The sequence below is a fragment of the Silurus meridionalis genome, chromosome 5 (assembly GCF_014805685.1).
Source record: "Silurus meridionalis isolate SWU-2019-XX chromosome 5, ASM1480568v1, whole genome shotgun sequence".
Taxonomy (NCBI): Eukaryota; Metazoa; Chordata; class Actinopteri; order Siluriformes; family Siluridae; genus Silurus; species Silurus meridionalis.
The window spans coordinates 10,399,220-10,687,577 of NC_060888.1; the positions used below are offsets into that span (position 1 = coordinate 10,399,220).

Consider the following 288,358-nt stretch of genomic DNA (forward strand, 5'->3'; position numbering starts at 1 on the left):
CTATCTATCTATCTATCTATCTATCTATCTATCTATCTATCTATCTATCTATCTATCTATCCCATGCTGCTTTCCACTACTGCCCTCATTAGTGTTTGGACATCTTACCCTGTAGTCTTACCATGGACAAAGCTATTGTTGCTAATGGAAAGGTGTTACACCCCAGGTCAGGCTATCTGAACACAAGGTTAAGCCCTCCACGGGGACTGTTTCTTCCCCATGGAGGCATGGTGCTCCAGGAGGTTTGATCTTCAGCTAGTTATTTATTACTCTGTACCTCATAAGATCAACATTGCTTTCACACTGGTTAATAATATCCAAATGCCCTCTACAGAACTGGAACTAATATGATGCATGAATATACAGCCATAGCATCACTTCATCATCATACCATTCTTGTATAATCATCATACCATTCTGTATCATCATACCACCGTTTGGTCACAGTTAGTTCCACAAAAATCCCAAAAATTATATTGCAAATGATTTTTAGCAAATAAATAAATCTGTTAATCTCTTTATTTTATTTTATTTTATTTAAAGATAGAGCTTTGTAAGCACATCCTAGCCAGACTTATAGTTATATTATATAGTTGCTTAAAATTAAAGTTGTCATAAATTTATTGACATACTTCAAAAACTGCCACGGGTTTAAATTTTAAGTAAGTATGGAGTAAACTGTTTTTTCTGCATAACTTATTCAAAAGCTTTGATTAAAAAAAGCTTTAGCTTTAACTATTGCCTTTCCATTGTAAATTCTTCATCTATAGTCGGTCTGTACGTTTTTCCCTATCTCTCTATCGTTTCTCTGTGGATGCACTGAACATCCCAGGGTTATGATCTCACAAGCTTTTGTTGTCAAGTCAAATGAATTCTTCACTAAATTCCTCCAGCACAACCTTGATACCTTTGTGGAAGCATTGGATTATTGGGATCTTGCAATAGATGCACCCCATGGAACAGAGTGAGGTAAGATAAGGATGGAATTCAGCATTAAGGGATTCCTAACATCAGTGGATCAGAGAGTGAAGGTGTAATAAAGCACTAGAGGCAGAAGCAGATGTTGGAGTGGGAAAGAGCCAGGAGCAATGGTTAGGCACAGTGGAACCTTTTGCTTTGTGATGAATAGTGATCAGTCTGTGGGTGCAATGGACTGTGACTCTCCACACACAGGCAGTTGCCTCCTTTTGCTATGAGAGGAAGTGAACAAGCTTTTTCAGAAAGACCTCCTTGAACAACTCTTACATCAATTTCAAAGTAGACAAGGGTGAGGAGGAGAGCAAGTCTGCAGCAACACAGATAATGAATAAAGGATAGACCCAGTGTTTAGCTGGAGAGTATTGAGGTAGATAGGATTGGTTCATTCTGACAACACATCCACATGAGACAGAGCAGTTTCTTTTGAAACAAGATGATGAAGAATATAACAAACTAATACTATGTATGTACATTATTGTCAGCAGTATTTTACACTTTTTCTCAGTTGCTTTATAGCGTTTCTCAGATCAGACATTGAATTCTCAAAACTACTTGTTCAACCTCCATATCATTTAGTCATTTGTGTTCTCCTAAGAAAATATTTGTTGCTTTGATAAAATTTTGAATGATTTTGTAAATTCATTCAACTGACTGTGTACAATTGTCTGCTGTTTGCAACATTATCAATTGTTTGTCATGTTAATCAATATATATATTTTACTAGTTTAATCCAAATAGTCTTAACCCTTTGAATTGTGCAGATGAATCTTGAATCTCAAGTCTAGTCAAGTCAAGAAGCTTTTACTGTCATTTCAACCATATTTAGCTGACGCAGTACACAGTGTTTCTTCAGAACCCTGGTGCTACATAAAACAACATAAAGCTACATAACAGAAAACACAGGGCTAGTAAGTGTCCTCGCCAAATAAAGTGCAATGTCCCTAATGAAGGAGAGTGTATGGCATCAGTTTAACCAATAATCAACTAGTTCTCTAAAACAGGTCAAAGGTGAATCTTGTGAACCCTTAATTGGAGAGTGTATACATACAGACAGACAGCTTATACATACAGCTTGTTCGACTTTCTTCACAAGGCAGTTTTGTGGATGTATGTGTCCAGAGCTCGCACCGGACACACCCGGTTAAGCTTCCCCTGGTCGGGGGCCTGATAAGGAGGAGGATAGAATGCCTGGGCACAACCGATCATGGGGAAGCAGAGGGCACCTTGGGGACAATTCCTGGCCTTGGGTAGAGGAAGGCGCTTGCCATGCCAGGCGCTTGCCATGCCACTCCAGACAGAAGGGGTTAATGGAAAGGAGAGGTCCCCAACTCTCTTTAGAGATGAGATGGCCAGTAGAAAAACAGTCTTGACTGCTAGAAATCTCAAGGGCACTTCGGGGAAGGGTTTGAAGGGAGGCTTAGACAGGGCCTCCAAAACTACGGCCATGTCCCACAAAGGCACTTTGGGATGGACCTCGGTCATGCCTGCACCATAATGTTCAGTCTGAGAGGACCTGGGTGAGTAATGGAAAACCAGATAGGACAATGGAAGGTCTCTTGAGTTGCAAAGAGGTCCACTTGTGCTCTGTAAAAATTCTTCATTATCTGCTCCACCACATCTGTGTTGAGCCTCCACTCCCTGGGCCTTGGCCTTTGCCTCAAAAGGGCATCTGCTCTTCGGTTCAAGCGCCCCTGGATGTATAGTGCCCTCATTAAAACCAGCTTCCCTTGTGCCCATAGGAGGATCTGTCATGCAAGCTTGTAAAGGAGGTGAGAGTGCAGGCCCCCCTGGTGGTTGATCTGCACGTGATGGCCTTTTGCCTCCCTCACCTGCCCAGTCCAGCGCCCGATCGCAAGGTTTGAAAGCAAGCATTTCAGGGGTTTCTTCTCTTTGCGATGAGAGCGCTAAGATCTGCCTCTCTTCCTCTGAGGAGGAAGCAAGGATCTTTACTAGATCTAGAAAATATGACAACATCACCCCTGTTTTAATCAGTCTAGACTGGCTCCCAATTAAATCTCGAATTGATTATAAAATACTACTACTGACGTATAAAGCACTTAACAGTCTCGCACTGCAGTATGAGTGAACTTCTGTACCAATATGATCCTCCACGCCTACTTAGATCAAAAGGTGCAGGCTATTTGTTGGTACCCTAAAATAATGAAGACTACAGCAGGAGGCAGATCTTTCTCTTATAAAGCTCCACAGTTATGGAACAGCCATCCAATCAGTGTTTGAGAATCAGACACAGTCTCAGTGTTCAAGTCGAGGCTGAAAACAGTTATTTAGTCAAGTCTTTTATTAGTAGATTTTTCTTAGGTAAAGGAGCAGATCTGGAGGGATCATGGATATGAAGTGTTCGGTAAACTGGGATATTTGTATGCTGTCGTCCCCTCACTTTTACACGTTCACTCAGGTTTGTTGACAGTGGTGTGGTGGGTCATCTCTTATCCCAGAGATCCCTCATGTCTGTGTTCCCTTTTGGTACTCTCTTTTAGTTATGCCATAGCAAGTCTTGCCGGAGTCCCCAACTGCACAGTGCCCTTAACTTTCATACGACAATAAGGACACATAATAATCTAATAATCTATATGCTTCTTTTCCTGTCACCCTCTTCTCTCTCTCTCTCTCTCTCTCTCTCTCTCTCTCTCTCTCTCTCTCTCTCTCTCTCTCTCTCTCTCTCTCTTGGTCAAGTTAAACATGCTTCTGAGGTTCCAGTGACCACTGTTCCTGCACCTCTTCCCTCCTTGGATCTTTCTAGTTTGTCCAGTCCTGCCTCTGGTTTGTGTTTGATTCGATTGGAGGCCACTCTGTGCAGCTGGGGATGGTTTCCTCATCAATGTTCCATGGAAATACGGAGTAAGTACAGGAGCTTTGAGGATGGATTTAGATTGTAGTCAATATCAACAGTCTGCTACAAATTGAGTGGATGTGGCACTGGTCCTGCTATGGATTCAGAGCATCCGCATTCTAAATTATATCGACGATTGGTTGATATTGGCTCAATTAGAGCAACTAGTGGTCCGGCATTGAGATGACGTTCTGGCCCACATGAAGGAAGTGGGGGAAAATAGTGTGCTTTCTCCATCACAGAGAACCACTTACTTAGGTCGTAGTATGGGATTTGACTGTTATTCAAGTTCATCTGTCCCATGCTTGTGTCGAGTCCATTCTAGCGGCTGTCAAGAGAGTGAGGAAAGGCCAGTCACTCACTGTAAAGCAGTTTCATAGACTGTTGGGTCTGATGTCAGCCATGTCCAGTGTGGTACCACTTGGCCTCCTGCACATGAGACCCCTTCAGTGGAGGCTCAAGACCCGGGGTTTCCCGGAGGGGAAATCCACTCCATACAATCAAGGTTAAGTGGTGAGCCCTATGTGCCTTAGATGTGTGGAGAGACTCAGGGCCCTGTGCTGAGAGTTCCTTTGCATCACATCATATGCATCTCTTACAAGTTGGGGAGCGGTCATGAGTGGCCGCTCTGCTCGAGGTCTCTGGGATAGTTCCCATCTAATGTTGCACATGTTGGCCATGCATCAAGCTCTAAGGAATTTCCTCCCAGACCTCAGAAGCCTCAATGTGTTGGTCTGTGCGGACAATACTTCGGTGGTTTATCAACCACCAGAGGGGGTCATCAATTTCATCAAACCAGGGAGCAAACCCTCTGTTGAGATGAGGGACCAAGGCCAGAGGAATGGCGGCTCCACCCGGAGGCGGAGCAAATCTGGGAACTGTGAAGGAAGTGACCTTTGTCAGGTTCCTCGACCTCAGTGCCACTCCTGGCACCTCTGTCCTTTGCCCTAGCTGTGCCCATCCACACTAGGCAGGGATTGTTCAGGCTGGCTAATTGGACTCTCGTTCTCAAAGTGTTTCTGACACAGCTCGAGTTCCTAAAGGGGAAAATCTCCAGGTTACGTATGTAATCATGGTTTCCTAAGGGAATGAGATGCTGCATCTCTGTGCCAGACTGCCTGCATCTCTGCAGTGCTTCCTTCTCTTTTCAGAAGCTGGCACTGGTTTCACTCCATGTGTTTTTAAGCTTCCTGGTTGTGACGTCGTCCCCGCAAGTGATGCCATGCATTCCATTGGACTGATTATACACGTGATTCAGGCATGGACAACAAGGAGACAGGGACCAGCACAATATTAGGCAGGTGGTCTTAATGTTATGCCTGATCTGTGTAATATCAATGGGGGTTGAGCATGGTTGAGCACTGTTTGTGAATGGGGTAAGATGTGTCAATTCTACATGATTAACTAGTTCCTCACCAGCATCCACCCTAATCCCACATAATATTATTACATATGGTGCTACAGGATGACCCAGCAGACGTTTTTAAGGATGCGCAACTGACAATAGGCTAGCTTTCTTTTCTGAAAATACTATTGTCGGAAGCCTAGCTTGCTGACTGACATCTTTCAGTTGTGAACCTATTGGTGTAGCCAGGCTGAAGCAGTATCAAGTCAGCTGCAGCCCAAACAGCACCATCAACCCTTCTGCTTGCTCAGCAGGCTTGGCCGCCCATTTGCATTTGCCTATTAGCTCCAAGACACCTGTTGAGGTAGCTGCTAGCAGAGGAGTGTGGTGCTGAAGAAGTAATCGACCTTGTGGTGCTGAAGCAGTTCATCGCCAAACTACCAGTGGGCATCGCAGAATTGGTCCAATGCCACTGTCCAGCATCACTAGACAAGGTGGTCCAGCTGGCAGAAGATCACTTGGCAGCATACACTGGGCCAAGCAAACCCCTTCCTTCTCCCTCCCTCTCTTTCTCTTTCTCTTGAACTTCCTTTCTTTCTCCTGCCTTCCTCCATCTCTACACCACTGAAACATTTTCCATCAAACAATTTCTCAGAATCAGTGTTTTCCCTACCCTTTCCACTTCAATGTGTCTCCTTCTTCATCTATATAGGTGTGGGGACTGGAATTGTGATAAATCTGGCATTTAGCATTTCCAAAACCAATGACATGTGATGAGGTAAGGGACTAGCTCCGGATTCCTAACATGTCAAGTCAAGTCAAGTCAAGTTTATTTCTATAGCGCTTTTCACAACAGATATTCTCTCAAAGCAGCTTTACAGAAATCAACAGTTAAGGTGAATGGTGTGCATTTATCCCTGATGAGCAAGCCATGGCGACTGTGGCAAAGAAAAACTCCCTTAGATACACAGTGGAGGGCTTCCGCAATTGCACTACACTATATTGTATACCAGTTAGTGTTCAAGTGGGTACACACCACACATTGTTGGATTTAGGCCTGAGACAAAAAAAAGAAAATACTGGCATTTCCAATAATGCTGATAAGAATTTTTGTGGATGGGTCATGCAACAGTGTAGCATGCTACCTAGGACAGCAAAGTTAGAATGACATGAAGTCTGCAGAGGGGCACTTTTCTGGAAATCATTCACATTGTTCAACTTCACTTCAAGTCAAATAAAACACTAAAACTCCTTGAGAAGTCTATTGGCCACTTAAATTGGAAGGGTATTCATATTAATGTTTGTAGGTAATGTAACAAACAGCCACGCTAAAAGTAACATTGCACTTTCCAATAGTTGTGGTCCCAGTGAAATGAAAAGGTATAGATGTCATTGGTCCAACTAAATAGACTGTACATTGCAATATGGGTGCTCAGCTACATCAGATTTGACTGGAAGATGGGTTGTTATTTAACCACCTATAAACTCTCTTAAAATTACTTACTTAGTGACAAGGGCCTGAATAAAAAGTCAATAATGTTGACTATAAGGTTAAGGCAAATGGAAAGAGATGGGACTCTCCAAAAATACCACCTGAATCTCGTTAAACAATGAAGAGAGGCTTTTGTGGTTCTTCGCAAGAGGGCAAAGTTGGGCCAGGAGGTAAATATGAAAACCTAGTTTTATAAACTGATTCCTGATTAATAAGGGGAAGTTGCACCTAACTAGTTCCTCAATGCAGGTCATAGCTGTGAGCTCCTCCAAGAAACACTTTGTTTTTAAAAGTCCAATTTAAACAATAGAGGTGCTTATAGGTTGTCCACACACGGGGCAATGATAACAATGGTAGCTTTCCTCTCTTAGCCAGATGAGGAATCCACATTAGTGGGTGTATGTGGAACTGGAGGTATGGTTGATTGAGAGTTTGTAGTGGAGGGCAGAGCCAGAGAAATTGAGTGATTTCAAGCTTGTGTGGAATTTGGCTAATAATATGTTCTCCATTTTAGTAAGGTGCAGCAAGGATAAGGTGGGGAGAGAGAGAGAGAGAGAGAGAGAGAGAGAGAGAGAGAGAGAGAGAGAGAGAGAGAGAGAGAGAGAGAATTTAGCAGTTATAAGTTCACAGTTCAAGTTCAAGATAAAATATATGAAAAGTGAAAAGACTAGTTAGTAAAAAAAAAAAAACTAAAGAGTTAATTCGAGTTGTTCCAAGCCTTCTTCCATTGCCCTAATTCTCACGTAACCACACAGAAGTGTTATACACCCACACACTGGGATAACTCAGCAGCTGATTACATCTAATTAGTAGTTTGGTTGACATCAGGAGCTAAATATGAATTGCAAGACTGTAAGTCATAAAATGTGATTTAAGATGTTTTGAAGTACATGATATTGCAGTTTTAAAAATAAACCAAATGCTGCAGTGATTTAGTACAGGCAATAGTCATGGGTAAGAATCATAGAAATATTTTATTACCTTGCCAACAAATGTTCCTACTTCATCTTTTATTTTATTACTAGTTATATTTAAAAATTGGATTACCTGGACTTTTCCTAATATACACTCAATTTCGGCAGATGAATCAGAAAGGTGGAAGTTGAAGTGCATCAAGGAGCCCTTTCTTGTTTGCAGTGGTGATGGACAGATTGACGGACGAGGTCAGACAGGAGTCTCCATGCACTATGATGTTTGCAGATGATATTGTGATTTGTGGTGAGAGTAGGGAGCAGGTTGAGAAAAGCCTGGAGATCTGGAGGTACATGCTGGAGAGAAGGGGAATGAAAGTTAGTAGGAGTAAGACAGAGTACATGTGTGTGAATGAGAGGGAGGGCAGTGGAGTGGTGCGGTTGCAGGGAGAAGAGGTGGTGAAGGTGGAGGAGTTCAGGTACCTGGAGTCAACAGTGCAAAGTAATGGACACTGCAGGGTGGAGTGGGTGGAGAAAAGTAGCAGGAGTGATTTGTGATAGAAGGATATCTGCAAGAGTGAAAGGGAAAGTTTATAGGACTGTGGTGAGACCTGCTATGTTGCATGGTTTAGAGACAGTTGCATTGACTGCAAAGACAGGTGGAGCTGGAGGTAGCATAGCTGAAGATGCTGAGGTTTTCATTGGGAGTGACGAGGATGGACGGGATAAGACAAAATGAGGGAGCTGTGATTGAGATGGTTTGGCCATGTGCAGAGGAGTGACATGGGGTATATCGGTAGGAGAATGTTGAGGATGGAGCCGCCAGAAGGGAGAAAAAGAAGACCAAGGAAGAGATTTATGGATGTGGTGAGGGAAGACATGTGGGTAGTTGGTTTGCAAGAGGCAGGTGAAGAGGACAGGGGAGTATTGAGACGGATGATCCGCTGAGGCGACCCCTAATAGGAGCAGCAGAAAGAAGAAGAAGAATATTCTCTAGAGAGCACCCCAAAGCATTTTACACTATAAATTAACAAAAACCTCTGGTCTCTTTACCACTTGGTAAGTAACAGATTTCAGTTTGTTTGTTTTTTTGGGAAAGGAAATCTTCAAATCTTCAAATGATGATACTTTTGGATTTAATTTCCAAACAGCTTTATCACTGCATTTGAGTGTTGTTCGACGAAATACTGTATGGCTAAAGTTGTGGCAGATATCAGGTCAGATACTGTATACAGTTATATGCATCATACAATCATAAGATAGATAGAAACAGCCCAGAAAATGAGAGAGAGTTAAAAGGAAATAGTAGTAGTAGTAGTAGTAGTAGTAGTAGTAGTAGTAGTAATAAAAGAAGAAGAAGAAGAAGAAGAAGAAGAAGAAGAAGAAGAAACTAAAAAAATTAAAGAGAATTAAACCAAGATAAGAACAAAAAATGAGTATAGCATATGTTCATGGTGTACAGTTTCCATTTACCCTATACCTTACCATGTACCTGGCATCTACTGAAGTGACTATAATATGCAATCTTGTGTAAGCAGAATTTATTTATTTGTTTTAAAACAGTCAATAGTTTAACAGGTTTAAGGAGAGGAAAATCAGCTTGCAAGTTATATCCTCCATATTTTTCTAATAGTTAGAGTGTGTGGTTTAACCTGACAATCCACACATTTTACCAATAGAGTAAATAAATTTCTACTTTACCTAAATAAACAGAATTTTCTTTCTTTGCTCACACCAGGGGAAACAATGGCACATGAGAAATTTTTATTGTTTTGTTAACATAATTAATCCAGTAATCCGCAGTAGTGCACTGCATAACATGTTCACGTTTAAGCTACAAGGTACACTAAGCTCAGATCACTGACTATGTGGAATGTTCTCCCAATGTCTGAGTGGGTTGTCTCTGGGTTATTTGGTTTCTTTCCACATATTGAAAATAAGATAATAAGTGGACTGGATAAGGGAAATTGCCTGTAGCTGTGAATCAGTGTGTGAATATGTGTGTGCATGGTGCCATATGATAGATTACTGTCCCATCTGAGTTGAATTCTTCTGCTTTGCTCCAAGTCTTCCTGGGACTTGGAGCAAAAGAGAGAGAGTTTTTTTTTATTATTATCATTATTTTTTTAATGTAAATTATTATGATTATTATTATGATTATTATTATGATTATTATTATTATTGTTGTTGTTGCTGTTGTTGTTGTTGTTTTTTGCTGGGCTTAACAGCATATCAGTATAGTATATCTCAATTTATTACTTAATAACAGACCATTTATGGCAATAGTAATAGGTGTAGTTTGTGATGTCATATAGTTATAAAGAATCGGTTTCTCTCATATGGTAACATAGCAAATGTAAAGCTTTGAATGTGCCATGGGATGAAGACATGGTACTTGGGAAACCAATGTCTGAGTTGTTGAAGGGATCTTTTAAGAATAAAATTTACCATGTTGTATGGTGCACATAAAAAAAAGCAAAAATATGATTTTTTTTACTGTATGTAATGTATCTCCTCTGAAATACCAAGATAGTTTTATCATCAGCTGGACAGTGCTGAACAGTCTTGTCCTTCTGCATTGTTGTTACTTTTTCCCAATTGAGACCCTGGGAACTTTAAAAATTCACAACCAGTGGTTAGTTTTAGAAAGGATTTTTTTTTTATTGCTTGTGCATTAACTTGGAAAATGGGGATACCACACCTGGCTGTTGATTTGCAGTGCTTGCCTTGCAGCATGGCGGATGTTGCCACTGTTAATGGTTTGAAGGACCGCAAGTCATTTTAGAGACTGCTACTTACTTTAATGAGAAGCCTTTCTCACTCTCACTCCTTTTACGTCCCCTGGGGCTCATATCCATTTGTTTTTGTTTTGTGTCTTTCTCTCTCACAGCTCCTCTCACTCTCAGCTGATTATATGTATAAAAAGTGTGTTTCTTGCTTTTTTTTTCTCTTTGTGATTTACAGGTTCAGATGCTCAGTATTGTGGAGACAGTTGGCATTGGTTGACGCCTAATGAGGTTTAGACACAGAGGCTGAGCTGGTCCTGCTTGCACAGAGCTGCTGACTTCATTTGAATCAGTAATAAAGTGCAAAAATATGTCTGTGCCGTACTGATGGAGGGGAGGCAGCCGTGGGTTTGGGCATGCAGTGTCACAGCCCATCAGATTAGCAGCAGAGGAAAGTGCCTGTGATTTTATGCCTCGACTAATGGGGGCTGTATGGTCACACTGTGTAATGCAAAAGAGGCATGTCTTTGTATAATTGTTTTAAGGTATACATGTCCTTGTTTAATCTCACATAATACTCAGTTAAAACTGTACAGCAGTTAAAATTTTATTTTTTATGAATGCACAAAAAAGGATTTACCTATGATAAGGAATTAGACGATTATTTGCAGCTGTAACCTAACGTAATATACAATACATTGCTGTGCCTTAGTTATCAGAAACTTAATACACTTTTTGTAATGAGACTATTTTGGGTGATTAATGGCAAAATAGTTTATGCTGAAAGTAAATTTATAATGTAGCAAGCAATTTAGCATCATAAATAAGACTATTTAATTAAATTTAAATAACATTTATGGACTTTACAGACATCTCTACTACCTTGTCTAGCTTGTCCATAGGTATGTAGGAGAAAATATTTTTAAATTATAAACAGTACTGAATATTACAGGTTCTCAGAGGAGGACAACCTCTGCTATTGGCAGCCGAGCTGCTCTCTTTGCCTGGAACAGGAGAAATACAGGCAACTGCCAATAATGTAGCACTGAGGTATTGACCCTGTTGGCCTGAATCTAAACTGTTTTGGAAAGCCACTTCCTTTCCTCTGGCATTGGTTTCTGGTGGCAAAGGCATATGTTTGATACAAAGACACGCAGCGTATGCACCAGAGAGGACCTCAGTCTCTCTGTCTTACAGTCTTCCAAAAACAAAATTGGGAAGGAATCAACATAGTAAACGCTGAAATAAAGAATAAGACCCAAGTTCTTTGTTTAAATAGTGAGTCTCTCTTTAAAGTTACATTCACTTTTATATTTCCATAGATACAATTTCCTATGCTTTTCTATTACTGGATTTTTGTGTTATGTATTGTATTCCTCAAAAAACCTTATACTATCCCACAGTACATACTAATTATTACTGCCTAATATAGGTAACTACTGGGTGATGTTAACTAAAAACAAATAATAATTCACACTGAATAATTATATTTAGGATGTTTGACAGAGTTTATGACAAAATAGTGGAACATTTTGGTCAACATTTCACCTAATGGCAAAGAGCACAAGCTTTTCAATTCCTAGACTACTTTAGGTATTCTAGACACATTTCCCAAGATAGGAAGCAGAGTAGGGAGGGGTGAGGTACTAGGGTCTAAGGTAGAGGTCACCGACTAAGTATGTGTAGGCTGAATCCTCAATCCTCCAGGGTGACTGTAGGGTAATTAATAATTAATGCCAGAGACGGCATGTTTGAAATGCAGATGTGATAACTGCAAGCTTGGCACCGTGCTTCAGTGGAAGCAGATTTGGAAGCTACAGGGAAAAAGGGCTCCTCCATAAGCAGGCTAAAACAGAGGACCTGGGTGCAAAGCAATGCTGATGGTTTAGATTAGATTCCTTTCAGCTGCTAATTACCTGCATACTCTTTGAAGTTTTGCACACTTCAGAACTATAGGGAACAGTGTCTGATTCAGCCAGGGGGAATATGGGAGAGAGGATCAAATGGATCACTACGAGAACAGGATAGTGAGTTTGAACGTTAGATGAGGGGGATTGTGGGTAAAATTCTAGAGAAACCAGACATTTGTAAACATGCAAAGAATGAACAGCAATGCCTGAATTCAAGACATATTGTTTATTATTGCACAATATAGGCAGTCAAGGATATTGTTTTAGTTGCAAACATTTTGTTACACTGACATTGTTGCATTGACTTATACCTGACTCTTGTCTATTATAATCAAAAGTAAGACTAAGATCAAAAATGTTAGTGAGGACAATGTTGCATATCAGAGTGCCAAATGTGTACTACAAGAAAAGAATAACTTTCAATCCACCGTATTTTATCCTTCTATATTCCATTTATTTGATCCATTTTACTACTTTTAATATTTATTTGCACTAAGTTAGATGCTTTGGTTTAATAGACTGCACAAGTCCAAATATGACACATAAACTTCATATTAAAATAAGACATATAAGAAAATCAGAGATGCTATGCAAGAGCATAAGAACTATTCAATTAACTAGTTAATTAATTAGTCCTTAACAAACATTTTTAAGGATTAATTAATTAACTAATTTAAATTAGTAGATTAAATCAATATAGTATAATTTCATCTACCCATTTATATTATTTAATTAATTAGTCCTTAACAAACATATTTATTTCATTTTTACATGAGTTTTTTTTTTATATATATATAGTAAAATAACTATAGTGGATCATTATTAGTATGTTAAGATCTTATGATTTATAAAAGTAAAATTGTTCAATATTTTGTCAAATATAACCAAAGTCACTGAAGAAACATTTATGTCTACTGTATGAAATAAATCTGCATAGTAATTATTAAAAAAATGTGAATGCAACTTTTAGAGTCTATATCTTAAACAGGCACGTGAACCTCAAGCTATATGTATTTCAGTAAAATAGACAGAAAGAGAAACCTTACCAGGTCCAAGCCTTGACTAAAACCCACAATATTTGGGTGAAAACAGCTTAAAAATTAGTCTGTTAAATGTCTAAAGAGCAATATTTCCATGATTACAATGTAAAAACTACACATATACAGCAACAAGCTATATACATTTTTATGTTTGTACCCTGAGTAGCAAAAATGTTTATACTGTTATTGATATACAGTCTGTATGAACATGTAAAATTGTGGCATATTTACATTTTTTGAGTTTTGTATAAGAGTTCAAAATGCTATGCAAATACAAAAAAACAAAGGCTTGAGCCCAAAACTAAATTATTAACACACCTGCTAACCAGAAAAATGTCACCTCCCTCTGCATTTAAATAGAGTTTCATGAAATGTTTAATTTAATAATGTTTTAAACAATACAAACTGTGTGACTTCACAACATATTCTCACACTCAATCAAATGCATACAATAATTAATAATTATTTCATAGATATAAATCCATGCTCAGACACCAGTGTTATGTGTTAGGGTTAGGGTTCAGGTGGGGGATGGTTTGCATTTACACAGTTTCTTTTGACTTTATTCCTACAAAATCTAATCACATTTAACCACATCACTCTCCCTTGTTTGACTTTTGTACATTTTTTTTCATGACATCAAATGCCATAAATTGCATAACATGCTGCTAATTATTGGAATGCAATGTGACATAAATAGTGACTTCCAAACTTACAGGCTTAAAGAGCAATACATACGGCTTACAAAGAGCAACATGGCATCAGGTTCTGTAGCTGCAGTAGATATAATGTGTTATAGCAAGCAATAGGGGCAGGTTAGGTGGGGGCTCCTGGGGAGTGGAAAAGAAAAAGATAAAGATTAGAAAATAACTCCTGTTTTATAATTGGGCATGCAGCTGTGCTCAGAACGAATCATTCATATTAAAACTCTTATGCAAAAGTAGTTATCATACACCTCTAAGCAGTGATGTGATTGTGATTAACCCCACATAAAGATCAATGTTTTTTTAGTATTTACTTAACATATTCTTGCTTTCATTTAATTGCTGACAACAAAGACGTTATACATTGTCTCACTGTCATAGAACCAGAAGAAGCTTATTAGAGAGGCTGTAAAGAGATGTATAGTTGTAGTAATATAGCAAGTCATTCATTGATCATGTCCTTTACATGTACAGTAACTGAAAAGTATTGCACGTAAGATAAGTTTTTTGTATTTTTCATATTGTAAGTGCATAAATGCATTCTTTTGCCTAGACAGAAGAATAGAAAAAAAATGTAAGGCTGCCTAAATCATCTCAGTCCATGTGGTACAGTTTTGATATGTTTTATGAGGAACAGGGTTGAACTTTTTGGGCATAATTCTGAAAGATATGTTAGGTGCAAAAACAAGTTAACAAATGGCTGTGCAGCTGGAGCATTTTGGCTTGGAAGAAAGAAATTAAATTGCTGAATCAATATATGTTGGCAGTTGACAGACTATACCTCAAAAAGGACAAGTAAAATATTACTGGAAAATTATGAATTTAACCACAAAGTTTTGACCAAAATGTTTCTGTTTGTTTTAAACCTAGATTTTGTTGGTTACTATATGACATCCACTGTGGCTGGTTATGTTTGCTTGAATAAATAATGTTTAAGTCATCCAACTGTTCTTTGATAAAGTAATCAAATAAAATGGCAGTGATCGTATGCGCCTTGAGGTTGTAATCTTAGTAAAGCACAAGTCACATCAAAGGCAGTTCATTGAACTCACACTGAGTGGCTGAGGTCAAGGAAGAATGTGGGTTATGGGAAGCATGTAAATACATTACAAATACAAATTACTTTTCATTTTAAATGTGGCAACACATCATATCATAACCCACCAGTTATCAGAGATGGCTCCATGAACTTGAGTTTGTGAAGACTGACTTGAAATAAATGTAATATATGCAAAAATCAATGGACTATAAAGACATCAACATCTACTAAAAGTGTTAAATCTTTAAACCCATTGACATAAAATCAGCTTTGATCTTAGGTTTGCAGAAGTAGAATTGAATGAAATTTTTATCTTGAAGAAATGTTTACTTTATGGTTTGAGCTTAGTATAGATTAATAATGGCAGCCCATTTGTGGACACAAGAAAAAAACACAGGCACCAACAAACACAGACATACTGTATTTCTCTCTCTCTCTCTCTCTCTCTCTCTCTCTCTCTCTCTTTCTAACTTGCAGGTGCAGACCAAAATTCTTGCAATGTTGTCACCTCCTGCTCTGGTCCTTCACATTGTTCAAAGAGTTAGCCTGAGAGGTTTGGAGAATAGAGATCCATTACAGAGCGGTTCCTCTCAGTCCAGTATCCTTTGTATCTGGATGGAGAGGAAAGGCATGAAGAGTTTGTTTGAAGTTAAAGAGATGGTAATTCACTTCAAGTTATGAAGCACATCAGAAACTCCCACACTTCTTTAAGCTCATGCAGAGGATAAGGCCACTGTACACTTATATATTATATATTTTATATATATATATATATATATATATATATATATATATATATATATATATATATATATATATATATATAAAATTAATTGGAATTATCACATCTGCTAAAATAGGTGAATTAGACAATTGTAAGAATCCACAGCATCTATTTAGTTGTTACAAGTTTAATATTTCATCATAACACATTCCATAGTTACTTTTCATAATTAGGTCTTGTAAATGCTTGTGTTGTATAAAATAGATTTTTGTGTATATCTTACAAACAAGAAAACGAATAAATTATTAATCACATATTTGCACAACACTGCTTTATTTCATTTCTGTAAAAAAAAACTTATGTTACTATATATATATTTATTGCAATAAACATTACATTTATTTATTTTTGTATTTATTTCTTTCAGTGTTTAAAAACGTGAGGGGGTATAAAAATCAAAGATCATTATCATTATTATCATTATTTAAAAAAAAGTTTATTTCTATTTAGTTCTAGAATTTTATATAAAACCACAATCATTTTTAATATATAAATATTTTTATGTGTCAATAATGTTTGTTAAAAATGTCCACTTTGGCCTAATGAATTTTTGTAAAAAAAAAAAAAAAAACAGCATGGACAGAGTTATTTCATGTAACACGGCTTTGGGGCAAAATATTTATTTCATGCCAAATCTGTTTTTACTTTGTTATGTGTTTAATAATGTAGTTAATCGTGCTTAGGAATCCTTAATGTAGATATTACAAACATTAAGAAGAATGTGATTAGAATAAGAGTTACTTTTGACATATTAAGTAGATATATAAAGTAATGATTATTACGTAAACCTAATTGTGTTTCATCAAAAATGTGACGTTCATCTTACTCAAATCGTTTATTACAAAAAGAAAAAAGCATTCTACAGCGGATTTTCTATCAAACGCTAAAAACTAAAACGGATTTTTTTATGCACGTTACTTGCTACATATTTATTTTGCATAATTAAATATTTACTGTCTTTAAAAACTTGCATATATATATAACGCATTCATTGTTTATGTATGGATGAATGTATTAGATTGTTGAGTATGTAGCTATTTAGTGCAGTGGCATAGATCCAAAGGTTGAACTAGTCAATGACTATAAAAACGAGGTTGGTAAAAGTAGTCTAGCACAGATATGATTATGTATGAGAATGGACTTGATCACTTTGACATATAAGACAATTTGAGCGCTGCCCAAGAAGACCCGTGTTTCTCTTACACATAACCCTCAGGACTTAAGTTGGAGACGAAACAAAGAGGGGAGTCTTCATAAATTATGGATGTACCTTCATTTATTACTATGAATTCCTCTTGGGATGAAACATACAGCACTAGCTGCATGGAGTACTGCTGCTCACCCCAGTCTCTGTCCTACATCCTCTTTGCTTTGGCGTTACTAATGCATTTCTTCCAGCATGGCATCCCTGCCAAACTGCCTTGAGGTCTCATTTCATTGGGCTAACAGCACCAAGCCGACTCTGTTTGTACTTATAATGTGTGTGTGTGTGTGTGTGTGTGTGTGTGTGTGTGTGTGTGTGTGTGTGCGCGTGTGTGTGTGTGTGTGTGTGTGTGCAGGGTAGGGAAAGTGTTCAACCGTCTATTATACTCCCTAAAGCTATTTTAATTAGCCAAAAAAATAGGCTACCAAAAAAAAAAAATTGTCAGAACTAAGCAACAGAATTTTTATTTCTATTTTCTCGTCAATACAAGCACATCCCTACCAGAGAATGGATTATAAATAGGACATTGTTATTATTATTATTATTATTATTATTATTATTATTATTATTATTGTTGTTGTTGTTGTTGTTGTTGTTTTTATAGTCGTTGTTGTTGAGGTTGATGATGATGATGATGATGATGATGATGATGAATATTGGTAATACTATTATTAATAATAACCATCATAATTATACATTTTGGTAAATTAATAATCGCAAATCCAACTGATTTTTTACGATGAAAAATTGAGATGATTTTATTTTAAATAAAAGTAATTTTGTGAGGTACGTGGAAATGTTCGCGTATTCAAGATAAAACAAAAAAACTGGAATACAGCGGTTGTTTTTTAAAGCATATATATTTTTATTGTAGTTTGAGAGACGGTCTATAAACTGAGTGTATTGAGCAGCGGGATTGCTGAAGGTCCCAGGCAGCGCGCGCTCACGCTGATGTTAAAGAGGTCATGACACGCGCGTGACAGGTCCCGACCCGGGCTCCATGCTGCTGCACAGCGCGAGCGAAATGCATGTGGGAACACAGAGCAGACGCACACACTGTCCAACCGCCTCAATAGCCTGCAAGCCACTAAACTTAAACAGCGAACAATACAATCCTGTCACCTGGCAGTAAAAACCGATGGTTTGTTTTAAAGCCGGCTTTTTATTTTCTATTCTTACGCGTTTTCTACACAACGAATTTGGTATACAATACGTCTTATTTAAATTGGACTTAACCGTAGTAGACTATTTGGTTGTTTGTTTATGTTGTTAAATATATTATTAAGGAAGATGTCGCCGTAAATGTATACTCTAGACAAATAGGTCTAAACAAAAGTTCCTTGAGGATCATTTAAGGCTTGACAATAAGATAAACTCACGCAATTTCACGCCTTTTCAGTCCGAAATATCTTTAGAATTTGCCACTATTCATATAATTTATTTCACAGATCAAAGTATATATATATATATATATATATATATATATATATATATATATATATATATATATATATATATATATATATATATATATTGCATGCACAAAACATTTTCTCCTGGTATATATTTTGCAATTCTTATTAAAATAATCCTAAAACGCCACATTCATATGCTGCAGAATTTATTGTTAAAGTTTATTTGCAATATTTGTTATTTAGAGGGATTTTATTTTTTATTTTTAGGACGTATCAAAAGTGAACTGGTATAAATAAAAAACACTCATCAATGATCGCACGACTTTTATATTATTATTATTATTGTTGTTGTTGTTGTTATTTTGATTATGATTGTTATTAGACTGGTAGCCCTATCGTTGCCCCAAGTATGCTCTGTTGTAACAGTAGCATATGAGGCACTGGGGCGGTCCGATTTTTCCTCAGCGTCCAGCTTGGGCCTTCTTTTCAATGCAGCTCTTTATTCGGCTCGGGACGCGGATTTGCCTTTTATTCAGCTCGCTATGGAAACGCGGATCGGGAGGAAAAAATGTGCGCCTGAATAAAGGGCCTCGGCCTGAGAGCAGCATCTGTTACACTTGGAAACTTAGACTATGGAGTGAGGACGAGGCAAGGAGCTCAGTCTTGCTCAGTGTCATAGATTTATTTTTCTCTCGTTTTCAAAGTTACATACTATACCACCACAATATAAAAATAACCAGTAAAATAAGCAAATTCACAAAATCCGAACAGTCCCCAGATATTATTTCTACCATTGTCTTGCATTTGCATTACAACTTTTTATTTTATTGGCAAATCGGAAAACGCATTATATAATAGCATTGAAATTGAAAATATTTGCTAACCCAACGGTAGTGTATAAGAGCTGATGATTATAAGAGCATAAGAAAATGAATAATTGAATTTGATTCCTGTGTTATTGTATCTACATTTTTGTAACCAATTAAACTGATTTGCCATAAACCTACATGGTCACGTTATTAAAGAACTAAATATCACACATTTGCCCAGAATTAATGTTGTTCTCTTTTATCAAGCAATATAGAGTCAAAGATTCTGTGAATACAATTTGAACAGTGTCCATGCTTATCAAACAAAGAAACAAACAAAACGTTGCTTGCATAAAAAACTTATATTGCATATAAAGTTGCGCTTAATATTTATTCTGGCTATTAAAGAAGGTACTAGTTCAGTAGGTGAAAGCATTACATAGCCGATGAATGAGATGAAATGCAAGTGTCTCTATGAATTCTCTTCTCCTTTCCCTCTGTATGATACACTGTCACAGAAATGTATGTAAGCCATCTACAGGATGTGTTTGTAAGAGTGCGAAAAGCTCACCTGTAAGGGGCTGTTAGCTTCCTCACTGTTATTTCCTCCTGATCTCTCTCCTTAGAGAAACTGCAGTCTTTAATGACTTTCTGGTGGCTGGTAGCCTTCTTTTATTTCTGCTAAATGTATGAAAATGTATGCAAATTTAAATCAAGCTTAACCTGGGAGCTCTTGCAATATATTTAATGGAATTTCAAACCAATAAGGGGACTCCAATGCAGTCTTCTAATGGCAAATATAATTACGCAGCTAGGTAACCTCTGAAATATGCAGAGACGTATTTCTTTTTTCTTTTTTTTTTCAACTCGGTGAAAACCTGTCGAGATTCTTAAAGACCTACGTGCAAGATTTCTCAGTGTTTTCATGAACCACAGACAATATTTTAGGAGCAAACTGGGAATAGAGCTCTCGTTTTTTCAACATTCTAGGAATAAAATATATTGAAATGTTTTATGCAGCTATGAAAAATCTTTGCCATTTATTAATGAAGCCGTTTGTAGACATATTTCCTATATATTGTGTATATAATCATTTACATATAGTGTAAATTGTAAATTAACCGAATAATAAAAAAAAAGTAAAACAAACAACTGCGCTTCTAGAACCTTTTTCTACAGTAAGTTTTCTAAAGAAATACATTGATAATAGACAATCACTTTCTTAAATGAAGAATGACAGATACAAGTTTATGTTAGTTAAATGTATGCGAGGATAAAAACGGGATAATGACAGCACCTATAAAAGAGTGGTTTATCTACAGTAAATATGATGTGCATATTAGGCAAGATCTCTGCGCTACAAAATCAGCAAATGAGTGGATTCACTTCCTGTTTTGTGTCGTTTTACTTCACAAACGCTCGGGTATCGTTGGGATTTAAGAGGCCTCCCACTTAACCAGTGGCTGTGACACACCAGCGAGGCGGTGAGCCTCGTTTCGATTGGCCGTCGCGGCTGCCAGTCATTTCGCAGTCTGCCGCTTTGGCTTCAGAGTCTAGGAGATGTCAAAGGCTGAAGCTGCTCCCTTAGCCACATTATAACTAGTAGGGGGGATCTCTAGTAAGCAATGGCCACAGCTGCTTCGAATCCCTACAGCATTCTTAGCTCGACTTCCATGGTCCACCCGGACGCCTCGGTCATGCAACACGGGGGGAGCCCTTTCCGAAACCACCAGAAACTGCTCCAAAGCGACTACCTGCAGGGTGTGCAGAGCAATGGACACCCGATCGGGCACCAGTGGGTGAGCAGCTTAGCCGAGGGCAACCCATGGTCAGCGGCACTCGAGCAGCAGGACGTAAAGCCGGGACGGGAAGACCTTCAGCTCGGGGCGATCATCCATCACCGTTCGACGGCGCATGTGGCGCACCACTCGCCCCACACGAATCATCATGCGGGCGCATGGGGCACGCCCGCGTCTCACAACTCGTCATCTATCAACCTGTACTCGCAAACGGGTTTCTCTGTTAACGGCATGCACGGCGGTTTAACGCCGCCGCCGCCGCCACCGAGCTCCGCTCCGAACCAGAGTGTCCATCCTGGACTACGCGAAACGCCTGAGCCTGGCGAGCTGGGGACACACCACTGCCACGACCACTCGGATGAGGAGACGCCGACGTCCGACGAGCTCGAGCAGTTCGCCAAACAGTTCAAACAGCGCCGGATCAAACTGGGCTTCACGCAGGCCGACGTCGGGTTGGCACTCGGCACGCTTTACGGCAACGTGTTCTCGCAGACCACGATCTGTCGCTTTGAGGCTTTGCAGCTCAGCTTTAAAAACATGTGCAAGCTCAAACCGCTGCTGAACAAGTGGCTCGAGGAGGCCGACTCGTCCACGGGCAGCCCGAGTAGCATCGATAAGATCGCCGCGCAGGGCAGAAAGCGCAAGAAACGGACGTCGATCGAGGTGAGCGTCAAAGGCGTGCTCGAAACCCACTTCTTGAAGTGCCCCAAACCAGCGGCGCAGGAGATCTTGTCTCTGGCGGACAGCCTGCAGCTGGAAAAGGAGGTGGTGCGCGTTTGGTTTTGCAATCGACGGCAGAAAGAAAAGCGTATGACGCCGCCGGGAGAGCAGCAAGGACACGAGGTTTACTCTCACACCGTGAACGCGGACAGCTCGTCCTGCCGTGATCTCTGACCAAGAGCGCACTCGCAAAACGGAAATCTTGGCTTTTCATTTTTTATTTTTTTACTGCGGCTCCTACTTCTCTTCCCAACTCTCGACCTTTTTTCACTTTCCTACTCCTTTAATGACAAGGAGCGAAATGACGCGAGCCCGAAAAACAATAAAAATGAGATGTTGCCCTTCAATTTTTTTGACTTTCTTTACCTTAAGATGGGCATTAACTCGACATACACACACAAAAAAAAATTATTTGAATCACAAATGGACGTTCTTTACCAAAATGTTCATTTTTTGTATCACAGCAAGAATATGAAAATATTGTGCCTATTAAAAAAAGACCTCCCAGCGCCTTGGTTAAAAAAAATAGCCTACAATTATACATCAGGTTGAGTAGGCTGCTCATTTTTATTACGCATATTATTGCATGGTCTCTGGGTTTGTTTGTTTTTTATTTGTCATGTTGCTTTGCTTTCCCATGCGCTAGTGTTTCATTTGCACATTTCTGTAACAAGAACACAGCCTGGAGTGATTCATATCTGATGTATTTCGTTTCGATCGATTTCCATCGCTGATGTCTGAATTCTGTCGACGGCCATTTTTTTAACGTCGCGCTTTTAAAGCTTTCGTTTCAATGCATTTTTTATCACGTTCGTTTCTCTTTTACTGTCACTTCGCTGCAATCATGCCACTATTGTGTACTCTTATTTCCGTGCTGTATTACAAGGCAGAAATAAGTACAGCACTTCAGAAGCACGTCGTTAGTTTATTATTATTATTATTATTATTATTATTATTATTATTATTATTATTATTCAGAAATGTCATGGTTGTCGGGTTGTTTTGAAGTCATCCATCATTGACCACATTACTGTGTACTGAACACTAAAACCGAACAGAAAGATACTTTGCCAGTGAAAAGCGTTGCGCTACACTTATAGCCTAGACTTATTTTATTGTACACGTTCAGTATCTAAAGTTTTATAATCTTAAATACTCCAGTTATTGGTTCGTTTCCTAAATATTTTTTTCAATACTGTACAGTTTTGTATATTACAAACTTTTTGAATTTATTAATTTAAACGAAATACCGTTTAGTTATTCATGCACTTAGTGTTGTAAAAAAAAAAAACAAACAAGATATTTTCATTAAAGAAATTGACGTTTTCGGCAGTACTATTCCAAATTTAAGAACAAGTCAAGCGATTATTTATTTTCAGTATAAAGCTTGTATTATGTTTTTGGAGCAAACTGTATAATGTATGTTGGAATAAAACAACTTGTTGGTATAATTTGAGTTCTAGCCTACTTTTCAGCAGTGTTTCTCAGGTTATTATTGATGAATATTTTAGATTTAGGGAGATTTGTGTACTTACATTATTATTATTATTATTATTATTATTATTATTATTATTATTATTATTATTATTATCATTTCTCTTTTTGCTTCCTAATTAACTTAACAGTCTTTCAAATTTTTGACTTATATTTCGTGTAATATGTCCTGCATTTAAAACGCATTGTAAAAATTTATTTCCTACTGAACCCTATAATTAGCTTACTTACGGTTATTAAAATAACGTTGAACAACAACAAAAAAAAACTAAAGAACTAAAGCAGAAGAGTTTAAAGGATGGAGTGGCCTTAAGACTGGAATCATGTCTAATGCCGAAAGTCTGTTTGTTTGTTTGCACGAGAGAGAGAGAGGGGGATATGAAGGAGAGAGAGGAGAAGGAGAGGAAGAGAGGGGCTTTGCCTTGAAATGCAGTGCCTGACTTGAATACTAATTCAGAATAATATATGCATTTTCTCAGCCTGCAACCTTCAGGCCCATGGGGAGGTTCGGTTTAGTAGCCAAGGAGCTCAAATAGTGTAGGTTATTTTGAATCATGATGAAACATTAAATTTGCGTGCGAAAGTATTTTATTCCATGATTTCTACATGTTGTTATTATTATTATTATTATTATTATTATTATTATTATTATTATTATTATTATTATTATTATCGAAGATGTAGTAATAGCAATCAAAACAAGTGACCACAAATGATCCAGACACAATAGCTTCACTTTGCAGTCCATCTGCTGTGCAGAAAAGCTGAGGCTTGTTTACAGGCGGAAAGTGACGTCTGGGATTTGCATAATGACCCTCCTCGCTCTGCGTCCTTCCGGCTAATTTGTCCAGCGCTTCCGGACTGTGCGCTCCACCACAGGAGGTCGCGCCTCTCGCGCCCCAAGCCAAAGTTTTGGAAGCTTCGGGTTTATTCGGTATTGCTGTATTTTACATTTTGATATATTTAAAACCAGTGTTCCGACTTTTAGTGCAGGAAGACTAGAAGAACTTTAAATCTATAATTTTTCGTGAATCTCAGGCCACTGATCTAGAAGGGAAACAATGCGTGGTCACATGTACAACCTAAAAACTAAAATAAACTATTATTCATGGTTTTTTGTGATCAGGTATATGTGTAAATAACTTATTTAATAAACAACTTTGTGCCTGCTGGAAAGTAGTCACGTGACACACGTGACACTCACGCTTCTCTTAAAGCAAGCGTTAAAACGTGAGTGCGCGCGTCCGGCTGCGGACGTTGCCTTGAACATGGAGCCCACTTGCGTGCCAGTGTGAGAAGCGAAGCCTCTCTAGAAATCAACTGCATGAAAAAATATCACGTACTAACAGGGCTGGGATTCAACTTAATTTGCGTGTGAATCCAAAATAATTATGTATTATTCAACGGAATGACATCAGTGTCACTACAATGTAGATTGGATTTTACATTTGTAAATAAATTTGAGTACTTGTAATTGTATTTCATAAATTGGACTTGTTTAAATTCCAAGTTCAAATTAAGTATTTTTTTGGTTTCACAATCTAATTTAAATTCACACCAAAATGTGATTGAGAAGAGAAAAAGAGCTTCATCTCCATTTCATGCAATGAGACGATTTAGGCAAGGCGTCAAAGCAGAAAGGAAGTTTTATTTCAGGTAAAGAAACACTTATTACAGCCTAAGTGTAGGCTATTTGGTAAATTGAGGGAAGTTTTTAAAGCCAGACGCCAGCTGTTATCCTGCATTATTACAAATGTTACATTAGACTAAACATCAACGGATAGCCTTAACCATATATACTGCCATTAATACTAACTGTCTTAATTATTCCGTTGCTAAGACTGTGTCTGAAATGCATAATGGATTGTCTCAAAAAAAAATTCAGTTTCACACTGTAGAAAAACTTAATAAAAATAAACTAGTAGCATGGAAGCCATTGTATGCCAAATAAATTGATTTAATTAAACCAAACTAATCAAAAATTTACTACAAAATAAAATTTGTGCATTTTAATTTCGGACTGCAATTTCTCTAATATGTCTAGTATTTATCTAGACATACAAATTGATTTGATAAAGCAAAACAAAGTTTTATATAAAGTAAAATAGGAGTTTATGGGAAAATGTATGGACAAAACTTTTGCAGAATTCAAAAACGCAAAGCAAAACACCACCTTAAACATTATGAAGTATACATCATCATTAAATTAATTCAAAAAATGGCTATATATAGTACAGAAATGGTGTGTTTATATACTATATACCCAAGGCAATAGGCCAATGTGACAATCATGTACAATTTTACTGCTGCCTAATAAAGTAGAATCCCATGAGAGCTAAATATATTGTGTGATTAAGTCTATAGGCAATACTTAAGTGTAAACCTCCTCAGACCTAAAGTTTTTTTTTTCTTGAATCACAGCTTATGATGTCACTTTATTCCATACTGAAATAGAGGTTTAATTAACTTTAAATTTATAGTCATGGCAACAATTGTTATTTGGTACACAGTCAATTATTTTTGTTCAGTTTTGGCAGTTGCATGCAGTTTCTGTGATCCTAAATGTCATACAAAATCCAAATATGAAACCAGGGGATGGCAAAAAAGGTTTTACAATAGTCTGGAACTGTTTTCTTTCAGTATTTCTAATGAATTTGTGCACGATAACACACAAAAATGTTATCTGTAATTTTGCTATACATTTTGCAGATGATCAGAATAAGTGCATTAGTGTAAATATGTCTTTATTAGCATGGGTTTATTTATTTTGTATTTTTTGCAGATTCATGTACCAATCGGCTAGTCAGCCTCTCTGCCAGTCCAGCCCCAACTGAGCAGCTGTGTCATCTGGGGTGGACAAGGGGAGGAGGATAAGAAGCAGGCTATTGTGGGCCTCTTCAGCAGCCTTTTACAATGAATGTATATTTATCAATTTAAACCTTTCAGTTAATGTTAACTTTACCCACCTCACCATCTCTTCACTCAGTGACTAACCAGCAGCCATCTATTTCTATAGATCTTACATTCCAAACATATCACTGGCTCAAACTGCTTTTTCTATTGTGATTCATTTTGGCATCAGTTTTTATACAGGAATTCACACAGTGACCAGAAACATCAACACAGCAAGAAACACGTACTTCAACATTTTGTAATTACAGTGACTAGTAAGTACAGGGGATTTGATGCAGTGTCACTTGATGCCATCTAGGCATCTCGCTTGCTTAAGGAAATGGATACCGTTTTATGTAAATTATTGCTACTGATTCAGTACATGTTGTCTATGCTTAATTGCCTGTAAGAAAAATGTGCATATGTAAATGGTAATGTGCAATGAACTGGCTTTCAATCCTAGGTGAATGCTCCAAAATTGTGTCCAGGGCTTTAAATCCACCACAACCCTGAGTATGAAAAAAGCATTTACTGCTGATGAATGAACGTATAATATGTCAAATTCAAAAACAGCAATTTATGTACATTGAGATTTTGTACACTGATCAGAGGCTCTCAGCATTCTACCGTTATTATGTAATATATGATAATTATTATACACTTTTGTATTATTTGTGTCTATATAAATAGTTTGAATACAGGTAAATTTTTTTTGACACGTAAGTGGTGCATTTGTTTTGATCAAGTTTGACCATTTGAAACAGCATGGTTAGAGAGATGGTCTTAAAGGATTTTGTGCTGAGGTAACGCACACACACACTAACATTATTGTAATTGCTTCATAGAACCAAATTGCTATGATACATTTCTTCCAATGTAGGCAAGAATATATACATATATACAAAGCCATCCATTAATACTGGCACTGTTGTCAATGTGAGAAGAGAAAGCATAACAATGCTTATTGTTCACTTGTTACCTTTTCCCAATGCTAACATTTTCCTAACATTTTCAAACTTCTTGTTGCTGCAGTAAGAAATTAACTATATTTCTATGCATGAACTATCCATTAACTAGTTAATTTCCACTACTATCTTATATGTCTACTATGTGATGCATTTGGAGATTTAGTGCAAGTATACTGCAAATAAATATACTTTTTTAAATGTTTTTGAAGACAACATTAAAGAAATAGAAATGACCATTGCAGTGGCTTTGTCAAAAGAATAATAAATTCTGTATTATTTGGTATAATTTTTATTGTTTTTTTAAAGGATATAAAATAGGGCTGTCAAAATTAAAATTAATTTTAACGGCACTACATACTTGACTTAGTACTTCACACATTTGTTTTTCACTTCTGGGGTTGGGATTACAAATCCTACCTTCCTTCTCAGTACTTTTGTATTAAGCAATGGAATAATTTTATGTTGGATGAAGTTAACAGTTAATTTTTGAAGTTTTGCAGCTGTGCTATTTACTCAAGGCTACACTTAGCATAGCATAAAACCAAACAATATCAAAAGGTAGAAATAGTGTAAAAGATGTTGATACAGTGCCATATACAGGTTGTAGCTTTCATACAAGTGCATCACTAATGTTTGTAGATGTAATTTTAACAGACTGAGTGGATAGTCAGTAATGTCCTTGTATCTATGATCAAAACATTATGGCAAAATGATGCAGTTTATATAGAATGCGTTTAATGAAAGAGGTGACCTGCCTGTACTTATGAATCAAAAAGTCATTAATTTCCAAATGTTGCCGCCAAGTATGGTCACTGTTTTTGTATGAGACTTTAAGTGTACATTTTTATTGTCCATTAAATTGCACAAACAATTTCCCATGCTTTATAATCTTTGATTATACACTACATGTTTGTAATGTATATACAACAGAGTCTCATGGCATTGTAGCTTCCTGTCTACATTGACTCTTGGTCTCTTTTTGGCAATGAACACAGCAAAAGTTTCCCATGGTTATTGTTTTTTCTTTTTCTTAAAGTGTCTCATTTTAAAATGTTTTCAGGACAAAAGTCAAGAGCATTGAACTTAAAGTAATGTTTAGCATATCCTTGTAGAAAACAAAGTAAAACAAAACAAAATAAATAAATCTTCACCTAAAAGACAACAAGCATGTTTGTCTTGAAAGCAATCTACAGTCAAGGAAGGGTTTTCATTTGCTGTGTAATTTCCAGCAAGGAGCAATTGCATGTAAGAGAAGCCTATTTACAATACAGCAAGAAATCATTTTGAATAAACCACTGCCTCAGTGACATCTCTATTTAAGGCACCAGACTGATCAGTCTTTGTCCTATATGTTCCACATTAAGTCATTATCTATGCTATTCACTCCATTAATTTTGCTGGTTTTATTAGCCAAGTGTTCTGCCTGCATGTCCTGTTGACAGGCATTTCCAAAAGCTAATCTGACAGCTAATGACTTCATTAAGTGCAGCACATTAATTGGCTTACTTCAGGGGCTCATCTTTAATTGGCATAAATAGATTCACACCTGAGCGCACCTTTATCTAAGCTGTAACGCAAACAGGAGCAATTTCACAGTGTAGATACCTACTATCCATCTAAACAGTGCACAAAGCAAATAAGATGACTCAAATACACCAAAATCACAACCCATAAACAGTGGGTCTCTGGAATATTGCAGTAGATGTGAAAGGTTGATTAATGTGTGCCAGAATGAAGAGAGGTGTCTGACAGTGTAATTAACACCACTGTTTACCTTGCCATACTGTGATCATTGGCATTCTCGGTGGGGTTACTCTAAGCTGACAGTGGCTGTGTGTGTGTGTGTGTGTGTGTGTGTGTGTGTGTGTGTGTGTGTGTGTGTGTGTGTGTGTGTGTATATGTGTGTTTAGCATGCATTTTTGCACAGTCAATGGCATAGGGGTGAAGGACTGAGGTAGGCATTAAATAAAAAGTTTGCAATGCAAAATATTGGCTGTAGAGTATTTGGAGTGTGTGTGGGGGGAGAGGTAACTCACACATACACCTACTCCCACATCTCCATGCGAAGCCTGGTCAGTGACCTAACTTCATAATGTGAACATTTTAGATACATTTACTTACACAAAGTAGAGCCTGAAGAAATACTGCCATCTAGAGGAATCTGTTAACGACTGTGCAACTGGAGCTTCTAATTGATTATGAATAACGAGTCTTTCTTGCGTTGTAAAAAAAAATAATTTGGCCATGGCTAAATTACACTGTATATATATATATATATATATTGTATAAATGTGGTGTTGGCTGGTTTTAATTCTTTCAAGCTCCAAAAGAAATAGGTCTTAGACATAAAACAAAGTTTTGCATGCTAATTTTGAAATATATTGTACACAGTTAAACATGTATGTTATTATGTTCAAAAGCAGTTTTGTTGTTAAATTGTTGTAGACACAATAGAACGGGATTTTACTGTATTTATTACTCGAAGGAAAAAAAAAATACTATACAGTATTTTTGTAAACTGCAGTGAGCATGCGGGAACTTTGATCAGTTTTGATTGCGCGATATCAAAATACATTACATTTGCTACTGCAACAAACCTGTTTTGTGCATAATGAAAGTGAAACTATCTTTTATTTGCTCCTTTTCAGTGATTAACACGCTAACTGCAACATCGTAATGTGCAGCTGGATTTCGGACTCGGATTATAGTATTCCCAGTTACAGGGTAAATTTCATTCAGCATGAGATAATTCATCCGCAAAGTTATTTTTCCCAAACATGCATTAAAATCCCATTGATGTCTGAAATGACTGGTGATAATAGGCTATCAGATTGCTTTTCTGAAATTCGGGGGAAAAAACAAAAATCGGTGTCTGTGTTTTACTTTTATGTTGTTTTTATTTATTTATTTATTTATTTTAATACATGAACAATATTAAAACGTAATTCATATTCGTAGTTTTGGTATTGCTGTTGTTACTTCGCCCAGCATAGAATATTTATAGACATTTTATTTTGATGGAGATTATTTAGGCTGAGAATTTTTTCATGCGCATGGACTGTCTAGTTTGACTTGTCAGCATGTTTTCCTGTCTGTTCTGTGGACATCAGTGTAGCACTACAGTGGCTTATGTGAAACACATCAGGATTCATAATGTAGCAATATCTCTAAATTGCTGCTTCATTGTTGCACCCAAACCTGCAACAGGCAATAAATTACAAAGTTGCAGTTTAAAAATCTTTACAGACATCAGACATACAGACATACAGACATTGTGCCCCTGTCGTGCCCCTTCAAGCAGTGGGATACGGCATTTATAGTAATATCTACATTTACCTCTCATCTGTCAAGGAAATATTCATTGCAGTACTTAGCAATTGGCATAAATCAATTGGCATAAATATATATAATTTTTTTTATAATTTTTTGTTTGTTTGTTTGTTTTTAACATATATATATATATATATTTTAATAAAATGATATATTATATATATATATATATATATATATATATATATATATATATATATATATATATATATATATATATATAATATATCATTTTAATATGAAAGCCAATATCATTTTAATAAAAATGATATTGGCTTTTGTGGTTTGTGCTTGCAGTGGAACTTCACTCCCAGTGAACACAATATATACACATTTTGACTTAAAGGTCTGTCCAGAGCAGTTCATGTTGAAATGCATTTCTTATGTTAAAAAGACAGGACTTTGTGACTGTTTAAAATGATTTTAGTTTTCCTGCATTCATTTGTAATCTGGATATGTAAAATTAAAGTTGTCATTGCTGAAATGGTTTTTTCTTTTTAAAGGTTCAGGTGAAACACTAGGAAGGCATCAAATTAAAATTTCCTATCAAATATTTAAGTGAGCAGCCATAGGTAACTATGTCTAGGAAAATCAAATATCCATCTGTGGTAAAGTTTTGGTGGAAAACTTTAAAGGAAGCAGACTCATCTAGGGCCCATCCTTCTTTGGCATTAAAATGATGATCATGTGCATTGGAAATTGTATCAGAAATGGCGGAAATACTAGGGTATGAGATTTGTTGTCCTTGAATAAATTGACATCTTTAATCTGGACTGAAACATCATTATGACCAAAATATCTGAGTGCTGGAGCTTGTTAAGAAAGCTTTAATTTCCTTAAATCTAAATAATTGTGATAAAAGAATATACTTTGTTCTATTTATGTTATCCATGAGTAATCTTTATTCACTCCACACTAATTGTAAACACACGTTTGTTTTTCAGGCGTTTCATCTGGATCATTTTGGAAAAGGGCACAAAATCTGGTGGTCTTATCAAAGCGGGTGGGGAGGGTCACCCAGAAAAAGACAACCGTGAACCCTTGTGTCTCCAGTCTGCTTGACAAAATTAATGGATTTAAGTGGGACTTTATATAATTAATACACCTTTAATTTACAGTAACTTGTTGGCAACCGTGCTGCATTCTTTACTGTTTTTTTAATAAACAGTAGCCAACTGTAACACAATAATTTGACAGTAACGTGCTTACTGTGAAGTTCTTTTTTAACAGTGTGTGTATTTCCGTATTTTAGAGCATTCTGGCTCCTATACTAAAATGCAACTTATAATGACAATGTTTTGTTTGATTTTCATTCAATTAGCATATTATTGCTTCTCTTTTGCCTGAAACATTAAAACCAACCAATGTATCCTATTAATAAATAAGTATATGTAAAATATTGCATTATATTCTAAACCTCTTGAATGTTATTCTTAGTTGGCAATTTGTTACCGATTTTAATTCATAATACATGCCTATAGGAATTCATCATACCCTGTAAAAATCTTTAACTTTACGCCCTGGAAAATAAAATAAATAAAGTCCAACTTTTTTTAAGGTGCATGTACACATTATTAACCAGCATGACCAGTTATAATGATTTTGATTATTTTAGAATAAAAACAGCTGTTTCTAAAAGATTTCACTGTTAGTAGTGCATGGTGCTATAAGAATTCACCACAGCTGGGAAGAGTTTTCAATAGGCCTCCAGCATAAAGTTGTAGAAAGGCACATGTTAGGAGAAGGCTAAAATAAAAATTTTAAGCTTTAGCCATTACTCTGAGTAATGCTCAGAGCATCATTAAGAAGTGGAAAGCATATGGTACCACCAACATATTGCCTAGATCAGGCTATCCATTTAAACTGGATTACTGAAACAGGAGGAAACTGATAGGAGAAGCAAGTGACCAAGAGACCAGAGGCAACTCTGAAGAACTTACAAGGTGTTATGGCTTGGACTGGTCGGTCTGTGCATGTGACAAATATTTTGAGATTTATGCAAAGCTGGCCTGAAGGTTTCCTGGTGGTCTAGTGGTTGGGATGTGGCGCTCTCACCGCTGCGACCCGGGTTCGATCCTTGGTCAGGGAACCAACCCCAGCCACTCTTAGTGCCGGTCCCAAGCCAGGATAAATGGGGAGGGTTGTGTTAGGAAGGGCATCCAGCATAAAAACATGTGTCAAATCGAACGTGTGGACCATGAATATGGATGATCCGCTGTGGTGACCCCTAATGGGAGAAGCCAAAAGAAAGTTTATGCAAAGCTGGCCTGTGTGGCAGGTTGGCAAGAAAGTATCATTCCCTGAAAAAAGTGCCTTACAGTCTTTTTTGCACAATGTGAAAACACACCTGTAATTCTCTCCTGCCATATGGCAAAAGGTACGGTATGGTCTGATGATCCAAAATTGACCTTTTTGGACCAAGATCCATGTGCTATGTTTGAAGAGAAAACACAGCACACCATTAAAAAAACATCATACCTACTAAATGGATGAATAACTAGCTTTAAACAATTTGCAGGATGTCTTTAGCTTACTATAGTATTTCGTATATATGATAAAGTATTCAGTTATTTCTGGTGTTGTGCACTTATTAATTCAATTTTGCTTGTATAATTTCTATAATCAGTTTTACAGAATTAAATAGTCTATAAAATATGAATTTATAGGTTTATCCCTAATGAGAAAACCAGTGGTGACAGTGACAGGGAATAATGAGAGGGTATGAGGAAGAGATCTTGAGAGGAACCAAACTCAAGAAAGTTTTTAGTGAACATTTAACTAACTAGGATTTATACTTACTCTACTTACTTACTTACTTTCTTGGGTGTTTCTCTTCAGCAGAGACTGGGTAATTGGTCAGAACTCAAGAGAAAATTCAATGCTGCCAAATAATTCCAAATACTTAAGAAAAACCTGTGTTCCTCTGCTGGACAGGTGATTGGTAGGTCATTCAACTTCCAACACAACAATGATCCTAAGCATAGCTCTAAAAAAAACAACTTAAACTGGCTTAAGGACAGGAAGGCAAATGTCCTCAGCTCACCAAGTCTGAGCCCTAACTTAAATCTGATGCTCACTTTACAATTTGACTGAAATTGAGCAGATCTGCAAGGAAAAATAAGCAATTATTTTAACAATCTAAGTAAAGCTACTACAGACATTTTCAAAAAGATTAATGGCTGTAATTAGAGCAAAAGTTGGCTTCTTGAAGTATTACTTCAGAGGACTGGTGACTTTTTTTTTCATCCCTGTTATACTAGTTTTCAGTATTTAATTTTATTACAGTATTTTTTTTAAACTGTTGCCTTTTTCTTTTAGCAATTTGATGTAAAGCAATTTGTAAATAAAGCAGGAAAGGGTTTTTTGGAATGGGTTTTGATTTTAATTCTTAGGACAAATAAATTAACCATTTCAAAGAGTCATGCTGAATGGCAGGCACTGTATACTCCACATATCTTGCTTTTTCTTCAGATACATTTAGCAAAATCAGTCGTTCCTTTTTATTTATGAGTGGATAAAAATATAACAATCACGCAACAAGCCACCAATCAGGGTAGAGCGCGCGCTCTGTTTTAAACTTGGCAGTGGCGGATTTAAGCGACAAGGGCAGCCGTCCAGAGCAGCATCTTGCCAAGGGGCTGCACGAGGCTTCTAAAAAAATCGATTTTTTTATTTTTTTTTTTAAATGCTCATTTGCACGATCGCGTTAATTTTTTATATAATGTAACGGTGAATGAAGCTAGTCAGGACTCGGGCTGTGCACACCACCACCACCACCCGGAGAAGTTTCCTCATCCGTACACATTCAGACAGGAACGGCGGATGGTGTGACGTCACCTCAATGAGGAGAGCTGAACCTGTATTAAATTTATGACATCAAAAGGTCAAAACCCTCAGGAACCCATTTCAGGAAAAAAAAAAGGAAGAAAGAAGTACGGGAGAAAACGTGCAAAAGATAAAGGTGTGTATGCAGCTTTATCACTCATCTCGGTATGAGGATAGTAAAGGCTAATGCATTTAATGAAATGAGTTTAATAACTGTATATCATAGCATTATAATTTATAGCATGTAGTTTATCATAATGTGTGTAGCAACAAAACAATTGCAGCCTAACCAGTCTAGTTGGATTATAGTTATATTAGATTTGGTTACCTGTAATTGAGGTGGTCATAAACGTTTTCTGTGATTGTACTGAAAAGGTCCTGAAATGAGTTTAGCAATGGGAATCGCCAGTTCAGCTTAAAAGGATCATTTGAAAAGGCATTATTATAAGAATGTTGTATGTATCATATGGCTGCAATTAGCCAATGAGTGTTATGCTTCTTGGTTTTGAGAGTTTGTTTGAAACTCCTGACTGGAACTTGCCACAACACCCGTGGCCTTATTTGCATGATTTTTTTTGCATGAAGAGGTTTTGGGCTCTAATAATTTTTTTAGATAGCAATCACTGTTAAACTCATCATTTTATTAATCGATTGGTGTGCTTAGAGTAAGTCTTTTCACATAAAGAGAAAAATTTAAGGGACATTATAGCCATAATAAATCCTAGTACTTGGATACCTAAGTACATTTGAAGGCAAATACTTTTGTACCTTTACTCAAGTTAAAGTTTAAAAGGAGCAATGTTTACTGGAGTAATATTTTACCTACTGCATCTTTACTTTTACTCGAGTAAATGCTTTATGTACTTCGTCCACCACTGCTTATCTAGCTCCTCTGTCTTGACTATACAGTACTCAAAAGAATCAGAAAATTGACCTCAAAGACTGTGTGCATGTTTTGTGACCTTTAATGCTAATATATACAGAACCAGAAAGAAAAATAGAATTTTAAAAATTAAATGAAATAAATACAATATGATACAATTTGCACAATTTCTTTAGAAGAGACATTTATAGATGTATTTCTATATATTTAGCCCATTATCTGTTTTTATATATATATATATATACTCAATCATCTCAACTGCTTCGAGAGCGTCTGTAAATTCCACTGTAGAGTCCTTGGTTTGCCCTAATACTGGATCCAACACTATGAACTCTGGTCCATATTCACTGACCTTTGATAGTTTCTATTATTTCAGCTTTAGCTTATTATTATTATTATTATTATTATTATTATTATTATTATTATACACAAGTAAAAAAGGAAAAAAAAAAAAAAAAAGGATCAAGGTTGGGTACAGGGGGAAGCAACAACCTGACAAGCTTCAGTGCAAATGTGCTTAAATATAATTGATATGATGGGGACTGATCGGGTTTTGTGTTTGACAATCTCTCGGACTCTAAATTCTATATACACTTATTGAAAGCTTAAAGAAGTCTTCACTTTCACCTTGTCAACTTGACTTGAGGTAACATTGAGTGGTTCAGATACACCGATTCCTCTACCCATATGCTAAATGGGTTGAAAAGCCCAAAGCTTCCAAAACATACTTTTCTTCCCAGATAATTCATCAAAAGTTAGACAAAAGTAAGCTGATCAACACTATGGGATAAAAGGGTTGGGGAAAAAAAAGAACTTTTCAACTGGGGCGGGGGGGAGGCAGAGCACAGTTTACTTAAAGCAGCTTTAGGTCAGCCAGTCACAGTGAATGAGAATAGGTGCTGGTGCTGTTTTTTTTACTTAGCAGTAAAGAGAAAATAAAGAATGATTGAGAAAAGACAAAAAGGAAAGTTGCAAAGAATGTATACAAGAGGAAATGGGAATAAAAAAAAGAAAAGAGAAACAAAAGTAAAACACATTGCAACCCTGCAGCATTTTGGATTAAATTTTCAGCCATGTTCAGTGCAGTCTGTAACTTGCTAAACAGCCTCCATAATGTAAATGTTTCCATAATGTAAATGTGTCCAAATACAATGTGCAAGAGCTGAAGAAAAATGCCAACGAGTAGGGGCAGGAGCAAACAAATAAATAGACAAAATGGGGAGGAGAAAACACAGTGATGTGAAGATGCATCTGTTCACAACATGTCAGTGGAAGTTAACTTCTTCATGCTTCTGCGCTGAGCCAAACTGGAAGCTGCAACTGGTTCCAGGACTGGCTGGCATGTCTTATGATTCAATGCTGAGTAGGTGGCAGCCATTGCTCCCTAAAAAAAAAAGAAATGCCAGTTTTACATTGTTACTAAAAGTGTAATAATGTTCTCTCAACAACAATTAAAATTAATTTGACAAAATGTTTACATAAAATGTAACACAAAAAATATAGCTGCAAGCAGCGATGGATATAGCTGCAAGCAGCTGGTGCCTCCCAGAAAACAATGCAAGGTGGGCAAGTGCATCAAGTGGGTAAATATCAGTGGACTATTTTATGTTGTTACTGACCCATATGGGGACTGTAGGTAAAAGAAACCCCACATTTTAGACAAACGGGGGCGCTAGTGAGCCAATTAAGAGATACACCGTTGTCCGACCTTTTTGTCCACACTTGTGATGTATGTGACTTGTCAAATGTGATGTATGTGTCAAATTTCAAGATAATCTAAGCACGCCAAAAGCCTTAAATATGCCTAAAATAAAAGTAAAGTTTGACGCGTTGCCATGGGAACAGCGTTCGAGATATAAAAAATTCCTTTGCAATTTATTATCTACAACGTCTCGGCATCATGTTGATTACATTTGGTGTCAATTGGATGAATATCCTAGGAGGAGTATTTAAAAGTTCACCACATGCAACTGTCAAAAAATCCACCTTTTGTGACTGACACACTTCCTGGCGCCTGTTGGTGGTGCTATGTCCGAGATTCACAATAGGCACATCGATGCAATCGGAATCCTTGGCTGAACATACACAGCACGCGTCATCCGAATAAGACATTTTTTGCTTGAGATATTAGACACTTCCTGTTTCCCTGAATTCGCCATAAATTTGTCGCCTCGCCATGGCAGCACCGTTTGAGATATCAAAAACTCCTTCACAATTTAGCAAGTGCAATGTCTCGGCATCATGTTCGCCACGTTTGATGTCAATCGCATGAATTCCCTAGGAGGAGTATTTAAAAGTTCACCGCATGCACTTATAAAACAAAACAAAATGGCTGACTTCCTGTTGGGCGGAGCTCATAGTTTAGAGGGCAAAAGTCGATGAGGTCTATATGCGTACCAACTCTCGTACATGTGCGTACATAATTGCCCGATCTGTGCACGAATGTTTGTTTTTGAATTACAGGGGGCGCTACAGAGCCCCCCTGCCACGCCCGTATTCCAGCCTTTGTCCGGCCCTAGTGACAAAGGACTCTGACGTGTGTGCCAAATTTCAAGAGTTTTCGAGCATGTTAAGGGACCCCAAATGGCCCATGTGTGTAAAAAATAAATAAATAAATAAATAAATAAATAAATAAATACTAAGGAAAACAATAGGGCTTCGCACCTTTGGTGCAGGCCATTCTGGCCTGCTCCTCGGTGCTCGGGCCCTAATAAAATATATAAGAATACATAAACCAAAAAAAAACCCTTTATCTTTCAATGTCAAGCTAATCAAAATCTCCAACACGCACTTGCTCAGAGGACTCTGAGCAAACTCATACTGAAGACCAAACGTAACCTTGTACATAGATTAACCTTAGCATTGGCTCAAATAGGGACTTAGGTGGCAGAAATGCTAACCACTGCATCACTCACTGACTGCATTTGTCCAATGCACCAAATTTACACATTTTATATATATTCGATGCAATATACTTTCTAATTGTATTTATTAAATTGAGTGATCAGTTACATTGGCACAAATTAAATATGTATTAAATAAAAATTTAATACATGGAAAGATTTAATAGTTTACCTTTGTTAAAACCCACTTATATAATATACATATAGAATATACATATACACTGGCGATCAAAATTAGAGAACAATTTATAAACAATTTAACAATTCTGAAATAATGTCATCTTCACTGCTCAACAGTTGAAGGGGTTTTTGTCCTGTCTATACCATGCTACCAGAACACCTTTTTCACAAAATAACTAAGGCATTTCCAAAAAAAACATTATTTTGCAGAAAACACACTGATCAAAATTAGAGAACTACAAAGACTGTAGCATGAAAAAGATTACAACAAAATTTTCTGAAGGTTACAACAGTCAGCAATTAGTAGGAAGTGTACAGGCCTCTGCTCTGAATTACTTCAGCACATCTGCGGCCACAGGACAGCACTAGTCTCTCACACTGCTCTGGTGTGATTTTGGTCCACTTTTCTTCCAGTCTCCTCCACATTTCGGTGACTGTAGGGGGTTTCTTGGCCATAACTTTGTCACCAAGGATTTTCCAGAGGTTCTCTATTGGGTTGAGATCAGGACTCTGGGCAGGCCATGTCATTATTTCAATGTTTTCAGTTTCAAGAAACTGCTTTACCCGTTTTGCTGTGTGACATGGAGCGTTGTCCTGCATTAACACTGCGGGCTGATTGGGTGATGAACGCATGGAAGGACCCATATGTTGTTGAAGAAGGTTCTGATAAACATTTGCATTCACTCTGCCATGCAGCTGTATAAGAGGCCCAACTCCTGCTGCAGAAAACATGCCCCAAACCATGACACTTCCTCCTCCACTTTTCACTGACTTCTTTACACACTTTGGGTTCAGTCTTTCTCCAGTTTGTCACCGAACATAATGTTTCCCATCGGACCCAAATAAATTAAACTTGCTTTTATCACTGGAGTGAACTTTGGACCAGTTCTCCTCTGTCCACACAAAAGCTTAGTCTAGCCTTTTGATTCTTTCTACTAATGAGAGGTTTGGTAACTGCAGTGTGGGCTTTCAGTCCAAATGCTCTTAAACGTCGAGACACTGTATGACCAGACAGATCCTTACCCTGTTCAGCGCTGAACTGGTGAGCAATTTTAGCTGCATTGTGGAAACGATTGCCCATTGAGATCCTCGCAGTATCCTGTCCTCTCTTTTATTTGTCTTCCGTGGACGACCAGCCTTCTTGGCGGACTTGAATGAGTTTGTGATGTCGTAAAGATTCAATATTCTTTAAATCACAGATTTGGAATGACCAACTTGTCTTGCTATGGCTGATAGGGTCATCCCATTGGCCTTCATCTGGACAACCTGCTGCCGGAGGCTTTCAGTCACTTTAGAACGTCCCACCATCTTGCAGAGTCAGTGAAACTGGAAGTTAAGCTGCCAGTTAAATAGGGGTTGACAGATAATCAAGGAAATTAGCACTAGGTGCCAGATTAACACCAATAACTGGGAGGTATATGAAAGTGTTCTCTAATTTTGATCAGTGTGTTTTCTGGAAAATAATGTTATTTTGGAAATGCATTAGTTAAATTGTGGAAAAGGTGTTCTGGTAGCATGGTATAGACAGGACCAAAACTCCAAAACTGTTGAGCAGTGAAGATGACATTATTTCAGAATTGTTTAATTGTTTATAAATTGTTCTCTAATTTTGATCGTCAGTGTGTATGTATATACACACACACACACACACACACACACACACACACACACAGTGAGGAAAATAAGTATTTGAACACCCTGCTATTTTGCAAGTTCTCCCACTTAGAAATCATGGGGGGGTCTGAAATTGTCATCGTAGGTGCATGTCCACTGTAAGAGACATAATCTAAAAAAAAAAAAAATAATCCAGAAATCACAATATATGATTTTTTAAAAACTATTTATTTGTATGATACAGCTGCAAATAAGTATTTGAACACCTGAGAAAGTCAATGTTAATATTTGGTACAGTAGCTTTTGTTTGCAATTACAGAGGTCAAACGTTTCCTGTAGTTTTTCACCAGGTTTGCACACACTGCAGGAGGGATTTTGGCCCACTCCTCCACACAGATCTTCTCTAGATCAGTCAGGTTTCTGGCCTGTCGCTGAGAAACACAGAGTTTGAGCTCCCTTTCCAGCCTTGTGGAGGTGTACAATTTTGTCTCTAGTGTATTTGGACAGCTCTTTGGTCTTGGCCATGTTAGTAGTTGGATTTTTACTGGTTGTATGGGGTGGACAGGTGTCTTTATGCAGCTAACGACCTCAAACAGGTGCATCTAATTTAGGATAATAAATGTAGTGGAGGTGGACATTTTAAAGGCAGACTAACAGGTCTTTGAGGGTCAGAATTCTAGCTGATAGACAGGTGTTCAAATACTTATTTGCAGCTGTATCATACAAATAAATAGTTTAAAAATCATACATTGTGATTTCTGGATTTTTTTAGATTATGTCTTTCACAGTGGACATGCACCTACGACGACAATTTCAGACCCCTCCATGATTTCTAAGTGGGAGAACTTGCAAAATAGCAGGGTGTTCAAATACTTATTTTCCTCACTGTGTGTGTGTGTGTGTGTGTGTGTGAGATTATATATATATATATATATATATATATATATATATATATATATATATATATATATATATATATATATAAAAATGTATTTATTTATTTATTTTTTCTTTCCCACGAATATAGTGCACCCGGAAAGTTTTCACAGCCCTTCACTTTTTCTAAATTTTTAATGTTACAGCCTCATTCTAAATGGATTAAATTCATCAATATTGTACGAACAATGGCCCGTAATGACAGTGTGTTTGAAATCTTTACAAATTTATTAAAGATAAAAAACAAAAAAAAAAATCACGTATTCACAGCCTTTGCCATGACCCTCAAAATTGAGCTCATGTTTATCTTGTTTACACTCAACATCCTTGAGATGTTTCTAAAACTTGATTGGAGTCCACCTGTGGTAAATTCAGATGATTGGACATGATGTGGAAAGGCACACACCTGTCTATAGAATGTCACACAGTTAACAATGTATGTCAGAGCACAAACCAAGCCATGAAGTCCAAGGAATTGTCTGTAGACCTCCGAGACAAGATTGTATCGAGGCACGGATCTTGGGAAGAGTATAGAAATATTTCTGCAGCATTGACGGTCCCAATGAGCACAGTGGCTATCATCATCTGTAAATGTAAGAAGTTTGGAACCATTCCGAGAGCAGGCCACCCGGCCAAACCGAGCAATCAGGGAGAAGGGCCTTAGTCAACTTCAAAAACCCAATGGTCCCTCTGAAAGAGCTCCAGCATTTCTCTGTAGAGAGAGGAGAACCTTCCAGAACAACCACCATCTCTGTAGCACTTCATTAGTCAGGCCTGTATGTACTGAGGAGTGGCCAGACAGAAGCCACTCCTCAGTAAAAGGCACATGACATACCACCTGATCTTGCCAAAGGACACCTACAGGACTCTCAGACCATGAGAAACAAAATTTAAACTCTTTGGCCTGAATGCCAAGCGTCATGTCTGGAGGAAACCAGGCACCGCTCATCACCTGGAGAATCTCATCCCTACAGTGAAGCATGGCGATTGCAGCATCATCAGCATCAAAACAGGCGTGCCAAGCATGTAGCAGCATACTCAAAAAGACTTCAGGCTGTAATTGGTGCCAAAGATGCTTCAACAAAGTATTGAGCAAAGGCTGTGAATACTTATGTACATGTGATTTCTTTTCATTTATTATTTATTAATACATTTGCAAAGATTTCAAACACACTTTTTAAAATGTCATTATAAGGTATCGTTTGTAAAATTAGAGGAATATAAAGAATTTAATCCATTTTGGATTAAGGCTGTAACATAAAATGTGAAAAAAGTGAAGCGCTGTGAACACTTTCCGGATGCACTGTATGTAAAGAATCACCTACTTGGTGAAGTTTTCAAAATGTTAAAGTATTTTTTTACACCACTCTATAAGCTCATTTACAGAGAAATCAGTTTTACCTTAACTAAATGAGGTGCATCGTGCCGAGTAAGCTGGAAATGGGGCAGTTGGTCCCGGCAGGCGATCCATGAGTGTTTCAGTACCTGCTCGGCCGAATACCTCTGATGAGGGTCCACATGAAGCATGTGAGATAAAAGATCCTGCAGGTGAAAGCAAAAAGGTATGAAAAGTCTAATCACAATTACCACACTGTAGTAGTAAATTATCTAAAGAACAGTATATATAAAACAATAATATATAACAAAAAAATTATGATAATAAATATACGAAAAAAATATATTACACACAGTATACTCTACAGCATCTCACAAAAGTGAGTACACCCTGCACATTTCAGCATCCATTTTATTATATGTTCTGAAGGGACAATACTTTAGAAATGAAAATTAGATATACTATAGAGTAGTCAATGTGCAGCTTGTATAGCAATATAGAAAGATAAGAGAAAATAACTGAACATACAGCCATTATTGTCTGGCAACACAAGTGAGTACACCCTATGTGAGAACCATTATTATCTAACACTGCCTTAATAATCCTGGGCATGGAATTCACCAGAGCTGCACAGGTTGTTTCTGAGATACTCTTCCACTCATCCATAATGACATCACAGAGCTGCTGTATGTTACACACACATGGCACTTCTTCACCTTCAGCTTGAAGATGCCCAAAAGGAGACATATTTGGACACTCCATCACCTATACTTTCAGCTTCCACAGCAAGGCAGTAGTCATGTTGGTGGTGTGTTTGGGGTCATTATTATGTTGGAAAAACTGTCATTCTGCCCAGTTTCTAAAGGCATCATGTTCTGCTTCAGAATGTCACAGTACATGTTCGGTTTTATGTTCCCATAAATGAGCCGCACCTCCGCAGTACCAGCAGCACTCATGTAGCCACAGACCATGATGCTACCAGTACCATGCTTGATTGCAGGCAAAACACAATTTCCTTGGTAATCCTCACCAGGGTGTCTCCACACATGCTTGACACCATTTGGGCCAAACAAGTTTTCTTATTCTCAGACCACAGGACATGGTTCCAGTAATTCATGCTCTGGACAGGTTGTCTTCAGCAAACTGTTTGCAGGCTTTCTTGTGAGCCAGCTTCAGAAGATCTTTCCTTCTTGGACGGCAGCCATGCAAACTGACTTGTTGCAGTATGCAGTATACGGTCTGAACACTGACAAGCGGACTTCCGCTTCTGCAACCTCTAAAGCAATGCTGGCAGGCCTCATGCATCAGTTTTTTAAAGTCAGCTTCTGCACCTGACGCAAAGCACGAGGACTCAACCTTTGATGAACCCTTGCGAGGCCTTTTCCAAGTGGAACCAGTCTTGGAAAACATCTGTATGATTCTGGCCACTTTACTGTAACTCAGTTTCAGTGTGTTACCAATCTTCTTATAGCCTAAACCATCTTTGTGGAGAGCAACAATTGTAATTCTCAAATTCTCAGAGTTCTTTGCCATGAGGTGCCATGTTGAACATCCAGTGGTCAGTATGAGAGAATTGTATGCGACGCACCAACATGAACATGATGAACAGTAGGGACCCTGCACAAGCGTAGACAGTAAATGTTTGTTTAGCTCAGATTCTCACATGTTGGATGAGAAATGAAACAGACATTTTTGTCTGTTGCTTGATAAAAAATAAATAACTCCTAAATCATTATTGGAATCGGCCAGTTCGCTTGTAAAATATTGGTATCGGAATTGGGCATTTAAAATCATGATCGGTGCATCACTAATGAATAGGAAATGTGGCTTTGCATGGTAAAAATACGTACACCTATTATCACTTAAGGTGTACTCACTTTTGTTGGCAGTTATTTTGACAGTAATGGCTGTATGTTGAGTTATTTGAGATATACTTAAATGGTTGCTGAAATAAGAGGGGTGTACTCACTTGTGTGAGATACAATATATATTTTATATATATATATATATATATATATATATATATATATATATATATACATATATATATATATATATATATATATATATATATATATATATACACATATATATATATATATATATATATATATATATATATATATATATATATATATATATATATACACACACACACACACACACACACACACACACACACACACACACATACATACATACATACATACACACACACACACACACACACACACAGAGAAAATGCCAAAAAGTCAGACTGCGTACAGATGCGTAAATAAAAAAGAAATGAAAGCTGTAAATGAAAATTAAAAATGTATATAATTCAAACATAATTACTAATATATAATCACTTTTTAAAATTCTTTTTAGGTTAATCATGAAAGAAAAGGGCAGAATATTTATTATTGTTCGACCTTTGAGGAATCAGATACAGTATCCCAGTTTCCTCCACTGAGAGAGAACTTGCCACTGCCGATACGCAACAGAATCTCCTCTGGAGTGTCATTGGGGCCGTTAGCAAACGGGGTGTACCTTTAGAGAGCCGAAGACAAAACAAATTAACAGAAGCTGAAACATACTTGGTCCAATTTCTATTTGTATTAGTGCAATGAAAAAAAATATTTTATAACTGAAATCATTATTAAGGTAATATTATATTATATAATAAAAATATTATAAGATTGACACATGATTAATGCCAACCTTACTAAAATCCTTTAAATATATACAAAAGCCATAAGTATCATAATTATCATTTTTAAACAGTGTTATGATCGATCCTGCTTTACATAAGGAAAGTTCGCAAACTATGAACTAGTTACTACTATACTATATAGTTACTACTTTTTAAAAAAAAAAAAAAAAAGAATTTGTCCTTATATTTATTTAGAAATTACCGGTAGATATACATTTAGTAGCAGCACTTTTTATTAGATCTCTTGCCAGTGAGAATGACAAATATATTTGCTGGATTAGATTTCAGGAGTGTGTAACTCACTCACCCAGCTAGCATGGTATAAAGAAGAACTCCCAGACTCCAGATATCACAGGCTGCATCATAACCCTGACGCATCAATACCTACAATCTCACACGCACATACACAAACAAAAAAAGGTTTATTTAGGATGACAAAATGTTTACTATTTTAAGACAGTGTTCAGGAAGGTAAATTAAATCAGATTTTAACAGCATTACAGCATAACAGAATTGAGATAAAAAGGCATTTAAGGGTAGGATTTTAAATCACTAACTGCAGGACCAATGACAAGTGCACTTTTTGACAGGGCTAGAACGCTATATTAAATCTTACAATGCAAAACTGTTCATTTACTATGCATGTACAAATGGAACATGCTTCAGTGCAGGGTGACCTTTCTACAATTCAACAGCCTGAGGTAATGTTTAAAAATGTATAAAAAAAAAAAAAATAATAATAAAAAAAAAAAAAATTGACTAGGAGAAAAAAAAAGAACTACGGTTTCACAGTTGTTCACTTCTCAGGAATAAAAAAAAAATCTAATTTAACATTTTCAATCTTTATTAAAGCACTTAACCAGTCCACCATACATTGTACAGTGCATTGTTTAGATGTTATTTTTGTGGATTGTTCTTGCATGTAAGGTGCTTTTCATATACCATAGGCAACAGAGCATAGATGTTAGCAAACATAAGCAAGGAACAAGCATCACAACGAAGGTATGCACAGTGAAGAGGTTTCACGAACAGACAATTTTCCAAATGAAATTACAGATTTAACAGACCTCTTTAACACTAAGAAATTATCTCACCTCGGGTGCTACAAAGTTAGCAGTGTAACATGGCGTGAGCAGAAGTCCATTATCCCCCCTCAACTGCTTGGCAAAGCCAAAGTCACAGATTCTGATCGAGTCTGGGTTACCCGAATCGTCCATGTACAGAATGTTGCTGGGCTTCAGGTCCCTATGAACCACCTGTGAACAGATGTGTGATTCTTAACTCACATTCAAAACTGTTTAAAAAATAAACAAATAAATAAATAAATAAACACAATGGATATATCCAAACTAAGAATGCTGATTAAAATCCAGATATTAGATGTTGCTAGATGCGAGAGGTCATATATGTGAGTCTACCAGACTACCCATTCTATTGCCACTTTTATATACTATAATTATTCTTTTCACAAATAATTTCATGCAAAACATGCTGTATTTTTTTGTTTACACAGGTTGTTTTTGTTTTATTATATTGTGTTTGTAGATCTGAAACACGCAAGTAAATATAGATGAAAATAGAGGACAAACAGTTTTCAAGGCAATGCATTTCTCCTGATCAGGGTAAACGTGGTGTTGGTGCTGTCGCTACCTTACCCCTTGGCAGTGCAAATAATCCACCGTTTTGGTGATTGTGTAGAGCACGGCGCTCGCTTCTCGCTCCGAGAAGAACTTCTGCCTGAGAATCTTATCCAACAGCTCTCCTCCCTTCATTAGCTCAGTTACCAAATACACAAATCGTCCCTCATCATAAACCTGATTTGCAGACACACAAACATGCACAGAGTCATATTCAGAGAAAAAAATAACTATACTGCTGAGGTCTGGGGACAAGATGATGGGTTGAGACTTACGTCCTTTAATGTGATGATATTTGGATGCTGGCCGTACCGCATAAGAATTTCAATCTCCTCTGAAGGGTCCCGTTTACTTTTGTCAATAATCTGCAACAAAGCAGAAGTAAGAACAATATCAACGACCAAAAAGCTTTAAATAACTTCTGACAATGTCCCCAAACAATTATTTACTTTCATACAATTCCACCTATTTAATTAACAAGCAAACACATCTGAGAAACCCAAATTAATAATCAAGATAAAATGTAACTAAAAGTACTACAAATTATGGCACTTGCTTTAGCGTTTTAAACTGAAATATAAATGGTCAGACAGGATAACAGGGAAAAGTGTAATGTGCTTTCTACACACAAGAATGATATATTTATTTATTGTTTTACACAATGTGTAGTTCAATACAATACAATTTCCATTAGCTATTCAGTCAGCATAGGTTTTCTAGTTGGTGCCAATATCCAAAGTTTATCATATTTCTTTCACAGTTACGTTGTGTCTGAAATGTATACAAACAAAAGTTTCTTATTGGTAAACTAAATCCATTTCACTAAGGTAAAAAAAAGGTGTAATACAACTGCGGGTAAAGGAAGTTGTGATCTGTTGCATACGTTTTTAAACCTATTAAGTCTTATGATACTCTGTCGTGTTCAGGCAGAGTATCAAGCATTTTCTAGTATTTTACTGACCCCTGCTGGTTATGATAAACAACTCCTTAGCCTATTTCATGATCCTCTTTTGTGATTAGCATTTCTAACCTTTACTGCGAGCTCCATTGCTGTCACTCTGTGGATGCAGCGCTTGCATATAGAATATGAGCCCACGCCGATGTCCTCTTTCAGCTCGTATATGTCTGAGAACTGTGCTGTGCCGGTATGCATCTGAAAACACAAAGAGCAACTTCAGTACCCCACATTGCCCCTTAAAATAAATTGTGAATGGATTTGCATAGCAAGTGCATTTGCGCTTTACAATACTTTCATGATATGCAAATGCTTGACATAGTAATTTGCAGTCACTGGCTCTTTTGCAGATAATCAGCCTCTCTCCTTAACTATGGTATCATTCTTGAAAGACTCTATTACATTCAGAATAAATGATCAGGAATGAAGAATTGCTTGTTAGCTGTGATGAAGAACCAGGCTCGGGTTTGCACCTTGTCTAAAATATCAAATTCTGTTCGAAAACATTTCAAGGACCTGCTGGCTCAGGTGGAAACAGCAATAAACCTGACTGAATAGCTGACACTGAAAGGCAGAGCTGAAAGATAAATATTAACTGTGGGAGATATTGATCAGATGTTTTCACTTAATCGGTCAATCTTTATGCAAATGCTGTGTCTATGGGCAGTGCAGCCCATACCGAACAGGTTTTATTTATTACTTATTTTTCAGATTACAGTCTGAATAAAACAAAGTGCACTTTGTTGGGTCAAGCAGGCTTTTGGCAATATGTTTGATGTGAAAACAAAGTTGTTAGTAAAAAAAAAAGGTAGAGATTATGTGAGATGAAACACTGAATCGTTTGCTGTGGTTTCTTAAAACTGACATTAATGTACCAAAGTATTAAACACCAATCAGCCATAATATTAAAACCAACCTCTGAAGGTATGCTGTTGTATCTGGCACAAGACACAAACAGCAGGTGCTTTAAATTCTGTCAAATGGGAGGTGGGGACTCCGTTTTTTGCATTAGTCTAAGAGAGGCCACTGGCATTATAGAAAACACTTGCAGTGAAGAGGTGCACTTGGTCTGCACCAATGTTTAGGTAGGAGGTACATGTTAAAGTAACAACTGCATAAACGCCATGATCCCATTTGCCTAGAGAATTAGTTTGCATCTGCTGGTTTGCCTTCTTAACATAGTGCCTCCTGGTGCCATGTCTTCAGACCAGTCCACATTCTTCCATTGTGCAATATTCCAAATCTGATGCTCACATGCCTATTATAAATAAATTCGCAGTGGACAGGGTTCAGCATTGGAACTCTGACCAGTCTGTGGCATTGCAGCCTGATACACAGCAAGCTGTAATGCACAATGTGTACTGTCCCCTCACTATCAGCATCGCATGACATTTTTCAGCAATTTGTCTGGTAACATTAATGCTTATGTGGGTTTGGATCTAACAGGGTAGCCTTCACTGCACATTAACCACTACATACTGGAAACACTTCCCAAGACCTGCTGGTTTAGAGAACACCACATCAACTTAACTGACTATACACTTACTGTCTAATGTACCCTACCCCTCAACAGGTGGCAATTTAACAAGATAATCAATGTTATTCTTTCAGAGATTTTAATGTTATGGCTGGTCTTGGTGTATATGCTCAATTCTGATAACTGTCAAATATTTATAATAACTGTTATATAACAATTGTCATTTGTCATTCATAATGAGCCATTTTTATTCACTCATCTAGTTTAGTAACTTTTCTATTTATTCTGTAAATGATGGAGTCAAGTATAAAACCACTTTAATAGAACTGACTGAAATAATGCATATAAAAGTAATAAACACCCACCAGCATTTAAATTTAAAACCCATAAATAGTGGCTAATGTCATGTATTTATTAACACCTTTTTTCCCTTTTTTTCCCCCGCAATACTCTTCTCACCATATATAGCGTCTGTCAAAAATTTAGAAACACCTAGTCTTTTAGAGTTTTTTTTAAAACACGCATGTTCCTTTTGTTTATACGCAGCAACCTATACTTTGATCATACTTTCCATGCCTCTTATAAAACTTGACAAAGGTGATCTTAGCTGGTTGTACAGTTCTTTCCACCCCTGCGATCCAGTTAATCACAGAGCAGTTCAATAGGATTTCGTTTTGTTGGCTAGGCAGGCCAATCTATGATATTTAACACTCCGTCCAACTGTTTTCACTCTAAATAACACTTACAGAGCTTGGATGTATGCTTGGGGTGTATTGTCTTTTTGTATGGTAAATTTGGTTCCAATTATCTGCAGAATGTAGCCATGCTGTTCATTATTCCTTTCACCTAGAATAAGTATCCAACCTTCACAGATCCAACACAACTCAAAGCATTAAGCATACTTCTCCATGTTTGACTGTGGGTGTGAGGCATTCTGCTAATATCTTCTCTCCTGTTCTCATTCATATATAATTTCTTCTGGAAAGCCACTAGGGAAATTTCTTCCAGTCATTCCAATTCTTGTGCATTTTTGCCGTTTAAATAGTTTGTTGTATATAAAAAAAAAAAAATTATATAAAAAAAATAAAAAAATGCCTGTCTCAAAAACAACATACAGGTGCATCTCAATAAATTAGAATCTCGTTTAAAAGTTGGTTTATTTTAGTAATTCAATACAAAAAAGTGAAACTCATATTATATAGAGTCATCACACACAGACTGAAATATTCACCAGACTCTGGGATCCTGATTTCCAAATTAAATGCTAAATTTTCATCTGAAAAGATGACTTTGGCCCAATGAGCAACAGTCCAGTCCTTTTCGTCCTTTGCCCTCTGACGTTGTCTCTGGTTCAGCAGTGGCTTGACACAAGGAATGCATCAGTTGTAGCCCATGGATACGCATGTGCACTGACTCCAGCTGCAGTCCACTCTTTGTGAATCTCCCCCAAATTCTTGAATGGGCTTTGTTTCACCCTTTTCTTCCACATTTTTTCCTCTCAATTCAACTTTCTATTAACGTGATTGGATACAGCACTCTGTGAATGGCAGCTTCTTTAGCTTAACCTCCATGTGCAGGGTGTCAATGATCGTCTTCTGGACAACTGCCAAGTCAGCAGTCTTCCCCCCATGTGTAGTCTGAACCAAACTGAGACACCATTTAAAGGCTCAGGAAACCTTTGCAGGTGTTTAAAGATTAGTGAGTAGAGTGTGACACTATAAGACTCCAAAATTTGAACTTTTCCACAATATTCTAATTTTCTGAGATACTGTATTTAGGATTTCTTTCATTAGCTGTAAGCCTTATTCATCAAAATTAAAAGAAATAAACGGTTGAAATATAACAGTCTGTGTGTGATGAATCCAAATAATATGAAAGTTTCACTTTTTGTATTAAATTACTACAATAAATCAACTTTTTATTGATATTTTAATTTATAGAGATGCACCTGTAAGACTGGGTGCTTCCAAACATATTTGCAAAATATAGATATCACATTTGATGGGCCAGTCTACTTAAACATTCAATTGCAGCAGGAATACAAGCTGGTAAGTGCTTATGTGCTTCCATGTTTACCTGAACAATGGGGAGGATGTTAACTAGAGGGGAGCTCTTGCTCTCCTCCAGGGAGACTGGCGCTACAAAGCTGAAGCCTTTGAAAAGCTGGTGTGCATTTGCACTGGGAGGAATGCCTGGAGAGTCTGTGAAGGTGATGGAACATAAAACAGTTATATGCACAGAATGCAAAGTATATGAAAACCCTGTAGAAAATGATTGCAGCCAGTAGAGGAATTGCTGGCCTAGAAGATGGTGATTGTAAGGGTCAAGTAATTGCACAATTAATTTTTTTTGTAATAAAGCTGTTGGCATTAAACTAAAGTCAGTTTTAAGTTACGGGTATTGACATTTGAAGAACATGTTAATTAAACTGTTCTCTTGCCAGACACCCATTGTTCCCAGGAAAACCCCAGATCAAACACAAACATATTCAGGATTTGTTTTCAAGTCATTATAATATATCCCCTCTATGCATCATATCTGTGCAATGGCTTAAAAACACATTAGATTTAAATCCCCTAGTATAAATAGAGTTCAACAGTTTGGCTTTGACCCATGATAGTAATAGGCAGAGAAAAGAACCACCAATCACAAGACTTTATCCCTACAATGAAAGTGTTTATGGATACAATGATAACGATGAAAAACTTAAATGAAAATGTAACAAACACTACTAAAGAGTATAAGAATAATAACTAGAAACAATATGAAACCATGGAATAAAAATCTACCTTCACTTCACATTGAGAAGACCTTGTAGGTTATTTTTAAGGTTACTATTGAATTTCTTTTGGATCATTGATCAAAGTACCCAATATCCACTGACTACCTGATAACTTGGATGCATTATTCAGTTTCATTTGCTGGGTCTGTGAGGCAAGCCATTCAAATGTGTTGTATCAACTCCAAAGCATGCAGTTAAGGTTGACTCTTCTAGCAAATCAGAAAATCGACATTTCAGGATCAACTTCCAGCATCTTCAATGTGAACCGCAACCAGGATACCAACGTGATAAGACAACATTTGTTCATTAGAGCTTTTTTCAAATAAAATATGGTATTTTCTGGTAATTTCTGTACAAAAAAAGAAATCAACCCAGCAGGGAGAGTTCATAGGTACAACATTAGACTTTATGGATAATAAGAGTTCTTACCCTTTGGGGTTTTTGCTGTGAACTCGGGGTCAAAGCAGAATGTGTCGTCTGGTTTTCCCGCTGCTGGTTTAAAAGGAGGTTGAAGTTCGCACCGATATAGTTTCTGTACAGAGAGGCGTAAAACAGACAAGACAAAACCCCTGCTGGTTTTTATTTTCTCCCTATTAAAGACCTTTTAAAAGGTATGGCAAACATTCAGGCCAACCTGATGTGAGGACAGTGTTTCATTTTAGCCAGTGTCCCTGAAAGTTCAACTGTGTTGCTAATCTCGCTTTCACACCTGCACAGCCTGAACTACATGAAACTACAAGTCAGAGCTCAGTATTGCTCAAGTGGCTGCATTAGTGAAGACAAATGAAGACTGATTAACAGTTGCCTCTCTCCATGAGCACCCTTCCCTCCACTTCACGCTCAATCAAGTACCACTGTTTTCTAAACGGGTCTTACTGTGGCCATTACTGCATCACAGCAAGACCTGGCTTGCTGCCTGGCTGTCTGAAACATCCCCTGTTACAGTGGCCAAAATATGTGTTTTTCCTCTCAGTAGGTGTTAGGAACTAGAGAGAAATGGTGCTAATGAAGCCCATACAACATAAACAAGCAAAACTTGGAACAAACTGTTTCATTATTGACTTGTTGAAACAAGACTCACCTAAAATAAAAACAAAAAATAAAGTGCTGCCATAATACACCTGCCTCCCCAAATCCTCTTTGCCCCAAAGTGTAATTAATGTGGTGCTTGTCTCCCTTTACTGAACATAAGACACAGTAAGAATTTTTGTCTGGCAAAACATTTCTAAAAGATTATACAGGGTACATTGAGTGCAAACCTTGTCAGGCAGGCTACAGCAAAATAATAATAGTACTTTTTAATAATAATAATTTTGTTGTGGATCAATCTCAAGTAGCATTCTTTCATGACTATACCAGTAGGTCTTTGAGTATAGCTAAATCATAGTACATTTACTTAAGGTTTTTTAAATAAAGTATATGTGCATTTATAGTATAAATATTGTAATGTGTTTAAACCCTAAAATCTGCAGGGGACAAAATTCCGACAGTGGACAGATGTGCATCCCTGGCCTAACTTTATCAAGAATTTTCAGTTAATTGCACTAGCAAGCTAATGAAAGCCCAACTGCATTTGGATAAATTAGCTAGTCAGCTAATATTATATACATTATATACAGTTGATAATACATTTCATGTCACCACAGTTCATAATTGTGTTGCCATTTGTAGGGGGAGGAAAAAAAAAGGAATTGTGACTGTGACTATATTCCCAGTTTGGACACCTGACCATCACACAAATGCTATTTTAACAACCCATTTTAGATTTAGTCCCCTTTATTGCAACAGCTTTGGGAAAACCCAACATACGTCTGATAGTCATGTGTACACAAACTTTGACCATATAGTCTATATACACTGTTTGGAGAAATGTACTTTATGCCAGCACTATTAGCAGCATTAGTAAGAAGCAGTATTCCAACAATACTCAGGTAACAGTTCTTAGCACTAACCTGGCAATAGATACAATTATTAATCATTGAGAATAGAGAATCTTACATATAAAGAGTGTAGAAATAATTTTGAAACTAAAAGTTAAGAATTAAAGCACTTTATTGGAGAATTGGCAATACTAGATAAATAGAAAAGAAAAAAGAAAGAAAGAAAAAAGAAAAGAAGACGAAGAAAATGTACTTATCAGCAAAAATTAGGCAGTTAAACTCTGATTAGACATAAAGCTAAAAAACAGTGTTTTCAAAAAAGGGAAACAGAAAATAAAGTTCTTTGTAGGGCAAAGAGTTAAGAAGATGCTGACAAGGCTACTTTTGAGAGGATAAAAAGTGGGGAAAATTTCACTTGGGGCGCACTCTCTTGCAACTGCTGGGGTGTGCTATTGCTGTTGAGAGGTGCCTTCTGAGAGCTCTGTGGAACACGCTGACTGATTGCATTTAAAACAAGCTTGCTCCTTCCCATCCACATCTGAGAGTTTCTTCATTTTAAAAAAAGTTAAATAGTTAATATTAAGTATTTGTTAAGATAATGTGTAATGAGATTGGTTAAGTAAACTAATTAGCTTTTATTTTACTATTTAGAAGTTCCATTTAAAAGTGTTGGCATAAAGCTAAACTAAACTAAGTTAACTAAACAAATCTAAAAATTATTAGTTAATCCTAAATATTTGTGAGAACAATTTGCAATATGAATTTATTAATTAAATATTTCAAATAAAATATTCCTACAGCAGCAGTAATTTTAATCACATCTGTTTGTTTTTTACTCTTTCTAATACAAAAAATACACAGCAGAATAATGAAGACTTTATAACAATAAATCTGATAATATCATTGTAATATTGAATGCAAATATAGCTACCACAAAATGGCAGGACAATTAAAAAGTAAAACAAACAATTAACTGTAAAATATCTTTCAACCATCCTGTTTAGCAGAAAAGTGATTTTCTTCAGACATTCTGAATGATTTTGCAATAGCTGAATTTGATCAATCAGTGCTTCTCTCCATCTAATTCTACCTATAAAGTAGTACTCATAATAACCACTTTATATAAAGAACAGGACATTGTCCTGTTCCACTGAATTAGGCTGCATAAAAATTGGAACAATTGCTAAAAGACACTCACGTTCCAGTCTATGGTGGAGAAAAAGGCATGTCGTTTGATCTCCTCTACACCATCTGGACCGGCTCCTTCAAAAGACCAAAAAAAAAGAGCTAATTTAAGAAATCCAAATTATTCCAATTGTGTATTTTGTTAGATGTGTTATGATCTATTATGCTAAAAGCAAGAGATTTCACATACCTAAGCGATTTGCTGGGTTTCTTTTAAAGAGCATTCTTAAAAGACTCTGTGCTTCCAAACTTAAAAACTGTGGCATTCCCAATTTAGCTCTGTTATAAATTAAACAAATAAGAAGGCAGTGATATTCAAAAATCTAAATCATTATCAATTTACAACAACTCATTTTCAATGACCATTGCCATTTGCACATTCAAATATTAAATTTTTACTGAATCAGAAATCTGATGTATATCATGTGTATTTAAAATGTAAAATGTAGCCCCACTTACTTAAGAATCATGTTCATGGTTTCATTCCGATCTTTTCCTTGAAATGGTAATGTCCCTGTCAGCATTTCAAACTAGCAGCAAGAAAAAAGTTTAAAAATGATTTGTTTAAAAGCAAACACACAATACAATATCATTAACACTGAAATAAAAGTAAAAGGTGATCTAGATAAAGAAAACTGCTGAATCAAACGGTTGGTTCTATTCAGTACAGTGTGACAGAATGTGACCTCCATTTCACTGAAAGGCATCAGTAAGATTATGTTAAATGTGAAAAGGGTTCTATAAAAGAAACATGCAGTCATGAAGGAAGTTAACAGAGACTAATATTAATTGTGACATTTAATCTAAGCACTACAGCTAACCAATTTAAAATTAAAGTGGGTGTAATTCAGTACAATGTTTATGCTTAAATGTAGACCTACCATTAGAACACCAAGAGACCACCAGTCAGCACTCTGTGTGTGTCCTCTCCTGTTGACCACCTCAGGGGCCATATATTCCACAGTGCCACAAAAAGAGTATGCTTTCCTATCCTGGTCTACTGATTCTTTACTGAGCCCGAAGTCTGAAACAGAAGTAAACAGTGAATCAGTCCTAGAAACAGAGTGCACATTTAACGTTGTATTTAAATTCATGCATGCAAATGCTTAAGAGTTAAATACAGTAGTATAAAAGCAGATTGTACCTGTTAGCTTGATATGTCCAGCTTCATCAAGCAAAATGCTGAAAATTAAAACCAGATTCTCCAATACAGGTACACAAACACATGGATACATTAAGAAACACAAAACAAGCAAAAAAAATAAGTTGGAATCCAAAACAGTCATACATAGGGTTGCCACCAGTTTCTTATAATTGGGGGATATAATGCTACATACCCAATTGAGCCAATAAGAGACGAGATTATTACATAAAATAAGCCTTCATAATGGCAAGAACAACAGAAAAATTAGAAAGTTGCGAGAATGCATGTCTAGGTCATTGTTGCTCTATTTAAAGAAACAGCCAGTCTTCTAAAACCTACTTCTAACACAAGTTTTTGTGATAAATGCCAGAGGTTTTAACTGTGATGTGAGATGGCGAGTCATGTCAAAGTTACAAATTCAAACTTGTTTGAATGCAGCACATAATAAACATGCACAAGCTGCTAATAAGCAGTAATTTTTATTGATTTAGTTTGATATAGACTAAAATTAACACTGTTTTATGATGTGGAAAATATCATTACTTCTTTATTTATATTTAATTTATAAATGATAGCAGCTCTCATTGTGTAAACCTGTCAATTTACAACTTAAAAACTGCAAATAAATAACCTTTCGATCTATCATACACATTTTTTAAACTTAAAACTAAATAAATAAACAAAAAAAAAAACAGCCTATTCCTTTTCTGGTCATTAAGAAATACATTGTCAATTCTTAATTTTTCTATGATTAAACTTTTTATTGAAATACTATAATTATTATAAATATGCAGAAGCTGGAGAAAGAGATTTTAAACAGTCATGCCAGCAGCCTCAATGACGGTGCCTTTTCAATCAATTACAAACCTAAAATTCTGTTAGAATATACTTTAAACAAAGGGGAAACTATTGAAGATGGCTGCTGAAGGTGGCAACCCCAATGACACCAAACTCTCTGACTGTAACACATGTATATGACCATTATACATGGAGACAGAAAATGAGCACAAGTTAGTTAGAAGATAAATAAGCATTCTTAAGATAATCACATTTGCATGTAAGAATCCTTTCTGGTCTTCATTTAGAAAGCAAATGAACATTTTATGTTTTTCATTCAATTTAAAAAAGTGTTTTCACTATCATGGCTCATTTTTTTTTTAATTCTGAATTTCAATCAGCCTGAGACCATTGGTGCTGCTATTACCCACTTATCAGGGTATTCAAAAATAAATTGCTTGCTTGCATGTGGTGGAAATATCAGTGCCTAACATACAGAACAAGAAAAAGAATTGAGAAAGAGAAAGCCTCAGCATACTTAATGTGTTGGATGAACATAAACAAATTAAAAGTTAGAACAGGAGAAGAAAGGCTGCTTATTTTGTGTGTGTGTGTGTGTGTGTGTGTGTGTGTGTGTGTGTGTATATATATATATATACACACACACACACACACACACACACACACACACACACACACACACACACATACATACATACACACACACATACACACAGTAATTCCCGGACTATTAAGCGCACGCAAATATAAGCCGCACCCACTGAATTTTACAAAAATTTTATTTTGAACATAAATAAGCCGCAGGTGTCTACATTGAAACTAATGAACTTTACACAGGCTTTAACAGAAGACAGTGTCTTTTACACTGCTTGTATCTAAACCAGGGGTCGACAACCTTCACCACACAAATAGCCATTTGGACCTGTTTCCCACAGAAAAGAAAACACTGGGAGCCACAAAACCCTTTTGACATTTAAATTGAAATAACACTACATGTAATTTAAAGGGTTTTTTTTGCCTTTATGCTATGTATAATCAAACCATAATGTGTTGCATTTATGAAATCAATGAACTGCAGAGAGAATGAAATTACATTTCTGCATGCAACAAAAAAATTTTGAACTCCTTAAAAAAAGACATTGGGTTGAAGGTTACTTTCAAGTAAAAGTTCAAGTAAAACTCAATGTCTATTTGAGTCCTTCTTGTATTTATGAAAAGAACGCCGAACATAAATTATCCACCGGCAGCAAACCAAAAATGCTGTCCTCTTCTGTGTGCCGTCAACCAAAGTTTAAGAAGTCGCGTGCCGGTGGGTGTCGCACATTAGCGGTTGTAACGCATATGAAGGGCGACAAAAAACTTTAACACGTTTTATTTAGATTTTACAAGATCACCAAAATCTTTAAATTTAGAATTAAATTTTAAAAACTAACGAACTAAAATAAAATACATTTTAATTAAATACTCATTATTTATTTTCCAAAGCCACAGGGAGCCGCAGAAGAGGGATGAAAGAGCCGCATGCGGCTCCGGAGCCGCGGTTTGCCGACCCCTGATCTAAACAGTAGTATACCAATAAAGTCATTGGTCACGGTCACTGTCTTCCTCCTTCCTTTCACAACAATTTCTCTCAAGAGTTTATTTTTTGGCAGTGTCGTGCGTTTAAAAATCACCATCGGTGGAAGCTTTTCTCCTGATGCCGTACAGCTCAGAACACAGGTGAAGTGCGTTTTTTCAAGCCCAGTTGTTTTCAGCGTGACGAATGATTCGCATTTCCTGTTGACAGTCCGAGTGAGCGGTAGGTCAAACGTCAGAGGAACCTCATTCATATTTATGATGTGGTCTGGCCCGATTCAGTGGGAGCGCATCTGATTTAATATAAAGAATTTCATCGGTTCAGTTTAACCTGTTCGGCAATTTCATTGGTGTAAATGTTATGGGGCTCAGTTTTTTTAAAGTATTTTCAATGGGGAAAATTGATTTGATGTGCGAGCAAATTGAGATACGAGCTAGTCCACAGAACGAATTAAACTCGTAGGTCAAGGTACCACTCTGTGTGCGTGTGTGCGTGCGCGCATGTGTGTGATACTTGGAATTCATTGGCTTAAGCACACCTAGCATACCCAAGCATCTATCTGAAATTATGGCATTTTTTTTGCAAAAGTCAGCTAAACACATGAACTGTGCTGAGGCCTTAAAATACAGAAACAAAAAAAAAAAACAAATAGAAGGAAATACTTTACTTTTCAGGCTTCAGGTCTCTGTAAACAATGCCTAGGTTGTGAAGGTGATCCAATGCAAGGGCCAGCTCTGCAAGGTAGAATTTCACATCCTCCTCTGTAAACATAACCTAGTAAGAACTGGACAGATTTACTCTCTGATCTTTGTACAAACACAATGAAAACACAAACAAAAGTCAACAATAGAATTTACAGTCACACAAAAACAAACAAGTTACTGTTACATAATACACAGTGGACACAACCAAATCTTTATACAGAGATATTTTTATAGACAGACAAGAGAAATACAATGTTATGGGAATATAACTATTGAGTAAATCAGGGCCATTTTATTTTAGTTGCAATTATGAAAAACTGCCTTTCAACAATAAAGCCAACAACAAATAACAATTACTTTAATTTATTTTATATATATATATATATATATATATATATATATATATATATATATATATATATATATATATATATATATATATATATATATATATACACACAGTTGTGTTCAAAATTATTCAACCCCCACTGAAATTGATTGTTTTGGTCGGTTTGACGTTGATTATGATCATTCAGTCATCCTGCTTACAATTAAATCAAAGAGGCACGTGTAGGTCAGACAAATATAACATAACATTTATAATGAAATAACCACAAATGTCTTTTCTGAGCTCACATCATTATCAGTTTTATTCAACCCCCAAGTGACATTCAATCTTAGTACTTAGTACAACATCCTTTTACAGTTATAACAGCTTTTAAACGTGAAGCATAGCTTGACACAAGTGTCTTGCAGCGATCTACGGGTATCTTCGCCCATTCATCATGGGCAAAAGCCTCCAGTTCAGTCACATTCTTAGGCTTGCGCACTGCAACTGCTTTCTTTAAGTCCCACCAGAGGTTCTCAATCGGATTTAAGTCTGGTGACTGCGATGGCCACTTCAAAATGTTCCAGCCTTTAATCTGCAACCATGCTCTAGTGGACTTGGAGGTATGCTTGGGATCATTGTCCTGTTGAAAGGTCCAACGTCTTCCAAGCCTCAGGTTTGTGACGGACTGCATCACATTGTCATCCAATATCTCCTGGTACTGAAGAGAATTCATGGTACCTTGCACACGCTGAAGCTTCCCAGTACCTGCAGAAGCAAAACAGCCCCAAAGCATGATTGACCCCCCGCCATGCTTCACAGTAGGCAAGGTGTTCTTTTCTTCATAGGCCTTGTTCTTCCTCCTCCAAACATAGCGTTGATCCATGGGCCCAAACAGTTCTAATTTTGTTTCATCAGTCCACAGAACACTATCCCAAAACTTCTGTGGTTTGTCCACATGACTTTTGGCATACTGCAGTCGACTCTTCTTATTCTTTGGGGACAGCAAGGGGGTGCGCCTGGGAGTTCTGGCATGGAGGCCTTCATTACGCAGGGTGCGCCGTATTGTCTGAGCAGAAACTTCAGTACCCACATCTGACAAATCTTTTCTCAGTTCCTCAGCAGTCACACGGGGACTTTTCTCCACTCTACGCTTCAGGTAGCGCACAGCAGTCGAAGTCAGCATCTTCTTTCTGCCACGACCAGGTAGCGTTTCAACAGTGCCCTTTGCCTTGAATTTGCGAATGATGCTTCCTATGGTGTCTCTTGGTATGTTTAACATCTTTGCAATCTTTTTATAGCCATTGCCCTTCCTGTGAAGTGTAATCACCTGTTCTCTTGTCTTCCTGGACCATTCTCTTGACCTCACAATGTTTGTAACCACACCAGTAAATGTCTAGAAGGAGCTGAGTATCACAGTCATTTTAAAGCTGCCTAATTGGTGCTTATTAGGCTTTATTGCTGCTCCCTGATATCCACAGGTGTTTTCAATACCTGATTGAAAACACTTCATTAAACCTCTGTTCTTCAGAGTGGTAGTCTTTAAGGGGTTGAATAATTATGTCAATGAAGAATTCACAAAAGAAACATTTACTACTGTATTACAAAACTAATTGATGTCATTTTAGTTGCATATGGTTCTTTAAGAAGTCCTTGTAGGATTTCATTCTGAATACAATTACAAATGTACACTAAATTCCTAAAACCATTTACAGCATTGGGGTTGAATAATTTTGAACACAACTGTGTATATATATATATATATATATATATATATATATATATATATATATATATATATATACACACACACACACATATACACACACTTTTTTTTTTTTTTTTTTACATTTAATACAAGTCAAACTCAACACCAATGATGTTGACAGAAATGCTTCTATTGCCTAGTCTAGTCCTTCTTGTTACTAATTTGTTATATTGTTAAATTTACTGCAATCAGGAAAGAAGCAATTGAAGAAAAGCTATTTTAGACATTTTACCCTGACTTCTTATATCTAATAAATATAATATAATAGAAGACCAAATTGTAAAAACAGTTTATTTGAAAAAAATGTATTTCAATGAAAAACTGAAATCTCTCAATTAGATAAGTGTTCAGACCCTTGGCAGATTTGCTACAAATTTAACTTGGGTACATTCTGTTTGCGTTGATTTTCTTTTAAAATATAGATTTATTAGACATTATTTAAAAAGACACACATCTGTAGGTGCATAGTCCAATAATTCACAATATAGGTCAGAACGAAAACCACACTATGAGATGCGACAACCTCTGTAGACATAAATCTGGACAACAGCATTTACATTTACATTTGCGGCATTTAGCAGATGCCCTTATCCATAGCGACATACAAAAGTGCTTTGAGTCTCTTGTAATGAATAAATCAACACTGGTACGCAAGATTACAAACTTAATATAAATATAACCCTTGAATTCTACAAGCTTGGAAGTGCTAATTTAAGTATTTCAGGAAGGTAGGTCTTCAGTCGTCGCTTGAAGCATAAAACAAATTCTAAAGATTTTAATGTTCAAAATCAAATAAAATCAAATTTTATGCTAAACCCAGCAGCATAAAGAGTACAATTTGAAATAGAAGAGTTATGGGACCATGGGTCTTCATATAGCTGGCTGTCTAACTAAACTCAGTATCCATTTCAGAAAGGCCTTGGTTAAGAAACTGACCTGAAAATTAGAGTTCATAGATGCTCCCCTTCCAATGAAGTCAAGAGTGAAAGGTTCCTTTGTGCAAAGCTTGTTATTAAATAGCTCTGCTGCTAAATTCTAGGGTTTCTATCCTGAAGAACAGAATAAAGTGTCTGAGTACTTATCTAAATGTTATCTAACTAATTAAAATTACTTTAATTATATTATTATTTTAAATGTCAAATCACTTGTCATTTGTCCATTATTACCATGTGTAAATGATTGTCTATAGGTTATTGTAAGTATATTAAAAGCTCATTAGATTTCAATCTTAAACAAGTTTTAATTATTTTTTTCAATTGATTAAGCCACAATCCATAAACATGTCTGTGAAACACAGAAGAATACTAGATGCTGTTGCTATCCATGGTGCTGAGTAGAAACTGCTCAGCAGTACAGTGATAGGATACCTGTATACGCAAAAATATTATTCATAATTTTTTTTTTTTTTTTAAAGCAGTCTACTAAAATAAAATCTGTAAATATGTACATAAGCACATTAATTTTCTGCCAAATGTGTTCTTATGGCCTATGCTCTATTGATTTTTTTTTTTTTTTAATAATCTGTGTTGAGTAATTCAAAAGATGCTATTATTTTGATACAGCGCAGATAAAAATAAATAAATAAATAAAATAACATTTATCTATTTGACTCACACTAAAATGTTTAGTGAAACAAACCCCAAAATGTTCAACACACAGGAAAATCACATAATATTTAAATAAATAATTAATTGATAATTTAAATTTAATAGTGATTTAATAATCTTTTTCATTTTGAGGATTATTCTTTTAATTGTGTGTTTATTAGAATTCCATTAGGTGAAAAACAAGTAATGTATACAGCATTAAGAGCAACTCAAATGCGTTTTATAATTGATGAGACATGCTGGCACACATGCTAGCTTATGACACTAACAGCAGGAATCTGTATAAACTGATGTTTTAGAAAGCATTTTACTTCTATTTATGTCTATTATTATGCATGGGAGCATTACCATGTCCCCCATACTAAAGTATTGTTTACTTTATAAAAAAAAAAAAAAAAAAAAAAAAAAAGACCAAAAGGCCACAAAGACTGAACGCCAACCAATCAGTGCTTGTATTCAACCACCAGTTACCTTATTGTTATTCACTCTGAATAAGGGCTTTTAAATGGCATAAATATAAATGTAATCATTTGGAAAGCAACTAAAGGCATCTAAGCCTGTCTGTGAACGACACATCCTTAAACTACCACAGGATGCAAGTACACATAATTCATACTTCTTGATTAAAATCATGAACCGTTTATTTAATATGAGGTTTGATAGCTTTAATTACTGCCATTTTGCAGTGAGGATAACTGGGGGAAAGGCATTTAAAGGTTAGAAGATAGGAAAACAGAACACTTACCTCTTTGGATAAGCGAGTAAATACATCTCCACCCCTGAGAAAATCCAAAATTAAATAGAGCTTCCCTTCTGTTTGAAAGGCTGTGAGAAGAAGGGCGGAAAAAACAACACCTCAAACTTACACAAAGCTGCGTGTATTTCATCAGACACTTTAGACATATGGTGAACCCAACCAGCATCCCAAAGTTAAACAAGTGAGGCCAGGTGCAGGATTTGACTTGGCAGGCAGGTAGACATGCCACATTTAGCAAACAACAACCTTAATTAAATCACAGGACCAGACTGAATATGCCAGTAAGAAAATGTACTCAAAGCTGCTGTTAATGCCAAGACAGAAACAATAAGTTTGAGGCAAGAAGAGAACGCCATAATGCACGCTTACCATAGTGCAACTTCACAATGAAGGGATGATTCACTTCCACCAAAATATCTCGTTCCATCTTTGTGCGAACCCTGTCCCTTACTGCCAATGAGATCAAGATTTATTGGCACTAGATTAAAGACATTTGATCAACTTATATCATAAACAGACTCACAAAAGCTAGCTTACCTTTTAACGATGCCTTTTTAAGGACTTTCATTGCATACAGCTGACCAGCATCTGGGCCCATTATCTTCCTCACCAAGAAAACCTTATAAATCATGAATATGAATCAATATACCAAAAAAACAAACAAAAAAAAAAACTGTTTGTTTCTTCAATAATAAAGTCAGAGTTCAAAGGTCTGACTTCACCATTCAATTCAATTAAACACAGCGTCTAAAGTAATGCTTTGTTGTGTGTGTGTGTGTGTGTGTGTGTCCTTCCTAAAGATACAGTGAGGAAAATAAGTATTTAAACACCCTGCTATTTTGCAAGTTCTCCCACTTAGAAATCATGGAGGGGTCTGAAATTGTCATCGTAGGTGCATGTCCACTGTGAGAGACATAATCTAAAAAAAAAAAAAAATCCAGAAATCACAATATATGATTTTTAAACTATTTATTTGTATGATACAGCTGCAAATAAGTATTTGAACACCTGTCTATCAGCTAGAATTCTGACCCTCAAAGACCTGTTAGTCTGCCTTTAAAATTTCCACCTCCACTACATTTATTATCCTAAATTAGATGCACCTGTTTGAGGTCGTTAGATGCATAAAGACACCAAGCAGCTTGGTGAAAAAAGGTCCACTGTTGGAGCAATCATTAGAAAATGGAAGAAGCTAAACATGACTGTCAATCTCCCTCGGACTGGGGCTCCATGCAAGATCTCACCTCGTGGGGTCTCAATGATCCTAAGGAAGGTGAGAAATCAGCCCAGAACTACACGGGAGGAGCTGGTCAATGTCCTGAAAAGAGCTGGGACCACCGTTTCCAAGGTTACTGTTGGTAATACACCAAGACGTCATGGTTTGAAATCATGCATGGCACGGAAGGTTCCCCTGCTTAAACCAGCACATGTCCAGGCACGTTTTAAGTTTGCCAATGACCATTTGGATGATCCAGAGGAGTCATGGGAGAAAGTCATGTGGTCAGATGAGACCAAAATAGAACTTTTGGGTCATAAACGTGACTAAACGTGTTTGGAGGAAGAAGAATAATGAGTACCATCCCAAGAACACCATCCCTACTGTGAAGCATGGGGGTGGTAGCATCATGCTTTGGGGGTGTTTTTCTGCACATGGGACAGGGCGACTGCACTGTATTAAGGAGAGGATGACCGGGGCCATGTATTGCGAGATTTTGGGGAACAACCTCCTTCCCTCAGTTAGAGCATTGAAGATGGGTCGAGGCTGGGTCTTCCAACATGACAATGACCCGAAGCACACAGCCAGGATAACCAAGGAGTGGCTCTGTAAGAAGCATATCAAGGTTCTGCCGTGGCCTAGCCAGTCTCCAGACCTAAACCCCATAGAGAATCTTTGGAGGGAGCTCAAACTCCGTGTTTCTCAGCGACAGACCAGAAACCTAACTGATCTAGAGAAGATCTGTGTGGAGGAGGAGGCCAAAATCCCTCCTGCAGTGTGTGCAAACCTGGTGAAAAACTACAGGAAACGTTTGACCTCTGTAATTGCAAACAAAGGCTACTGTACCAAATATTAACATTGACTTTCTCAGGTATTCAAATACTTATCTGCAGCTGTATCATACAAATAAATAGTTAAAAAAAAAAAATCATACATTGTGATTTCTGGATTTTTTTTTTAGATTATGTCTCACAGTCTCACAGGCACCTACGATGACAATTTCAGACCCCTCCATGATTTCTAAGTAGGAGAACTTGCAAAATAGCAGGGTGTTCAAATACTTATTTTCCTCACTGTATGTAAATTGTGGAATTAAACTTGTGCAATGGTCATTAGCATGCCAAACATCTACATCTAATTTCAAATTCTCATACAAAATATCATCAATAAAATACACTGTATGTAAGGGTCACGCACCTTTCCAAATGATCCCTGGCCCAATACCTTAAGCAGCTCAAACTGGGAAGGGTCAGCCTTTTCACAGCCCTCCTTTACATGATGAGTGATGGGGATCTCTTTATAGGACCCGTCATCCTGCAGGAAAAAATTTTTTACCCATTATCTCATCAACCAATAATGCAGTTCTATAAAACGCAGAAAAACACGATAGGTTATTTTCTACTTAATTAAAAAAATCCAAATCAAAATATGGACAAAGTATCAGTATAGAGTATCTCACAAAAGTGAGTACACCCCTCAAATTTCAGCAACCATTTTAGTATTTCTTCTCAAGGGGCAATACAGTGGAACCCGGTTATGTCGCTGGCTTAGGGGACGCTAAAAAGCGTCGAGATAACCAATGTTCGAGACAAACGAAAACCAATATGGCGGCAATATATTAACGTGCTTGAAATTTCTTTATGTACATGATATGCGTTATTAAATGAGAATGTGCATGCACTTATTTTTGGAGGTTTTTTACACAACAGTGTTGCCGGGATTTTTTTTGATTGGTCATGTGGATCGAGATAACCTGTAATGCGGATAAGGAGGCGGAAGCTGAAGTAAACGCAAACAAAGTTTATTGAAAATACTCAGGAGATAATCCACCAATACTTGTAGCGAAGCAGTAATATCCAGTGGTGCGCTCCGGAAGCGCGGTCCACGAAGTTCTGTGAAAGCAGAGACAGTTCGTGTAGAGAATCCACGGATCCGCGCTATGGAAAGTGCAGCGCTGGGCAGCAACGGATAAACGTGGTGCAGACAGCGTGAACATGGAAAACAGCAGGATCGGGGTAATTCGGGGTGTCGTTGAGAGAATGCGGAGTCCAAGAAGAAGGGTACGTAGCGGGATATGTATACGCGATCACACAGACCGCCATGAACCAAAACATACGATCATGCACAAACAATAACGGACCACGAGTGTGTGAAGGTGAGGGGCTTAAATAGAAGATGGGATGAGTGAGTGAATGAGAGTCAGGTGTGTGTGATCAGCATGACTGCGAGGAGCTCTGTGTGGGCGGGGCACGCACGGGAGAAGAAGCAGGGTGCTTCGGAGAATGCCGAGGTTTGACAGCCGCCGAAGGGGGCGTGGCAAGGGGGATTCCTGACATAACCGACGTTCAGTGGAAAAGTTATTTTATATATATATATATATATATATATATATATATATATATATATATATATATATATATATATATACACACACACACACATACATACATACACAGTTGTGTTCAAAATTATTCAACCCCCAATGCTGTAAATGGTTTTAGGGAATTTAGTGTACATTTGTAATTGTATTCAGAATGAAATCCTACAAGGACTTCTTAAAGAACCATATGCAACTAAAATGACATCAATTAGTTTTGTAATACAGTAGTAAATGTTTCTTTTGTGAATTCTTCATTGACATAATTATTCAACCCCTTAAAGACTACCACTCTGAAGAACAGAGGTTCAATGAAGTGTTTTCAATCAGGTATTGAAAACACCTGTGGATATCAGGAGCAGCAATAAAGCCTAATAAGCACCAATTAGGCAGCTTTAAAATGACTGTGATACTCAGCTCCTTCTAGACATTTACTGGTGTGGTTACAAACATTGTGAGGTCAAGAGAATGGTCCAGGAAGACAAGAGAACAGGTGATTACACTTCACAGGAAGGGCAATGGCTATAAGAAGATTGCAAAGATGTTAAACATACCAAGAGACACCATAGGAAGCATCATTCGCAAATTCAAGGCAAAGGGCACTGTTGAAACGCTACCTGGTCGTGGCAGAAAGAAGATGCTGACTTCGACTGCTGTGCGCTACCTGAAGCGTAGAGTGGAGAAAAGTCCCGTGTGACTGCTGAGGAACTGAGAAAAGATTTGTCAGATGTGGGTACTGAAGTTTCTGCTCAGACAATACGGCGCACCCTGCGTAATGAAGGCCTCCATGACAGAACTTCCAGGCGCACCCCCTTGCTGTCCCCAAAGAATAAGAAGAGTCAACTGCAGTATGCCAAAAGTCATGTGGACAAACCACAGAAGTTTTGGGATAGTGTTCTGTGGACTGATGAAACAAAATTAGAACTGTTTGGGCCCATGGATCAACGCTATGTTTGGAGGAGGAAGAACAAGGCCTATGAAGAAAAGAACACCTTGCCTACTGTGAAGCATGGCGGGGGGTCAATCATGCTTTGGGGCTGTTTTGCTTCTGCAGGTACTGGGAAGCTTCAGCGTGTGCAAGGTACCATGAATTCTCTTCAGTACCAGGAGATATTGGATGACAATGTGATGCAGTCCGTCACAAACCTGAGGCTTGGAAGGCGTTGGACCTTTCAACAGGACAATGATCCCAAGCATACCTCCAAGTCCACTAGAGCATGGTTGCAGATTAAAGGCTGGAACATTTTGAAGTGGCCATTGCAGTCACCAGACTTAAATCCGATTGAGAACCTCTGGTGGGACTTAAAGAAAGCAGTTGCAGTGCGCAAGCCTAAGAATGTGACTGAACTGGAGGCTTTTGCCCATGATGAATGGGCGAAGATACCCGTAGATCGCTGCAAGACACTTGTGTCAAGCTATGCTTCACGTTTAAAAGCTGTTATTACTGTAAAAGGATGTTGTACTAAGTACTAAGATTGAATGTCACTTGGGGGTTGAATAAAACTGATAATGATGTGAGCTCAGAAAAGACATTTGTGGTTATTTCATTATAAATGTTATGTTATATTTGTCTGACCTACACGTGCCTCTTTGACTGAATGATCATAATCAATGTCAAACCGACCAAAACATTCAATTTCAGTGGGGGTTGAATAATTTTGAACACAACTGTATACATATATATATATATATATATATATATATATATATATATATATATATATATATATATATATATATATACACACACACATATACATATATACACACACACACACACACACACACACACACACACACACACACACACACACACACACACAGTACAGACCAAAGGTTTGGAAACGCCTTCTCATTCAAAGAGTTTTCTTTATTTTCATGACTATGAAAATTGTAGAATCACACTGAAGGCATCAAAACTATGAATTAACACGTGGAATTATATACATAACAAAAAAGTGTGAAACAACTGAAAATATGTCATATTGTAGGTTCTTCAAAGTAGCTACCTTTTGAAGCAGCTAAAAAAGCAGCTAAGTACAGAAAAACGAGTGGCCATCATTACTTTAAGAAATGAAGGTCAGTCAGTCCGAAAAATTGGGAAAACTTTGAAAGTGTCCCCAAGTGCAGTCACAAAAACCATCAAGCGCCACAAAGAAACTGGCTCACATGCGGACCGCCCCAGGAAAGGAAGACCACCTCTGCTGCGGAGGATAAGTTCATCCGAGTCACCAGCCTCAGAAATCGCAGGTTAACAGCAGCTCAGATTAGAGACCAGGTCAATGGCACACAGAGTTCTAGCAGCAGACACATCTCTACAACAACTGTTAAGAGGAGACTGTGTGAATCAGGCCTTCATGGTACAATATCTGCTAGGAAACCACTGCTAAAGAAAGGCAACAAGCAGAAGAGACTTGTTTGGGCTAAAGAACACAAGGAATGGACATTAGACCAGTGGAAATCTGTGCTTTGGTCTGATGAGTCCAAATTTGAGAGTCTTTGTGCGACGCAGAAAAGGTGAACGGATGGACTCTACATGCCCGGTTCCCACTTTTTCTTTATTTTCATGACTATGAAAATTGTAGAGTCACACTGAAGGCATCAAGGGCTATTTGACCAAGAAGGAGAGTGATGGGGTGCTGCGCCAGATGACCTGGCCTCCACAGTCACCGGACCTGAACCCAATCGAGATGGTTTAGGGGTGAGCTAGACCGCAGAGTGAAGGCAAAAGGGCCAACAAGTGCCAAGCATCTCTCGGGGAACTCCTTCAAGACTGTTGGAAGACCATTTCAGGTGACTACCTCTTGAAGCTCATCAAGAGAATGCCAAGAGTGTGCAAAGCAGTAATCAAAGCAAAAGGTGGCTACTTTGAAGAACCTAGAAGAGCCTGCTTTCAGTTGTTTCACACTTTTTTGTTATGTATATAATTCCATATATAATTCCACATGTGTTAATTCATAGTTTTGATGCCTTCAGTGTGAATCTACAATTTTCATAGTCATGAAAATAAAGAAAACTCTTTGAATGAGAAGGTGTGTCCAAACTTTTGGTCTGTACTGTATATATAAAATTATAACTATGAATTAACTCAAATTAATACTTACATTTTTTAATACTCTAATCATGGAGCATGGACAAATATGGATGCTTTATGCAAATGTGTTTATTATTAGTGAAACCATACTGAATCTACAGCATTAAGACAAAATATCCTTGTAACTGTTTTAAATTATGTAAATGATCAGGACACCACACTAAACTTTTGCTAAGGACGGTTAATGAGGGTGTACCTCTTCTAACTTTCATATGGACTACATATTCAGAGAATTTATGTAAATTGTTTTATTTAAAAGTAGACATTTCAAGCTTTTTATACATATATTTATGTCTGTGAGGCAGGTATTCTCAGATTCGGTTTGTTTTATTTGTGTTTATATAAAGAGAGGAGACAGAGATGGCAGAGAGCGCCCCCTGTCTGTTTTCTTAATTTTACAAAAGCACAGCTTTTGTTGTTATGTTGAGTATATACAAATAAAAGTAGACCCTTTACAGATTATAATGATGTATTGCTCTTATCTGTACAATCAAAAAAGACAGTGTAATTTAAGTCGATTTCGGCATTACGAGGAACAGATGCCACAAATTGCGCCAGCACGTTTGTCGACCCCAGAGGGTTAATTGCTGGATGTGTGCTTCATGGATTTTGGTGCTCGATTTGAGACTTGGTGCATCAGTAAAACAAATGTTTAGTGATTAAGAATTATTTTTAAAAATATTATTTTTATGTCTGAGTAAAGAAAGGATGTTGTGAATAAATGTGTGTTGCTTTAAAGGTTTTTATTTCGCCGCTTTTATATTTATTTATTTATATTTTGTATAAAAATAGTAAAACAGAAATGCACGCTGCATTAAAGGCATGTTAATTAAAATTATCGATTAAAATGGCATGTTTAAGTTGAGGGTATTTAAGGATTCATATAGATTTATGATATTTTCACACAGCAGTAAAAGGATCTTATAGTTTGCAAAGCATGTTTAGCTCCTCTGAGTGAAGTTCACAAAACTTTCTTTGCTTAGATCGATGTCGCAGATCAATGCCTACACAGAATCGTTTGGATATCTGTTCTGTTTGGTTAAATTTTTAGTTTATACTAGGCTATAAAAATTGACTAACATCATACTGAGCACCCTCGAAGAATACTTCACAAGAGTACATACAGATGGGTCACTAGAAGTTGCAAATCACTGGTAAACCTCAAAAATAAGTGGATCAGATTAGAGTTTGCCAAAAACATTTCAAAAGCACTGTACTTTATAGAACAATATTATCTGAAAAAATTATAGACAAAAGACAAAAGCACAAGAATGGGACTAGTAACATATAGAGAATGTAAGAAGCAGTTCTTGATTCAACACTTATCTTACGGAGTGGGCCTGTATTGCTCCAGTGAAACTGGTTCACTTATTTATTAATGTAACTACTGTCAAGAAAAAAAAGCAGATGAATTCTTAAATGTGCAGAGCTGTATTATCTGCTCAGGTTTGGCTAAATGCCTAAAAATCAATTGTAATGGTGGAATACTCTTTATGGCCAAGTGAACAACCTGATCTGTATCCAACTGAGCATTTCATATGCTAAAATCAAACTGGAGGCAAAACACCTTATAAAATGAGCAGAGACTATAGACTGTCACAATACTACCTAATAGTGAATCATCAAGGAAGAAATTCAGCATCTGGTGATGTCTTTGGGTTTTGTACTTCAGGCATGCACAATGAAATGCACTTTATGGTGGGATAAAACACTCGAATATGGTAAGAGATTGATGTCACAGGCTTACTAGAATTTGTATGAAATGAATTGCCTAGCAGAGAGAAAGGGAGGTTAAAGAAATCCATGGTCCTAACCCCACTAGATGCAAATAGAAAGAGCCTGGGACATAAATATAATGTATTGAGAAGCAGAATTGTAGCCAACTTGTGGACAGCATAAGAGTAATAAATAACAAAGCAACATTAGCTCCAACCCCCCCATAGAGTAAAGTGTGAATCTATAGTCCCTGCTAACGGAATATATAAAATAGTAGCACACTTAAAGAAGATACTAATGGATAACCATGTGCCACGTTAATTAATTCAGCAAAGCATTACGGGGTTCTCAGCAAAGACAACAACCATCCAGAAACAGAGATAAGTCCAGATTGCCAGGGTGTTAACTGTGGATCAAAGCTGCTTTAAAATCTAGATGAGAGGGACTCCACTACTTAGGCTGACAACAGGATTAAATTAGCACTCAGGTGACTCAATGAAACTTAACAAAATGGAGATCTCACCTGTTTCTGTTCTATACAGTGAGCTTATTACACACACTAAATGTAATTCATTACTGTACTTAAGTAGCTTTTTGGCATACCTGTACTTTACTGAAGTATTTCAGTTTGAGGAGACTTATACGTAGTCGTTTTACATTTCAAAGTCAAATATCATACTTTTTCCTCAATTACATTTTGAGAAATCAGTCGTTCCTTTTTATTTATGAGTGAATAAAAACTTAACTGGGCACACAGCAAGCCACCAATCAGGCTTGTTTTGCTGCTTGGTGGTATCTACTTAGCACAAACAAACCATTCAGTATCAGTTCAACAGCAAGCAGAACATTTTATGAGTAATAAATTATGAAAAAAAATCTTCTGACTAACTTGCCACAATACCCATGGCCATATTTGCAAGGTTGTTTTTTTTTTTTTTTTTTTTTTAAGTAGTTGAAAAGAAGGTTTTGGGCTCATGATCATTTTAATAAGACATCAATCAGTGTTTGACTAATTAATATTTTTATATTAATAGATTGTTGTAGGGATATAATGATTCTTCAAGTAATTCGATTACAAAAATTCAGGCTAATTATTTAATTATTATTCATTTTATGCTGCAAAATGAAAAAAAATGAAGGACTGGGGTGAAAACAGCAAGAGGCGAGGAGAAGATTCATATGAAAGCCTGTTTCTGCCACATTAAATAAAAAGTTTGCCTAATTCAGTTTGTTTTTTTTTAGCTAATTGGGCAGCATCACCCCCTCTGTAGTGCCAGAAAGCTTTACACATTGAAAATGAAATATGAAATAGTCTACAATCAATAGAATCGCATGATATTAAACTAAGCCTCCGATTCCTGGGGAGAACTCTGTCTAACAATCAGCTCTAGAGGAGACGGAACAAGACAGATGAAGCCTCATTCACACACCAAGAGTTTCAAACTTCAGTCTGACAATATGGTTACCAGTGGATGCCCCAGAAGTGTCGGATGTTTACGAGGAATTAAGTCAGAATTTGGATAAAAAAAAACTAGGCATTGCAAGAAAATTTTAATTGGGCAAACTTTTTTTTTTTATGTGTTTCCATAGGATTCAGGCAAAAGAAAGAGACAGAGTTTCCAAAGTTTGGGATCATTTCAAACAAAAACAAAAAACCTTTTTATTTTTTTATTATAAAAGTGATCTAAAATGTATTTTCATTTATGATTTTTTTATATGTTTGTATTTACATTTGATGTAATAAACTTTCTTTCGGCTTCTCCCGTTAGGGGTCGCCACAGCGGATCCTCCGCACATTTGATTTGGCACATGTTTTACGCTGGATGCCCTTCCTAACGCAACCCTCCCCAATTAATCCGGGCTTGGGACCGGCACTGAGAGTGGCTGGGGATGGTTCCCTGACCGAGGATCGAACCCGGGTCGCAGCGGTGAGAGCGCTGCGTCTTAACCACTAGACCATGTAATATTCCACAGATATTCCTGTATGCAATTTCAGCAATAAAAAAGTAATTTTTTCTAAAAAGGAAACAAGTTACTTGTTCATTTTAAGAGACCCGTCTTATATTCTCTTGTACTTCTTATCTGATTACTCGATTAATCGTTGGAATAATAGTTTTTCACAAAAAATTAGATGATTAAGCAAGAGTCTTGTAACAAAAATGATGATAGGAACATTGTAGCCATAATAAATCATAGTACTTTGGATACTCAAGTAAATTTTAAAGGCAAAAACTTTTGTACTTTTACTCAAGTGAAAGTTTAAAGGGAGCACTTTTTCTTTTACTGAAGTCATATTTTACCTTGTGTATCTCTACTTTAACTCAAGTTTGTGTACTTCGTCTACGTTTTACACACACACACACACACACACACACACACACACACACACACACACACACACACACCCTACAGTGAGTTAGTACATAGATCACTATTAAGATGGAATATGGTATAGTTGCCTTGGAGTAATATTTTGTTTGAGATACAAGGCTGAAATGAATAAGAACAAAACGCTTTGCATCAATATTACTTATGCCTCTCCTAATGAGTAGGTATGCACACTGGATACAGCTTGTAAAAAAAAAAAAAAAAAAACTGAAGAAAAAAAAAAATTGATTCTCTGTTCTGGTAGAAAAAAAAGAATCAAGTCTGCAGCTCTCCTTAAACATTTTCTCATTCATTTTCTGAACATCTTTTGACCAATTTTATTTTTAAAACTTTAATGAATCATTTGTTGTAATTAACTCGAAGTAATGGTTTTTTTGTATTAGTACTTAATTTACATTTGTATACAGCACAGGTAGAAAGGAAGATGCCTGGGCATCGATGACAAGCTAATTTTGTGTTTACCTAAAAGTTCATAGTTGCCTGGCCGAAGTGTTGATTTATTACCCAGAAAGATACCCCTTTTTTTTCTTTTGTAAAACGTAAAAAGGTTTTAATTCACTATGCATGTATATAGATTGTAACTACCGTAATTTCCGGACTATAAAGCGCACCCAAATATAAGCCGCACCCACTGAATTTGACAAAGATTTTTATTTTGAACATAAATATGCCGCACCTGTCTATAAGTCACAGGTGTCTACATTGAAACTAATGAACTTTACACAGGCTTTAATGAAAGACAGTGTCTGTTACACGGCTTGTATCTAAACAGTAGCCTACCAAGAAAGTCATTGTTCACTGTCTTCCTCCTTCCTTTCACAACAATTTCTCTAAGGAGTTTTTCTTTTGGCATCGCCATGCGTTTAAAAATCACCATCGGTGAAGTTTTTCTCCCGATGCCGTGCAGCTAAGAACACAGGTGAAGTGCGTGTTTTCATGGCCGGTTGTTTTCAGCGTGACGAATGATTCGCATTTCCTGTTGACAGTCCGAGTGAGCGGCAGGTCAAATGTCAGAGGAACATCATCCATATTTATGATGTGGTGCAGGACGATTCAGTGGGAGCGTGATTTAATATAAAATGTTTTATTGGTTCACCTGAACCCGTTCGGCAATTTAATAAATGTAATGTTATGGGGCTCAGTTTTTTGGCTTGAAGCTTGTGAAACCGGGAAAAACCCAGGAAAGATCCATAAATTAGCCGCTTCATTGTTTAAGCCGCGGGGTTCAAAGAGTGGGAAAAAAGTAGTGGCTTATAGTCTGGAAAATACGGTATATCATGTGCATCTCATTCCTAATCCAGAAGCCTGCTTGGAAATACAGTAAAATTTACGAGTCAGTGGATTTATAATTGTGCATGGATATGTTTTGGTTTTTTTTGTTTTTTGTATCAGGAGTTTTCAAGAATATGGAAATGCTCAGAAACCCATCAAAATAAATGCAATCATAAAGGAAAAAAGGGAGAAAGGGGACAAAGAGAGAGAGAAAAAAAAACATTGTACCTGCCTGTATGTATATATGTTTATTGTTAATAATTTCCAAAAAAAAAAAAAAAAAAAAAGACTGATTAAAAATAAAATAAATGCAATCTATCTCTAAACTAAAGCCTAAACCTTGACTTTGGTCCATAAAAAAACAAAAAAAACAAATGCTCTTTACCATTTAATTTCTATTAATTTTTGCAGGTTTTCAGTTTCAAGACAAAAAATGTCCCCATCAACTTACCCCAAACACACACAAAACACACACAAACACTTACACAGTGTGTGCAGGATTCTCCTTCTTCCATCGGCTCATCTGCAACCTGATGCCCATTGATCTATGAAAAAGCAAAAGCATGATTTAATTAGCACAAAACTTTCACACACTTTCACTAAACAGTGCCTTCACACATGCAAACATTAATACAAAAATTAATAAATAATCAAATGAATGAATTTGACGAATAAATAAATAAAACCTTTTTTTCCTACAATAAAAACCCGGGCTCTGAGCATGTTTACAAAATGACCTAATTTTACAAAATGACCTAATTGCACAGCAAGCTGAGTCCAAATGTTTGCATACATTTAGGCTTAGGAACTAAAGCTAATATTTTCTATATCAGATTTTCACTCAGTCAAATGATGGAATAGACTTTTAAATATTTGGTAGCATTGCTTATTGGATGTAGACTTGCACAAGCTTCTCACAATACTTTTGTGAACTACTCACAAAAATTTTTGCTCATTGTACCTGATAGAATTGAAATAGGATTGCTCATACAAGCATCAACTCAGTTCACACGTTTTTTTTATAAATCCAAATAAGAATGCAACACCTTGGTGCAGAAATAAAAATAAATAAATAAAAAGAGCAAAGATTGTACATCTTTTCATACCTGATGTCTGCAATTTCTTTTACCAGTTCCATTGGTGTTCTGGGGGTTCAAATGAACTATTTCAAAACAAAAAGCTTTTCCATCCGTACAAATCAGCTTGTGGCTTTTGTTCTGAATGATGCGGACTGTGTGGTTCAAAGATTTTAATATTTTCAACTGCTTGTAGAGATGCTTATAATAACTTCAGTCTTTTGGAAACCGTGGATTTTTTTTGTGGCAGAGTTGATTGAATTTCTTACGGTATAAATGCCAAAACACAAAGTGGCACTAAATTCAGCCAGAGTCAATTTCCCAATTAGCTCCTAATTATGACAATTATCCATTCAAAGCCTCTAAATATCTTAAAAAGGGAGCATGAATATATTTCCCCTAAACTCTTGGCCTGAACAAAGACCCTGGCTATAATTAGCCATGAGGCCTGTGGGGATGAATCATCAGGTTGTAGGATTTAAACTCCTTAGCTAGCAGCTTTGACAGGACAAAAAAACCTTAGCGAGGTCACCTTCACCTCCTTCACACCCCTCTGCTAAAATAATGGATCAAACGCTTCAACGCAAAGGATAAAATTGTAGCTAGGATCTGTTCTGTGACCTTTCCTCATGATACGAGCTGGTTAAAACATTCTCATTCAAATAATTATTCTCTCACAGCTCATGACTTTCTATGACCCTCAATGGCTTTGTTCCATACCAGAAGATTCAAGCAACTTAATGTATAAAGGTTTGAAAGAATAAGCACTTAATACTTAACATTCCAAAAAAAATATATATATAGCTTATATGAATGAAGCACAATAAAGAAGGCACAGTGTTGCTTTTGCTATTAGCAGCGTGTGATGGGAAAGCGTTGTGTAGGCGTGAACTTGCCAGCTATGTTTCGTGTGGGAGAAAACGAAGAGGTAGAACCTCTGACTATTTGTGATGACACATATGTGGTACTGATGTCAGTGTGAGCCTTTGAGGCTATTGGGGATAGTGGCTTATAAGTATGTGTGGTGTAACTGAGAACAAGCCCCATTCAACCACTCCACATGCACAAATCACTTCCCACTTCTTTTCAGACCACTGGAGACTGAGATGCTCACTGCACATCATAGATTTTATGTTTAACCATTTCTGCGTTTGATTTGTATGTTCGGCTTACTGCCTTTTGCAAGCTTTTTGGAAAGGTCTGAAAGTCCAGAAAAAAGGTAAAAATACATTGGTACATCAGCCTTCAGTGAAGCCCCTAAACTACCTGCCTCAAAACAGCACCAAAGCCTCAATGGTTAATCACTGAATTCTATGCGTGATATGTTACAAAGTGACATTTAAAATGTTATGCTAACACTTCTAAAACTTTTATCTTTGCGTCTTTTACCATTCTTCTATCTGTGTAGTAAAACTCTGTTATGAAACTTAATTCTGCTTAACTACATTTATGTCCATTTTTACCAAGCCAATTCTGGGAACACTGTACAAAGACATTACAATCTAAAGAAGAATATAGTTTTGGCCTAAATAACTAAAATATATATATATATATTTATTAGGGATGCACCAAATATTCGGCCACCGAAAATTTTCGGCCGAAAATGGCCCAAAAGTGCATTTTCGGTTTTCGGCCGAAAGACTTTGATCACCGAAAAAACACGGCCGAAACAGTTTGTTATGGTGACGCAAACAGAAACCGCTGCCTGTACGTGCATGTCTAAAACAACATGTCTGCGGTCTGGACGTGTTTCAGTATATCTGAGAAAGACCCACGGATAGCGATTTGCAAAACATGTAATGCCGAAATTTCGTCTGCAAAAACTTTCTCCACGTCGGGTTTAATTTGAAATCCAAACATCCCGATCGCTATGCTGAATATGAGAGAAACGCGGCACAGAAAAGCAAAACCCCTCCGAGAAAGCACTCCGTCTGTGACGGACGTTTTTGAAAAGGCAGGAAGTTTCCCAGTGATCGTGTTGTATTGTTGTATCTTTAAGCAGTTGCACTTGTTCTGAATGCACTTTGTTTTTATGAAAAAACATATTTAATTGTACAACCTTTCAGCAGGCCAGAGGGCCTGTGCATTATTATTTAATGTACATGAGTGCATTTAAGTTAAACATTTAAGACTAAATTTTAATTTATTTTATCCTGTGCATTGTTGCAATGTGCTATGAATAAATATTTTCATAATTTGTAATTGATTCATTCTTTGAAACTTTAATATTAATTTATGCAATTGAAATGCCTTGATTTTAGTAAGGTTAGTACACAGTCATAGACATAAATGCAATGGTAATAATAATTGCCATAATTTTTCTCGGTGTTTCGGTTTCGGCCAAGAATTTTCATTTTGGTGCATCCCTAATATAATATAATATAATATATATATATATATATATATATATATATATATATATATATATATATATATATATATATATAAAATATAAAGAAAAAACAAGCATGACCAAAATGTCACACAAACCCCATACACAGTTAACTAACGTTTAAAAAACATACCTTCTCAATATTTTTTCTTTTTTTATTAAATGTGAGACGTGTAATACACATGGCAATTATGGTTCCATTTCTACAAGCGCTCAATCAAAGACTGCTGGGTTAGTCCCTCACCATGCTGTGCTTGTTATACATTGTTACACATATTTTCTGAATTTTGCTGGCATAAACTCTGTAGTAATCCATTTCAATCACATATACACATACATACATACATATATATAACATAAAATATAAATATAAAACAAAATGTATACACACACACACACACACACACACACACACACACACACACACACACACACACACACACAATCTACAAAGATGTCACACAGAGATGATACTCACAATAATCTGAAAAAACACACACTGGCTGGTTATTCACTGGCTCATGACACATTTTAAATCTGTTGTGCTTCAACTGCAGCAGTTCCCATCCACCATGCTTCATTAACATGATTATAAAATTCAGTGTGAATTTTCTTATGCACTACTGTAGATGGAGTGTAGAATTCTGCATTCCTCTTTATCTTTCCATCATGTGTGTCTGCTGTTTAGGTCAAGTAGACATCAAATCATTTTATTACAACCCCTTACCCTTATCATTGTGCAGGATCTGACAGAATTTAAATTGTAATCAAACAGTGATTAATGTCATAGTAGACCATTTGGAAGGAGAATAAAACACACATTTCCCTATATGCTTGTGTCAAGATATTACCCATCCAGCACTGCAAGACAGCCTAATGTGTTTGGCCTGATCCCTCAAAAGGATGACTCATTCCATTTATCACGACCACTGAATGGAAACACTGCATGCACAAAATGCAGGGGAAAAAAATGTCTTACAGGCATCTCTCCTCCGCAAACATTTTGGACAATTAATGGCTCGTCTAATATCATAAAGGTTTACATTCATAAAGAATCTGAATGCAAAGCTGTTCTTTTACAGCAATGTTATTTTCAGTACTCCAACATGCTTCAAGCTCCTAGTTAGCCAGATTCAATATTGATGCAGGTTTACGCAACTAATTGATCGATCTGACTGTACTGAATACTGCAAATATACCACTAGGATAAATCTGGAACAGTTGATTAAGTTGGTTTCTTCTCTGATCACTGTTTAAGGTCTAACTAAGCTGTTAACACAGGCCATTTATACATTTATACTACATAGCTGAATTTTTGTTTAAACCCAACCATAACATCCAACTGAAGGCCTTGCCCAAATTGTTAGAAGAAAGCTGTAGGCATATGATTGTCTAGAATCACTTTATATGCAAAAATACATAATTTGTTCTGCTTAAAGTGTGTATTACCTTTGTGGCACTTATATGCAATTGTCTGCAAATGCCATCTTGAATGTTGTCTCTGTGCACTGTTGTGCCACATTTACTTTACACTACTGTAGAATTAAAATTTAATATCTATCCAGGAATCTATCCATCCATCCATATGTCCATCCATTCATCTATCTATCTATTCATCCACCCATCAATAATTTTCTCAGAGACTGATGTAGGAAGTCAGGCTGTCAGTATTCCTATTTGACCGGAACAAGAATCCTGCAGCATCAGCAGCGAAAATAACTTACAGACTTACAGCATCACGGCAGCTCCTCAGCTTTATTACCCATGTTTGGGTGGTTTATAAAATAAATGTGTTTTTCACGGTTCACACTGCAGTGCGATCGGAATAAAACCCAGCTAACGTGACAGCCACGTTAAGCTATTTTATGTCACTAGCTAGCAACCTTTGCTAAATTCGACTTAATAAGTAATCAGAGATCATCCAGGAGCCCGTACAACTGAAACTACAGTCAAAAATCTTCAGAGTGCTCAAATGCTCGCTGCTCTTAAACATGTTTTTGCCTTATAATCATCGACCCATATTAATTAGTTTTTAACAGATGGCATTATGTGGCAGTGACGCTAGTTGGATATATTACAGCTCCTCTAATCTCTGAAGAGCAGTCAAAGGAATGCAGCTGAAAAACATGTAAGTGACGACGGGCACGTTGTCCTGAAGCATTCAGCCGAGAAACACCGCACATCTACAGCCAGTATTGTGCAGTCAGGCACTGGCAAACAAGTGTATTACAAATAAACTGCAAAGTTTGTGTAACGCTTAATGGAGCAGGTAAAGATGCAACCCGCGAGGCAGAACACTAGAATAACTTGCTAGCTAGCAACTTTGCTACATCTCTCTGCTAAGTCGCGCTAGTTAGCAAAGCTTAGCGTTACAGAAAGCGTGCGCAAAGCAGGCTCAATTAAAGCCATTTTTGTTTTGACACATTTTTATACAGTCTTCGTAAACAAAGATAGCGGTCACGTACCTCAGCGTTAAAGCTGTGCACCTCCATTTTGTGCCAGGAATGCAATGGCCGGGCAAAAGGCATCATAAGGTAGAACTAGAGCCTCGTATGGGGAGCCATGCCTTCACTGCGGAAGCTTGGCGAACCCGGGTTCACAATGACGCGCAGCTCGGATGGTACTAATAATTCAGATTATATTTGTCAGTCAGTCTGATACTGGGACGCAGCTCGTCCCTAGAGTCGATTCAAGAGGCTCGGCTGGAGTGGAGGACCACAAAGCAACCAACCCGGCCGCCTCTTTACTTTCCCATTGACACACACACAGCCAACATGGCTGCCTCCGCGCGCCCCATAGCAACACAGCGGCGCATTGACGTCGAGTTTGACGCAATTGAATTTAGGGCTTCCCCCTGCCCAGGGACGTCAGTGTGTTACTAACTTTTTTTTTTTTTTTTTATAAATGTAATGATTGTGACATGACAAAACTACTAATGAAATAACAATTACAGCAATACTAATATTACTACTATTATACACTTATAGGCCTAAACTAATATATTATATTTTTAAAACCCTTTATCTCTGGGAAGTTGCTTTGGGACAATGTCCTTTGTTATTTGCTAAATAAATAAAGCTGAATAGAATGAATATAACACACTATTATTATTCATTATTATCATTCATTTATTCATCCATTCATTCTTTCTTCTACAGTGAACATTATCCTGAGTTGCCCATTGATTTACATGCAAGATTTTGAAGGAAAAGAGCGAACATAAAGGAAACCAACGCAAAGATACAAAGGACATTTGAAACCCTTCACAGACAGTATCCTAAGCTCAGAATCAAACTGGGGTGCAGGAACTGGGTAACAGAAATGGTACCAGTGCCGTGGCCATTTTATTTTTTTTGCAAAAGTAAGCAATTCATTAACAAAGTTAAAATAGCAAGTAAAAGAAACAAACTAAGTTCAGGTTTCAGGGTTGTGGTGTGAAAGAAGATTTTATTTAGCAGAAATAAAGCCAGGCAGTTCCAAGGAAGTACTCAAAAAATACAGTAAACAATACAGAATCTTTATACACACTCTTCTACTATTTGTGTAGCTAACATCTTTCCCTTACCTGCTATTATCTTTAAATGCCCAGGTTCACTCTAATAAATAAAAAAGGGGCGGAGCCAACCCATCACTATTTTTTAAACACTGACTTGTGATTCACTTATAGATGTTTCATGTCCCTTTATCTGGTGGTCACCACTTCAAATGTTGACAAATTTATTAATCTTGAGAAATCGGAGCTTCAGAAGTTAAGGATAAGATATGTTGTGCTCATTACTGAATCAGGTGTGCTGGTTCTAATCACACAAACACTTACTGTGAATTTGATTTGTAATATTTGCTAGAAACACATTAATTTAAAAGATTAAAAACTAAAAAGCACCATACCAGGTGCACAATGAAATTGCCTATTAGGCTGTTATTATTATTAATTTCATTTTGATTATGAATAGTAGTAACTATTTTGTCCTGGTAAGATTTGAGGGGGGTCCAGATGTGATCCTTGGAACAATTGGCACAAGGCTTGAACACAGCCCAAATCACACCTAGTAGCAATTTAACACTGGCATGTTTTGGGAGTAAACCAGAGAAACCAACCAAAACAAATTCATACATTAGGCAAACATGCAAATCTGTATAACACCACAATGGGTTTGAAATTAAACAATGAAGATGTGATTGAATTGTTAATAAAGTAGTTCTATTGGTTGAAAAGTATCGCATTAACCATTTACAAATAATAGACATTTTTTCATAGGCCCTCTGTTTTTTACAAAAGTAATTCAACAAACCAACAATTATAAATATATGAATTATTGTTCATATTTGGATGCAACCCTATGCAGTCTGTTTGACATCTGGAACCAAATGCTGGCTTCCTCTCTTGAGATGTTTTGCCAGCCAAAAGCAAAAAGTATAGCTCTGTACACTTCATAATTCATCTTAATAATTCTGTCAGTAGTGATATCATCAATAATCACCAGTGTTCCATTGGGAGCCTTAGCCCTATCTTTCCTTTTCCACACTTTACTTTGAACTATCCACAGAATCTTGATCCAGAACTGGCCAGGCATATTTTTGAGAATATTTTTTTCAGTCTAATCTTGCCTTCAATACTTGATTGTAACTACTTTTCATTTAGAGGTAAATTCAGGTATTGAGATATTTACATTGATAAAGGCACTTCTTCGTAGACTTCGACAATTATATGCCTACCTCAGAGAGATTGTTCTTGGCTTAGATAAACGTTGTGAAGGGGATTTTCTTGACTAAGAAAATAATTAAGCAATTGTCCACTTTAGCTGTATTCTGTGGTCTTCCATTTTTGGTATTTGTTCTCTTTAAGAATGTACTGAATTGTTTATTTGGCTACTCCTAAAATATATCCAATACTTATGTAACTACAGTGGGTACAGAAAGTATTCAGACCCCCTTAAATGTTCACTCTTTGTTATATTGCAGCCATTTGCTAAAATCATTTAAGTTAATTTCTCTTCCTCATTTATGTACACATAGCACTCCATATTGGCAGATTTATTAAAAAAGAAAAACTGAAATATCACATGGTCCTAAGTATTCAGACCCTTTGCTGTGACACTCATATATTTAACTCAGGTGCTGTCCATTTCTTCTGATCATCCTTGAGATGGTTCTACACCTTCATTTGAGTCCAGCCGTGTTTGATTATTGGACTTGATTAGGAAAAGCTTGATTAGGAAAGCCACACACCTGTCTATATAAGACCTTACAGATCACAATGCATGTCAGAGCAAATGAGAATCATGAGGTCAAAGGAACTGCCTGAAGTGCTCAGAGACAGAATTGTGGTAAGGCACAGATCTGGCCAAGGTTCCAAAAAAAATTATTTTGCACTTAAGGTTCCTAAGAGCATAGTGGCCTCCATAATCCTTAAATGGAAGATGTTTGGGACGACCAGAAATCTTCCTAGAGCTGTCCGTCCGGCCAAACTGAGCTATCGGGGGAGAAGAGCCTTGGTGAGAGAGGTAAAGAAGAACCCAAAGATCACTGTGGCCAATCTCCAAAGATGCAGTCGGGAGATGCATCATGCACCAGTCGGGGCTTTATGGCAGAGTGGCCCGACAGAAGTCTCTCCTCAGTTCAAGACACATGAAAGCCGGCATGGAGATTGCTAAAAAACACCTGAAGGACTCCAAGATGGTGAGAAATAAGATTCTTTGGTCTGATGAGACCAAGATAGAACTTTTTGGCCTTAATTCTAAGCAGTATGTGTGGAGAAAAAACCCAGCCATTATAGATGCACAAGCCAGTTCACTCGTAGTGCCGGTCCCAAGCCTGGGTAAATGGGGAGGGTTGCTTTAGGAAGGGCATCCAGCGTAAAACATGTGCCAAATCAAATATGCGGATCACAAATGAGAATTTCATACCGGATCGGTCGAGGCCCGGGTTAACAACGACCGCCACAAGTATCGTTAGCCGACAATGTACCGGTGGAAATTGGGCTACTGTTGCCCGAAGAAGGAGAAGGAAAGGGGGAAGACGTCTACAGAGACGGCAGGGAAAGGAGAAGTGTAGGAGAGTGGAGGTTAGGGTTGGTACTTTAAATGTTGGTACTATGACGGGTAAAGGGAGAGAGATAGCTGATATGATGGAGAGGAGAAAGGTAGATATGTTGTGTGTTCAGGAGACCAAGTGGAAAGGGAGTAAGGCCAGGAACATTGGAGGTGGGTTTAAACTGTTTTATTATGGTGTGGATGGAAGAGAAATGGTGTAGGGGTGATTCTGAAGGAAGAGTACAGTAAGAGTGTAGTGGAGGTGAAGAGTTTCTGATAGGGTGATGATCGTGAAGGTGGAAGTTGAAGGGATGATGATAAATGTCATCAGTGCCTATGCTCCACAAGTTGGCTGTGAGATGGAGGAGAAGGAAAGATTCTGGAGTGAATTAGATGAAGTGGTAGATGGTGTACCTAGGAAAGAACGATTGGTGATTGGGGCAGACTTTAATGGGCATGTAGGTGAAGGAACAGAGGTGATGAGGAGGTGATGGGTAGGTATGGTTTTAAGGAGAGGAATGTGGAAGGGCAGATGGTGGTAGATTTTGCTAAAAGGATGGAAATGGCAGTGGTGAACACTTATTTTAAGAAGAAGGAGGATCATAGGGTGGCGTATAAGAGTGGAGGAAGGTGCACACAGGTGGACTATGTGCTATGCAGGAGATGCAACCTGAAGGAGATTGGAGACTGTAAGGTGTTGGCAGGGGACAGTGTAGCTAGACAGCATCAGATGGTGGTCTGTAGGATGGTTGTGGAGGCGAAGAAGAAGAGCAGAAGAGTGAGGACTGAAAGAAGAATAAGATGGTGGAAACTGAAGGAGGAAGAGTGTAGTGTGAGGTTCAGGGAAGAGGTCAGACAGAGGCTCGGTGGTGTTGAAGAGGTGTTGGATGATTGGGCAACTACTGCAGGAGTGATGAGGAGGCAGCTAGAAAAGTACTTGGTGTGACATCTGGAAATAGAAAGCAAGACAAGGAGATGTGGTGGTGAAATGAGGAAGTGCAGGAGAGCATAAGGAGAAAGAGGTTGGCAAAACAGAAGTGGGATAGACAGAGTGATGAGAAAAGTAGGCAGGAGTACAAGGAGATGCGGCAGCAGGTAAAGAGGATGTGGCGAAAGCCAAGAAAAGGCATATGAGGAGCTGTATAAGAGGTTGGACACTAAGGAAGGAGAAAAGGATTTATACCGATTGGCCAGGCAGAGGGACCGAGCTGGAAGGATGTACTGCAAGTTAGAGCAGTAAAGGATGGAGAGGAAATGTGTTGACTAGTGAGGAGAGTGTGTTGAGAAGGTGGAGGGAGTATTTTGAGCAGCTGATGAATGAGGAAAATCAGAGAGAGAAGGTTGGATGATGTGGAGTTGGTGAAGCAGGATGTAGATAGGATTAGTAAGGAGGAAGTGAGAGCAGCGATTAAGAGGATGAAGAGTGGAAAGTCGGTTGGACCAGATGACATACCGGTAGAAGCGTGAGATGTTTAGGAGAGATGGCAGTGAAGTTTTTAACCAGATTGTTTAACAGGATTTTGGAAGGTGAAAAGATGCCTGAGGAATGGAGAAGAAGTGTGCTTGTACCGATCTTTAAGCATAAGGGAGATGTGCAGACCTCAGTAACTACAGGGGAATTAAGTTGATCAGTCACATCATGAAGTTATGGGGAAGAGTAGTGGAAGCCAGGCTGAGAGAAGAGGTGACCATCTGTGAGCAACAGTATGGTTTCATGCCGAGGAAGAGCACCACAGATGCCTTATTTGCTTTGAGGATGTTGATGGAGAAGTATGGAGAAGGACAGAAGGAATTGCATTGTGGATTTGTGGATTTAGAGAAAGCGTACGACAGAGTGCCAAGAGAGGAGTTGTGGTATTGTATGAGGAAGTCAGGTGTGTCAGAGAAGTATGTGAGGGTGGTGCAGGACATGTACGAGGACAGTGTGATGGCAGTGAAGTGTGCAGTAGGTACGACAGACCGGTTCAGGGTGAAGGTTGGTCTGCATCAAGGATCGGCCCTAAGCCCTTTTTCAGTGGTGATGGACAGGTTGACGGATGAGGTCAGACAGGAGTCTCCCTGGACTATGATGTTTGCGGATGATATTGTGATTTGTGGTGAGAGTAGGGAGCAGGTTGAGAAGAGCCTAGAGAGCTGGAGATATGCGCTGGAGAGAAGGGGAATGAAAGTCAGTAGGAGTAAGACAGAGTACATGTGTGTGAATGAGAGGGAGGGCAGTGGAGTGGTGCGGTTGCAGGGAGAAGAGCTGGAGAAGGTGGAGGAGTTCAGGTACCTGGGGTCAACAGTGCAAAGTAATGGAGAGTGTGTTAGAGAAGTAAAGAAAAGAGTGCAGGCAGGGTGGAGAAGAGTGACAGGAGTGATTTGTGATAGTAGGGTATCTGCAAGAATGAAAGGGAAAGTTTATAGGACTGTGGTGAGACCTGCGACACCTGTTGTATGGATTAGAGACAGTGGCATTGAGTAAAAGGCAGGAGGCAGAGCTGGAGGTAGCAGAGCTGAAGATGTTAAGGTTTTCGTTGGGAGTTACGAGGATGGACAAAATTAGAAATGAGTTTATTAGAGGGACAGCGCATGTAGGATGTTTTGGTGACAAGATGAGGGAGGCGAGATTGAGATGGTTTGGACATGTGCAGAGAAGGGACATGAATTATATTGGCAGAAGAATGCTGAGGATGGAGCCACCAGGTAGGAGGAAAAGAGGAAGGCCAAGGAGGAGGTTCATGGATGTGGTGAGGGAAGACACGCAGGTAGTTGGTGTGAAAGAGGCAGATGTAGAGGACAGGGTGGTATGGAGACGGATGATCCGCTGTGGCGACCCCTAATGGGAGCAGCCGAAAATAGAGGAAGAAAAAGATGTGTGGAGAAAACCAGGCACTGCTCATCACCTGTCCAATACAGTCCCATCAGTGAAGCATGGTGGTGGCATCATGCTGTGTTTTTCAGCTGCAGGGAAAGGACGACTGGTTGCAATCGAGGGAAAGATGAATGCGGCCAAGTACAGTGCAACAGTTTCTTCCCTCAAGCCATCAGGCTACTCAACAAACAACTCAACTGAACTCTCACACACACACACACACACACACACACACACACACACACACACACACACACACACACACACACAACTGTGTGACTGATCAGTACAACCCGTACTCAACACACACTCATATTCACTTTGTGTGACTGATCTGTACAAACCGGACTTAACACACATCATACACTTCGCACACCCATGATTCAGTACCACTCACACTAATCATTACGGCAAAATGTTTACATGCCGTTTTTGCACATCTTCCGGGATTGCTGCTATTTGTTCTTTTGCACTATATTTTGTCCATTTTTTTTTGCCACTGTTCACTTTATCTTGATTGCTGCTATTTGTTTATTTGAACAGTACTCTGTTTACATTTTTCTGCTACTGATTACCTTATTTTGTTATGACAGGTTTACTGGCGGAGCTATTTTGTGTTTTGTGTATTGTCTTGCACTGTCTTGTGTTGTGTTTACACTGTTTGCACCAGGTTGCACACATGCACTTTATGTGGCAAGGATTTTCCTACTAGTTCTTGGCCCTGTGTTTTTCTGTTTCTGTGACTGTTGTTTTATGTTTTTTTATGTTGTTTTATGTAGCACCGGGGTCCTGGAGGAACATTGTTTCATTTCACTGTGTACTGCTATATATGGTTAAAATGACCATATATATATATATATATATATATATATATATATATATATATATATATATATATATATATATATATATATATATATACAGGAGTGCAGAATTATTAGGCAAATGAGTATTTTGACCACATCATCCTCGTTATGCATGTTGTCTTACTCCAAGCTGTATAGGCTGGAAAGCCTACTACCAATTAAGCATATTAGGTGATGTGCATCTCTGTAATGAGAAGGGGTGTGGTCTAATGACATCAACACCCTATATCAGGTGTGCATAATTATTAGGCAACTTCCTTTCCTTTGGCAAAATGGGTCAAAAGAAGGACTTGACAGGCTCAGAAAAGTCAAAAATAGTGAGATATATTGCAGAGGATGCAGCAGTCTTAAAATAGCCAAGCTTCTGAGCGTGATCATCGAACAATCAAGCGTTTCATTCAAAATAGTCGACAGGGTCGCAAGAAGCGTGTGGAAAAACCAAGGCGCAAAATAACTGCCCGTGAACTGAGAAAAGTCAAGCGTGCAGCTGCCAAGATGCCACTTGCCACCAGTTTGGCCATATTTCAGAGCTGCAACATCACTGGGTGCCCAAAAGCACAAGGTGTGCAATACTCAGAGACATGGCCAAGGTAAGAAAGGCAGAAAGTCGACCACCACTGAACAAGACACACAAGCTGAAAGCGTCAAGACTGGGCCAAGAAATATCTCAAGACTGATTTTTCTAAGGTTTTATGGACTGATGAAATGAGTGAGTCTTGATGGGCCAGATGGATGGGCCCGTGGCTGGATTGGTAAAGGGCAGAGAGCTCCAGTCCGACTCAGGCGCCAGCAAGGTGGAGGTGGAGTACTGGTTTGGGCTGGTATCATCAAAGATGAGCTTGTGGGGCCTTTTCGGGTTGAGGATGGAGTCAAGCTGAACTCCCAGTCCTACTGCCAGTTTCTGGAAGACACCTTCTTCAAGCAGTGGTACAGGAAGAAGTCTGCATCCTTCAAGAAAAACATGATTTTCATGCAGGACAATGCTCCATCACACCGTCCAAGTACTCCACAGCGTGGCTGGCAAGAAAGGGTATAAAAGAAGAAAATCTAATGATATGGCCTCCTTGTTCACCTGATCTGAACCCCATTGAGAACCTGTGGTCCATCATCAAATGTGCGATTTACAAGGAGGAAAACAGTACACCTCTCTGAACAGTGTCTGGGAGGCTGTGGTTGCTGCTGCACGCAATGTTGATGGTGAACAGATCAAAACACTGACAGAATCCATGGATGGCAGGCTTTTGAGTGTCCTTGCAAAGAAAGGTGGCTATATTGGTCACTGATTTGTTTTTGTTTGGTTTTGAATGTCAGACATGTATATTTGTGAATGTTGAGATGTTATATTGGTTTCACTGGTAAAATAAATAATTGAAATGGGTATGAATTTGTTTTTGTTAAGTTGCCTAATAATTATGCACAGTAATAGTCACCTGCACACACAGATATCCCCCTAAAATAGCTAAAACTAAAAACTACTTCCAAAAATATTCAGCTTTGATATTAATGAGTTTTTTGTGTTCATTGAGAACATGGTTGTTGTTCAAATTAAATCCTCAAATAAAATTAATCCTCAAAAATACAACTTGCCTAATAATTCTGCACTCCTGTATATATATATATATATATATATATATATATATATATATATATATATATATATATATATATATATATATATATATAAATAATGAACTTAATGAACTTAAATAATTATGATTTTAGCAAATGGCTGCAATATAACAAAGAGTGAAAAATTTAAGGGGGTCTGAATACTTTCCGTACCCACTGTAAATGTCTCTGTTTTCATAGTCTTGAATGTTAATCTTATTCTGAATCTGTTGACACTGCCAGTTTTTATCACACTTTTAGTCGGAGAGTTACTATTGATACGATTGTGTCCACAAATATTGTGTGACAATTTTTTGTAATTTTGCCACTGTACACCACCACATTGGATGGAAGTACTTTTACTAGGACTACATGCAGCTAGAAGTAGTCTTTCGGACTTGCAGCATCTTTGGATAGTCTTTCTTTCTTACAATGTACAGTAGTCAAAGACCATGGTGTGATTATTGACTCTAGTCTTTCCTTTGAGGCTCGTATAAATTATTACCAGGATAGCCTTTCACCTAAGAATTATTGATAAAATAAGAAATATGAGGTCGTAACAGGATGAAGAAAAATGAGTTCATACTTTTGGCACATCTAGATTAGACTACTGTAACACTTTACTGTCTGAGTGTTTTAGTAAGCACATAAATAAGCTCCACTTAGTCCAGAATGCAACAGCAAGAGTAGTTACCAGAAATACATACTATGACCACATCACCCGTTTCAATCAGACTACACAGGCTACCAATTAAATGTAAATGCCGCATTGATTATTGACTACCTATCACTGCACACCTTAATAATGATAACTGTAATGAATGGGCATTCAGTGCCACCCAAATAAGAATGGGTTTTCTTTTACGTCTGGTTTCTTTCAAGGTTTCTTCCTCATGCCATTTCAGGAAGTTTGCATATCATTAAAACCCTGCATCTGGTGTTTAATACATCAGCACACTTTGTTTAATTTTCTACAAATCAGGAGATCTGCCTCCTTCCCCTATCAAAATTTCAAATTGTTCAAAAACCAATGAACTATCTTTATCTCCCTTCTTGTGAAACCTTGTGTTGTACGTTTCTATTTAGCCACAAGCATGCCTCAACTTTCCTCAAGACATCAAGAAGACAAACATTCCAACTCTACTCTGTAATGTTTTCATACTTGTAGTTACTCCTACATTAACTCTTCTTTATCAAGACTTTATTTATCGATACAATTGGTATTTGTATAAGTGCAAAGATATGTTTCTTGATCATTCTGTATATAACCAGCTTCTAGATGCTGAAAATGCAAATATACGACTAATCAGTATGTGGAACATAGGATCGACAAGCACTACTGATTTTAAATGATCAAATCAAATAATCAAATCAAGTGTTATATATGTTTGGTTACAAGTGATTTGATCCGAGCTTGTCAAATAAAGGAGAGACTATATATTCAATAATTCAATATGCATTTATGAAAAGGAGTAGATGCTACATTTTTGTTTATTTTAAATACTAAAAGTCTTGATTATTAACACCTCAAATAAACAGCAGTTTAAATAAAACACAGTACACAAAGAAAAAACATGGGCATCAGATACAGCACTCTGTAGTTCTTCTGCTAAAGGAAGAAAGACAGAGAAGATACTCAAGTTAGAGAGGTTTATTGATATAGGACTGGATTTATCCATCTGATACGCAGCAAAAAAAGGTTGCATTTACAGTTCTTGGGAATCTACCACAGGCACGGTGTAGTGAGTGTGTGTGTGTGTGTATTCAGGAGAGGATGGACTACTGTCCCATGGGCTCTGCGTCCCCCTCCCCCTCTGATACAGAGGAATCCTTTTGACTGAAGCTCATCTCGATGCTAGACTCAGCATTCCCTTCTGGACTTGACACAAAGTCATCTTCCACTTGGTGAGGTAGGCAGGCTAAAAGCTCCTACCATAGACAGAGCAAAATGCACGGTAAGCAATAAATCCATTTTTATAAATTTTAAGAGTAGATTTTCCTACAATGGGGTTTTGCTATACATACATGCTGCTTTTCTGTGTCACTGCTCTTCAGTGCAGACAGTAGGCTTTTAGTGAAAGTCCTCAGCTCATAGTACTTCTGTTTTTGTCTTTCTAGCTCGCTCTCCAGGTACTGGACTTCCTCATGCTGAAAGGCAAATGTGGCAGGACAGATTTCAAACATGTTAACCAACAAATACGCTGCTCTTATCTTAATCATTTACATTAGACTTTACAGCTACTGATTTCTTTAAAATATTTTGGATACATGAATGATGATTTTTGCAATTTAATGCAAGCTACAAGTCACAATACACAATAAATAATACCGATATAAAGCAAAATTTATGCTTGCAAATAATTTGTCCAACTACTATTTCTATGTACAGTTAGGTAAAGCTGATGGTGTCTGGGAGAAGAGAGCAGAGAAGAGCAAGTTCCTAATCTTGTCAGCCATGTGGAAAAAGAAATTCCATTGAGGGAGAGGATTAGAGGTTTGTGGAAGCACAGAGTTTAGCTGTGCCTGCCATGTGCCATGTGTGCTGAGGAGAAATCACTGATGCACTTACTGATCAATCCTGATTAAATTTGTCTGTGTGTGCTGATCGGACATTAAGATGTCGGTATTCTAGTGAGACTGTGGTTTAGCTTGATTAAATTCTTCCTTCTCTTCATGCAGTCGTTCAGAAACAGACAACAATTATTATTAAATGCATGATTTTAAAGTGCAAAAATCACATCTTATTAATTTTACAAGGTAGAGTTGGGCATATCTGTGATCAGTGGCAGGACTAGATAGGGGAAGCCTCACTTAAAAATCTGATTAGCTGTTAATAGATGTGTTTTTTCACAATGCAATCTGCTTCCCACTGCATTTATAAAAATTAATAAAAGTAAATATAAATTAAATATGACAGTTATTATATTGAGAGTAAATACTTACTTTGTACTCTAAAAGATTGTGCATGTGTTCCATATCAGTGGCCATCACATCACTGTAATCTTCATCATCAGCATCAATGATTTCAATCTTCTGTTTAGAAATGTAATCATAGCACAGTGTGAGCGTGTGCTGCTAAATACATGAACAAGCTATCATAAAAGGCCCTTATTTAAACTATATAGTATAAACTTTTATAAACATAAATTATGCATATAAATGCATGATATATATAAATATATTGCCACCTACCACATTTTCAGCAGCAGCAGAACAATTCAGTCCCTCATTTCCATCATCATTCTCCTTCAAGTAAGAGTCACTCGCTCGATCTTTAACGACATGAGAAACACATGAACATTTGTTTCATTCTAATTTCCAATACAAACCATAAAAAAACACAAGCATAATGACTAAAAAAGGTTTGACCAATAAAAACATTATTGACAGACTATTATTGACAGCTAAATACACTCCTACATAGAAAAGGTTTCCTACCTTCAGACAAACAAAGCGACAGTGTATCATTCTGCTCGCTGTCCTGTGGTGGTTCAACAGATTTAGAATTGTCTCTCTCAGGAGTCAAAGGTGAATGGAGCTCTGCACTAACTACTTTAGGAAAAGTTGCTGGCCCACCTTTGGGAGGTGGAATATCAATGCCCATCAGTCGATACTTCCTTCTGCGATTACCGATCCAGGTCTGCCATTATAAAAGGTTAAATAAGAAATGTTCAGTAACGAATACAGTAGCTACATTTAAATATAAGGTGTAAAATTAAGCAAACGTAACAATGTATAACACACCAATGCCCTTTTGTGTATTGTAACACAATGTCAATAACAGGGCTTCACCACATGTCTGTGTTTAACCTGACACATTTTACTTTTATGCTAATCCTGAGCTTGGGTTACTATCTGTGTAAAGTTTGGTAATGTTCTCCCAGTTTCAGTATGGGTTTCCTCCGGGCTCTTCAGTGTCCTCACAAAAACAAGCAAATTCTGGTAGGAAGCTAATTTCTTTTTCTTGCTGCTAAGCTGCAGAGGAAACATTATGGAATAAACACACGTTTGTTTGGGTTGATCGCAACTTTTTACACAAGGCTACAAATTACTTAATGCTTATGGCAGAGTAGTAGATAAAAATCTATGGGCCTTGAAAAATGAAGTGATAGACCAAACCAATTTATAAGTTTGAGTAGTAGTTCCCTTATTAGTGTACATGTGTGGTAGTGGGGATGTGATCAAGTTTCAGCTGCGGGTGGAGAGGAGGCGGGTTCATCCAACAGGTAACACATGATGAGTCTGTTTATTTGTGTCTATGCGCTCTGAAAGTGACTGAAATGGCAGCGCATGCTGTCATACAGACACAAAGACAGAAAAGCATGAACTTATATTAAAAGCCACAAATTCAGCATGGACCCTGCTCAAATTCTGCCTGACTTCTGAGTCTTGATATACTTTATCTTAAAATTCGTTTAATTTATCTACCAGTGAACACCGATAGGCGGATCTATTGCAACTTAAATACCCCCTTTTTGATCCAAAAATGCATTTCTAAATAAAACAAAGTCACAAAATTCATGTCAAGATCACAGACATCTCTGGCATGTGGTAAAAAGTCAGTGTATTATATCGGAGAGCTATTAAATCTGATGCTCATTCAGAGACTGAAAAAGCTTTCATTACATAGTAACAAATCCATAAAAGCCTTTCCTCTTTCAAACTAATGGAAACGGAGCAAAAAAAAAAAAACACTTCCATCCAGCATCCAGAAATGACTAAATAGTAACCTACAGACCTTTATAATTTCACTATCCACACTGAGTTCGGTGGCAGCTGCCGCAATCTTTTCTCTGCACACAGAGCCCAGACTGGTCATTCCATTGTCCCAGTATCTCTTAAGTGTGTACAGATCTTCATCACTAAACTGGGTCCTATCCTGGAGCTGTATGGAAACAAGATTTAGAATGGTTGCTTGTTTACCTGGACACGAGCACATGACATGACAAGATTGACATCATAGGAAGAAATCAGTGCACTCACTGTTCTTTTACGTGAGTTGCTAAGAAGCCAGGGAGACGACATGATACTTACCTATAAAAAAGAAAATAAACACATCTTATGAGTCACCTCTAGTAATTTAACAATCTAGCCATCTTCTAACCTGCTAGATTATGCTTACCAATAAAATGCATTCAAAATGCTGATGTTTAAAAATGATGAACACAATTAACATTAACATTTTCTAAATTATTTTCTGAAACAATTTAAATTCTCATATGTTCATATATTATTCATGTTTGTTAGTTCTCTTCCTAGTCTACATATAATGTAAACAGAATTATTGACTATTCTCTTGCCAGTGAAACCCTGCATTTCTAATATAGGATCAAACCTGCTTGACAGTGCAAGCTGAAAAATGTTTAAAACCAAACAACACTCAGCAGCATTATGTGCTCAATTTCATGTGAAAAGAAGATATAACTGTTGCACTAAAATTTTATCAATAATTTTTTGTCTATTTTTAAAAATGAGTCGCACATGAGTCAGCCTGGACTGCATTGGATTTATTTGTGAAATTTCACCACCACATTGCCAATAAAAATCACAGATCAGCTTTTACTGACAGTGGCAATTGCAAACTGTTTCACACCCACATGCACAGTAGGCTGCTTTAGGGTTCTATGCAAATCAAACTGCGACAGCACACACAGCACATAACATCTGTCAAAAGTGTGTGTGGGAGACAAATGGGAGGTATATCCGTCACATGATTTTGTGCCAACTTGCTTGCAGAAGACATGGAACTTGAGCAGTGCCGTTCTCTCTGCACTACAATTAGTCTAGAGACAGCAACTTTGACAGATCAGGGAAACAGAGCACTGTAGGTGGCCTCATAGTGCAGTTGACAGGATGTGTTCAACTGTCTTGGCCCCCATGTCCCGTTCACATTCTTGAGAATGTATCAGGAACCCACTGTATATACAGTATCTCACAAGAGTGAGTACACCCCTCACATTAGCAACCATTTTAGTAAAAAACAGATGCATGTGTGCTGCCGGCATTAGAGGTTGCAGATGCGGAAGGCCCGCCTGTCAGTGCTCAGACCATACAGCGCGAACTGCAACAAGTTGGTTTGCATGGTCCCCCCCAGAAGGAAGCCTCTTCTGAAGCTGGCTCACAAGAAAGCCTGCAAACAGTTTGCTGAAGACAACCTGTCCAAGAGCATGAATTACTGGAACCATGTCCTGTGGTCTGATGAGATGAAGAATAACTTGTTTGGCTCAAATCATGTCCAGCATGTGTGGAGACACCCTGGTGAGGATTACCAAGAAAATTGTGTCTTGCCTGCAGTCATGGTGGTGGTAACATTGTGGTCTGGGGCTGCATGAGTGCTGCTGTTACTGGGGAGCTGCGATTCATTGATGGAAACATGTATTCCAACATGTACTGTGACATTCTGACGGAAAAAATGAACGGCAGTTTTCCAACATATTAACAACCCCAAACACACCGCCAAGATGACAGCTGCCTTGCTAAGGAAGCTGAAGGTGAAGATGTGGCCAAGACATGACTCCAGACGTCAACTCTATTGTGCACCTGTGGGGCATCCTCAAGTGGAAGGTCAAGTGCCGTATGTCTAACATCCAGCAGCTCCATGATGTCACAAAGAGGATCCCAGCAACAACCTGTGCAGCTATGGTGAATTCCATGCCCAGGAAGATTAAGATTTAAACATGGTGTACTCACTTTTGCTGCAAACTATTTTGACAATAATGGCTGTAGGTTGAGTTATGTTCAATAGACATAAAATCTATACTGCTTTACAAGCTGCACATTGGCTACTCTAAAATATATTCAAGTTTCATTTCTATAGTATTGTCCCTTGAAAATATATACTAAAATGGTTGCTGAAATGTGAGGGGTGTATTCACTTTTGTGAGATACTGTAGCTGTCATCCTGTATTCACAACAATTCATGTACTTCAATTAGTGTTTAATGGCTTCAATATGTTTTGCCACAATGTAAAAAAATCAATACAACAATTATCAATTAAATAAACTGCGGAATAATAAAAACAGAATGTAATGTAGCAAATGTTTAATATTTGCAAATATTGTGATTATTATAAAAAGGACTACTCCTTTAGCAATATATTCACAACATACCACCTACCTATGAAACTAGACTACCATTTTATTGTTTTAATGCTTGCCATCTTCTTATTTACATTATTAAGTAAGTCTTTTTAATTGTCTCCTGCTTATGTTCTATTGTCTTGTATTTGACACTACTTTCTTCTTTGGTCCAAAAATGCTCTATTCCAGAATCTGTAGAAAAACCCAGTCTCTAATGCTGTTGCTCAGGGAAAATCTGGCAAACTCAGATGTGAAGTACGTGCAGGTGAGCTGCAACCTAAACAACTGCAAATTCTGGATATAAATATTTTTACCAATACAGTGGTCCCCTTGTGGGTGTTACGTTCTAAGACCGCCCTGAGTTACAAAATCTTTGCACAATTTGGACGCACCCCCACAGCCCCTATGGTAAGTTAGTGAATTTATCTAGATGTCTAGATGACTATGTCTATGTCACTTTAATACAATAATGTGTTTTAAACATTTTTATGAAATTTGTTAGTGAAAACATAGTTTAAAATGTTATTACTAACGTTCTTGAACATTCGGTCCCCTCTGCAGTTTCTAAAGATTTTAAGATAATCCGCAACTTGCTGTTAGTTAGGTTCCAAATGAGAACCTGTGAATTTTCCAAGCTGCGAGTTCCGAACCGCAAATTTTCAGGGGTTGACTGTATAGATATTTGTTTTTGAACTAATGCATAAGAAACTAACATTCTTATCTTACACATGTTTTTTTATTTACCGTAATTTCCGGACTATAAAGCGCACCCATATATAGGCCGCACCCACTGAATTTGACAAAGATTTTTATTTTAAACATAAATAAGCCACACCTGTCTATAAGCCGCCTACACTGAAACTAATTAACTTTACACGTCTCCTGCCAGGCTTTAACGACAGTGTCTGTTACACGGCTGAAATATGTTGTGGCTCCTTTAAGAGCATAGCGGCATTTTGGGAATATGCTGCCGCCGCATTTTTCCGCTATTACTGCATGTGTGCAAGACCGAGGAATATGTCCTTATTATTTTCTGATGCTCATTTGTAAGTTTCTTTGACTAACCCGTAACGCTTTTGCCAAGAAAAATAAAAAAAGTTTTGGAAACCTGTCTGTGCTTATATGATGTCTGTTGCAACTGGAGTTAGCGAGCTCTCCCTTAACCCAGACTCAACGCGTTACAACGGCTTGTATCTAAAGAGTAGCCTACCAAGAAAGTCATTGTTCACTGTCTTCCTCCTTCCGTTCACAACTATTTCTCTCGGGAGTTTATCTTTTGGCATCGTCGTGCGTTTAAAAAACGTTTTTTCTCCCGATGCCGTGCAGCTCAGAACACAGGTGAGGTGCGTTTTTTCGTATCTGTTCGGAAATTTCATTGGTCTAATGTTATGAGGCTCAGTTTTTTGGCTTGAAGTTTGTAAAACCGGGAAAAACCCAGGAAAAATTCATAAATAAGCCACTTCGTTGTTTAAGCCGCGGGATTCAAAACGTGGGGAAAAAGCAGCGGCTTATAGTCCGAAAAATACGGTACTTTCAAGACTCCTATATCGATAACTGCAATAAAAATGTTTTCTAGTCAGCTCTAAATGTTGTTTACCAAGTGGATATAAGATCTCTGCTTAACTGCATAATTGATGAACAGGAGGGCTGACATGTGTTTGATTGGTTTGTACTAGCACAAAGAGATGCCTTAACAAACTACTATAATTCTGGTTGTTTTGGATGCACACACATTTAAAATTTGGAAACTACTGTTTAATCCCAGGGGTCACATGCACCTTGCTAAAATCATCAAATGCCAATAAAGGAGTCTGATATGTGAAACCTTATAGCTATAACGTGTGGTGAAATTTTGATGAGTAACACAACCATAAGAGACAGTATTTGAAAATCTCTTTCAAAATAAATAACTCAGTATTAAACTATTTAAAACTATTGACTATTTGACAAATTCCTTTCTAAATTCCTCAACTGCTTTGCTTCAAAATGGTAGAAGTATTTTTTAATAATATTCTTTGTAATACATTTGCTTTTGTCATTATCAGAGGTGATACACAAATACTTGATAATTACTCTTTTTTATGATTTTAGCAAATATGTAACTATACCTTGAGGTTGGGTATTCTTGATGGAGAGGACTCTTCAAAGTGTCTTATTGGATAGCTGCCACTGGAGCCTGAATCAAGCAGCAAAGCACTGTTGGTTTGGCACCCTTTTTCTCCAAAACGCACAGAACTGGGGGAACTGTGTGCCAGATCCAGCAGATTCCTTGCTGTCACAGTGTACATACCCTGGCTATTAATTGTGGAAGGATCTTCTGCTGAGGTCCTACTGTTATCCACTACACTTAAATTGCTACTTGTCGACTTGCTGAGCTGCACCTGGGCACCCATGTTTGCCAACTCTTCTTCCCTTGAATACTCATCATCTGCATCTCCTGTTTCCATCGCAATAGAAAACGTTTCTGAAGCATCAGGCACACATGATTTTCTTATCCTGTGATCTTGGCTCATTTCATTGGAAGGCCGTTGTGAGGCCTCTGCTAATCCAGCAATGGTGAAAACCTGCTGGATCCTGACCCCACTTTCTGCAGTACTCGCTGGGGGAGTCCGGTGTAAGTTTGTCACTGTTTGCTGGTGTGAAGTTTGGGGCCATTGTGGGTGCTGTGAAGCACCACATTGCTTCACCCAGCTGGGGACAACTGATGGCAGGTCACGAGGCATCCTTCTCATCTGACTGAACATGAAGGTGCTGGAGTTGGGGATATGAGGAGACTTGTGCTGGAGGGACCCTATATCTGGGTGCACGACAAGCCGAGAATGCAGACTTGATTCAGTATTAGGATTTAATGGTAGTACTTTTGCAGCTGCCCTACTCTGGGATGAAGACTCTAAGTGGTTGGCAATGCGTGGGAGAGAATAGGCACCAGTTACTATTACATCATTGTTGTTTTTGGACCCATTAGAGGATGGAGAAGAGGAAGAGGGGGAGGAGGAGGAGGAAGAAGATGAAGGGCAGGAGGCTTGGGGAGAAAGGAGGTGAATTGTAGATGGAACACGTTGAACACTCCGCACAGCAACCATATCTGTTGTTAATACCGGGCCAAGAGTACCTCCAGGACTGACAATGGCATGGTTAGACAAACCCACCAATCCATTCTTATCGCCTTTGGACGCCAGCTTTCGTCTCTTGTTGCCTACCCATGTCTGCAAAGTCACAAATTGCAGTGTAAAACATAAACTCATACAGATTCAGATCAAGAGCTTCATTTAATGTTTACATCAAATATCAGAATGAGAAATATAATCTTGTTTGACTTTGTCTGTGGCATAGTTGTTGATGCCAGGATGTTTTATTTCAGACTCATTATTTCAGTAGTTTTACATGCAACACTCTCTTGATTCATGTAAAAAAAAAAAAAAACAATCAGTCAGAGGCAGTTCTTAAAATGAAAACAATTTGTTCAAAAGAAAGGTCATCAAAAAAGCATTTCTGCCCAGAGAACTGATGATCACTAGACTTTCTTTGTTTGCTTGTTTTTCACACCAGTCTGTATAAACTGTATATAAGTGCAATGGGATTCATAACAATTATCACAACAAAACATTTCCAAAATGAACTGAGTCATAAAGACCCCTGAATAAACAGAGACCTACCCGAACAACACTGAAGTCAAGCTTGGTCTCCTGAGCACACTGAAGAATGAGCTGGAAGCAGCTTTTGCTTTGATTGGTCATGCCATTCTCATAATAACGTTCAAGAATACGCTGTTGCTCGGCAGTGAACACAGATCGTAAATTCATCTATAGAATAAATAAGGAATATGATTGTTTATAGAAGCATATAGTACATTAAAAAATGGACACTATTGTTGAATAATAATTGTTGAAAAAGATGTCCACATAACGACAGAAATGTTACAAAATGGAATTGTGAAATTATCTTGTAATATTTTTTCAACCAGATTGAGAGATAGATTTGTTCCATTTGTCCTCCATCATTGACACAGCACAGACAACATTATTTAACTTCTTGTTCCTAATGTTACAGTCATATTGAACGCTTCTGTGATTGACCGTTTACTATGTTTATTTTTTGTTTGTTTGATTAATCCTTGTTGTTGTGTTAATTGTTGAATGTGACTTCTGTCTATTGCTGCCTTCTTGGCCAGGTCACTCTTGTGAAAGAGATTTTATCTCAATGAGTTTTTTTAACCCTAGTTAAATAAAACATATTACTTAGATAAATAGCGCTAGATAGATAGATAGATAGATAGATAGATAGATAGATAGATAGATAGATAGATAGATAGATAGATAGATAGATAGATAGATAGAGACAGAGAGAGAGAGAGACAAAGAGAGAGAGTCTGTCAAATAACAAAATATTACATACTGTAAATCAGCTTTTAAAAAAGCAGATGGCTAAATCATCCAAATCATTTCACACCCAGGCACCAACACCTGAGATTGTATTTGTGAATGCATGGTACTCACAGTATGCACACCCCGCTTCTCCTGCCATGCTTCCATGCTTCAGGCAAGGTGAGAATGAGATCCCAGCCACTGCACTCCGGTAAGCCATTCAGCATTCACAGGATCACAAATGACCTCCCTTTTACTCTTCTGATATTTTTTTTAACATCTCAGATCAATTTGGCAAGATTTAACACATTATGGGGCTATATGATGGGGATCTTCACTCTGTGGCATGGCTTGACTGGAGGGGTATTGGCTCTCAAGGCACCAGATTAAATTTCACCTGTAAGACAAATAAATAAGAGCAATGCCAGCTTTTAAATCAAGTCAAGTCAAGTTTATTTGTATAGCACTTTTCACAACAGACATTGTCTCAAAGCAGCTTTACATCAGTGTTCTGATGTTTACACAAAGTACATTAGACATTTGAAGAAGATCCATTAATAATTGACAAATGCGCACAACAGCAAAGTGTAATGATTCGTATAATGCAAATAAATGTAGTACCACATCTGTAGCATACAGTATAGTTACCATAGAAAAGAATTTCAACACATTTACTGAGTCCAGGAACTGTTGTTGAATTCAGTCAGTAAATGATTTCTTAAAAATGTTGACTTATCATTGCAGTTAAAAATAAAACAAAAGTGTTTTTAAAGTTTAAAACACTCATTCATAATTTAAAAAGCAGTGGCAATTCTGAAAAGTTTATTTACATATTATTAATTACACAGATTTACAACTTAACCTAGGAATGTCTGGCAAAAGAATTCATGAGAGTCACGTAAAAAATACTGTATGTGCAGCATAAATGTTTACTGATGGAACATCTGTCTCTCCACTAAAAACGTCTGGAATAAATGGGTCACGCTACAGCTGAGACAATGGGCTTTCAAGCTTAAGAGTAAGTGCACCCTGAATAAGTGAATATAAAAATTATTTATATAATGTATTTATATATGTACGTAAATATATAATTTAGAAAAATGTATGATTAACATCATCATTAAAATCTTAGTTTATAGATTTTTTTTAATTGTTGTGTTCATCAAAATACAAGTATTTTTACTCTGGTTAATAGTTTCCTACAACTCCCTCAATGTGAGAATACACCTCTTGCTAAATAGATTGAAGCAGCACTGTGGTCTGTCCCCACCTCCTCATCAGAACACTCTGCTCGACCAGATCAGTTTCCTAAAATTAACTTTTAATGCTAATCTTATTACTAATTATAACTATATTATTACTAATATTATTAGTCTCATAATACTTGTCCCCTTGTATACTTGTAGACTGCCTTTTTAACCTTAAAATGTATTAATTATTTCTATAAGACAAACCCACTTTGCCAAAGGCCATCATTATTATTTGAATCATCTTGACTCTTCTAACTGTTTTAGAGAATTACTGTTTTCCTTTTATGAAAGCTCAAAATGAACCAATTCCCAAATAAATTCCATAAAAAAATCTGACCTATTATAACTTTTAAACCGTTACATCCACTGAACTCAGCATAGCTCTTCAGCTGTATTTTTAACTGATTGGATTTATGGGTTAACAATCCTAATTCAAAAAACGTTGGGATGCTGTGTAAAATGTAAATAAAAATATCACAGGTTTAAACTGATTAAATGTACAATTTTAAGTAAAAATTACGGTAATGTTGAATTTAATGGATGAGTCTCTCAAAAGTAAAAATGGGCAGTGGTTGAGCAATCGGATAAAAACTGCAGTCATAAAATTGTGGAACAATTTTACAACAATGTTCCTCAACATTGCATGTTCTCAAAAACACCTCTAGAAATCTCTGTCTGTGAACACAGCTCTCAGTCATGCAGGTAAAGCTCTATCATGCAAAAAAGAACCCATACGTGAACGTCATCCAGAAACCCCTCCCTCTTTTCTGGGCTAAAGCTGGAAATGGCAAAATGGAAAACTGGTCTTTAGTCAGGAAAATAGAAATTTCATATTAACTTTTCAAAAAAACATAAACACTGCATCCTTCCAGACTAAAGAGAAGAGGGACAATTCGACTTGTTTTTTATCGCTCACTTCAAAAGCATGCATCTCTTAAAGTATGGGGTGTATTTGTGTCTACGCACATCTAAAAAGGCACCACCAATGCTAAAAAGGCTTATACAGGTTTTAAAGCAACGAATGCTTAGACCCAGAAAACTTCTTTTTCACTAAAGACCTTGCATATTTCCGCAAGCCAATTTTTTAACTGCAAACTGCATCTATTACAACAGCATGCTGATTACAACAGGTGCTGAACTGGCTGCAATCCAGACCTTTAACATCTGAAAGCATTTTAACTACTTGAAATGAAGACCCAGGATTGCTAAACAGCTAGATCCTGTATCAGGCACAAATGAAATAACATTCCTCTCTCGAAACTCCAGCAAATGATCTCCTCTGTTACCAGTTGTATATGAACTGTTCATACCGAGAATTTAAACATTGTCAAACTTGGACCTGTCCTAACTATTTAGAGATGTGTTGTGGCCAAAAATTCTTTTTTATTTTAAAAAGTACATTTCCTCAAATTAAAAAATTATTTCTATATTCTATTTTAAAGTAAATATGATGCATGAGATTTCAAAACATTGCATTCTTTTTTATTTACATTTGACAAAGCACCTCCTTTTTTTTTTTACACTGAGATTGTACTTATGGTCTTTCAGATGATTAAAACCTCCTAAAGCTCGCATTCTCGTACAATGAGTGAATGCAAAGAGTCAGATAGCTTTCATGATTCAAACTCACTGCCAAACTGTCAAAACTCACGCTTCGCCTGAAGCGCCTCCTCTCTCCCTCGCACTCTAACAATATACCTGTAACACACTCTCACTTCATCTATCTCTCTATCAAATGCCAAAGATGTTTAAAATCAATCTACCACTATAACTTGCACTTCTTGTTTTTCTTTTACTAACACTCTCTCCCCTATTTCTCAACTAGTCACTATTTGTAATATTTCTACCAACAACTGTCTGTCTATCACCTTTTCTTTCCTTCACCTTCAAACTATTTTTAAGGGTCAAATTTTCAGACTGATTTTCTCAAGCCAACTTGTCATGATACAGTTCTCAAATAAATTTCCCTTTACAATGAGCCTAAAAGTCACTGTATATTAAAGATACAGGTACAAAAAATAGCTTGTTCTTTTCTATCAAGGTGCTAAAACCTGACCGTTATTCCTTTTGCACTGACTTTCTTTTGCCTACTAAAAAAATCAGTAGCTAAAACATTAGCTTGTGACATGTATACAGATATTCTCACAAGTATAACACATACCAACAAATTAACATACACTATGGTGGATTTTTAAAGGATTTTCTGTTTTTTTTTTCTTTTCATATTGCAAATTTCTGATACAATATGTCGAAGTAATTATTATTATTTATTTTTTTTATTAAGAAAACAAAAAATATGAAGAAAAGTGGTAATGGTTGGTTATTTAATATAACATTAATTTTAATATTTAAAAAAAGAGATGAAAAAATTTTGTTTTAAATTGTATAAAACAATATTGGTCAAAAATACAACTGTGCTGGAAAAAAAGAGCTCTGAGTAGCAGAAAGCAGTTTTGTTGGTGAAGTGTGAGTGATGAGTAGCAGCAGCACTGAAAGCCAAAACCATCTCCACAATTCCTACTGCTCTGAGCTGCTAGCTGTAAAGCTTTACCCACAGTTCGAAAACAATAAACTGTAACAGAAAACATAACTATAATACAACATGAGAGTTTAAATGAAGATATTCAGCTATTTGGCTGAAGTTTCCTCAAACCTATCCTGTCGCTTATTCATACCCTGTGGTATTGTTTAAACAAAGACCCACGGTGTAGTGCTGTAGCAAGTTCAGTTGGCCGGTACACTATTGATGCAGTTAGCGTTTAGCTCCAGTGCTAAAAACATTGGTAAGCAACTACTAACCAGATAAACCACATATAACCTGTTTAAATAGCTTTCTAATATTTAATGAGGGAGTTAAACCTGGAGTTTTCCACAAACTGTGTTTGTTTTGATTGCATTTTATGCATGCATAGTGTTTTTTTTTTGTTGTTGTTCCTATAATGTTGCCCTGCGGGCTTCGATTTAAAAGCCGAACAAGGAGACAGGCATTGAAAGGGTTATTCATTTCATTCTTGCTTTTTTCAAGGGCCCTTGGTGCGCATGGCTAGCGAACGAAATAATGATTCCATCTCCAGTGGAAGTGATGAGAAAACGCACATCCACTCGCCCGATTCAGCACAGGAATCATCGCAGTCCTGAATGGGGAGGGGAAAAAACGGAACTTTTCCTACAACATTGACCAGCTGATACAAGGCGAGAAAACGAGGTGTATCACCACAAAGCGGCTGAATGTGAGGGAATAATCGCAATCGCGCGTTCCGGGAGAGACGCTAGGCCCGGGAGAGCCATCATCAAGCACGCGAAACTTTTATTTTATATACTGTGCCTTAAACCCAACCCTGATTACAATGTAACCCAAGCTATTCCGGGCCGTTCCTGTGTGTCACCCAAAAGCCATAAAAAAATCCTCAAGCATATGAATTTGATAGATACCTTTTTTGTTGACAAATCAGCAGCTGCTCGAATTCAGCAGATTTTTTTTTCAACAGCCCCTGCGCCAGACAATGAAATCAAAACGTCCGATCATCAATTCTAATCATGATCGTGACGTAGAAGCAGACAGGAGCGAATCAGCGTCCGAGATCAGGGCTGTGACAGATGCAGCGCGTGAAAACTGAGCGCTGATGTCCCGCCCACCGTGACTTTTAAAGGGAGGGAACCGAAAGGGAGGTCACTGCTACAACAAGCACAACACAACACCCACCCAATCCAAAACACAACACTGGCATACGCTTCACACACTAATAGCTTAGAATGAACGAATAACAACAATAATAACCTTAACAATAACCACAATAATAAACAGTGTAATGGATTAAACTGGTAAATGGGTTAAAGGGTTATTCTGAAATGATTACATTTTATTCATGGACACAAAAGCAGCAGCATCACAGAAGTGCTACTCCTACTACTGTTTCTGCTAATCGGTATCATTATCATCTCCATACACTGTTAATTATTAGTAAATAATAAATAAATAATAATAGGGGTAGAAATCGTTTCAAGTAGTAACTACTACCACTCCTATTACTACTAATTTGTTATGTATTAACAACAAGAGAAAGAATAACAACAAAGGGAGGAAGAGGAAGAATGGTAGTAATAGTTTCAAGTATTTCAAAGTCTAGTAAAAACACTTTACAGTATTACATCAAACAGTTTTGTATCAATAATACTACTACTACTACTAATAATAATTATGAGTTTTAGTAATAGTTTCAAGTATTTCAAAGAAAAAAAAAAAACACTGTATCTTCAGTATTCCATTAAACAGTTTGGTATTATTATCAAGGACAACAGCAAAACAACAACAACAACAACAACAATAATAATAATAATAATAATAATAATAATAATAATAATAATATTAATAATGATCAGTAGTAATAGCTGCAAGTATTTCAAAGATTATTAAAACACAATTTTCAGGATCCCATTAAACAGTTTTGTAAAATAATAATAATTATTATTATTTTATTAATAATAACAATTATAATAATATAATCAGATGGAAAAGAAGAAGAAAAAGAATACTTTATTTTTTAATGTTTCTCATTGAATAGTTGCTGTAATTCACTCCATCAATTACCAATAGCCGATTTTTTTTTCAAGAAGTGTAATTATAAAACAGAAAATACACAGCAGGGGTCGCTGTCCAAGTCTTAAGTGTGCTTTTCGTCCTTCCAATGTGTAACTAAACAACTATTGGTGCAGTTTGTTTGTTTGTCATTTGAACAATTTAACCATTAGATAATTGAGCCCAAATTTTTACACAACGCTGTAAAGTAAAATTTAGATGTGTAAAGGATACTATAGTTGTTAATTTAACAGAAAACACTTATTTCAGCCACACTATTTACGGAGTTAAGAATCAGGGTTCTTTGAGGGTCATGCAGATTTTAAACCTATGATCCTATGATTAATAGTTCATTTCTTTTGCCTCCGCAATGAATGCAGGTCACTTTATTTGGCCTGGAAACTTTCTCCGCACCATTCTCCGCTGCGATACTGCAGCGAGGGAGAGAGAGGAGGGGGTGATGGGAGGGGTTGCTCCAATTTTACGCGACCTCTCTCCACTACAGCTGGCTGGAACAGCCTAAGCTGGAAGTGAAAGAAAGCGAAAGGGACATGCATCCGTAGACAGAAGACAGACGGCTGCATCGGAGACGCACGAAATGATGGAATGACACCTCTGAAAATCTCATTTTCTATTACGTCGCCGAGGCGCCTTCTGGTTCTACGCCATCCAGCAAGTGGGACTCGACGATAAATCCAGAAAGGCGCGGTAATGGCACTCGTGATGGAACCTATAAGTAAATGGACGCGCAAGCAAGTTCTCGACTGGATGAAAGGTAAAAATGTGGGTTGAAAATTAAAGTGGCACACGCATGCATGATGAGCTATGTCATGAGGCCATTAAGTGAACAAATTTAGGCTAAATTGAACAAATGTTGGTTAAATATATGGATTGCCATTGTTATCCCGTCTCACTGTAAAAAGCCTCTTTGGAGTGAATTCTTGTGGTGCCGACGAATATTCATTTTTTTCGCTACTGCATTCATACTGCAAAGTAGACTTATATATGTGTAGCTGGATTGTAATATTCAACTCGTATTAATTTTAAACATGGGAACAGGACCATGGACAGCTCACATTAGCTTATAACCTTCGACTTTCTAAACCAGAAGTGCTGTGAGCTTGCACAGAAGCCACTGTACACATTGAAATCTGAACATATTTGTGCTGTGTAGTTTTGGTAGTGTAGTAATAATATTAATCCATTCTGTTACATTGATATTATCTTAAACACACAAACACTGGCTTTAAGACAAACCAAGAAGCAGCAGAATGTGTTTTCAGATGAAACTACAGGCTCTAAAACCTGATCAAGCATAATTCATACAATGCCCTTATTCTGTCATCATTTGTAGAAAGCCACAGGAAGAGATACCTGTAAACTCCAGGGAGTGTCACTAGAAATCTCTTTCATTTAAGTTCTACTATACTTACTGAATAGTATGCTTTAAAGCAAGTAACTGAACAATTGAATAATACGCTGGAAATCTGAGCTTGAACACTTTTTGTTTATATGCACATCTCCTTTTATAATTAAAAGTTCTGTTTGAAAAAAGAGATTGCCTTGTGTAACAGAGTCAATAATAAAAAAATATTTTATATAATTTCACACTTATTTAGTGAGAATAGCTTTTTGCCTATATTTTCAAACAAAGCAGTTGTTATTTGATGTGCATATATATTTGATTGGTAAAGGAAAATGATCTTTAAATAATTTGAAGCACAGATTTACGAAGGCCAACAACCCATCCAAATGGTGGCAATAGTTACCCTTAAATGTTAAACACTTTGTAATTAGTTGGCAATAAACAAGACAAGTCATTTTTTTAAGTGCTTATTTTTTGGTTTCACCTTGATGCTTTCCATTACTAGTTTTGAGTGGGCACCATTGACTTATGGATAGCATCTGTTTTTAATTTTAGTAGACATTAATGCATACTCTATTGTCCAGATGGCTTTAAAAATGTAATTTTCATCATGAAATTTTTTTGGACAAGCCATGTTATCACCTAATCTGAATTCTTAAAATGTCCATGTTTTTTTATTTAATTTTTTTTTTTTTCACGATGAGCTGCTGTCAGTTCAATAATTTACATTTGTCCATGTTATCACATGCAAAAGCCATAAGTCATGATTGTTGAATAAATTGAAGCTACAATTTTTCCATATGCTAATTGTTTCTGCTACATTATTATTTCAAGTTAATGGTTTGGACAATTGGAATAATTTGCTGGTCAACCAGTAAAGACCCCATGATTAAAATGTTTTATTATTTTATTTATTTTTGAAAGAAATATGTAGAAGAAACATGTTAATTTGCCTGGCACAGCTGTTTTTTTCCAAGTCCTTGGTTTTATAATAATTTTAGAACATTACTATAATTAATTGTGGTATATGTGGTTAATAAATCAAATGTAAACATCAGTCTAAATCAATATTCATATATCAAAGATCCATCTTTGAAAGTGCCTGATTTAAATCTTTACAGTTTTCACAATGATGACATTATGCATGATTACACAGTAAAGGTCAGACATTTCCGGTTGTTAATCTCTTAGTTAATTGTTTATTTATTAATATTCAGATACTCACATTTCAATAGTTATAAAGGGATCTCATCATTGTCATGGTAATATTTCCATTGCATCACATGCAAAGGAAGGAGGGATACCCTTCATTAGATACATTTTTGCTTCAGAAATGTATCTGATTCTGAGAAAGTGAAACCACTTTAGCAAAGCTGGCATGGGCTTACATGCTTATTCCAAAAATCTCTCCTACACTGCTAAAAAAAAATCTGTAAAAAAATGGTAAAAAGACTGGCAGCAGGGCTTCCAGAGATAATCCGTTAAATTACAGAAATCACCATTTCACAAAATTACTATCAAAAAACTGTAAAAATACAGTCAAAAGTACTTAAATTACAGAATATTACTGTTGATAAATATTTTTTTAACTATAGAAAAAAAGATAAATTATGTCAAATAACATAGAAAAACAACCAACTGTCAGGTTAATCACCATAAATTTAAGGATTTAATTTGTTATTTTATAAATCTGATCTGTCCATTTACATTAATTTATTGTAAAAGTACAGTTTTCCTCATGTACAATAACGATTAAATAAATCTAGAAAGCACATATTTAAAATGTTTGTATATTTAATCTCTGTAAATTAAAAGGCATTTACTGTATAAATACAGACATCATTAATTATAATAATCAAAAAATGTTGTATAAAAATATACTCAATTCATAATACACAGACAAACATCTGTAGATACATCTTAATAGTTCATTTTCCAGACATATTACAGTTTAACATGTTTGGACAGTAGAGCAATCAGCGCTACTGTATATTCTGTACTTATAAAAGGAACCTGCACATTCACAGTATTAATAATTGAACAGAAGCACTGTATGTCAAGTTAAATGAACAATCCAATTATAGAAAATAAGTTAGAGCATGCAAAAAATACCTACATTAAATGGCAATTTAAAAACCTTTATACATTCACAATGACATTTTATCCAAAGCAACATACCAAATCCAAGTTAGTTTAACACAGTAGACACAGCAGTTAATATAAAAAAATTAAAAAAGTGATGTGCACTCTTCAGCTTGTTGAAGATCAGTCTCAGTGCCATAGGCTGGATTAGCTGCAGAGGCTTGGTAGTAGATGCTGGAAAGTCTGCTAAGAGAGCAATACAACAGTCCAGTTTGGAGAGAACAAGAGCTTGGACAGGAAGATCTGTAGCATGGCCCAAAAGAAAGAGTCTGATCTTCATAATGTTGTACAGGGCAAATCTGCAGGATCGGGCCAGTGCAATTTATATATACGTCAACAATAACACCAAAGTTAGATCAGCTGAAAACATGAGCAGTTCTGTCTTGGCAGGGTTGAGTTGATGATCATTCAACATACAGCAAGATATTTCTGTCCAGGAGGCAAAAATGAGAGCAGCAACTGTCAGGACATCCAGCTGACATGAGAGAGAGAGAGAGAGAGAGAGAGAGAGAGAGAGAATGAAAAGCCATGTTTCTAAATGACAGGCCCATTGTCATGACTCACAGATGTTTGGGAATCCCTAGCAGATCCTGCAAAAATGTGAATAATTTTAACAAAAGAGGGATCATATAATATGCATGTTATTTTATATTTTGTATTGTCCTGACTAAGATATTTAACATCAACGATGTTTTCATATGGTCCACAAGTCAAAACATGTCTAAAATTATTAAAATAACTACATTTATATTCAAACTTTTGAAGGGGGTTATATTAATTATTTAATATTTACCCAGGACAGTACTAAATAAAAACTAACATGCATGTTGTATGATCTCTCTAATTGTGTTAAAATTATTAAGGGATTCCTAAACTTTTGAAATGCCACTGTAGGTACAAGGAGAGGAGAAGTGTTGTGTTCTAATTAATGAATCTAGAGGCACCCCAGTTACAACTTACTGTACAAACCATGACACCCTGAAGGACATACCTGAGAGGTAAGACTCGGACAACTGGAGTGAGGTTCCAAAGACACGGACAATCAGGTGGATAACTGTTCCGTATTATTAAAGCCGCACACAAATCCAGCAAAATAAGCACAGATGACTTAAAAGTTGTTGGAGTCACAGAGCTTTAATAACCAACAGCAGGACAGTCTTAGGTGAGTGGCCTCTTTGGAAAGCAGACTTGTACAGGAGGTTGCTCTGTGTGAGAAAGCACAGTTTCACCATGACTCAGTCATTAAATGAACACAATTGTCTACTGCAGTGTTTTATTGATAAAATGTTTGTTTTTTAACATAAAAAATACAATATACTTCTTTTTTTTTCAATTCTAGACCCATATTACATGTATTCATGGTCCCAGTTAACCCACAAAAGTAATGTAAATTGAATGTAATATTAGTTATTTTACCTTGACTTCAAAACCGGTTCCAAAATGTGCAAATTTTTCAAAGCAATTCAGTCAGTGCCTAAGTAGTATTGAAAACGATCCCCAGCCCTACTCTGAACCCTCACCCTCATCACCCAAGCATAAAGATTAAACTACTACTATAATTAATAACAACAAAAAGTGGATTTGTGCTACACACCTTTGGCATGCTTTTCTGCTGTTGAGCTCCACAGTTTCTCCACACGACCTAAAACCAAGAACAATATTTATGACTTTGTATTGCAGTCACACATTACATACATATGTTCCACTGAGACAATGATCCAAAAGATCAGCTGGAAAGGTTCACATACATTTATATAACTTACTGTGACTTAGCTGCTTCACTGTATTACACAGGGTTGTTACTGTCTGGAACTGTCTAAGCTTCTAGCACATTTTCACAATCCAAACGATTCAATATGTAATGACAGTTAACTCTTCCATCCAAGATCTACTTTCATTCAGTGTTTTACCCTGCAGCTTTCATCATGTGACTGTACAAAATACTGCACGTTTTAACTTCACAACTACATTTAACAACAGAAATGCGCAGTCACTATGAAATGTGCTTCACATGTTTGAAACACGTACCTTAATCAGCTTGATCTCTTCTGTAGTATCCTCAGAATCTTGTAGTGAAAAAGCGCGTTATTATCTTAAACATTTCCCAGAGGAACAGCCTGAAACTCATTCAAACCGTTGTGGGCGGAGCTAATTCGGCGGCACTTTTGAATTTGTGTCAGTATGCGCACGCGCGGAGCCCAACCTAAATCTTCTTCTTATTTTTCTTTAATGGCGGGTTGTGAACTAACTAGGAGGATGATCTGAGCAGCGTTGGTCTAGGAGACTAGGAGAACCCGTGCAAGGAATCCAAAAAGTGTTTTGTTGGTTGGCACTATTGATTAAGTGCAGGTTGGTTTTTATTTTATTTTATTGCTTTTATTTATTTGATGATTTTTTTTAAAGAAGCTTATTATTATTATTTTGAGTTCTTTACTGTTCTTTACTGTTTAAAATTTCATACTGGACCAATGCCTTATTTTTAAATAAAAAAAAATAAGTTTGTAGTATTTCAGATTTGAGTTCTGTGTAATTTTTTAAACATTATATTGTATTATTTGATTTGATTTTTGGATATTGTAGGAATTGTTACTGAAAAAAAAATAAACCACAAAAACCTAAATTATTAATTTTTTGTTTACTGGGACATGGGCAAATACCACATTTTAATTTATAATAATTTAGGGTGAAAAACTGACATATCATGTCTTTATGAATTATGTATGTAGTTAGGACCTATGGGAAAATAATATAATGCCAAATAATTGTTAATAGGAGCATTTATCTGCAAGACAAGCTTAAAAGAGTAGTAAAAGAAACCATGCATAATTTTACTGTATGTAAAAAATACTATTATTTGACATTAATAACTTCGCTTTAACCTTCATATGATTAACTGTCTTCAATGGTAATAAAAACACTGTCAATGATTACAAGAATAATCTGTAAATATTAGATATCATTCTATGTAAAAATACAAATTACTCTGTGAAAATACAGCTAATATCTTTTAAAAAACAGAACATTTCTATAATATCAAAATACAATCAATTTTTGATAAAAATTTAATGACGGCACGTTAAAATACAGAAAATATATGTAAAACAACAGGCCTTTTGTTGTAATTTGAAAAAAATATTTTTTTATAAAAAAATACAGACACTTTTTTTTTTAACAGTGTAGGAGATGCAGGACCACTTGTGCTTGATTGCACTGTATTTTCAGTAAAGGTTAAAATTTTAGCATGCATATCTGTATTTGGGAGTGGGCAGTCACTAATTGAAACTGAATCATTTTTATTTTTTCAGTTAATTATTATTTTTTTACTGCATGATCCAAAAATTGCTCATATTAACACCAAACAAGATTATAATTACATTTTGAATAGTAAGTTACTGCTTGTGTCTGTTATCATCCAACAGTGTGTATTAATGGTGGCTTATTACCACCATTAATACATAATGGCTTATTACTTATTACCAAAAATTGTCTGGGTTTGCTCTGGCTTCTTCAGTTTTCTCCCAGTGTCTAAAAACATGCATGTAGGCAGATTGGTCATGCCAATTTACCCCAACCATCTGATTTAAATTATTTCACATCACACTCACTGGGTACTTACGGGATAGGCTCTAGATTCACAGCAACCATCACCAGAATAAATTGGTTACTGAAGATGAATAAATGAATATCTGTCACCCATCTGTCTGCCACCCAATACACTGGCTATAAAAGTCCCTGGTTTGTCCATGAGCCTTGGTGAGCCATGTTATTCACTAGATAGGCACCATAAATCTTTGAATAGTAGCTTTTATTTAGTCCAATATTGCTTACAGGGTACTAGCACTTTAAACTCAAGACAGTGAGGCACTAAAAACAATCAGAATACATTTTAGGCTATTTAAACTGAGTGTCAATAGATGTGTTTTTTCCAACTGATATTTCTATTAATCTTTCCAAGACATGCCGGATTCTTTCTCCTTCAAGTTTGAATTTATGGAAATGTATGCGTGTCTATGGAAGTCAATGTCTGCTAATCAGAATATTTCAATAAATAATTCACCCATGAACAATGTTTGGGTTTGGGATTAAATGTAAAATTTTAAGTTTAGTTTTTTTTTTAATTATTATTTTTTTTTTTATATTTTTGGTACAGTACATGCACCAGAATAACCAACACACAATATTTAAAAACACTGTTAAATGCAGAAAGTGTAGAGATCATTGACTGTGAAACATGTGAAACATGCAGTTATTTAAAAGTAAGCTTGGTGAGAGAATATTATATTATTAGTGTATTATCAGATTAGACTGAAGTTACAAAGAATATACATCTAGATTTTCTATTGTCTTCCTAAATGTTCATCTTCTCCTGATAATTTCAAAAACAGGTCCAGCACAGACAGAAAAAAAGGTTGTGTAACTTCTGTTTATAATCCACCATCCACCATCTTGTCAAAAAAAGACAAAATAAAACAAAGGTTTCTTGTTTAAATATTTGTCTATTTTTAGCACTGCCATGTTACAGTCTGAACAATAATTGTGAATAACACATTTTTTGACCGAACAGAATTTACTGCTTGAGAAGATTCTCAGAACAATTTCTCTATCGCTTTGAAAATCTGGTCAAGTGGAACTTTAGCAGATGCTTTTTACTGACTGTAGATTTGCTAGAAATGGAATTTAGCTAGACTAATGAAAAGTATTGATCCCTTCAATAAAACTCAGTTGTGTTGTTCCATCAGTGTTTCTAACTGTTAATCTGCATTTAACAAATAGCAGATTTATTTTTCACACAGGTCATTTTGTCTGCATGAACACTTTCCATAATTTTCCAACATGTTTGTCACTGGTGTCTGCCCAACAAGATGTTTCAATAGCTGTTAGATTGCTTTATTAGTGTCAGTATTTTAAGCTCTGTTGATTCTAACTTTTTTCCCACTGAATACTAGATTCTATTAAAAACATTATAAATGCTAAATTCATGTTATAAGAAAGCTGAGAGAAGTAGCCATATCCTGAACAGTCACTTCCTATTTGTAGGGTTAAATGCCATACACATCCATAGGCCCACTGCACTGTTTTTCCAGTTTACTTATGTCTTGCCTTTTGTTACTAATCTTTTGCCTGTGTATTGGATGTACGCTTTTAGATATTGTTTCGACCTTGACTGCTTATTTGACTGTATGTTATTGAATATTGCCTGCCTTACAGACCATGTTTTGCCTACTGTTAAATTGTTTTAATTAAAGTCTCAAAAAGATTCCAACCCAGTCTGGAGTAGGAGTTTATCACAGAATACTGTGCCATATCTGGATCTGGTGAAAGTGTCACATCTCCAAGTGGCTTTATACTAACAAAGTAAAGTTTTACAGGCATTCCAAAATAAGCACATGAACCAAAACTATTCCATATCTCCCACCTACCAAAGCTAAACCAGTAATCCATACCAGACAAGTCTAATGGGTTAACAGACAAATGCAATGGATGTTTGAAACAATGCAAAATATATTTTTTTCTAATCAGTCTGAGACATAAGGACAGTCAGTGTGCTTCCTCAATAAATACAAGACCATCAGCATCTTAAACACCAAAGTGATTAAAGGAAATTCTCCATTACCATTTCATCAGAGTTTTATACTGTCAGTCACTATTAAGTTTAATGACATTTTCAACTATGTTGCAGCATTAGTGGACTTTGGGGCTGCTATAAATCTAATTCAACATTAACTCAGCGCAGAACTCAGAATGCTAACCATACCATGCATGCCATCCATCAACATCACAACCACTGATAATTAACCTATAGGAATCACACAATAATCTATATATTTGAATCTATTCTATTCTATGTTATATTCTCCCCAAATAACCAAATTATCATGGGTCAACCATTGATAACTATTTATGATCCCAACATATCCTGGGCATCAGGTGGTCGAGTTATTGTCAACAACATTGCTTTAAACTAAATTTATTTTGTCATGTCTCTTCACGTGTATTGTGTGGCAGCAGGCGCATGGCTAAAAGAATCACACACCTGCGCATGCTTTGACTAATAAATGTTCTCTGTTGTAGTAAGGGAAAGGATAAAAAGAAAGTGTGATAAAAACAGAGAGAGACTCAGAGTCACTTGCCTCCCATTTCTTCCTTGTTTTTGTTTGTCTCTTCCAGAAGTTTATACAGTTTGCTGAGGTTTAAACAAGGCCAAAGAAACAAAACTTCCATATAACCGTCCTTAGGATTGAAGCCCTGCCATATACTGCTTCTCCCAGGAGCAAACCAGAATCAGAAAGTGCTTTATTGCATTTACAGTATTTGGCAGATGTCCTTATCCAGAGTAATTGTAATTGTCCTTACAATTATCTAATTCATAGAACTAAGCAGGTAAATGGTTAAAAGTTTAATTTAAGGGGCAAGGAATGGCAGTTTGGTGTGGTTGGGATTTGAACTTACAACCTATAGAGTCAAAGTCCAATGCCTTAACCACTAAACTACCACCTCCCAAGTATGTTTGCACTTACAAGGAATTTGTTTTGGTAACAGAAGCTTCCAGAAAAAATAAAAGTTGCAATTAAAAAATAAAAGAAAAAAAGAAAAAAACATTTGCACAATTTTATAAAGAAAAATAAGTAAAGAGTATAATTGCACAAAAAGTAAAGATTTAGATTAATAAAAAGTAGTATTGCATATATTTTTATTTTTATAGAGCAATGGGGAGAGCATTAAAGTGTTCATGAGGTAGATTGCCTGGGAGAAGAAACTTTCTTGTGAATGGCCATCTTGATGCTTGGTGCTCTGTATAGTTGGCCAGACGGCAAAAGTTCAAAAAGCATATGCCTGGAAGTGAGAGATCCAAAGTGATTTTTTAGTTGTTTTTCTCACTGTGGTGAGTACATTTCTAGACGAGTGGGCAAGGTAGCACAAATAATCCTTTCAGCTGTTTGAACCGTCCTCTGTAGTCTTCTGATGTCTGATTTTGTAGCTGAGCCAAACCAGACAGTTAATGAAGTGCACAGGACAGACTATAATGGCTGAGTAGAACTGTTTGAGCAGGGAGCAGGTTGAGACGAGCCTGGAGAGGTGGAGGTATGCACTGGAGAAAAGGGGAATGAAAGTCAGTAGGAGTAAGACAGAGTACATGTGTGTGAATGAGAGGGAGGGCAGTGGAGTGGTGTGGTTGCAAGGAGAAAAGGTGGAGTGGTGCAGTTGCAAGGAGAAACTTTAGTTTAGGTACCTGGAGTGACAGTGCAAAGTAATGGAGAGTGTGTTAGAGAATTGAAGAAAAAAGTGCAGGCAGGGTGGAGTGGGTGGAGAAGAGTGGCAGGAGTGATTTGTGATAGAAGGGTATCTGCAAGAGTGTAACGGAAAGTTTATAGGACTGTGGTGAGACCTGCAATGTTGTATGGTTTAGAGACAGTGGCATTGAGTAAAAGACAGGAGGCAGAGCTGGAGGTTGCAGAGCTGAAGGAAGGAACCTGGGGAAAGAAGTACATCCTCTGTTGGGCCTTTTTAAAAAAGAGTGGATGGGATTGTCCCACTCCTGAGAGACTTCCGCCTCAGGGCTGTTCATGATGGTGAGTCAGGGGAGTGCTGGGGGATTTCTACTGAAACTTCAGAAGCTTGACAGAGAAAAAGTGCTGTTGTTGGGGTACAGGGAGAAGTGCAGAGGGAAAATAACACATCCCTGGGGGCACCAGTGCTGATTTTATGAGTGTTTGATATGAATTTTTCCAGTCTCACTAGCTGTTTCCAGAATCTGTCAGAATGCTGGTGATCCACTGACAAATTGAGCTAGGAATAGAGAGCTGGGCTTGTTTGGACTGGAGGAGTGTTGAAATGATGGTATTGAAGGGTAAACAGGATCCTTACTTTAGACCCCAATTTGTCCAGATGTTGCAGAATGAAGTGCAGTCCTATGTTCACCGCGTCATCCACATAAATGTTTGCTCAATAAGCATACTGCAGGAGGTCCAGTAAGGGTCTAATGATGTCCTTCAGATAAGCCAACACCAGTTTCTTGAATGACTTCATGACCACAGATGTTAGGGCAATGGGTCTGTAGTCGTTAAGTCCAGTGATTTTTGGTTTCTTTGTAATGGGGATAATGGAATATTTAAAGCAAGCAGGCACTTCACACAGTCCACAGTTCCCTGTTAAAGATCTGTGAAAAGATGGATGCCAGCTGGTCTGCACATGTTGGTTTGGTCCTGGTCCTGATGCTTTCCTTCTTGTTTGTATCCTGAAGACCTGATGCACACCTCACTGATCTGAAGTACAGGAGGGATGAAGAGGCGGGCTGCTGGAGGTATTGATGGTTGAGTTGTGAGATGGTCAGAAGGGTGTGAGACCGGGACTTTTTGTCATTCCTTACAGAGCTAGCGGATGGTGTCTTGTAGCTTATGATGTCTCTCAGGCATTTCCACACTGAAGCAGGGTTGTCGGTTGAAAACTGATTTTTCAGCTTTTCGCCACTATAATCTACTTTGTCAGTAAGTTTCTGGCCTGATTGTACAATATTTTGTCCCCATTACAAAGAGGCATCCTCTTTGGCCTGGTGAAGAGGTCTGAGTCTTGCTGTGAATCATGGCATTGTTGTATGTTAAATAAGTCATGGTAGGAATGCATATATCCTCACAGAATCCGACATAAGAGTCTGTTAGCTCATCCAGATCAGAGGCAGCAGCTTTAAAAACACTCCAATCTTAGCAGATTTAGGTTTTTGCCTGTATGTAGGGAGTAGATGAACTAGGCAGTGGTCAGAGAGTCCTAATGCAGCTCTGTGAATAGAGTGATAAGACAAGACAAGACAAGACAAGACACCTTTATTCGTCCCACAGTGGGGGAAAAAGATGTGCAAATATATAAAAGAATAGAGACATAATACAGTTTATAGTATATACACAACACAATGTATAAATACATAAGAAGAAGAAAAAAAAAAACTGAGTAAGTAGTTACACTATCAGACATATTGCACATAGGTAATATTGCATGGTTTTAAATGATTGTTATTGCACATGTGTTGTTTAAAAAATATGTTATTGTTATTATTGCACAGTTAAACAGTAATAACAGTGTATATTTTGGTGATGGGTTCACTGGGAGCAGCTCTGATTGTAAAGTCTAATAGCAGCAGGGAGAAAAGACTGTCTGTATCGCTCCTTTAGACACTAAAGATGTAACAGTCTGTCACTGAAGGAGCGGCTCAAAGATAAAACTGTTTCATACAGAGGGTGAGAGTCATTCTCCAGTAATGATGATAGTTTAGCTCCTATCATCCTTTCTCCCACCTCCTTTACAGTGTCCAGGGGAATCCCCATGACTGATCTGGCCTTTCTGATCAGCCTGTCCAGTCTCTTTCTGTCTGCAGTATAGATGCTGCTACACCAGCAGACCACACCATAGAATATGGCTGAGGCCACCACAGAGTCAAAAAGTGTCTTCAGTAGCCCCCCCTGCACTCCAAACGACCTTAGTCTCCTCAGCAGAAAGATTCTGCTCTGAACTTTCTTATAATTTGCTTCAGTATTATCTGTCCAGTCCAGTTTGCTGTTCAGATGAACACCCAGGTATTTGTAAGAGTCCACTTTCACAATGTCCTTTCCCTGAATATGCACCCTTTATTGTAATGTAGCAGTGGTCAAGAATGTTTTTGTCTCTGGTAGTGCATGTAATATGCTGTTTAAGGTTTGCTTTATTGGAGTCTGTGAGAATGATTATAGCAGAGTCTGCGTGCTGTTGCTCAGTGTTTGCAATCTGATTGAATGTAAACACTGACCAGAATACAACAACTTTTTCAAAGCTGTTATATCTGTACACCACCTTTCATTGATGTAAAAGCATGGGCCTCATGATTTCCCAGCTGATTCAGTGTCGTGATCCGTTTTAAACAGCTGGAAGCCCGGCAGATGTAAAGCGCTGTCTGGAATGGCTTCATTCAGCCAGCTTTCCATAAAACACAGGGCAGAAGAGTTTAAAAAGTCCTTATTTGCAGGAGCAGGAGAAGTTCCTCCATGCTTACGAGTCTTATAGTATTTGAAGAGCGCTGTTGCTCTGCAGTTTAGGAAAACCTCAGAATAGATCAAAATTCAAAACCAGTAAAAGATTGTGTGGTGTGTTCAGCCAAATGTTCAGCAGTTCATCCCTGGTAAAAGTGACTGTACTTGAGAGACCAAAGACAGGGTTAACTAACAAAACCTGTAAAGAAACTGGAGAGCTCCACACCAAAGCAGCCATGTATGATGCCATCTTGCTTCTCTACCCATTATCACTTCCAGAAACTCAGAGTATGAAGAACTATGTTAAAGAGGCTTTGGGTTCAGGCTTCACATGCCTTCATGTCCCCTGCAGCAGTTGGATTCTTCTTCTTGGAGAAAAAAAGATGGGCCTTTGGTCTATGGTCTTTGATCCTGCAATGGCAAGTGTGGCCTCAATTCAGTTACCGTCAAGTACCTCTACCCACTGCCATGAGTCCCTTCTTTGATGAAACAACTTGTAAAAGTTGTATTTCCACCCAATCAGACCACTAAAGTGCCTACAACCTCTTTTGAATTAGAGGAGATAAGTGGATGCCAGCCTTTTTTACCACTAGTGGGCACTATGATCATGGTGTATGGCTTTGCTAAAACCCTATGTTAAGCATAGCCCTAAGCTCATCCTGAACCACCTTTTTATTGTGTTCTGGTAGTTGGTAGGGGTGACATCGCATCACCACATCTGGAAGACTCTCGATATGGTGCTCTCTGAGGTTCGTGCAAACACGTTCATGCAACCAGGTAAAGGTAAAAACACATTAAAAAAACTGTAGACTTGCAATGTGTGCTCTCTGGGAAAGAGAGAGGTAGTTTTAGGGGACTGGGGTGAATTAGGCCACATTCTTTGATTACCTCTGGTCCCAGCTCCTTCCTCTTGGGAACCATGGTTACCAGAGGCAGATGGACCGCCTCTCTTCATGGTTTAAAGAGATTAAGGTGGTATACCTGGAGCGAATCACCTCTGTCTGTCCACCTAACTTCCAACTCTCTGTGTAATTTCAAAGGGCCCTTGCCACTTAGTGAGTAATTTAGTGCTTGGCATGGTGTGCATTTCTATTATACAGCCAGGACTGTTGTTCTTGAGCCTGTAGCAAATACTACAAAGTTATTTTGCCCTGAGTTTGAAGTTTTGCTCTCACATAAAAGACGTACTGAATCTGGATGTTCAAAAGTCGCTCCTCCCAATTTTCGCAGATGACATCTTGTACACCAATGGCTTACAGCCGTATAATAATTCAAAGGAGGAAAACATCATGAAGGCTTGTGGGAATTATAGTACTGCAAATAATGGGGGCTCAAGCAACTTATTCCAGTTGTGTCCACCATAGTGAACAAACCCAAATCATATTTTTGAGAGGTTAATTAAATTGCTCCAGTAAGACAATGCTCGTGCAGATTGATTAAATCCCCAATAATTCATATAGTTTAAAATACAGTTTCTTACAATATGAAATCCTAGAGGAGAATCTAATTAGCACGAGTGAGTCAGGAACTAACTGCTGCCCCCATTTTATGCTTTAATTCCCTGAATAGAATAGAGATAGCCACTAACTGATATTTTATATTTTAGCATCTTACCACAAGTGCATAAGTGGCCTATTTACAATAAGTAGCAGTATGATAAATAAGGGTATGAGGTTACTGATCAGAAGGTTGGGGGTTCAAGCCCTGGGATCACCAAGCTGCCCTTTAGCAAGGCCCTTCTGTGCTCAAAGGCTGCTGTATTATGGCTGACCCTACACTGTGACCCCAGCTTCTGAAAAAGTTGGGATATGCAAAGAAAATAATTTGACTGTGTTGTAAGGTATATGTGACAAATAAAGTCTATTCTATATACAGTATAACTGTACAAATATTTTGCATAAGATAGACTTGTACATTATATGCGTTGCATTATATAGGTATGTACAAGTATGAATGTACCCAACCCAGCCATTAGGGAGGCACAAGCCAATGCACTCTTAGTGCCAGTCCCAAGCCCAGATAAATGGGGAGGGTTGCGTTAGGAAGGGCATCCAGCGTAAAATGTGCAAAAACGAATATGCAAATCACGAATGAGAATTTCATTCCGGATCGGTCAAGGCCCGGGAAGGCCAGGAACATTGGAAGTGGGTTCGAACTGATCTATCATGGTGTGTATGGAAAGAGAAATGGTGTAGGGGTGATTCTAAAGTAAGAAAACAGTAAGAGTGTAGTGGAGGTGAAGAGAGTTTCTGATAGGGTGATGAACGTGAAGCTGGAAGTTGAAGTGATGATGATAAATGTCATCACTACCTATGCGACACATGTCGGCTTTTAAACGTTTTCTGATTGGGGCAGACTTTAATGGGCATGTAGGTGAAGGGAACAAAGGTGATGAGGAGGTGATGGGTAGGTATGGTTTCAATGAGAGGAATGTAGAAGGGCAGATGGTGGTAAAATTTGCTAAAAGGATGGAAATGGCAGTGTTGAATACGTATTTTAAGAAGAAGGATGATCATAGGGTGACCTATAAGAGTGGAGGAAGGTGCACACAGGTGGACTATGTTCTATGTAGGAGATGCAACCTGAAGGAGATTGGAGACTGTAAGGTGTTGACAGGGGACAGTGTAGCTAGACAGCATCAGATGGTGGTCTGTAGGATGGTTTTTGAGGTGAAGAAGAAGAGGAGGAGAGTGAGGACTGAAAGAAGAATAAGATGGTGGACACTGAAGGAGGAAGACTGTGGTGTGAGGTTCAGGGAAGAGGTCAGACAGGGGCTTGGTGGTGGTAAAGAGGTGCTGGATGATTGGGTAACTACTGCATTAATGATAAGGGAGACAGCTAGAAAAGTACTTGGTGTGACATCTGGAAATAGAAGAGAAGACAAAGAGACATGGTGATGAAATGAGGAAGTGCAGAAGAGCATAAGGGGAAAGAGGTTGGCAAAACAGAAGTGGGTTTGAAAGAGTGATAAGAAAAGTAGGCAGGAGTACAAGGAGATGCAGCAGCAGGTAAAGATTAATGTGGCGAAAGCCAAGAAAAAGGCATATGAGGTGCTATATGAGAGGTTGGACAACATTCTGGAAGGTGAGAGGATGCCTGAGGAATGGAGAAGGAGTGTGCTGGTACCGATCTTTAAGCATAAGGGAGATGTGCAGACCTGCAGTAACTACAGGGGGAATTAAGTTGATCAGTCACACCTAAAGTTTTAGGAAAGAGTAGTGGAAGCCAGGCTGAGAGAAGAGGAGACCATCTGTGAGCAACAGTATTTGCCTCATGCCTTATTTGCTTTGAGAATGTTGATGGAGAAGTATAGAGAAGGACAGAAGGAATTGCATTGTGGATTTGTGGATTTAGAGAAAGCGTATGACAGGGTGCCAAGAGAGGAGTTGTGGTATTGTATGAGGAAGTCAGGTGTGTCAGGGAAGTATGTGAGGGTGGCGCAGGACATGTATGAGGACAGTGTGACAGCAGTGAAGTGTGCAGTAGGAAAGACAGACTGGTTCAGGGTGAGGTTGGACTGCATCAACCAAAACTGTCCATTACACAATAAACTGCACCCCTTGAAGAAATGCAGAGCATTCAGAAACAAACTTCTCGATGACAGAATGGCCTTCCTCGAAAAGAAAGGCATATGTTTCAAATGCTGTTTCTCAAAAGAAATCTCCCTCAAAAAGTTTAACCCCAATGTGATCTTGGATCCAGAGCAATCGTTCATTAGCCAGACCTTTGAGTCTTTGAGCTGTTAAATGAATCTTAGAATTTGCTCTGGCATTGTCGAGACATCTGGCAAGAGAGCAGAAAGATTCCAGATTGAGTCACTGGTTTGAAGAGTTCTCATCTCTCTTCCACCTCACATTGAGTGTCATGAGATCTCGAATAACTGGTCTGAGATACCAACACCAAGTACAGTTCCTCACCAGCCTGATCTCCAACACATTGTAACCTAGAAGAGAAATACTGCTTCTACTAGGAAGAGATGTCAAGTACCCACAAGGTCAGGCAGCAGGGCAATGGACCAAAAAATGCCCCATTTGCCCAATCACTGGACTTGGGCTTGGTAGTAATAGGAGAAGTGTGCCTGGGTAATGTACTTAAGCCAACAGTCAACACATTTAAGACCAACATACAGGAAGGTGGTCATCATTCAATATTTCATCCATGTACAAGCGTCATGCAGGTCGAAGAAAAGCCTGGTAAATATGTCTGGTAAAGCAACTGAGAAGATGCTGGGTCAGACAGTGTTCAACAGAACAGAGCATTATGTAAGCCGAGTAACAAACCTGCTCCATCCATGGAAGACAGTATTTTTAGTTTTCCTAAAAATAATGAATGCAAACATCTACAGAAACGATGCTAACAGAAATAAAGAGCAAGTTCTTAATCAGTTCATATACCTGCAATGTACCCTGAAGTGGAAACCTGAAATGCAGAAACAGTATGTGGAATTCATAGATAAGATCTTTGCCAACTGAAATGCTGTAGTATCACAGCTACTGAGAGAACAGGAAAAAATTTGGTATCATTTGGGGCCTACCATCCACAAAAACCCAATCAGATCAGGGTGTTTTTGACTCCAGCATCTCTCTCAATTATGTGCTCCTCAGAAGCCCAGTATTGGATGAAGGTTCATGTCTTTGGCAATAGGCATCTCCTGCTGTGGTAATTTTTCATACAAAGAGCCATCAGAGAAAGCTCACAGAAGTATGGTGTAGATACTTTCAAGTTTGGGTAAAGACATGTCTATGTTGACGATGTTTTGGTATCTGTATCTTCTGAAGCTAAGGCAATATATTTGCTCCGCTGAACACAGGCTTCACTTGCAGAGTCAAACCTCCACTTACTATTGCTCATCACTAGTGGAGTTTGTGACTGTCGGCAGGCCATTTTATTTACCACGGGAATTCACCACTGTTTTCATTGTTGGAGTGTACATTCTCCCCAGCGCTATTGCTAAGGAGGCAGTGTGTGAACTCTATTTGGCTATTAGTGAACTGCAGAATGCTCACCCTGTTCATTATCGCCGGAGAGTTCAACCACAAACATCCCCAGCGCGTATTGTGCGGAGCCCCGACCACCCTCATACTACTCAGACCACATCTCTGTTATGCTAATTTAAGTGTACAGACCGCTTATCAGACGCTCTAAAACGGTTCTGAAACAGGTGAAAACCTGGCCAGCAGGAGCCACCTCTGCTCTTCAGAACTGTTTTGAGTGCACTGGCAGGGACATGTTTAGGAAGGCTGCAACCAATGGCGATTCCATCAACTTGGATGAGTACACGACCAGCTACATCAGGAAGTGCGTTGATGAAGTGACCATCACTACACGCTCCAACCAGAAGCCATGGATGACTGCAAGAGTGCGTGCGCTGCTAAAATCTAGAGACTGCTAAAATCTTCAGAGCAGGGGAAAAGATGGCATCAAAAACAGCAAAGGCCAAACTACCCCATGCCATCAGAGAAGTGAATCGCACACACGGCAAGTGAATCTACAGTCACTTCCAGGATAGCAGAGACACCCGGTGCATGTGGCAGGGCATCCAGGCGATCACAAACTACAAGACAACATCACCCGCGTGACGACTCTCTCTCAGATGCACTGAATGACTTCTACGCCTGGTTTGAGGTGCGGAACAACATGGAGGCAAGGAAGAGCACCCATCATCCCAGTGACCAGGTGCTCTATCTTACCACAGCTGAAGTGAGGAAAACTCTATGCAGAGTTAACCAACGGAAATGTTCTGGACCAGACAATGTTTCTGGCAGAGTGCATACATTCAGGGAATGTACAGAACAGCTAGAGGATGTCTTAAACGACATCTTCAACATGCTTCTGAGCAACACCATTGTTCCTATGTGCCTCAAAACAAAGACTATCGTCCCCATGCCTAAGAAGTCTCCTGCCTCAATGACTATCGCCCTGTCACACTTACCCCCATCATACGAAGTGCTTCAAGAGACTGGTCATGAGGCATATTAAAAGACCAAACAGTCAACAGCCTGATGTGGAGACAACATCCTGTCTTTGAACATTAACAAAACCATCAAGATGGTTGTTGACTTCAGAAGAGCACAAAGTGACCATTCTCCACTGATCTTTGATGGATCCTCCGGGGAGATCAAGAGCACCAAATTTCTTGGTGTACATTTGGCAGAAAACATTACCTAGTCACTCAACACCAGCTCGATCACCAAGAAAGAAACCAAGAAAGAAACCACCAGTGCCTCTACTTTCTAAGAAGGCTGAGGAAAATATCCTGAGCAACTGCATCACTGCCTGGTTTGGGAACTGCACCGTCTTGGATCGCAAGATTCTACAGAGGATAGTGAGGACAGCTGAGAAGATCATTGGCATCTCTCTCCCCTCTATCACAAACATTTATATCTCATGCAGCATCTGCAATGCCAACAGCGTTGTGGACGACCCCACACACCACTCACACCTACTCTTCACCCTCCTGCCATCAGGAAAGAGATTCTAAAGTATTCGGCCCTCACATCCAGACTATGCAACTGTTTTTTCCTCAAGCCATCAGGCTGCTCAGCACACAGATTTGAACTGTTCAAAACTCTCTCTCTCTCTCTCTCTCTCTCTCTCACACACACACACACACACACACACACACACACACACACACACACACTCAACTGTGTGTTACTGAACTGTACAACCTGAACTCAACACACACTCATTACTCATCTCAATCCATTCCACCACCCATATTATATTTCTATTTAATCATATTATACTGTTTACATGCTGTTTGAGAGTGTATTGGCACCTCTCGACTGCTGCTACTGCTGTTTCGCACTACATTGTGTTTATGTTTACAAGTACACTCTTGTTTATAGTTTTATAGGTTTATTGGTTTGTGCTATTTTGTATTCTGTGTTTTGTTTACATGTTATGCATTCAAACCTCTGGGTCTGCTGGCAGCTGGCACCTGTCACAATCCAGGGAAGAATCCTTCTCAGAGAACTTACCTCTGAACCTTCAGACTGGGACACACCTCTCCTGGAGGACAAACTAAGCGAATGGGAAGCCTGGAGATATTTTCTCCAAGACCTTAAACAGCTTCATGATCGGTGTACATACACAACAACCTTACTCACTAAAGCAGTACACACAGAATTGTGCGTATACTCAGATGCATTGACCAAGGGCATAGGTGCTATGTAAACACTTCAGAAAGATGGGCAAGTTGAAGTAGGATTCGTTATGGCAAGGCAAAGTTAGCACCCCTGTCTGAACCCACCATCAGAAGGCTTGAGCTATGAGCTGCCGTCTTAGCAGTAGAGATGGTGGATCTCATCTAGGACAAACTAGATCTAAAGTTGAATGAGAAGTTTCTTTACAGACAGCAAAGTGCTTGGTTACATTTATAATGAGTTTAAAAGATTCTATCTGTATGTTCACAATAAGGTTCAACGTATTAGTCAATCTGAAAGGCTGGAGCAGTGGTACTATGTGGAACAAAAACCTGCAGGTCATGCATCTTAAAAAGATCCTTGCTTGCATCTCGCCTGGCGCAGACCTTTCGGTTCACCGGTCCCTCATTCCTGCATCAGCCACCCACAGAGAAAACACAAACAATGGAGCTGTTTCAGCTAATTGAACCTGACAAGAACACAGAAATCGGACCACAATACAAACATGTGCTACTTACCTGGAAGAACCAGAGATGAACTCGATTCCAACTTTACCTCACTAGTAAGAGTAGTAGCTTTTCTTGTTCACATAGCAATACCCTTCAAACACACTAACCAAAACAGCAAATGCAAAGGTTGGCACAGATGTGACATACCTCAAACTCTGGAAGAAATAGACCAAGCAAAAAAATGTATCCTTAAAGCAACACAAAAGGCTGCATTTGCAAAGAAGCAGTATTAAAAAGTAGACACTTGTGAAAACTCAGTCCGATGATGGAGGACAGTGTCATTTGTGTTGGAGGACAATTAAAGTACTCTAAATTTGCAAATGCAAAAATGAAATAAATAATTGTGCCCAATATATAAGGATATAATTGTGCCACATATCCCTACTGCTCACTCGACACATTACCATGCGCAAGTAAACATCAAGCCGTACATAAAGTGACAGAAGGAGCAATCAGGGCAGTGGGACTATGGATCTTGGGAGGCAAGGTGATTATCATTTCAGTACTTCACAAATACATAATTTGTCACAAGCTGTGTAGAAAGCTGGAGAAAGACAGTATGGCAGACTTGACATCTTACCATCTCATAATCTGCCCCCTCCTTTACGTGTGTGGGGCTCGATGTTTGTGGACCCTGATCTGTAACAACTAGATGTACTAGAGGAGGACAGGGGGAAAGCAAGCGGTGGGCCATGAGTTCTAGAGCTCTAGATGTACTAGAGGAGGACAGGGGGAAAGCAAGCGGTGGGCCATGAGTTCTAGAGCTGTGCATGTCGAGGTCATAGAATTTATTGACACATTAAGCTGCATAAATGCTCTCAGGCGATTTTTTGCACTCAAAGACCCTGCAAAACAGCTCCGTTCCGATTGTGGCACCAATTTCATTAGAGCATGCAAGGAGCTTGGAATGGACAAAATGGTGCAGAGGTACCTTAGTGAGCAAAGATGCAGCTGGATTCAACCCACCACACAGATCTCACATGGGAGGCTTGTTAGAACGCATTTTTGGCATTCCCAGAAGAATCCTAGTTTTAGTGTTTCTGCAGCTGAACACTCTCTTAACCCAAGTCCTTTGCACACTAATAGCAGAAGTTACTGCTATCATTAACGCACAACTGCTCTTACCTGTGTCTGCAGACCCAGAACAACCTTTCATACTTTCACCGTCAATACTTCTTACACAGAAGACCCGAGTTCCACCTCCTCCTGGAGATTTCTCCGACAAGGACCTGTACACAAAGCAATAGAGAAAAGCTCAGGCTCTTGCCAACCAGTTATGGACCCGCTGGAGCTGTAAATACTTACTTTGCTTGCAACACAGACAGAAGTGGACAGTACCTTACAGAAACCTTCAAGTTTAAGATCTAGGAAATGGAGACAGATTTTTCAGTCCTGCTTCTTTCAACACACTTTACGAGAACACTACAATATCTCTTACATTTCAGCAACCATTTTAGTATATCCTCTGAAGGGACAATACTATAGAAATTAAACTTGGATATATTTTAGAGTAGTCAATGTGCAGCTTGTTTAACTTTACTGTCATCTATAAATAACATAGTATACAGCCATTATTGTCAAAAGTAAGTACACCCTAAGTGAACATGTAAAACTGTGTCCAAAGTGTCAATATTTTGTCTGATCACCATTGTAATCTAGCACTGCCCTAATCCTCCTGGCCATGGAATTCACCAGAGCTGCACAGGTTGTTGCTGTGATCCTCTTTATGACATCACAAAGCTGCTGTTATGTTAGACACATGGCACTTCACCATGGCCAAGACCTGGCCACTTCATCACCTTCACCTTCAGCTTACTAAGCAAGGCAGTTGTCTTTGTGGTGGTGTATTTGGGGTCATTATTATGGTAGAAAACTAGCATTTGGTCCAGTTTCTGAAGGGAGGGCATCATGTACTGCTTCATAATGTACATGCAGTAAGATAAGACAAGACAAGACAAGACAAGACAAGACAAGACAAGACAAGACAAGACAAGATAAGATAAGATAAGATAAGATATACCTTTATTCGTCCCACAGTGGGGAAATTTATTTTGTTACAGCAGCAAAGGAAAGAAATACAAAAAATTGCAAATATATATAAAGAATATACACATACTATAATATACAGTATATACACAGTACAATGTATAAATACAATAAGAGAAGAAAAAAGTACGCATTGCAGGTAGTATTTTTGCACAGGTAATTATTGCACATATTGCAGGTAATATTTCACATGTTGCATGTAATATTGCACTCAGGTAATGTTTATTGCACAGCTAAAAAGTAATAACAGTGTTGTATTTTGGTGACTGGTTTTACTGAGAGCAGCTTTGATTGTAAAGTCTAATAGCAGCATGGAGAAAAGACCTTCTATAACGCTCCTTCAGACACTTAGGGTGTAACAGTATGTCACTGAAGGAGCTGCTCAACGATGTAACAGTTACATACAGGGGGTGAGAGGCGTTATCCAGCAATGATGATAGTTTTGCTACCATCCTCCTTTCTCCCACCTCCTGTACAGTGTCCAGGGGAATCCCCAGGACTGAGCTGGCCTTCCTAATCAGCTTATCCAGTCTCTTCCTGTCTGCAGTAGAGATGCTGCTGCCCCAGCAGACCACTCCATAAAAAATGGCTGAGGCCACCACAGAGTCAGAAAAGGTCTTCAGTAGCTCTCCTTGCACTCCAAAAGACCGTAGTCTCCTCAGCAGAAAGAGTCTGCTCTGCCCTTTCTTGTAAATTGCCTCAGTGTTGTCTGTCCAGTCCAGTTTGTTGTTTAGGTGAGCACCCAGGTATTTGTAAGAGTCCACTCTCACAATGTCCTTTCCCTGAATGTTCACTGGTGGTAATGAAGTTTGTTTGTGCCTACGGAAATCCACTACCAGCTCCCCAGTACCAGCAGCACTTATGCAGCCAGATCATTGTGCTATCATCAAGATGTTTGACTGTAGGTGAGACACGATTTTCTTGGTATTCCTCACCAGGGCTTTGCCACACATGCTGGACACCATTTGAGTCAAACAAGTTTATGTTGGTCTCACAGAAAATGCTTTAAAGTAAATCATGCTGTTGGACAGGTTGTCTTGTGCAGAAATAGATAGATAGATCCTGTCCTGTCGAGTCAAAGTGTTGATGTGCATAGTGTACAGTGTGTAGTGCAGAACGGCTGAGGATTTTCAGAATGGTGAGGTAAGTCAGCACTTAGTTCTTTACCATTAGGTGCCATATGAACATCCAGTGGTCAGTATTGTACTCAAAGCACCAAATTTTAACTGCTCTAATACAAAATACACAAATTTGTATAGTCCTGTCAAACAGACAAAAACATGAACATGATGAATAGGACATGTGGCTTTTGCATGGTTACAGAACATACCACTGTTATCATTTAGAGTGTATTCACTTTTGTTACCAGCTGTTTTGACAGCAATGGCTGTGTGTTGATTTTTTTTTATACGATTATAAATAAATACAAGTTTCATTTCTATAGTATTGCCCCTTGAGAAGATGCATAGTAGATAAAGCAGTGCAATATACACAGAAAATGACAATGCGTTTGTTAAGTAAAAGCCACAGGGGAAAAAAAAAACTATTTTTTGGTCTGTTTGTGCGGGCTCTGAGGCACCTGTAGCATCTGCCCGATTAAAGAAGGGTGGATAGTTCATGGTTGGGGTGAGAGGTATCTTTGATAACACTCTTCGCCCTTTACAGACAGCGTTTATTGTAATGTCCTCCAATCTGCTTAGCTAAGTGCCAGTGATTCTCACTGCCCTCTGAAGGGCTTTACAGTCTGAAGCAGTGCAGCTGTTGTACCACACTGAGCTGCAGTTTGTGAGGATGCTCTCAATGGTACATTGGTAAAAGTTCTCCAGAATCCTGTAGCACAGACGGGACTTTTTAAGTCTCCTTAGAAAATACAGGCGCTGTTGTGCCTTTCTGGTTAGAAGAGAAGAGTTAAGAGACCATGTGAGATCCTCGGAGATGGGGACTCCAATGAACTATAAGCTGAGTACACGCTCAACAGCAACTCCATTGATGTAAATGGGAGCATGAGTATGATTGCCAGCTTGCCTAAAATCCACAATGACCTCCTTTATCTTCTTGGTTTTGAGTTCCAGGTTTTTGTCCCCACACAATGTTTCTAGGTGCTGGATCTCCTCCCTGTAAGTCATCTCATCGTTACCTCAGATCAGGCCTACCACCTTGGGGTCATCTGTGAACTTAATGATGCTGTTTGAGACATAGGAAGGTACAAGCCATGGGTAAAAAAGGGAATAAAAAAGAGGGGACAATATGCATTCCTGAGGAACCCCAGTGCTGAGGGCGAGATTGTAGGAGGTGATGGTGTTCAGTCAAACAGACTATGCTCTGTTCGTAAGGAAGTCCATGGTCCAGTTACAGAGATGCTTGCTGATGCCAAGCTGTTTTATCTTCATGATTAGCTTGTAAAGGCTAATTGTATTAAAAGATGAGCTGAAATCAACAAACAAAATCCTGGCATAAGTGTCAGGGTTGTCCAGATAAGTTGGGGCAGAATGAAGCACTGGTGTCCTCAGTTGACCTATTTGGGCGGTTAGGCAAATATTTATGGGTCCAGAGAGGGTGGCAGACAGGCTTTAAGGCGAATGAGGACCAGTCTTTTGAAGAACTTTGCGATGACAGGGGTGAGTGCGACAGGATGAAAGTCACCACGTTCTGTTGCAGTGGAGTGATTTGGCACTGGCCCTAGCCACATGCGTCGGGCATCAGCAGAGTTGATGCATGTTTGACTTTGCAGATTCCTTTCCTCATATTGGCTTTGGCGACACTGTAGGCCTACAGACCTGAATGCTGTGTTGTGTGCTTTGATAAGAGGATGGACCTCCCAGGTTCATCCAGGGCTTCTGAATAGGGAACACTATGATGTTACTTTGTGTGGTCACCCAATCCACACACCTGTTGATGTGATCAAGAACAAAATTGGTGTAGGTATTGATGTTGATGACTGACTCAGTGGTGCCCTGTACAGAAAATGTTGTATGTGAGAACTGCTGCTGAAGCACGGCACCAGCCCCATCCAGCCAGACTTTAAAAGCCCTGATTGTACAAACTTGATTCCAAAAAATTTGAGACACTGTACAAATTGTAAAATAAAATAGAACGCAATCATGTGGAAGTTTCAATATTTTACTTAGAATACAACATAGATGACATATCAAATGTTTAAAGTGAGAAAAAATCATTTTGAGGGGAAAAATAAGTTTATTTTAAGTTTCATTTAATCTCAAAAAAGTTGGGACAAGGCTATGTTTACCACTGTGTGGCATCCTCTCTTCTTTTTATAACAGTCTGCAAATGTCTGGGGACTAAGGAGACAAGTTGCTCAAGTTTAGGAATTGGAATGTTGTCCCATTCTTGTCTAATACAGGCTTCTAGTTGCTCAACTGTCTTAGGACTTCTTTGTTGCATCTTCCTCTATATGATGCGCCAAATGTTTTATATGAGTGAAAGATCTGGACTGCAGGCTGGCCATTTCAGTAACTGGATCCTTCTTCTATGCAGCCATGATGTTGTAATTGATGCAGAATGTGGTCTGGCATTGTCATGTTGGAAAATGCAAGGTCTTCCCTGAAAGAGACGACGTCTGGATGGGAGCATATGTTGTTCTAGAACTTGGATATACCTTTTAGCATTGATGGTGCCTTTCCAGATGTGCAAGCTGCCCATGCCACATGCACTCATGCAACCCCATACCACCAGAGATGCAGGCTTCTGAAATGAGTGCTGATAACAACTTGGGTTGTCCTTATTCTCTTTAGTCCGGATCACATGGCATCCCAGTTTTACAAAAAGCACTTCAAATTTTTAATAGTCTGACCACAGAATAGTTTTCCACTTTGCCACAGTCCATTTTAAATGAGCCTTGGCCCAGATAAAATGCCTGCGCTTCTGGAGTTGTTCCAGGTATCTAAACATATCATGTTTAGATATGGCTTCTTTTTTGAACTATAGAGTTTTAGCCAGCAACTGCGAATGGCATGGTGGATTGTGTTTACCAACAATGTATTTCTGAGCCCATGTTGTGATTTCCATTACAGTAGCATTCCTGTATGTGATGCAGTGCCATCTAAGGGCCGGAAGATCACAAGCATCCAGTATGGTTTTCCGGCCTTGACCCTTAAGCACAGAGATTGTTCCAGATTCTCTGAATCTTTGGATGATATTATGCACTGTAGATGATGATAACTTCAAAGTTTTTGCAATTCTTTTCTAAGAAACTCCTTTCTGATATTGCGCCACTATTTTTTGCCACAGCATTGGGGGAATTGGTGATCCTCTGCCCATCTTGACTTCTGAGAGACACTGCCACTCTGACAGGCTCTTTTATACCCAATCATGTTGCCAATTGACCTAATAAGTTGCAAATTGGTCCTCCAGCTGTTCCTTATATGTACATTTAACTTTTTCGGCCTCTTATTGCTACCTGTCCCAACTTTTTTGGAATGTGTAGCTCTCATGAAATCCAAAATGAGCCAATATTTGGCATGACATTTCAAAATGTCTCACTTTCAACATTTGATATTTTATCTACATTCTATTGTGAATAATATATAAGTTTATGAGATTTGTACATTATTGCATTCCTTTTTTATTTACAATTTGTACAGTGTCCCAACTTTTTTGGAATCGGGTTTGTAGGTTTCACATGTTTGATGACAAAGGAATACTTGTGCAGTAGAAACAATGAAAGATGGTCCGATTACTCGAGGTAGGGGAGGGGTGTGACTCTAAGCATTAGCCGCATGTGTATACATAATCCAGGAGTTTGTGTTCACTAGTGAAACAGGGCACATGCTGTTGGAATCTTGGCAGAACAGATCTTAACTTGCATTGATTAAAATTCACAGCAACAATAAAGGCTCCGTCAGGATGCACTTTAGTTTGCTAATAGCAAAGTTGAGTTCTTTCATGGCTGTGCTAGCCCTTGCATCCCAGGGGACATACACTGGTATCACAATGCATGTCTGCACTTAATGATCAGGTATTCAAGATCAGCAGAGCAGTGAGAAGAAACAGTGACAGAGACAGTTGTTTTGTTGACCTAATTTCATAAACCCCCACCTCTGTTTTCAGCCCTGTAAATGTTGTGCTCTTTAAGCTCAGCACTCTGATTAAAATGCCAATGTTGAGCCACGTTTCCAAGAAGACCATGATATTGCAGTCCGTAATCAGTCTCTGTGTTAGGGTACAGTGCCTGAGTTTATCCAATTTTGTTTGCCAGGGACCATGCATTGGTGAGAAAAATACTAGAAGCGCTGGTCGATGTGGGTTTAGCCTTAGCTTAGCCCGAAGTCCTCTGTGTTTTCCTCATCTCTATTTAAATTCTTTGCGCCAGTGCCGGACAGTTCTGATCAGAATAATAGGCTGACTGTGTTGCGTTTTCCTTACGAGTTTTGGTGGTGTCTGGTCAAAGGTGAAAATTAAGTCTGAGACAGAGTTTGTGTGGATATGTGACCGATATCCAAAAGTGATTGTCTAATGTTTGAGTCGCAAAACTGATTTGTGCAAGCACGCATGAGCATAGTGCCTAAATAAGCACAAATACGGCAAGTCTGCAATGACGCTGAGCCACACAACGTGTACATGCCACCATCTTGGCCTCATATTTGTGCATATCCCTGTGCACACACCTCACCTTCACCCTGCATGCTGTATTCAATGCCTCGCACCAAACCTGGCTTTGGTGGAAAGAGGTCTGAATCCAAGTGTGGTATTTACCCCCTTGGATACTCAGGTATGTGCTCACCCCAGCTTGATCGGAGCAGACTGAGGAAGAGGAAGAAAAAGAGGGAGAGGGGAATGGGAGTAAGAAAGGGAGGAGTCACAAGTCCCCATGTTTACCACCAATCTATGTTCAGTAAACTTAAACACCTGTTCCAGCGACTCCGGACATTGCCACTGGACCCACTCTGCTATCCTCTTTGTGAGTCTGGCAACAAAATGCTTCAGCACCAACAGGTTAAATATATCTTAACTATGGCTATTTTGGTCAAAATCTAAATGGTGACTCTTGCAAATATTAACCCAAACAGAAACAAAAATCCATGTTCGTCCATCACCATCATACAATAAAACAGCTCTGTTTTTGCATGGACATTTAAGCCTTTACTTCATCACATGTGCAAATCATTCAAATTCTATATATAAACAAAATTATACAAAAAGTAATTTGATGATTTGACCTTAACATAGTGGTAGTTTACATGATTATTAGCAGTTGAGAAAGCTTACAATCTACAACACAACTGAACCTGTGCATTTTGAATCATGTCAGTAAAATACGTGCTGCTATGTCAACATTATGTTACTGGTTTTAATGCTCTTCACTCATTTATCCTCACTTACTGTTTTATCCTGATCAGGGACACAGTCAATCCAGTTGAACTTATACTAAGTACACTGGACACAAGACAGGGCCACACCCAGAATTGTGTTAGGAATATCTTAGGCTTATAAGGATGTTTGGGCCAAAGCACAAGGGCCTAACAGTGGCAACATCGCAGTGCTAGGGCTTTAAATTCACCCACTTCTAATTAGTAGCCTATAGCCTTAACCACTGAACCACAATATAGATGAATTGGCCGAGTACAATGGCTTTAGTTTTCAGTTCAGTTTAACAGTGTTTAGTGGGGATGAGGTAAGGGCTTGGTGCAGAGTTCAATTTGAGTTCTTCCACACTAAACCTTGTCAGACCATATCTTCAGTGACCTCACCATGCTGGAACAATGGATACATTTTTAAGGTGAAGGGAAATGTACAAAGAAATACTATACAATTGTTTTCTTTCAACTTTCAAACTGTGGAAGACCAGCCTATTGGTGCGACAGTCAGGTGTCCACAAACCTTTGGCTATATAGCATACATTGTATCTGCATTGACCTGTAAAAACATACACAGTTATTGCCAATTCCTACCCCATAGCCCTGAAATAGCTGTGGCTGATTTACAATTACATAATCAACAGCATGACTCAATGGTAGCTCAGTAATAGTTTTTTCCACTCTTGTACAGTAATTGTGTTTTTTTTTTTTTTGTTACAGAAATGTATTTATAAATTTATAAATATATATATTTTTTTGTATTTTGCTTCAAATGTGCATGTGCTATGTAACCCAATCCTAATAATAGCAATACCATTCCAACATATATAATAAAATTTATTTATTAGTTTGTTAAATTATACTAACCTGTAATGTATACAGTAATATGTATGCACTACATATGGAGGAGTTAAAAATAGCTACTGTCAATATTTTTCCCCCAAAGAAAAAGGCATAAAGCCAAGGCCTTTTAATCTTGTTGATCCAAGTTTATTAGCATTGGGAATGTGGCATGGTTTTGGCTCTCGATGGGCTTGTTTGTGCATTTCAGAAACTGCTGATCACTTAGGATTTTCACATAAAGCAGTTTCTAGAGTTTACACAGAGTGAAACACAAAGTGCAAAACCCCCCCAAAAAAACACTGAATTAACATTTCTGTAGGTAGACATGTATGCAGATGACATACAACATTATTTTTCAGCCTTATAACATTATTCAGAGAAAAGCTACTACAAAGAGCCATGTGAAAATGAAAGTACACCTTCTCGAATTCTATGGTTTTATGTAACAGGATATATTAACATCTAGTCCTAACCAGGTCTTAAAAATAGGAAAATATTTTTTTTTTTAAACAGCAGCATGTGACATATTAGACTGTTTTATTATGTTTTTACAAAAACAAAGCCAAAATGGAAAATCCGTGTGTGAAAAACTAAGTACTGCTTCTATAAGATTTAATAGTCTAAGTAGCAGCCAGGTGCTGCTAATCAAATGCCCGTGGTTAATTAATCTTGTGTGACCAAATAGATAAACTGCCAAGTTTGCTTGAGTTGAGAATGGAAGGATATTCCGTGCAATTTGCAATTGTATTTTCCATAAAATGTGACATAATCCAAACACAATCACAAATCTTGCATTACCATTTGTGTTTTTCACTTTTGTTGATACACAATGGCAATTTTAAATGGAAAAGCAAAGTCCATTTGCAACTGTATTTACAGTGTCTTACAAGTTATGACATTGTTATATTTAAATAACAATATTATATACCACGTATGCTTTTTCACTTTCTCTGCATCATATGTAGCCTGTCAAAACTCAAATAGAATTGCAAATTTTTTTTGCATTTGAATTTCCGATGCCAAAGCTGTCAATCAAGTGTCAGGGGTGGAACTATATTATTGGGTGTGTTTGTATTGGGAAGTGATGTCACTTACAGTCAACAGCCAAGAGAGGAAATTATAGATTTTGTGAAATTTTTGAACAATGGAGGCATTCTGTGAAATTGTGGAGGACATTATGTGCTCTTGCTACAAGTTCAGAATCCATTTAGTTTTGGACAGGATAAATGAGTCTGTGGCCTTGACGATCAGCAACATCAGTAATGTCTTCGTCCCTTGATGGACATACAACTTGAAATGTTTGTGTACTATGTGATATGTGGTTACTCATGTGTCCAGCTTGGACGGCTGCTTGGAGTATATTTATATAACAGATTGTTTTGGATTTAAATTTTGACCAGGTCATAGGAACTGAGGAGAAACCATAGGACAGCTCAGTAAAATCTTCAGGAGAAACCTTACGGGCCTGCCCAGTAAGATCCCTGTAATCATGACCATCACACTAATAATCTACACTAATAATCAAAACTGGCACTAGAACATGACACATTACTGTCAATATCAATATCTTGAAATTGTTGGTATCAGGGAGGCATATGTCTGTTTGGGTAGAAGCGTCAGAAATTTGAGGGACACGTATCATCCACAATAATGGCCACATTCTTGGGTTAGGTATTCGTGTAGAAGACAGCAGAGTATCAAGAAAAAGTGTGTATTAAGCAGCCACAAGCGTTAGCAGAAATTAGCGATACAGTCTCTTAAGGGAGATCATGGGGTCTGTACAGGGATGTGCCTGGCTGAAACATTACATGCTTTAGCACTAATTTGAAAACATAAAAAAAAGTAGCAGAAGAGGAAAAAAAAATAAAACAAAATACTAACACATTTTTTAAAAGGTATGTGTGTGTGTGTGTGTGTGTGGGATCATCTTAGTTAACCAAGATGGCGGGGCGTGCACAACGCGAGGCCCAGCGTCTCTCCAGATTTTGCGATTTAGTAGCAATTTCTCCATCAACAGCAAGTTTATTCACGCAGAACAGGCTTGCACACATCTCATACAGCCGAGAAGCATTACTAGACATCGGCAACACTCACAGATACGGACTTTCAACGGACTTTGAACTCCCTCGGGAAATTGCCTGAACACCGCGGACCGCTGATCCAGCTCGGCCGACAGCGAGACCACAGCGCCGGCGGCGAGACCGTAAACAAAGGAGGGGGAAGCGAGACGGCATCAGGGCTAAGCTAAGGCTAAACCCGCATCAACCATCGATTCCAAGCGTCTTCCTTGCCAATGTACGGTCTCTTGCTAATAAAATGGATGAGTTGCTGCTCCGGATATCATCACACAAACGGATTAAGGAATGTAATGTCATGATTTTTACGGAAACATGGCTCAACAACAACATTACCAGCAGCGCCATTGAGCTCGGGGGTCGCAGTGTTTATTGGGCGGACAGGACGGCAGAGGACTCTGGTAAGCGCAGAGGTGGAGGTCTGTGCATTTATGTTAACAACTCATGGTGCACGGACTCTACTGTTACTGAAAATCATTGCTCTGTCCATTTAGAGTATTTGATGATTAAGTGCAGACCCTTTTATTTACCGAGAGAATTCTCAGCCATTGTTGTGACTGCAGTGTACATTCCACCGGAAGCTAATGCTAAGCTAGCTATGGAGGAACTGCATGCAGCTATCAGCAAACAGCAGTCTGCACATCCTGAAGGAGCTATCATTGTTGCTGGAGATTTCAACCACTCCAACCTGAAATCTGTTTTACCAAAATTTCACCGCAATGTCTCCTGCTCTACTAGAGGGGACAAAACACTGGACCAGGTATACACAAACATACCTGGGGCATACACAGCCATTCCCCTCCCCCACTTGGGTCAGTCTGATCACCTCTCTTTGTTCATGCTACCCAAATACACACCACTGATCAAACGTGTGAAACCAGCTGTGAGGACAGTAAAGGTATGGCCAGAGGGGGCCATTTCTTCTCTACAACAACAGTTTCAGGATACTGACTGGAACATGTTAGCTTCACAGGCCACACTGGACTCTCACACAGACATGGACAGTTACACATCATCTGTTTTGGACCATATTAACACGTGCATTGACAATGTCACTACTGTCAAACACGTGAAATGCTTTCCTAACCAGAAGCCGTGGATGAACTCTGAAGTCCGTCTCCTGTTGAAAGCAAGAGATGCTGCCTTTAAATCTGGCAGTGCGGAGGACTACAACAGAGCCAGGTCCAACCTGAAAAGGGGCATCAGGAAAGCAAAGCTCACATTTAAACGCCACATAGAAGAGCACTTCCACAACTCTGACCCCAGACGCATGTGGAAAGGCATCCAGTCAATCACGGACTACAAACCCACAGCTCAACCAACCAGCAGTGCCTTCCAACCGAACAAACTTAATCACTTTTTTGCTCGTTTTGACCAAAGCACAGGACATTTTACACCAACCACGGACTCTGCTACTGCTTACAGTCCACTTTCAATCTCAACAACGGACGTCTATTCAGTGTTCAGCAGAGTGGATGCACGAAAGGCAGCTGGCCTGGACGACATACCGGGACGTGTTCTCAGAGCATGCGCTGGACAACTGGCACAGGTTTTTACTGACATTTTCAACCTGTCACTGGCCCAAGCCACGGTACCAACATGTCTGAAGACCACTACTATCATACCAGTGCCTAAGCACTCAGCTGCTAAATGCCTGAATGACTTTCGCCTGGTTGCACTCACCCCCATTGCTATGAAGTGCTTTGAGAAACTGGTCCTGAATCACCTCACTGCAGGCCTACCACCTATACTGGACCCACACCAGTATGCCTATCGCCTGAACAGGTCAACAGAGGATGCAGTTTCCACAGCTCTTCATTCTGCTCTCACCCACCTGGATAAAAGCAACACGTACATCAGAATGCTGTTCATTGACTTTAGCTTTGCGTTCAATACAGTCCTCCCCACTGTACTGATCACTAAGCTCAGTGAACTGGGTATCTGCACCTCCACTTGCAGATGGATTCTGGACTTTCTCACCAACAGACCTCAATCTGTCAGGTTGGGAAACCAGGTATCCTCAACCCTAATTCTGAACACTGGCATACCGCAGGGCTGTGTTCTGAGCCCACTGCTCTACTCCCTGTTCACCCACGATTGTGCTCCTCTGTATAACTCCAACATCTTCATCAAGTATGCAGATGACACCACCGTGGTCGGCCAGATCGACAACAACGACGAATCGGCCTACAGGGAAGAGATCCGTAATCTGGCAGCATGGTGTGCCACCAACAACCTGACTCTGGAACTTCCGGAAATCCAACAGCAGGAGACATCTACCAGTCAACATCAATGGAACCGAGGTAGAGCGAGTCTCCAGCTTTAAGTTCCTGGGAGTTCACATCTCTGAGGATCTGTCCTGGCAGCAGAACACGTCAGCTCTGGTAAAAAAAGCACAACAACGCCTGTACTTCTTGAGAAGTCTCAAGAAATCTCATCTGTCCCCGGGGATTTTAACGAGCTTCTACCGCTGCATCATTGAGAGCATCCTGACCAACTCCATCACTGTATGGTACGGAGGCTCCACTGTGTGTGAACGTAAAGCACTGCAAAGGGTGGTCAAAACCGCCCAACACATCACTGGCACCCAACTACCTGCCATTGAACACCTTCACCACAGCAGATGTCTGCGCAGAGCTCACGGCATCATCAAGGACTCTTCACATCCCAGTCATAAACTGTTTAACCTCCTTCCATCACGAAGGAGATACAGGAACTACGCACCAGAACCAGCAGGTTCAGGGACAGCTTTTTCCATCCACCATCACACTACTGAACTCAACACTACACCGCTAAATCACTACAAAACAAACATAAACAAAAGACTGTATATAACCTCTGTACAATACATGTCCATACTACATATATCTTTTTCACTCCTCAGTACATCTGCACTTTTTATATCTGTAATGTATATTTATCATTACTGTACATTCTGCCCAACATTTCACATTCATCTGTGTATATAATGTATGTGTATATATTTATTTATATATATATATATATATATATATATATATATATATATATATATATATATATATATATATATATACACAGTTGTGTTCAAAATTATTCAACCCCAATGCTGTAAATGGTTTTAGGAATTTAGTGTACATTTGTAATTGTATTCAGAATGAAATCCTACAAGGACTTCTTAAAGAACCATATGCAACTAAAATGACATCAATTAGTTTTGTAATACAGTAGTAAATGTTTCTTTTGTGAATTCTTCATTGACATAATTATTCAACCCCATAAAGACTACCACTCTGAAGAACAAAGGTTCAATGAAGTGTTTTCAATCAGGTATTGAAAACACCTGTGGATATCAGGGAGCAGCAATAAAGCCTAATAAGCACCAATTAGGCAGCTTTAAAATGACTGTGATACTCAGCTCCTTCTAGACATTTACTGGTGTGGTTACAAACATGGTGAGGTCAAGAGAATGGTCCAGGAAGACAAGAGAACAGGTGATTACTCTTCACAGGAAGGGCAATGGCTATAAGAAGATTGCAAAGATGTTAAACATACCAAGAGACACCATAGGAAGCATCATTCGCAAATTCAAGGCAAAGGGCACTGTTGAAACGCTACCTGGTCGTGGCAGAAAGAAGATGCTGACTTCGACTGCTGTGCGCTACCTGAGCGTAGAGTGGAGAAAAGTCCCTGTGTGACTGCTGAGGAACTGAGAAAAGATTTGTCAGATGTGGGTACTGAAGTTTCTGCTCAGACAATACGGCGCACCCTGCGTAATAAAGGCCTCCATGCCAGAACTCCCAGTCGCACCCCCTTGCTGTCCCCAAAGAATAAGAAGAGTCGACTGCAGTATGCCAAAAGTCATGTGGACAAACCACAGAAGTTTTGGGATAGTGTTCTGTGGACTGATGAAACAAAATTAGAACTGTTTGGGCCCATAGATCAACGCTATGTTTGGAGGAGGAAGAACAAGGCCTATGAAGAAAAGAACACCTTGCCTACTGTGAAGCATGGCGGGGGGTCAATCATGTTTTGGGGCTGTTTTGCTTCTGCAGGTACTGGGAAGCTTCAGCGTGTGCAAGGTACCATGAATTCTCTTCAGTACCAGGAGATATTGGATGACAATGTGATGCAGTCCGTCACAAACCTGAGGCTTGGAAGATGTTGGACCTTTCAACAGGACAATGATCCCAAGCATACCTCCAAGTCCACTAGAGCATGGTTGCAGATTAAAGGCTGGAACATTTTGAAGTGGCCATCGCAGTCACCAGACTTAAATCCGATTGAGAACCTCTGGTGGGACTTAAAGAAAGCAGTTGCAGTGCGCAAGCCTAAGAATGTGACTGAACTGGAGGCTTTTGCCCATGATGAATGGGCGAAGATACCCGTAGATCACTGCAAGACACTTGTGTCAAGCTATGCTTTACGTTTAAAAGCTGTTATAACTGTAAAAGGATGTTGTAGTAAGTACTAAGATTGAATGTCACTTGGGGGTTGAATAAAACTGATAATGATGTGAGCTCAGAAAAGACATTTGTGGTTATTTCATTATAAATGTTATGTTATATTTGTCTGACCTACACGTGCCTCTTTGATTTAATTGTAAACAGGATGACTGAATGATCATAATCAATGTCAAACCGACCAAAACAATCAATTTCAGTGGGGGTTGAATAATTTTGAACACAACTGTGTATATATATATATATATATATATATATATATATATATATATATATATATATATATATATAGTAGACTGTTTATTCAGCTTGCTACTCCTTAATGCCATAATCCTGTGATCTTGTAACCTTTCATTTCTGCACATTTTTCTTAATTACTGTACACCTTTATATTTATTCACTGTACTTTTGAATGTCCACACATCTCTGCACTGAAATAGCCTTTATATTTATTCACTGTATTTACTTCATATATATACCACTGCTGTAAATATGCCAGATAGTTATCCACACTGTAAATATGCTAGATATTTATCTGCACTTTTGCACGACTGCTACATTTTGCACTTCTGGTAGATGCCAAACTGCATTTCGTTGCTGTGTACCTGTACAATGCAATGACAATAAAGTTCTATCTATCTATCTATCTATCTATCTATCTATCTATCTATCTATCTATCTATCTATCTATCTATCTATCTATCTATCTATCTATCTATCTGATGTTCAATAAACATGGCAAGGAAGTTGGAGGAATCTGATTTTTTTTAGTTCAACTAAATAGGCTTATAATGGGAATTTAAATGACAAATTTTGCCACTGAATTTCAGATCATCTCTGATATGTCATGAGCATGCTTGTCTTCATTTCAAAGTCTGCATCGCAAAGCTTTGGGTACGGTCCTGCGTTGTTCACACTCTGAATCACGTGTGTAATCCGGCCAACAGAGAGTGTGACGTCATTACCAGGAAGCTACAAAAAGCACATGCGGTGGAGATGACGCTAGCTTCTGTATAAGAGAAGGAAAGCATGGAAGTGATTCAGGAAATGTGTGGCTTAGAGATGCAGTGTCTTAACCCCAGCTCATTCATACAGGCGAGAACGACATCTCGATGCCGGACTGCCAGAAGCTCTGATCGAGCTAATATCTACCAATCGTCGATATAGTTTTGAATGAGGTATCCCCAGAGTCTCAGCGGGGTCAAGGACACTTTACTGAGACACGTCTGTCTTTCCCAGGCTGCCAGGAAATCTCTTAAGAGACAGTCTCTCGAGACTGGCCTCTGACCCGAACAGAGCCGCTGGAGCAGAGCCCTGCAGCCATTGAGAGGCGGAGGGTCTCCTCCATCTGCTACATACCGGAAAGAGGTGGTGGAAGATGCCTGCTAGAGGTGGCTGTGCCCTGAAGCACATCCTGTGGTCAGGTTAACAGCTCAACCTCCTGGTGGTGCTGAGGAGGGAAGGGCACCGTATAATGAGGTGTACACCACCCTCCTAAAACTGAGACGAGGGAGGTAGCACTGAAACGCTGCAGACTTTTTTTTGCCTCCTGGAACTTGTCGATGACCGCACCTACGGCATCGCCAAACAAGCCAGAAGGGACCATTTGTCCCTGTTGGGAATATCTCACAGGGTGAGCAACAGATGCCTTTCTGAGTCTACTAAGGCTGACATGGACCGCCCCACAGCCTTGGCCATTTCTTTGGTGGCCCTGAGAGCTAGGTCGCTAGCTCTTTCACATCATCACCCCCAGAGCCAAATCCCTCATCCATCTCCTGCAGCAGGTCAGCCTGGTACACCTGCAACACAGCCATCATGTGGAGGCAACCCACAGCCTGACCCACTGCTGTGTAAGCCTTGCCCACTAGTGCCGGAGTCAAACACACCGGGCCTTAAGGGACAACACTGCACCAGGGCAGAGATAGCCAACTAGCGTCTCATCTACCTGTGCATCATCCCATAGCCGCTCTCTTTCATCCCCACTACTATCACGTAGAGTGATACTGGTGGGGTGGAGAGGCAGGCCAGCAAAGTACATTTGCAAAGGCATTTTTAATTCAATTTAATCTTCCTGATAAGATTTTCAATTTTAATGCCAGCAGCATGAGTGTTGAGAGATTTTCTTAGATTTCTCATGTTACCTATCCAGTTATATCAATACACTTAGTAGCTTGTAAATGAAAACAAACGGGTTTCTAGCTGTGGGGTCTTTTAGAAATGTTTACAGCAAAAGTATATATGACTTTGCTACACAACTCTCAAGAGCTTAAGTATATTTATGATCATGGAGCTTGACTGTAAAGTCCAAAGTCCATTACCTAATCAACCAGACCTCTTAATTTATTATCAAATAGCTAAATTGCATTTAGCATGAGGTCAACTGAACACATTAAATTGACAGAAAACAATATAACAATATTAATGTAACTTTATCAAATGTAACTTCAACATTAATCTATACGAAAGTGGGAGGAATTAAACATTATAGTTCAGCCAACTAATACAAGGCTTCTAAAATTTTTTTCTTTTGAACTTCTGTTACAATGTTACAATGTACATTACCTAATACAGACTTTGCTTCTGCCTTAAAAAGAACTTGGTTTGGAGCTGGAACTGTCATTTATATTCCCCTAATACTTTCATCAGGACACATTGATCTGATGTAGTCTTTATATATCTTGCAGGCAGCAAAGCCAGCTGCAGTTCAAATCATTTTTTGCCATTCAGCCGAGTAAAACACATAAAAAGATGGTGGGAGTGACAGAAAAGGTGACCAAACTAAGGTTTTCAATTCAATGTATCAAAACAAAAATCTATTAACAGTCAGTATTGTTTGCTGAAAACTGTACTGCTGTCTGTTTTTATAGCTCCTTATTAAACAAATTAAACTTTTTTGATGATGATATTCTCCTCACTCTATTCAAATAGTCACCATGCATATGTGCAATTACCTATCCCAGTAGGCTGCTTCCAATCATGAAAAGAAAACAATAAAACATTGTTAACCCTGTTCCTAATAATGTATTACTGAAATAGAAATCCAGATTGGTTTAGAGATAAATGTCAAATTTTGAACCCTATAAACTTTGAATTTAAATAAGGAGATAAGACAATGTAAGACAATAACACTGAAGTGTACATCAAGCTCATTATTGTATGTACACACCCCAGCTCAATATTCTGACATTAAATAAGCTCTTGTCTGGAGTATGTCCAGATCTGAAAGATCTTATTTTATACAGTAATGCAAACTCAACAATCATACAATATTTAGTGCTTTCATGTGTCTGGCTAGGCCTTAGGGTGCTCTATATTTAGTACCCTTTGGGTGTGTGTGAGTGGAATAGCAGCTGTGCCCTATTCAAATAATGAACACAGACACTTCATCCATCTCCTGTGCATGGCACCAAACCATTGTTGTGATTATAGTGAAAAATTTTTAACAGTACAATTGTATAATTATATAATTATAGTGTTTGTTTTAGGTGTATTTTTCAAAAAAGCTATTTTTACACTAAGTATGCCTAATAAAATCAATATAATGATAAAGCAATTTTACTAGTTAACTAATAAAGAACTGTACTGTCAGCTGAAAGCAATAGGTGACAACAATTAGCATTGATGCCCACTCCAGTTATGAGAAAAACATACCGAATTTTCACCGTAAACTTTCACCGGTGTTGATTTTTAAAAGCACGGTGATGCCAAAAGATAAACTCCAGAGAGAAATACAGTAGTTGTGAAAGGAAGGAGAAAGACAGTGAACAATGACTTTCTTGGTCGGCTACTGTTTAGATACAAGCCGTTGTAGCACGTTGAGTCTGGGTGAATGGAGAGCTCGCTAACTGCAGTTGCAAATGAAATCTTATAAGCACAGACAGGTTTCCAAAACGTGTGCTTTTTTATTTTTCTTGGCAACAGCGTTATGGGTTAGTCAAAGAAACTTAGAAATGAGCATCAGAAAATAATGAGCACATAATCCCCAGTCTCACACGCACACACACAAAGTAATACCAGAAGAATGCAGTGACGTGCTATTCCCAAAATGCCGCTCTGCTCTTAAAGGAGCCACAACATATTTCACCCGTTACACCGTGTAACAGACACTCTCTTTCGGTAAAGCCTGTGTAAAGTTCATTAGTTTCAGTGTAGACAACGGCTTATTTATGTTAAAAATTAAAATATTTGTAAAATTCAGTGCTTATATAACGGTGCGCTTTATAGTCCGGAAATTTGCTTGTACAACACCAATGCTTTTTTGCCTTAAATTCATATTATTTTAACACACCTTTGTTCAGAATTTGTCCTTGTGTTCCTGTTTCAACACATCCGCAATTTCAATATGATCCAACTTCAACAAATGTGAGCTTCTTTAACCTAACCATTTAATTCTACATTCTAAATAATTAAATCCTTGACAATTGCAAACAAGTAACACAGCATTGGCCACTAATTTGGACAGTTTATGTGTAATTAATCATAGGATACCATATTAGTAACAGAATCTATGTCTAACATAAATATCATATGCATATACAGGTCAAGAGCTTGAGGTGACATTCAATTTAAACATCAGAATGTTGTTGTCAGATGGGCTGTTTACATATTTTGTACCAAAATTTTCACACAAATAAGTCTCTGGAACTTAAACAAAGCAGCGAGGGAAAGAGAAACACAGTAGAACACTTTTGTGTTGTTTCGGGTGAGCTTGTGATTATAATTACAAAGATGTGATTTATAATTATAAAGATGGCAGGAAGGAGGGGGCCACAAAAAGGGCCTGTAGATCTCCTACTCTCTTAACAGAGCAAATGGCCAACAAGAATGCAGAAGGCTCAAAGGGGGCTCAGAGAGAGCCCCTAAAATGACAGCCAGGCCCCATCCAGGCACTCTAGGTCACCCCAGGGGCCTAAGTCTCTTGGTGCTGCAAAGAAAATGCATCAAAAAAAGAGGGTCTCAGCGCCAAGTGCGTGTGATACGCCAAAATGGCGGCCGCATAGACTTTCAGGGTGGACGGAGCCAACCCTTTCGTGAACTGTCCTTGGAGGAAATCCAGCACTGAGCCAACTGGGCAGTGGACTGGATCCAGCTGGTGGTGATCACACCACAAGCAGAACAGACGCCATCTGGCGGCATACAACCTCCTCATGGAGGGAGCTCTAGAGTGAAGCATGGTCTCTACTACTTTGGTGGAGAGGCCAAAACCTAGGAGCCCCCCTCAAGGGCCACAGCCACATTGGAGCCACCAGGAGGAGATGAAATCCGTCCCGGCAAACTCTCCAGAACTCCCAGAAGCAGCACGTACAGACGCGGCGTCCAGCCCCATGTGCAACATTTACATTTGCACCTTGTGGCAGCAAATCAAATATAATGTGTAATTTAATCTGGTTGGTTTTGGATCCACTTTATTCATGTAAAAGACTAATTTTGAACAATAATAGTTATTTTATAGCATTTTAAATAGATCCTATTTTAGATCCTATTTTTCAATGCATACTCACTTTAAGAACTGGTAGCTGGAGCTCTGTAAGGTTGCAGGCCAAGTCAGATGCTAATACATGGTTAGCAAAGCATGACAACACTGGTAAAGCATATTGGCAATTCAAGTAAGTGGAGTAACTTTTAGACCTGAAGGGCATTGTCCTACATGTAAGCTGGTGGCATGGCCTTCTGAGCACATACTGAGTCTTTGGCTTGAACAGGCTCCAGAATAACCCTGGGGATCTGGAGCTGCCTAAAAAACATACTATCTGGAACAAGTCCTCTGCTCAGATGTACCACCCAAGCAGGGCCCAGTAATAGTGTGAACAGCAACACAATAGCTCACAGGCTTCACAATCTGGATTTAACTCTTAGTTTTCTCTCTTTTTATCTTCAGATATACATTTAAAATACAGACGGTCTTACATCAACAAACATTTTGAAAAATTAGTATCTCTGTTTGACTACCGTATTTTTCGGACTATAAGCCGCTACTTTTTTCCCACGCTTTGAACCCCGCGGCTTAAAAAACGAAGCGGCTAATTTATGAATTTTTCCTGGGTTTTTCCTGGTTTCACAAACTTCAAGCCAAAAAACTGAGCGACATAAAATTAGACCAATGAAATTTCTGAACGGAAACAAAAAAACGCACCTCACCTGTGTTCTGAGCTGCACGGCTTCGGGAGAAAAAACATTTTTTTTAAACACACGACGATGCCAAAAGATAAACTCCCGAGAGAAATAGTTGTGAAAGGAAGGAGAAAGACAGTGAACAATGACTTACTTGGTCAGCTAATGTTTAGATACAAGCCATTGTAACGCGTTGAGTCAGGGTGAAGGGATAACTCCAGTTGCAACAGAAATCATATAAGCACAGACAGGTTTCCAAAACTCGTGCTTTTTAATTTTTCTTGCCAACAACGTTACGGGTTAGTCAAAGAAACATAGAAATCAGCATCAGAAAATAATAAGGACATATTCCTCAGTCTCCACACATGCAGTAATAGCGGTAAAATGCAGTGGCATGCTATTCCCAAAATACCGCTATGCTCATAAAGGAATCGCAACATATTTCAGCCGTTTCACCGTGTGTAACGTGTCTTTTGTTAAAGCCTGTGTAAAGTACATTAGTGTAGACACCTGCTGCTTATAGACAGGTGCGGCTTATTTATGTTAAAAATAAAAATACAGTGGAACCCGGTTATGTCGATGTCCTAGGGGGTCGCCAAAAAGCATCGAGGTAACCGATGATCAAGATAAATGAAAATCAAAATGGTGGCAGTATATTAACGTGCTTGAAATTTCTTTATGTACATGATGTGCGTTAATAAATGAGAATGTGCATGCACGTGTTTTTAAAGGTTTTTTTTTACACAACAGCGTTGCTGCGATTTGTTTGATGAAGGCATGCTATAAAAATACATACAGTACATGTTTATCTGTCAGGAATCCACCTGCCACACCCCCTTCGGCCCCCTTCAGCGTGTCAGGTGCTTTCTCGCCTGCTTTCTCTGAAGCTCTCGGCTTCAATCGCGCACATATGGTGCTCGTTTATCATCATCACCAGCTCCTATTTAAACTTCCACACTCTCACTGTCCGTTATTGTTGGTATATGTTGGTTCACGGCGGTCGTTGTTATCGCGCATGCGTATCCCGGTACGTGCCTTCCCACCGGCACTCTCTCAACGGCTGCTCTTTTCTTCCCAAAGCGCAATGCGGATTCCAATCCATTTAACAACAAAAGGCAAATGTGCACTAACTAACAGCAGAGATTCACCAGTATACAATACAACACCTGTAGCAGCTGTAAGCCTTGATTTTTCTGCCACTTTCGCGAGTTCTTAACCGACGTTAAATGGCAAATTTTCCCCCCCTTGTGCTCGAGATATTAGGGTTCGGCGACATAACCAAAAAAAATGCTTAGAAAAAGCGAGAATTTGGCGGTTCCACTTCAAAAACGTCGACTTAATAGGGTTGTCGAGGTAACCGAGGGCGAGATAACCGGGTTCCACTGTATTTGTAAAATTCAGGCTGTGGCCGAGTGCCGGTATGTGAATGGAGGGCGAGGCCGGGAGAAGGAAGGCATAGGAATGACACACAGACTGTTTATGTTTAATGTGTCTGTTTAAGTATATGTGTGCAATGGAGGAACATTAAGAGTCCCAAAAGTATGGAGAGGCAGCCATTGAAAAAAATAAGAAGGTGAAGTAATTGTGATCTAGGACTGCTTTTTGGGCAAAATACTATATGCACAAAATTCTCCTAAATATAGGACTATAATATAGAATTTTTCTTGTTAAGATACTTGGGAACTTAAATTCTGACCTCTCCCAGTATAAATCTATGCTTGTTTCATAAAAACCTGAGGATTACATATGTATTATTTTTACTAGAATAAATCCTGATGCCTTTTTTAATGTGTTGTGCTCAACAGGCTTGGATGACTGCCTCCAACAGTACATTAAGAACTTTGAAAGGGAGAAGATATGTGGTGAACAACTCCTCCATATCACACACCAGGAACTAGAAGAGCTTGGTGTCACACGTATTGGCCATCAAGAACTTATACTTGAGGCTGTGGATCTATTGAGTGCACTGGTATGGTACTCTTTATTCCTAATTAGCACATAAAGTCATTACATTTGATTCATTAGTTTTATAAACATGCTTCCATTTGAAGTTGTTGCATATAATGTTGATAGATGTATTCTTATTAAATAATGTAATTATTGACCACAAGGATTCACAAGATATGAGAAATGATATTCATATATTGATATCTTTTAAATGGTTTGTTAAAAATCCACATAGTACTGGGACAAGGCATGCAATACTGATTTCTTTCCACTGATATCATAACAAATTATTTTATGGTGAACACATTGCTGTCATTTTTTCTATTGCCATGGTGTTAAGCAGGAGAGAGCAGGGTTGTGCTGGGCAAAATGTGCATAACACCAAATATCACATTAAATTGCCTTTTTATTATCATCATTAATATTATTTATTATTAATATAATAATTTCACAGTAGACCTATTACAATTTTTGCATTAAAGGTTTATTTGCATCTTTATACTAAATTGTGACTAATGGCAATTTGAAAAATAATTTTAGGAAAGCCAAAACACTTCACATTAGAAAAAGCTGAAAGTTCTATAATAGACCATAATAGTATGACAAACTGGTCTATGGAAAAGTGTATTAAATTACAGTAACCAAACAATGATACAAAAAACCAAACAGTGCTTAAATGTTATGAATGGTCTAAACGGCACATGTTTAATAAGTTACATATGGCCCAAGTTTTGAAAAACGAGAGTAAAGACAACGTTTCAGTGCGGTGCAAAATTGATCAAAGTGAAAACAAACAACAAATTCTTTAATGGTAGAATATCACTGTGATATTTTGCATTTGTGGTATGGCCTCTATATTTCAGAAGTGTTCATTATAATTTATCTCTTGATTTGTGGTTTTTCTTCAAGCTCTCACAAGATTTCTGTATGTTTTTGTGACTGAATTGTTCGGTGCTAGTTGTTAGTGCACCATTTCTCTTTTTTTAGAACTTTTCAAAATTGTTTTTTTTGTTTAAATGCAATGCTTCTGCAATGGCTCTGTTTAATTTTCCTTATTTCCTCCGCTTCTAAATAGCTTGCTTTTTCTTTCTGGTCTTCATGTTAGTTTAACCTTTTTTTTAACAACATTTGCAATATTCCTATGTGAAACCCAGGGCTCAAACCAGTGTTTACACAATTAGTCAAACAGGGTATACTTGGGCAAGAAGATATACCTGTCAGTCACATGTTTTTGATCAATGGTGGGTTCAAACAAAATGTGGCATCTTCCAAACTCTTTAACACATCTAGATGTACATACCAGGAATAATAAATGTTTCATCCCATTTTTGTCATTTTGTCAACATATTGCAGAAAAAAAACGAATCAATTAAAAAACTGGCTTTGCTTTACAATACTTTTAGAGTAGACAGTAAAAGTAGGAGCAGTTGGTCTGAGCATATGGTAGATGTAACCAGAATTGATATAATTAGTAGGGATAGCATGTTGCATGTATGAATATAATTTTCTTCAGAAAGATAAAAGCTTGCTTATAAGCCAAACCTGCCTGTCATGACATCTTTTTGTGCTGTTTAACGCATTGAACAGGTAATCATGTGGTTAACAAAGCATGTCCTAGTGTGCTGCAAACCAAATTCCTCTCATTAAATTTACATTTATGGCATTTGGAAGATGCCTGTATCCAAAATAATACACTTTGTAAGTTAAATCCAAAATAAATTACAAAGTGCTGTGAAGTCTCTACCAATAAATACATTTTAATACTGGTTCATTAGGATACAGATTAATGCATTCTTTACAATATCAGAATGCATTTATACTCCAAGTCTATATGAAAGTTTTGGTAAGGACACAGTTATAGCACATCAGCACAAACACAAGCAATTCAGGCATCTGCTTAATTTATTTAGAAAACTTATTTTTTCAATTTGCAGTGATTGACATATTTGCTTTAAACTTTGAACAAGTTTGAATGCTCTTAGGGTGTGCACGAAGCAACACCTGAAACTTTTTTAAATCGGCAGAAGTTTGTGTAATTCTGCTTACACAAAAATTTACACAATTTATTAAATGACTGATAAATTAGACCTATTTGCTGCATCAGTACATGGAAGATTTAAGACAGGTATCCTTGAATTGTTAAATTATAACATTATTCTGTCACAATTTGTGACAGGTGGATATAAGCACATACTTATTAACAATCGAAGTAATCAAGTTGAACCATTTATTAAAAACTGGCAGCTGTCAAATGATCGGTTTAACACCACAAATAAGATGACAAATGCAGAGAAAATGCATTAAGCATCAAAATCAGTTATTCAACAGGAAACAGTGTTGTGTATTGCCTCTTGAGGAACTGTTACTGCAATTTCAGCTCAATAGTTTGCTAGCCATTCATCCTCCTGTGAGGTAGTGTGTGGGTGAAGTGATGGAGAGAATGCCTGTTATCTAGGCTTTGCATGCATTAATTGGATTAGCATCCATTCATACCATGCTTAATTCAGACCTTCCTAAACCTACATTAATTGCCTTTCCTGCAGCTCAGCTCCTTACTAGAATGAAGGCAAAGATGTGACACCTGGCCTTAGTGACATGTAGCAGAGACAGGGAAGTAGAACAAAATCCAGTCAGAATTAATATCAAGCCAGACTGTGACTGAATCCTGTAACTACAGACCTAAGAGGATAATTTTGTACCAGCACTGAAGTTTTCATCAGACATCATATATTAGAGCACATAATTCCTCCATGGGAAACACCATGTACACATGGATTACATTGGATTATAAAATGCTTTGAACAACAGAGTGAACTAAAGGTGAAAAATTAGTTGGCAGTATAGTGCACAGCCTCACAAACTTTAAAGTGTATGAAATTGAGATGACCTGCCACTGACAGCTGTGCTACAGTATCTCACTATCTTTCATTAGGGCATGATAACAAAAAAATATTTTTTTTAAGAACAAATTAGCTTTGAGAACTAAATACTGTTGGTTTTTTTATAGAACAGTGGACCATCACCAACAATGTCCACAGGGCTGGAGTAAAGGTAAAGAAAATTTCAACAGGGGAAATATAGTGGCCATAATAGAAAATGCAAGCCAAAACATAAAGAACCTGTGTGTAGGGCCCTGAATTAAAATGTATGTCCTTTTCAAGTATTCTCATATCACTTCCACTGATGAGCTATCATCAGAATAAGAAAACATAATTTAATAATTTTTCCTTTAAGAGTTGTTTCTTTAAATTCTATATTTTTTTGCTCTTGATATAGAATATTTGCTCTTCATTATAGAACTATGGGTTAGAAACAGAAAACCTGCGGACACTATCCCACAAGTTAAGTGCCTCAGCAAAGAACCTGCAAATCTACATCATCAGTCGACGCAGAGGAGGTCACTATGATGGAAGGGCCTCACGACGTTTGCCGAATGACTTCCTCACCTCAGTAGTAGACCTAATAGGAGCTGCAAAAACCTTGTTAGCCTGGCTTGATAGGTACAAAGATAGCTTCTTGCACTAATAGAACTCCACAGTATTTTTAAAATGAAGTAATGAATTTGTATTATAATATTTTGCAAGATTACTTAGTGAGCAGTGAAAGCTATCTTTTCTGCACTACTGTTTTGCCTTGCAGGTCACCTTTTGTCAATGTGACAGAGTACTCATTGCTGAAAAACAATATTGTTCAGTTGTGCTTGGAGTTAACCACAATTGTCCAACAAGTAGGTATCTTACGAATTTCATTACTTTTAAATGCAAGCACATTTTATGTTCATATCTAGAATTTCAAAAAGCTTAAAAAAAAAAAAAAATGCTGCTAATAGGGATGTTTTTTTTTTTGTGTTGAAGGAGATTTATTTGAGCAAAGAGAGCTCAAATTTGGTCAAGGGTATCAATTACTTTGTATTCATAAAATATCAGGATTTCTCTAAACAAGTTTTAGTGAAATCCATGAATATTTGTAATTTTAGAAGTTGGAGGTATTGGAGGTAAAGCCGTTTACATAACTTGGCTTTCTCTTGCTAACTGCTAAAGGGGGACAGCTGTGGGTGGTCTTACATCTGAGACACCTCACAGGGGGCTTTTAGAGAGTTGTGTGTGTTTGGAGATAACATTTAAATCTAAATTCTATAAAAAGGTGTTCATAAATGGCAAAGAGTTGCAATAGTTATGTACTGCAAAAAAATACATTTCCCAAATCGACGCTTTAGGTCGCTAGCTATATTTCTTTGTTGTGACTTCAGACATCTTAATGAAATGGCTGTGAAAAACAGTGTGCGATTTCTTTTGTTGTTTTTTACTCTCTTCTGTCTTTGTTTCTACAGGATTGCACAGTATTTGAGACTGAAAACAAGATCCTTCATGTGGTGAGCTCATACTGTATCTTTAACATAGTCCTTTCACATTTCTTATACTTATCTGTGATTTGATGCCTGTGTTTGTGTATAAATGTGGGGAAAAGCCAGCTCAAACTTGACCCCTTTTCAGTGAAGACCCAGTTACTTGAATTGCATCTTTTCAAAAGTACATTTCAATCCTATATGATCTCTGACCTATGTATACTTGTATGGCTCAGTGGAAACTCTATCTGTATGTTTATTGGTTCTCATCTCATATTGGATCATCTGTTGTGCTTGTTCCCTTTTGTTTTTCCTCCCCAGTGTTTGGTTATTTCTTGTTTTCGAAAATACAGTTCTGCATTTGCATCCACATTGTCATCACCCCTCAATTGTTGCTCCTTTTTTGACCTCATTGCTGTCATTGCCACTCCTCCTCCAATCATCTGGTCACTTTATGAACAGGCTTAACTATACCATAACTATTTATGGCCACTGATCAGGCAAAACATTATGACTATCTGCCAAATATATTGTTGGCCCCCCTTTTGCTGAAAAAACTGTCCTGACCCATCGAACATACCGCCATTACCTTCTTCAGCAATTTGAGCTACAGTAGCTAGTCTGTTTGATTAGACCACACAGGTCAGCCTCTCCCCACGTGCATAAATGAGCCTTGGCTACCCATGACCCTGCCATTTCACTACTGTTTCTTCATTGGACCACTTTATATAGATACTGACCACTGCAGACCATAAACACCCCACAAGTGTTGCACTTTTAGAGATGCTCTGACACAAACTCACTCAAATCCTTAAGCTTTCCCATTTTACCAGCTTCTAACACAGCATATTTGAGGACAAATGTTTACTTGCTGCCAAGTATATCCCACCCAATAACAAGTGCCACATTGTGAAGGTCATAATCTTCTTCTTTTTCTTTCGGCTTCTCCCATTAGGGGTCGCCACAGTGGATCATCCGCCTCCATACCCCCCTGTCCTCTACATCTGCCTCTTTCAACCCAACTACCTGCATGTCTTCCCTCACCACATCCATAAACTGCCTTCTTGGCCTTCCTCTGTTCCTCTTTCCTGGTGGCTTTATACTCAATATACCACATGTCCCTGCTCTGCACATGTCCAAGCCATCTCAATCTTGCCTCCCTCACCTTGTCTCCAAAATGTCCTACTTGAGCTGTCCATCTTATAAACTCATTCCTAATCCTGTCCATCCTCGTCACTCCCAACGAAAACCTCAACATCTTCAGTTCTGCTAACCTCCTGTCTTTTACTCAATGCCACTATCTCTAAACCATACAACATTGCAGGTCTCACCACAGTCCTATAAACTTTCCCTTTCACTCTTGCAGATACCCTTCTATCACAAATCACTCCTGCCACTCTTCTCCACCCACTTCACCCTGCCTGCAATCTTTTCTTCACTTCTCTAACAAACTCTCCACTACTTTGCACTGTTGACCCTAGGTACCTGAACTCCTCCACCTTCTCCACCTCTTCTACCAGCAACCGCACCCCTCCACTGCCCTCCCTCTCATTCACACACGTACTCTGTCTTACTCCTACTGACTTTTATTCCTCTTCTCTCCAGCACATACCTCCACCTCTCCAGGCTCTTCTTAACCTGCTCCCTACTCTCACAACAAATAACAATATCATCCGCAAACATCATAGTCCATGGAAACTCCTGTCTGACCTTGTCCATCAACCTGTCCATCACCACTGCAAACAGGAAAGGGCTCAGAGCCGATCCTTGATCCAGTCCAACCTCCAACTTGAACCAGTCTGTCGTTCCTACTGCACACTTTACTGCTGTCACAGTGTCCTCATACATGTCCTGCACCACCCTAACATACTTATCTGACACACCTGACTTCCTCATACAATACAACAACTCCTCTCTCAGCACTCTGTCGCACACTTGCTCTAAATCCACAAACACACAATGCAACTCCTTTTGACGTTCTCTACACTTCTCCATCAACATTCTCGAAGCAAATAATGCGTCTGTGGTGCCCTGTGTTGCTCACAGATGGTCACCTCTTCTCTAAGCCTGGCTTCCACTACTCTTTCCCATAACTTCATGGAGTGACTGATCAACTTAATTCCCCTGTAGTTACTGCAGGTCTGCACATCTATGTCATTCTTAAAGATCGGTACCAGCACACTCCTTCTCCGTTCCTCATGCATCCTCTCACCTTCCAAAATCCTGTTAAACAATCTTGTTAAAAACTCCACTGCCATCTCTCCTAAACATCTCCATGCTTCTACCGGTATGTCATCTGGTCCAACACACTTTCCACTCTTCATCCTCTTAATTGCCGCTCTCACTTTCTCCTTAATAATCCTATCCACTTCCATCCATCTCCACATCATTCAACCTTCTCTCTCTCTCATTTTCCACATTCATCAGCTGCTCAAAATACTCCCTCCATCTTCTCAACACACTCTCCTCACTAGTCAACACATTTCCATCAGCATCCTTTATTGCCATATCTTGCAGCACATCCTTTCCCAGCTCAGTCCCTCTGCCTGGCCAATCGTTACAAATCCTTGTCTCCTTCCTTAGTGTCCAACTTCTCATACAGTTCCTCGTATGGCTTTTACTTGGCTTCCGCCATATCCCTCTTTACCTACTGCTGCATCTACTTGTACTCATGCCTACTTTTCTTATCACTCTGTCAATTCTGTTTTGCCAAACTCTTTCTTCTTATGCTCTCCTGCACTTTCTCATTCCACCACCTCAGATCTTTGTCCTATTTCCAGATGTCACACCAAGTACCTTTCTAGTTGCCTCCCTTATCACTTCTACAGTAGTTTCCCAACCATCCAGCACCTCCTCACCACCACCGAGCCCCTGTCTGACCTCTTCTTTGAATCTCATACTACAGTCTTCCTCCTTCAGGTTCCATCTTATTCTTCTTTCAGTCCTCACACTCCTCCTTTTCTTCTTCACCTCCAACACCATCCTACAGACCACCATCCGATGCTGTCTAACTGTCCCTTGCCAACACCTTACAGTCTCCAATCTCATTCAGGTTGCATCTCCTACATAGAACATAGTACACCTGTATGCACCTTCCTCCACTCTTATACGTCACCCTATGCTCCTCCTTTTTCTTAAAATAAGTGTTCACCACTGCCATTTCCATCCTTTTAGCAAAATCTACCACCATCTGCCCTTCTACATTCCTCTCCTTAAGGCCATACCCACCCATCTCCTCTTCATCACCTCTGTTCCCTTCACCTACATGCCCATTTAAATCTGCCCCAATCACCAATTGTACATAGGTATACCTTCTACCACTTCATCTAACTCACTCCAGAATTTTTCCTTCTCCTCCTCATTTCACAGCCCACTTGTGGAGCATACGCACTGATGACATTTATCATCACCCCTTCAACTTCCAGCTTCACGTTTATCACCCTATCAGAAACTCTCTTTGCCTCCACTACACTCTTACTGTACTCTTCCTTCAGGATCACCCCTAAACCATTTCTCTTTCATCCACACCATGAAAGAACAGTTTTAACCCACCTTCAATGTTCCGGGCCTTGATCCCTTTCCACTTAGTCTTCTAAACACACAACATATCTATCTTTCTCCTCTTCATCATATCAGCTATTTCTCTCGCTTTACCAGTCATAGTACCAACATTTAAAGTACCAACCTGAGCCTTCACTCTCCTACATGCCGTCTCTGTAGACGTCTTCCTCCTCTCCTTCTCCTCCTTTGGCCAACAGTAGCCCAATTTCCACCAGTACCCTGTTGGCTAACGATACCTGTGGCGGTCATTGGTAACCCAGGCCTCGACCGATCCGGTATGAATTTTGCTTTTGTGATCTGCATATTTGATTTGCCACATTTTACGCTGGATGCCCTTCCTAACGCAACCCTTCCCATTTATCCGGGCTTGGGCACTAAGAGTGCACTGGCTTGTGCAACCCTAATGGCTGGGTTGTGAAGGTCATAATCTTATAATGCCATAATGTTATGCCTGATCGGTGTAGAGCAGGAAAAGCATAACTCATAGATTATAGTTCTATGTCAAAAGCAAGCAGTGTGCAGGCATTTTAACTGCTGAACTAGACAAGTATATAAAAATATTGTCTGCATTATTCAATAAAAAAATACTGTATATCTTTAAAATTTAATGTTCATCTGCCTTTTTCCATTAAAATGTGCTCACAGCTGAAGCATAATTGGCTAGTGTCACTGCGAATGAGAAAGTATATCTTCCCTCTCAATCAGAAAGCATGGTGAATTCTGCTTCCTTCTGACTCCAAACCATAGATTGCTGCGGGACTACAATGCTTTGTGCAACCCAAGAACTGTCAAATTCCTTTTAACTTAAATAAATTTTTTTTTAAATGTTTGAGCAAAAAGCCTTTCAATTCGCATTTTCTTGCAGTTTATTGAAAATGTATTTTAATGCATATTTTTGTAAAGCTCTCTACAGATTAAGGCAGTCTGCACAGAACTGGATCTTGCAGATCACAATAGGTTTATTTAATTCTGAGCCATGTTCTAATTTTTTTTCTTTAACTCTACATTTACCAAGCACTTTATTAAAAACACTACACTAATTTTAAGAAGGGTCTTCCTTTGCTTTTAAAACGGCTTGAATTTCTTTCTTTGGTAGCATGAATACCACAGGCATTTCTTGCCCATTACTTGTCTATTCATGGATGCTGGTCCATGCTGATATGATTGCATTATGCAATTTATGGAGATTTTTCAGATGCACTTCATGCTATAATTCTTATTTTATTCTCTCAGAAAGTTATTTGATTATATAACTAGAATGGCTAGTGAAGACCATCAAACTCATTGTCATGTTCATGAAAAGAGTTAGAGAAACATTTGCTTTGTAACATGGTGCATTATCATGAGGGAACTGTGGCCATGAAAGGATTCACATATTCACTGCCCCAGTAGGCTGTAACAATCAAGCAAAATCTGTTTGGTATTAACAGGCCAAGTAAAGAAAAATAAAAAACACAAGAACATCACCTTCAACAGCCTGGACTGTTGACCCAATGATGGTTAGGTTCATGGACTCATGCTGCTGAAGCCAAATTCTTATGCTATTGTCTGTATGCCTCAGTGGCATTGGATATTTATGTTTCTTCTAATCAGGTTAAATTTTTTCCAGACATATTCAATATTGGTGGGCCTAAGCCCAGTGCAGCCTTTACTTTACCTGAACTGAGTAAACTCTATATACTGTTGTGCATGTACATTCCAAGAGACCAGCAAACAGAAATACTTAAATCTGGCCCGATCAATCATGTCACAATCAAAACCACTGAGCTCACATTTTTTTCAAAGCTCTTGGACTATCTGCATGGTTATATAAATTGCCCCAATACCCCATGATTGGCAAATAAGATAATTGCATGAATGTGTAGATGTACAGGTGTTTTCCCAATATTTGATGAATATATGTCATTCATGCTTTTTTTTCTCCTCCTAATTCTGGCAGTGCAAAACATTGTCTGGAATATGTGACCACATCATATCACTGTCTTCAGACTCACTTGTGTCTCAATCAGCTCATTTGGAAGTTGTCCACCTTACCAACATCATGCCCAGTGAAGGCCTGGTATGTGTGTTCAGAATTAAACAATGAAATGTTCACAATTACTCTCATCTTTGTCCACCTCTCAGAGTGTGTCAAATACAGCTTTGAGAGGAGTCTAAAAGTATGAAAAGCATTAAAGGCATTCATAGTAGTATACACCATATCATAGCAATTATTTTGTACTTTATACAGTGTACCTTACTGTGCTAACATGACTCTCACCTTTCCTATTTCAAGGGAATGTACATCAAGTCAACATATGATGGGCTTCATGTGATCACAGGTATGACAGAAAACGTAAGTGTCCTAGGTGAGAAGAAAGGACAAGAATTAGCTGCTGATTACATTGCTCTGGAGTCAGCTCAGTATAAAATTTATATAGCCTGCACAAAAATGCATGAAGAGACAAAAATCACAAAATAGCTATAGGGCTTAGAGAATTATGCTGGAACTCTTGAAGGATTGCATCTTTTTGTTTGCAGTGCAGCTTTTTGTAAAGATGGTGGCAAGCTTTTCCAAATAATAATAATAATAATAATAATAATAATAATAATAATAATATATTTTTTCTAATATTTGTTAATTCAGTAACTTTGGCAGAGATCCAAAACATATTTAACAACCATTTAGGCAATTTATCTGCTTGCCTGCATGCTTATGAATAGTTTGAGAAAATCAGAGACCCCAGGGAAGACATGCAAACTTCCATATAGTATATAGAACTAAACGCTGGACCATGGAATTATTGAATGGTAACACTTCCAACTGTGCCATTGTAAGCAAATTCACAACACAAACACGGATTTAGTGTTTTTTTTCCCAACCTGACTTAGTGAAGGACCTCAGACATACATTAAATAACCACTGGCTACATTGGTACAGAAAACATATTTATTATTATGATAAACAAACAAAAGGCATTAAATATCTTTAAATACATCAAGTAAGCAGTAGTAAAGCTTTAAAAAAAATGTTTTTACTGCGGTTATTCAGTGTTATTAGCATTTGTCTTTATCAGGGGGGACAAGCATAGAACGTGCATAGACAGCCTATTTTTGTTTTTTATTATTATTTTTGTTGTGCTGTTATCTTCTATTTCTTCTGGCTGAGTATCCTATGGCAGTTGTGTAATTGAAAAATAAGTTGTGTAATTTGCCACCCTGATTGGAAAGGGTCTAAGGAACATTGTGATCAAATTAGGCTTTAGCGCCACCATTAAGTCAAATTTGGGGCTAATTTGGAGGTTATAACTTTGTGCTATATCTCAAATATTTCAAAGCCTCTAAAGGCATATCTTTAAAATCTAATGGTATTGCTAAATTATCTAGGTTGAGACAAGTTCAATACACTCTTTTGCATCAATTTCTGACTACTTTAATTTTCCACGTGTTCACATGCCAGGAGAGTATGATAGTAAAATCTTGGAAAATGTACCAGACACCATAAGTTTGTTATGTCCTATAGTGGCCCCAGCAGATCATCAAGCCTTTCTTGGGCTACACTATGAAGACTAGCACCAGTATGAGTCAATCAATTTTGTTGCTGGTTGAGAACAGAAAGGTGCTTCAGATGTTTCTACAACAGCCACACCTCCACCGGATCCAGCTCTCCTGAAACATCTCTCTAAGCTCTCTCTCTCTCTCCAGTATGAATTAAATTCCCCAGGCAGATTTTCTTGAAGGACAGAAGCTGGCCAATTTTCTGGACTGGTGTCCCCTTGTTTATGCAGGAACAATAATCAAGATCATGAATATATCTATAGCAAGCAGGAATATACTGCATGTTAGTGAACAAACACTGGGTACACATCAGGTCTTAGGCTTAGGATGTAACCAGACCACCATCCTTCAAACTCTATTAAATAACCACTGGTATTTTACAGGTTTTATAAATATGTGTCAAACTAATTAACAAAACGTTTTTGTTTATGTTATTTATTTATTTTTTTAAAGAATATTGCCTTACTTTTCTTTTTATGTACTAAGTCTAAGTGAGTTTGTTTTTCTCCTGGCACCTGTTTTCCGTTTTGATTTCTCCTCACTGTGCTACCTTGTTTTGTGCCTATTGTTTCTTGCTTTCTGTTGCAACTTTTTCCAAAACAATTTTGTTGCTTGATACTTTGTTATCTTTTGCCCTCGGTGTTCGCCTCTCAGGTTTTTGTGTACTGACCCCACTGTTTCTTTTTCACACTTCTCCAAATCCACTACATCAGAGCTTCTCTCTGCAGTTTGGTCCATCCTGAGTCCGTAGCACTGGATGACCTGGTTTGGGCCCTGGTCATTAATGAAAAACCAAGCCAGCCATGGACCGAGGGCAGAGTCAGAACACACAGGATCTTTTCTCCATATTGGCAAATTGGTGATGGCTCAGCATATACATTTTTTCTGACTACTCCCTGTACTATCGTCCAGAAACTAAGTGACAGCCTTTTGCTAGCCCCAGCTCCTGTCCCAATCCAGTCACCACCTCTCGACTCCTCCAGGCATTTACGTTTATGAAATTTGACACATTCTCTGATCCAAAGAGACTTACAATTATCTTTTTTTTTATTATATATACAACTGAGCACTTGAGGGTTAAGGGCTCAAGGGCCCAACATTGGCAACTTGGTGGTGCTGGAATTTTCAATCATCCCATCAGCAGCCCTAAATCCTCCAAGGGACTACTCACACTCCGTCAAGGGAACTGCAGCGTTCCCTAGGACACTATTCAATTCCGCACATCGGTGGCTCTAAGTGAATGGAACGAGGAAGCTCTCAAGGTGTGCTTTCAGAATGGTTTCTCAGAAACCATCATCAAACCATGGTCATCAAACCAAGATTAGCTGGCTCCTTGAGATCCTCCTGATACTCTCAAGGCTCTAATCAATTTAGCCACACATCTGGACATCTGTATGCATGAACGGGTGTATAATTGTAAAAAGCCAGCTGGAGTCTCACCCCGTAGGAACACTCAGGAGGGATTTCAGAGCCTCCAACCTCCAGCCTCCAGAGCCTCTCAGATCGCACCAGAACCCATGCAGTTAAGCAACACTTAGCTCTACCCAAAGAAACACGATCGTCGCATGAGGGAACAGCGTTGTCTCTATTGTGGTCAGCTGGACCACATTCGCTCCACCTGTCAGGAAACAGAACTATCACAGCTGGGAGGAGGCTGTGATGAGATCTCTCTATCCTCGAGCTGTACCTCTCCATTGAGCTTATGTGGTCGAGAAGATGTCACACAGTTTGGGCTTTGATGTACTCTGGCACTGTGAACAACTTCATGGACACCACCCATGAATCAACCTCCTGAACTTCTCTTGGTAACTCGGACCATAACATTTACATTTACATTTACATTTACATTTGTGGCATTTAGCAGACACTTATTCAGAGCGACGTACAAAAGTGCTTTGAGTCTCTAGTAATGAATACATCAACACTGGTATGCAAGATTACAACCTTAATAAAAATATAACTCTTGAATTCTACAAAACAAACTTGCTAAGGATGAGCCAGACACCCCTGGCTCATCCCCCATAACCCAATTATCGACTGACCCATAGGCACCATTTCCAAGTGTGGCCTCACCTGTCATTCCACCTGTCTGCTTCAAAGTCCTTGTTTGGCTGCTCCTTAGATCCCAGAACCTTCCATGTCCTTGCATCAATTATCTTGGCCTTAACCAGATAATGATCTGCAAACGTTACCCCTTGCCTCTCATGACCATGGCCTTTGAACTTTTTGTGGATACCAGGTGATAACATTGTGTTTTACGAGTTCAAATGCCTGTTCACAAGCCCCCATCTTGACCATCACAGATCCAGACATACCTTTTATGTTAGAGGTGGATACCTTGGATGTAGGAGTAATTGCCATTTTGTTTCAAAGAGGAAATGATAAAAAATTATCCCCTGTGACTTCTTGCACAAACTCACTCCGACTACTCGTGGCCAGACTGGCACTTGAGGAACAGAGGCACTGACTTGAAAGAGCTTAGCACCTCTTCAGGTTTTCACAGAGCACAAGAACCTGAAATACATCCAGCAGTCTTGATGTCTCAACGGGAAGTCTTAGAAGCACCTCAGAGTTCTGGGTATTGTATTGTAAAATTTCCAATGGTATTAAAGGCAACATTTTTTTAATGAAAATCATACAGCCACCATAGACACAATTTTTAAATATTTTCTTATGTGAATGTGTAAAAATTATAATATTCCAAAATGCTGTTTTGTCAATTTTTCTTTTCACAGCATGAATTATTTTAACATTAATCTTTTTTAATCATAAACTGCTGTATAAATTGAATTGCTAAAGGCGGTTCATCTGAAGCTGCTTTTTTAAATGACTAACAGGGTTTTCTGATGTGTGTGTAATTAAGTCAAGACCTAACAAATTTTTTTTGGAACTAAAACTGAATTGATTCCCTAAAACATGGTAGGAGTATTCAGGGCAAAGTATTCAGGGCAAAGTAATAGTAGTGTACGTGAGCTATTATGCACCCATTTAAACGTTTTTAACTATGAATATACATAATATTTTTGCTTTAAAAAATAAAATCCCAAAAACTGAACCCACAGACATTCAATGATAGCAACTGATTTGTAAATGGCTTTGCTTAATGATGCAAATTAATCAATATAAATCATAAAGCTCAAAAAGTTCAATTTATTAAGTTCAAGAGATGCCAATACCTAGGGCAAGGCTTGAAATACAGGGCCAAACACAAGAACCCGATCCAAGAGGGGGGCTTGAGAAACGTCTTTTTGTTCCTAGGGCAGCCTCGCCTCAGCTTCTCTATTTTGATTCTTTTCATTCATTAAACTTTATCTGCCATCCAAGTTCTGCCCACACCCTTGAGTTCATTAAGAGGACATTCTGGTGACCCACCATCCAGGAACATGTCAAGGCTTATGTGTCCACATGCACCACATGCAACCAAGCAAAGTTATAAAATATTAATAATAACAATAATAGTACAAAGAGTTTGGGTATGACAATTCAATATCAGTAGAGCAGTTTATTGGTGAGTTGGAAGGTGCATTGTTTGCAAAAGAATTCGGCCAGAGAATAGGCACATGCAAATACATTGTGCACTGTGTACAAAAATGTCAGGATGTATGGTACACATTTGAAAATGTTAGTAAATGTCACACAAGATATTAATATGTCTACTGCCTGGGTGATTAAACACCTTTGCTAAGCAGAGAAAACAGAGAAACTGCATGGCTTTTGCATAGTAGAGTGCATGAAGTTCACCCATGTAAGTTCAGCTTAGGCCAGCTTTAGCTATCACTAATCGTATCTAGTAACATATATTATTTAGCAAATGCTTCAGATAACATATAAAGTTGCTTACATTACTTAGTATAAATTCAAGTTTAATCTATGTAATCATTATTCAGCATTAATATAGTATAGTACTTAGCTTCACAGATAACTTTGTGTATAAAGAGAGTTCACAAAGAAATCAATAATTATGCTTTAGAGGAAAGTTTAGCAAGGTCTATGGAAACGGCACCATCTCTTGTGGCACATCAACTGCCTAGAGATGCTGGCCATGTTTCTAGAGTTAAAGCATTTCCTTTCTGACCTAAGGGGCCATCACTATGGCTCTCCTCATATGAGTCCTCTGGTATCCTCACCCCATTTGGTGTCAGAGTTCACTTAACCCGAAGTGGCGGCTTAAGTCCTTTTCCTCTGGAGTGTCTCTCTAAGACATTTGCAATGCTGTGGGCTGGTCTACCCCTACTGACCTTTGTCAGGTCACCTTATAGCCTATAGCCTTGTGATGCGCGCCATCTCCACGGCATGTGCTTTTATAGCTTCCTGGTTGTGACGCCACCCCGCCGGTGATATCGCCCCTTTCCGTTGGACTGATTACACATATAGTTTAGAGCATGCTTACGCCGAGGCATTCCTAAAGTGTTGTTTATGCAGCATCTCATTCCCTCAGGGAACCAGGCTTATATACATAACCTAGAGATGTTCAATAAGTTGTTCTCGAAGACAAATATGCGCCATAGTCAGTTTAAAGTGGCGGCCACGCACACCATGCAAAGAGGTCGTCCGGAAAGTAAGATTTTTATGAGAGCTTGAGCTTAAGGTTCAGGCAGGATAAAGGAAAGACAGTAAATTCTATATAAAGAAGGAATCTGGTAGCATAAAGTTTTTTTGAGAGCAGTGAAGATTTTAAGAAAAGCTAAGAAAAAGATGAGAAAACAAAAGCTTTGGTTTGGTAAAACTAGAATTATTTAAAACCAAGATGTGAAAAAGACATTTCTTGACAAGTTGTAAACAAAACAAAGGATGATTTGCACCGTTGTCTTAGTGATATTTACCCTGTCCTCCAAAGCTTGTCAGTTCATAGCCCTGCTGAAGTTACCCTCTGCGAAGGAAACTTTGGGGCTGGTGACCAACCATGTCTACCAAGTCAATGGCATACCATGAGACACCTATCCTAGTCCACAGATTTCCTCATGATTCTGGAAGGCCTTCTGCAAAATCATAGGGGCTACCATGAGTCTATCGTCTGGCCTTTGAGTCCAATGGGCAAACTGAGAGAGTGAGCCAGGACCTGGAGACTACTCTGAGGTGCAAGGCTGCCAAGAACCCATCTACCTGGTCATCCTTCCTTCTATAGGGCTAAGTATGCCCATAACAGCCTGAGTTACACGGCCATAGGCATGTCAACCTTCAAGTGCCAGTTCAGATATGCTCCTCCTCTGTTCCCCTCTGCAGTGCCATCTGGGCAACAGTTCATCAGGCAATGCTGTCAAACCTGGAACAGAGGTAACTGTTGTCACAAACATGCTCCCATTCTTAGACAAAGGGTTTGGCTGTCAACCAAGAACCTACCTCTGCAACTTGAGTCCTGCAAACTGTCCCAGCGCTACATTGGATCCTTCAAAATAATCAGGAGAGTCAATCCATTTACTGACAGATAACAACTACCCAGTTCATTAAAAATTGACACTACAAGTATTTAAACTAATTCCTTTTACTGGTGATAAGCTAGGTTTTTGTTTAGTGTAACACTATGTTCACGAGTGTTTTCCTGCTTGTGTAAGTTTTGTTTTGACTTCTCCTAACTGTATTGCCTTGTTCCTCACTGTGCCTGCCAACTCTCACTTTCTGTTGCTACTTTTCCTAGGACATGTTTCTTGCTTGATTTGCTAATTTATGTTTTGCCTTCTGTGTTTGCCTCTCTTGTGTGTACTAGTCCCGTGTTTTTTTCTCTAATCTTCCTTTTTTTTTTTATTACAATAAATCACACTGAATCCACTGCTTCTGAGCTACTCTCTGCAATTTGGGCCACAGCCACAATGGTGGCCACAGCCACTCTTGTCGTGCTTCATCGGATCTCTCGCCTCTGAAATACATGCCACAAGTTCGACCCCTGGTCATGATATTTATCTTATAGGAATATATCGAAACACTTCATTTTTTTATTTATTTTTTTTTTATTTCTTGTGTTGAAAACTTTGGTGAATAACTAAAAATATTTTCTCTGATTTTTTTATATGATAGATGTATAATCAAATCACTATCCAGTGTGACTACCCTTTGCCTATAAAACAGCATTAATTAGGAAGGTACGTTGTTCCAAACATCTTGGCGAACTAACCGCAGACCACAGGATGCCTTAAATCCTTCTTTATGTAATCCAAGATAGTTCTTAATGACATTGGCTGTATGTTTGAGGATATTGTCCTGGAGCAGAATAAATTGGGGCCAATTGGATGCCTCCCTAATGGTATTGCATGATAAATAAATCCTGTGTTCCTTAGCATTGAGGACACCATTAATCCTGACCAAATCTTTTTTCTTGCAGAAATGCATCCCCAAACTTTCAAGGAACCCTAACTACCCCAGTCACCATGGCTTGCTCATCAGGGATAAATACACATCGGTTACCTTAACTGTTAAATTCTGTAAAGCTGCTTTGAGACAATGTCTGTTGTGAAAAACGCTATAGAAATAAACTTGGCTTGACTTGACTTGACCCTTTGGTGAACAAAGTGCTAACTGCATTTTGACCTATCAATTTAGAGCACCTGCTTCCATTTTGCTTCACATGCATAGTTGAGTCACTTAGCTTTGTATCCAGGTTGGAGGTGTGGCTTTTTGGCTGTTATTCTTCCATGAAGACCACTTCAGGCAGACTTACAGACTCCAGACAGTAAATGGGTGAAAAAAGTGAGGGCACGGCTGGACATATTTTTCAATATAGCTTGAACAGCACATCTGAAGCTGCTTTGAAATATTTGCCTGGGAGAGACCTTGCTGATGCAATATATCTCATTGATGTTCTCAGGCTTGCTTTTGTGCATGGCCTGTAACATGAAACTTTTTTTCACAACTTAACCTTAATAGCCGAGTTTGGCTGTTCCTTGATATAAGCCTCCGACAAAGAAGTTTCTGTGGCTTTTTACAAGTATACAATGTGTGCAAGTGTAAAACTTTATGCTGGTTTAAAACCAAAGGGTACAGGACATATTACTGACATAGAGAACCTTTTGTAGATGTTTTCTTTTATCTACTTTAGATCTTTAAATCTAGTAGAGAGATAGGATTAATATACTTTGTTTGTCAAATAATTAGGTACTTAATTGACCGGTGCATTGTAAAAGTAAGTCTTCTAAAGAACTCATATTTCCATTGTGTCTGAGGCAGAAATTCCACTGTCAAATTCTGACTGCTCCTTACAGCATAGGCCTTGCTGTTCTGTTGCTATGCAACCATATGGTTCCCAGGGAGACAAAGCTCAGTGTTCTCTTTTATGAGATTCACATGTGGACCAACCCAGGAAAACACAGGTATAAATGTACAAACAATTTTTTTTACATCTCTAAAATTTCAACAACAGCAACATTTTTTTTATGATAACACATTAAGACACATTAAATCTTAAATTATTTAATACACTTACAATTTATTTGCATTTTCCTTTCAACAGTGGACATTTTCACAAATCAGCTATACAGAAAATGTATAGAGATTCAGTAAAATCCATATAAGTTAATCACCATCCATAAAAAAATACAATGATCAAACCAGAGGCAAGAGATGAAATGTCTTTTATAAAATGTGAGGAAGAAACCTTTAAAAGAACCAGAATCAAAAGGAAAACCATGTCTGGATAATATTATTAAAAGAAAATAATATACCTCTGTATTACATGATCAATAGTGTAATTGTGTTTACAAGACTGTTAATTCATGGATATTTGGATGCAAAACTGTTCATTGCAATTGTGGTTTAAAATATGTTTGTTATAGCAAGTGCCTCCTTAAACTACAACAAAACTGTTTGTTATTTATTACAGTCTATAGATATCTTCATGTTTTTTATGTGGTACCATCCACAGTAATCTCACATGTTTTTAAGTTGTCCATATAGGGTCGTCCTTAGAAGCATTGAGTCGTTTGCAAGTGAGAGGAACCATAACCAAGTAAGGAATCATGGCGGATCAGGCAGGTCCAGAGTGATTGACTAAACAAGTGTGATGTCACCCTAGACTGTAAAACTGAAATTAGGTTTTAAAGTCCCATTTCATCAAAGTAGGCCTGGTGCATCATAAAAGACAAATTGTTTGCTAAAGTACAAACACATGCAGTGCTTCATACTGCATGTCATTAATAGTATTTTATAATCAGTGAATTTTATTTTTTGGCAATATTTGTTAGAACTAAAGAAGGTTATCCTAGTATAATTATCTACACAAGCTTCAAATAAAAGACTGGAGTCAATAATTACACCAAGGCCATTAACCGCTGTACATGGTGAGTCATAAAAACCGATCCAGAGATACTATATAATCAGAAAGAAAGCTTGGGATAATGTGATGTGGTCAGAAGATGAGACTAAAAATTAGCTTTTTGGCATCAACTCAACTCACCATGTATTGAGGCAGAGAAATGCTGAATATGAACTCAAGAACACCATCCCCACTGCCAGACATGGAGGAGGAAACATTCTGCTTTGGGGCTGTTTCTCTGCTAAGTGTACAAGAAGACATCACCACATGAACGGGGCCATGCACTGTAGAATCTTGGATGAGAACCTTCTGGCCTCAGCCAGAACACTAAAGATGGGTCATGGATGGGTCTTCCAGCATGACAATAACCAAAGGCAACAATCTGATGGTCTTGTAGCCCATTCCAGCCTTGTGCAGGTCATCAATCTGGGTCTGTGGGAGTCCGAATTCTTATTACTTATTAATATTAATACTTATTATACTTATAAGTATTATACTTAATACTTATTATTAATTTATTACAGGATCAAATACTTATTTCACTTGATTAAATATAAATTAATGAATACCCTTTCTTCAATGTTCTTTTATCTTCTGTCTCTCTCTGATAAAATAAGCCTACAATAAAAAAATCTAGACTGTTCATTTCTTAGTAAGGGGGTTACATTTATAAAAATCAACAGGGGATCAATCATTTATTTTACCCACTGTAAAGAAAGAAAAAATTACAAAAAAGATGTAACTGTCTACTTATAGACCTGATTTTATATTTAAAAATTATTAAGCATGACCCATTGCTGCCTTAAAACTTTAGGGTCCCTTAATAAATCCTGAGCTAATGTTACTGTCTGAGTGAATTTTGCATGTTCTCTAAGTGTTGCTGTGGATTTCTTCTGTGTTTCCGCTATTCCTGCAATCTTTGATATGTTGTCTGACTTATCTAAACTGCATCTAGTGAATTTGTCTGTGAATCTGTGAACAATCCTTTATAATCGACTGGCTTCCACTCTTATGTGTATTTCTCTATTATGTCAATTACTATCAGAATAGGACACCATATCCACTGCACAGGTCCTCTGTCCTTGACCAAGCAGCTATTTAATAATTTATTCATTCCACTTAATTTCCTCTGCACTGTAGGCTCATTGAATGGACTCATATAAAATATGTGAGGCAATTTCTGAATGTGTATAATGCAAATACTAATTGAAATCTGTTTCTTTGTAGTCCCCTGCTGACCATTGCAAGAAGATCCATGCTGGGGATGAGGTCATCCAAGTCAATCAGCAGACTGTAGTGAGTGTGTCTCTCAAATACATCCTCATACAATGTTACCTTGAAAGTTTTGGCTCAGGTGTTAACTCAGTTAATTCAAAGAACGAATGAAGGATCTAAAAGCCATTCTAGGGACCTCCTGAGAGGCTGTGCCTTGAAGCACCATACGTGGCAGAGTTAACAGACTGACCTCTTGAGGGCACAGAGGAGGGACAGACACCGTATAGTGTTATTGTCATGGAGCGAATTAAATGGAGGCGGAAGCCGAAGTACAGCACGCTCGGACGGATGGATGCTTGCAGCGGATACTGGAGACAAAGAGACATCTAGGGACCTCGAGGCTGAGGGACCTCCACGGCCGAGACCTGAGACTGAGTGATGCCCTTGGCGGCGATCAGGGGCGGACTGACGCCCACTGTGGAGGTCTGGAGCGAAGTGATGTCCAGCACGGAGGTCAGGAGCGGAGCTACGTCCGCAGCCGGGAGCAGGAAGATGTCCTTGGGGGTGTCCAGAGGCCGAGCCTCCAGAGGCCGAGCGACACCCACGCCGGAGGTCAGGGTCTGTGCGACGCCCACGGCGGAGTTCAGGAACACAGTGACACCCTCAGCGGGGCTCTGAGCCGTGACGAAGCCTTCAGCGGAACTCGGGAGCAAGATGTCGCCGACGGAGGAGCACGGGGGCGGAGGAGCTTTCACAGAGCGAAGGAGCTTTCACGGAGCAGAGCACTCGTGAAAGCCCCGGAGCGGAACAGAGCTGTCCTGGAAACTCTGGAGCGGAACGGAGCTGTCCTGGAAACTCTGGAGCAGAACAGAGCTGTCCTGGAAACCCTGGAGCGGGGCATCCACGGGAACCCTGGAACAGGGCGACACGCTTGTGGAAGCTCTGTGGCGGAGCAGTGCGCTCGTGGAAACCCTGGGGCGGAGTTCTCACAGAATCGAGGTGGCTGTAAGGTAGATCCGCCGGAGTGATCCTGAACATCCCCGTAAGAAGCCCAATGAAGTGGGTGCATGAGCAGAATTCACCTCCGAATGTGCTCCACAGCTTACCAGCGAGAGAGAGAGAGAGTCCCCAGTCAAGAGAGAGATGTGAAGTGCAATTTTGGCCATTTCGGTGGTGTAAACGGAGGGATGGAAATCCATATATTCACCAACGTTCCATATGAATCTGCTCCACTCTGCCATATCGCCGGAAAAGCGAGCCGGGTATTCCATCATACTCTTCGGGGGGCGTGGCGTAGCCGTGCTTGCATGTTCCCGAGCCGGCGAGGATGAATCGCGAGGGGCGGCCGCGAGCTTCCGGGTGCAATCCGAAACCGTGCTCGGTTGCCGCTTCATTGCGGCAGAGCGAAACCTCCCCTTGTCCCGGTGGGTCTTGCTGCGACCGATCAGGTCACATTTAAAGGTTCGTGATTCTGTCATGGAGCGAATGAAATGGAGGCGGAAGCCGATGTACAGCACGCTCGGGTTTAATACAGAGAGTGAGAGAGAGATACACACTAGCACATGCACACACACAAACACTCACACACGCACACGGCAGTCTTTGGGTTGAGAGAGTCCGAGGTGCACTTGGGGAGAAGCGTAGCTGATCCGTGGTGCGCTGAGAGGAAAAGCGCAGCCGGTACAGGATAGCGGAGTCCGGAAAGAACAGAACGCATAGAGTCCATAAAGAGTATGAAACCATTAACACATACAATAACGAACAAGGGAGTAAGTGTGAGTGAGGAGCTTATATAGAAGCGGGGTGGAGTGATGATGAGCCCCAGGTGAGCGTGATTAAGCCTGGAGCTCCAGAGAGAGTTGAGGCATGATTGATGATGAGCTCCAGGTGTGCATGGTTAAACCTGGAGCTCTAGGGAGAGCGGAGGCATAAAGAGCCACCAGAGGGGCCGTGGCAGGTCGATCCCTAACAGTTATATAGAATATCATATATATATATGAAATTTCAGAGATGCTGACTGTGCATCCAGTCTTATTAATTTAATGTTTATCAAGTTACTTTAACAGACTTTCTGAAAATTTCTACATTTTTGTTTTGCTTAAGAGACAGACACAGTTTCAATTTTGTTGACCCTGAGTGACAACTCAGTGGAGCAAGCAGACAGTAGGTTAAGCCTGTTTGTCTGCTCACTTACCTTGACTCTGAATCGTCACTGGTTAGTTTGTGTTATTCTGAGACTATGACACATACTACAAGAAATAAGGGCAGCATCTTCCAGAGTGGGATGGATACTGTCCTGCCCTAACAGGCCAACTTTGCCCTCAAAATTGCTCCAATTATCTATGAAGCCCACATTGTTTTTGGAGCACCACTTGGACATACAACAGTTCAACGACTGTAACCTGCTGTAAGCTACCTCGCTATGCCACACTGGGATGGTGCCAGAGCATATTATAGCATTAGACATTGCCTTTGCTAATCTACACACCTCTATGATGTTATTTTTTAGTAACCTCTGACTGTCGAAGGCGTATATCATTAGCTCCTTTGGAAATCCCTTTCCTGGAAACCTAACCCGACCTGCTATGTCTGGTGCCCTGGCTCCTGGTATACACCTAACCTGTGCTGCTGCTGGACTTAAAGGCCTAGCTAATTCACCTGACTCACAATAGAGTCTCTGGACACATGAAGCAGAGAGGAATGGGGCTACCATGGGTGAGCCCAAGCGTTAGCTTTGGCCATGGGAGTCTACTTCTGAGTTGTCACTCACTCGCCCCGCACCTAGGCCATCCAGACTTCCCCCTGTAGAACCTGGACTGCTTTCACACTTACTAATCCTCTCTAGACTCTGGGTGCCCTTCTCTATTGCTAGGATCTTCTCTGTCAAAAAGCTTTCTTACTATTTTTCCATGTAATGGTGCATAAATCTTGAAAATAAAAATTCTCATGTAACCTCCCAAAATAATACCAATAGCAGCATTTTTAACTGAATAGGTTTTTGAATGACCTAGAAATGTGATCCAATTAAGGAGAAGGTAAACTGTTGCAGGGCTCTGTCTGACTAGCTGTTGGTTTGGATACTGAGAGGCCTCATTTGTTTCTTGGCATGCATTATGTGTGCTCATCTGAATTAGGTAGGCACCATGCCCTTATCTTCTTCACTGGCACTGCATTTGTCATAATGTTTATGCCTGTACCCTGATTGAAGCCACAAAAAGAATGTTCAGATTATACATGTAGTGTTAGTGACCATTTTCATGTCTCTTTGGAAATTTTCAGTCTGATTAGAGTGTCCTTTCCTTGGCTGTTTGCTTGCTGCTCATATATTGGGTCCAAACAGTAGTTCATTCTAACTAAATGTGTATACATCTGGTGCACTGTATATGTTATATACAGTATGTATATGCTTTATTAGGTGGGGTGGCAGCTGAAGAACTTGGTCAACACATTGCGTGAGGATCCAAATTGTGTCAACCTTACGCTGAAGAAGAGGCCACAGAACATTTTCAATTCCACCCCAGCTCTGGTCAAAAACCTACAATGGAAGCCTCTTTCCCTCCAGGTAGTTTTTTCCTCCAATAGACTTATAAACTAATAACCGAATATGCACTTTTTTACAGTCTAAGTTTACAGTATTCCACTAGAATTTGGAGTGTGATTTTTTTTTTTTACATTTTTATTAATATTGGCCTACCTCACTGTAGGGTGCCCACCCAATGGCCCATTGATGGAATCCACTGGTGTGGGTGAAGGTATGCTGCGTGTTAGTCTTTCTCGCGTGGCTGTAAAAGATTACTCAAATGGATTGCACTTTGTTACATTAATCCAATTTTAACCTCTAATCTGACTTTAATTTATAATAAAGATTTAACTTGAATATCTCTAATTCAAGCTGATCACCTTATTGGTTGTACTTCTTCTTCAATTTTAATAGATTATTCTAAGCATTCCGTCTTTTAAATTAATCATTCATTATGGTCCTGGAGTCGGTTAGAGCCTTGTGCTTGGTTAACGATACCTGCTCACGGAGGCACATTGGCCAGTCCGAATCTTAGTCAGAGGATATAAAGGTAAACTAATATTCTTTAAGTAGGCCGCTCAATGCTTTCTCATTCATAAGGAACTATTGATTTAGTTACTTGGTCATAACTTGCTAAGTCAGTGATAGCCGCTACACATGCTCACGGACACAAACTCGCCAGACTGTACCTTAGTCAGAGGATATAACGGTAAACTAATATTCTTTAAGTAGGCCACCCAATGCTTGCTCATGCATAAAAAATAATGTATTTAGCCACTTAGTTATAACTTGCTTAGTCAGTGATAGTCAGAAATCAGAAGGTCCCAGACGTTGTTCTCTATGCTCCATCCATTAATGAGCCTTCAGTTTGTAATATCCTGGTCATAGATTTGCGGTAACACCAGACTACATAATCAACTAGATATAAATTATTTCAGCGAATTTCAGAGTTAATCAAGAATTTTAGATTTATTTGCCAGCCAGTAAACAATAAACAGTAAACAATGTCACATCTAAAACAAATAATAGAAGAAAGTTACATAACATGATCAGCATAATGCAAATATTTTAGCAATGCAGTTTACTAAAGAATTGTTGAAGAGTTACTGTACCTGGCAATAGAGACAGACAGAGCCTGTGTGGGAAGTTCTAACTACAGAATGCTTCCCTGAGTGTTTCGGCAAATTTCCTTAAATACCCAAACCATCGTAAATACTTATAAATTTGTGAGTGATAAAAAGTGATAAAAGCTTTGCAAACCCTTTTTTGGGACCGGATGTGACCTAAAAACCAAATGTCACCTAGACCACCTAGTAAGGATCTTCTCCGGGGCAACCCTTATGTCACTAGGACAGAATTTCCCCAAACCCGAGGTCTATTCTACTGATATGGGACTGAGATCATATTTCCAATCACACTGAGACTTTTAAAATGATTCCAAACATGTGAAGTTAAAATGTATACATTCATAAAATTTAATTATTAAATTATGCAAGTAAAGTAGCTTAAATTCCGGGACCTTCTAAGTCACCTTTCCATGATCTTCCCAGGAGGGAAAGAGGGGGCTTAAGGATGGGTGACTGGGCATCTGAACAGATGGCTTTCTCTCCTCAGATCAAAGAGATCCTCTCCTCAGATTAGAAGGTTTATTGTTTTGTTGCATGGTAGTTCTCGGGGTCTGGCCTCATGAAGTTTCATGGCAGTTCTTGGGGTCTGGGATCATGAACAGGTCTGACCATCCTTACATCACCAAAAACCACAGTCATAAGCTACTGCTGGGAATGTCTATAAATCAAGTTTCATTTAGTTACAATGCTAACCTTTAATAAAAGTATCTAGAGAATTGGTATAACATCAGCCAAACCAATGGGTACAGATTGCCTGGAATGCCACAGTTTTCCACTTGTCAGTGACATGAGGCTGCTCAGGAAATTATCTCTATGGGACTCTTGAGTGGCCCAATAAATAAGCTGCACAAATGACTGTCATGCTTTAGAGTTTCTTTTTTTTCTTCTTCTTCTTCTATTAGGGGTTGCCACAGCGGATCATCTGTCTCCATACCCTCCTGTCCTCTACATCTTTCAAACCAACTTCCTGCATGTCTTCCCTCACCACATCCATAAACCTCCTCCTTGGCCTTCTTCTTTTCCTCCTTTTTTGGAGGCTCCATCCTCAGTATTTTCCTACCAATATAATGAGTCATGAGTTTGTGATATTTATATACTGAGGTTCAATAAATAATAGTTTGTTAACCCTCAAGTGTGCCACCTGGCCAAACTATTTGGCTGCTCTGCACTGTTAAAAATGAATTCATGAAATTACCCTTAAAGACTGCTTCCTCTGAGGCTCTTATAAAAAACAGATCCCTTAATGTAGTGTGGTATAGGCAAGTCTTTGTAGAGTAACCTAAATTTGTAAAACACATTAGGGAATAAATTATGTTATCAGTCTTCACAATGTTGTAGACAGAATCTACGAGATATAGACCATTTTCCATTAGTAAAGTTTATTTTATTTAATAGGAAAGTGATGTTTTTTATTCATGTCCCATATCAAAGATTTATCATGATGTATATTAGAGAAAACCAGTGGTGGGCCGTGCATTTGATACCTGGGCCTTCAGTGAGGACTTACCCGAATTTATCCACCTTTTAATACCACCACTATCATGTCGTGATTATAGAAACCATCAATACAATACAAAAACTCAATATAACAACACATGGCTTTACAAAGCAATTTTACCATCTTACTAAAGCAAGAAACCCAGTTAAGACAACTCCAAAATTCTACACTACAACCGCAACTGTGCACCTACATCATCTGGAGCAGTTCTGAATCAATATTTGTCTAATAACATGACAAAAACATTCAAATATAAATAAAATACCACCTACTTACCAGAGATGCATACTCATAATTTGCACTGCTCCTCAGAGGCTGTAAGCCAGTGGTTCCGCTCGTATTCACTGGTCTGGAAGTGGTGAACAAACCGTTTCCCAGGCTGAGACTAGCTTCAGGGTTGGTCGATCGCTCCTCACGATGTCTAGCTTTTCTTCAAAATCAATTTTTAAGTATGTCCGCAACCAAATCAATTTATCTTCCTCCATAGGCATAAAAAAGTCTAACTCAGATTTATTCATGTGTGCGGCACTCTACAGCTGTGTTTTGCCAGTTGAACTTGGCTGTATCGGTTTCCCTTTGACCAACCAATCAGAGGATGGAAAAATTCTGACACTATTCTGGGCCAGCTAGCTGGCCCTGTGAGGCTATATTGAAATCTGATTGGTTAAAGAAACAGAGCTATTTATTAAGAATACTATGGTAAAAAGGGCCAGCAGAACAGACGTTGCAGGCCCTGGGCAGATTAGATTGACATGGCAGCACATAGAGGCTAAAATCTGATTGGACAAAAAAATCTAACATCCACATACACGTACTGAAAGCAGTGCAGCCAAGAGTAACGCTACGAAATAAAGAGAATAAACTGTTGGGGATAAATTAATACAATTTCATGGAACAAATATTAGACTTTAGGTTTTAAATGTAGGTCAGTGCTTCTTATAGTGTTTAGGCCAGAAGAGAAAGCTTTGCCACTGAAGGAAACTGAATTTCAGATAGAATATCCCACATAGGCTTAATTTATATCTTTTTTTTTTTACTCCTTCTCAGCTGTTCTATGTAATCTTACTGTCATTGACTGCCACACCATGCCAGCCCCACAGCTTATGATAGCATTTTTCCAGTTGGCTTAATTAGTAAATGACTTTTTTTTCATTAGGTGAAGTGCCATTTGTTTATGTTGTCCTATTTGTTCTCACAAACGTTGTAGTTTATTCAAACTAGAAAAAGAGATTCTGTTAACCATCACTATATGACACCTTATCATCACACCATTAGTGGGTCTTCCCAAATTGTCACAAGAAAGCACACAATTATGTGGAACATGTTTGTATTTTTCAGCATTACTATTTCCCTTCACCGGAACTAGGGGGCCTATCCCAATCTTGTTCCACCATGACAATGCTTGTGTGCACAAAGTGTGATCCACTGGTACAGTGTAGTCAAACCTGGAATGGGCTGTTCAAAATGCAAACATGGTTATAATGTCCAACTTACGGCAATATAATGTATCTGCAGCTACAACCACTATCATTACAGACAATTATCTTTTAAGAATTTTAAATTATGAACAATTAATTGCATATAACAAAATTAATTACTATATGTTTGGAAAATACTGGTTTAAGGTTACTTCTACTTCTAAGTATAAAAAGCACTAATTTAAGATTTTTATATTCTCATATTTATCATGTCTATACCTATAAGCATTTTTTTATGTGTCTAGTTTACAACAAATACTGACCTAAATGTAAGATGTGTATTTTTTTCATTAAAATTATTAATAAAAAAAAAATGTACAAGTGCACAAGTGTAGATCACAGTGACTAACCCAGCCATTATGTTTGCACAAGCCAGTGCACTCTTAGTGCCGGTCCCAAGCCCATATAAATGGGGAGGGTTGCGTTAGGAGGGGCATCCAGCATAAAACATGTGCCAAATCGAGTATGTGGATCACAAATAAGAATTTCATACCGGATCGGTCGAGGCCTGGGTTACCAACAACCGCCACAGGTATTGTTAGCCTACAGGGTACCGGTGGAAATTGGGCTACAGTTGGCTGAAGGAGGAGAAATAGAGGAGGAAGACGTATACAGAGATGCCAAGGAAAGGAGAAGTGAAGAAAAGTGGTGGTTAGGGTGGGCACTTTAAATGTTGGTACTATGACTGGTAAAGGGAGAGAGGTAGCTGATATGATGGGGAGGAGAAAGGTAGATATGTTGTGTGTTCAGGAGACCAAGTGGAAAGGGAGTAAGGCCAGGAACATTGGAGGTGTTTTTAACTGTTTCTACAATGGTGTGGATGGAAAGAGGAATGGTGTAGGGGTGATCCTGAAGGAAGAGTACAGTAAGAGGGTAGTGGAGGTGAAGAGAGTTTCTGATAGGGTGATGAACGTGAAGCTGGAAGTTGAAGGGTTGATGATAAATGTCATCAGTGCTTATGCTTCACAAGTCAGCTGTGAGATGGAGGAGAAGGAAAAATTCTGGAGTGAATTAGATAAAGTGGTAAATAGTGTAACTAGGAATGAATGATTGGTGACTGGGGCAGACTTTAATGGGCATGTAGGTGAAGGGAACAGAGGTGATGAGGAGGTGATGGGTAGGTATGGTTTCAAGAAGTAAGGCTCAGGTAAGAGGTCAGACAGGGGCTCGGGGGTGGTGAAGAGGTGCTGGATGATTAGGCAACTACTGCAGAAGTGATACGGGAGGAAGCTAGAAAGGTACTTAGTGTGGCATCTGGAAATAGAAAGGAAGACAAAGAGACATGGTGGTGGAATAAGAAATTGCAGGACAGCATAAGGTGAAGAGGTTGGCAAAACAGAATTGGGACAAAGAGATGAGAAAATTAGGCAGGAGTACAAGGAGATGTGGCAGCAGGTAAAGAGCGATTGAGGAGGAGGATATGAGGAGGAGGAGGATATGAGGAGCTGTATAAGAAGTAGGACACTAAAGAAAAAGAAAAGGATTTGTACCGATTGGCCAGGCAGAGGGGCCGAGCTGGGAAGATGTTCTGCAAGTTAAAGCAATAAAGGATGGAGATGGAAATGTGTTGACTAGTGAGAAGATTGTGCTGAAAAGATGGAGGGAGTATTTTGAGCAGCTGATGAACGAGGAAAATGAGAGAGAGAGAAGGTTAGATGGTGTAGAGATGGTGAAGCAGGAAGTGGATAGGATTAGTAAGGAGGAAGTGAGAGCAGCTATTAAGAGGATGAAAAGTGGGAAGTCAGTAGGACTAGATGACATACCGGTAGAAGCATGGAGATGTTTAGAAGAGATGGCAGTGGAGTTTTTTACCAGATTGTTTAACAAGATTCTGGGAGGTGAGAGGATGCCTGAGAAATGGAGAAGAAGTGTGCTGGTACCGGTTTTTAAGAATAAGGGAGATGTGCAGACCTGCAGTAACTACAGGGGAAATAAGTTGATCAGTCACACCTATGGGAAAGAGTAGTGGAAGCCAAGCTGAGAGAAGAGGTGACCATCTGTTAGCAACAGTGTGGTTTCATGCCGAGGAAGAGCACCACAGATGCCTAATTTGGTTTGAGAATGTTGATGAAGAAGTATAGAGAAGGTTGGAAGGAGTTGCATTGTGTGTTTGTGGATTTAGAGAAAGAGTACGACAGGGTGGAAAGAGGAGTTGTGGTACAGTATAAGGAAGTCAGGTGTGGCAGAGAAGTATGTGAGGGTGGTACAGGACATGTATGAGGACAGCAGTTAAGTGTGTAGTAGGAACCACAGACTGGTTCAAGGTGGAGGTTGGACTGCATCAAGGATCAGCTCTGAGCCCTTTCCTGTTTGCAGTGGTGATGGACAGGTTGACGGACGAGGTCAGACAGGATGAGGTGGAGGTAGGCGCTGAAGAGAAGGGGAATGAAAGTCAGTAGGAATAAGACAGATTACATGTGTGTGAATAAGAGGGAGGGCAGTGGAGTGGTGTGGTTGCAGAGAGAAGAGGTAGAGAAGGTGGAGGATTTCAGGTACCTGGGGTCAACAGTGCAGAGTAATGGAGAGTGTGTTAGAGGAGTGAAGAAAAGAGTGCAGGTGGAGAAGAGTGGCAGGAGTGATTTGTGATAGAAGGGTATCTGCAAGAGTGAAAGGGAAAGTTTACAGGACTGTGGTGAGACCTGCGATGTTGTATAGTTTAAAAACAGTGGCATTGAGTAAAAGACAGGAAGTGGAGCTGGAGGTAGCAGAGTTGAAGATGTTTCTGTTTTTGTTGGGAGTGACGAGGATGGACAGGATTAGAAATGAGTTTATTAGAGGGACAGCGCATGTAGAACGTTTTGGAGACAAGGTGAGGGAGGTGAGATTGAGATGGTTTGGACATGTGCAGAGGAGGGACATGGGTTATATCGGTAGGAGAATGCTGAGGATGGAGCTACCAAAAAGGAAGAAAAGAGGAAAGCCAAGGAGGAGCTTCATGGATGTGGTGAAGGAAGACATGCAGGTAGTTGGTGTGACAGAGGCAGATGTAGAGGACATGGGGTTGTGGAGACAGATGATCCAGTGTGGCGACCCCTAATGGGAGAAGCCGAAAGAAGAAGAAGTAGTAGTAGATCACAGTGACTGTGTTTTATATGGTATCAAGCACACTTCACTGATCTCAATGAACATTAAATATAAAACTTGCTGCAATTACTTCCATTTTATTGTTCTGTGCAATAAAATATGCAATAATGCAATATGCAATTAACATCAATAAAGTTTAAAGTAAAATTTTTAGTCTGAGTCCTTGTATTTTTAAGATGCATCAGCTGATGCAGCTGATTTTTTTCATGCTTAAGAGGTACATTTGGTTTAGCTCTCTGACAATTACCACTATGTTCGCTCTTAAAAATACTTGTGATGTTTTACTCTATGATTTTTTTTGCTTTTTTCTATGGCTTCAATTTGTCTGTAGACTATCCCCAACAGTCTTAATTGTGACTCCACAAATCCAAGTAGCACAATGCATTGTGTCAGGTAAGTCACAGTCATAATAGAAAATGGTGGTCATATAATAAATATTCTACAATATCAGCTTTAAAAAAATTATCAAACTACAATGGATTTCTGACAACCACAGCTTTAATAATCTTAAATCATCTTTATGTGTTCTTCAATTATTATAGAGATGAGAGTGGCATCGCATCTTGTGATGACATCAAGTATAAAATGAACAAGTCCAGTTCCAGTAAGTGCCCAGAGTCACTTAACTATTACTTTGACCAGGAGAGTTGCAAATATTATTCTCTAATGGATGGCAATGGGGCACCAATTGGACTACAGCATGACAGAAGCCGATCTGTAGGTGTAAGAAGAAGAGACAAAACCTTAAATAGTAAGACCTGCTTAACATTATACCTGTTATAACCATCTCTGTCCATAACCCAGTATGAAACTGGTATGTTAGGTAAAGCAATATGTCTAATTGAGTCACTTTTTTGCTTGCTTGCATTTGATATTTTAATTCAATTAATTTTAATTGTATACCGCTTCTAAGAATGGGCATTGTCTCAAAGCAGCTTTACACAGATATTGTGGTAAAAAAAAATGTTATTAGACATTGTTTTTTATAATTGTATGTTTGAGAAATCGGGTGGCTTATGTGGCAAGGAAAAACTCCCTGTAACGGCATAAGAAAGAAACCTTGAGAGGAATTAGACTCAACTGGGGACCCATCCTCATCTGTCTGGCACCGAATGTCCAATTATTGAATAAAGTATCTATTTGTCACAGTTAAATGATGTTGAGGTGTGCAGTGATAAAATGCAATCTGTAGTTCTGAGTCATTGTAGACTGTTGACATTAATAGTCCAAATCCATACTCAAAGCTCCTGTGTTACTCTGTAATTTCATGGATCCCAAGGCAATAGATGTAAAACATCCCCTGCTGCACAGAGTGGCCTCCCAATCGAAGAGAACACAATCCAGAGGCAGGCCGGGACATGCAGATCTGAGGAGAGGGGCAGGATCACTGGTACTTTACGAGCATATGTAACTTGATTGAGAGAGAGAGAGAGAGAGAGAGAGAGAGAGAGAGAGAGAGAGAGAGAGAGAGAGAGAGTTAGAGGGGTGCCAGGCAAAGAAATATATGGATTATTAGGTATCATTGTTGTATAAAAGTTAAGGACATTGTGCATTTGGGGACTCAGGTATGTGCATTTGGTAAGACTAGCTATGGCAACATAGCTAAAAGGGATAGCCAGAAGGTGACACCAACATCAGGGATCTCTGAGATAAGAGCGGCCCATAAATATTACTGCCTCTCCAACTCAAAGTACTATCACGGGTGAACTGAAGGAAACCCCTGGCCAGGCAGGAACTAAAGCAAGGAAGCTTGAGGCTTCTGCATAATATCATTGTAAGCTCCACAACATCTTCACTTCACTATTCAACCCCCTTGCTCCAACTGCTTCATCTTTCATGCTTTGCATCCTTCTACCACAAGAAGATTTACACAGCCACAATAATTACACAAACAGGATTCACCTACATCTATGTTGTCATATTTCTCAACCATCGCAGAAAAAGAGGTACTACAAGTCATCAATTCTTGCAATCCCACCACCTGCCCACTGGATCCAATCCTTACTGTTATGCACCAGACTATTAGTCCTCCTACCATTAGACATCCACAACTACAGACCAGTATCACTTCTTTCCTTTCTTTCTAAAACTCTGGAACAAACTGTTTATAACCAGTTGTTTGCCTATCTGTCACAGAACAACTGTCTCTAGGTTACGTATGTAACCCTAGCTCCCTGAGGAAACTAGATGCTGCATTGCAGTGCTTTGGGAATGCTTCTGCATTGTTTACACTCTGAATCACATGTGAAATCCAGACAACAGAGATGCGTCGTCACCAGCAGGGTGATGTCATGACCAGGAAGCTACAAAAAACGTGCATACAGTGGAGCCGACGCTAGCTTCTGCAAAGAGAAGGGAAGCACCACAAAAATGCATGGAGTGTGTCTTAGAGATGCAGTGTCTCGTTCCCTCAGAGAACTAAGGTCACATAAAAGTCTGCTTGTTAGAAGTAGCCCTTTTTTATAGGGGACAATGCAAATAAACAGCTGCTTGAACTTCCTCCACGGACTCGTCCTGTGGATGTATGTGTCCAGTGCACTCACTCTCCTGGTCAGGTGCTTGAAAGGGAGGAGGATAGAATGCCTGCAGCATGATGGGTAATGGGGGAGCTGTGGGCACTTTAGGTACATACCCCAGTCTGGGGTAAAGAAAGGCACTGGCAATGCCAGGGGTAATCTTCAGAAGAGACAGTGCCATGGAGAGAGCCTGTAGGTCCCTGACCCTATTCAGGGAGGATATAGCTAGAAGGAAAACGGTCTTGATAAACAAATACCTAAGAACCACCTCGGCCGGTGGCTTGAAGGGGGCCTCCAGCATGATGACCAAGTCCCACACAGGCACTCTGGGTTGCGTCCCGGGCCTCAGCCTCCGGGTGCCACACAGGAAATGTGTCACCAAGGGGTGTTTACCCAGCGTCTGCTCAGCAAGCGGAGTACAATAAGGGATGATAGCAGACACGTAACCTCTTAGAGTTAAAGGAGCTAACCCTGCGGCAAACTGTTCCTGCAGGAATTCCAGCACTGAACCAACTGGGCAATTAACTTGGTCTAAATGGTGATGCTTGCACCACACAGAGAACAGACGCCATTTAACTGTATATGAACTCCTCGTGGAGGGAGCTCTGGATTAGAGGAGGGTCTACACTACCTTGGAAGAGAGTCCAGCTGCTAGGAACTGTGCCCCCCTCAGGGGCCACAGCCTTCATATCTCTGGGCAGAGGTGAACCAAGGTGCCCCCTGCCTGGGGGAGAAGATCCCCAAGGAGGTTCCTCGAGGAGGGACACCAGGTCCGCAAACCATGGTCTGCCTGTCCATTAAGGGGCCACCAGGAGGAGATGGACTCCATCCCAGCGAACTCTCTCCAGAACTCCCGGGAGTAGTGTGATAGCCCTGGCCATGTCTGTACCATGGGTACAGCTGGGTAAGTGAGGGAGAACCAAAGGGGACAGTGCGAGGTCTCCTGAGTCACAAACAGATCCACCTCTGATCTGTAAAACCTCTGCCATATCTGCTCCACCACCTCGAGGTGGAGCCTTCATTCTCCGGGCCTCAGCCCTTGCCTTGAGAGGGCGTCTGCTCCCTGAATTAGGTACCCAGGGATGTAAGCAGCCTTCAATGAGAGCAGGCCTTTCCTGGGCCCACCGGAGGATCTGCTGTGCCAGCCTGTAAAGGGTGCGAGATCGCAGACCCCCTGATGGTTGATGTAAGAGACCACCTATGTGTTGTCCATACGGACCAGCACATGGCAATCCCTCAGGTCTGGGAGGAAGTGTTTCAGAGCCAGAAACATGGCCAGCATCTCCAGTTTATGTGCCACATGAGATTGAACCTGCTCCAACAACCTTGGGCGAGGCGGCCATTTATGACTGCCCCCACCCCATGAGGGATACTTAACACTTTATAAGTGTAAGTTTTTCCCTGATGAGCAAGGTGGTGGTGATTGTGGCAAGGAAAAAAATTTCCCGAGATGGCATAAGGAAAAAACTGTACTACAAACTATAGTACTGAGTCAGTGTAGCTGACCATTGACATTAACTACAGTCCAAATCCATCCTCAAAGCTCCCATTCTTATTCCGGAATTTCATGAAACCACCCAAGGTGTAGATGAGAAACCGTCACCAGCTTCACAGAGTGGCCTCTATTTAAAGAGGACACTATCCAGAGGCAGGCCTGACTGTTGTGTGACCAGTGATGATTTGGGCTGCAATATCATGTCATTCCCTAGTCACATAGGCATGTCAATGACTACCAAACTAAAAACACTACCAAAAACATTAGAGAGTACAATGTACACCCAGTGGTTCAAAAGTTGTACCCTGAAGGTGATGCCATGTTTCAGTATGATAATGCACTAATACATACTGGAAGACTGGCGACAGAGTGGTTTGATGAACATGATAGCAAAGTTGAACATCTCCTGTGGCCTGACCAGTTACTAGACCTAAATATTATTATATAGAGCCCAAATCCTTCTGGCCGTTGTGCATTCACAAGACAAACAGATGCTATATTAGCCTTAAAAAGGGCCCTACACCTTATTAATAAATATTGTGGGCTAAAACACGGTGTTTCAGTTTCATTGCCTAAACCCTATGTCTTTTGACAAAATCTCTCCATCATTTGGAAGCAGGAGGAACATCGAAACGCTGAATGCAAAACATTATTTGGGCTTTTATTTTCTGCAACATAATGATGTTTAAAAAATCCAAACAACCTGTTACTTTTTTTCAATTTCAATCCTCAGATTCCGATACATCCCTTCTTCGCTACATGAGAGATGACAAGGTCTTATTCCACCAGAAGGAGCCACAAATGCCACTGGAAAACAAGCTAAACACTAGTCACCATACCAGCAAGAAGAGCAAAAATCCAAACAGTACCAACTTTCACATTAGCCCCTCACTACTATCTTCTTCTTCTTCTTCTTTGAGACTAGATGCATCACCCAACAGCCTACCAGAACATAACACTGCACAACTATACCATGTAAATAATGTAACAATTATTCACATTATTTTTCAGTCTAAATGTAAGTGTAAGTCTTAATAAGGAAATTAAGGGTTCAGGTAAGGATTAGTTCAGTAAAGGTCATGATTTGTGTATTATAAAATTTTGACTATGAGGCTGTAGGAGAAATGTGACTAGTGGTTTGTTAATGAACAGTTTAGTTTTGCTTAGATTTTTTTCTTTTTTTTTCTGCAAATCTACAAATGCACATCTGAGCCAAGATTATTGGAAATTATTACAACTTAGCTCAGCCATATTGGTCTCCATTATTAATTAACCACAAACTCTATAGTGAGTGATTTTTTATAATAATTTTTCATATTGAAAGTCGCTTAACTAAATACGGTTGGTGTTGCCGGTTAGAAATTAAAATGACAGTCAATCAAAATCAAAAATATCTTTCAGGAGTAAATATTGACATTAATAGCTAAGTGAAACTAACCCAGGTGCTGATGTCAGCAAACAGATCAATGTGAGTTAATGACAGATTTAGAGATTAGGTTTGAATTATCCATTCACAATGACAGGTGAGTTTGAGGGAGTCCCAGGTGGTATTGTGTTGGCAAGCAGAGAAAAAAGTATAGTTAATTATGTTTGTAAATTATATAAAGGGTTACAAAGAAAGCAAATGAATAGGTGGAGCAGTTTACTGAAGCATAGTATTCAATTCAATTAATTTATATTTGTATATCACTTTTAACAATGGACATTGTCTCAAAGCATCTTAACAGAGATAAATTGGTAAAAACATTGTATAAAAGAGTGTACTTACACTATTACACAACATTCTCCCAACATATCTTTCATTTATCAGGAAATAACAAAGACCATTCCCAATTGCCAAATTTGTGCTTGTGTATAAAATGTGACTCATATAATAAAATATCACAATAACAATAACATGGTGATTTCTCTTCTCTTTAGCAACAAAGAGCTGGTGAAACAATGCAAAAGAAACCAAAGAGGTGAGAGCATTAAATGAATAAAAAGTTTTAAATATTTTTTTCTAAAACATTTAATTATTTGTAATGTGTGCAGGTTTCCAGGATCTAGAACTGACATACATGGAGTTGCATCAACGTCAACGGTAAATTTTCATGAAGCACTTGGTTCCTTGTTCTGTTTGTGTCACTCAATTAAACATTTGTGAACAAGATCTCCAACATGTGCAGGTCCTTACCACTGAATTAGAACAGCCGCTGTGAGATATTATGATTAATTTCATATTGAAATGGTTGTGAGTTACACCTACACTACCTGGGGCCCCGCTACCTAATGTTTCCGAATTTTGAGGTTGTAATCTTCCATTCTCTGTTTCTATCCATTTGCTTTACTTCATAGTCATAGTCTAACGACTTAAAGAGGGTGCGTTTACATGTTAGTGAATAAAGTGAACCTTTTTCTTCCTGGTTTCTGAATTTTTGAAATAAGAGGCTATATATTAAAATGTGTTGTGTTTATTTATTGTCAGAATTGAAGGGTGTAATCTTTCTTTTTCTTATGATGGCATGTCTAAAATTGTATTGCAATCCATGATTTTAGTCAACACCAAAATTATAAACACCTTATATTAAAATAGGCAAACAAATAGATAAATTGTTTGACCTCTTACTAGCTCTCAATAACAGTACTGAGCTTCTAACATTTAATAAGATTGGGGAAAAAATGCACCCAGGGACATTAGATAAGCAGACTGACAGATTTTTCTAGGTCCATTGAGAGGGAACCTGGATCACTTCTATATTTTAAGCTTTTCTTGCACTTGTAGAGTGACCTCAAAATAGTGTTTGCCAGAATATAAATTTTACCTCTTCTTGGCAAGCTTTAAAATGCTGTGTTTTTTTAAATGTTACTGGTAGTGTTTATTAAACATAAGCAGTAAAAAAGTGAATTTGCTTATGTACTGTTCACCTGTCTTGTTAAAATGAACAAAACTGCTTCATATGTTGGTAATTCTTTAGTTTTGCTTTTGTCGAATATTAAAAAACTTTACATTAGTAAATGGGAAATGTTTAAAAGAATGTTCAGGGTAGGCTGCAGAGGAATTAATGAATAATGAAGTTGTGGCGTGTGTGTGTTTCTGAGGCAAAATACCTGAATATATTACAAAAATATATTTTATAAAAAAAAAAGCATGCAATAATTTTGTCCACTTTCTTGAAGGCTTAAAATAATTCTGTAGTTGACTGCAGGCAGTGGTGGGCAGTAACTTATGTAATTCATTACTGTACTTAAGTAGCTTTTTTGTGTTTCTGTAAGTATTTCCATTTAGGAAAACTTTTCCTTAACTTCACTACATTTCAAGTCAAGTATCTTCTTCTTTTTTATTTATGAGTGGATAAAAACTTAACTGGTCAAGCCACAATTCAAAGTAGAGCGTGCACTCTGTTTTAAACATTTTGATTGCTGCTTGGTAGTATGTAGTTAGCACAAACATACAGTTCATAAATGATAGAAGAAACTCCTGACTTTACTTGCCACAATTGTTTAGAATTAGTTAAAAAGGTTTTGGCTCATGATAATTTTAATAGCTATCAATCAGTTTTTGACTAAATAATATCATTCAATTACTAGATTCATGTGTAATTTAAAGTCTTTTTACATTAACTGAGTTTATTAAACAAGATTTTTTTTACAAAAATTATAATAAAAACATATTAAATCAAAGCCATAATAAATTATAGTTCTTTGGATACTTAAGTACATTTGAAGGCAAATACTTTAGTACTTTTACTCAAGTTTAAAATTTTAAGGGAGAATTTTAAATTTTTACTGGAGTAATATGTTACCTACTGTATCTCTACTTTCTGGTTTGTCTACTCCGTCTGCCACTGACTGCACGTCTGTTCAGAGATTTAAATTTGTTAATGCTTAATTAATTTTTCAACAAGATTTCTTAATGCCAAACGTATTCCTATTTATTCCTTTCTACAGTCATTTCACTATACATCATCAAGAACAAAAGCAAAAAAGGAAGCAAAAGGTATGTTTGAAATTTGAGTAAATCTTTTATAGGAATTAAAAAAAAAAGATTTGTTTATTGAAATATTTAAAAGTATTATTATTATTATTATTATTATTATTATTATTATTATTATTATTATTATTAAGTAGTAGTGGTAGTAGTAGTAGAAGTAGTAGTAATTATTATTATCATTATTATTATTATTAGTAGTAGTAGTATTAGTATTATTATTATTAATTTTTTGTTACCAGTGACCAGTGGCAGTCGTAGAAAAATCTCCTGTAAAGATCTAGGCCATGGTGACTGTGAGGGCTGGTTGTGGAAGAAGAAAGATGGTAAAGGCTATTTTACTCAAAAGTGGAAGAAATACTGGTTTATACTGAAAGATTCATCTCTCTACTGGTACACCAACCAAAATGTAAGCTCCCATTCTTTCTGACTTCAAAAATAACTTTAGCGATAAAGCTGCAGTATATTTCTCTGCATGTGTATAAAAAAACACAATTTATCTGCAGAAATGGCCGCAATACAATTACAGTTAATAGTTTATTAGTTAATCTAATTACAGTTAATATTAATAGTTACTAGTTAATCGTCTTTTTCAGCTGCTCCTGTTAGGGGTTGCCATAGTGGATCATCCTTCTCCATACCACCCTGTACTCTACAGCTGCCGCTTTCAAATTACCCACCTGCATGTCATCCCTCATCACATCCATAAACCTACATTTCTAGTTAATAAAAAGCCTACAATATATATTTTACATTGTCACTTAATGAAATTCAGAAATATAAAATGTAAATCCTGCAGTGCTTTTATTACTATGCATAATCTTTTCTCTCACTTTCTCTCTCTCTTTCTTTTTTCTTAATGTCTCTTCAGGATGAGAAGGCAGAGGGCTTCATCAGCTTGGCTGAGTTCCGAATTGATAGGGCAACAGAGTGCAGACGGAAATTGTTAGTCTCGTTCAGGTTTCCATTATGCATTTAATTTCCCTGCCACATGCTCCATTTGCTAAGTGTATGCATAATCTAACCGACTTATTTGATGACATTCATGCAACAAAATCTCCTTAAAGTAATAGTAATATCTAAAAGATTTTATAGTACAATTTATAAATGAATAAATTTGAATCAAACAGACAAGTGTGATGCATAGTGATGCTTTTCTTGTGTCAGAACAATTAAGATCTGGGGTGTATGTATATATATATATATATATATATATATATATATATATATATATATATATATATATATATATACCTTCCACATACTGTAGCCCTAACGCAATTACCTCCTAAATTTGCCCCATTAAACAAATGCAGAAATCACTGTGGAATTATTATGAGGCACTTAATAAATAGAATTGCAGACACACATCATAAATCTCTGAATATACTTACAACATATGCTAATATCTGGTAGCAGAATGATGCGTGCAAGAAATAGTTCAAATACAATTAGTTTTTTATTTAATAAGTTTGACCATCTCTGGAGTGTTACTGCTATTACTTTATATAGGGTGCATTTCATATAAAATACAATTCACATTGATCTTGTTAAATTAACTCTATTTTGTCTTTCAGTGCCTTCAAAGCTTGTCACACCAAAATTAAGAGCTTCTTCTTTGCTACAGAATGTTTGGAGGAAATGAACAGGTAATACTGAGACTACAAACTACATACCTGGATAGAAACCATGAACTCTAGCCCAGGCCACCTAGCCCAGTCTCTGAAGCTGTGTTCATAAAGAATATCTATGTTTGGTTCTTTTAATATTCTAGAAAAAAATGATTTTTCCCCTCTGCACAGACCCAAAAGAAAGGAAAAACATGGGATTATGCTTAAAAAATGTTTTAAACACAAGTACAGGTAGCCCCTGACTGACAAACCAGATAGGGACCAGAAAAGTGTTCGTAAGTCAATTATTCATAAGTCGAGAACAGTGAGATTTGTGTCTAGTTCACACAATGCATGCGTGATTTTTTTTATTCAGATTTATTATTATTCAGCCGCAAAGAGAGGGAGAAGAACGCCTGCTTCTCCCTCTCTTTGCGGCTGAATAATAATAAATCTGAATAGTGCACACAAATTTTTTAATTGCTTTTGAATATATTTTTTATTTTGTTTTTTTTTTTTTTGGGTGGCCGTGTTCAAATCTACAAAACTACAACATTAGCCACAGCAGATTAAACAGTGCACCGGATCTCTCTCTGCACAACTCCCACACAGATTGTTCTTTCCTGCGAATCCTAATAACGGTTTTTGTGGTATTATCTCCAGTTCTTATTTAAAGTTGTAATTTATAACCTTTAATTTTACTCCCTCCAATTCAATATAATTCAGTTAGCTATGTGATTTATTAATAGCATTGACATACTTACTTACAAGTCTAGATACGGTCTTTAGGTAAGCGTTTAATGTTTTTTGTGAAAAGTCGGCTATGTGATTTATTATTCGCATAGACATACTGATTGAGAACATTGTTGCTGTGACAGAATAATTTTAATGACCTAAAATATGTATTCCTGTTATAATGAAAAGTCTCCTGATGGTATGGGCTTTTGTTTATGCACACATGGCATTCCTTCTCTGGCAGAGGTTCCTAACCCTGACCCTGAAAAAGACTTTCTTAGACCAATTAATGTTTCTCCAAACATACCTGATTCAATTATTCAGATAATTAACAGCTATTGAGATGAGATTAGTGTGAAAAAAAAAGTTAAATGTGTAGAATGGGTCTACTTCACAAGGCTATTCCAGGAAACTAACTAAATAAAAATTTTTACTTATTTATAGCCTGGCTAATTTGCACCAATTTTAGTTCCACAAACAGAAATATTCTTAAGCCCTGTTCAGTTACTATTTTAACATATGCTTCTAGACAAACCTGTTTTACAAAACATTTTGAAAAAGCCAGTCTTAAAGCTAGGCTCAACTTGAAGTCTTTTGGACACACTTTGGGCTTTAATATTCATGTTAGGGGAAACCATACTCAGGAACGTCTCTAGGTTACGTATGTAACCCTAGTTCGACTGCTTTGTCCATGCTCTTAGTAATGAGTCTAATCAGTCAAAATGAAAGACAGGCTGTCACTGGCAGGGTGACGTCACGACCAGGGAGTATAAAGCGCACCTGGAGAGAAGACAGCTTCAGCTTCTGTAACCATGAAGGAAGCGCTGAAGAGGCGGCGGAGGTGTGGCTAGAGACGCAGCGTCGAAACGGCAGACGCGTAGACTTTAATTGTGGATGGAACCAGCATTTTTTGCAAACTGCTCCTGCAAAAACTCCAGCACTGAACCAACCGGGCAGTGGACTGGTCCAATTGGTGCCGAGAGCACCATGCAGTGAACAGATGCCATCTCGACCTTGGGATCGGAAACGCGAGGAGTGGGGGGGGCACGTTCTCCTCAAAGAGTGCCTGCCGGGAGCGGAGCAGCCACATAGGCATGCAAGCTCAGTGCTGGCAATCGGCTCTTGAGAGAGCCAAAATCGCATGCTCCACTCCCAAACAAGTCACACACAGGCTGTGTGTATCCGTTCCCCAAATGAAACAAGGACAGGGAGAAGCACACAGCAAAAAAACGTGTGCTTTATTTTCTTGGATGCCTTTATTCTTTGACAAACAGACAGACAAACATAAAATTTTACACAGAGCGCTTCATGAACAAACAGAAGCTGAAGCTGTCTTCTCTCCAGGTGCGCGTTATACTTCCTGGTCGTGACGTCACCCCGCCAGTGACAGCCTGTCTACAATTTTGACTGATTAGACTCATTACTCAGAGCATGGACAATGCAGTTGCGTTCCCAAATCATTCCGACGCAGCTTGAAGTTCCTGAAAGGAAACAAACGTCCCATGGTTCTGACTCCCACAGACCCAAATTAGTCCTAGTCCCTTTAGGAAAGTACTCCTAAGAAATGTTTTCCCCACCATGGGCAAGACCAGAGAGCTGTCAAAGGATGTCAGGGACAAGATTATTGACCTGCAGAAGGCTGTAATGGGCTACAAGACCTTCAGATTCTTCCCTTTTTAAATTAACATGCCAAAGGTGGTCTCTTTTTTACCAAGCTTTTTGCCCATTCCAGATTTTTGCAAGCAGTGTTGGGCAGTAACGCGTTACTGTAACGAAGTTACTTTTGACAGTAGTTAATACTGCAACGCGTTACTTTTAAAAATAAAGTAACTCCGTTACTGTTACCGTATAGTGCGTTACCCATTACTTTTATAAATGAATACATTTGGGCTGAAGTGTATCCTACAGTCTAACCTGTTTACAGCAGAGACGCATTGTAGGATTGGTGGATGAACCACTGTAAACACGTAGAAGACGCACTGTGGGCGTGTCTCCGATTATTCAGGTCTGTGCAGCAGTAATGGCGAGTCGAGGTGAGAGCAAGATGAGTTTCTCAAAGTGGAAATATGCTCATTATTTCACTTTAGTTGAGCATAAAGACAAAAACTTTTTAGTGAAATGTAAGCTGTCTCTTTCTGGTTCGAAACTCGTATCTACTGCGATAAACAGCAACTCCAATCTGTCGAAGCTCCTCGAGAAACTCCAAGCCTGGACGAAGCTAGAAGCTAACCCGGTGTTATGTTGTACATTGTTGATAGTTTTCATAAGCTGTTCAAATGTAACATTTTTAAGAGCTCAACACAACAGCTTTTATGATGCATAAGCCACTTTATTTTTTGATATTTCAGAATATATTATTCAGCTTGTTTTGTTATTTATTTCAGAAATCCTTGTGATATATTCAGTTTGTGCCGGTCTGTGTTTAAGTCAGTGTTTAAAAATGACATTGTGTTTAAGCCAGTTTTATGTTTGTATAGACCATAACGCATAAAAGGGCATTAAAGGGAAAAATAAAGAACGTTCTTTAAAAAAGTAACTAAAAAGTAATATTTAACAGTAACGCATTACTTTTTGGTGTAAGTAATCAACAAAGTAACTAAGTTACTTTTTAAATGAAGTAATGAGTAACTGTAACTAGTTACTATTTTTTAGTAACTAGCACAATACTGTTTGCAAGTCTATAATCATTTACCTGATGTCCTTTGAGAGTTCTTTGCTCTTGCCCTTGGTGGTAGAGCAGTTTGAATGGAAGAGGTTGATTCTGTGTTGGGTGTCTTTCATACACATAATGAGTTCTTTCTTAAAGGAACAGGCCTAATTTGGCTCTGTGGGAGTCAAAATTCTTGCTGGTTGGTAGGGAATCAAATACTTATTTCACTCGATCTAATAAAAAAAAAAGTGTATATATATATATATATATATATATATATATATATATATATATATATATATATATATATATATACAATGTTATTTATTTATTTATTTATTTATTTTCCTGTATGTTTTTATATTTTTTCTCTCTCTGTTAAAATAAACCTACAAAAAAAAATTCTGGACTTTGTAAGTGGGTACATTTACAAAATCTGCAGGGGATCAAATAATTATTTTCCCTTCTGTAAAATGTATGTGAAAACTAACCTAGAATATCAGATCTAAGGCACGTAGGGCTCACTGCATGACCTTGGAATTCACCTTCTGTGAGAATTCTTGGGTCCTGAGCCACCACTGAAGAGGTCTTATGTGCAGGAGGCCAAGTGGACGCTGCTGCCATAAGCCTAAGCAGTCTCTGAATCTCCTTGAATGTGAGTGACTGCCCTTCTCCGACCTTTCTGATGGCCGTAATGATGGACACAATGCGGGCAGAAAGCTGAAAAAACAAAGCTGAAATCTGAGAAAGCTGCGTGCGCATAGCAGTTGAATCCTATATGACACCTTTATAAGTGGTTCCCTGTAATGGAGCACACTCTTTTTAGTGTTCAGCCTAAACCCCAGCTGATTCAGGTGAGCAAGAACGCCATCTCGATGCTAGACCACTAACTGCTCTGATCAAGCTAATATCGATCAATCGTCTATATACTTTAGACACACTTTTAACTACACACAATTTACACACATCATGAAGGTGTGGAGTGATAGGGCAAGGCCAAACAGAAGAACCTGATATTGGTAAGCTTCGGCCCCCGAAAGCGAACCTCAGGAACTTCCTGTGAGATACATGAAAGTATGCATCCTTTAGGTCTACTGCAACAAACTACTTCTCCCGATGGGAGGCGCTGGGTTGGGGTTGGGGCTGCGCCCACCGAGCAGCCCTATGAGAGCAGCATGGGAGATACTGCTGGAACGGCCAGGAGGCAGGAGGGGGGCATCCAGCAGCACAGCTCTGTCATTGTCAGAGATTTAGGAAGTTAGGGTGGCCATGGACTGGTCAATGGCCTTAGTGGTCTCCTTTGTGGCTCTGCTGTACGGCAGAGCTCTTGCACCTGGTTGCCCATGATGTCTCCTACATCCAGCTCTTGCAGCAGGTCAGCTTGGTACACCTGCAACACCACCATGGTGTGCAGGCAATCCAGCGGCATGACCTGCCGAGGCATACACCTTACCCACCAGCGCTGACGTAGTACACAGGGGCTTGGTGGGTAATGTCGGGGCCTTGAGGGAGGATGCAATGCCCGGGGAGAGATAGCCTGCTCTTCAACCCAAGGCATGGCTCCATAATGTGATGCCTAAGCCCCATGACGTTAGAGTATAACGTGTAATAAAGTATAAGGTCTAAAGGGGCGGGCAAGAAAAGCTTCGCCCAGGACCTGGACACCTCAGTGTGCAGGTCAGAAACAAATGGTAGACGTGGAGGTTGTGACGACAGGAGCAGAAAGAACGCGTCGAGTTAACTGAACAGAGGGGTTTTCCCCTTATCCGCCAGCCAAGCTAGATCTAGCTTATCCACGGGACGTGTCACAACCTTCATGAGCTTCTCAACAGAGGAAGAGAGGCGGCGCTGCATGCTCTCATCACAGGGGGAAGAAACTGGTGAAAAGCATGCTTCCAAAGCCTGCAAACAGAAGTTGGACTGGGCAGGTGAAGTTTGAGAAAGGGACAAGCCCGTCCCTTAATGCTATAAATGAACAATTCTTTTTTATTTCAAAACCCACATACTACACAGACACAGTCTCACACACATGTTTAGATTGAAAAGTATAATGCTGTTGTGCTGATGTGGTTGTGTGCACTCATGACCAGCTGTTTAATTTTGTTCTCCAAAATGGAACTTCAACTTAGAGTTAGATCTGCAATCCCAGCAGAGCTCAGGAGGAAATGCTGGGGGTGCAGAGCCAAAGTAAAGCTGAGAACAAGAAAGAGAAGGAGGATAACTTGTGGTCTTAATATGGGAAATAACATTGATGAGCTGTGTGCATTAATTTAGACCCAGGAGTGCATTTTTTGTGATGGCTGCATTCAGACTTTCCCAGACTACAGTAGTTCAATACCCAGCTTTAGAACTATTAAGGTGGACAGGGACATTGCAATAATTGGTGAGAAAAGATACAGAGGTATTGGTGAAATCTGGACATATTACTTGGTTCTTCAAATGTAGAACCTTCAGCTGTAGGAACCTGTCCATATTATTTGCTATTATTTGTTTTGTCTTTAACCATGTAATATGGGACCTCCCCCTTTTCACAAGTTTGTCAAGAAAACAGCACACTGGATCTTCTAGAAGCAAATGCCACAGAAGCATAAAAATCTACTTTTCTGCCTCACCTAATATGAGATCAGAACCTCATTTTGTTAACACCCGCAGTTCAAAGTCAGCTTATAAGGATTGTAAGAGGTGGACTCAGGAGGCCAGTGTGATCTCACATCACTGCTTTGAAACAAAGGCTCAGGTGTGCTATACATCCAGATGGGGTTGACATAAAAACAATACTTAATATTAGACTACATTAATTTCTGTGATTATACTGTAGTGTACAGCTTTTCTGATGACTCTCTGGTGGTGGGGTATTTTAAAAATGGACAGGAATTCCACTACAGGGAACTGGTTGAAAGGTTTGTGGAGTGCTGCAGCAAGAGTCATTCTCCTCCTTAATATAACAAGACTATGGAGATGGTGGTGGATTTTAGAAGTATGAAAACTGTAAACCTGAACATCATGGGTGAGGAGGTTAGAATTGTCAAGCACTATATATTTAGGTTATTACTTGACGAAAAGCCTGGACAAAGGGACCAACACTAATGCTGTGTACAAAAAAATTGACTGAGCTCAACTTCAGTTCAGCTGATCTTGAGTCTTTTGGTGTCAATTGCTACAGCATAGAAAAAAATGCTCAAATCTGTGTATATAGTGTATATAATGGGATACTACATACTTAAAGTTCTAAAAGTAATTTTTCTGACAACTGTAAAGCAATACACTTACACAAAATATATAGCTACATTATAACGATTTCAATATTGAAAATTAATGCTTTACTTAGCATTTTAAAATAGCATTTAAAAACTTTTTCTTTTTCTTCTTTTAAATGTGTCACTACAGACAATAATGTGTGACCTGCTGACATAAAGAAGCTTAAAGTCTATATAAAATGGTTAAAAAATATTGGTTAACTAGATCATGAGCCTACATTGTTATCATATTAAACACTTTTGCAGATGGATGAACAGATTGGGGTTGGCAGCTATTGGTTATTCGCCTAATATCAAAGTTCCACAGGTGGATGAGGGTAAGACAAGATATTAAAGCTCATCTTTTATATGATTATTACTATATACACAGCCCTGTATATTGCATTCAATATTGTTTATTGAATTAATAATAATTAAAAAAAAAAAAGGTCACTTTAAATGATTTTTCTTTAAGATTACTGGAGTGAAAGTGATTATGACGATATAGATTCTTCCATGACTCTCAAGAAGGAAGGAACATCTTCCGATTCTGACAACTATTATCAGACATCCACAGTAGGTTGCATATGCTTTTGCAAACAGAGATTACCATACAACTAAACACAGGCATACATCGTAAAACTATTTACTCACTTAGTAATGCATTTCTTTTGTTTAAATAAAAAAAAAAAAAAAAAAAAAGATTTCATTAATATAGCCAATATATTTATAGCAGAATTCTATATTCTGAAATAATTCATTCTATGTACTGCCAAATATTGTATACATTAAGACTTAAGAAATAGTTAAACAAACCACCTAATGGTATCAATGTAAATCATTGACATCCAGAATAAAATTAACCTAAATGTGTACATTTAGTTTGAAATCATTATCAATGAGTAAAACAAATATATAAACACATGTTGTGCCACTCTTATGTTTGCCATTAATCTCTTTTACACTTTATCCTTTTCCTGGTTTCTACAATTTACTTAGTCTTATCATGTTTCCCTGGCCTGAGGTTCATAAAATGGTATGTTTAAAGTATTACCTAACTTTCTGAGCTGTGTAAACTTGATCAATTTCTTTTCATGTTCTCTGTTTTTGCAGATCAAGTCTTCTAACCTTGTTCCAGAGCCAAATCATGTGCACCATTTGTCCAGTGAATCCACATATTCCCACTCTTCAGCGGCAGACTCGAGTGGAGGTGGAGATGGAGGAGCATCAAGTAACACCCATTCATCAAGCTGCCACTCTGGCCATCCTGAGCGGCGCTCATGGCAGGACCTGATTGAGACACCACTGACAAGCTCAGGCCTGCATTTTCTACAGACAGATAGTGATAGAAGTTTTAATGGGGCAGTTGGGTCTGTGCTACTATCTTCTGAACACAGGAGACAAGCCACCCTTCCCGCACGCAGGCAGCACTTAGACTGCAATGGACCTTTCCCTCTGGACAAAGTAATGCAGGCATATTGTATAACCCAAAAGCAACGTAGCCAGAGCCTCCCACGGCATCATGAGATGGTAGCCAGGAGTGTACCAAGGGGCTTTGAAAAGAAAGATGAAAAAATTATGGATGAGATTTCTGTTAAAAACAGCAAGATCACCAATGATGGTAAGCAGTGAAAAAGCTTGTTAAATTAATCTTAACTTTTACTTCATTCATGTAAGCTGGTGCATTTTTCCCAAGATTTTGGGGATTAAAGTTAAAATTGTCATTGCATGAACTGGTCATTGATGCTGGCTATAGGATAATGAGGCTGATGACATCTAAAACCAGTGCATTAATCTCTTGTATTTTCCCCAAAAATAAACACTTGCCCTGAAATGGGGTGCATGCTGTACAATACAAATAACATAGGGTATGGAATGCTGTGGAAAATATATTTTAATTAATAGGAGGAAAAAAAAAAAAAAGATTTAATGAAAAGATATTATCATTAAAGGGCAGTGCTCATGCCCCAAAGCATATTTCAGGGGTTTTTGACCAAAGCAGACGTTAACCATGGTATTTTTAATGGTAAAGGTCTTAGGCTGCTATTTTTTGCTATTATTTTCATTGCCATAAATGCCAGATGGAAAATGGAACCTTTTGATATGGTGTAGCATGCATAGAGGTTGCTGACTCAGAAGCAGAAATCAGACACTACGGTAAGATTATTAAGATTAAGGGAGCAAGAAGTGAGTAAAGGATGTGTAGTTGGTTGTCCCAGATAGGAGTGGGAATCAAACCCAGGGTTTCAGAGATAGAGTCAGGTTTTTCAAGTGCTACAGGGGAAGGTAAGAGAATCATCACATTGCTCGAATATGAGCCACCAGTGAAGAAGGTCAGCACTCTATTGAAAAGAGTACTGGCACAGTAGGCTGGGCAGAGTGTGGTGGAAAACCAGCAAACAGACGAAGCAGGAAGTGGATCCGAGGTACAGAGAGCAACCACTGTAAGACTTGAGAATACGAGTGGTGTGTTTTTTGTGTGTATGTAAGAAGAACAGGATGTTATCTAGGTGAACATAAACAATGCTATTTAAGTTGTCTGACAGGACCAGTAGTAACAGGACTATGTGGTGAGTGACACAAGGCATTGATCTTTGATCCAGGGCATAGAGTCTGTTCTGTTTTCAGCAAACATGATGCTGTGTATATGACCAACATCTACGTTTAGGTCTCATTAATTAAAATTATATTTTTCTAAAAATATTGTTTGGCACCATTTACCATATGGTTTTATTGAAAATGAGCTTTGTTCTAGCTACACTTTTTGCTTTCAATTAAAATTCTTGAATGAACACTCCCAGAAAAAATGGCATCTGTCTTGAAATCTGTCTATACAATATGTAAACAGTCTTTTTTAATACAGGATTGTAAATTTCAGATTGGATGGAGATGGCTTTAAAACCATTCCAAGGTCATGAATTAAGTTTTTTTTCTTTTTACAATGATACAGTATATACATGAGTGCTCCAGATTAAATAAACTGCCGTATGTTCTGCTTTTATAGAGAGATTCAAATTTGATAAATAAATTCTGTTGTGCTTTATGGTCACTTATTAGTTTTTGTTCATAGGAGTTGGAAAGAACCACACTTGTTGGGATCTGGCTAAAAAAAAAGAAGCTAGCACCTGTCCTTTTTCCACAAGCAGTATTCTATGGCCTAGTAGCATCATGTAAAGAGTTGCCAATTGTGGGCCAGTATAATCTTTTTAGAGAGCTGCCCAGTTCTGCTATAGAAGAAACAGCCAGTGATGTGGCAGTGGAGAAGAGGTATACTATGTCCAAATCTTTCCCACTTCCTGGGGTTGCAAACATCTGTATCTTAGACATACATTATCTCAACAGTGTGTTCTAATCTTAAACCGGGAGGATCACAGTTCCCAAGTATTTATTGGCTCAATTACCCTATGATGTCCAAGACTTTAAGTTTTTATATATGCAAGTAGTCACCCTAAATAAAATGTAACTAAATAAATGTAAGATGGGTATCGTTTCAAAATGACTAGATAGAGCAAGTGTAACATCTAATATATTTCTGACAAGTTCCAGTGGTTTGAAATTAAGGCAAATTGTGGGGTTTTGTGCAAATTTTACAGAATATAAAATGCAAAAGTATAAATGGTTTATCAAAGGATGTGTAAATGCTGACATTATTGTACACCTGCTTGATGTCCTCTAAATCGCCAACTCACAATCTGATTGGTTAAAGCAACAGCGAAATTGTCATAATGGATAAGATTATATATATATATATATATATATATATATATATATATATATATATATATATATATATATATATATAAAATCTTATCCAATATGACAATTTTGCATGCATACTGTACAAATGACAAATATTTGACCATGTGAGCTAGCAGATTAGAAAGAAATGTTGACTCAATGTCCTTTACATCTTATGTCTCTAGAAAATGAATGTCATGATGGGAAAGAGGTAGATGGACTTGAAGAGCTGTACTGTAGTTTAGTGAAGGCCAACCTCTCTGTCCTTGGTAACTTTCAACCTGCTACCAAGCAGGAGCTACGCCACCTCTTCCTCAAACGCTGCAGAGATCCCCTAATGAACAACAAATTGCACCATGTACGGGTTCTTAAAAGCACACTTAAGGTGGGTCAGCTATTCTCTTTTCATTTACAATAACAGCTACAAAAAAACAACAGCCACTATTTCTATTGCTTTTCTTGCTTCTAGTTTTTGTAACCTCTTCACCACCATTGGAAAGAAAAAAGAGCTGTCAAATTATGTCAGGGACGATATTGTAGACCTGCACAAGGCTGGAATGTGCTACAAGACCATCAGATTGTTGTATGTTTTTGGTCATTGTCATACTGGGAGACCTATCCATAACCCATCTTCAGTGTTCTGGCTGAGGCCAGAAGGTTCTTATCCAAGATTCTACAGTGCATGGCCCTGTTCATGTGGTGAAGTCTTCCTATACCCTTAGCAGAGAAACAGCCCCAAAGCAGAATGTTTCCTCCTCCATGTTTGACTGTGAAGATGGTGTTCTTGGGGACATATTCATTTCTCTGCCTCCAAACACGGTGATCTGAGTTGATGCCAAAGAGCTCAATTTTGGTCTTATCTGACCACATCACTTTCTCCAAAGCCTTCTCTGAATCATTCAGGTGTTCAGCGGCATATTTTACATAGGACTGTTTATTTGCATTCTTAAGCAGAAGTTGTGACGAGTCTTGATTTTCTCCGTACTTAGCCATGTCAAGGGGGAATGTGTGGAAGATTAGGGAGGTTACATTCCGCCCGTGTCCATCATCATGTGGAGCAACCATCTTGGGCAGGGACCCTCACCCGATGTGCATCGTGTGCATGGGCCCAAAGCACACTCAAACGTCGCTCGTGGACCTACAAGCATGCGTTCACTGTGCGTTAGTGCCGGTGAAAACTTTAGAGTTTAGAGTTTAGAGTGACGGCTGAGACTGGTGGTGGCTAACCAACAAGACCCATGTCTGTCCGGTGCTACAGCGATATCCACGGCTGTTAAACATCAGCCGCAAGCTACCATGAGCAGGGTGGACTCGATGGAGGCCGAATCGCCGGTCATGCCACCTCTGTTCAATAACCTCCTCACAGAGAAGGAGGAACGACCGTGCCACGAGGATGCAGAGGGCAAAGCTAACTCTGATCTCCTCAGTTTGAAAATGGAGGACAAGGATGAGGATGACAGTGGTTCCTTCCTGGTCCAACAGTCGAGACCCCACAGTGTGGGTGACTCGGCCACGCAGGTGGACAGTAACCTGCACGAGGTATTTAAGCGAGCTGCAGCTTAGCTAGGCCTAGCTTGGCTCACGGCCCAGGACGCGGAAAAAGCTGAAAGGGATCTTTATGACGGAAAAAGGCTCAACCCGCAACCGGACAACTCCTGCCCGCTGTACCAGCTTGCATGAAGGAGATGTTTTGCCATTGGTCTAGCCCTTTAAAAAGCTAGCTTCCCGCAAAAGGGTGCACTAAGCTAAAGATTCAGAGGATGAGAGAGCTGGGGTTGGCCGAACCCCCAACGGTAAAGTCGTCGGTGGCCTACCATCTCCATCGGAGTCGGCGCTCTATTTCCACCACCTTTTAAATTTCGCTGGCAAGCAAAACGGAAAGACTGACGGCTGGAGGGAGTGCTTGCTCTTACAGTGGAGCCCACCCCTTCGACGTGCGAACAAAGAGGAACAAAGGTATACAAGGGTCCTCTTTTTGCGCAAGTCGCGTGCATGCGCTGCTCAACCGTGGGTGTTAAGCACGATTTTACTTGGGTACCGGCTTCAATTTGCTATGAAACCACCCAGGTTCAACTGGGCATTAGTCTCGGTGGCCGAGGGAGAGTCGGCTCACGTCCTAACAGCAGAGATGTACTCTCTTTTGTGCAAAAGGGAGATCAGAGTGGTGCCTGAAGGGGGAAGCTATCAGGGCTTTTACTCCTGGTACTTTGTGATCCCGAAGAGAGGAAGCACTCTTTCATCTCTTTGTCCGATCTTGGACCAACGTGTGTTAACCAAGCACCTAAGGAAATACTCATTTAAAACGTTGACACACAAAGTGCTCTGTCAGTCGATCCGTCCAAATGATTGGTTTGTAACGATCAATTGGACATTTATTTTCACATAGACATTTACCTGTCTCACAGAAAAAATAGGAGGTTTGCACACAGAGGCACTGCCTACAAGTTTCAAACTTTTCCGTGTGGACTGTCTTTAGCTCTAAGAACTTTCAGCGAATGTGTGGAACCGGCTCTTTTACCATTGAGGAACAACGGGATACAAATTTTGTCCTATATAGACGATTATCTAAAATGCTCCTCATCGAGAGAGCGAACGATCGGAGATGCAGGGAGCTTGGCCATGCATCTCTACAGCTTGGGATTCAGAATAAACAGGAAAAAAAGATTCTTGAAACCCGTGCAGTGCACGGAATATCTAGGGCTCAGTATAGATTCCCTCTCCTATCGAATCGCGCTGACAGAGAGGAGAATAGCATTTCTCATACAGTGTCTCTCCCGTATTTAGGAGGGGACTATGGAGTGTGCTTACAGATGCTGGGTTTAATGGCCTCGGTAATTTCTGTAGTACATTTGGGACTTCTCAAGATGAGAGATTTTCAGCGTTGGGTTTCGCATCGGCAGTTGTGTCCCTGGTGACATCTGCAGTCGACCGGTCATAGTAACGCGTGCATGCGTCAAATCGCTCCGCTGATGGGGAAAGACTCTTCGGTCGGGGATTCCCTTGGGGGTGGTAACGTCGAGAGTTACTATGATGACGGACACGTCCCTATTAGGCTGGGGAGCGACCCTAATAGGCAGAGCTGTGAATGGCGTTTGGCCTCCACAGCTAATCCTGAGACATATAAACTACTTGGAGCTGTTGCCAGTGTTTCTAGCACCTTAAACATTTTCTGACCTTCATAAAGGGCCAACATGTCCTAGTGAAAACCGACAATTCCACGGCGGTCGCTTACATCAACAGGCAGGGAGGCATACGCTCCCTCCAGTTGCATCAGTTGGCAAGAAAACTGATAATGTGGTGCGACATGAGATTCTTATCCATCAGAGCCACTCATGTCCCAGGCGTGTGGAACAGGGGTGCAGATTTATTGTCATGGGGAAACCCCTATGGTGGAGCAGATATGGCAGTGATACGGCTGGGCTGCCGGATATCTCTTTCGACTCACGAGAAAATGCTCAGAAAATGCACTGTTGGGTGTGGACACTTAAGCCCACCCATAGACGAACTTCCTTTTATATGCATTCCCTTCACTGAGCTTGATTTCCCCTACTCTAGTCAGAGTCAGGGAACTGGGCTTGTCACTGGTTCTGATAGCTCCACGTTGGGCATCCAGACACTGGGTCGCTAAGATAGTTCAACTGCTGTCAGATCAGCAATGGCAATTCCCTCTATCGAGGGACCTTCTGTCCCAGGTGGGAGGGGGCATTTATCATCCCCACCCAGACAGGGTAGCTCTCTGGGCCTGGCCCATGAAAGGTGGAACTTTAGTAGGCAGGTTTACCCCTATCAGTTATACACACAATTCAGAGTGCCAGAGCCTTAGCTACTCGCACACTTTAAACCAATAAATGGCGAGTCTTTGAAGAGTGGTGTGGCTGTAGTCACATTGTCTCTTTCCAGTGTTCAGTGGGAGACATATTATGTTTTCTCCTGGATTTGCTGGACAAAGGGAAAGCTTTCTCTACTTTAAAAGTATATCTAGCAGCTATTTCTGCATGTCATGTCGGGTTTGGCAACAGACCTGCAGGTCGGCACCCTTTAATAAGTCGTTTTATGAAAGGAGCATGCTGTAAGAGGCCGGTGTCTAGGTGTATGGTTCCACTGTGGGATCTGTCTATGGTCTTGGAGGCCCTTTCTCAACACCCTTTCGAGCTATTGGATAGCATAGGGTTGATATTAAGACAGCACTGCTTGTGGCTCTGGTGACAGCTAAGCACGTGAGCGAGCTGCAAGCCCTGTCTGTCAGTCCATCTTGTTTACAGTTTTGCCCCTTTTGTCCTAATCTGGAGTTTGTACCTAAAGAAATAGATTCTTCTTATAGATGTCCCATTGCAGAGATCTTGGCTTTCCACCCTCCTACATTCTCTTCTCGGGAGGAGAAGAGGTGGAATTCCTTGTGCCCGGGGCGGCAATCTATACATATGTCAAGAGAACAGCAGGCTTCAGGAGGAATGACCAGCTGTTTGTGTCTTGGGCTGCTCCTCAAAAGGGGAAGCCATTGTCAAGGCAGCAGCTGTCCCACTGGATTGTTGAGGCTATATCTCTAGCATATGAATGCAGAAGTTCTCAGGCATCTGAGGGTCTAAGGGCCCACTCTACTAGGGGGATGGCAACATCATGGGCCCTACTTAAGAGAGTTTCTGTTCAGGAAATTTGTGCGGCAGCTGGTTGGGCAACGCCACACACCTTTGTGTGATTTTATAGACTGAATGTGTCTAAGTCATCCTTAGCACATGCAGTGCTAGGGGCCAGAATGTCAGAGCCCATGTAATTTGGTAACACTTTTAGTAACACTTATTATTTAATTGTTTTGATGCACCGTTCCAACTTTAGTGAGACATGTTGCAGCCATCAAATTAAAATTTTCTTTACATGGTACATTTCATCAGTTTGAATATTTGATGTTTTCCATGTTTTATTGTGAATGGTGGTTTTTAAGTTCTGAGCTGCATTCTGTTGATTTATTTTGCACAACATCCCAACCTTTCAGTTAAACTTAATCTTTAGTGATTATCTTGAAAAGTCTGGTTTGCTAATGCATGCTTTTCTATTTTTTCTCTCTCTCAGGCAAAAATGGATGAGTTAGCTATTATTGATCAACTCCTGGAGGGCCCTGGCCTCACAGCAAAAATGTTTTGTCAGTGGAAACGGTGCCATTATGAGCTTTTTCTGGATATCTGCAAGTTGACCTCAGGCAACAATGGGGCAGCTGAGTTTTTACCATTGGCTGCCCCTCTCTTGATGCACTCACACTCTTTCATTGAGACGCATGTGTGATATAAAGGCCAACCTAAGTTAAGAAAAGGCCTTAGGTCTTACAGATTACTTGCAGTTATACTGAAGCAACTGACCATTTAAGCAATTTAATGTGTAAACAAGATGAAAAGCTGAATACAAATATTTTTTTAAATGGCAGCATTGCTACAAGGTGCCTATAGCATGTCAATCATGAACGCATTCTTTTCTAAAACACTAAAACTATGAATTTCTTTTTATTATGATAATCAATACATAGTGTTTTCTTTTGGTTTTGGTTGATTTAGTAGTCAGTTGCTGGAAGGGAAGTATATAGTAAGATAGTTACTATTTCTTCCACATCACTGTACTTTTTGTAGTTTGTGCTAATAAACTTATGATACTCTTTTCATTTATATTGCTGAATATGAATAATGATAAATAATGAAAAATAGAAATATTAAACGGTTGTTGTGAACATGACACACATCAATGGGAGCTTTTCACTGGAATTTTTAAAATAAAGTAGACACTATTTAGTGGATGCATTACTTCAAATCAGAAACAGAGCTTTATGTATGCTCAAAAGTAGCCACTGTTTTAACTGTGATTTATCCTTGTAAATGCAAACTTTTGATTACATGCATACAGAATGTATAACAGATTTTGCTTGGTTAATTGTTGTTAAAAAAAGTGTGGATGATAACTAGATTTTTGCATTTAGAAAGATTTCTAGACTGTGTTTCAGTTAATATCATTGATTGTTTTGTTTGATATGCATTGTTAATGTCACAAACTGTGCTGCATAAGCACGTATAAGCACATTACAGTATAAAGATGGTATGAAAATATTTTTATTATACATTGATACAAAAGTAGTAAAACATTGTGTTACTACATCACAGGATATTAAACTGATCAGCAAAGAATGGTGCATAAAAAGGCACTTTATTATAAAGTAGTAAGATAATGTATTATTTTCTAGCAAATCAAAGCAGTTCTGGCATATATTTATATACAGTATTATATCTGGTCAATACCAACATTCATTGTTAATTAGTTAAACTGAGTTTGCTGTCACAAAAGAAAATGTATTCTGCAAATGTTAAATATATGCAAATATGAACAGGCACATTGACCAGGAAAAATTATTTGAGGTCAATCTAATCATATTTTCTTAAAATATTCAAATGTTGTTTTTTTTTTTCTTTTTCTCTAAGTAATGGTCTCAGAGAGAAGTACTGATTCAGTGCATGTGGAATAATTAAATCGGTATTTCTTTATTTATTTTTGCTGACCAAATTAGGTGAATTAATGAATCAGATAAAAAGCATTAATTTGCTTTATATAAATGTGATGTAACCCAAAAATATTCTAAATATATGATATTATGTGATATACCTTGTAATAGTACTAAATGAATAATTCTGGGTTATGCAACATAAAAATGTCAGAATATGTTTGTTTACTTCTGCCAGGCCAAGAGGGCACATCTATATTTTGTCTTTAATAAACTTCTTTTCTTGCCATTTTTTATTTTATATATTTGCTTCACTGTGTTAAAGAAAATGGCATTTAGATTTTATTTATTTATTTTAATTTTTTGATGTTTTAATGATTAATATTAAATATAATTTTGATTGTAGCTTTAAAACAATGTAATATTAATTTGTTATAATACTGCATTAATACCAGCTTAATCAATATAAGTATGTGTATGTAATTTTTTGTATTTATTTTTTATATATTTGTATTTGTTTGTTTGTATATGAAAGATCTGCTTTAGAACATCTGCTACTTTCATTTACACATTTATAATTATAGATCAATCTAAGGTCAGTAAGATTGGACTTTACTGTATGTTCTTTTAGGGAGTGTACTCCTTATGGAACACTGCACAGGTGTGTAAGACGTAAGTTGCACTGCGACATTAAAAAAAGGAACATATTGCTCTTTTTCAAGAAAAATTACTACAAGCCAAGGGTTCTCTTTCTTTCCTCTCTCTCTCTCTCTCTCTCTCTCTCTCTCTCTCTCTCTCTCTCTCTCTCTCTCTCTCTCTCTCTCTCTCTCTCTCTATATATATATATATATATATATATATATATATATATATATATATATATATATATATATATATATATATATATATATATATACACACACACACACACACACACACACACACACACACACACACACACACACAGTATCTCACAAAAGTGAGTACACCCCTCACATTTTAGCAACCGTTTTACCCATTTTAGTATATCTTCATAAGGGACAATACTACAGAAAAGAAACTTGGATATGTTTAAGAGTAGTCAATGTAAAGCTTGTATAGCAGTATATATTAACTCTCCTAAAAATAAATGTATGGCCATTATTATCAGAAGTCTGCTAAAAAAAAAGTAAGTACATCCTAAGTGATAACAGCTTTACTTCGCTTAACCATGCAAAGACACATGTCTTATTCATCATGTTCATGTTTTTGTCTGCTTGACAGGACTTTTGTCTGCTTTAAGTACAATTCTCTCATACTGACCACTGGATGTTCAACATGGCACCTCATGGCAAAGAACTCTCTGAGGATTTTGAAAATTTGATTTGTTGCCATGTGTCCAATATCCAACCGCTATAATAAAATGTTTTATAATAAAATGGTTGCTGAAATGTAAGGGGTGTACTAATTTTCGTGAGCTACTGTGTGTCTGTGTAAATATATATATATATATATATATATATATATATATATATATATATATATATATATATATATATATATATATATAAAGAAGAAAAAACAATATTTATTCTTCCTAAAGTAGCATTTTTGTTTCATATATAAAATATATTAACAGAAGGAATTTAGATTGTAAATCTATATTGTACTTTTGAGTTCAATAAAATAAGTCACTGCATAATAAATCTAAGTGTTGGAAATTATTTGCAAATCATTTTATATTTTGCAGGTGTTTATTTTAAGTTTAGGTGTTTAATTACCCAACAAATAATACTGTCATGAAGGATTCCTATCTAGCTTGAAGGACCAATTGTAAGGGATTTCACTATCTGGTGTGCGGTGGAGGTTCAGGTTCAATCAGGACATCAGGCCCCAGCATGTCAGTAAAAACACGGTACAGGATTCAGACCACTCAAACTTTACTGGGTTTAGAATTGATCGTTTGTGATTCCTGCTGCCAATTGCTAGCTGCTGTTCATTGCGTGATGCTGAATGACTACTGCTGCTCAGTGTTCTGGCCTTTTATACTCTTTATGAAGAACGGTGCACCATCTGTGAGCAACAGTATGGTTTTATGCCAAGGAAGAGCACCACAGATGCATTATTTGCTTTGAGAATGTTGATAGAGAAGTATAGAGGGGTTCCCTCGTGGTCTAGCGGTTAGATGTGGTTGCGTTAGGAAGGGCATCCAGTGTAAAAACCTGCCAAATCGAACATGCGGATCACAAATTCCGCTGTGGCAACCCCTAATAGGAGAAACCGAAAGATGTGATCGAGAAGTATAGAGAAGGTCAGAAGGAATTGCCTTGTGTGTTTGTGGATTTAGAGAAAGCGTATGACAGAGTGCCAAGAGAGGAGTTGTGGTACTGTATGAGGAAGTCAGGTGTGTCAGAGAAGTATGTGAGGGTGGTGCAGGAACGACGAAGTGTGTGGTAGGAACGACAGACTGGTTCAAGGTGGAGGTTGAGAAGGTGGAGGAGTTCAGGTACCTGGGGTCAACAGTGCAAAGTAATGGAGAGTGTGTTAAAAAAGTGAAGAAAATAGTACAAGAGTAAAAGGGAAAGTTTATAGGACTGTGGTGAGCCTGCGATATTGTATGGTTTAGAGACAGTGGCATTGAGTAAAAGACAGGAGGTGGAGGTAGAGCTGGAGGTAGCAGAGCTGAAGATGTTGAGGTTTTCATTGGGAGTGATGAGGATGGACAGGATTAGAAACAAGTTTGTTAGAGGGACAGCGCATGTGGGATGTTTTGGAGACAAGGTGAGGGAGGTGAGATTGAGATGGTTTGGACATGTTCAGGTTCAGGTTCAGGTTTTGCTTTCTATTGAACATTTACTCGCGTTGTGGATTCCTTGTCCTGAGCGGATATTCTTTGTTTGCTTATCGTCACGGCTTAAGGGTGTTTTTGGTTGAACTGTTTAATAAAGACAATGATTGAGTTATTTCCGCTTCCGCGTCATCGGCCTGACAAAAGAACCGACCGAAACTGAAAGCGGATTCGCCATACCGTGATTTCGACCGTGATGGATCGGCAGCTGAACCTGGCTTCGGATTCCCACCAGAAGCTCAGTGCCGCTCCTCGCGGTTCAGAACCACAGACGCCAGATCATGCGAGCGCGAGCGTGAGGGGATTTCCGGCTCGTTTCTCCGAGGAGAGAGACGAATTGGGCGGATTCCTGCAGAGCATCGGCGAGTATGTGGAGGAACATTTTTCCCAGTTTTCCTCCGAACGAGCCAAGATCGCCTTCTGTATTTCCCTCCTGTCTGGTGACGCTTTCTCCAAAACCAGCACATTATGGAGCGCCAAAGGGGGCAATTTCGAGGTTATCGGGGTTCTTCTGGGGATGTTTGGGATGGAGGTGGCGGATCCTCACAACAGTCCCCTCAAGGATGAAAGTGCTCCGTTCGTGAGTCCTTCAGAGCGCACAGCTCTGTTCGAGGATTCTCTGAGGTTCTCTCCATCCCAAGGTGCTTCAGAGCGCATGACTCTGTCCCAAGGTTCTCCCAGGTGCGTGACTCCGTCCCCAGGTTCTCCCAGGTGCGTGGCTCCGTTCCCAGGTTCTTTAGGGTGCGCGGCTCTGTCCCAGGATTCTCCAAGGTGCTCGGCTTCATTCCAAGGTTCTTCAGAGCACGCAGCTCTGTTCCAGGATTCTCCCAGGTGCGCGGCTCTGTTACGAGATTCTCCCAGGTACGCGGCTCCATCCCAGAGCTTCCATGAGCACGCGGCTACGTTCCAGTGCATCCGAGTGCGCAAGGATCCGTTCCATGGCATCCAGAGCTTCCACGTGCACACAGACCCGTCACGTGCCACAGACCCGTCACGAGCGCGCCGAGCCGGCACAGACCCGTCACGAGCACGGAGAGCTGCCACAGACCCGTCACAGTGTTTCCCCGAGCGCGTCGCGCCGTCACAGTGTTCCGCCGAGGGCGCCGCTCAGCTCCAGAGTTCCGTCGAGGGCGCCGCTCAGGTCCAGAGGTTCGCAGAGGGTGCCGCTCAGCTCCAGAGTTTCGCCGAGGGTGCCGTTCAGCTCCAGAGTTCCGCCGAGGGTGCCGCTCAGCTCCAGGGTTCCGCCGAGGGTGCCGCTCCGCTCCAGAATTCCGCCGAGGGTGCCGCTCAGTTCCAGAATTCTGCCGAAAGTGCCGCTCAGTTCCAGAATTCTGCCGAAAGTGCCGCTCAGTTCCAGAGTCCCCCAGAGAGCTCATCCCCGTTCCAGAGTCCCCCAGAGAGCTCATCCCCGTTCCAGAGTCCCCAAGAGAGCTCATCCCCATTCCAGAGTCCCCAAGAGAGCTCATCCCAGCCACAGAGTCCCCAGGAACGCTCATCCCAGCCACAGAGTCCCCAGGAGCGTTCATCCCAGCCACAGAGTCCCCAGGAGCGCTCATCCCAGCCACAGAGTCCCCACAGAGTCCCCAGGAGCGCTCATCCCAGCCACAGAGTCCCCAGGAGTGCTCAGCTCAGTTGTACCGCCATCGTACCGCCGCGTGGCCGCGAAGAGATCGTTGTACCGCCGCCTGGCTGCGAAGAGGTCGTTGTACCACCGCCTGGCCACGAAGAGGTCGTCGTACCACCGCCTGGCCGGCAGAAGGACGTCGAACCACCGCCTCCAAGTTCACCACAATGCGACGGCTCGCCCCCGAGCTCCACAGAAGGCGACGGCTCGCCCCTGAGCTCCACAGAAGGCGACGGCTCACCCCCAGTGCTCACAGAAGGCGACCTCTCGCCCCCAGCTCTTACAGAAGGTGACAGCTCGCCCCGTAGTTCTTCTCAGGGGGAAGGCTCGCCCCCAAGTTCTCGCCCCAAGCCTCACTGATGACGAAGGCTCGCCCCCAAGCCTACCTGATGGTGACATCTTGCCTCCCGGCTCCCCGCAGGGTGACGTCTTATCTCCCGGCTTCCTGCAGGGCGACGGCTCACCTCCAGGTTCCCCGCAGGGTGACGGCTCGCCTCCAGGTTCCCCGCAGGGCGACGGGCCGCCTCCAGGTCCCCTGCAGGGCGACGTTGGTCCTCCAGGTCCCTCTGACAGCGACGTCGGTCCTCCAGGTCCCTCAGAGGGTGGCACAATGTTCCTGATCTCCACCGGGGACGTCGCTCGGCCTCTGGTCTCCGCCGGGGACGTCGCTCGGCCTCTGGTCTCCGCCCGGGACGTCCTTTAACCTCCGGTCTTTGTGATGGACGCCATCCAGTTCCGGTTCCCCGCTGTGAAGGTCACTCCTCCTCTAATCTCCGCCAGGGACTTCACTCAGCCTCCGGTTTTCGCTAAGGCCGTGGCTCCATTCCGGATCTTCATGCTGGGTGTAAATTTTGACAGCCTAATATATAATCCCAGATAAATGGGGAGGGTTGCGTTAGGAAGGGCATCCAGCATGAAAATATATGTGCCAAATCGAACATGTGGATCACGATCACGAATACGGATGATCCACTTTGGCGACCCCTAATGGGAGAAGCCAAAAGAAAGTATAATATATATATTTCTGCCCTGCTTATTCTTAGCTTCGTAAACTAGTCTACGTCTGTGGTGAGTAAGAGCCAGGACATTATACACCAGTGGATTGAAAAAGATGCGCAATGACAGAAAATCGGTTGGTGGGCTGAAATCGGTGTGCAGTGGAAAAAAAAAAATATTGACATTTCACCAATGAATTAAAACTAAAGTAACAAGCCGGTTTTGTAAATGTAAGAAGTAGAAAGTACAGATATTTGTGTCAAAGTGTAATGAGTAAAAGTAAAAAGTTGTCTGAAAAATAAATAGTGAAGTAAAATACTGATACCAAAAAAATCTACTTAAGTACAGTAACGGAATATTTGTACTTCGTTACTTCCCACCTCTGGTTCACTGTGATGTCAGAGGTAACTTATCATGATTGGTAAACTGTATGTCTTCCTCTAGTAGTGAAGCATGGAAATATAACTGAATGGGAATCCTTTCCTATAAATAGAGACATTGCAAAATATTAAGGAAAAAACAACATATTGGTTTTATAGGGCTCAGGAAATGCATAAAACGCTTAATTGACATCCTAAACATTTCCCTTATTAGCACCCTTGTTCCTACCTGCCTAAAGACAACGACCATCGGCCCCTATGCCAAGGAAGTCTACATTATCCTGCCTCAGTGGCTATCATCCCATCGCACTCACACCCATTGTGATGAATTGCATTAAGAGGCTTATCATGAGGCACATCAAGACCCAGTTACCAACCCTTCTGGACCCTTCATCTGGCCCTTACCCACAAAGACAATAAGGACACCTATGTACGAATGATGTTCATAGACTTTAGTTCAGCTTTCAACACAATCATCCTTTAGCACCTGATTGAGAACTTCACCTGGTCACTCAACATCAGCTCCAACAGAAAGCAAGCCCAGCATAGTCAATACTTTCTAAGAAGTCTAAGAAAAGCCCCCAACCCCCGACCTCCTCCTCCCTCCTGACTATATTATACTGAGGGACCATCAAGAGCATCCTGAGCATCTGCATCACTGCCTGATATAGGAATTTCACTGTCTCAGATCACAAGACCCTATAAAGAATAGTGAGGACAGCAGAGAAGATCAGTGGAGTCTCTATCCCCTTTCTCTGACATTTACACCACACAATACATCCGCAAGCCAATAGCATTGTGGATGACCCCACACATCCCTCACCCTCAGGAAAGAGGTACCGAAGCATTCTGGCCCTCACATCCAGACTGTGTAACAGTTTCTTTGCTCAAGCCATCAGACTTATCAACACAGAACTAAACTGTTCCAACTCTCTCTCTCTCTCTCTCTCTCTCTCTCTCACACACACACACACACACACACACACACACACACACACACCCACACACCCACACACACACACTCATTCATGCACAAACTCATCTGTGTTTACTGAACTGTTCAAAATACAAACCATGTCTATAGCACAATAGCAACTTTATTGTTTTCCCCTGCCTGTCTCACTTATTAAAAACTGTTTTCACTATACCCTTGTTGCATCCTGCATTTGGGTCCTTCCATCTACCCCTCCTTCCATTCGCATTCTCTGACAAAAAAATATGGCCGAAACATAAACCCCACGGATGCACCAATGCGTTGGGTTTGTCCCACCTCAAACTAGCAAGTCATGGACATGGCAAAGATTAAAAGCTCAGAAAAAGCTCAGCCCCCAGCAGATAGTAGTGTACTCTAGGGCACATCATGCCTAATATATGGCATGCCAATCGGTTCTAGATGACATCTTGAGACCTGTGTCCCTCTGACCCATTATCACCACTGGTGGCTCCACCCAGTTCCAGGTCCCTGCCGTGGTCATGGCTCATGCTCTTCCATGCTCTTCCCCAGCCAGGCAGGAGTTATTGCCCAGCTATCCCGACCTGCTGAGATCACTGCTCAGCCTGTCTACCCTGCTCCAGACCTCCGTTGATGGTGCTGTCAGGATCTTCCATTTTCCGGGCGGTAACACGCATTTTCGGTTCCCCAGCGCACACTCCCAGATCAGCAGGCATATTTGTGTTTTTTTGACATTATATGGCCAAGGGTATGCGTAAACCTGACCATAACACTCTTGTTTCCTTTTTAAACATCTCATTCCAGATTTAGACTTACTGTTATAATTACATCAATTGTTCTGGGAAGATTTCTTATTAAATCTAGTCTAACTATAGAATAGAATAGAATAGAATAGAATAGAATAGAATAGAATAGAATAGAATAGCCTTTATTCGTCACATATACATTACAGCATGGTGAAATTCATTCTTCGCATATCCCAGCTTGCTCAATAGCTGGGGTCTAAGTGCAGAAAGAGCATTAGTGAGACTGATGAGAATGATGGCAGGTGAGTAAACCTAGTGTGCATACCTTTTTTGTAAATGTTTTATTTAAACAAATCGATTAACAATTTACAGTACCAATTTGGAATAACGTATTTTTCAGACTATAAGCTGCTACTTTTTTCCCACGTTTTGAACCCCGCGGCTTAAACAACGAAGTGACTTATTAATGAATTTTTCCTGGGGTTTTCCCGGTTTCACAAACTTCAAGCCCAAAAACTGAGCCCCATAACATTTGACCAATGACATTTCCGAACAGAAACGAAAAAAAACGCACCTCACCTGTGTTCTGAGCTGCACGGCATCGGGAGAAAAAACTTTTTTTTTTTTTTACGCACAACGATGCCAAAAGATAAACTCCCGAGAGAAATAGTTGTGAAAGGAAGGAGGAAGACAGTGAACAATGACTTTCTTGGTAGGCTACTGTTTAGATACAAGCTGTTGTAACGCGTTGAGTCTGGGTCATGGGAGAGCTCGCTAACTCCAGTTGCAAAATAAATCAGATAAGCACAGACAGGTTTCCAAAACTCGTGCGTTTTTTTTTCTTGGCAACAGCGTTATGGGTTAGTCAAAGAAACTTAGAAATGAGCATCATAAAATAATAAGGACATATTCCTGTCTTGCACACATGCAGTAATAGCGGTAAAATGCGGTGGCAGGCTATTCCCAAAATGGCGCTCTGCTCTTAAAGGAGCCACAACATATTTCACCCATGTAACAGACACTGTCTTTCGTTAAAGCCTGTGTAAAGTTCATTAGTTTCAGTGTAGACACAGCGGCTTATACAGGTGTGGCTTATTTATGTTCAAAATAAAAATCTTTGTCAAATTCAGTGGGTGCAGCTTATATATGGGTGCACTTTATAGTCCGGAAATTACGGTACCTATTTGAGCAAAATTATTAATTTAATCGCAGTACCTTCTTTTACACAAAGAAAGTCTTGTTCCCAATCTTTCCTCAAAGCTCTAGTAGTGATGGTAGCTATAGGTAGGACAGGGGGCAAGAGAGATGTAGCTTTTATTTTCACCAAAAAAATCATATCAAGGCAGCAAAGAACATAACCATTAACAGAACCAAGAACCATGAAACCAGGATGACAAGGAAACTGATCTCTCCTAGAAGAGAGAACATGGGTGGTGCCAAATGAATAAGCAGAGTAAAGTAAATATTAAATAAAACATTAAATATACTATATTATAGTGGCAGGCCATGCCTTTGTTACCTGGGCCTTCAGTGGGGACTTACCTGACTTAATCCACCTCTTAAAACCACTACTATCACGTCGTGATTATAGAAACCATCAATATTATACAAAAACGCAACATAAAAACGTGTGGCATTACAGAGAAAGATGCATTTCGCATATGGAGGTTAAATACCATTTTTTACTAAAGCAAGCTTCAAACCTCTACACTACAACCACAACTGTGCCACGTAAATCATCTGGAGCAGTTCAGAATCAATATTTGTCTAATAACATGACAAAAACATCATAATTTAAATAAAATAAAACCTACTCACCAGAGATGTATAGTCATAATTTGCACCGCTCCTCAGAGGCTGTAAGCCATTGGTACCTCACATATTTACCCGTTTGTAAGTGGCGAACAAACACTTTCCCGGGCTGAGACAAGCTAGCAAGCTTCGGGGTTGGCCAACCTCTCCTCCCGATGTCTAGCTTTTCTTAAAAATGGATTTCTGTCCAAGACCAAATCAATACCTCTTCCTCCGTAGGGATAAAATAAAGTTTTGCTTAGATGTATTAAAGTGTGCAGAGTGCTACAGATGTGTTTTGCCAGTCAAACTTGGCTGTAATGGGTTCCCTCTGACCAACCAATCAGAGGACGAAAAAATGCTGATGCTATTCTGGGCCAGCTAGCTGGCCCTGTGATGAAAATTTGAAATCTGATTGGTTAAAGAAACAGTACTGTATAGCAGTACTGACTTTAAAGACCCTGGGCAGATTAGATTGACATGGCAGCACATAGAAGCTGAAATCTGTTTGTCGCCACCGGTTTGCTTATCAGGGACAAACTTACACTTATAAAGGACATTTTATAAATTTTTATTACCACATTATCTATATAAAGCTGCTTTGAGACAATGTTTATTGTTAAAAGCGCTATACAAATAAAAACCGAATTGAATCGATTGGATAAAAAAAATCTAACATCCACATACAAGAAGTGAAAGCAGTGCAGCCAAGAGACACGCTACAGAATTAAGAGAATAAACTGTTTAGAAAAAATTAATACAATTTCATGGAACAAATGTTAGAATTTAGGTTATAAATGTGGGTCAGTGTGCTTCTGATAGTGTTTAGACCAGCAGAGAAGGCTTTGCTGGCCCTGACGGCCTACCACTGCTATATTAAAAGTAAAACCTTACTACCAAAGTATGAAAAAAACCTTGATAAATACACCAGGATAAACTAACAGGACATACTGTCTGTCTTTCATCTGCAAGCTTATGATACAGTTAAAATCTTTCAAACTGTCAAAAACTTTGCCTATGTACTAAAATTAATTATAATAATAATTATCAAATTAAAAGCTGCAAACAGCATTTCTGGGGCCAAACAGCCAAACAATTTTATTGTCAAAATTTCTAGGAGGGGTAGAAACAAAATATCTAACATTACAACAATTTTTTTTTGCCAATAATTTCATTTTCTAATTTTACTTTTGTGTAAAAGTATTATGCATTAAATTTTATTATATTAAAATTCAGGTAAGGTATCTCACAAAAAGTAGTACATCCCTCACATTTCACCATTTAAGTATATTTCTTAGTGTCAATACTATAGAAATGGAACTTGGATATCGTTTAGGGTATATTTTTTTAATTTTGCTCATTTGTGAAGATATAAATTGAAGAATATTGAAGAATATTATAATACAACATCAAGAATATATAATGCATTTAATTTAGCATAATAATTAAATGATATGTATAAATTAAATATGCAAAGATTGAAAACAAGCATTTGAACGTAGTAAAGCCGGCCGCATTAAATCACATTGTAGTAACACTGTTGTAGTAGACAAATGCTATAAAAAGAGAATGAAACAGAAAAATGCAGCAAGCTAACAGGCTTGATTAAAAAAAAGAAAAAACATATGAATAGCTGTACAATGCATATTCATTTGCTGAAAATCACAACAGTGACTAAAAATGTGATAATTTAATGCTGCTGTTATTTGCTGCTTTGATATTTATTGTTTGTTTGCACTGGTTCATTTGAATCCATTACTATGTCGCGATTGCACAACCTGATGCTCGTGAGTTATACCAGAACAGATCTACTGCGACTGTCCCAGTTAGCAAACAGTTTACGCAATAGCACTAATTGGCAAACATGGCGTTTGTCCTAATGAGAACCGCTGCAAATACAGTGAAAGCACGACAGATGGCAGTAGTGTAGTAAATAAGATAACTACCCCGTACATCCGGTGGGTGGCAATAGTCATATTTATCTACAATGTAAACATGAAGCAGTAGAAGAAGAAGGATTGGGTTGTAAATCTACAGTGGGAAAACCCAAGATGTCTAAGGTATTTTTTATTATTATTATTATTTCAGCTGCGCAATGGTTTATAGATATTAACCACAAATGAATTTGTGATTTTCAAAGTTCAAATGTAGACTATAAAAAAGTATTGTGAAATTATTAAAACAGCGAATTTGCAATTTATAAAGAGTATTGTGCATCAGAGCCAACTTCTCAACATATCTCACCTTTCACTTGTTTACCACATTCAGCGCTTCCATTGTTTTAAATGCGCATTTCAGGTGGTGAAGGTTGTGGCAGTTCCTGTGGTGCTGGGATTTGCTTCTTTGCGAGTCTACAGCATGAGCGAGGATAAACCGGAAGTGCGGCTTTCACCTCAGCAGGTAGTCGATGGGAGAAAAACCTAAACTCTTTAAAATATAATTATATAATATATTACTCACTTACTCTTCAACACATTCAACACACACGCTTGATTCCTTCCTTTACTTATTCGTGAAAGTCAGGTTCATTAGAACCATGGTCCAAGTGGGATCTGGGGCGTCCCAGTGTTCGTATACGTCGAATGATGTGTATTTGGGAATTCTGACTATACTATACTATACTATAGTAAACTATACTAGGGCTAAAGGATTTTCTAATATAATCTAATTTAATATGCTCTGTTTTATTCAACAAAGAGTAAATCATTGTGTAGTATGACCAAAACTATATTAGATAGATTAAACATAAAATGTTATTTTCTGCAGGCCAGACCTACATGTTATGATGAAATTAGGCGATGTGTGAATTGAGATAAATTATTATTATTTTTTTTTAAATAACTACAATCACAGTAGTATATTGCATCAAGGATGGGCTCTGAGCCCTTTCCTTTTTGCAGTGGGGATGGACAGGTTGACGGACGAGGTCAGACAGGAGTCTTCATGGACTATGATGTTTGCAGATGATATTGTGATTTGTGTTGAGGGTAGGGGAGCTGGTGGAGAAGAGCCAGGAGAGGTGGAGGCATGCGCTGGAGAGAAGGGGAATGAAAGTCAGTAGGAGTAAGACAGAGTACATGTATGTGAATGAGAGGGAGGACAGTGGAGTGGTGCAGTTACAGGGAGAGAAGGTGGAGGAGTTTATGTACCTGGGATGAACAGCACAAAGTAAAGTGTATCTGCAAGAGTGAAAGGGAAAGTTTATAGGACTGTTGTAAGACCTGCGATGTTGTATGGTTTAGAGACAGTGGCATTGACTAAAAGACAGGAGGTGGAGTTGGAGGTAGCAGAGTTGAAGATGCAGAGATTTTCATTGGGAGTGTCGAGGATAAACAGGATTGGAAACAAGTTAATTAGAGTGATGGAGCATGTAGGACGTTTTGGAGACAAGGTAAGGAAGGCGAGATTGAGATGGTTTGGAAATGTGCAGTGGAGGGGCATGGGGTATATCGGTAGGAGAATGCTGAGGATGGAGCCACCAGAAAGAGGGAAAAGAGGAAGGCCAAGGAGGAGGTTTATGCATGTGGTGAAGGAAGACATGCAGGTAGTTGATTTGAAAGAGGCAGATGTAGAGGACAGAGTATAATGGAGACAGATGATCTGCTGTGGCGACCCCTAATGGGGGTAGCCGAAAGATGATGGTATTGTATAATTTGTAAAATGGTGAGCCTTGTAAGCATGTAATAATTTTTCTGACAACATAATGCACCTACAAATAAGCCTGGTGAATACATTATGATAGTCTGTACCAAATCACACAAACGTAAGTATAGATTGCAGAAATACAAAAGCAAATCTGTGCCTTTACCACACTCAGTATTTAGGTAATTCAAAGTCACTGTAATAAATACACTGTGTGCACAATTATTAGGCAAGTTGTATTTTTGAGGATTGTGTTACTGTACATCTACAGTTCTCCTGGTCAAATCAAAATGTTAACAAACCCTCAAACCTGAACATTTAAGTAGTAAAAGTGAAGTTTTGGCTTTCTTAAGAGAATATCTACATGTACACCATTATAAGGCAACTATTAGTGTGCAGAATTATTACGCAACTAAATGAAAAACTAAGATTTTCCCATCTCACCTGTTTATTTTCACCTGTTAAAGTGAGAATAATAAACAAACTTACAATTTACAAATAAAAATTTCTGAAATTTCAAAAAGAAAACCTCAGTGACCAATATAGCCACCCTTCTTTTCTATAACAGTCACAAGCCTTCCATTCACTGAGTTAGTCAGTTTCTTGATCTGATCAAAATCAACTTTTTGTGTCGCCGCAACCACAGCCTTCCAGACACTGTTCAGAGAGGTGTACCTTCACTGTAAATTTCCTGCTTAAGAAGGGCCCAAAAGTTCTCAATAGGGGTTAAGTCAGGTAAAGAAGGGGTCCATGTCATTAGTTTTTCATCTTTAAGGCCTTTACTGGCCAGCCACGCAGTGGAGTACTTTGATGCATGTGATGGAGCGTTGTCTTGCATAAAAATAAAAGTCTTCTTGAAAGATGCACCACCTTCCTGTACCACTGCTTGAAGAAAGTGTCTTCTAAAAATTGGCAGTAGGTCTGAGAGTTGATTTTGAGTCCATTTTCAACCCGAAAAGGTCCAACTAGCTCATCTTTAATAATACCTGCCCATACCAGTACCCCACCAGTTGTGGAATATGGCAGCACTGGAGGATAATGTGTTCCTGGTAGCTTCATGTTTGATTCTTCTCAAGTCTTTGGCGGTTAATTTGCCTTTTCTTCTCGACATGTTTCTCTGTTGACTATTTGCTACAAAATGTTTAATGATTCTGTGATCACGCCCCGATATCTTAGATATTTCAAGCGTGCTGCATCCCTGTGAAAGGCTTTTTAAAATTTTTGACTTTTCAGAGTCAGTTAGATCTCTTTTTTAGCCCATTTTTCCTGAGGAGAAGAATCTGCCTAATAATTATGCACACCTTGCATAATTGATCTCCTTAGGCCACACCCTCCCTCGTTACACAAATACACATCACCTGATATGCATTAAATACAATAAGCATTCAAGTTTATACAGCTTGGACTTGGAAATTATGGATAAAATGATGTGGTCAAAATAATCACTTGCCTAATAATTGTGCACACAGTGTATATGACATGTAAACATGTGGATTGCACTTCTTAAACACTTTTTCTTTTCTTTTTTTAAACTCAGCTGTTTCTGACTCTCTGTTAGCATTTCTTGTGTTACTCTGGTATGGCGACCTGATTAAAATATGTGTGGAAGGGCATGCTGTACTGCTTATACAGTGCATTAATCAAAGCCGTGAACCCAGGCTTGGTCAACATACTGAGCAGCATCATATCTTTTGCGTTACTGCTTGAGTCATTTACATGTGCCATATTTAAGTACATTCATATGGAGTTATAATTTTAAAAATGTCTGTCAGTGATCCCTGTCGGGTGCTATTTGGCTTACTTGACACACTGGTGTTTGGGTTTTAAGCTTTGCAACTATCGTACATGAATATGTAGTGTTTAAGTGCTGAATCAGGTTAGTAGTGTTGCTACCTTTGCAAGGCAGGTTTTGCACAAAACCTGATGCTGTGCAGCAGGATCTTTTTTATTTTTTGTTTTTTTTTTATTTTTAAAAAGACAAAATAGTCCAACACAACGTACTGTTTCTCTTTGACAGTAAAGTTGCCACAGTGTCAGGTTCTGTCAAGCCTGAGGTCATTGTACAACTTATCAAGGTAATAAACGTAATCGCTTAGCCCTATACTATACACCAGGGCTCACCAACCTTTTTGACACCTAGAGCTACTTCTTGGGTACCGACTAATGTGAAGGGCTACCAGTTTGTTACACTACTGAAATAACACATTTGCTCAATTTACCTTTAATTATATGTTATTATTAATAATTAATGATATTCATCTATGTCAGGGGTGTCAAACTCAATTGCACAGTGGGCCAAAACTCAAAGCAAACTTTAGGTTGCAGGCCGAACAGGATAAACATTTATTGAACACACGAAAACAATGTTTTTTTTTTTTTTTTTTCATAAATATGAATAAAAACAGACAGGAATATTATTCCAGAATAAATAAACTCAAATTTAAATAACTTTAAATATTTTGCTCTCTTTAAAAATATATTATGGCGACTCATGTTCCCACGGGCACCATGTAGGTGACCCCTGCTATACACTATATTACGTTTTTTATATTAATGTGATGCACATTATTTAGTATATTGAATGAGTGGAACAGGAATGAAAGCTCTATTAGCTCCCCCAAATTAATATATGGTACTTGTTTACCCAAAGTTTATTTTTTCTCCCCCTGTAATATTTTCCTGACTACAAAATGTACAAGAGAAATTGAACAGGAGTATACAACAAATTTGTTGTAATTGTTGACAATTTGGCATTAATGTGCAGAAAAGAAGTTAACGACAGGACTAGTCTTTAAATGTATGCCTCTCCAGATCACAGTCCAATTAAAGCATAGGGTTTGGGGCAACTGGATGGAAGTTGTTCAGCACTGTTGCAGCACTCTGCTTTGGTACTGGCACATTAGTGGAAATTTTAAACATGGGCCAACTGCTTGAGCTAACAATAGATGTAATATACAGCGGGGAAAATAAGTATTTGACACATCAGCATTTTTATCGGTAATGGGATTTCTAAGTGGGCTATTGACACAATTTCCACCAGATGTAGCCATTAAGCCAAATATTGAATTCATAAAAAGAAATCAGAACATTTAAGTATTTAGTATTAAGTTGAGTCATAATAAATAAAGTGAAATGACAGGGAATAAGTATTGAACACACTTTATTTAATACTTTGTAGAAAAGCCTACAGCTTCTAGATGCCACTTGTATGGAGAGACCAGTCGTCTGCATTGATCAGGAGTGATTCTGGCCCATTCTTCCACACAAATGGTCTTTAAATCTTGAAGGTTCCTTGGGCCTCTTTTATGAACTTTGATCTTCAGTTCTCTCCATAGATTTTCTATGGGATTTAGGTCAGGTGATTGACTGGGCCATTCAAGCAACTTGATTTTCTTTCTTTGAAACCACTTTATTGTTTCCTTGGCCTTGTGTTTGGGATTATTGTCTTGCTGAAATGTCCACCCTCTTTTCATTTTTAGCTTTCTGGTAGATGGCAGCAGATTTTTATCCAGAATGTCCCGGTACATTTCTCCATTCATCCTGCCTTCAATAATATGAAGTCTGCCAGTACCCCTTGCTGAAAAGCAGCCCCAAACCATGATGCTTCCACCCCCAAACTTAACTGTTGGTATGGTGTTCTTGGGGTGGTGGGCAGTGCCATTTCTTCTCCAAACATGGTGTGTAGAATGACTGCCAAAAAGTTACATTTTGCTTTCATCTGACCATACTATAGTCTCCCAATAATCCACATGCTTCTCCAAATGCTCTTTCGCAAACTTTAACCGAGCCTCAACATGCTTTTTGTTCATCAATGGAGTCTTGCGTGGTGAGCGTGCATGGATGCCATGGCGGTTCAGTGCATTGCTTATAGTTTTCTTTGAAACAACAGTACCTGCTGATGCAAGGTCTTCCTAAAGTTCTGCCCGAGTGGTTCTTGGCTCTTGGCGAACTCTCCTGATTATTCTTTGGACTCCTCGGACAGGGATCTTACGTGGAGCACCTGATCGTGGCCGGTTTATTGTGAACTGATGCTCTTTCCATTTCCGGATAATAGCCCCTACAGTGCTCACAGGATCATTCAGCATTCTAGAAATGTGCCTATTCCATTCCCATCAAAATGCTTTTCAACGATAAGATTACAAAGATTTATTTGCTTTTACCCATCATGAAGTCTTTCTTGTGTGCCTCCTGGGTAATGAGAAGCCTTTATAGGCCATCAATTAGGACTAAGGCAGCTGATATCAATTAGTACTGATAGAGGGCAGGGTTTCTCTCAATACTGACAGATTTCAGGTGATCTCCTGGCTTTCTATGCCATTTTGCACCTTGTTATATTCATGTGTTCAATACTTATTCCCTGTGTCATTTCACTTTATTTATTATGACTCAACTTGTATACTTAAATGTTCTGATTTCTTTGTATGAATTCAATATTTGGCTTGATGGCTATATCTGGTGGAAATTGTGTGTCAATAGCCCACTTAGAAAGACTGATAAAAATGCTGATGTGCCAAATACTTATTTTCCCCGCTGTATATGTGAAAACCCTGGCTGACTGCACTGCACATATTTCAAGCACCAGCAGAGCCAGCAGCCTGGGTCCATCTCTGGTGGAGAAGGGGACCTGGAAGTCATCAGGTGGGAGTTTAGGTTTAGTCGAGGCTGTTGCTTTTTTTTTTTTTTTCTGGTGAAAACTAGCTTAGATGTTTACTCCAGGAGATGCTGTCAATGGTTGAGGACGAGGAACTGTGGTTTGCTTGTTTTCTCTGAGAACTTGGATGCCTTATCACATGTGTAGAGGGTCAGAGGTGTTAAAATGTGCTATGAACAGACATTGATACCATCTACAACTAATTAAAAATAAGTACAACTTAACACATACGTAGCTATGATGGAGATACAGATCTAGTCCTTATTGTTAATCGTCTATATGCTTAAATTGTAAATATATGGTTGACTCTGACAGTATTGGTGTGGCACAGCCAAGTCAAGACTTTTGTCTTTAAGATGAAATAGAACTTAGAACATGCCACCTATTTTATGTAATCAAAAAATATTTTTAATGGGAATTGACAGGTGGTATATGCGACAAAGTTTGCACCGTTTGTGTATGCTGCAGTCAAATCATGAATTTAATAAATGTATTTTTGCTTTTCTTTTTACCCCTCAGCTCTCGATTTACTCAACCATGCCACAGGAGAGGCTTCACTATCTGGAAGAACAGCAAGGAGTTTTGCAGAGTAGTTTTGGTAAAGTCAGAGGAGGTCTACAGTCCTATGTGCACAAAATTAAAGTATGAATCCTATTTTGTTTTGATCATAAAATACAGTGGTTCATTACACCAGTTCTGAAGTTTCAGAGCCAAGCCTAATGTGGAAATTTTCCAGTGTATTGATTTAAAACACTAGTGAATTGGGTGAATATCTAAAACAAGAAATGGGGAACTGGAATATATCAAAGAAGGTAAATTTGGTGAAAAACCCCAATTCCAAAAAAGTTGGGACACTGTGTAATATGTAAACGAATAATTAAAATGTATATTTTTATGGCACTGTGTGTCTCAAATGTTAGGACAGGTCCATGTAGCATCCCTTGTGCAGCTGGGAACAGAGAACAACAGTTGTAGGAGTTTTGGGAGAGGATTTTATCCCATTTGTGTCTCATACAGAATTTAGCTCCTCAACAGTCCTTTATGTTTGTCCTGTGAATTTTTTTTTTCATGATGTGTCAAATGTTTTCAGTTGGTGAAACTCTGGTCTCCTGGCAGGCCAGTGCAGCACCTCGACTATGAAGCCATGCAGTGTAGCATTGTCTTGCTAAAGTATTGTGGGTTGTGAACTGAGCACTGATAGGAACTCAGATAGTCCCTCTCCTCTTTAGTCCAGAGGCGTAAAGGAGTAAAAATGTACATTTATCTGACTAAACATTTTTTTTCCGCTTTCTATTTTAAAAGAGCTTTGGTCCTGAGAAGGAATTGTTGTCATTTTTTTTTTTTTTTTGCATAATATTTAATTCAATTTCAAATAATTTGTATTATTTGTATAGCGCTTTCAACAATGGACAGGAAAAAACTCCCTGAGATGTCATAAGGAAGAAACCTTGAGAGGGAACCCATCCTCATCTGGGTGGCACCAAATGTCCATTTATTACAGTTAAAAGATGTTCAGGTGTGAATAAATGATTAAATGCATTCTTGTATTCCAGAGTCAGTGTAGCAGACTGTTGAGATGAAGTACAGTCCAAATCCATCCTCAAAGCTCCTGTGTTACTTTGTAATGTCAAGGATCCCCAGGCTGTAGATGTAGATCCCCAGGCTGTAGATGTAAATCCCCAGCTGCACAGAGCTTAATAATAGAGCTTTAGTCTGCATTTGTTGTTGACACAGTTGACTGTGTTCACAGTCCATGATTTCTGGACGGTTTTCTAAGCCCTAGCATTGATCATGCCTGTTTTTAATGCAGTGTCACCTGAGGGCCTAAAGACCATGAGCATCAAATATTGATTTGTCCTTGTCGTTCCATTACCTCTTTTTCTAAAGATTCACAAAATCTGTGGATTACATTATGCACTGTAGATAATAAAATTGTCAAAATCTTTGCAGTTTTATGTTGAGGAATATTATTCTGATATTGTTTCACAGTTTGTAGACAGTTTTTGTAGACATTGGTGAACCATTTTTACTTCTGAAGTACTCTCTAAGGTCCTCTGTAAGATATTGGTTTTTATACCCAATAAAATACCTGTTGTTAATTAACTTAGTGCAAAATGTTCATACAGCTGTTTCTTTTACTAACACGTATTTGTTTAGTCTTTTGTTGCCCATCCCAACTTTTATGAGACATGCTGCAGCCATCAAATTCAGGATTATCTTATTTATTTATTTAAAATTGAACATTTCCTCATTTTAACATTTGTCTTCTATAGTTTATTGTAAACAAAAATTTTAAATGTATATTTGAGTTTTGCAAATTATTGTATTCTGTTTTTATTTATAAATTACACACTGTCTCAACTTATTTAGAATTTATTATTGCATTTATGCAGTTACATGTAAACTGGATTTCTACATGGGGGGGGGGGGGAAATAATTATTTGATTCCCTGTTGATTTTGTAAATGATAAATTATTTTTATTATTATTATATTTATTTAATTATTTAAATTTGGAGTGAAATAAGTATTTGATCCCCTACCAAACAGTGAGAATTTTGACTCCCACCCACCCAAATTAGTCCTGTCCCTTTAAGAAAGAACTCCTAATATCAACTCCTTATGTGTATAAAAGACACCCATCACAGAAGCAATATCTTCCATTCAAACCTTTCCACCCCCATGGGTAAAACCAAATAGAATGTCAGGGACAAGATTGTGGACCTTCACAAGGCTGAAATGGGCTGCAAGAAGCTTTGATCATTCAAAAATGGAAGGAATACAAGATAAGTCAATCACCCTCACTCTGGCGCTCCACAAAAAATCTCACCTCATGGGGTAAAGATGATTCTGAGAAAGGTGAGGGATCAGCCAAGAATTACATTGGAGGAGCTTGTTAATGATCTCAAGGGAGCTGGGACCACAGTCACCAAGAAAACCATTGGTAACAGACCAAGGTCCTTCTGCTCAAGAATGCACATTAACAGGTCCGTCTGAGGTTTGCTAATCTTCATCTTCTTCTTCTTCTTCTTTCGGCTGCTCCCATTAGGGGTCGCCACAGCGGATCATCCGTCTCCATACTACCCTGTCCTCTACATCTGCCTCTTTCACACCAACTACCTGCATGTCTTCCCTCACCGCATCTATTAACTTCCTCCTTGGCCTTCCTCTTTTCCTCCTACCTGGTGGCTAAATCCTCAGCATTCTTCTACCAATATAATTCATGTCCCTCCTCTGCACATATCCAAACCATCTCAATCTCGCCTCCCTCACCTTATCACCAAAACATCCTACATGCGCTGTCCCTCTTAATAAACTCATTTCTAATCTTGTCCATCCTCGTCACTCCCAACGAAAACCTTAACATCTTCAGCTCTGCTACCTCCAGAGAGAAAGACTCTCTAATCCATACAACAAATCAGGTCTCACCACAGTCTTATAAACTTTCCCTTTCATTCTTGCCGATACCCTACTATCACCAATCATTCCTGTCACTCTTCTCCACCCACTCCACCCTGCCTGCTCTCTTTTCTTTACTTCTCTAACACACTCTCCATTACTTTGCACTGTTGACCCCAGGTACCTGAACTCCACCTCTTCTCCCTGCAACCGCACCACTCCACTGCCCTCCCTCTCATTCACACATGTACTCTGTCTTACTCCTACTGACTTTCATTCCCCTTCTCTCCAGTGCATATCTCCACCTCTCCAGGCTCTTCTCAACCTGCTCACTACTCTCACCACAAATCGCAATATCATCTGCAAACATCATAGTCCAGGGAGACTCCTGTCTGACCTCGCCCGTCAACCTGTCCATCACCACTGCAAACAGGAAAGGGCTCAGGGCCGATCCTTGATGTAGTCCAACCCTCAACCTGAACCAGTCTGTCGTTCCTACTGCACACTTCACTGCTGTCACATTGTCCTCATACATGTCCTGCACCATCTTCACATACTTCTCTGACACACCTGACTTCCTCATTCAATACCACAGCTCCTCTCTCGGCACCCTGTTGTATGCTTTCTCTAAATCCACAAATACACGATGCAATTCCTTCTGTCCTTCTCTATACTTCTCCATCAACATCCTCAAAGCAAATTAGGCATCTGTGGTGCTCTTTCTCGGCATGAAACCATACTGTTGCTCACAGATGTTCACCTCTTCTCTCAGCCTGGCTTCCACTACTCTTTCCTATAACTTTATGGTGTGACTGATCAACTTAATTCCCCTGTAGTTACTGCAGGTCTGCTCATCTCCCTTATGCTTAAAGATCGGTACCAGCACACTCCTTCTCCATTCCTCAGGCATCCTCCCACCTTCCAGAATCTTTTCCTTGGCTTTTGCCACATCCCTCTTTACCTGCTGCTGCATCTCCTTGTACTCCTGCCTACTTTTTTCATCACTCTGTCGATCACACTTCTGTTTTGCCAACCTCTTTCTCCTTATGCTCTCCTGCACTTCCTCATTCCACCACCACGTCTCCTTGTCTTCCTTTCTATTTCCAGATGTCACACCAAGTACTTTTCTAGCTGCCTCCCTCATCACTCCTGCAGTAGTTTCCCAATCATCCAGCACCTCTCCACCACCACCGAGCCCCTGTCCGACCTCTTCCCTGAACCTCACACTAAACTCTTCCTCCTTCAGTTTCCACCATCTTATTCTTCTTTCAGTCCTCACTCTCCTCCTCTTCTTCTTCGCCTCCAAAACCATCCTACAGACCACCATCCGATGCTGTCTAGCTACACTGTCCCCTGCCAACACCTTACAGTCTCCAATCTCCTTCAGGTTGCATCTCCTGCATAGAACATAGTCCACCTGTGTGCACCTTCCTCCACTCTTATACGACACCCTATGATCCTCCTTCTTCTTAAAATAAGTGTTCACCACTGCCATTTCCATCCTTTTAGCAAAATCTACCACCATCTGCCCTTCCACATTCCTCTCCTTAAGGCCATACCTACCCATCACCTCTGTTCCCTTCACCAACATGCCCATTAAAGTCTGCCCCAATCACCAATCGTTCTTTCCTAGGTACACCATCTACCACTTCATCTAATTCACTCCAGGATATTTCCTTTTCCTCCATCTTACAGCCAACTTGTGAAGCATAGGCACAGATGACATTTATCATCATCCCTTCAACTTCCAGCTTCATGTTTGAAACTCACTTCACCTCCACTACACTCTTACTGTACTCTTCCCTCAGAATCACCCATCACCATTTTTCTTTCCATCCACACCATGATAGAACAGTTTGAACCCACCTCCAATGTTCCTGGCCTTACTCCCTTTCCACTTGGTCTCCTGAACACACAACATATCTACTTTTCTCCTCTCCATCATATCAGCTATCTCTCTCCCTTTACCCGTCATAGTACCAACATTTTAAGTACCAACCCGAAACGCCACTCTCCTACACTGGTCCTGCCGTCTCAGTAGACGTCTTCCTCCTCTCCTTCTCCTCCTTCGGCCAACAGTAGCCCAATTTCCACCGGTACTCTGTCGGCTAACGATACCTGTGTCGGTCGTTGTTAACCCGGGCCTCGACCGATCCGGTATGAAATTCTCATTTGTGATCCGCATATTTTGCTAATGAACACCTACATTATTTAGTAAAGGCTTGGGAGAAGTTGATGTGGTCAGATGAGACCAAAATCGAGCTCTTTGGCATCAACTCCATTCGACATGTTTAGAGGGAGAGAAATGCAGAACATGACCACAAGAACACCATACCCACTGTCAAACATGGAGGAGGAAACATTCTGCTTTGGGGCTGTTTCTCTGCTAAAAGGTATAGGAAGACTTCACCAAATGAATGGGGCTATGCACTGTAGAATCTTGGGTGAGTCCTCCTGGCCTCAGCCAGAACACTGAAGAAGGGTCGTTCAGGTCTACAGTCTTGTTTCTGATGTCCTTTGACAGCTCTCTGGTCTTGCCCATGGTGGTGGAGAGGCTGGAATGGAAGAGATTGATTCTGTGACGTTGTCTTGTATACACATAACGAGTTGATATTAGGAGTACTTTCCTAAACGGACAGAACTAATTTTGGGTCTGTGGGAGTCAAAATTCTTGCTAATTTGTTACAGGATCAAATACTTGTTTCATTCGATTAAATATGAATTAATTTATAACCTTTATTAAATGTTTTTATTTATTTTTTTTTTTTACTAGAAAAATTCTAGACTATTTATTTGTAAGGGGGTAAACTCACAAAATCATTAGAGGATCAAATAATTATTTCTCTCACTGTGCATGGTTGTGTGTATGTGTATATAATACATATTACAGGTGCATCTCAATACATTAGAATATCATGAAAAAGTTTATTTTAGTAATTGAATACAAAAAATGTAACTTCTATATTATATGACACATTCCTTGTGTCAAGCCACTGCTGAACCAGAGACAACGTCAGAGGTGTCTTACCTGGGATAAGGACAAAAAGGACTGGACTGTTCAGTGGGCCAAAGTGGGCTCAGTGGGCCAAAGTCGTCTTTCAGATAAAAGGAAAGAATATTTTCCATTTCATTTGGAAATCAGGATCCCAGAGTCTGGAAGAAGAGGGGAGAGACACAGTCCAAGTTGCTTGAGGTCCACTTTAAAGTTTGCAATGTCAGTGGTGGTTTGGGGAGTCATCTGCTGGTGTTGGTCCATTGTGTTTTATAAAGTCCAAGGTCAGCACAGCCATCTACTAGGATGTTTTACAGCACTTCTTGCTTCCCTCTGCTGACCAGCTTTGTGGAGATGCTGATTTCATTTTTCCAGCAGGATTTGGCACTTTCCCACACTGCCAAAATCACAAAAACATTTGTTTAAATGACAATGGTGATGGTGTGCTTGACTGGCCAGCAAACTCGCCAAACCTGAACCCCATCGAGAATCTATGGGCTATTGTCAAGAGGAAAACGAGAAACAAGAGACCAAAAAATGAGCTGAAGGGCACTGTCAAAGAAACCTGGGCTTCCATAGCACCTCAGCAGTACCACAGACTGATCACCTCCATGTTTTTGTTGAATTACTAAAATAAATCAACTTTTTATTGATATTCAAATCTTTTTTTTGATGCACCTTTATGTATTTATACAAAAGTACACCGCTCACATTTCCATTTTACTATATCTTCTTAAGGGACAATACTATAGAAATGAAACTTTTGCTATATTTGAGTAGTCAATGTGCTGCTTGAATATTAGTATAGATTTACTTTCCTCTGAAAAACATTGTCAAAATACCTAGCAAAAACCTGAGTACACCCTTAGTGATAACAGCCATACATTGTTTAACCATGCAAATAGCCATGTCCTAGTCATGTTCATGTTTTTGTATGCTTGACATGACCATAAAAAATGTATGTATCTTATATAAGAGCAGTTATAATTTGTTTTTTTGAGTACAAATCTCTCATACTGAACACTGGATGTTCAACATGGCACCTCTTTTCAAAGAGCACTCTAAAGATTTGAGAATTAGAATTGTTGCTCTCCACAAAGATGGGGTTGGCTATAAGAAAATCGGTAACGCCCTGAAATTGAGTTACAGTACAGTGGCCAGGACTATACAGAGGTTTTCCAAAATGGGTTCCACTTGAAACAGGCCTCGCAAGGGTCAATCAAAAAGTTGAGTCCTTGTGCTGTGCGCCAGGTGCTAAAGCTGGCTATAAAAAACAGATGCATGAGTGCTGCCAGCATTGCTTTAGAGGTTACAAAAGTGGAAAGTCTGCTTGTCAGTGCTTAGACCATACACCGCACACTGCAACAAGTCGGTTTGCATGGCCGCCGTCCAAGAAGGAAGCCTTTTCTGAAGCTGTTTTGCAAATAGTTTGCTGAAGACAATCTGTACAAGAGCATAACTTAGTTTCATCAAACCACAGGACATGGTTCCAGTAAGATAAAATTGTTTGGTTTAGGCTGTGTCCAGCATGTGTGGCAACACCCTGGTGGGGAGTACCAAGAAAACTGTCTTGCCTACAGTCAAAAATTGTGGTGGCAGCATCATGGTCTGGGGCTGCATAAGTGCTGCTGGAACTGGGGAGCTTGGTTCATTGAAGGAAATATGGTTTTTAAAATGTACTGTGAAATTCTGAAGCAGAACATGTTCCCTTTTAGAAACTGGGCCAAATGACAGTTTTCCAACATAAATGAAAAAACAAAAATGACCTCAAACCCACCACCAAGACAACTGCCTTGCTGAGGGTGATGGGGTGGCCACGTATGTCTCAATACCTGAACCCTATTGAGCGCCTGTGGGCCATCCTCAAGCGGAAGGTGGAAAAGCGTCATGTGTCTAACATCCAGCAGCTCTGTGATATCATTATGGAGTGGAAGAGGATCCTAGCAGCAACTTGTGCCAGATAATAATAGTGCTTACACACAATATTTACACTTTGGACACAGTTCGGACTTAGGGTATGCTCATTTTTAGTTGCCGTTTATTTTGACAATAATGTTGAGTTGTGTTTTTTTTTAGGGGACAGTAAATCTGTACTTCTATACAAGCTATACAAGTAAATCCAATTTTTATTTCTATAGTATTGTCCCTTGAGAACATGTAATAAAATGGTTGCTGAAATGTGATGGGTGTATTCACTTTTATGAATGTTATTTATGTATTTTGTTATTGTTAATCACACTTGTAGTTAATTATAATGTGTACTTGCTGTGTGTGGGGTGGGGGTGTTATTGCAGTAAACCCTGGGTTACAGAATCGAGTGACGTTGTATGTGGTTTTGTGTTTGCTCAGAGCGCTTATGGGTCTGTTAAAGTTACAGCTGTAAATCTCTACCATGGTGGAGAAGGTAAGAAAAAAAAAAACTTTTTTTTTTCTGATTTTCCGAACAACCACACTAGGTTATTTTTTTTTTGTGCTGCTTCCTGCAATCATATATACACCGGGGCTGCTTCTTACTTTCAAATGCACTCTTAACTGCTGTGTACCTTTTTACACTTGCTGCATACAAAATATATTGATAGTTTATTTGTCTCTACTGTTACCAGCAACAGCACCACACATCATAGTCAACCATGTTGTCATGGTCAACACCTAATTATTGTGGTAACTAATATATTAACATTTATCGTTATCTATTAGCTAATCTTGTCTATAATCAAATATTTCTGTATCATTAAAAATAAAACTGACTCATAAGTTACGCTCCTTCTTGCTTGCTATCTTTCTTGCCATAGAAACCATTGATGAAAAAGTTGGGAACCCCAGGCTCAAACCATATTATTCATATTTTTCCCCACCACAATGCCTTTTTCACAGATGTGTACTACTTCATTAAGGACCCTTCCTCTGGATTTGGGCCTAGGATTTCTGTTATTGCAATGTCTGGTTTTGCTGGTGTGATTCTTGCAAGAAAAGGTGAATAAATATACTCACATTAAATACCACCATAATGGCTTCTTAAAGTTTTAGAAGCTTAGTTCTGAATAAATACATGAAACAAAATAAAATTAATAGGTATTTATTTTTATTTGCTTGCACATGGTGTTTGCTTAAAAAATAATGACAAGGTATTTTCATAAAAGTTAAGGTTTAAACCTTGTTTTCTTTTTGGGTTTAGGGTCCTACCTAAAGAGATTGGGACTGCCATTGAGTTTGGTGTCTGCCGGGTTTGCTGTGTGTTACCCTGTACAGACTATTGCCATGTTAAAGGTGAAATGCTATTAAAGTCTAGGTGCTGTTCAGCCATTATGGTTTTGCAATTAATACATCTAGATTCTGTTATATTTGACTCATTCCACTTATTTAGGTAAGTGGAAAGAAAATGTATTCAGCCTCAAAGTGGACAAGCTCAACTGTTGCATCATTGTGGAAACGGGACACATTGCCTGATAGTTCAAAGGTGATTACATACATAAAGATGTATACATTTTATACCTGTCTTGTTCAAATTGTTTAATAGTTTGTTTTGATGTATTCACCCACTCAAATATTTTCACAAAAGAAAACTTGTCATACAACCCACAAATAACCCAAATATGTTTCATGAGATATAACACAGCCATTAGGAAGGGCATTGCATGATATTTACATTTACATTAGTGGCATTTAAGGCCCTTGTCCAGAGTGACGTACAAAAGTGTTTTGAGTCTCTAGCAATGAATAAATCTGCACTGGTATGCTAGATTAAAATTTAAGATAAATAACCCTACAACTCTGTTGAAAGTTGTTGTTTTTTATATATATATATACAGGGAGTGCAGAATTATTAGGCAAGTTGTATTTTTGAGGATTAATTTTATTTGAGGATTTAATTTGAACAACAACCATGTTCTCAATGAACACAAAAAACTCATTAATATCAAAGCTGAATATTTTTGGAAGTAGTTTTTAGTTTTAGCTATTTTAGGGGGATATCTGTGTGTGCAGGTGACTATTACTGTGCATAATTATTAGGCAACTTAACAAAAAACAAATTCATACCCATTTCAATTATTTATTTTTACCAGTGAAACCAATATAACATCTCAACATTCACAAATATACATGTCTGACATTCAAAAACCAAACAAAAACAAATCAGTGACCAATATAGCCACCTTTCTTTGCAAGGACACTCAAAAGCCTGCCATCCATGGATTCTGTCAGTGTTTTGATCTGTTCACCATCAACATTGCGTGCAGCAGCAACCACAACCTCCCAGACACTGTTCAGAGAGGTGTACTGTTTTCCTCCTTGTAAATCGCACATTTGATGATGGACCACAGGTTCTCAATGGGGTTCAGATCAGGTGAACAAGGAGGCCATATCATTAGATTTTCTTCTTTTATACCCTTTCTTGCCAGCCACGCTGTGAGTACTTGGGCGTGTGTGATGGAGCATTGTCCTGCATGAAAATCATGTTTTTCTTGAAGGATGCAGACTTCTTCCTGTACCACTGCTTGAAGAAGGTGTCTTCCAGAAACTGGCAGTAGGACTGGGAGTTCAGCTTGACTCCATCCTCAACCCGAAAAGGCCCCACAAGCTCATCTTTGATGATACCAGCCCAAACCAGTACTCCACCTCCACCTTGCTGGCGTCTGAGTCGGACTGGAGCTCTCTGCCCTTTACCAATCCAGCCACGGGCCCATCCATCTGGCCCATCAAGACTCACTCTCATTTCATCAGTCCATAAAACCTTAGAAAAATCAGTCTTGAGATATTTCTTGGCCCAGTCTTGACGTTTCAGCTTGTGTGTCTTGTTCAGTGGTGGTCGACTTTCTGCCTTTCTTACCTTGGCCATGTCTCTGAGTATTGCACACCTTGTGCTTTTGGGCACTCAGTGATGTTGCAGCTCTGAAATATGGCCAAACTGGTGGCAAGTGGCATCTTGGCAGCTGCACGCTTGACTTTTCTCAGTTCACGGGCAGTTATTTTGCGCCTTGGTTTTCCACACGCTTCTTGCGACCCTGTCGACTATTTTGAATGAAACGCTTGATTGTTCGATGATCACGCTTCAGAAGCTTGGCTATTTTAAGACTGCTGCATCCCTCTGCAATATATCTCACTATTTTTGACTTTTCTGAGCCTGTCAAGTCCTTCTTTTGACCCATTTTGCCAAAGGAAAGGAAGTTGCCTAATAATTATGCACACCTGATATAGGGTGTTGATGTCATTAGACCACACCCCTTCTCATTACAGAGATGCACATCACCTAATATGCTTAATTGGTAGTAGGCTTTCCAGCCTATACAGCTTGGAGTAAGACAACATGCATAACGAGGATGATGTGGTCAAAATACTCATTTGCCTAATAATTCTGCACTCCCTGTATATATATATATATATATATATATATATATATATATATATATATATATAAGAAAGCAAAAGGTTAGAAAGGGCATCCAGCGTAAAAAACGTGCCAAATCAAATATGCTGATCACAAACCTGAATTTCATACAGGATCTCTCGAGGCCGGGTTTACCACCGACCACCAGAGATAATGTTAGCCAATAGGGTCCAATGGAAATTGGGCTACTGTTGGCCAAAGGAGGAAAAGGAGAGGGGGAAGAGGGTGGAGGTGGAGGTATGTGCCAACAAAGGGAATGAAAGTCAGTAGGATCAAGACCGAGCACATTTGTGTGAATGAGAGGGAGGGCAGTGAAGTGGAGTGGAGGGGTTGCATGGAGAAGAGGTGGTGAAGGTGTACGAGTTTATGTACCTGGATTTAACTGTGCAAAAGTAATGTGTTAGAGAAGTGAAGAAAAGAGTGCAGGCAGGGTGGAGTGGGTGAAAAAGAGAGGTAGGAGTGATTTGTGATAGAAGGGTATCTGCAAGAGTGAAAGGGAAAGTTTATAGGACTTTGGTGTGACCTGCTATGTTGTAAAGTTTAGAGACAGTGGCATTGACTAAAAGACAGTAGGCGGAGTTGGAGGTGACATTGGAGTTAAAGATGCAGAGATTTTCACTGGGAGTGATGAGGATGGACAGGATTAGAAACGAGTTTATTAAAGGGACCGTGCATGTAGGATGTTTTAAAGATAAGGTGAGGGAAGAGTGATTGAGATGGTTTTAACATGTGCAGAAGAGAGACATGGGTTATATTGGTAGAAGAATACTGAGAATGGAGCTGCTATGGAGGAGAAAAAAGAAAAGGCCAAGAAGGAGGTTTATGAATATGGTGAAGGAAGACATGCAGGTCGTTGGTTTGAAATAGGAAGATGTAGAGGACAGGGTATTATGGAGACAGATGATCCACTGTGGTGACCCCTAATGGGAGCAGCCGAAGGAAGATGATGTTTTATTGAGATTGTCAGTAAACTGTCTGGTTCCCTAAAGTATACTTTTTTTAACCATTTGCTGTATTTTTTTCAACTAAGACAGCACCATCATCTGAAGCCATGGAAAATACTCTGGATATCCCAGTCAGTGATTTGGCTCAAGCTATAGGAACAAATGAACTCTTCCATGAGGTCCCTGCTCCATCTAAGTCAAGTTTAAGCCACTTGCCTGATAATCATTACCTGGTCCAGGCCCCATTACCTGTTCCACACAGCAGTAGTCCTTTTGCTGATGAGGAACTTTTGGTGGTAACTGCTGAGGGCAAACCCTCCTCAGCATCATCGCTTACTGCTGAGAGCCAACCAGAGATTCCATCTTTGCAGTTCTCAGGAGAGCCCCAAACTCCCACAGGTAAATAATCATTACAACTTAAAGCCTAAATCTAATTTTAAGCCTGGTTTATGACATAATAATATTGATTTTGTCATTTATTGTGTGCCCTTATAAATTTTACATTTTAGCTCTATTCACATCATCAAAATCTCAAGTTTGGATTATTTAAAATCACACACACGTAGCACACACATCTGTTTTTGTTAATCAGTGAAAATGTATTTAACAGAGAGGAAAAGCAATTCTTCATACATTAAAAAGCATATAATAAAGATGCCCTTTCACAGATTTTCAATTCATTTTAATTCATTTAAATACATTTTTATTTGTATAGCGCTTTTAACAGCAGCTTTACACGGTAATAAAATATAACAGAAAAACATAAATAAAAGACTGTTTGTTCCTTATAATTAATTGTACGTTGGTCCCTAATGAGCAAGTCAGAGGTGAGTCCCTGAGATGGCTTGAGTAAGAAACCTTTAGAGGAACCAGACTCGAAAGGGAACCCATCTTCTGGGTGGCACAGAATGTCAATTTTTTACAGTTTATTATTGTTAAGGTGTGCAGTGCTAGGCAATTACATGTAACCTGTTTTCCTGAGCCCTTGTAGCAGACTGCTGATATTAATTACAGTATAAATCCATCCTCAAAGTTTTTGTGTTGCTCAGTAATTTAATTGATCTTTAGGCTGTTGATGTGGAAACATCCCCAGCTGCACAGACTGGTCTTCAATTGAAAAGAACGGTGTCCAGAGGCAGGGTGTCAGGATAAATCAGGCAGATAAAAGATAAAAGTTTTTTAGATAAAAGTTAAAGACGCTGTACAGAGAGAGAGAGAGAGAGAGAGAGAGAGCGAGAGAGAGAAGAGGGATGACAGGAAAAGGGTAATATAAATTATGAAGTATCCATATTCTTATTCTTATATAAATGTTAATGATACTGTACAGTGTCATTATGGTACAGTTAAAGACGCGCTATGGCAGCATATCTAAAAGAAAGAGCCAGAAGATAACACGGACATGCAGGATATATGGGATGAGAGCCCACGTGAGTGAACGTGTGAGAATGGGGGAGGATGACAAATATAAAATTGCCTACACCTTTTGAACAAAGTAGACATGGTGACTCATTCAGTGCTTTATACATCATTAGTATTTTACTTTTGGGAGCCAATTTAATAATTTAATATTTTCCTGAAATTTCGGATCGGGCATTGTCCTTATTACACAAACCCTTAATGTTAAAGTTTAATGTATAATTATTAATTGTTTCATTATAATTATTATTTAATTTAATTGAATCCTTATGATTGTTACAATTCTCTTTTGTCAGTTTTCCCAGAGAAGCAAGCACATGTAGCAGATCTCAACCTAAAGGACTTTGGACAGTCTAACCCAGAAGATGCTGACCTTTACAGCACACGCAGCTGAACAAAGCATGAGCAAAGAACAGAACATTGATTCATCCATTTATTTACTCTACTTATATCTGCTTTGTGTAATTTACCAAAGTTGATTCTAGTGATGAACATAGTAATCAGTGATACTGATTTTTTTGTGTTTCATGTGCAGTTCACATGCACCAGTAAACCAAATATTAACCAGATATAAGTATTGAAATAACAGTAAGTTATTAAATAATAAAATTTTTTGTTATTGATTGATGTACAAATATATTTTAGTTTGTATGCTTTATCCTCTAATTATAGACCTTTTGCTTACCGTCCCTTAATGATTCACTTTTGTGGACATTTAAACAGTGACAGTTTTTCCAAAGAGGAACATGGCACAGGGCCCATGATATACTGTATTGAGGATATTGGAACATCATGGCCACTAACTGTGATTTTGTGCTTTGATAATTGGCGATTTTGGTTTGAGATGAATAGGAGATGATTTATAAGAATTTCACAAAAGTGTGTACACCTCTCACGTTTCAGCAACCATTTTAGTATAACTCCTAAAGAGACAATATTATTAAAATTAAACTTGGATATATTTGAGTAGTCAATGTGCAGATGGTATAGCAGTGCATATTTGCCATCCTCTGAATAATAACTCATTATTGTCAAAATAGCTAGCAACAGAATTAAAAACACCCTAAGTGATAACAGCTGTACCTCACTTCTTTTTCTTTCGGCTTCTCCCATTAAGGGGCACCACAGCGGATCATCCCTCTCCATACCCCTCTGTTCTCTACATCTGCCTCTTTCAACCCAACTACCTGCATGTCTTCCTTCACCACATCCATTAACCGCCTCCTTGGTCTTCCTCTTTTCCTCCTTCCTGGTGGCTCCATCCTCAGCAATGCCTCCTCTACACATGTCCAAACCATCTCAATCTCGCCTCCCTCACCTTGTTTTCAAAACGACCTACATGCGCTGTCCCTCTAATAAACTAATTTCTAATCCTGTCCATCCTCGTCACTCCCAACGAAAACCTCAACATCTTCAGCCCTGCTACCTCCAGCTCCACCTCCTGTCTTTTACTCAATGCCACTGTCTTTAAACCATACAACATCGTGGGTCTCACAACAGTCTCATAAACGTTTCCTTTCACTCTCGCAGATATCCTTCTATCACAAATCACTCCTGCAACTCTTCTCCACCATCTCCACCCTGCCTGCACTTTTTTATTCACTTGAACACGCGCTCCATTACTTTGCACTGTTGACCCCAGGTACCTGAACTCCTCCACCTTCACCACCTCTTCTCCCTGCAACTGCACCACTCCACTGCCCTCCCTCTCATTCACACACATGTACTCTGTCTTACTCCTACTAACTTTCATTCTAACTCCAGTACCTTCACCTCTCTAGGCTCTTCTCAACCTGCTCCCCATAAATCACAATATCAGCCGCAAACATCATAGTCAAAATGACTCCTGTCTGACCTTGTCCTTCAACCTGTCCATCACCACTGCAAACAGGAAAGGGCTCAAAACCGATCCTTGATGCAGTCCAACCTCCACCTTGAACCAGTCTGTCTTTTCCACTGCACACTTCACTGCTGTCACACTGTTCTGCATGTTCTGCATGTTCTGCATGTTCCACATGTTCTGCACCACCCTCACATACTTCACTTGCACACCTGACTTTCTCTTACAGTACTACAACTCCTCTTTTGGCACCCTGTTGTACGCTTTCTCTAAATCCACAAACACACAATGCAACTCCTTCTGACCTTCTCTATACTTCTCCATCAACATTCTCAAAGCCAATACTGGGTCTGTGGTGCTTTTCCTCGGCATAAAACCATACTGCTGCTTACAGATAATCACCTCTTCTCTCAGCCTAGCTTCCACTTCTCTTTCCCATAACTTCATGGTGTGACTGATCAACTTTATTTTCCTGTAGTTACTGTCTAGTTACTGTCTGCACATCTCCCATGTTCTTAAAGATCGGTACCAGCACACTCCTCCATTCCTCAGGCATCCTCTCACCTTCCAAACACAATCTTATTAAAAAATCCACTGCCATCTCGCCTAAACATCTCCATGCTTCTACCCGTATGTCATCTGGTCCAACCGACTTTCCACTCTTCATCCTTTTAATAGCTTCTCTCATTTCCTCCTTACTAATCCTATCCACTTCCTGCTTCACTAGCTGGAAGTTCATTAGCTGCTCAAAATACTCCCTCCATCTTCTCAACACACTCTCCTTACTAGTCAACACATTTCCATCTCCATCCTTTATTGCTCTAACTTGCAGCACATCCTTCTCAGCTTGGTCCCTCTGCCTGGCCAATCGGTTCAAATAATTTTCTCCTTCTTTAGTGTCGAACTTCTCATACAGCACCTCATATGCCTTTTCCTTGGCTTCCGCCACATCCCTCTCTATCTGCTGCCGCATTTCCTTGTACTCCTGCCTACTTTTCTCATCACTCTGTTGATCCTAATTCTGTTTTGCCAACCTCTTTCTCCTTATGCTTTCCTGCACTTCCTCATTTCACCACCATGTCTCTTTGTTTTCCTTTCTATTTCCAGATGTCACACCAAGTACCTTTCTAGCTGTCTCTCTTATTACTTCTGCAGTAGTTGCCCAATCATCCAGCACCTCTTCCCTGAATTTCACACTACAGTCTTCCGTTCAGTTTCCACCATCTTATTGTTCTTTCAGTCCTCACTCTCCTCCTCTTCTTCTTCACCTCCAAAACCATCCTACTGATCACCATCCGATGCTTTCTAGCTACACCTTCCTCCACTCTTGTACATCACCCTATGCTTCTTCTTCTTTTTGAAATAAGTATTTACCACTGCCATTTCCATCCTTTTAGCAAAAGCTACCACCATCTGCCCTTCCATATTCCTCTCCTTAAAGCCATACCTAACCATCACCTCCTCATCACCTCTGTTCCCTTCACCTACATGCCCATTGAAATCTGCCCCAATCACCAATCTTTCATTCCTAGATACACCATCTACCACTTTATTCAACTCACTACAGAATTTTCCTTCTTCTTCATCTCACAACCCATTTGTGGAGCATAATCACTGATGACATTTATCATCGCCCCTTCAACTTCCAGCTTCACGATCATCACCCTATCAGAAACTCTGTTCACCTCCACTACACTCTTACTGTACTCTTCCTTCAGAATCACCCCTACACCATTTCTCTTTCCATCCACACCATGATAGAACAGTTTAAACCCACCTCCAATGTTCCTGGCCTTACTCCCTTCCACTTGGCCTCTTGAACACACAAAATATCTACCTTTCTCCTCTCCATGATATTAGCTATCTCTTTCCCTTTACCAGTCATAGTACCAACATTTAAAATACCAACCCTACATGCTTTATGTACTTCGTCCACCACTGCTAACATCCTGCTAACATGTAGCTCTGGTGAATTCCATCCCCAGGAGTATTAAGGCAGTGCAAGTTAACAATGGTGATCACACAAAATATTGACACTTTGGGCACAGTTTTTACATGTTCACTTAGGTGTACTCACTTTTGTTGCCAGCTATTTAGACAATAAAGTCATTTTTTAGAGGACAGTAAATCTATACTGCTAAACCTTTATGAGACCCTCTGTGTGTGTGTGTGTGTGTGCGTGTGCGTGTGATTATATTTATATATATATATATATATATTTATATATATTATACACTCTCACCGTCCAACTGCTCGTTAACACAAATTTCTAATCAGCCAATCACATGGCTGCAACTCAATGCATTTAGGCATGTAGACATGGTCAAGACGATCTGCTGCAGTTCAAACCAAGTGTCAGAATGGGGAAGAAAGGTGATTAAAGTGACTTTGAACGTGGCATGGTTGTTGGTGCCAGATGGGCTGGTCTAAATATTTCAGAAACTGCTGATCTACTGGAATTTTCACGCACTACCATCTCTAGGGTTTACAGAGAATGGTCCGAAAAAGAGAAAATATCCAGTGAGCGGCAGGTCTGTGAGCGCAAAGGCCTTGTTGATGCCAGAGGTCAGAGGAGAATGGCCAGACTGGTTTGAGCTGATAGAAAGGCAACGGTAACTCAAATAACCACTCTTTACCACCGAGGTATGCAGAAGAGCATCTCTGAACGCACTACAGCAGCAAAAGACCACACCGGGTGCCACACCTGACAGCTAAGAACAGGAAACTGAGGCAACAATTCGCACAGGCTCACCAAAATTGGACAATAGAAGATTGGAAAAACGGTCTGATGAGTGGTCTGGTTGCCTGGTCTGATGAGTCTCGATTTCTGCTGCGACATTCGGATGGTAGGGTCAGAATTTGGCGTCAAATCATCAGGCTGGTGGTGGTGGTGTAATGGTGTGAGGGATATTTTCTTGGCACACTTTGGGTGTGTGTGTGTGTGTGTATGTATATATATATATATATATATATATATATATATATATATATATATATATATATATATATATAAATAATGTATATGTACGCAAGTTTTGAGGGAGCGTGCAATTGGCATTCTGATTGCAGGAATGTCCACCAGGATTAAATTTAACCCTGTAAATTGAATGTGAAATGAACCAGCCCAGTATGCTGCAGTATGAATCAACAACCTGTTCAACTCTATGCAAAGGAGATGTGTTGCACTGCGTGAGGCAAATGGTGGTCACATCAGATACTGACTGGTTTTCCCACTCTAGGTGTGCAAATCTAGAACAAACATATTCAAAAAGATTAATGACTGTTATTTAATGCCAATGATTTTGGATGGAGTTTCTAAACCTATGCAGTAATTTTCAGTTAGCATAATGCCTACAGGGGAATAAAGTTGATCAGTCACATCATTATCAGTTATGAGAAGAGGTGGAGAAAGTGAATGAGTTTAGGTACCTAGGTCAACAGTGCAAAGTAATGGAGAGTGTGTTAGAAAAGTGAAGAAAAGACTACAAGCAGGGTGAAGTGGGTGGAGAGGAGTTCCCGGAGGGATTTTTGATAGAAGGGTGTTTGCAAGAGTGAAAGAGAAAGTTTATAGGACTTTGGTAGGACTATGTTGTATGGTTTAGAGACAGTGGCATCGACTAAAAAACAGGAAGTGGAGCTGGAGGTAGCAGAGCTGAAGATGATATTTTCATTGGGAGTGATGAGGATGGACAGGATTAGAAACGAGTTTATTAGAAGGATCACACGTAGGAACATTTGGAGACAAGGTGATAGAGACTAGATTGAGATTGGACAATCTCAAGTGCAAAGGAGGGACATGGGTTATATCGGTAGGAGAATGCTGAAGATGGAGCTGCCAGGAAGGAGGAAAGGCCAAGAAGAAGATTTATGGATGTGGTGAGGGAAGACATGCAGGTAGTTGATTTAAAAGATCCAGATGTATAGGACAGAAAAGTATGGAGACAGATGATCCGCTGTGGCGAGTAGCCCAAAGAAGAAGAAATCAAAATCAAAATCATTGCCTTGTGTTCCCAGAGCCTTCAACTAAATCTTTTTTTAACAGATAATTACAAAAGCATTTTAACCAGTTCTTAAAGTAATACAATCTTTCATTTGTCTTGGTTATGTGTATATAAATCATTAAAACTTGCAGTTATCAACCCCAGCTGGCCAACTTTAGTTTCTAGAAAATTGTTGTAACAGCAGTTATGCTCATACGAATAACAGGCTTTCACTCTTTTTTTTTTTCTTATGCTCAAATTTTGATATAACCAACAAATATTCAATTATCATTAAATAGCTCATTCTTTGTTTTATTTATAGTATAAACTTTTCTTCCAGATATTTAAAATGATAAAGTAAGCTTTGGATTTATGTTGCTTTAGTTTAATGTTCTCAATATTCAATCAGATGATGCCTAACCCTCTCTGTTTTATATCTTGAAAAGCATTTGGGTCTCATGTGAACTGTAACAGACTCATAGCAGGGTCAAAATATCTGATAGGGCACCATTACAGTTTATCGAAATCCGTTATCTCCTCTATTTCACACAGAATAACTTAAATGTTCTCCACACATCCATCAGAATAATATGGTTGATAATGCCTGACACACCTGTCTGATTATTTCAAGTGTCCTCATGTGTTTTAATAATGTAACCAACTATTTTAACCACAAAGGTAAAACATAAGTACCATTTAATACTATTGTATTGTTTAATGTACATGAAATTATATAAATAAAATCATTTAAAGGTATTAAAGATATATTTGTTAAACTGATGTTTATTATAAAAATGACAAATTTATACAACTTATTTGTTTTAAATGTAACCTTAATACTATAAATACTTTAACAATAATGATAACAGGGGAAGGGAGGAGAATCTGAATCCGTAACAACAAAGAAAATACTTATACGGCAACTTTTTAACATGGATATCTGGAATATCTGAGCTGGTATCCACATACAGTACAGCATATTCTATTATAAGAGAGATGCCATGTACAAGGGGTTCAGAATGATCAGAACACTGTCATGAACTGCCTTATATTAACAACTGCATTTTACCTAAGTAGATGATGGTGGTTGTTAATGTTTTCTCCTCACTGTCTTTCTCAGCCTATTGCTTTTCTCCCCACAATGGTGTCAGTAATTGCATGCATCTGTTAATCATTTATATAATGTATTACATGTGTTAAAACCATAGAATTGAACAAAAGTACCAGTCTCATTAAGAAGGGTCATGGCAATCTGCATTTGATACTGTTTATCTTCTGCTGTCTTATCAGAAAATGTCAGAGGTTCTACTGCCAGTAGTTTCTTTTCATACTAATATAACAAGTTTATAACTGATTAATCAGAGCTTAAAACATAATAAAAATATATGCCACCAAACTGTCAATAGAATAGAAACCAAAGGATTTTGTGAAATACTTTTCATGTGTAATAAAGTAGACACAGAATGACTGACAAAAACATAAAATTACTGTCAGGACAAAAATCCTGGCATCTTTCTGCAAACTGTGTGCAGCAGTGCTGGCTGTCTTGGCAGCCTTGTTTTCTGATGAAGGCATTAAAAGGTATAAGAAAAATACAAATATGGCAATTACATATTTCCACATTGTTTTGGATTTTAAAAACTAACACTTTTCATACACCAACCAGGCATACCATTATGACCAGCATTTTCAGCATTTTGAGCTACAGTAGATCATCTGTTTAATCGAACCAGATGGGCCAGCCTTCACTCCCCACTTGCATCAATGTGCCTCCACCACCCATGAACCTGTCGCCAGTTAACCACTGTTCCTTCCATGGACCAGTTTTAATAAATAAATATTTTAATAAATACTGACCACTGCAGAGAGGGAACACCACACAAGAGCTGAGGATCAGAGATGCTCTGATACAATCATCTAGCCACCACAATCTGGCCCTTCTAACACAACAAGATTGTGGACTAAATGTTCACTTTCTGTCTACTATATCCCAACCACTAACAAGTGCCATGATAAAGAGATAATCAGTGTTAATCACTCACCTGTCATAATGTTATGCCTGGTTGTGTATATGGATTCAGTGGTTACCTTACAGACTTCAAACACTGTTGGAGTTTTCTTTTATCACCTCAGGGGATTCAAAGGCTTCTTCTTTCAAAAGGAAATATTGCCTTTAGAAATCATTATAACTCATATATGCGTTCACTTCTATTGGTAGTAATTAAATTCTTAACAAAGGTCAGAAAAAAAAGAGCAGTCTTCATGGACGACTTCCAAAATTACATTGCATTTTGTTGGGTTTAAATTATATAATATATTTGTAGGTGACCAAATACTTATTTTCCACCATAATTTGCAAATAAATCCTATAAAAATCAATGTGAATTTTAGGATTTTTTTTTCTAATTTTTTCTCTTCTAGTTAGAATGTACCTATGATGAAAATGACAGGCCTCTCTCATCTTTTTAAGTGGGAGAACTTGCACAATTGTTGGCTGACTAAATATTTTTTGCCCCACTGTATGTATGTATAGAGATTTGTGCTCATTCAGCCACAAGGGTGTTAGTAGTCATGTACTGATGTAGGTGAGATGAGGATGCCTGGTGTGCCTGGTGTGCAGTCTGTGTTCACATTAATCCCGAAGGTGTTCAATAAGGTTGAAGCTCTATAGCAGGTGATCTTCCACTCATAAAGAATATATTTATATAGCTGGCTTTGTGCACAGAGGAATTATGCTGGAACAGGTTTGGGTCTGCTACTTCAAGTGAAAGAAAAACTGTTTGCTGCCAGTTCCAAATATGCTTTATACATTTGTGTACCTCCAACCTTGTGCTAACTATTTGGGGAAGATTAACATATAGCTGGAAGCAACAGGTATGCTAAAACTTTTTGCCACATAGTGTGGATATTGACATTATCAAAGAGTTTTTTTTGCCAAAGTTATGATGATTTATATTTTATTTTAAGTGTTAATATTTGAATTATTATTTAATTAAATCTGGAGACGAAAAAACATTTTGTTACTCATACTAGCTATATATATAATAATTAATCAGTCACATTAAAGTTATCGAAATAAGTATAGATTTAGTGTGATTAGGGTGACATTCCAAAATATATAAATGTGACTTTTAAAAAAATCTGTGATCGACATGTTCACATTCAAGCAACTTTCCTTTCATTAGCAAAGTCGAATTTACAGGCAGCAGGGGGCAGACAATCTGATGGAAAGGTTGACAAAATCACTGAAAAGAAATATATTGACAGATATATTGATTAAATTATGCTTATTTTATAGACATAGTGATGTCCTTAACAACCTTGTTAAATTTTTCTCCTCTGCTAATTACTTAGCGATCATGCAGAAATTCGAGGCTCTCTGTTTCAGGATGTAGCGCTGATGTTTTTTTTGCATCTTTGGAATATTCTCTTTTTAAGTAAACTTTTTGAGTTCCATAACCATGTTATAATCCTTTGATTGAACTGAAATAACTTGCAGATTATGACCGACGATTAAGTGGTCATAATCACAACTAAGTTTTTAGAATGCTGAAGAAATTGGAGCACCCACATGATCGTGTATGATACATGGGGAGAGCAAGGAAGACCTTGCAAAAGTAGTTAATAAACAAAAAATTAAGTGCATAAAAGCTGCAAATAAAAAAACAATAATAATTAAAAATAACAATAATAATAATAATAATAATAATAATAATAATAATAATAATAATAATAATAATAATAATAAACAATTAAGAGACATAGAAAATGGCAAAAAAAAAAAATCTGTGTGAAATGGGAGGGGGGTGTAGGGGATTTGTCACTCTTGTTTATATGAAGAGCAACAACATTGTTAAGGTATATTCTCCTTTTCCTAGATCTGCAGTATGAATTGGTGGAGCGTTGTGGCACACAAGTAGACACCTTATTTGAGTAGCTTTCCTGGGATAATGTCCCTGCAAGGCAGAGGTGAGAAGTAACAAAGAAAAAATACTTTGTTACTGTACTCAAGTAGATTGTTCTGGTATCGGTAATTTACTATTTATTTTTAGGACAACTTTTTACTTTTACTCATTTAATTTTTATTTAAATATCTGTACTTTCTACTTTTCACATCTTTAAAACAGGCTCCCTACTTTAGTTTTAATTGATTTGTTTAAAAATTCTTTTTCTTCTCATTGCACAACGTTTTCAGACCATCAGCCTATTTCCTGTCATTGCGTAGCTTTTTCAATCTACCACTGGTGTATCATTTCCTGGCTCTCTCACACCTCAGATGTAGACTAGTTTATGAAGCTAATAATAAACACGCAGAAGGCAACAAGAAGTTTGGGGTTAACGTGGATGAAACAGAGGGAGTCAGCGACATAAACATGACTGAGAACAGAGACATTCCTGATCATAATTTTTTGTCTGCTTGTGTTCTATATGGTGGATGTTTAACCTGGATACATTTATTAGGTAACAAAATGTTAAATTCGTTTTGTATTAATATATTAATTAAGGCTGTCAAAATGCAAATTGATTTTAACTGCACTGGTTCTATTAACGGGCGAATTTCTGTTTGACCATTTTAATAAAATATTAATAAATAAATATAAAAGAGGCTAAATTAAAACCTTCAGCATAACACACATTTATTCTTGATATCTTTTCTTTGCTCAGATATAAAAAAATAAATAATGTCAGAAATAAAATTTTCAATCAGTAAACATTTGTTTTACTGATGCGCCAAGTCCCAAATCAGCACCAAAATCAACCAAAATGATGCACACAATTAACCCTCTGGGGTAGACCGGGCGTTTTGTGCCATTTCTTCCTTATAACTCGAAACGAACATAAATTACATCTTTTTTGATCGTACACATAAGAGCAACACATCAGAATATGTAAAGGGTCTACTTTTACTTTTTTTACACACTCATAATAACAACAAAATGTTTGTAAAGTAAAGAAAACAGATGCTGGAACAGATTTAAGTCTCCTATTACTAGTGAAAGAAAAAAAATTATGTTACCACATCCAAAGACAGCAAGGCCTTCTCTGCTGGTCTAAAATCTATCAGAATCACTGTGTTACATTTAAATATATTTTTTCCATGAATATGTATTAAATTATTCCCATTAATCAACTGTCTTCATAGCTTTTCTCTCAGGTGAACTGCTGCACCACAGAGTATAAGTATCAGTTTCTATTCGGTTTCTATCAGATTTCAACCATCAAATCAGATGCCATAAGACCAAACAGAAATAAACAGTGCAGGCCCTTGCTTTAACCAATCAGATTGTGATTTGGCCACTCTAAGGCCCCTGGAAGGTGTCAAGTCATGTCAGTATTTTCACATCCTTTATTTGATGGTCACAGTGCAGACTACTGCAACCTGTTTTTGAAGCAAACTGTACAAACTCAAATATATTTGTGTGGATTGAATAGCTGTATTTTTTTATTTTATTTTATTTTTTTACAATGGTTGATATATAAGAAGAAATTGATTTGGTCACAAATATAGTAACAATTATATTTTAAAGATGGGCCATTCAAGAAAAGTTGGACATCATGAGGAAAGGTCAGCCAAAACAGATCAAACCAATTCAAAACGAAAGCAAACATTCTCTGATTATGTAATCCGTATGAAAGTTATAAGACGTGCAGTTTCTCCGGTATCACCTCATTAACCGTCTGTGTGGAAACACAGCAAAAGTCCAGACTGGTATCCTGATGATTTACATAATATAAAACACCATAATTACCTAAAAACATTTACAAGTATATTTTGCCTTCATGTATATTGAGTATGGTTTCACTAATAATAAACATACATTTGCATAAAGAATCCATATATGTCCATGCCCATGTTAGAGTATTGAAAACTTAAGTATTATTTTAAGCTACATTTAGAACAGATAAAAATATGCGATTAAGTTGCAACTAATAAAGAGTTAACTCACGACAATCATGCGATTAATCACGATTAAATATTTGATTTGATTGACAGCCTTAGTTTAAACAGAATAATTTCCCTATATTTAATTATTTTTTTTTTTACTTTTATGTAAGTAGTATTCAGCCTGACACAGACCAGAGAAAGTTGTAATGAACTACTGTAGCTCATGTATGTTGTGAAAAACAGTGAAAATGCTCTTATTACAAACCGCTGCTGTGTAATTGCTTCAAGAACAGTAATTTCAATGTGTAAAGGTATACACTTTTTTTTTTAATATCTAAATGTTTATGCTTATTAATAGAGACTTTCCTTACATACACATCTTGCATAGGATTATGGTAAACACTCTAAACAAAACAATATGTTTTGCACACAAGTAAAATGTTGTCCACAAATGTTGTCCCTCGTGGGGCTTCTGATCTTTTTAAACCTTTTACTGCCTTTAGTGAGCACAGCAGGTGTTGGTTTCGGAAGTGTAAACCATAATGTTCACAGTCTCAGTCTGTCTACTGGCCACTTCAGGTAGTTATAAATAACACAAGCCCATATTTAGACCTGGCATTATATATATATATATATATATATATATATATATATATATATATATATATATATATATATATATATATATATATATATATATATATACTGTATTTATATACTGTATACTGTATATACAGTACAGGCCAAAAGTTTGGACACACCTTCTCATTCAAAGAGTTTTCTTTATTTTCAAGACTATGAAAATTGTACATTCACACTGAAGGCATCAAAACTATGAATTAACACATGTGGAATTATATATGGAATTATATACATAACAAAAAAAGTTTGAAACAACTAAAAAATGTCATATTCTAGGTTCTTCAAAGGAGCCACCTTTTGCTTAGATTACTGCTTTGCACACTCTTGGCATTCTCTTGATGCCTACTTTGAAGAACCTACAATATGACATATTTTCAGTTCACTTTTTTGTTATGTATATAATTCCACATGTGTTAATTCATAGTTTTGATGCCTATAGTGTGAATCTACAATTTTCATAGTCATGAAAATAAAGAAAACTCTCTGAATGAGCAGGTGTGTCCAAACGTTTGGTCTGTACTGTATATATAATATATATAAATTTTTGGTCTGTACGGTATATATATATATATATATATATATATATATATATATATATATATATATATATATATAATTTGCAAATAAATCCTATAAAAATCAATGTGAATTTTAGGATTTTTTTTTCTAATTTTTTCTCTTCTAGTTAGAATGTACCTATGATGAAAATGACAGGCCTCTCTCATCTTTTTAAGTGGGAGAACTTGCACAATTGTTGGCTGACTAAATATTTTTTGCCCCACTGTATGTATGTATAGAGATTTGTGCTCATTCAGCCACAAGGGTGTTAGTAGTCATGTACTGATGTAGGTGAGATGAGGATGCCTGGTGTGCCTGGTGTGCAGTCTGTGTTCACATTAATCCCGAAGGTGTTCAATAAGGTTGAAGCTCTATAGCAGGTGATCTTCCACTCATAAAGAATATATTTATATAGCTGGCTTTGTGCACAGAGGAATTATGCTGGAACAGGTTTGGGTCTGCTACTTCAAGTGAAAGAAAAACTGTTTGCTGCCAGTTCCAAATATGCTTTATACATTTGTGTACCTCCAACCTTGTGCTAACTATTTGGGGAAGATTAACATATAGCTGGAAGCAACAGGTATGCTAAAACTTTTTGCCACATAGTGTGGATATTGACATTATCAAAGAGTTTTTTTTGCCAAAGTTATGATGATTTATATTTTATTTTAAGTGTTAATATTTGAATTATTATTTAATGAAATCTGGAGACGAAAAAACATTTTGTTACTCATACTAGCTATATATATAATAATTAATCAGTCACATTAAAGTTATCGAAATAAGTATAGATTTAGTGTGATTAGGGTGACATTCAAAATATATAAATGTGACTTTTAAAAAATCTGTGATCGACATGTTCACATTCAAGCAACTTTCCTTTCATTAGCAAAGTCGAATTTACAGGCAGCAGGGGGCAGACAATCTGATGGAAAGGTTGACAAAATCACTGAAAAGAAATATATTGACAGATATATTGATTAAATTATGCTTATTTTATAGACATAGTGATGTCCTTAACAACCTTGTTAAATTTTTCTCCTCTGCTAATTACTTAGCGATCATGCAGAAATTCGAGGCTCTCTGTTTCAGGATGTAGCGCTGATGTTTTTTTTGCATCTTTGGAATATTCTCTTTTTAAGTAAACTTTTTGAGTTCCATAACCATGTTATAATCCTTTGATTGAACTGAAATAACTTGCAGATTATGACCGACGATTAAGTGGTCATAATCACAACTAAGTTTTTAGAATGCTGAAGAAATTGGAGCACCCACATGATCGTGTATGATACATGGGGAGAGCAAGGAAGACCTTGCAAAAAGTAGTTAATAAACAAAAAAATTAAGTGCATAAAAAGCTGCAAATAAAAAAAACAATAATAATTAAAAATAACAACAATAATAATAATAGTAATAATAATAATAATAATAATAATAATAATAATAATAATAATAATAATAATAATAATAAACAATTAAGAGACATAGAAAATGGCAAAAAAAAAAAATCTGTGTGAAATGGGAGGGGTGTAGGGATTTGTCACTCTTGTTTATATGAAGAGCAACAACATTGTTAAGGTATATTCTCCTTTTCCTAGATCTGCAGTATGAATTGGTGGAGCGTTGTGGCACACAAGTAGACACCTTATTTGAGTAGCTTTCCTGGGATAATGTCCCTGCAAGGCAGAGGTGAGAAGTAACAAAGAAAAAATACTTTGTTACTGTACTCAAGTAGATTGTTCTGGTATCGGTAATTTACTATTTATTTTTAGGACAACTTTTTACTTTTACTCATTTAATTTTTATTTAAATATCTGTACTTTCTACTTTTCACATCTTTAAAACAGGCTCCCTACTTTAGTTTTAATTGATTTGTTTAAAAATTCTTTTTCTTCTCATTGCACAACGTTTTCAGACCATCAGCCTATTTCCTGTCATTGCGTAGCTTTTTCAATCTACCACTGGTGTATCATTTCCTGGCTCTCTCACACCTCAGATGTAGACTAGTTTATGAAGCTAATAATAAACACGCAGAAGGCAACAAGAAGTTTGGGGTTAACGTGGATGAAACAGAGGGAGTCAGCGACATAAACATGACTGAGAACAGAGACATTCCTGATCATAATTTTTTGTCTGCTTGTGTTCTATATGGTGGATGTTTAACCTGGATACATTTATTAGGTAACAAAATGTTAAATTCGTTTTGTATTAATATATTAATTAAGGCTGTCAAAATGCAAATTGATTTTAACTGCACTGGTTCTATTAACGGGCGAATTTCTGTTTGACCATTTTTAATAAAAATATTAATAAATAAATATAAAAGAGGCTAAATTAAAACCTTCAGCATAACACACATTTATTCTTGATATCTTTTCTTTGCTCAGATATAAAAAAATAAATAATGTCAGAAATAAAATTTTCAATCAGTAAACATTTGTTTTACTGATGCGCCAAGTCCCAAATCAGCACCAAAATCAACCAAAATGATGCACACAATTAACCCTCTGGGGGTAGACCGGAGCGTTTTGTGCCATTTCTTCCTTATAACTCCGAAACGAACATAAATTACATCTTTTTTGATCGTACACATAAGAGCAACACATCAGAATATGTAAAGGGTCTACTTTTACTTTTTTTACACACTCATAATAACAACAAAATGTTTGTAAAGTAAAGAAAACAGATGCTGGAACAGATTTAAGTCTCCTATTACTAGTGAAAGAAAAAAAATTATGTTACCACATCCAAAGACAGCAAGGCCTTCTCTGCTGGTCTAAAATCTATCAGAATCACTGTGTTACATTTAAATATATTTTTTCCATGAATATGTATTAAATTATTCCCATTAATCAACTGTCTTCATAGCTTTTCTCTCAGGTGAACTGCTGCACCACAGAGTATAAGTATCAGTTTCTATTCGGTTTCTATCAGATTTCAACCATCAAATCAGATGCCATAAGACCAAACAGAAATAAACAGTGCAGGCCCTTGCTTTAACCAATCAGATTGTGATTTGGCCACTCTAAGGCCCCCTGGAAGGTGTCAAGTCATGTCAGTATTTTCACATCCTTTATTTGATGGTCACAGTGCAGACTACTGCAACCTGTTTTTGAAGCAAACTGTACAAACTCAAATATATTTGTGTGGATTGAATAGCTGTATTTTTTTATTTTATTTTATTTTTTTACAATGGTTGATATATAAGAAGAAATTGATTTGGTCACAAATATAGTAACAATTATATTTTAAAGATGGGCCATTCAAGAAAAGTTGGACATCATGAGGAAAGGTCAGCCAAAACAGATCAAACCAATTCAAAACGAAAGCAAACATTCTCTGATTATGTAATCCGTATGAAAGTTATAAGACGTGCAGTTTCTCCGGTATCACCTCATTAACCGTCTGTGTGGAAACACAGCAAAAGTCCAGACTGGTATCCTGATGATTTACATAATATAAAACACCATAATTACCTAAAAACATTTACAAGTATATTTTGCCTTCATGTATATTGAGTATGGTTTCACTAATAATAAACATACATTTGCATAAAGAATCCATATATGTCCATGCCCATGTTAGAGTATTGAAAACTTAAGTATTATTTTAAGCTACATTTAGAACAGATAAAAATATGCGATTAAGTTGCAACTAATAAAGAGTTAACTCACGACAATCATGCGATTAATCACGATTAAATATTTGATTTGATTGACAGCCTTAGTTTAAACAGAATAATTTCCCCTATATTTAATTATTTTTTTTTTTTTTACTTTTTATGTAAGTAGTATTCAGCCTGACACAGACCAGAGAAAGTTGTAATGAACTACTGTAGCTCATGTATGTTGTGAAAAACAGTGAAAATGCTCTTATTACAAACCGCTGCTGTGTAATTGCTTCAAGAACAGTAATTTCAATGTGTAAAGGTATACACTTTTTTTTTTAATATCTAAATGTTTATGCTTATTAATAGAGACTTTCCTTACATACACATCTTGCATAGGATTATGGTAAACACTCTAAACAAAACAATATGTTTTGCACACAAGTAAAATGTTGTCCACAAATGTTGTCCCTCGTGGGGCTTCTGATCTTTTTAAACCTTTTACTGCCTTTAGTGAGCACAGCAGGTGTTGGTTTCGGAAGTGTAAACCATAATGTTCACAGTCTCAGTCTGTCTACTGGCCACTTCAGGTAGTTATAAATAACACAAGCCCATATTTAGACCTGGCATTATATATATATATATATATATATATATATATATATATATATATATATATATATATATATATATATATATATATATACTGTATTTATATACTGTATACTGTATATACAGTACAGGCCAAAAGTTTGGACACACCTTCTCATTCAAAGAGTTTTCTTTATTTTCAAGACTATGAAAATTGTACATTCACACTGAAGGCATCAAAACTATGAATTAACACATGTGGAATTATATATGGAATTATATACATAACAAAAAAAGTTTGAAACAACTAAAAAATGTCATATTCTAGGTTCTTCAAAGGAGCCACCTTTTGCTTAGATTACTGCTTTGCACACTCTTGGCATTCTCTTGATGCCTACTTTGAAGAACCTACAATATGACATATTTTCAGTTCACTTTTTTGTTATGTATATAATTCCACATGTGTTAATTCATAGTTTTGATGCCTATAGTGTGAATCTACAATTTTCATAGTCATGAAAATAAAGAAAACTCTCTGAATGAGCAGGTGTGTCCAAACGTTTGGTCTGTACTGTATATATAATATATATAAATTTTTGGTCTGTACGGTATATATATATATATATATATATATATATATATATATATATATATATATATATATATATATATACAGTGAGGAAAATAAGTATTTGAACACCCTGCTATTTTGCAAGTTCTCCCACTTAGAAATCATAAAGGGGTCTGAAATTGTCATCGTAGGTGCATGTCCACTGTGAGAGACATAATCTAAAAAAAAAAAAAATCCAGAAATCACAATATATTATTTATATGTATGATACAGCTGCAAATAAGTATTTGAACACCTGTCTATAAGCTAGAATTCTGACCCTCAAAGACCTGTTAGTCTGCCTTTAAAATGTCCACCTTCACTACATTTATTATCCTAAATTAGATGCACCTGTTTGAGGTCGTTAGCTGCATAAAGACACCTGTCCACCCCATACAATCAGTAAGAATCCAACTACTAACATGGCCAAGACCAAAGAGCTGTCCAAAGACACTAGAGACAAAATTGTACACCTCCACAAGGCTGGAAAGGGCTACGGGGAAATTGCCAAGCAGCTTGGTGAAAAAAGGTCCACTGTTGGAGCAATCATTAGAAAAAGGAAGAAGCTAAACATGACTATCAATCTCCCTCGGACTGGGGCTCCATGCAAGAACTCACCTCGTGGGGTCTCAATGATCCTAAGGAAGGTGAGAAATCAGCCCAGAACTACACGGGATGAGCTGGTCAATGACCTGAAAAGAGCTGGGACCACCATTTCCAAGGTTACTGTTGGTAATACACCAAGACGTCATGGTTTGAAATCATGCATGGCACGGAACCAGCACATGTCCAGGCACGTCTTAAGTTTGCCAATGACCATTTGGATGATCCAGAGGAGTCATAGGAGAAAGTCATGTGGTCAGATGAGACCAAAATAAAACTTTTGGGTCATAATTCCTCTAAACGTGTTTGGAGGAAGAAGAACGATGAGTACCATCCCAAGAACACCATCCCTACTGTGAAGCATGGGGGTGGTAGCATCATGCTTTGGGGGTGTTTTTCTGCACATGGGACAGTTCAACTGCACTGTATTAAGGAGAGGATGACCAGAACCATGTATTGCGAGATGTATTGCGAGACCTCCTTCCCTCAGTTAGAGCACTGAAGATGGGTCGAGGCTGGGTCTTCCAACATTACAATGACCGAAGCACACAGCCAGGATAACCAAGGAGTGGCTCTGTAAGAAGCATATCAAGGTTCTGGCGTGGCCTAGCCAGTCTCCAGACCTAAACCCAATAAAGAATCTTTGGAGGGAGCTCAAACTCCGTGTTTCTGAGCGACAGGCCAGAAACCTGACTGATCTAGAGAAGATCTGTGTGGAGGAGTGGGCCAAAATCCCTCCTGCAGTGTGTGCAAACCTGGTGAAATACTACAGGAAATGTTTGACCTCTGTAATTGCAAACAAAGGCTACTGTACCAAATATTAACCTTGACTTTCTCAGGTGTTCAAATACTTATTTGCAGCTGTATCATACAAATAAATAGTTAAAAAATCATACATTGTGATTTCTCACAGTGGACATGCACCTACGATGACAATTTCAGACCCCTCTATGATTTCTAAGTGGGAGAACTTGCAAAATAGCAGGGTGTTCAAATACTTATTTTCCTCACTGTGTATGTATATATATATATATATATATATATATATATATATATATATATATATATATATATATATATATATATATATACCATACCATATATTACAGGTGCATCTTAATACATTTGAATATCATTAAAAAAAAAATTTATTTTAGTAATTCAATTAAAAAAAAAAGAAAAATCATTTTGATGATTATTGCTTACAGCTAATAAGAAAACCAAAATTCAGTATCTCAGAAAAGTATATTTTGAAAAAGTTAAAGATTGGAGACCCATGGTGTCACACTCTAATCAGCTAATAAAATCCAAACACCTACAAAGGTTTCCAGAACTGGTGCCAGTCTGGTTCAGGCTACATAATCATAGGGGAAGACTGCTGACTTGACAGTTGTCCAGAAGCCGATCATTGGCACCCTGCACATGGAGGGTAAGACACAAAAGGTCATAGCTAAATTAGCTGGCTATTCACAGAGTGCTGTATCCAAGCACATTAATGGAAAGTTAAAGGAAAGAAAAAAATGTGGTAGAAAAAGGTGAAACGAGGCCCATTCAAGAATTTGGGGGCGAATCATAAGGAGTGGACTGCAGCTGGTCAGTGCTTCAAGAGCCACAACACACAAAAGTATCTATGGGCTACAACTGATGCATTCCTTGTATATGTTCATTTACTAGTTACTTTGTACTAGATACTTGGTAGGGGCTCCTTTGCCTTACCTTGCCTCAATTTGGCATGCCATAAAACTTCCTGGTAGATGGCTGTGCTGACCTTTGACTTGATAAAACTCAGTGGACCAAGGCTCAGGAAACCTTTGCAGGTGTTTGGATTTAATTAGCTGATTAAAGTGTGACACCACGCATTTCCAATATTGAACATTTTCACAATATTAAAATTTTCTGAGATACTGAATTTTGGGTTTTCATTAGCTGTAGACCATAATCATCTAAATAAAAAAAAAAGAGTTTTATTTTTTTTATTTATTTAATAACTAAAATAAATCAACTTTTTAATGATGTTATAATTTATTAAGATGCACCTGTATATAGTAGGATATTCTTGTAAAACAATCTGTTCCTTGAAAAATCTTTAAAAAATGTTTTTGTACAGCCATTAGAGGGAGACATTTCACAAGAATTCGATTTTTTTTGTTTTGTCGTCCATTGAACTTGGTTTTAAGAAGCAGATGTCAAGGTCACGTCAGCACAGAGAAAGAATGAGAAATAGATAAACATTAATTTTTCTATACCATTAACACATTTTTATAAGTGTATTGACTTATTTGTTCGTTTGTTTTTAATTACATTTATACAATCTTCTTACTTGCTTTCTAATTCACATTTATGATAACATTTGGCTGAACATAATAGAACATTTTAATTAGGTATTGTAAGCAACAGAGAAACCTTTTTCAGTAAAAAAAACCTATGGATTATTTATAATAACTATGCATTATCAGGAAAAAAGCAGTAAGTATACGAGAATAAAGCATCAAACATAACCAAGTTTAACTTCAAAACTGTATTCTCTTACCAAGCTGGAAGACCTCCGTGCTAATGAAAGCTTTTTTGAATAAACAGCCAAGAAAGCTTGAATGGATATTTTTGGTGAACAGCATGAGTTTTTAGAGGACTGGATGCCACTCAGAACAAGTAAATTCATTTCACCTGCCAATGCATTATGAACTTTCTTCTTACTTTCAATAGAAACAGTGGTTCAAATGAAACAATTTTCCGTCATTTGAAAATCATGTTTTATCACAAACTCATGTGCATTACATTAAAATGATGCCTAAAATAAAACTCTACTTCATTGAAATAATGCAAGTTTGAATCTCAAAAGAAATAAATGTGTCAAGTATCTGTGTGGCTTAAATTATTGAAAATGATCAATGTTTTTAATTTAAGTATAATGTTGAAAACCCATTTCACAAAAGGCTGCAAAAAACTGTTCAATCATAAATCTAGCCACAACATCTGAAGAGAAGCCTGACCAAGTACAACTAAGTTTCATAAACTTTTCTGAACGCTATTTCAAGAAATACTTAAAGGCAAAACATAATCTGTTTTCCATGATGACCTCCTTTGTTTCTATTTTGTTTTATGCTATAAGAAATGTATATGCTACAGCAGGTTGCAGTACAGATTGATAAATTAAGTATCTTAATGCATATTGTGATAGATTCCCAACTTTCAAATAAAGTAAATGTTAATATAGGTAGGGTAAATGCATAATCTGATAAGGAGTAACATGTAGTAAAGTTCACAACAAACCAGTTTAACTGACATTTTCCTCACTTGCACAAACAGTTCTTTCGGAAAACATCTTTTGTCTTTTGATGTTATTTCCTGCCTTCACGTCATTTCCTGTAGATGGAACCACTACCTCTTGGTACTTCTGAGATAAGGCAGAGAACCGCAACAAGCGGCACAATGGAATCGCTGCCTGTTTATCATGGGGCCATCAGCCGAGAGATGTGTGAGAGGCGCCTGGGTGAGGCTGGCAGGAATGGCAGTTACTTAATACGAGACAGTGAAAGTGTCCCTGGTTCTTACTGTCTCTGTGTTCTGTAAGTTCACCATAAACAATACCTTTTCACTTCATTTCCTAATTTCCTTTACTAAAATATGTTAATTTGAGTTTCATTTCATATTGACAGGTACAGTGGCTATGTGTACACTTACCGCATACAGCAAGACAATGCAGGCTCCTGGTCAGCAGAGGTGAGACTCTAATTACTTTCATTACTTAAAGTTTGTTGTAAAATAAATGTGTTTTTGCAGTAGTTATCTTAAAAAGTAGATTTTAGGAACAATATTTTATAAATAAACATAAAATAAATAGTTTGTAGCCCTTTTACAAGCAATCACAAACATTTATAAATGGATAATATTGTGAATAATAGTGGATAATATTGTAATTGAAAATAAGAATGTGAAAATTGGACACTTTGTGTATGCTGCCCAAAAACTGCACCCCTGAAGCTATCTTTCATTTTTTGTAAGAATTATTGCAACTGGTTGGCACCTTTTTTTCACTTCGTAGTTAATTTTCTCGAATTTTAAGCACAAACCAATCACACACACAATGTATTTATGCATACTATATTAATTCATGCGTGCTGAATCAGCAACTTTATATATCAGCTGAGCTGTGAATAGATTCCCTTTAAGTATACTCAACATTCAAATACGCAAATCATAATCTCTTAGGTAAATCTTTTACACTTGTCACATCAAGTTATGTACAAATTGGAATATTAACTAAACAAAGGAGCAACAAATAAATAATTATATCTGATAAATGCATAAATAAATTATGGTCATTACTAAAACCTCACAGCACAAAAATGTGTTTGTTCCGGAATTTTAGGATTTAACCAGTTGCCTACATATAGAATTGCAGATATTATAAAAAAAATGCCAGTGCAGCTTTTATAATACATAAAACCTTTGACAATCTGAAGATATTTCATGTCTTTGAGAAGTCATAAAGTTTATGGAAGTTGTAACTGCAATTAAAGTTTCAGTTTAACAGTTTCCATTTTGTGCTTTGGCAAATGTGGAGGTGGCAAAAATAGGAAAATGAACAAAACCAGTATTAGAGAGAAAGTAAGCCAACAAGCACTGCACATCCGCAAATACATTGGTATGTTTGGGTGTGCACATTATTTATTTATTTATTTATTTATGCTCATATTATCTCAGTTTACAGTAATTTTTTAATAGCCAGTATCAGTAACAATGCTTTCTATTTGTGATTTTGCAGACTGCAGCTGGTCAACAGAAACGCTTGTTTCGTAAAGTGAAGAATTTGATAAGTGCTTTTGAGAAACCAGACCAGGGAATTGCCACTCCTTTACTCTACCCTGTGACTGTTCAGAATTCTAATAATCATCCCAAATAAACACCTCAGCCAGATTATGAGCTGAAAGATTCTGACACTCATTCTATATTATTATTATTATTATTATTATTATTATTATTATTATTATTATTATTATTGTTGTTGCTCTTTTTAACTATAGATTTTATTTTTGTTGTACCCTTGATTATAATAAGTTTTAATCCTTTCCCAAAAATTTATATATTTTATGCTGAGCAAAAAAAAATATGACTAAATAAATAATCGGAAAGTAGTTCATTTGTGATTGGTAGTTGTAAAGTAAGTGGTAATGGTACTCATTTTTATATACACCCTGCAATGCTTCTTTGTTTGGTTACTATTGTGACACCTAATATTGTGCAAATTGTACAAATGCAATAATAATTGCAAAATAAATATTTCAAGTTGACATGAAACTGCTTGTGCATTATTTATTGACTGCCAACTATTCTTGTTTCATTCTTACAAATTAGCTTTTTAAAATTGTCAAGGTGTTTTTGTCAAATTGTCAAGATTGGAAGGTGTTTTTTAATGCAGGAAAAATTTACTTTATATGAGTACATACCAACATGTGATTTTGAGCGCATGGTTTTGCATCAATCTGCACAAACCAGAGAAGCTCCACAGGAAGAGCACCTTGTCTCCTAGCAACAGCACTCTCAATTCTCTGCTGGTGTCAGTGCTCGAGGGTGAAATCAGCCTTGTTGCATAGAATCAAAATGCCCCATTTTCATTTATTTCCTCATGGATATTCATGGTTTGTAGCATTCACATATTGCCATCAGTGGCTTTACATGTGAGACAGATTAAAAAGGTTTTAGAAGCCTTGCTAAATTAAAAGTGAAAGCTAAATAAAAAAAAAAATTATATACAATAAGTAAAAAAAAAAAAAATTATAATTAAAGGTATATGATCAGTGATTATTACAATGTAAAGGTAACTAAGCAGACAGGCAGACAATCAAGGCAGCAAATTCTGTGATAGTATTTCTTAGACAGTGCTGTCAGTCAAACAGATACATCAAATATATTCAAGCACAAAGGAAGTTTGGCTAAATGAGCATTGTTGCTTTATAAAGAGATATCAGAAAATTAGTGTATCTGCATTATAAACATGCTTTGGTGCAACCAAACAACTTCCAGATAAAATACTATGCTTACCGTCCCACTTGACATGAACTGTAGCAGTTGTGGTTACTTCAGAACTTCAGTTATTGCATGGTACTGAAAATAATTCATCATTGTTGGGAAAATACTGTCAAAGTCTTTAGCTATGCCTCTGAGTACTGTTTAGAAATAAACTCAAGTTTTGCACAAAGCATGGCCTGTATGGCAAGGTGGCAAGAAGCCTTTCCTGAAAAAGCACCACACTAACTTTTATTTGTGCTATGCAAAAACACACCTGGAAGAATCTGATGTCATCTGGCAAAAGGTGCTTTTGTCTGATGATACCAAAATTGACCTTGCCACTAGAACATTCTTATTAATTCTTTATCACCACATTATCCGTGAAAAGCTGCTTTGAGACCATGTTCATTTGCTATACAAATACAAATTTATTAAATTGAATTGAACCTCCTCTGGACTGAATTCCAAACATGAACTGCAAACACTTTTTGGTTGAATTGTTTGGCACAAAAAACTACTATGAACAATAATATACAGATGAATATATATATGTATTATGAACATGCTATACAGATGCCTATTACTATACACAGAGATTTAAAGAAGGATGTAAGCGGTGGACATAATAATATTGCTATAACTATAAACAGAGGACGGGTATATATACAGTGGTGATAAGTTTATGGTGAGCAGCAATACAAAAGAGCAGTGTGCAAATGAGCAAAAATTTGTGTAAACAGTCCGTGCAATAGCAAAGTGTAAGGTGAGGAATAATCAGTGTCTTGGTGAGCATAAGTTTTTGTTCAGAGAGTCCATTAGCAAAGTGATGGAGTGTGAGGTGTGGGGGGAAATGTGGTAGTGCATCAGTGAGTGTCAGAGTTCACTAAAGAGACAGCTCTAGGAAAAAAGCTGTTCTTTAGTCTGCTGGTCCTGGTCCGGAGGCACCTGTAACGCCTGCCGGAGGGCAGAAGAGTAAACAGTCTATAGGCGGGATGAGAGGAGTCCTTAAGAATGCTGCGAGCTCGACGCAGACAGCGTTTCTTTTGGATGTCCTCCATGGCTGGGAGTGAAGTCCCTGTGATGCGCTGGGCAGTTTTCACCACCCACTGCAGTGCCTTACGCTCGGCAGCAAAGCGGCTCCCATACCAGACTGTGACACAGCTGGTCAGGATGCTCTCTACTGCGCAACGGGACTTATTGTCCAAGTGTGTGAGCACAGAGTGCAGTGCCATGGAAACTGCATCTTCTGTGCTTCTATTGCTTCGGTAGGCAAACTGGTGGGAGTCAAATGTGGTTGGCAGAGAGTCCTTCAGGTGTGCCAGGACCAGCCGCTGAAAGCACTTCATGACAATGGGTGTCAGTGCTACAGGGCGGTAGTCGTTCAGGCACTTTGGGTTGGAGTGTTTTGGCACTGGCACAATGGAGGTACGTTTAAAGCAAGTGGGAACAGCTGCTTGGGCAAGAGACAGGTTGAAGATGTCAGTAAAGACCCCAGCGAGCTGCTCAGCACATGCCCTGAGTACGCGACCAGGGATGTTGTCTGGTCCAGCGGCTTTGTGAGCGCTGATCCGGCTCAGTGCATTGCAGACATCTGTGGAGGAGAGTTTGATTGGAGCGTGATCAGCCGGGAGTTTAGGCTTTGTGGCAGTTTCTTTGTTGTCTCTCTCAAAGCGAGCATAAAAGTCATTAAGCTCATTCAGAAAGAGGACATCAGTGGCAGCGAGGGTGGAGTGGGAGGATTTGTAATCACTGATGGCCTGGATGCCTTGCCACATGCGTCGAGGGTCACATTTAGAAAAATGCTCCTCTATCTTCAGTTTGTAGCAGTGCTTGGCCTCTTTGATGCCCCTCTTCAGGTTAGCTCTGGATGTGCTGTAGGCCTGAGCGTCACCTGACCTGAAGGCAGTAGTGCGTGCCTTCAGCAGGAGGCGCACCTCCTTGTTCATCCATGGCTTCTGATTTGGGTATGTGATGATCTGTTTCTGGGTAGTAACACTGTCTGTGGTGGAACTGATGTAATCCAGAACAGAGGAGGTATAGCAGTCAATGTCTGTGTGAGAGTCACTGGTGGCCTGAGAAGCAAATGTACTCCAGTCTGTGTGTAGAAATCTTTCCTGAAGTGTGAAATCTGCGTCTGCGGGCCACACCTTGATGGTTCTCACTGATGGCTTTACTCGGTTGATGAGGGGGGCATATTTGGGGGTGAGAAACAAAGAAAGGTGATCTGACTGTCCCAGGTGGGGGAGGGGGGTCGCAGCGTAAGCTCCAGCCATGTTTGTGTATACATGGTCTAAAGTTTTGTTCCCTCTGGTGTGACATGAAACATGCTGATGAAATTTTGGAAGAACTGCCTTTAAGTTTGAGTGATTAAAATCACCCGCAACAATAAACGCAGCTTCCGGGTGAACAGTCTGTTGTTTACTGATGGCCGCATAAAGTTCTTTCATAGCGAGCTTAGCATCAGCATCAGGGGGAATGTTAGCAGCAGTAATAATGGTGGAAGTGAACTCCCGCGGTAGATAAAACGGTCTACATTTAACCATGAGAAACTCCAGGTTAGCTGAACAATGACTCTCGACAATAACAGAGTTCGTGCACCAAGCTTTGTTGACATAAATGCACAGTCCACCGCCTCTGGTCTTACCGGAGCCATCTAATGTCCTATCTGCCCAGAGTGTGTGTGTCGTCCCGCTAGCTCAATAGCGTTGTCCGGAATGCCGCTGTGTAGCCATGTTTCCGTGAAAATCATGACATTACAGTTCCGAAGTTTCATGCTGTGTGTGATGCTGAGTCAAATCTCCTCCATTTTGTTCACCAGCGACCGAACATTGGCGAGGAAGATGCTGGGTAAAGAGAGCCGGTGTGGTGGAATATATATATATATATATATACGATGTGGTGGAATATATATATATATATATATATATATCGATGTGGTGGAATATATATATATATATATATATATATATATATATATATATATATATATATATATATATATATATATATATATATATGAGCAAGCAGTGGCGACTGTGGCAAGGAAAAACTCCCCGAGATGGCCATAGGAGAGAAACCAGACTCAAGAGGGAAACGATCCTCATCTGGGTTGCACTGAATGTCCATTCGTAGCAGATATACGATGTTGCAGGATACAGTAATGATGATAAGAAGCGAAAAGTAGTCCTGAGTTAGTGTAGGAGACTGTTGACATTAACTACAGTCCAATCCATCCTCAAAGCGCCCGTTAACATTAACATTACAATAATCCTCCATGCTTCCCAGTGTAAACCACACATTCAGGAACTCTTGGTTTACCCTCTGTGAGTCTAACAAAGACACGGCAGTTAAAACAAAATTAAAACATCTCAAATTTGGAGGCATCAGACCAAACACAGTTTTCCATTGATCTACTGTCCATTCCTTGTGTTTCTTGGGCCAAGCAAGTGTCTTCTGCTTGTTGTTCTTTCAAAGAACTAATTTATTTTCTTCATATTTTGACCATGAAGGCCTGACTCCAAACAGTGGATATTAAAATATGTCTGCCACTTGAACTCTAAGAGGCATTCATGTTAATTTGTGGTTTCTGAGGCTGGCAATTCTAATAAACTCATCCTCTGCAGCAGATGTAGCTCTTGGTCATTCTTTCCTCGGATGATTCTCATTTAAGCTTGTTTAATCATAGCATTTAATGGTTTTTGAGATGCCACTTGAGGATAAATTGAATGGTATTGTATGAGCAAGTCAGGTGTGGCAAAAACATTTGTGAGGGTATGTATGTATGTATGTATGAGGACAGTGTGACAGCAGTGAAGTGTGCAGCAGGAATGACAGACTGGTTCAAAGTGGAGGTGGGACTGCATCAAAGATCGGTTCAGAGCCCTTTCCTGTTTGCAGTGGTGATAGACAGGATGACGGACGAGACAGTATTGGAGTCTCTATGGACTATGATGTTTGCGGATGATGTGATTTGTGGCAAGAGTAGGGAGCATGTTGAGAAGAACCTAGAGCGGTGAAGGTAAATGCTAAAGAGAAGGGGAATGAAAGTCAGTAGAAGTAAGACAGAAAACATATGTGTGAATGAGATGGAGGGCAGTGCAGTGGTGTAGATGCAGGAGGAGGAGGTGGTGAAGGTGGATGAGTTCAGGTACTCGGGGGTCAACAGTGCAAAGTAATAGAGTGTGTGTTAGAGAAGTAAAGAGTAGAGTTAAGAGAAGCAAAAGTGAAAGAGAAAGTTTATAGGACTGTGGTGAGACCTGCTATGGTGTATGGTTTAGAGACATTGGCATTGACTAAAAGACAGGAGCTGGAGCTAAAGGTGGCAGAATTAAAGATGTTGAGATTTTATTGGGAGTGACGAGAATGGACAGGATTAGAAATAAGTTTATTAAAGGCACAGCGCATGTAGGCCATTTTGGAGACAAGGTAAGGGAGGCTAGATTAAGATGTTTTTGACATGTGCAGACAAGGGACATAGGGTATATAGGTAGAAGAATGCTAAGGATGGAGCTGCAAGAAGGCTAAAGGGAGTATTGATGGTTTCTATAATTGCGACGATTAAGAGGTGGATTTAGTCGGGTAAGACCACACTGAAGGCCCAGGCACCAAATGCACGGCCTACCACTGCTGTATACAGTACATTTTATGTATAGGAAAATGAATAGCTACACTTCAGATCCACTAAACATGGCTCTGTCTAATTAATTGATCAATCAATCAATTCAAATAGTGTTTGAAAATTCATGAGTCTATGTGCATTACTACTAAATGTCCACCAGGCTGGGACTGGTCTTTCAGTACCCCTACTTAGTATAGTTTGGGTTTGGAATGTTGGTTCCATTGATGAAAAAAGATTTTGCTATGGCTAAGGTAAATAATTAGTTAAATTATCATCAGGTCTTAATACAAATCTGTGTAGAAGCATTTGACTATAAACAAAACTTATTTTGAGTTGAAGGGGGCTTGAAGGCTTGTTTCAGAGCAATAGTCTCTGCTCTAGAAATTACTACCAGCTAGTTATGAATGAAAACCAGTCTAGTTATGTATCTGTACATGACTTTACGAAACATTACAACAAATAAGTAGGTTTAATGTAAATAGAAACCATGCAAATTAAGAACTCTGCAGTTAGTAAATTGGGACCACATGAAAGAACTCTGTGAGGTGCAGGTGGGCTGTCTCATACCCACATAATTGTGTCAGTCATATCCTCTTGCAGTGATTCATTCATTCTTCTGTTTTTTTATGCTGTTTCAAGTGACATTTGAGTTAAGTTTCATGCTTACAAGGGTCTTTCTCTAAGAGAGGAATGTGTTAACCAGTGAGTGGGATAAATCATTTAAAACAACAAGAACAAACATATTTAAGTTGTTAAGCTACTGAGTTAACCTGACAAATATGTGAATACTAACTTGCAGTCAGTGCTTTGTTAGGAGTGTCTTACTCAGGGCTTGGGGAATTTGTATGGACTCATTAAATTCTGGCTCAAAGTGAAAGAATTGAGTATCAATAGATCCCTGAGTGAGACACATCATATCAGTCAAGTTAGTTAACTACGAATTTGTATCAGGTTTAGTTTCTAATTATTTATCAACACAATTTACATTGTATTATTTCACCTATTATCTACCTCAAGTAGCTAGCTTACTAAGTCTCATCTGGCTAGTGGCTCCTTAAATTCAGTGCCATGACGATCTCCTCAATGTTGTAATCAAACATTGTCAACTTTACTACAAACAGCAGTTCAAGGCATTTTATGCCTTATATGTCTCTTTAAAACAATTGTCCTAAAGAGACTCTGAGATATGCACAGTACTGCTTGAAAGTTTGTGAACCCTTTAGAATTGTCTTTATTTCTACAAAAATGTGGCCTGAAATATGATCAGATTTTTGTCTGTCCTAAAGCTAAATAAAAACTACACAATTAAACAAATTGATGTAACAATTTTTTTTTTTTACCTTTATTTTTACATATAAATCATACAACATTTATTTAAAAGGTTACTTATGGTGAGGTGTTAGCAAATAGCAGGAATGTCTATGTTTCTAGTTTGTTTGCAGGTGTCTTCACCAAACAGAGTTATGGAACTGTGCAATGTATTTTCTTAGTCAGTAAAGTTACACTGGAGTGTGTGACAAACTCATGCATTTTAGGTGTATGTCAGCCAGCAGTACTAGCAGACAAGCCATAAATTTATGTAACTATTTATGGCACATTGTTATGAAATCACTTGTGATTTAAATGGAATTGTCACAAAGGCATTTTAGAAACATATGCCTTAAATGATTAAAAATGTTAAATGGTTAAAAAAGCATTATTAATACAGAAAAAGGACAAGGAATGTGTGTGTGTGTGTGTGTGCGCGCGCGCTAGTGGTGTGACGTTACACAAAAATCACAGTTTGGTTTAATTTCGGTACAGTTAGGAGGAAGAAATGCAAAACATAAAATTGCTTGTTGTTTTTGATTTACACAGTTTATTATTATTCAAATTTGTGATAAAAATGTGAACAGTTTACATTATATATTTTATAAAAATTAAATAGAATAAATAAAATTAATGCAATACACTTTTTTATTATTATTTTTTAGTATTCAATTAAATTGGCACAATTTAAACTTATTAAATCAAATTAAATAAATGGAAATATTTAATTAAATAGTAACATTTGTTAGACAGCATTTGGGTAATTCAGATGTGTGTGTAAGTGTGTGTTTTACATTTAATATTTAATTTTCTAAAGATATGTTCTTATAAGTACTGTACTTATTTTAGCATACTTTAACGAATGTCTTCATTCCTTTCACCCTTCATCCATTCACTCCCTCGATGTGTGGAATTGTCAAGATTTTCTCCTTTTAAGAAAAAGTCTTGAAGCTGGACATAAAACGCATGTTAAAATGCAAACATAATAAAGAAATCCATAGCACTAGCATTTAGCATATTAAAATAATAATAATAATAATAATAATTAAATAATTAATAATAATAATAATAATAATAATATTATTATTATTAATAATAATAATAAAAATGCACCCAAAGTGTGAGGCTGAGACTAAAAAATTTGCGGTCCGCCACTTAATACGTTGCTGAGGGAACTCAGATTTTAACAATGTTCCACACGTAAAAAGCATTGCATACATTACACGTGTACCGAACCGAAAGCCCTGTACCGAAAAATGTTGGTGTACCCTATTGTACGAATTACTTACCGGGAATGAGATGGCAGCGGAATGCAGTATAGGAAGAAGCAAAGTCAGTGTGATCTCTGAGCAATGTTTTGCTGGCAAAGCTTAAGTTCTGTCATATTTATGGATCTTACGGAGACATGTACAAAATAAAGTGACAGAGTGACATACAACTTGCCATTTTCCAGCTTTGGCCAGTTAAAGCTGTTATGTGAGGTCAGAGTTCTATAGGAGACCACTCAAGATCTTCCACCTATGTAAACCATGGTGATCGGAAAATTCAATGCTACAACAACAAACATTCCTATACAATTATGTGTTTTCAACTTTGTTATAAGAGTCTGCGGAAGAATCACATATGGATGAAAAAATCAGCTGAAAAAATTGAATTCATATACAAGTTCATATGTTTTACATGGTATTATATACAAGTTTAATATCCGTGGAATTACAATTAACTGTTTATAACTGTTAAATGTGGTGGTACTATTGGGGATTGTTTTTGTGCAAAATTTTTTTTATCTGTGTGAGTTTGCTAATATTTTTATATCTCACATACTACTTTTGGCCAGCTAACGGCTAATTTATACTCAGTAATATCAGGCAAGTTAATCAGTTGATAGAAACTATTAAGCTTTTATTTGCAACATACTTCTGTAAACCCAGGAGTACATTAAAGTATGTACAGCTGTTGTGTCCGTGCTATTATGCCATTCTGTTTGGTTCTATTGAACTATTTTGATTACAGCTTGTGTAAAAATACCCTGCGGTACATGTCATTCTTCACCATTTGTGGTAACTGGAGAAAAAAGAGAAATGTCTGAATAAATGAGGTATAATATTACAGTAATATACACATAATAGCTTTAATAAGTTATCTCCAACTTCTTGTACTCTTATTTCCAGGGCAGATATGTTCATAGCATATATAATTAAAAAGAGGTTTTAGTCACGTTAATACTGCATTATGTATAACAACATATTTTCAAAGTTCTAACACTTTCTTTTTCTAAAGCATCTACATTTTCACATATCTACACTATATGATTTATGTTTTATGTTTTTTTTAAACAAGCCTTAAACATGTCTCTGTGATATGTTTTGTTTTTCACCTCATTGTTTTATACTATAACCATTTACAAGGCATCTTTTGCACAAAATGTAAACTCTATCATGTTGAGTTGTTCTATGTAATGTGACAAGCAAAATAATACAAGGATGATGTAATACTAATTCTATGTATAAATTTATCTTCATAGGCTCATAAATATTAGGAGGCATTTAAGAAACAATATATATAAAAAAAAGAAAAAAAGAAACAGATTATCTTCACATAGAAAAAGCTAAGCCACAGCGAGAAAAAAAAAAAAAACTGCTTGTGCCACATATAAACTCCCCCGGAACAATAATAAAATACCATCATTTTGTCACAATTAAAGGCGGATGAGGCTTGCATCCTGCAAATCTCTTTTTTTTTTAATAATATAAAGAGTCTAATCAATCTAGAAAGAGGCAGTCTTTGGTGAAAGGGCCAGAAGGCATAATTTTACTACCGTTACCTTCTGCCTATTTCGCTTTGCCTCATAAAATGAATGTTGTTACCACTGTCGGCTAGTTCAGGATATTGTTCTTCTGACAGCACAAAATAACCATCATAGCCAGACACTTTCCCACTAGAAAGCAATTGCTGCTTCTCAGTTTCTGTCCATGTTCGGCTGCCACGCTCACCAGTGAGAAGCCTGTTCTGTTCATGGGCCCATGCCTGCGCCACTGCTCTTTCCTTTGCCAGCTCCAACACATATTCCCTGGCCTCACTAGCTGAGGCGCCATAGCGCACATTCAGGCCAAGTGCCCCCGACTGAAGCTGGATGTCAGCCAGGTGCTTGGTCCTGCCACCGACCATTGATGTCATCTGTGTTACTGTCACATTTACACCATTATCAAGGACACGTCCCCCAGTGCCACTGATCACAAAAAGGTCCTCCTCTAGTTGCCCAAGCTTGATGAAGTGATGTGTGTCTCGCCCATCCACAGTGTAGTGGAGGCCCTCCAGGTAGACAGCACCATGGATAATAGTGGCCAGACGCCGACTATCCTCACTAGCAACACCAATGATGTCAGCCAAAGCAATCCGATTCATTATGGAGAATTTTATGCCCTTGCCAAAAATGGTGGGGAGGGTTGAAAAATTAGGTGTTTGGGTCAAACGCTGGTGCAGGCAGCCAATGGACTGAGACATCGGTAACCTTTCTAAAGAGATGAAGGACCTTAGCTGCCTCTGTAGCTCACATTGAATACCAAGAACAACCTAGAAGCACAAGCACAAAATACATGGCTTAATTTGCACAAAATACATAGACATATATTAAATAATATGATCTAATAAATTCTGTCCTAATCAAAATAAAAAATAGATTCTCATATATAATCTCACAATATATTCACAGAAGCTTGTGAAAGATTAATACAAACTTTTAAAAAAAGGTTAATAAAACACAAAAGTATTAAATATATACACTCATTGATAATTTTATTTGGACCTGTTCCCTTGTACCTCTAGCAACTGATGTAAAGTGCTAATTAGCAGCAGGGTATCACATAAAATCTTGCAAACACACAGCAATAGCTTCAGCTAATGTTCACAAAACACATTACTGGAAAGAAAATGTGATCTCACGGGTTTTTATCTTGACATGGACAATTAGTGGGTTGACTTGGTTTTCTTGCAAGGAACAGGAATTTAAACAGGATTCATGTAGCTTGCTAAATGCTTTCATATTCTCATTATAATCCATTTTTATATGATAAAAATAAGGCAGCTAGCAACATGCACACCTTAGATAAATAAATGCTTCAACCCCTCATCATAAAGATTCAACTATATAGCAATAACTATAGTTAATTTATATGCGGTATGTTAAATACTTACTATACTTGTGTCCCAGTCCTGGGTTTTGGTTTGGGTCTTCATCATTTCATAATTCTGTTCCGCACTTTCCATATCAGGTTTAGGAAACCCAGGCACGACGTTATGGAGCTGAAATCCGAACAGCTGTAGCCAGCTGCCAATATCTGCTTATACAGACACAGAAAAAAAATACAAAAATGTATAATTTTATCATTCATATTCTCTAAAAACTCAAATTAAAAAGAGCAACTTTTACAACTTATCAATAGTTTCCACTGATAATATCAGAATAATATTTTTATTTATTGCTTAGATCTATTCTATTTTTTAAAACAATCAGACGAAATAAGAATTATTTTTTTGACATATTACATGAAATACCAATTAGGCTGAAATTTGTAGACTGCATTTAAAGTTTAATAAGTTAAATAATTATAGCATAAGTGTCTATACAGCATTCACCTATAAGATTGTTTATAGCAATAGTGTTTACTGCATGCAATGTATTCTTAAGTCTTTATATAAAATATATGTGAAGTGCTATTTCACCTGAAGTAAACTGAGTGACCTCCTCAATATTTCCCACTGGGCAATTGTTTTTAAATGTATAGAGATTAAAAGGCTTTGGGTTGGTGCTGAGCTCAGCCCACAAATTGTAGTCGGGTGTTGTCCACCTGCCTGCTACCACATCATAGTCCCTTCTCCCAAAATGAATCAACTTTGTGATTGGATCATAAAGTCCACCATGGAATCCAATAATTAAGTGAAATGATGGGTTAGAGTCTTGATAAATGTCCCCATAAGGAGTGTACTGGATCTCCTTGATAATTTCTCCTTGACTACTAAAAATAGCTCGTGGTGTGCCGGTATTGTCACAAGCCACATAGTACTCCTCACCACTGCTTAGCTCCATGGCAATGATGTGGCCTTGAAGGTCATAATAGAGGGAGGTGATTCCAGAACTGCTGTGGTTGTACATATGCGTTACTCTCGTGGGATTAGCCAGATCTGCATAGAAGAACTGCAGGTGGTGGCCAGAATTGGACTTGCTAGCAACACGCCTGCTGAGGCCATCATAGCTGTACTGGATGCTTTCCTCCGAAACCTTATTGTAGACACTTATAAGGAGCCCATTGGAGTTGTAATCAAATATGTCATTGCCCCTCATGCGAAGAAATCCATCCTCATCCATGTTGTATTGGATTTCACCTAATCTGGTGATGCGGTCACGGAGATCATAGCGAAGTGGTGTAAGCCTAGAGCTGGTGCCATGGCTCAGGAGGTTGATGTTACCATTGAGGTCATAGCTGTAGCGCCACTGGAGGCGTTCATTTAGCAGTACACTCTGAAGCTGGCTGTCAGTATCGTATTCATATGAATATCGCGTGATGTTGCCATCCACACCAACCCGGATTTCACAAACAACAGTGCGGCCCATGTTGTCATAGTGCACTGTCATCCAGTAAGCAATCAATTTGAGGATCTCATACTGTATCTCCACTACTTGCCCATAGGCATTGTATATCTTAGTGTGTTTAATGGCTTGTGTAGTAATGACCTGGTTAAGATCGTAGTTTATAACACTGAACTTTCCAAATTGCTCGATGCGACCAGATACATCCACATAACGATAAAGATCAATTGGAAGAGGGGTCTCATTAATCACGGCCTGCATGCTGGTCACACGGAAACTGTTGTAGCTATAGTCAAAGCGTGCGTTCACCAAACCCTCTTCGCTGAATCGGAAGATCTGACGTCCAACCAGGGGGCCTGAAAAAAATGGATTTAATCTAAATGACCATCTGAAATATTGTGTAAAATTTCTGAAAATACCAGATTAAGTCTATATCCATCATACTTAAAAAAATTACATCTTGACTCGGCTGTAGTAAGAAGCTTCTTATATTCGATAAAGCTAAACCCCTCAATTCTTCAGTAACTATTGTAATAAAATGGAATAACAACATTTGAGAAAACCATATTTATATGGTTATCATATGAGAAAACCAATTTAAGCTTGTAATCAAACAAACCTTTGTTGATTTATTCATTGATACAGACTCAAAGCACTTGTGTAAGCCACTCTAGATAAGGCCGTAAATGCTGTAATTGTTTAATGATTGACTTTTAACAAAATGTATATATTCATTTACAGCATTTATAATCAAAATTTGCTCTAAATGTATTAAAGACTGTATTTAAGACACAAGTCAAATGCTGTTTTGGAAATAGGTAATTTCCTGGAACTCTTCCAACTAAAACAAAAATAAAACAGCAAAGTGGAACTTACCACAGCTCTTGTATTTAATAACAGTGCAGCAAGATTAGTTACTGTGTAGTTACAGTGAGGAAAATAAGTATTTGAACACCCTGCTATTTTGCAAGTTCTCCCACGTACAAATCATGGAGGGGTCTGAAATCGTCATTGTAGGTGCATGTCCACTGTGAGAGACATAATCTAAAAAAAAAAAAACCAGAAATCACAATGTATGATTTTTTTAACTATTTATTTGTATGATACAGCTGCAAATAAGTATTTGAACACCTAGAGAAAGTCAATGTTAATATTTGGTACAGTAGCCTTTGTTTGCAATTACAGAGCTCAAACGTTTCCTGTAGTTTTTCACCAGATTTGCACACACTGCAGGAGGGATTTTGGCCCACTCCTCCACACAGATCTTCTCTAGATCAGTCAGGTTTCTGGCCTGTCGCTGAGAAACACAGAGTTTGAGCTCCCTCCAAAGATTCTCTATTGGGTTTAGGTCTGGAGACTGGCTAGGCCACGCCAGAACCTTGATATTCTTCTTACAGAGCCACTCCTTGGTTATCCTGGCTGTGTGCTTCGGGTCATTGTCATGTTAGAAGACCCAGCCTCGACCCATCTTCAGTGCTCTAACTGAGGGAAGGAGGTTGTTCCCCAAAATCTCGCAATACATGGCCCCGGTCATCCTCTCCTTAATACAGTGCAGTCGCCTGTCCCATGTGCAGAAAAACACCCCAAAGCATGATGCTACCACCCCATGCTTCACAGTAGGGATGGTGTTCTTGGATGGTACTCATCATTCTTCTTCCTCCAAACACGTTTAGTGGAATTATGACCCAAAAGTTCTATTTTGGTCATATCTGACCACATGACTTTCTTCCATGACTCCTCTGGATCATCCAAATGGTCATTGGCAAACTTAAGACGTGCCTGGACATGTGCTGGTTTAAGCAGGGAAACCTTCCGTGCCATGCATGATTTCAAACCATGACGTCTTAGTGTATTACCAACAGTAACCTTGGAAACAGTGGTCCCAGCTTTTTTCAGGTCATTGACCAGCTCCTTCCGTGTAGTTCTGGGCTGATTTCTCACCTTCCTTAGGATCATTGAGACCCCACGAGGTGAGGTCTTGCATGGAGCCCCAGTCCAAGGGAGATTGACAGTCATGTTTAGCTTCTTCCATTTTCTAATGATTGCTCAGTGGACATTTTTTCACCAAGCTGCTTGGCAATTTCCCCGTAGCCCTTTCCAGCCTTGTGGAGGTGTACAATTTTGTCTCTAGTGTCTTTGGACAGCTCTTTGGTCTTGGCCATGTTAGTAGTTGGATTCTTACTGATTGTATGGGGTGGACAGGTGTCTTTATGCAGCTAACGACCTCAAACAGGTGCATCTAATTTAGGATAATAAATGTAGTGGAGGTGGACATTTTAAAGGCGGACTAACAGGTCTTTGAAGGTCAGAATTCTAGCTGATAGACAGGTGTTCAAATACTTATTTGCAGCTGTATCATACAAATAAATAGTTAAAAAAACATACATTGTGATTTCTGAATTTTTTTTTTTAGATTATGTCTCTCACAGTGGACATGCACCTACGATGACAATTTCAGACCCCTCCATGATTTCTAAGTGGGAGAACTTGCAAAATAGCAGGGTGTTCAAATACTTATTTTCCTCACTGTAACCTGCATCATGACTTCTTTTTTCTTCTTTCTTTATCTTTTTCTATGCTAGCATTTTATTCTTTGACTTTTTCATTGCTGTTTCTTATTTCATTCAATAACTAGCTTTATCTGTTCTTTCAAAAGGCCAATTTTGTTTCAGTGAAATAAGATCAGTTAAAGAAAAGGTTAAACCCCAGTGGATTGGAAGACAAAATGATAAAACAGCAAGGGTGCTGGGGCATTATTTAACTAAGGGAAAATGATTGTGGGGTTGTTACATAGTACGTAAAAAGATTTGTTTACTTATACTATGAACCACCACTTTAAGATTTAATGTCACTCATGCTCACATTAAATTAATCCAAACCCGCTCTTAATTAAAATAAGTGCTGCAAGACAACAATGATTGACCTTGTATTTCTGCTAAAATTGTTAGAGTTATGGACCCTTAAATTGTAATTACACAGGGGATGTTTACTACAATTAGTTTTAGCACATAAAACTAACAAAGATATTGAGGGTTATAAACAAGGTCCTCTGGATTATAAGATATATATTATTTACACAGATTCCAATAAAAGTAGTAATGGTACAGGAAAGGTCAAGCTTTTTCAAGTGTAGTTAATTAGCATGGTTTATCCACTTAAATGTTGGGCAAGTGAATTTGCTCAGAGGCAGTAAGGATGATTAGAGAATTCTTGCTTTGTACGTGCCATGCAAACGTGATATAATGGGTTTTTTTTTCTTTCTTTCTTTCTTTCTTACTTTCTTTCTTTCTTTCTTTCTTTCTTTCTTTCTTTCTTTCTTTCTTTCTTTCTTTCTTTCTTTCTTTCTTTCATTGAGTGCATTAAAAAAATTGTTGAAATACAAGCATAGAATGGTATATTAATTTGTCAGTTTGTGTGACTAGAATTTCTTCCAAGAAAAAAGAACAAACCTGTTTGCCTGTATCTGATGGTACAGACAAATCCATCATGCATAAGGTGGATGGTTTTAATCATTCCTGAGGTGTCATCATAGGTAAATGTGACCAATGTGGTGTCATAGATGATCTCAGACAGACGAGCCTGCTTTGTGTATTTGTATAGAACACGACGGCCTGAACCCAGGTGGTGAGTCTGGAGCAAACGTCTGTCACGAGTGAAGTCCTGAATGATGTGGGCTCCACCATCTGGAGGACTGTATATGTTTCTGTAGTAGCCCAATGAAAGCATGGACTGCAAGCTGTGACGTACCATGCTGGGCATGGTCACAGCCAGAAGCCGGTCAGTTTGGTCATACTCAAAAATGTATCTGCGTTGGCTATGTAACTGGAGCACAACAGACTATGGACAAATAAAAAAAACAACAACAAAAATAATTTGAAAAGATAAAATAATTAAACAAATAAAGGCATTTATTTGCCATGGTATTCTAAAGGAAGCAAATTTGTTGTTTTTACGTGTCATATATGGTACAACAGGCATTTATTATATGATTGTGCAATCATGCACTCAGTTGACTCATCATCAACTGTTAATTATTATCTTACTACTGGCTATAAAAAAGAAAACTTTACATGGGTTGCATTTTACTTGCAATATTTCCACAAAGGAATAATCTGGACATTGGCAAATGAACAAAGATCATGCTACCTTCTCCATGAATGAGTAGCTCCAGATTTTGCCATTGACCCATACTCTAGACACAACCCTCCCATTTTCATATTCCAGTTTTTCAGACCAGTTTCCACGGTGTATGCTGGTGATGAGGCCTTGTGCTGAATATGTGGCATTCACTTCGTTGTATTTGCTACTAGGTGACCACACAATGGGCCGTCCTAGTTCATCATAAAGAATCCTTAAAGTAAATTTTCGATGGTCGTCATAGATTTTGCCCACACGTGTGGCATGGTCAAAGTCTATGGACAGCAGATTTCTGTTATGAGCCTGATGATAAACACAAACAACAAAAGGGTTAGAGACATCACAGAAACTGTATAGGCTTATGTTATTCTCACAGATTAGGTCAAAGCTTGAAATAATGACACTGTCAATATTGATTCTTCATTCAATATCCATCTTTGTGATTAGACTTAATGCATGCTATAGACCAGCTAGTAAACCATAATACAGAGCCTTTTAGTAAAAAATGCAATATAATTATTACTAACTAAACGTTTGTACCATAAATAAGGAGGGCTCAAATAAAAATATATATTTTTTTTGTTTGTTTCAGTCACTAAACCTTTCCATTCACCACAAGTCAGACTAGATGACATTTGATATTTTCCTTTTCCGTTACATGACAAAAAAAAGATCAATAAGTCAATGAACTTCTTTTTGTCGCTTGAAAATGAACAAGAACCATACATGATATGGGATATTAGTACTGAAAGAGTTGTTTAGTATTTCATCAAGCTAACACATGACTTGGAATAAACTTTACAGAAGAGTTTGTAGAGAAGTCTCTCACTAGGTAATGGTGGGAATCTGTGGTGTAACGGTGATGATTGACAGATAAAACCCACTTTAAAGTTTGTAGGCAACTGATCACACATACCCGCAGCTTGCATTCATAGCTTGTGTTATTGGTCTTTGATTGCTCTCGTCGCTGTCTCCATTCAATCACACTTGGATTGTGTTCACTGGGAAGTGTAATGTTGCACCTGGTCACAGCTGGGTTGATTGTCCCAGCTGACAAATGTGGCTCAGTAACAAGTGTCACATACATGCCACTGGCAAAGGTCACATGAAAAGAGCCATCTGTGCTTACATGGTATGTGTTTTGTGCATGGTCTGCAAAAGAAGTGGTTAATGTGTGAAATGTTGAAATCTATCAGCATTACAGGTTCGTGCAAAAGATGAATATGAATATGAATATGGGTAAGGTGTTGCTTTTGCTTTGCAAAAACAACACATCTGTTTTTCTCTTTATCTGTTTCTACAAAGCAACATAATCTACACTGTCAGTTAAAAGAAAATGTACTGTGCACTTTGCACTGCCAAAATGTATGAAAAAATGTTTGCTATTGTGCTTGATTTTTTGGGAGGGGTCTGTTGATTCACACCTCTGCAAAATGTTCTCACATGCAATACAACGATCATTCAACGAGATATGTATGCAATTTAATAACATAAAACTATCACTGTTTTTTAAACCCAATTAAACTCGCAGATGATTATTCTAGTGTGTTATTCATGTTAAAGCACAATAAAATGAACAATTACTACTATTATTCAGTACAACTTACATATTGCAATTAAAGCCTGAATTGTTTTTTTTTCACTCTTTCAACAGTGGTACCCAGTAAGCACTTATACATATCTACAGCACATGCATTTTAAATCTCCACAATGCCTCAGTGTCAATTACATCATGTGGGATCATTTGCAAAGACAGTAGCACAGTAGTGCTTGTTCAATCAAAAGTTACATTCAGCTATTCTTGTCTATGATGTAAAGAAAACCCATCAACATGGTAAAACAGCAGCACCTCGTAACAATATATTAAATCATCAAACTCTGATATCCTTACAAACTGAAAGTGATTTTTTCAGATTCTGCTCAAGTTCTTTTAAAATATTTTCATTGTGAAATGAACAACTTGGATAAAACCACTGAGAGTGGCATTCAACAGTTCTACATGAATTACTGAGCCAAGTACTAGCAAGCTAATAAATTGTAACATGAAAAGCTAAACTAAATAAAAAAAGGAAATAACTGTTCTAACAGTCCTGACACAGCCTCTTTCTCTTTAAAAAGGCCACTCATGCTGGCTATAGTCTGTGGTAATAGATGGAAAATGGCTTCCAGGGAAAAATGTCCTGACATTAAATTCTAAAAATTAGACTTCGGAATTAATAATAATGATTGAATACTAAACATGTATTCACAATAAGTTATTACATATAATATCAATATTTAAAAGGTAAGCAGTAATAAATAATGAATACACCAATAAATGTCTGCATGCCACTCTCAAACACAGTTTTACAGTATTTTCTTTCTTAATAATTGATTGATTAATAAACAATGAAATGCCAACCTGCAAATGTTAACCTGCAAATACACAATTATTCATTCCGAATATAATATAGTAATGCATAGATGTAGCTTACATGTTTAAAGTTATCTAGTAACTGTTATAAATCAAAATACATTTTGTAATTATAATTAAAATATTTTGACCAAGCTATTTTGGGGTACTGTATGAGAGGATTGAAATAATAACACAAAAGATATAAATATAGATTTGAAGAGACAGTAGAAAAACTATACATGGCAACCCATGGCTCGTCAATAGACATACCTTGACGAAATGTGAAAATGGTGTCAGAAGAGGAAAAGTTAGTGACTGTAATAAAGTTCTCTGAGTTGGAGCTGTCTACTTCTACCCGGACTGACTTTTCCATGTTGTCATGGAAACTGCTGACTTCTGCAGTCGGAAAGGTGACATTGACAATATGTCCTTCACTGTTGTACCTATTCACACAAGAAGGCATTTTCAGCAAAGTCACTGCAGTACAGATCTGATTTATGCAACACAAAAGAGCAAATGAAACCTTTTTTTATTAAGGACTGTGGACACGTATTTGTAGCTAAGACACATTTTTCCAAATATTTGAGCTAAAATCCGGTTGATTACTTTTCAAGATTTCTTTTGGAGTGACTAGCAATTATATATAAAAAAGTGGGTGTTCACAGTGTAACCCGCAGTACGTTTCTGACATGATGGCTAAAAGCAATTTAAGTTGAATACACCACAAGATGGCACTGATAACTCAGTGCCAAAAGACACTCACAACTAAAGCCTTATACTCAGTGGAATAGTCTGAAATAATATTAATTATCTATGAGCTGTAGTCTGATTGAGGAAAGCCACACCAAATGCATGCACTCAACATCTCTTTTAAAGTCTATTTTTCTACATGAGGGCAATCCTAAATGGCAGAGGAGGGTTATTATATGAAAAGCTGAGCCTTACTCATACACTGTGGTCCATCCATTCTCATCAGTCTTTGTTGCTAGGAGACCAGTGTTGCCATGGTAAGTGAGCTGGGCGATGTCATGGCCTTGGGTAGAGACCCTCTTGAGGAGGTGGCTGTTGCTGATGGTGAGCCAGTGCACCTGACCTCTGGGTGCCACTAACCAAAGGGGAATCCCATTGGCATCACGCCGCACATGGATAGCACTGCCATCCCTACTGATCACAGCACTTAGGTGCTGATTAACTGAATAAGTAAAATTGTACAGAAAATCACCAGTGATCAGATGTTTGGTGTGGAGGTGTGTGCCATTGTGGCTGAATAAGTAGAGCTCTTGGTCCACCACTGAGGCAATCGCATACATTTCAGCTTCATTTAACTGTGGCTGATTAGTGCTCATAGAGCGGATCCGGATATTTCCCAGGTCAGCAATGTAGAGTGTCCCATTGGGTGCAACTGCTAACGAGGAGGGTGCTTCTAAGCGGGCATCACGGGCATAGCTGCCATCACCTGTGGCCAGTCAGAAAGCAAGATTTAAAATAAGAGTTCTGGATATTCATGTTAATTTCCCTGAAGCATACCTGTCAACTTGTCTATTATTAATTTATGAGTTAAAAACTGATATCAAAAGAAATGTTCATTTATTTCAATTTCAGCAGCTGAGTGCTGCTCAGAGAGTGCTGATTCTGATTCTATGATATGTGACATGATGAGAAATATCATGCTTCAACTACGGTGAAATGAAAGAAAGGATTTGTTCTTTTAACCAGTAGGAAGGAACAATAAATTCTGTTCCTTCCTACTGGTAAAAAGAACAAAACCTTTCTTTTATTTTTCCTCCTCTCATTCATAAAAAAATAGAAAGCATTATGTAGATGGAATTTACTGACATCCACACAAGGTGAATAATAAATCCAATGCTTTGACATTAAAGGGCACTTCGGATTATATGGTACTTGTTCTCTGTAATGTTTATTTTTAATTTTAAACCTTTTGTACATGAAGAGAAAAACAAAAGTGAGTTCACCCCTCACATTTAGCAAAACAGATTTACTATTCTCTCAAAATAGCTCAACATACACCCACTATTGTCTAAGTATCTGGCAACAGTTGTAACTACACTCTAAGTGAACATGTCAAAACTGTGTCCAAAGTGTCAATATTTCGTGTGAGCACCATTCTTATCTAGCACTGCCTTAATACTCCTGGGCATGGAATTCACCAGAGCTGCACAGGTTGTTGCTGGGATCCTCTTCTACTCCTCCATAAATATATCATGGAGCTGCTGGAGCGCTTCCACACCTTCTATGTGAAGATGCCTCACAGGTGCTCAATAGGGTTCAGGTTCGGAGACATACTTGGCTACTCTATCACCTTCACCTTCAGTTTCCTCAGCAGGGCAGTTGTCATCTTTGCAGTGTGTTTTGGGCAGTTATTATGTTGGAAAATTGCCATTTGGCATAGTTTCTAAAGGAAGGGGATCATGTTCTGCTTCAGAATGTCACAGTATGTTGGAGTCCATGTTTGGACACATGTTGGAATCTATGCTTCCCAGTACTAGCAGCACTTGTGCAACCTCAGACCATGGTGCAACCACCACCATGCTTAACTATAGGCAAGACACAGTTTTTCTTACCAGACTGGTATCACTTCTCTCCTTTTTTTCTAAATCTCTGGAATGCACTGTTTTCGAAACTACATGCTGCTTGATCAGCCAAGCTGTTATTTGCACTTATTCTCCTAGACCTTTTTGCAGCATTCAACACAGTCAAACAAAAGACTGTCCGGTCTACCCTCGGGAGCTTTGGTATCTGCAAAGCTGCTTGGGAATGGTTTGCTTCCTACATGGAAGGTTACTCATACCAGGTAACATGAAGGGGGGGTCCACATCTGCCCCATGCAGACTTTCCACTGGTGTCCCACAAGGCTTGGTACTTAGCCCCCTCTTTTTCATGTCCTCACATGGGTTTTCTTACCACTGCTATGTTGATGACACTCAACTCATCTTTTTTCCTCCCTCACATACCACAGCTTCCATTGAATCTTGGCATGCTTGGCAGACATATCTTCCTGGATGAATGCTAAACTAAAACTCAACCCCAGCAAAACCAAACTGCTGGTAATCAGGTGATTTATCACCAGGTCAGGATCTCAGAATAACTCTTCATAACTCTTTGCTCTACCCTTCAGACAATGTTCACAACCTTTGGGTAACTTTGGAGAATTAACTGTCCTTCTCCTCACATGTTGCTAATGTGGCTCATTCTTGTCAATTCCTTTTCTCCATGTCCCATGTGCTTGTTCAGTCTCCTGTCATTTCGAGATTGGACTACTGCAACTCTCTGCTGGCAGGTCTGCTTCTGAATGCTATTCATCCATTGCAAATGATACAAAACGCAGCTGCGTGACTTGTGTTCAACCTGTCCAAGCTCTCCCACACCACCCACCTGCTGCACTCCCTCCACTGGCTTCCGGTAGCTGCACATACCAGATTTAAAACACTGATGCTTGCCTACAAAGCCAAAAATGGACCAACACCCTTTTACTTCAGAGACCTCATCACTCCTCGTACTGCACCACGCTGCCTGAGATCTCTAGCACTGCTCGACTCGACCTCTCTAAGGGTAAAAGGTAAGTATACTTTAAGGCTCTTCTCTGTTTGGGCAGTGAGGTGGTGGAACAAACTTACCCTAGAGGTCTGAACAGTGGAGTCCCATCTTTAAGCAACGGGTGAAGATCTACCTCTTCCTGAAACACTTAAACTAACACTTTCCAAGTTTGCTT

The 288,358-nt window shown here is 38.4% G+C and overlaps 7 protein-coding genes and 2 long non-coding RNA genes across 21 annotated transcripts in view; 5 read left to right on the forward strand and 4 right to left on the reverse strand.

Annotated features, from left to right (window-relative positions):
* Nucleotides 1–19,785: 19,785 nt before the first annotated feature.
* LOC124386457 (POU domain, class 3, transcription factor 4-like) lies at nucleotides 19,786–22,074 on the forward strand. The gene has a single exon (XM_046850309.1). It carries the CDS (start codon nucleotides 20,834–20,836, stop codon nucleotides 21,899–21,901), a length of 1,068 nt encoding a protein of 355 aa, XP_046706265.1. The 5' UTR covers nucleotides 19,786–20,833; the 3' UTR covers nucleotides 21,902–22,074.
* Nucleotides 22,075–24,067: 1,993 nt separating this feature from the next.
* Nucleotides 24,068–26,813, forward strand: LOC124386307. Its single transcript, XR_006925898.1, has 2 exons — nucleotides 24,068–24,155; nucleotides 26,004–26,813. It is a non-coding gene; the product is annotated as an uncharacterized LOC124386307 (long non-coding RNA).
* An 8,370-nt stretch (nucleotides 26,814–35,183) lies between these two features.
* Nucleotides 35,184–81,705, reverse strand: rps6kal (ribosomal protein S6 kinase a, like). The gene is made up of 22 exons (XM_046849334.1): nucleotides 81,378–81,705; nucleotides 75,930–75,989; nucleotides 65,795–65,911; nucleotides 63,919–64,000; nucleotides 63,751–63,831; nucleotides 63,370–63,449; nucleotides 58,885–58,991; nucleotides 55,844–55,881; nucleotides 55,581–55,723; nucleotides 55,159–55,229; nucleotides 54,890–54,978; nucleotides 54,713–54,777; nucleotides 52,064–52,166; nucleotides 50,929–51,053; nucleotides 47,451–47,573; nucleotides 46,696–46,785; nucleotides 46,439–46,597; nucleotides 45,878–46,039; nucleotides 45,091–45,167; nucleotides 44,503–44,620; nucleotides 42,154–42,294; nucleotides 35,184–36,503 (listed from the first exon to the last, which is right to left on the reverse strand). Exons 1-22 carry the CDS (start codon nucleotides 81,441–81,443, stop codon nucleotides 36,375–36,377), a joined length of 2,226 nt encoding a protein of 741 aa, XP_046705290.1. The 5' UTR covers nucleotides 81,444–81,705; the 3' UTR covers nucleotides 35,184–36,374.
* A 10,203-nt stretch (nucleotides 81,706–91,908) lies between these two features.
* On the reverse strand, nucleotides 91,909–106,543 carry hdx (highly divergent homeobox). Of its 4 annotated transcripts, none has more exons than XM_046850186.1 (11): nucleotides 106,399–106,543; nucleotides 101,849–102,113; nucleotides 101,009–101,155; nucleotides 99,461–100,558; nucleotides 95,256–95,306; nucleotides 95,011–95,157; nucleotides 93,711–93,912; nucleotides 93,465–93,544; nucleotides 93,216–93,305; nucleotides 92,298–92,420; nucleotides 91,909–92,201 (listed from the first exon to the last, which is right to left on the reverse strand). In XM_046850186.1, exons 2-11 carry the CDS (start codon nucleotides 101,882–101,884, stop codon nucleotides 92,052–92,054), a joined length of 2,124 nt encoding a protein of 707 aa, XP_046706142.1. In that variant the 5' UTR covers nucleotides 101,885–102,113; nucleotides 106,399–106,543; the 3' UTR covers nucleotides 91,909–92,051. The 4 variants fall into 4 exon arrangements, with proteins under 4 accessions (XP_046706142.1, XP_046706143.1, XP_046706144.1 ...); XM_046850187.1 differs by lacking the exon at nucleotides 106,399–106,543 and adding an exon at nucleotides 106,063–106,392; XM_046850188.1 differs by lacking the exon at nucleotides 95,256–95,306.
* Nucleotides 106,544–107,407: 864 nt separating this feature from the next.
* Nucleotides 107,408–211,317, forward strand: LOC124386376 (connector enhancer of kinase suppressor of ras 2-like). 3 transcript variants are annotated; one of them, XM_046850183.1, is made up of 24 exons: nucleotides 107,408–108,317; nucleotides 152,339–152,502; nucleotides 155,778–155,980; nucleotides 156,120–156,207; nucleotides 156,811–156,852; nucleotides 162,326–162,445; nucleotides 162,662–162,721; nucleotides 173,393–173,461; nucleotides 176,796–176,942; nucleotides 184,419–184,480; nucleotides 184,630–184,838; nucleotides 188,832–189,073; nucleotides 190,019–190,059; nucleotides 190,133–190,181; nucleotides 192,029–192,077; nucleotides 192,311–192,477; nucleotides 192,665–192,790; nucleotides 192,940–193,013; nucleotides 193,646–193,717; nucleotides 200,567–200,637; nucleotides 200,775–200,875; nucleotides 201,413–201,920; nucleotides 204,223–204,422; nucleotides 209,105–211,317. In XM_046850183.1, the coding sequence occupies exons 1-24, from the start codon at nucleotides 108,254–108,256 to the stop codon at nucleotides 209,312–209,314; spliced, it is 3,138 nt and encodes a 1,045-aa protein (XP_046706139.1). In that variant the 5' UTR covers nucleotides 107,408–108,253; the 3' UTR covers nucleotides 209,315–211,317. The 3 variants fall into 3 exon arrangements, with proteins under 3 accessions (XP_046706139.1, XP_046706141.1, XP_046706140.1); XM_046850185.1 differs by having other exon boundaries at nucleotides 184,630–184,691; XM_046850184.1 differs by lacking the exon at nucleotides 192,665–192,790 and having other exon boundaries at nucleotides 209,105–211,316.
* On the reverse strand, nucleotides 110,098–113,435 carry LOC124386380. Its single transcript, XR_006925910.1, has 4 exons — nucleotides 113,079–113,435; nucleotides 112,645–112,692; nucleotides 112,042–112,255; nucleotides 110,098–111,525 (listed from the first exon to the last, which is right to left on the reverse strand). It is a non-coding gene; the product is annotated as an uncharacterized LOC124386380 (long non-coding RNA).
* Nucleotides 211,318–221,754: 10,437 nt separating the features above from the next.
* On the forward strand, nucleotides 221,755–242,879 carry LOC124386379 (MICOS complex subunit MIC27-like). Of its 3 annotated transcripts, none has more exons than XM_046850190.1 (9): nucleotides 221,755–221,888; nucleotides 222,127–222,237; nucleotides 228,641–228,763; nucleotides 236,860–236,914; nucleotides 237,385–237,483; nucleotides 237,686–237,777; nucleotides 237,875–237,967; nucleotides 240,927–241,239; nucleotides 242,553–242,879. In XM_046850190.1, the coding sequence occupies exons 1-9, from the start codon at nucleotides 221,880–221,882 to the stop codon at nucleotides 242,648–242,650; spliced, it is 993 nt and encodes a 330-aa protein (XP_046706146.1). In that variant the 5' UTR covers nucleotides 221,755–221,879; the 3' UTR covers nucleotides 242,651–242,879. The 3 variants fall into 3 exon arrangements, with proteins under 3 accessions (XP_046706146.1, XP_046706147.1, XP_046706148.1); XM_046850191.1 differs by having other exon boundaries at nucleotides 222,127–222,228; XM_046850192.1 differs by lacking the exons at nucleotides 221,755–221,888; nucleotides 222,127–222,237; nucleotides 228,641–228,763 and having other exon boundaries at nucleotides 237,303–237,483.
* A 21,086-nt stretch (nucleotides 242,880–263,965) lies between these two features.
* sh2d1ab (SH2 domain containing 1A duplicate b) lies at nucleotides 263,966–265,514 on the forward strand. Its single transcript, XM_046849876.1, has 3 exons — nucleotides 263,966–264,140; nucleotides 264,231–264,294; nucleotides 265,340–265,514. Exons 1-3 carry the CDS (start codon nucleotides 264,004–264,006, stop codon nucleotides 265,475–265,477), a joined length of 339 nt encoding a protein of 112 aa, XP_046705832.1. The 5' UTR covers nucleotides 263,966–264,003; the 3' UTR covers nucleotides 265,478–265,514.
* A 7,990-nt stretch (nucleotides 265,515–273,504) lies between these two features.
* Nucleotides 273,505–288,358, reverse strand: part of LOC124385965 (teneurin-1-like) — a 269,690-nt gene continuing 254,836 nt past the window's right edge. For all 6 annotated transcript variants that reach the window (XM_046849510.1, XM_046849505.1, XM_046849506.1 and 3 more), the window contains 8 exons: nucleotides 285,574–286,084; nucleotides 284,899–285,071; nucleotides 283,150–283,385; nucleotides 282,243–282,536; nucleotides 281,546–281,933; nucleotides 277,232–278,452; nucleotides 276,704–276,846; nucleotides 273,505–276,082 (listed from right to left, as the gene is read on the reverse strand). In XM_046849510.1, coding sequence (XP_046705466.1) covers nucleotides 275,330–276,082; nucleotides 276,704–276,846; nucleotides 277,232–278,452; nucleotides 281,546–281,933; nucleotides 282,243–282,536; nucleotides 283,150–283,385; nucleotides 284,899–285,071; nucleotides 285,574–286,084 — 3,719 coding nt within the window. In that variant the 3' untranslated portion in view covers nucleotides 273,505–275,329. The remainder of the gene's footprint in view (nucleotides 276,083–276,703; nucleotides 276,847–277,231; nucleotides 278,453–281,545; nucleotides 281,934–282,242; nucleotides 282,537–283,149; nucleotides 283,386–284,898; nucleotides 285,072–285,573; nucleotides 286,085–288,358) is intronic.

Excerpts from the sequence above, each read along its gene's own strand:
- LOC124386379 (XM_046850190.1), top strand. Across the intron at positions 222,238-228,640 it reads CACCTCAGCAGGTAGTCGAT|CTCTCGATTTACTCAACCAT; the intron begins GGGAGAAAAACC and ends TTTACCCCTCAG. Across the intron at positions 228,764-236,859 it reads CCTATGTGCACAAAATTAAA|AGCGCTTATGGGTCTGTTAA; the intron begins GTATGAATCCTA and ends GTGTTTGCTCAG.
- sh2d1ab (XM_046849876.1), top strand. The coding sequence starts at position 264,004 with ATGGAATCGCTGCCTGTTTATCATGGGGCCATCAGCCGAGAGATGTGT. Across the intron at positions 264,141-264,230 it reads TCTTACTGTCTCTGTGTTCT|GTACAGTGGCTATGTGTACA; the intron begins GTAAGTTCACCA and ends TCATATTGACAG. Across the intron at positions 264,295-265,339 it reads CAGGCTCCTGGTCAGCAGAG|ACTGCAGCTGGTCAACAGAA; the intron begins GTGAGACTCTAA and ends GTGATTTTGCAG.
- LOC124386457 (XM_046850309.1), top strand. The coding sequence starts at position 20,834 with ATGGCCACAGCTGCTTCGAATCCCTACAGCATTCTTAGCTCGACTTCC.
- hdx (XM_046850186.1), bottom strand. The coding sequence starts at position 101,884 with ATGGAAGCATGGCAGGAGAAGCGGGGTGTGCATACT. Across the intron at positions 95,307-99,460 it reads CAAGAATACCCAACCTCAAG|GTAAGTATCATGTCGTCTCC; the intron begins GTATAGTTACAT and ends TCTTTTTTATAG. Across the intron at positions 92,421-93,215 it reads ACAATCTTTTAGAGTACAAA|CATGAGGAAGTCCAGTACCT; the intron begins GTAAGTATTTAC and ends TTTGCCTTTCAG.
- rps6kal (XM_046849334.1), bottom strand. The coding sequence starts at position 81,443 with ATGATGCCTTTTGCCCGGCCATTGCATTCCTGGCACAAAATGGAGGTG. Across the intron at positions 54,979-55,158 it reads ACCATGAACATGATTCTTAA|AGCTAAATTGGGAATGCCAC; the intron begins GTAAGTGGGGCT and ends AATTTATAACAG. Across the intron at positions 46,040-46,438 it reads ATTATTTGCACTGCCAAGGG|GTGGTTCATAGGGACCTGAA; the intron begins GTAAGGTAGCGA and ends ATCTGTTCACAG.
- LOC124386376 (XM_046850183.1), top strand. The coding sequence starts at position 108,254 with ATGGCACTCGTGATGGAACCTATAAGTAAATGGACGCGCAAGCAAGTT. Across the intron at positions 173,462-176,795 it reads AAGTCAATCAGCAGACTGTA|GTGGGGTGGCAGCTGAAGAA; the intron begins GTGAGTGTGTCT and ends ATGCTTTATTAG. Across the intron at positions 201,921-204,222 it reads CAGCAAGATCACCAATGATG|AAAATGAATGTCATGATGGG; the intron begins GTAAGCAGTGAA and ends TTATGTCTCTAG.